The sequence below is a fragment of the Saimiri boliviensis genome, chromosome 13, assembly GCF_048565385.1.
Source record: "Saimiri boliviensis isolate mSaiBol1 chromosome 13, mSaiBol1.pri, whole genome shotgun sequence".
NCBI lineage: Eukaryota > Metazoa > Chordata > Mammalia > Primates > Cebidae > Saimiri > Saimiri boliviensis.
The window spans coordinates 97,460,954-97,701,823 of NC_133461.1; the positions used below are offsets into that span (position 1 = coordinate 97,460,954).

At 46.4% G+C, this 240,870-nt stretch overlaps 4 protein-coding genes and 1 pseudogene across 8 annotated transcripts; 3 read left to right on the forward strand and 2 right to left on the reverse strand.

The window, feature by feature from the left end:
* Positions 1-7,607: 7,607 nt before the first annotated feature.
* Positions 7,608-20,870, reverse strand: PHYHIP (phytanoyl-CoA 2-hydroxylase interacting protein). Its single transcript, XM_003937156.4, has 5 exons — positions 20,318-20,870; positions 16,694-16,884; positions 15,412-15,586; positions 12,468-12,585; positions 7,608-9,781 (listed from the first exon to the last, which is right to left on the reverse strand). Exons 2-5 carry the CDS (start codon positions 16,856-16,858, stop codon positions 9,247-9,249), a joined length of 993 nt encoding a protein of 330 aa, XP_003937205.1. The 5' UTR covers positions 16,859-16,884; positions 20,318-20,870; the 3' UTR covers positions 7,608-9,246.
* A 13,037-nt stretch (positions 20,871-33,907) lies between these two features.
* Positions 33,908-52,954, forward strand: POLR3D (RNA polymerase III subunit D). Of its 2 annotated transcripts, XM_074384048.1 has the most exons (10): positions 33,908-34,020; positions 34,246-34,415; positions 35,723-35,766; positions 36,361-36,512; positions 36,660-36,784; positions 36,988-37,156; positions 37,547-37,812; positions 38,587-38,739; positions 38,908-39,316; positions 39,429-52,954. In XM_074384048.1, exons 2-9 carry the CDS (start codon positions 34,251-34,253, stop codon positions 39,028-39,030), a joined length of 1,197 nt encoding a protein of 398 aa, XP_074240149.1. In that variant the 5' UTR covers positions 33,908-34,020; positions 34,246-34,250; the 3' UTR covers positions 39,031-39,316; positions 39,429-52,954. The 2 variants fall into 2 exon arrangements, with proteins under 2 accessions (XP_074240149.1, XP_074240150.1); XM_074384049.1 differs by lacking the exon at positions 33,908-34,020 and having other exon boundaries at positions 34,178-34,415.
* A 1,256-nt stretch (positions 52,955-54,210) lies between these two features.
* On the forward strand, positions 54,211-186,127 carry PIWIL2 (piwi like RNA-mediated gene silencing 2). Of its 2 annotated transcripts, XM_074384044.1 has the most exons (24): positions 54,211-64,127; positions 64,481-64,726; positions 66,136-66,223; positions 66,388-66,526; positions 67,626-67,832; positions 68,771-68,881; positions 73,514-73,631; positions 74,198-74,322; positions 75,510-75,590; positions 75,890-76,003; positions 88,664-88,852; positions 90,307-90,391; positions 91,119-91,208; positions 93,112-93,252; positions 98,289-98,402; positions 99,450-99,638; positions 103,269-103,370; positions 104,359-104,475; positions 105,553-105,641; positions 107,459-107,564; positions 144,003-144,256; positions 145,296-145,403; positions 146,573-148,268; positions 186,043-186,127. In XM_074384044.1, the coding sequence occupies exons 2-23, from the start codon at positions 64,529-64,531 to the stop codon at positions 146,727-146,729; spliced, it is 2,922 nt and encodes a 973-aa protein (XP_074240145.1). In that variant the 5' UTR covers positions 54,211-64,127; positions 64,481-64,528; the 3' UTR covers positions 146,730-148,268; positions 186,043-186,127. The 2 variants fall into 2 exon arrangements, with proteins under 2 accessions (XP_074240145.1, XP_074240146.1); XM_074384045.1 differs by lacking the exon at positions 186,043-186,127 and having other exon boundaries at positions 54,211-64,726; positions 144,003-144,249; positions 146,573-146,660.
* On the forward strand, positions 157,659-219,289 carry SLC39A14 (solute carrier family 39 member 14). 3 transcript variants are annotated; one of them, XM_074384047.1, is made up of 9 exons: positions 157,659-157,741; positions 197,768-198,046; positions 202,078-202,264; positions 206,703-206,872; positions 209,992-210,114; positions 210,955-211,143; positions 211,248-211,455; positions 213,395-213,579; positions 215,814-219,289. In XM_074384047.1, exons 2-9 carry the CDS (start codon positions 197,783-197,785, stop codon positions 215,958-215,960), a joined length of 1,473 nt encoding a protein of 490 aa, XP_074240148.1. In that variant the 5' UTR covers positions 157,659-157,741; positions 197,768-197,782; the 3' UTR covers positions 215,961-219,289. The 3 variants fall into 3 exon arrangements, with proteins under 3 accessions (XP_074240148.1, XP_039316948.1, XP_074240147.1); XM_039461014.2 differs by lacking the exon at positions 157,659-157,741 and adding an exon at positions 157,760-157,780; XM_074384046.1 differs by lacking the exon at positions 157,659-157,741 and adding an exon at positions 186,132-186,221.
* Positions 219,290-221,434: 2,145 nt separating this feature from the next.
* Positions 221,435-222,299, reverse strand: LOC120360593 (large ribosomal subunit protein eL6 pseudogene; annotated as a pseudogene).
* Between the last annotated feature and the right edge of the window lie 18,571 nt (positions 222,300-240,870).

Sequence of the window (240,870 nt, forward strand, 5' to 3'; positions counted from 1 at the left end):
GAGAAACCACAGCTCAGTGTCCTCTCTCTACATGGATCTCAAAGGGAAAGAAAGCCCAGAGCAGCCCCAGCTCTTCTTCCCAGGCTGGCCGACCCCAGGTTCCAGAGAGAGCTGGGCACTGCCGCAAGCCCCGGGCTTTCCTAGAGCCTTCAGCAGACTGGCGGGCTTTTTCCGGCTCCTTCCTGAGGCTGTGCCAGACGCAGTCTGGACCTTCAGGGCACCCACCCCCAGGAGGCAGTCTGGCATGGGGGACTCCATCTTGGCCCTCTAAGCAGAAGGTAGCAGTGGAAACCAGGCCCACTGCGAGTGTCAGATGTGCACGCAGAGCCCTCTTCTTCCAGGAAGCCAGCCTGCTCTTCTGCTCAGGCTGCAGCTGCCTCCTCCAGGTCTGACCACCATGGTGGCCCCAGAGTTCTAACAGAGGGCCAGAGATGCCCAGAGGGATGATTATGATTGCTCATTGCTTCAGTAAAGTCACAGGCTGTGATGCCACAGCCACTCCCCCTGCTGCTTCCTCCTCTGGAAGGGAGGCTCAGGACAGCCTGGAGGGCAGTGACAGAATGGAAAGACCCCCAGGCCGGTGCAGCTGCATGGGCATCTCACCCACACACTGCCCACCTACTTGGCATGAGCTCCACCACAGAGCTGGCAGTCAGTGGCCATAGCTCTCCTCACCGGCCCGCTGGGTCCTTCTGAAGCTCAAAGGACCACAGTCCCAGTCCACAGGCCACAGGCCCGAAGAAGCCAGGGTAATAACCCTGTCCAGGCAGGGGCTCCAGTCCACAGAGAGACATTGGGTCGCCACCCCAAACAGGGCCCTTATGAACAGCAACTCCCAGCTGGAGGCAGGCTCAGGAGAGTCCATGCAGCCCCCTATGCACATATCTCAACACTCCCTCACCCACAAACACAACTCAAGGACCCATGCCAGCCCTCCAGACCTTCCGTGGGCCCCTCTTCAGAGGTGGGCAAGGGGCTGTAGTGCCCCAGGTCCAGGGTAGGCCCAGCCAGGAGAACTTTGGCACAGAGTATCTTGGAGACCACCCACACCCAAACCGAAGCTGTGCAGAAGCCCCATCTGCAGCGGGGCTCCCACCCCACCCGACGGAATGGACAAAGATCTTGAAGACCGCCAAGGAGGTCTACATGGCAGTTCCGGGTCCTCGCCCTGCTCAGCCAAGAAGCAGGGGTGCAGGGCTGTCTGGATGCCCAGATGTCCACCCCCAAGTGCTTGCCATTGGGCAGGAGGCAGCCCAAAGCATGGGGCAGGCTTTGATAGAGAGGAGAGGGGAGGATGGAGAGGAAGAGGACAAGCAGAAAAAGGAGGAACACTCAGAGGATGGAGGCTAGAGAGCGCTGAGGAAGAGAAGCTGTTGGCTGGAGAGGAGGAGGAGGAGGAGGAGGGAGGAGGAAGGAGGAGAAGGAGGAGGAGGAGGAGGAGGGGGGAGGAGGAGGAGGAGGAGGAGGAGGAGGAGGAGGAGGAGGGAGGAGGAGGAGGAGGAGGAGGAGGGGGGGGGAGGAGGAGCAGGAATCTGCCTCCTCAGGTGATAGAAGCCCCTCATCAGCGGACTGCAGGCCACTGATGCGTATTTGAGAACTGATGAATTAGTAAATTGATGCGTCCTGCGGGCCCAGCCCACCCTCACCTCCTAGCTGCCCAGGGTTCTAGATGAGACCCGCTGAAGCTGCCGCTCTGCGCAGGTGATTCCATGGTAGAGGAAGGCACGCTTGCTCCTCCTCCTGGGGAGCTTAGCTGAGGTCCCCTGGGATCCTGAGCTCATGCTAAGCATTCGCATGAGAAAAGCCAGGATGCAGCTTCCCAGTAGCCTGGTCAAGGTGAGCACATCCCCTAGCACTTCAGACTTCCTGGAGCCCTCAGCCAAGAGGGCAGCATGAGCCTGGCAGTCAGGAGACCCAGTTCTGCTACGCTTAGCTCTGTGACACCCGCCACTGCCCTCTCCCTGGTCCTCTGCTCCCCAAACCACCAGTCCCCAGCACGCTTCCTGCCACATCCTGAGAGACAGATTTGAAAATCGAACATCTTTGGCCAGGCACAGTGGCTCACGCCTGTAATCCCAGCACTTTGGGAAGCCGAGGTGGGTGGATCACCTGAGGCCATGAGTTTGAAACCAGCCTGGTCAACATGATGAAACCCCATCTCTACCAAAAATAAAAAAAATCAGCCGGGTGTAGTGGCAGATGCCTGTAGTCCCAGCTACTCAGGAGGCTGAGGCCAGAGAATCACTTGAACCCGGGAGGCGAGACTGCACTCCAGCCTGGGCAACAGAGTGAGACTCCATCTCAAAACAAAAAAAAAAGGAAAGAAAATCCAAAGTCTTGTCTCTGAAGCAGTCAGCAGTAGTCAGAGGGCAGGGCACCAGGCAACTGAAGTGACTGGAACCTTCACCAGGGCTGTGGCAGCTTCCAGGGACAAGGCTTGGCTCAGTTGCAAACTAAGGAAAGCTGAGTGCCTGGCTGTGTTCCTCACTCCCTTTTTCTTTTTTCCTGCTCCTCCTCTATCCCCACAGAATCTCCAGTAGTAAAAAGGTGACAAGCTTGAGAGCAAATAAACCCATTCTGAACACCGGTTCCACCATTTGGAGGCTGTGTGACCCTGGATGAGTCACTTCTTTGAACCTCAGGTTCTTCATGGGTAAGTGTGGGATGATATGGCTGTGAAGAAGGAATGAGGCCAGGCATGGTGACTCATACCTGTAATTGCAGTGCTTCAGGAGTATGAGAGGGGAGGATCACTTGAGCCCAGGAGTTTGAGACTAGCCTGGGCAACATAGCGAGACCCCATCTCTACAAAACAACATTTAAAAAATTAGCCGGGAGTGATGCATTGCATGCCTGTAGTCCTAGCTATGCGGGAGGCTGACGTGGAAGGATTATGGAGCTGGGAGGTTGAGGCTGCTGTGGGCGGAGATCACACCACTGCACTCCAGTCTGAGTGACAGAAAAAAAATGCAGGAATGAGAGAATCTTTGAAGAGAGCTGGTCACGGTGCCTGGCAATTAGGGGGCTCTCAATAAATGGGCCTGCTTTTCCTTTCTATTGGGACGAGTCCTAACATGTATGATCAATTACATTGTTTGCTGAGAACAATGGCGAGGAAAACCTGGCCAAACGCCCCACTCCCGCTGCCCCCCGCCCCCCGCCGCCACCGAAAGTGGAAAACTGCTTGGGGCATTCTAAAGTAGCAAGACAGTATATGTATATCATACACTGGTGAAAACAATTCTGAAAGCGCAGGATATGTGGCCTTGCCCCCGTGGCTCCCTCGTGGAGAATAACTTTCTGGTTTGTCTCTGATCAGTGGTAAGCAGGCACCAGCTGCCTACCTAGTTCATCTTGGGTCTATGAGAAAACACAGAACACCTGTTTACTAATAATGATCACCTGTTCAGAGAGACTAAACGCGTGGGTCAGTGTTTGCTTGAGGCTCTCAGCCCAGAATGCAGTCAGGCCCTGAGGCTGTCAGCTCAGAAGGCGGATGTCCCCCGATAGTCCCACTTTGCTGTCCTATTTGGGTGTCTGCTTCTCAGTGCCTTCGGCGCCGCCAGGGTGGGGTCTCTACGGCCGAGCCGGACTGGGTAGGTTCCTCCATTAGCTCTCAGACAACTCCCCTCCTGTGCTAAAAGGAAACTTTCAGGTACAAAAGTAGTTTCCAGGCAGGCATCAGAAGCTCAGGTTACCTGCAGGAGGGGCAACGCAGAGCCCACAACAAGGAGGGGGCTGCGGGGAAGCAAGGGACATATTTCTGGTGAGCTGGTGGCCCTTCTGGGCACCTCCCAAGTCATACCCCTTACTCGACTGTCCCTAGACACAAGGTTGATTATAGAATCGGAAAAGATTTGTTGCTCCAGTTTGTAAAAATAGTAGTGCCTGACTTGGAGAGTGGGGGACAAAGCAGCCAGATGACTTCCCCGAGAACGCTGAGCCCCCAGCCCAGCCTCCTGCCAGCCAGAGCTGCCGCCTCTGCCGCCCCAGCCCTCTCCATCCCCACAGCCTCCCTTCCCCCATCCCCTGAACATCTGGTTCCAATCTCCTCCAGATGTTGTGGCCAAGCTGTTTTATGGCCAATCACCTCAGCTCTGCTTCCTGAAGGCCTCCCTCCGCTTCAGGGAATGGACCCTCCTCGCCCCTTTCCTTGGGACCCCAGCCACCTCTTTCCTAACATGGAGAAGAGACACATACTGAAGCCGAATGAAACTGCTTAGCATCCTCGGCGCGGGCACCTCCTCTCCCTCCACTTTGTGGGATGCCCAAGGTTAAAAGGAAAGATGCTGGTCCGGGGGCAGAGGAATGGGAGGGAAGTGTGGGTGCACACCCGAGCAGAGGCGTTTCAGCTATGAGTTGAGTGTGTGTCAGGGACCAAGTGTGTGCCACCATGTATTTGTGTCAGGTACGTCTGTGTGTTTGTGCCTGTACATTGGAACCCTTCACCTGGAATCTAAAGCCTCCCCCTGTGGCCACCACCTCATTTTCCCTGGCTGCCTGCACTGTAGACAGAGCTAACTCGGGGCCCCTCAGCTGGACAGTGGCAGCTGTGGTTCAGGGTTGTCCTTCACCCTGGAGCTGTCTGTGGCCTTCTACGCTGTCCTCTAAATCCAGTCCAGAAAGGGTATGTGTGTGTGCGCACACTGCCATGAGCACCTCTCCCCTTCCACCAGATCAGAATAGACCCAGGGCCAGAAAAGACCCCAGGGCAGCCTCCAGTGGACCCTCTGACCCAGCTTTGTCTGACTGGTGCTTCAAGCAAGTCTGGCAGGGCTGGCTGCGTGCTGGGACTGGCCATCTGGACAGATGAAGCAGAAACGGAAGGCTCTCCTCTCTGAAGGAACACGCCTGGGGCTCCTCCCAACCCCACCTCCATTCTGCCTTCGTGCGCCACTATAAGGACTCTGCAATCTCTCCTCCCAAGAAACCCGAAAAGGTTCATAAAAAGAAGACTGGAGCCTGCCCCTCTGGAGGGCTCAAAGCCTCTCAGCTAGGGGTAGAGACTCCTGCGCAGGCCTGCCCTAAGGCAGAAAGGTGGATCCCCACCCACCCCATCCTCAGAATGCTGATTCCAAGTGCTGTCTATTACTCCCTTTGTTTTTCAAAAGTTGGGGTCTTGCTTTGCCACCCAAGCCAGAGTGCAATGGCATGGTCACAGCTTATTGCAGCCTTGAACTCCCTCAAGAGATCCTCCCACCGCAGCCTCCCAAGTAGCTAGGACTACAGGCACGTGATGCCATATCCAGCTCCGCTCCACTACGCCTTTAAAATAAGCTTCTATGCCATCTGTGATTCCATAGCCACCCCCAGTGATATTCTGGAACTAGGCACAGACTTGTTTAACTGGTGTGGTGGAAGGGACCCCCAGGGGTGTCACTGTGTCTGAAACAGGAGTGTCCGAGGTAGCCCCTGATATTCACAAGGGGAGACAGGAATAGGGGAGAAAATGGGAAGATTATGGTTTCTCAATCAAAGCCTGGGCACTGTCACTTGCTGGCTGTAACACATGGGCAAGGCTTTGTGCCTCAGTTTCTAACGTTAAGTGGGAATCATACTCCCCAGGACCATTGTGAAGACTAAAGAAGCTGATGTGTGTGACACCACCTGGGTGCCTGGTGCACAGTAGGCCCTTGGGAGCCGTTATCTGCCATTTCTGCTTTCCTTTTTACCCCAGAGGCTGTGCCCTGCGCACTGGATAACACATGTGAACATGGCCTTGAGTCGGGCAGTGTTGGTGAGGCCTTTGACTTCTCGAGAGCTTTTTTACTCCAGCAGAGGACTGTATCAATAAGTCCGCAACAATAGATGCAGGCCAGGTACAGTGACTCAAGCCTGTAATCCCAGCACTTTGGGAGGCAGTAGGATCATTAAGCCCAGGAGTTCGAGATCAGCCTAGGCAACACAGGGAAACTCCATCTCTACAGAATAAAAAATTTAAAAAATCCTAGCTGGGCATGATGGTGTACATGTGGTCCCAGCTACTCTGGAGGCTGAGGTGGGAGAATCACTTGGACCCCAGAGGTTGAGGCTGCAGTGAACCATGATCGTGCCACTGCACTCCAGTCTGGACAACAGAGGAAAACCCTGTCTCAAGAAATAAAAATAATGGACAGGCACAGTGGCTTGCTCACTCCTGTAATCCAGTCACTTTGGGAGGCTGTGGTAGGTGGATCACTTGAGGTCAGGAGTTCGAGACCAGCCTGGCCCACATCTCCATTAAAAATACAAAAGTTATTCAGGCATGGTGGCATGTACCTGTGTCCCAGTTACTTGGGAGGCTGAGGCAGGAGAATTGCTTGAACCTGGGAGGTGGAGGTTACACTGAGCTGAGATCATGTCACTGAACTCCAGCCTGGGTGACAGAGCAAGACTCCGTCTCAAAAATAATGATAAAGTAATAGATGCAGAGGTGACTGGGATCTCTAAATGGGAGCACTGTTGGGGAGCAGGTACACTCAGGTACTTCGAACAGGGACATTTGGTGGCATCTGGGTCTGGAGCAATGGCAAGCTGCTGTAGTATGAAGGCTCCAAACGGGGCCTCCAGATGCTGCAGGTCCTCTCCTAGGAGGCCCCATGTGGGAGGCCCTGGGTAGGACCAAAAGACTCCAAAGTTCCTTCCAAGCTGGAGACTCAGCTTTACACCCTGAGCCCCACCTCCCATAGTGGACAGGAAAATCCTTTGCAGCTGATTCCAGGTGGCCTGTCCTGGGGACATTCCCACTGGAGCTCCCCTGTGGATTGCAGAACTCATCCATGCCATCATCAGCCCAAAGAGATGGGATGCTATGCTCTGAATGTTTGTGCCCGCCCACCCACCCCCCTCAAATCCTAGGTTGAATTTTTTTTTTTTTTTTTTTTTTTTTTTTTGAGACGGGGTCTCACTCTGTCACCCAGGTTAGAGTGCAGTGGTGCAGTCTTGGCTCACTGCAGCCTCCCCCTCTTGTGTTCGAGCAATACTCCTGCTTCACCCTCCTGAGTAGCTGGGACTACAGGCCTGTACCACCACGCCCAGCTAATTTTGTAGTTTTAGTAGCAATGGGGTTTCACCATGTTGGGCAGGCTGGTCTTGAACTCCTGATCTCCAGTGATCCACCTGCCTCAGCCTCCCAAAGTGCTGAGATTATAGGCGTGAGCCACCGCCCCCAGCCCTAGGTGGAAATTCTAACCAGAAGATAATGGTTTTAGGAAGCAGGTCCTTGGAAGGTAATGAGGTCATGATGGTGGAGCCACATGAATGGGACTCATACCTTTTTGAAAGGGCCCAAGATGGCCTGGGGCAGTGGCTCAGACTTGTAATTCCAAGCATTTTGGGAGGCCTAGGTGGAAGGATCACTTGAGGCCAGCCTGGGCAATACCGTGAGACCACCCTACCCTCTCCCCACCCCACATCTCTACAAAAAAAGAAAGAGGCAAGAGAGCTTGCTCATTCGTTTGACCCTGTGAGGACATAGTGAAAAGAGCCACCTGTGAAGCAGGCCCTCACCAGATGCCGCTTCTGCCAGCACCTTGATCATAACCTCCTGAGTCTCCAGACTATGAGAAATGAATCTGCAGTTCGTGAGCCACCCAGTGTGGTATTTTGTGACAGCAGTTCAAATGGACTGAGACGAGCAGGGCCCTCAGGCCACGGTGGTTTATTGATGCACGTCGCAAGCACAGCACAGGCAGGCAGACCCCAGCCCTGAGGGGACATGAGGGCCAGGGAAGGGCAGCAGGCCACCCCGACAGCAATGCTGTCAGCCCAGGGGGAAGGAAAGGGCCTGGGGCCCTGTTCTCTCCTTCTCAACACCTCTCCCAGAACCTCCAGGCCTCCTGACCTATCCCAGAGAGACAGCTGGCCATGCAACTCCCCCTGACTACAGAGAGGTGACCGCTGTCCACCTGCCACTCTTGCCAGCCCGTCACTGCCTCCGTCCTTCATTACAGAAATCCAGCCGCTCATCCGTCATCTCTGTCACCTCTGAGAAAGTCACCGTGAGGCTGCACTCGCCTCCGCCTGATGGCACCTCCATCATCCCCCATGCAGCCCACTGCTGCCCTCAGCCACTCCCCCAGGCTCTTTCTGTTGGCTTTGCTGATCTTAGGGAGTCCACCCTCATGACCTGTGCGACAGTAGGAATGAGGCAAAAACACAAGGAGGCCCGAGAAGGACTTTGCCAAGAACTCCTCAGGGAGGGGCTCCCAGCCAGCAGCGTGGCAGGAGAGCAGACAGCGCCAGTGGGCAGGGGACAGGCAGAGTAGCAGAGAGTCCACAGTCCAGGTCACGCATGGGCACAGGACAGTCACGGCACCGGGGCAGAGCGAGTGAGCAAAGTGCACAGCTGGGCGGGGCGCCGGAGCCCGCGGGACAGCCTGCAGGTCTCTCGTTCCATGCCAGGCCCCCGCTGAGCGTTAGGCGGCCCACTCCCGGCTGAGGAAGGGGCACCTCTGGGTCTCAGGGGTCTTCTCCCCCTCCTCAACCCCAGTGGCTGCTGTCTCAGACCCCAGCGCTCTAAGCAAGGAGCAGGTATGCTGGGGTGTGGAAGGAAGGAAACGTCTGACAGCCTGAAGCCCCCCAAAGCCAAGAGAAAAAAAGAGTTCCTTTCTAGAGAGCAGGGGGGAGCATCCTGGTGGGCAGGTAGAGAAGGGGAGGGACAGCTCTCCCATGCAGGAAGAGGGTTCTTTGGGGCAAGGAGCAGCCAGGGCGTCACGGTGGTGCAGGAGACTATTTATAGGGGGAGGGGGTCCGGGCCTGGAGTGGGAAGCCCCAGAGACCCAGCTCAGCAGGGAGGGGGCATTCTGTGGTTGGCCCTGAGTGGGGTGAGTGCGACTGAGAAAGATCGCCCCACAGCTCTCTGCATCTCCTCTGGAGGCAGCCACGCTACACGTGGGCTTTGGCCCAGAGAGGCTTCCCTGGGAGAGCCCAGGAGGTGGGCGGGTCTTTGGGAGACAGAGACCTGGATGCGGCAAACAACAGTAGGACAAGGAAACCAGAGGAGAGGGGAAGTTCTCCGGAAATCCGGCCCAGCCGCCCACTACGGGGGCCGAGAAGCCTTTCCACGTCCGCCAGGCCGGGGGGTGGGCCACACTTACCAAGAGGACCACCATCGGTTGCCTCCAATGCCAAGGGGCGAGGGGAGGGCAGCTGGGCAGCGTGGAAGGAGCAGGGGGGCAGGAGAGAGAAAGCCAGCTCCCTGAACCTGGGCCACCCACCTTCACCTTGCGCTCATCTCTCCCTCGCCCCCCAGCTCCCCAGGAGTCCCTAGCGGCCCACGCTGATGTTGCAGGTCTTGCAGCTGGGGTCCTTCTTGGCGTCGGCAGTAGACAGGCTCATAAGCTGGTGCCCGCTGATCTCCCCAAGGGTGCCCAGGGACAGGTCGACGGGCTCGGTGTAGATGATCTCCAGGATGACGTCCTGGGCATGGCGGAAGACCAGCTCTCCGTCCTCCACGCTGCAGGTCAGGAACTTGTTGCAGGCAATGTCCAGGAGGGGCAGGCGGTCGCGGCAGAAGCGGTCCCCCAGGGAGCCTTTGGGCGCCAGCACCAGGATGGCGTAGTGGTAGGCCGTGTACATGCAGTAGAAGTCCGCAAAGTAGAGGTTGGTGCTGGGATTGAAGAGGCGCTGGGCCGGGATCTGGAAGCGCCAGCGGCCGTAGGGGGAGTCCTGCGGGGGCTGGCCCGTGTTGAACTCCGTGTTGCAGCTGAAGAAGACCCCGTGGAGCATGCCGCTGGTGGGGGAGCCGTGGCTGCCGCTGTTGTCTTTCAGGTAGGGCTGCAGCATGTTCCCGCAGTGGGTCCTGCCCACCCCAGGGAGACACGCCAAAGGGAAGAGAAGATGCGGCTGGTGAGCCGGGCTGAGGCTTGGCTGCTGCGTGTGATCGAGGAGGGAGGGAGCCAGCCCAGCTCCCAGCCCTCCCCCAGCCGCCTCCACTAGTCACAAATAGAACATTCCAGAATGCAAGAGCAGGGAGGGCCCTGGAGGGGGACTCATCCAGCCCACTCCTTCTCAGAGAAGAGATGTGAAGCTGTCACTCCCCAGCTTGAAACCCTTTGATGGGGGGTGTGTGAAAACCACAGCAGCTCATGATCTGATCTCTACATCCTGAGCTCGGCGATTCCCCTTGCCACTCCCCACCTCCTGCCACCCCACCCGTTTACCCACCCCCTGTGCACATGGTCTCCTGCCTCCTTCGTGCCCCTGTACAGGGCTCATCCTTCTGCTGCACTGACCGCCCTCCCCACCTTTCTCTGCCTGGCTTGACAAACTGATAATCAGCCTTCACGCCTCAGCCAAGTGTCTGCTCTCCTCTAAAACCTTCCTGAAAGAGCAGGCACTTGCACTTGACAAATATTTGGCTGCCTAGTATGTGCAGGACGCTAAAGCTTTCACTATGTTGCCCAGGCTGGACTTGAACTCCTGGCCTCAAGGGATCCTCCTGCTTTGGCCTCCCAAAGTGCTAGGATTGCAGGTGTGAGCCATCTCACCTGGCCAGGACACTAAATTGTGCTGAGCAATTACATGTAATTTTTACATGGACTATTTCCATACTGTCACTCTGATGGGATTCTGAGGTTCTCAAAAGGGTGGACTGTGCCTTTATCTTTACATCCTGGCACAATTAAGGTGCCTGGCACACATGGGTGCACCCTGTCTCTCCCATTCTCGCTGATAAAGGAGCCCAAACTGGGCCACTGACTCACTTTCCAGGCTGGGGTGCAGTGGTGCAATCACAGCTCGCTGCAAGCTTGAACTCCTGGGCTCAAGCCATCCACACCCGGCTAATTATTTAATTTTTTTTTTTGAGATGTCTCTCTCTCTCTCTCTCTCTCTCTCTCTCTCTCTCTCTCTCTCTCTCTCTCTCTCTCACCAGGCTGGAGTGCAGCGGCGCAATCTCAGCTCATTGCAATCTCCATCTCCTAGGTTCAAGGGATTCTCCTGCCTCACCCTCCCGAGTAGCTGGGACTACAGGTGCCCACCACCAGGCCTATAGCTAATTTTTTCTATTTTAGTAGAGACAGGGTTTCACCAGGTTGGCCAGGATAGTCTCAATCTCCTGACCTTGTGATCCACTTGCCTCGGTTTCCCAAAGTGCTGAGATTACAGGCGTGAGCCACCATGCCCGGACTAATTCTTTAAATTTTTTGTGGAGACCGGGGTCTTACTATGTTGTTCAGGCTGGTCTTGAACTCTTGGGCTCAATCAATCCCACCTTACCCTCCCAAAGTGCTGGGATTACAGGCGTGAGCCACCTAGCAGGCCTTGCTTCTTTAATACAAACCCCACAGACTCCTGAGATATAAACTGCCCTGACTGCAAGGATAAAGACTGGCAGAGGCCAGGTGCAGTGGCTCACACCTATAATCCGAGCACTTTGGGAGGCTAAGGAGGGCAGATCACCTGAGGTCAGGAGTTTGAGACCTGCCTGGCCAACATGGTGAAACCCCACGTCATTAAAAATACAAAAATTAGCCCGGCATGGTTGCGCACACCTGTGGTCCCAGCTACTTGGGAGGCTGAGGCGGGAGAATCACTTGAACCTGGGAGTTGGAGGTTGCAGTGAGTCGAGATGGCGCCATTGTACTCCAGCCTGGGTGATAGAGTGAGACTGCATCTCAAAACAACAACAACAACAACAACAACAACCAGAGCAGCTGCTTGCCCTGGCTGAGCCTCAGAAGGATATGGGCACTTGCCAGTAGGTGTGGGAGGGTGGGTACTTCTGATCCTGCCTCACTCTTGCCTGGTCCTGGCTGTCCTCAGTGACAAGTGACTCCCTGGCTCAAATGAACAAGCCACTTCCCTGTGGGCCTCAGGCTCCTCTTCTGCAGGCAGAGGGTGTTGGATCAGGTCACCAATTTTCAGACACTTTTAGGCTACAGAACCTCTTTTTTTCCCCAAAAAGAAATTATACGTGGATGGGTCACAGGCAAGTCAAACAGGCTGCTCTGGCTGGACGTCAGGTGTGGGGCCCACAGAGCCTCATCCTCTGGTCCCCTCACCCCACAGCGGCATTCTAAGGGGTTCACTGAGATGTCTCCCTGGAGGGAGAACCCAGTTTGAAAACCACTGAGCTGGGTGCTTCCTAGCACGCTTCGTGCCCAGAACACCCTCATTTTGTGTGCTCCCTGCCACCTCCTCGTTGGTCCCAGGGCCTAAATCGGAGAGCTGGCTTGACCTGTGGTGGTAGACCCCCGGGAAAGGAGCTGTCCCAGAAGGGGAGCAAACCCAGACCTCATTCTCCCAGGCTCGTTAGTACGACACTCTTGGAGAAGACCCCACCCCCAGAGCCCTTGCTCTTCCCTGAGCCCAGTCCCCAAAGTAGCAGTCTCTTCAGAGCCAGGCTGGTGACGTCAGGGCATGTCAACCCTGGAGGAGGGACCGGCAGCCACGAGGGTGGGGTGACCTCAGACAGCTAGGGCAGGAGCAGGATGGGCCGGGAGGGAGGAGAGGCTGGCGGGTCCTGCTGGAGCCCGCGCCCGTACCTGGCGTGCTGGAAGTACTCCTTGTGATGGTTGCGGTAGAAGACGGAGAAGCGGAGCATGCGGCCTGCGATCTGCTCGGCCTTCTCCTGCAGCTGAGCGAGGTGCTCCTTGGCATAATCTGCAAGAGCCCAGACACAATGGGTGAGCTGAGGGCCAGCTGAGAAGCACAGCCACCTCCTCTCCCCACCCTACCCCACCCCATGCGTGCCGGCCAACCTCTGCCTGCCAGAGCAGCAGGAGCGACTAGACAGTCACAGAACCTTAAACTCAGATGGGGATAGGCCAGCTGGCCTCTGCTGGAAACAGGGGCGCTGCCTGCTGTGTGTCCTCATCACCTCTGCAACCACCTTGCCAGAGCCTTGGGGCTTTCCAGGTCAGAAAATGCAGGGGGCTGCCCAGTTATCCTGCCAGGGATCCCAGGAGCTGCGATCCCGTCCTCATGTGAAAAGAGGACTGGTAGGAAAGAGACTTGAGAGGGGAGGGCTTGAGGTCCTTTTGGGCGAGCCCCTGAAATCCAGTACATAGACTGCCCACACCACCCCCATGGAAGCCAGCTGTAGTTATAGGTGGGGGCTAGAGAGGGTCTCTGGAGAACTGAGCCTGGGCAATGTTTAGGCAGACCTTGGTCTGGAGCAGCAGCTCTCACCTTGAACATCTCAGGAGAAACGGAAGGCTGGAAACAGGATAGCATTGAACCCCTTGGGCCTGGGCTTGGGACCCTGGGGCCCCAGCAAGGCTGGTGCCGGCACATACAGCTCCTTGGTACAAATTAGAAGAAGGTGCCCTTCCCTGTGGATGCATCCCTGACCAGAGTGCTTGGTTTGGCGAGAGAAGTGTGGACTGGATTGCAGCCAGATCCCCAATATGAATTAAATGCCTACTGCACATGGAGGACTCAGGGGTAAACCAAGAAGCATTCCCCACCAGGAGCAAGAGGCCTCCAGAGAGTCGGGTTCTGCAGCAGAGCTAAGAAAAAGCACCACTCAGCCAGGCGTGGTGGCTCACGCCTGTGATCCCCAGCACTTTGGGAGGCCGAGGCAGATGATCACTTGAGCCCAGGAGTTTGAGTTCAGCCTGGCCAACATGGCAAACCCCATCTCTACAAAAAATACCAAAAATTAGCCAGGCATGATGGTATGTGCCTGTAGTTCTAGGTACTCAGAAGGCCAGGAAGCTGAGGAGAGATGATCACTTGGGCTCAGGGGAGAAGGTTGTTGAGGCTGCAGTGAGCCATCATCGTGCCACTGTACTCTAACCTGGGCAACAGAGCAAGACCCTGTCTCAAAACATAAGAAAGGCCAGGCATGGTGGCTCACCCCTGAATATTACTTTGAGTATTAAGATATTCAAAGTAATCTGAACACTTTGGGAGGCCAAGGTGGATCACCTGAGGGCAAGAGTTCAAGACTAGCCTGGCCAACATGTAAAACCCCATCTCTACTAAAAGTACAAGAAAATTAGCCAGGTGTGGTGGTGGGTGCCTGTAATCCCAGCTACTCAGGAGGCTGAGGCAGGAGAATCGCTTGAACCTGGGAGGCAGAGGTTGCAGTGAGCTGAGATCACACCACTGCACTCCACACTGGGTGACAAGGGTAAGACTCCATCTCAAAAAAAAAAAAAAAAAAAAAGGCAAAAGGAGAAAAAAAAAAGAAAAAGCACCAATCAAAAGACAACAGCAGCTCAAGGAGACTTGGGGCATAAATCTTGGCAAAGGATGGAGCCAGCAGCCTCAGAGGCCCCAGGCTGAGAATGTTCCCTGCCCCTTCCGTGTGACAGAGAGATCTGGAGCAGCTCTCACCGTGAACACCAAAAGAATGCAGTCTTGTGGGGGCAGAACCTGAGTCATGAGTGATAAAGCACACATAAGTCCGCTGTTTATGCTGGAGTCTGCAAGTTAAGTTCTGCTAAGAGTTTGCAGGGCCGTTGACCAAGGACCATTTTCCCAGGCTACACGGAGGCTCAGAACAAGTGAAATGTGATGGCTCCACCAAGTGCACGTTGACAGATAATTGATTAAACAGATGTAGTCTATCCATACAATGAAATACTATCCAGTTTTGAAAAGGAAGAAAATTTGGCTGGGTGCAATGGCTCAGGCCTGTAATCCCAGCACTTTGAGAGGCCGAGGCGGGTGGATCATGAGGTCGGGAGATTGAGACCATCCTGGCTAACACGGTGAAACCCTGTTTCTACTAAAAATGCAAAACATTGGCTCGGCATGGTTGTGCACGCCTGTAATCCCAGCTACTTGGGAAGCTGAGGCAGAATCGCTTGAACCAGGGAGGCAGAGGTTGCAGTGAGCTGAGATCGTGCCACTGCACACCAGCCTGGGTAGCAGAGCAAGACTGTCTCAAAAAAGAAAATTCTGTCATATTCCAGTCACAAAAAGACAAATCCTGTACAATTCTACTGATACGAGCTACCTAGAGGAGCCATATTCATAGAAACAGAAGGTAGAATGGCAGCTGCCGGGGGAAATGGGGGGTGGTTGCTTAATGGGTATAGAGTTTCGGTTTTCCGAGAAAAAAAGTTCGGGAGATTGATTGTGCAACATTGTGAATATACTTCATACCATTGAACTGCATGCTTCAAAATGTTCAGGATGGCAAATTTCACATCATGCACCTTTGACCACAGTGTTTAAAAAGATGCCTGTGATCTGGTACGAAACCAGAAAAGTAACTCCCTTTGTTGATGGAAGTCGTCTTGCCAATATGATTAGTGGGGTTCACATCTGCCTTTGGTGAGCAAAGAGAAGGGCCAGGCTCTTGGAGGCAGGGAGCGTGTCATGCCCGTGTGTCTCCCTGTGTGTGGCCCAAGCACGCTGCCTGGTGGACGGAAGGTGCTCATCAGTGTTTGCTGCACTATGAGGAAGCCCCGCCTTGAACACAGCTAAGCCTGACATACTAAGCAACAGGACAGGGGTGTGACAGTGGGACCTCACCCCCAGTGCAGAACTCCACCGTCTCGCTCCAGCCGGACACCAGGTACTCCCCGTCACTCTGCTTCACTGCTGTCTGCACAGCCACACTGTACTCCGTGCGGGGGCTCAGGAACCAGTGGCCTCTCACCGTCATGGGCAGTGGCACTGCCTTCGCCACGAGCTTGGTGGGGACATCCTGAGAAATAGGGTACAGACAGAGAGCCAGGCATTAAACTGGGGTTCATGCCTGATCTGGGCATCCCCCAAGACTCCCCTCTCCCCCCATGGCCCTGTTTCTCCTGAGCAGGACCAATCTTGGGGATCCGATGGCGCATACCCTGGCAACCATTTTCCCAGGAAGGCCACACAGACGCTCCCCAGCCTTGGCCCCTCCTCGAACCCCCCTGACACCCTGTTCTCTTGGGAACGGAGGGAAAAAGCCACAAAGTTGAGGGCGGCAAGGCCTTCATTTTTGAAGGAGACTTTGAGAGCTCTGCACACTGCAGTGCCGTCTCCACGGCAACGGAAATGCTGAGAAGCCAGGGAGGAAGGGAAAATATGCCTTATTCTTTGGCGGGGAGGGTTAAGGGGGTGGTGGTGAACATTCACGTCACCGTGGCAACTGGCCTGCCAAAAGACACCCAAATCGGGAGAAACGGTTCCAGAGAAAGAGAGCGGGTGAGTAACCCACGCCGGGGCCGTCGGCCTGGGAGCCAGCTGGCCACATCGCTCCCCTGCCTCTGCCAGCTTGAGAGGATGGGGGCTTCCTCCCACTCACCCCCACACTGGCTTTTAACCCCAGAAAAGGACACACCCACGGAGGACTCTCTCCCATTCCTTTTCTAAGCCAAGCAAATGGCAGGCCAGCAGGTGAGGGGCCTGAAGGGGAGAACTGAGGCCCGCGTGGCCCACCCAGCCAACAGCGAGGCTGTGCCCTGAGACGTCATCCCCATGGGCGATGCCTGCCGCCCCACCCCACCCGGGCTCTCTGCCCCTGCCTGAAGTCACAGTTGCAATCATGGCGCTGATAACAGCGCTCCCTCTGTGCTAGGCGCCGGGCCAAGCACCACGCAAACATGACTCACTGCATCCTCTCCACGACCCCGTGAGGCTTGGCATGGTTATTCCCTCTTCACCAGGGAAGGAGCTCAGGCTCAGAGAGGTCAAGTAACTTTCCCAGAATGACACAGGAAGAATGTGGGTGTTATCCAGGCCCCTGACTCCATCCCTTCCAAGTGTTCCCTTATTCGGCCTCCTTCAGGAACAGGTTCGGGGGGAGGCTCCCAGGGCACCCTCTACTCACCCGGTGCTTGAACTTGTTGGAATTCTTATTCTCCTTCTTGTTGAGGTCAATGAAGTAGTGGGTGACCCTCTCCAGGTCACTGTCCTCCATGGCCCAGGAGATGCGGAAGGAGTCACAGGTGATGTTGTTGATTTCGATGCTGTGTGGTGTGGACAGCAGCTCCATGCTCCCAGGGTTGTCTCCTGTGGGGACTGAGGAGGAGGGGAGGGATCAGCACCTCCCATGCCCCCGGTGAGCTTTCTGGAATGTCCTCCTCCCAATATCCCTGGCAAGGCAGAACTTCAGGGACCCCTGGAATCCACCTGCCTCATGAGCAAGACGAAAAAGATTGCACCGGGGACATGAGAGGAGGATGGAAGGTGGAACGGGGTGCCCGCCCCAGGGGACTCTGCTGTCCTCGGAGGGGTCTGCAGAGCAGACGGCACCTGACAGGTGGCAGAGGCAGTGGGAACGCTGCAAAGCCGGGCGGGGACAGATTTGCAGCAGATGGAGCCGAGGAGGGAGGGGGCCCTCAGCCAGCAGGCGTGAAAAGAGAAAGGGGGTGGGGGTGGAGAGGCCGGGTGAGAGGCGGAGGAAACGCAGGAAGCACCTGCTGTGTCGTGGAGGTGCGAGGCTTGGGGCAGGTGACAGCCAAGAGCCCACAGGTGCCAGGGCCCTCGGACTCGGGCCCCTCTCCTTGCTGGGGGGACCACAGCAAGGGTCACCACGGTGCACGGCTGGGAGGACAAGTGCCACGTAGGTGCATGTGGACACGTTGTAGTGGGAGGGCCACACGGCACAGCCGGCTTCAAGCTCTTTTTCCACCCGTAACTTTTTTTTTTTTTTTGAAGATCCCTCTTTCTTTTTCGGCCGATCTTCTCTTGACTCGTTTCAATCATGACTTTTAACATCAGCAGCTACTGGGGGCCAACCATGTGCTCATAATTTCACAGACATCTCATGCAAGCCTGGCAATGGAGACACACTATCAGGGTCCCCATTTTACAGATGAGGCAATTGAGGTGGGGGAGGTGCTGAAGTGCCCAAGGCCCTGCATTGAGCAAACGATTTAACTCTGGTGCCCAAGTTCTTGATCATTAAGCTAAAGTCGTGTCCCCTCGTCTGTGGGGGTGGAGGGGCACACATATGGCACGTGTGCATGCCTGAGTGCCTGTGGTGTTTCCACCCTGTATTTTTCTTCCTTCTATCATTTCAAGCAACTGCATTTTCTCTCCCCTCCCTGTCCTGCTCCTTTGATTCTCTCCTTATGTCTGGTGCTCGTCTAGGCATGAGAGGACCTGACCATGGTTTCTCACATGTGCCTTAGCTGGGAAGAGCCGATTCTAGCCATGACTCTGGCCTGGCTGGCCTAAGTCTGGATGGGGAAGGGTGAAGGGGAGGGGAGCGACAGCGTCTGGGAGGGGACTGCAGATGTGAGTGGGGTGTTCTCCAGGGACATTTGGTCTCCTGATTTGCATCCCTTCCTCCATCCCAGCTCCTGGCCCCCCTCATTTTTCCCAGTGTCACCACTTCTTTCTCCCCTCTTTTTTCTCTTCCCCTTGCCCAGGAGCTAGGGGTGAGCGCATCTTGTGCCTGTGAAAGCAGGTACTTTTATTTATAGCTTCCAGAGGATCCAGCCCACACCTTCCTGTCAATTAAGCTTGCTCCAGAGCCTGGCACCTCTGTATTAACCTGTGAGTTGCCTGGGTGGCAGGTACAGGGTGAAGGCTAAGGATGGATGGCCCTTACCTGCCCCAGGTGTCACTCAAGTCCTCTTTCATTGTAGCATCCCACCCCAGAGCCAAATGCCAGTGGCTTTGTACATTGGGAATCCTATGGTAAAGAAGCATGGGGGTGCTACCAGGCCCACCCCAAAATCACACAGATGTGATTGGGTGCTGGAAACAGCCCTACCGTAATAAACCAGTTTAATTTGCAGGGACAGGCATGGAGCAGTGGGGAGTTACCATTTACTGGGCTCCTGGTGAGAAGCTCCGAGGGAGAGTCACACGTGCCCCTCATACCCACAAGCACCCACGCACACGCACCCACACAAACGAACATAGACACACTCCTACCCAAGAGGCCCTGAGTGGCACCCACCCACCCACTCTGTGAATGAGGCAGCCCGCACTCATCCCGTGAGCAGGCACCTAGCCCTGCCCCTCCTTGTAGTCCTCCTGGAAATAGAGGCAGCTGTGTTTGGTGGTGGGGGTCTCTAGGACTTGGGTGTCTGCCTGTCCCTTCCTCCCTACAGTTCTGGGAGAGCTGAGATGACATCCCCACCCTAGCTTGGGAGGGTGGCAGTGAGTGAGCTAGGGAGGACAGAGGGGTGGGTGTGAACCCAAGTTCTCTCCACCCAGAAAACTGGGGAAGGGCAGGGTGTGAGAGACACGTTGAGGCAACACCTGAGGAACACCCACACTCCCGTGTGGGTCCACCCCAAGACAGACATGTACACACCCACACACAGGCAGGCACACATGCACATACACACATGCGCCAAGAGAGCCCACCCACCTGTGTCCCACACCTCCGCAGATGTCCTTACTCCCACACACCCATCTACGCACTTAGGTGCCTCCCGCCACCGTCCACATTCTCAGAATGCCCCACAGTGTCACCTCCGCAAGCTGTTGCCTCCATGCACACCCAGACATGTTCGCGTCCACAGGCTCACGCACGCACACGTCCATGCACACCTCCTCACAAGCCATATTTGGGGAAAAGAGGGTGCCACAGGCACCAACATGCATGCGTGCCACCTCAAGAAGGCACACAACCCACACGCCTGCCTGCACACACATGTGTGTTCACACACATGGCAGCCCCCGCCTGAAGTCTGGTATCCTCTCTCAAGTTACCTCCAGGCTCAAAGACACAGACTTTGAAAATGCATTTGCCTCTGGCCGCACTCTGCCAGCGCTGAGCCTTCATGCCAACAGGTTTGTGCACCTACGTGGTTCTGCCCACAGACAATGATTTCTGCCCCCTCTTCTCTCCACCTACCCCATCCTGCTCTGGGTCTCACCTCCCCACGCAGAAACCCCCCGTCTGCATACACTCCCACACACATGACAAGGAACATGGCCACCCCTAAATATACTGCCTCACAGTGCCCCCACCCACGCACAGCCACCGGCTACTCAGATAAGTCCCCCCACACACATGTACCTCACGTGTGCCAGAAAGCTATGTTCCTAGACATGCCTCACACCAGGCAAAACACACACACGGGCATGACTGCCTGTAGAGGGACCTATCTGCGCCAGCAAGCCTCCAGCCAACTCGAAAGCACACACACACACACACACACACACACACACACACGCACGCCTCACACACCGGTGCCCCTTCCCCATGCCCATTCAGAACAGCCGCCCTGCCACAGGGAATGCTTCCACCACCCTGCTGTCCCTGTTGGCATCGCTGAATGCAGCAGAATGGTCACGGAGTGACTACTGTGGTGCCCCGGAGACTGGATTCAGCCATTAACCCCTTTGCCAAGGGCCTGGGGGAGAGGGAACAAGGTCGTCAGGCCTGGCCGTCCAGGTGGGCACCCCGGGTGGTGGCAGGACCCTAGCGGCCCCAGCTCCTGGCTACTCAGGATTGACAGCAGCATGTTCCGGGAGGAAGGGTACTCACCTGGCTCCACTGGGCTCTGTAAAGGAATAGCCGGCAGGGAGGACAGGGAGAGACCTCTGTGTGGATGAGCTCCCAGGCAGGGGACAGCGGCCGGACACCTGGGTCACAGACAGTGGCGTGTGCTCGCTCCTCTCCCGGCTGCCAAGGAGGCTGCTTCCATGCCCCGCAGCCAGCTCCTATCTGGCTGTGCAGCGCGTCGCTGCTGCCCCTGGTGAGACGATGTTCCCAGCCGAGCAGCGCAAGAAGAGAGGCAAGAGCAAAATCGAAGCAGCGTGGAGGAGAGAGAGGCAGAGAAGGGAGAAAGAACGAGAGAGCCAGACCGAATCTGGCTCCACCAATGGGATCAGTGGCTGCGCAGCGTCAGGTGATAATAAGCAGGCTGGGTCCCTGCTTGCTGGGCTGGTGGGAGGGGGAAAGGGCAGAGGGTCTCCCAGGGAGCTACACAGATGTCCTCGGGGACAGCAACGCACGGCGCCTTTCCCCCATTCTTCCAGGGCAAGCTGCCCTCAGAAGTCCTTCCAACACACCCCCTACTTGGAAATCTCTGACTTGAATGCAGCCCCTAAACTTTAGGATGCTGGGAGAGGGGCGGAGCTTAGCCAAGGGCTTGGGCCCTAAAGCAAAGCTTCTGATTGGGGGAAGGGGAGGGAGGCTGAAGAGGGGAAAGGTCCAGGTGGGGGTTGTGAACCCAGGGTCGTTGTCTTCAGTCCAGAGCCACTCCTTGGGGCCTTGTGGTGATCTGTGGTTCCATTTTCCTTACCTACTCTAGCGAGAGATGGCAGACCTGCTGCCCAGGGATCCCTGCGGGCCCGGTGAGAACCCTCTGGCAGCTTGGATGTCCGCAGGCAAAGGGGCTGGGAGAGAGGCTGGGGCACAGGGCAGGGTGCACTGGATGAGGAAGTGGGGGTGGGAGAACACACCAGGCTTTGAGTGTCTTCAGCGCAGCCCACTCTCTGCGCTCAAAGGAAGCCGGCCCTGGGCATCTTGGCGAGAGAATGTTATATCTGCTCTCATGGCAGCAGGAGGCTGTTCTGCCACGAAGAAGCAGACTCCGTGGAGGCCATCGGGAAGAACACCCAAGGAAACATGAATCCAGCAACAAGCAGGGACAAAGGGTTGCACAGTGGTGACAAGCGCAGGCTGACAGACGGATGTGCTGAGAATCCCTGCTCTACCACTGCCCAGCTGGGTGACCTTGGACAAGCCACTCAACCTCTCTTCATCTGTCAGATGGGATCACACAGGTTTATTTCATCATGGAATGAAACAATTAGGTAAATTGCCCAGCCCTGGGCCTGGCACATCTGAAATGCCAGTCACCTGTCAGAGCCATTCTCATTCCCATCCTTTTGACAGCTTTTGCCTGCAAGGAGCCTACAGTCTCTTAAGGGAGAGAAGATGGGCATTTAGAGGGCGAAATTAGAGAATGAGGAACATACAACAGAATTGCAGGGCGCAGACGCTGATGCAGATAAAGAACAGTGGGCAGCTCCAGGGCACACATAGGTGCGGGCCAGAGGAGGCTGTGGAAGCAGGAGTGTGGCTGGGGTGGGGGGGATTGGCACGGGGGCAGCAGACATGAGGCAGGCTCAGGGTGGTCTTGGAGAGCAGGAGAAGGTGTGAGCTGAGCCTAAGCGACACTCACCAGGAGGGACTCGAGGCGGCAGGCATCAGCAGCGAAAGTCAGAGGAAGTAACAGCGGCAGAAAGTGAGAGTTCACAGCATGCAAGGGCAAGCAGAAGCCAACCCTGCCTTAAACGGCTCTGAGAACCTCAGCGAGCCTGGCCAGGTCCTGAACCACAGAATGTGGGGTGATGCCTGGCACTGAGGCTCCCTTGGCCAAGTATAACTACGTCCCGCCCCCACGTACCCATGCCGAGCTGGTGAGCTCAGAAGAGATGTAAAACATAACCTCCTGCCAATGACCAGCACATGACATCTGGACTCCAATTCTGTCCCAGGCTGATCATAGTGGCGCATGAGTATCCCAGCACTTTGGGAGGCCGAGGTGGATGGATAACCTGAGATCAGGGGATCAAGACCAGCCTGGTCAACATGGCAAAACCCCATCTCTATTAAAATACAAAAATTATCTGGGTGTGTTGGTGGGCACCTGTAATCCCAGCTACTTGGGAGGCTGAGACACAAGAATCACTTGAACCTGGGAGGCGGAGGTTGCAGTGAGCCGAGATTGTGCCACTGAACTCTAGCCTGGGCAATAGAGTGAGACTCTGCCTCAAAAAATAATAATAATAATTAAAAAATAATAAAATCCTGTCCCTAGAACCACACAGAGGGACAGTGCGAGGAAAAAGGCAGGTTCTCCATGACTTGGTTTCCCCTTCTACCAAAGGAAAACTAGTCCCAGCACCATCCCCGCCTCCCACCTTCCCTCGATGCCGTGAGGAGGCTGCAGGAGGTTGTGTGGCTCAAGCACGAGCAATAGCCATCTGGGGGCCCCTGTGTGGAGCTGCGCCCCGGCAACAGGTGAAGGCATAGCCCTTTAGGGGCTTTTGCCTCTTATGGCCTCAAAGGACTTCTCTACGGATCACAAGAGGAAACACGTGGTAAGAGCAAAGCAGAGGGTGCCAAGTATAACTCGCTCCCTATGAAACGTAACAACCGCCAAGATGCACTTCTGCTGCATTTTTATTTTTAATAACTTTTTATTACACAAGTCGCACACGATCATTGTCGAGAGATGAGCACATTTCATTTTAAAATTTAAGAGGGAATTAAAATCATTTTCCCACAATGCAGAAATATACTTTGAATACATGGATGGAATTTGTTTTTTTAATTATTATTATTTTTTTTTTTTGAAGAAAGGGTCTTTCTCTATCACCCAGGCTGGAGTGCAGTGGTGCAAACTCAGCTCACTGCAACCTCTACCTCCTGGGTTAAGCAATCCTCCCACCTCAGCACCTTGAGTAGCTGGGACTATAGGTGCACACACCACACACAGCTATTTTTTTTTAATTTTTTTTTTGTGGAGATGGGGTTTCCCTGTGTTGCCTAGGCTGGTCTCAAACTCCTAAATTCAAGCAATCCACCCACCTTGGCCTTCCGAAGTAGCTGGGATTACACAGGTGGGAGCCAGCACACCCAGCCAATATTCGTATAGAATTTACTAACAAAAATAGAATGAAATGAAAGAATATTGTTTTATAACCTGCTTTTGTCACTTACCAATGTGTTTTCTGTTCATCACAGTCCTTTTTTTATTATTTCTTTCTTTCTTTATTTTGAGACAGGGTCCTGCTCTGTCATTCTGTCTCCCAGAACCTGGGAGGTGGAGGTTACAGTGAACCAAGATCAGGCCACTGTACTCCAACCTGGGCAACAGGATGAGACTCCAACATAATTTTTTTTTTTTTTTTTTTTTTGGTACAGATAGGCTCTCACTATGTTGGTCAGGCTGGTCTCCAACTCCTGGGCTCAAGTGATCCTCCTGCTTTGGCCTCTCAAAGTTCTAGGATTACAGGTGTGCGCCACCATGCCCAGCTGATCAATTCTATTTTAAAAAGGTGGAGGGTGGGAAAGGAGACTCAGGCCAGAATTAGTAAAACTAGTTAGTATTCCAATTCAGTACCAAGGCCAGATTCTTCGTGGTAGAAAGATGCATAGCAAATATAGAGTCTGATGTAACATACTGAGACTGTAAGTAAAACATATTTGCAGTCTTAATATTACTTATGCACTTTATAGACTGAAAATGCTTATGTGTATTTCCCCATGGCTGGACTCAGTGTGGGGATCCTGTGAGCCAATGAATGTGCACATATCCAGGTAGTCCATGGAGACCACCTTGGTCCTTTCCATGTGTTCACAATGACAAGAGTGGGTCATGAGTATTTATAAGAACTACATGGATTTCTCAATGTTCATTTCCTTTTCTTTTTGAAAGTATGTTTAGATATCCCACAACCTTGACTGGTCACCTATTTTAATGAAGAGCATTAACCTGATTCTAAAAACATGTACTAAACTAAACAATAAGTATGTTATGGCCTGGTGCGGTGGCTCATACCTGGCATCTTAGGTGATTAGGAGTCTGAAGGGGGCGGATCACTTGAACCCAGGAGTTTGAGACCAGCCTGGGCAACATGGTGAAACCCTGTCTTCACAAAAAAAAAAGTACAAAAATTAGCTGGGCATGGTGGCCTGTGCCTGTAGTCCCAACTGCTTTGAAGGCTGAGGCAGGAGGATTGCTTGAGCCCAGGATTTGGAGGCTGCTGTGGGCCTTGATCATACCACTTTGCTCCAGTCTGGGTGACAAAGTGAGACCCTGTCTCAAAAATATATGTATTTTAGATTTTGTAGAAAATGCAAATATTTAACCACTTTAAGACATGGGAAAATGCTGAATTATATTGAAGGACTCAGACAAACTACAGAAGAGACACTGAGAGAATGTTGGAGGGACAGAAGAAACTTCAAGGGACAAAGATCAAGAACAATGATGAAAGAGAATCGTAAGTAGAAGGACTCATATAGAATGGCAGTATTGGAGCAGTCAGTAAGTTATACCCAAAGTGAAAGAATATGATGTAGAAAATATGGAACACCAGTGCACACTGCTTGACAAGGTACCAAGACAAGGTGGGGCATGGTGGCTCATGCCTACAATCCTAGCACTTAGGGAGGCTGAGGCAGGCAGATTGTCCGAGATCAGGAGTTCTAGACCAGACTGTTCGACGTGGCAAAACCCTATCTCTACTAAAAATACAAAAATTAGCCAGACATGGTGGTGCACATCTGTAGTCCCAGCTACTCAGGAGGCTCAGGCAGGAGAATCGCTTGGGTCTGGGAGGAGGTGGTTACAGTGAGCTGAGATCTCACCACTGCACTCAAGCCTGAGTGATGGAGTGAGACTATCTTAAAAAAAAAAGATACCAGGACAAGAGTGTGACATACTGAATAGAAACGATCACCAGGATGAAAAGCCTTCCTTCCATGCACCCAAAACTTGCCACACTTACTCTATTAAGAGTCACTTACAGAAGAACCTATAGAGGAGACATGAAAATACAACTCACAGATGGCTTTGACATCAACGGTGCCAAAATTCAGTTACCTTCTGGAAACAATTTACTCTTATTTTTCTAATGCACGTCCTGATTTTCTAGTCGATCTCATCACAAATTGGAATTTATTCATCCACTTAAAAAAAATTCACTAGGTGCTTATCTATGTATCAGGCACTGATTCAGACAATGAGGATCCTGCAGTTGTGGGCAGGGAAAGGAGGACCAAAAAACAAAATCCCTGCTCTCATGGGGCTGACGTTCTGGTGAGGGAAAGACAGATAATTAAATGGGTAAGTCAGTAAGTAAACAAACGTTATAGTCTGTTGGGTGGTGATAAATGCTTTAGAGAAAAATAAGTCAGTAAGTGGAGATAGGAAACGTCGTGGGGAAGTGCGGAGTTATGATCTTAAATTGAGCCCTCAAAGAAGGACTCTTTGAAAAGGTGACTTTGAGATTAAACAAAGCAACAACAACAACAACAACAACCCACACCTGATTAAAGGGTGGGCCGGAGCCGTGCAGAATTTTGTGGGGGAAGGGCACTCCAGGTAGCAGGTGCAGGGGCCCTGAAGGCGGATGGTGCTAGTTGCGGTCCAGAAACAGCAGGGGGAGCCAGTGTGCAAGGAGTTGAGACTGGAGAAAAGGTGGCTGCAGGGAGAGATTACGCAGGGCCCTGGCGCAGACCACTAAGTCCTCTGATTTTGACTCTGAATGGGAAGCCACTCGGAAGTTCAGAGCAGAGATGTGACCTAATGTGAAATATGTCAGTTGCACTATGTGGAGACCAGACTTGGAGGACTCAGGTGGAAGGAGGCCAGTTAGGAGACAATTATAATAATCAGCAAAAAATGATGGTGGCCTGGGCCAAGGTGGTGAGAAGTGGGAAGATCCCAGATGAACCTGGAGAAGCTGACATACTAGATGTAGTGCATGGGAGAAAGAGAGGAGTCCAGAACCACAAGCCTGAGTGCAGTGGCTCATGCCTGTAATCCCAGCACTTTGGGAGGCTGAGGTGGGCAGATCGCTTGAGACTCAGGAGCTCAAGACCAGTCTGGGCAACATGGTGAAACCTCATCTCTCTAAAAAATTTAAAAATCAGACAGACATGGTGCTGTGCACCTGTCGTCCCAGCTACTCAGGAGGCTAAGGTGGGAGGATCACTTGGGCCTAGGAGGCTGAGGCTGCAGTGAGCCAAGATGGCACCACTGCACTCCAGCCTGGGTGACAGAGTAAGAAAGACCGTATCTCATTTAAAAAAAAAAAAAAGCGGGGCGCGGTGGCTCAAGCCTGTAATCCCAGCAGTTTGGGAGGCCGAGGCAGGTGGATCACAAGGTCAAGAGATCGAGACCATCCTGGTCAACATGGTGAAACCCCGTCTCTACTAAAAATAAAAAAAAGTAGCTGGGCATGGTGGCACATGCCTGTAATCCAAGTTACTCAGGAGGCTGAGGCAGGAGAATTGCCTGAACCCAGGAGGCGGAGGTTGCGGTGAGCCGAGATCGTGCCATTGCACTCTAGCCTGGGTAACAAGAGCGAAACTCCGTCTCAAAAAAAAAAAAAAAAAAAAAAAAAACCTGCAATATTTTAAATCTGAACAACTAGCGGGATGCAGTTACCATTTACTGAGATGGAGACCACTTTTGAGAAGTAGTTCAAGGAGAAAGATCAAAAAAAGTGTGGATGTGGCCAGGCACAGTGGTTCACGCCTGTTATCCCAGCACTTTGGGAGGCCAAGGCAGATCGATCATCCGAGGTCAGGAGTTCAAGACCAGCCTGGCCAACATGGTGAAACCTTGTCTCTACTAAAAATACAAAAATTAGCTGGGGATAATCCCAGCTACTCAGGAGGCTGAGGCAGGAGAATCACCCGAACCTGAGAGGTGGAGGATGCAGTGAGTGGAAATCACATGACTGCACTCCAAGCCTGGGCAACAGGGCAAAACCCTGTCTCAAAAAAAAAAAAAAAAAAGGCTTGGATGTGGACATAGGTTTTGAGATGCCCAGCAGACATCCGACTGGAGGTGTGGAATAGGCAGAGGCACATTGGGAGTTCAGGGAGCACTGGAGCTGAGATGAGCACTTAGAACTCGTCAGCATATAGTACACTTGAAGCTGAGAAACTGGACCATTGTCAAGGCACCAAGTACAGAGAAAATAGAAACGAATTCCAAAAACAGAATTCTAGAGCTCTCCAACATGTAGGGTCAAGGTGATAAGGAGGAACCAGCAAATGAATGGCCTGCAAAATGATGCAAATAAATGAGGACAAATTACAGAGAACATGTAATAGCTTGAACTTGGATAGTGTTCTCATACCATGCATTCCTTTTATTCTGCCAATACATATTCAAAAGTTCCTTATTCATTTTCAATGCCCATGAAGAATTCACAGGAGGTTGGGCGCCATGGCTTATCCCTGTAATTCCAGCACCTTAGGAGCCCAAAGGGGGCAGATCGCTTCAACCCAGGAGTTTGAGACCATCTTGAGCAACACAATGAGATTCTGTCTCTACAAAATAATTAAAAATTAGCTGGGTATGGTGGTGCATACCTGTAGTCCCAGCTACACGGGAGGCTGAGGAGCCCAGGAGTTGCAGGCTGCAGTGAGCTATGATTGTGGCTGTGAATAGCTACTGCACTCCAGCCTGGGTGACAGGGCAAGACCCTGTCTAAAAAAAAAAAAAGCCAGATGCAATGACTCACACCTGTAATGGAAGCACTTTGGGAGGCTGAGGTGGGTGGATCACCTGAGGTCAGGACTTTGAGACCAGCCTGGCCAACGTGGTAAAACCCCGTCTCTATTAAAAACACAAAAATTAACCAGGTATGATGGCCGGCACCTGTAATCCCAGCTACTCGAGAGGCAGAGGTGGAGAATGGCTTGAACCCGGAAGGCAGAGTTTGCAGTAAACTGAGATTACACCATTGCACTACAGCCTGACTGACAGAGCAAGACTTTGTCTCAAAAAATAATAATAATAATCCACACGAACAGGTTTTTGACAGAACCTGTTATACCTTCTAAAACCTGCATTTAGACTAGAAAACTGTATTTTTTCTTAAGAGTTTGATTGTTGGCCGGGCGCGGTGGCTCAAGCTTGTAATACCAGCACTTTGGGAGGCCGAGGCGGGTGGATCACAAGGTCAGGAGATCGAGGCCATCCTGGTCAACATGGTGAAACCCCGTCTCTACTAAAAATAAAAAAAAGTAGCTGGGCATGGTGGCACATGCCTGTAATTCAAGCTACTCAGGAGGCTGAGGCAGGAGAATTGCCTGAACCCAGGAGGCGGAGGTTGTGGTGAGCCGAGATTGCACCCTTGCACTCCAGCCTGGGTAACAAGAGCGAAACTCCGTCTCAAAAAAAAAAAAAAGAATTTGATTGTTAAATTATAATGAGATTATTGTCTTTGTTATGATATTTGTGAAAATCAAATGTTAGTAAACAAACTAAGCTCTAGCTGGGCATGGTGGCTCATGCCAGTAATCCCAGCACTTTGGGAGGTGAAGGCAGGTGGATTCCTTGAGCCCAGGAGTTTGAGACCAGCCTGGGCAACATGGCAAAACCCTGTCTCTACCAAAAATACAAAAATTAGCCAGTCTCATAACCCAGTCTCAAAATAAATAAATCGATGAAATTTTTTCTAAAACCGTGTGTAAAAGATCGCAATTTTTAAAAATCTAAATGCATAGAAAAATGACTTCAAGTACATAAAACATTTGATGGGATAATAATGGATAGCTTTTTCTTCTCAGTGCTTTTTAAAGTTTTCCAAATTTTCAAAAACGAATATTTTTTTAAATTCAAAATAATCAAAAAAAGCTACTACCTGGTGAACCTCAAAGCCCAACAGAATGAAATCAAAGCTATTTCATCCAGTCCTCTAATTGGAAGCTGAGGTGTGCTGTGTGTAGCTCTGTAGGGAACAGGAAAAGGGTATTGGTCTGGTTTGATTATTGTGAAATCAACACGGAGTAAGAAGTTGGAAAAGGTCTGTTTAGAAAACAATGTTAACAGGCTGGGAGTGGTGGCTTACACCTGTAATTCCAGCACTCTGGGAGGCCGAGGCAGGTGGATCACGAGATCTGGTGTTCAAAACCAGCCTGGCCCACATGGTGAAACCCCGTCTCCACTAAAAATACAAAAAAAAAAAAAAAAAAAAAAATTAGCCAGGCATGGTGGTGGGCGCCTGTAGTCCCAGCTACTGGAGAGGCTGAGGCACGAGAATCGCTTGATCCCGGGAGGCAGAGGATGCAGTGAGCCGAGAAAGTGCCCCTGCACTCCAGGCTGGTGACAGAGACAGACTCCGTCTCAAGAAAAAGGAAAACAACATAACAAAATATTAATATATTAATAAATTGGCAAACAAAGTTTTAAATTTTAGGAGCAATACTCAAAAGGATTTGGCCAAAACATTATATATTCTCTTTTTCATTTTTTTTGTTTTTGTTTTTTAAGACAGAGTCTCCTCTGTCTACCAGGCTGGAGTACAGTGGCACAGTCAGGGCTCACTGCAGCCTTGAACTCCTGGGTTCAATAGATCCTCCCTCCTCTGCCTCCTGAGTAGTTGGGACTACAGGGGGGTGCCACCATGCCCCAAAATTATATATTTTTATATACTATCTCTCTCTGTCTCTGTCTCTCTCTCTATATATGTATATATCCATTATCCATACACACACACACACACACACACACACACACACACACACATTAATTTTGGAGTCAATAAAAGTTCTTTGTGGGGGGGGGATGGAGCTTTGCTCTTGTCACCCAGGCTGGAGTGCAATAGCACGATCTCAGCTCACTGCAACCTCCTTCTCCCAGGTTCAAGGGATTCTCCTGCCTCAACTTCCTGAGTAGCTGGGATTACAGGCACCCACCACCATGTCTGGCTAATTTTTGTATTTTTAGTCGAGATGGGTTTCATCTTGTTGGCCAGGTTGCAACTCCTGACCTCAGGTGATCTACCCGCCTTTTGCCTCCCAAAGTGCTGGGATTACAGGCATGTGCCACCACAACTGACCGATAAAAGTTCTTTAAATTCCAACAGTAGACCAAACCTGGTATTCAGATTCTTTCCAGGCTTTGACCAAGAATGCATACGAGGGCCACTGATGTGAGCCCAGGATGAGTTCAACTGGACACCGGTTGATCCACTGTGGCTGTTTCAGGGCTGCCCACACAGCCTCACCCAGGACCCCACCAAGAGCCCAAAATATATGTGTGTGTGCATGTATACACATGCTTGGTTATTGTATATACACACATTCTTAGTGTTGATGCATTTCAGCACAGTCCTTTTTTTTGTGGGGTTTTTGTTGTTGTTGTTGTTATTGTTTTTTTTTTTTTTTTTTTTTTGAGACGGAGTTTCGCTCGTTACCCAGGCCCCAGGCTGGAGTGCAATGGCGCGATCTCGGCTCACTGCAACCTCCGCCTCCTGGGTTCAGGCAATTCTCCTGCCTCAGCCTCCTGAGTAGCTGGGATTACAGGCACGCACCACCATGCCCAGCTAATTTTTTGTATTTTTAGTAGAGACAGGGTTTCACCATGTCGATCAGGATGGTCTTGAACTCTCAACCTCGTGATCCACCCGCCTCGGCCTCCCAAAGTGCTGGGATTGTTGTTATTGTTTTTGTGGTTTTGAGACAGAGTCTCCCTCTGTTGCCCTGGCAGGAGCACAGTGGTGAGATGTCAGCTCACTGCAACCTCTGCCTCCTGGGTTCAAGCGATTCTTGTGCCTCAGGCCCTGGAGTAGCTGGGATTACCAGTGTGCGCCATCACGCCCAGCTAATTTTTGTATTTTTAGTAGACACAGGGTTTCGCCATGTTGGCCAGGCTGGTCTGAAACTCCTGACCTCAAGTGATCTGCCCACCTCGGCCTCCCAAAGCGCTGGGATTACAGGCGTGGGCCACCGAGCCCGGCCGCACAATCCTTTTTGAATGCAATTTAGCAAAGTGAATGAAGAACCATAAAATGTGCATGTACAAAATGGTACAGCCACTGCGGAAAACAGCTTGGCAGTTTCTTATAAAACTGAGATACAACTACCATATCACCCAATGATTACACTCATGGGCAATTATCCCAGAGAAATAAAAACACGTTCACACAAAAACTCATACGTGTATTTTCACAGCAGCTTTATTCATAATAACCCCAAACGGAAAACCATCCAGATGTCTTTCAAAGGGTGAATGGTTAAACCAACCATGAATACGCTCCAATAAAAGGGAAGGAACTATTGATAACACACACAACTTGGATGATCTCTGGGGAACAATGCCAAGTGAAAAAAGCAATCCTAAGAAGTCACATACTGTACGATTCCAGTTATATAACACTTTTCAAATAACAAAATGGTAGGATTCGAGAACAGACTAGTGGTGGGAGGAGGTGGGGGAGGGAGGTGTGGCTATAAAAGGGCAACTAGAGGGATCCTTGGGGTGTTGCAAACTTCTCCTATCTTGACTGTAGCAATGTCAATATCCTGGTGGCAAGATGTTACTATTGGGGGAAAACAGTGAACAGTACTTGGGATCTCTCTGTATTGTTTCTTACAACTCTACATGAACCTACAATGTTCTCAAAATAAAAAGTTTAATTTAAAAAATGTTTTTAGAGATAGGGTCTTGCTGTATCACCCAGGCTGGAGTGCAGGGACCAGATCATAGCTCACTGCAACCTCGAACTGCTGAGCCTTTCAAGTGATTCTCCCACCTCTGCCTCCCAAAGTACTGGGATTACAAGTGTAAGCCACGATGCCCATCCCAAAAATTTACTTAAAAAAAAAAAAAAATGCATCTTCTTTTGGCCAGTTATCCCAGGACGGGAAATCTATTCAGGAATATAATCCAAAAGAAAACAAACAAAAAGCAGTTGAATGTACCAGATATTCACTACAACGTTATTTAAAACAGGAAAAAAAGAAACAATCAGGGAACTGCTTAAATCATGATACAGCCACTGGAGAACGACACAGTCTTTGATGCAGCAACAGAGAAATGTTATTTGGATACAGGTCAGGTGCGGTGGCTGACGCCTGTAATTCTAGCACATTAGGAGGCCACGGTGGGTGGGATCACTTGAGCTCAGGAGTTCAAGACCAGCCTGGGCAACACAGTGGAAACTCCTCCCTACGAGGTGCGGGGCGGAGGAGGGGGGAAAGGCACGGTGGCATGCACCTGTAGTCCCAGCTACTTGGGAGGCTGAGGTGGGAGCATGGCTTGAGCCTGTGAGGCAGAGGCTGCAGTGAGCCAATCGTACCACTGCAGTCTGGACAAGAGAGAAACCTCGTCCCCCTCTTTCCCCGCCAAAAAAAAAAAAAAAAAAAAAAAAAAAAAAAAAAAAAAAAAAAAAAAGAAAGAAAAAAAGAAAACGATACGAAATTGTGATACAATATGACAACTTTGTGAAGACTACTAGATATATTACAAATTTTTTTTTTTTTTTTTTTTTTTTTTTTTTTGAGACGGAGTTTCGCTCTTGTTGCCCAGGCTGGAGTGCAATGGCACGATCTCGGCTCACCGCAACCTCCGCCTCCTGGGTTCAGGCAATTCTCCTGTCTCAGCCTCCTGAGTAGCTGGGATTACAGGCACACACCACCATGCCCAGCTACTTTTTTGTATTTTTAGTAGAGACGGGGTTTCACCATGTTGACCAGGTTGGTCTCGATCTCTTGACCTTGTGATCCACCCGCCTTGGCCTCCCAAAGTGCTGGGATTACAGGCTTGAGCCACCGCGCCCGGCACAAAAATTTTAATAGTAGTACTCTACGTGGCATTCTAATAGAAATGATTTCCTTTCCTCAAACTCCCCGTAATATTGTTACATGGTTTTCATATGGTCTGGGGCGTAACATTAAATGACACTTTTTATGTGAAATCACAAACGTCGGAGTCAATAAAAGTTCTTTAAATTCCAACAGTAGAGCAAACTTGGTATTCCGATTCCTTGCAGGCTTTCACCAAGAGTGCACACGAGGGCCACCGCCGTTGTGAGCCCAAGGCGGTTGCGGCTGGGTACCTGTTGGTCCATTGCGGCAGTTCCAGGGCTGCCCCCACAGCCTCACCCCTGAATCCCACCAGGAGCACAGGGAAGGGAGTCCCCAAAAGTGGGCTAGGCCACTGCCCGCAGGAAGTGTCCACCTCAAGGTCACCATGGAGAACCCGAGACTGGGCTCGGCGTGGCCCAGGACTCCCCAAGTCTGAGTCCAGGTCTCGCTCTCTGCGCCGCGCCCCTCGCCCCATCCCGAGCAGCGACCACCAAGCTCCCAAGGGCTCCGCCGCAGCGATTCCTCACATTGCGGCGTGGCGGCCAACAAGGCCCAGGAGTCTGAATCCGGCGCCTCCACGCCCCCACCCGGGGGCTAAGGCCCCCTCGAACGCCGCGTCACAGCGTAGCCCAGACCGGTCCCCTCATTCTTTTTCGCCCTCTCAACCCAGCTTTTCCCGACTCCGGGAAGAACCGGGAAGAGAAGGCGGAGGGGAGCGAAGCGCCGCCTGATAAATACTGTGGCCCAGTCCCGCCCCTGGAACGTCACTTCCGCCCCGCGCTAAGATGGCGGCGCCCAGGCCATGCCACGCAGACTTCCGCCCGGCGCGGAGACCGAAGGCTGGCGGCGGGTCGCGTCTCTGGAGAAGTCGTGAGGCGTGGTGTGGAGCAGTGGCCCGGGTGAGTCCCTGCCTGGTTCTTGGGCAGGGTTCCTGGAGAGACGGCGTGTCGGGAGCCAAAGGCTCTCACCTGGGTGGTCTGGGGAGTCTTGACACGTGGGAGGGGAGGAACAGAGACGCCAGTGGAGGACGCGCTGACTGGGGGACCGGAAGCCAAGTGGGTGGGGTTCCGCCAGGGTCCGCGTGTCAGTCCCCTCTGGTGATCTCGTTGTCCCTTCTCTGCCAGGCAACATGTCGGAAGGAAACGCCGCCGGCGAGCCCAGCACTCCGGGAGGGCCCCGACCCCTCCTGACCGGGGCCCGGGGGCTCATCGGGCGGCGGCCGGCGCCCCCCCTCACCCCCGGCCGCCTTCCCTCCATCCGTTCCAGGGACCTCACCCTCGGGGGAGTCAAGAAGGTACCCAATGGCGCGTTTCTAAAGAAACTCATCTACCTTGAATTCCAAGCCGCGAGATTCAACTAATGTTCGTGTAGGGCCTACTGTGTGTCTGGAGTATTGTTGGGCCTCACGCCTACCCCTCTTTAAATTCCAGAGAGCCTGTACTACCTTCAAATCTGGGTACTGAGTACAGATGATGAAATGATTCTCAGAGGTGGTTGAAGGACAGAGAGTCCTAATTAGTTAACGTTGTTCAAAAGCAACTTGAACAGTGTTTATTTACTTTCATTGTGTGTTTGGACATCTATAAGAAACCCATGAAAGCCAGGCCAGCATAAATCTTGCAGTCTTAGAGGGTTCAGAATTCAACATCTCGGTGTGCAGACTTCTTATCTAGGGTATAATGAATCCTAGGCACAGCGTGTGAGGCTCTGTGGTCTCTCCCATGTGCATATGACTGGATGTCAAGAGTAGCTCTGAAAGGGGTGGGGTCAGGATGGCAGAAGAATAAAACTGTCAGTTTTTAAAAACCTAACTTTGCGACTGGGCACCGTGGCTCACGCCTGTAATCCCAGCACTTTGGGAGGCTGAGGTGAGCGGATTACCTGAGGTCAGGAGTTTGAGGCCAGCCTGGCCAGTGAAATCCCATCTCTACAGAAAAATACAAAAATTAGCTGCGCATGTCTCTAATAAATATACAACGATTTGAAGTGTGGTGGCAGGTGCCTGTAATCCCAGCTACTCAGGAGGCTGAGGCAGGAGAATTGCTTGAACCTGGGAGGCAGAGGTTGGAGTGAGCCGAGATCGTGCCATTGCACTCCAGCCACAGCAACAAGAGTGAAACTCCCTCTCAAAAGAAAAAAAACCACCTAACTTTGCCTTGGAGAATTGTGACAGTCTATAATCCCCTGATTGAGAGTGTTGGCAGATCTGTGGTCTTCCCTACTTAGGTCTTGCTGCTAGAGCAGTTCCCTTATACTCACTGGTCTCTATAGCAATTTGAAGATAAGAGGTGAGACTAGAGAAATTCCTTTGCTTTTAGAAGTCCCAGAGACTATTCTTTCAGAGGCAGAACCTAAGGCTGCTGGTTACAAACGAGTTTTGGTGCCCCTTTCTTTTATGTGTAACTCCACTGCCACCACACCATGACATTCCTTCTTTTCAGTCACTTATCTGTCTCTGTAAAACGGACAGCACTGTGGAATGTGCCAAAGACAACCATGTTGGCCTTGGTCAGTAGACAGTGCCCTTCGGGAATTTTTATTTTCCTCTGTACTTTGGGGTCAGAACCTAACACATCAATGACTCCTGTATTTTGCTTTCAGAAAACCTTCACCCCAAATATCATCAGTCGGAAGATCAAGGAAGAGTAAGTAGCTAGGCCTTCTGAATAATTGCCCCTTATTTACTTTCTCTGAATATGTGGCCTTGGGGGAAGTAACTAGGTTTGTGGCTCTGATATTTAAATTTATGTTTTAGTTCTTTTCACTAGTGATTTTCAATCCTGGCTTCTAGGTGATTCTGATGTGCAAGTTAAAGAAAAAAATAACTGACGTCTAGGGCTCCATCTCTAGAAATTGTGATTTAATTTGTTGACAGTAGAATGGAGTGATTCTTTCTGATGGCCAGAGTTGAGAGTCACTAGTCTAAACAAAGATGTATCACCCTTTCCCTGAAGTTCCTTTGGATTTCTGCCTTCCTGCTTTCAGTCCCAATGCAAAAAAAAAAAAACAAAAAAAACAAACTACATTTTTGGACAAGGTCAAGTAAAGCAAACTGAAAAAATCCTGCCTCATCAAGGAAGTGAGAAAAGTGCTAGAATTAGGATTGGATTCTGCTTCTCATAGTGTAATTATTGGCTCAGACTCTCCACTGTCTTGGAGTGAGGTGGTATGGGAGATTAAGGCCAGTTTTTGGAGACACAGTGAGTGAGTGGTTTCCCTTAATCCATTCTCTTTTCCAGGCCCAAGGAAGAAGTAACTGTCAAGAAGGAGAAGCGTGAGAGGGACAGAGACCGACAGCGAGAGGGGCATGGACGAGGGCGAGGCCGCCCAGAAGTGATCCAGTCCCACTCCATCTTTGAGCAGGGCCCAGCCGAAATGATGAAGAAAAAAGGTACGAAGAAGGAATCAGTAGTGAATTTCAGTTCAGACTGCCCAAGAGAAGGGCAAGAGCAATGGAATTTCCCTGCTCCCAGTTCAGTTTTCCATGCTGTTGGCATCTTCCTAATTGATCCCTAGTGACCCGGGTGATTTCCCACAGGAAACTGGGATAAGACAGTGGATGTGTCAGACATGGGACCTTCTCATATCATCAACATCAAAAAAGAGAAGAGAGAGACAGACGAAGAAACGAAACAGATCCTGCGCATGCTGGAGAAGGACGATGTGGGTACCCGGAGGCTCAGGGAAGGGGCTTCCTTGTGGCTGTAGAACAGGGCTTCTGGGGAACCAGGTGAGGGGCAGAAGAGCTCACTGATATCCTGGAATCTAGGGGAGCAGCAGGAATCTTTGGTTAGAAAGGGACTAAAGCAGACTTCGAGCCAGGTGTGGGTGCCAGCAGGCTGGATGACCCCAACTCTTTTTGGCAGTTTCTCGATGACCCCGGGCTGAGGAACGACACTCGAAATATGCCTGTGCAGCTGCCCCTGGCTCACTCGGGATGGCTTTTTAAGGAAGAAAATGACGAACCAGATGTTAAACCGTGGCTGACCGGCCCCAAGGAAGAGGACATGGAGGTGGACGTACCTGCTGTGAAAGGTACTCTGTGTCCATTAACTTCTCATCTACAATTCCATGGCTACTCCCAGGAATCCCTGGAATCAGGTATCCCTTGCATGGGGCCCTAACTGCTGCTCTTGAGCAGGTCCTCCCTTGCTGGCTGTAAGATATAGGAACTAAACAAACATGCTTGATTCTCCCTCACAGAGGGTTCATGTGTTGATGTGGAGCAGTGGACCCAGCCTCAGATGTCCTTTTTTAGTTAAGTCACATGAGACTTGAATGCGTTGTCTTGCACCCCTCTCTATAACCCTCCTTCCCACTCCCTGAGTGAGTGATAGTGGAGTAGATGGGAGCAAAGGGCTGGTAACAGTGAGCTGGTGTGGAGAGTGGTCACATGATAGCCTTCCATTTCTATCACCCGGCCAGTGAAAGAGGAGCCTCGAGATGAGGAGGAGGAGGCCAAGATGAAGGCTCCTCCCAAAGCAGCCAGGAAGACTCCAGGCCTCCCGAAGGACATATCTGTGGCAGAGCTTCTCAGGGAGCTGAGCCTCACCAAGGAGGAGGAACTGCTGTTTCTCCAGCTGCCAGACACCCTCCCTGGCCAACCGCCCACCCAGGACATCAAGCCCATCAAGACAGAGGTACAGGGCGAGGATGGCCAGATGGTGCTCATCAAGCAGGAGAAGGACCGGGTATGCTCAGGCAGACACCTGCGGGAATAGAGGCAGGGACTGGGAGGGGAAGTGTAACCAGTAGTGGGAAGCAAAGCTGTGCCACCCTGGCTAGAATTGGACAATAATGGTTGGTTATTCTTGGAGCCTGCAAGAGCCATGGGGCTTTGTGCCTCCAACTTCAATTGTGTTTGTATGTGGGGTGGGTGTGTTTAATTTTTATAAGGAAATACTTTAAACACATACAAATGAGAGAACATATGGCCAGGTGTGGTGGCTCATGCCTCTAATCCCAGCACTTTGGGAGGCTGAGAGAGGATCACTTGAGGCCCGGAGACCGAGACTGGCCTGTGCAACATGGTGGAACCCTGTCTCTACCAAAAAAATACATAAAATAGCCAGGCATGGTGGCATGTGCCTGTAGTCCCCGCTACTTGGGAGGCTGAGATGGGAGGATGGCTTGAGCCCAGGATGCAGAGGTTGCAGTGAGCCAAGGTCGCACCACTGCACCCCAACCTGGGCAAGAGAGACAGACCTTGTCCCCAGAAAAAGAGAACAGACACTGCTGTGTACCAGAAACACAGCTTCACCAGTTACTGATATTTTGTCCATTTGTACGTTTGTTTGCTGTGGGTTTTGTATTTTAACCATGGCAGACAGCCCTAGGAGAAGGCACTCTTTGGAGAGCTCATTCTGACCTTTGCCGTGCCTGTCTCTTGATGGGTAGAAGGGGGTGCATGAAAGATGGAGGAAAGAGCTCCTAGCCCAGTGTTCGTCCTCTGACTTTCTCCACAGGAAGCCAGACTGGCAGAGAATGCTTGTACCCTGGCTGACCTGACAGAGGGTCAGGTTGGCAAGCTACTCATCCGCAAATCTGGAAGGGTGCAGCTCCTCCTGGGCAAGGTGACTCTGGATGTGACCATGGGAACCGCCTGCTCCTTCCTGCAGGTAAGAGCCTCCCTAGGGCCAGGGAAGGAGCTTTTAAGGAGTGGAGGAGCGTTGAAGTGCCGGTGCTAAATAAGGAAGGGGGTTCCTGGGAGTATCACGTTCCCATTCACAGCTCTACACGCTGTGCACGTGGTTGTGGTTCTCATCACCGTCTCTGTCAATTGGCAGGAGCTGGTGTCCGTGGGCCTTGGAGACAGTAGGACAGGGGAGATGACAGTCCTGGGACACGTGAAGCACAAACTTGTATGTTCCCCTGATTTTGAGTCTCTCTTGGATCACAAACACCGGTAAAATGAGCAGATGGAGGAGGACGGCGCCTGTGCCCGCGGCTGCTGCCTGCTCCAGACATTTTGTTCTTGAATCTGTGAGACCCAGAAGGGGCCCACTGAGCCTATCCACTCCAGCCTTTGGCAGCCATTGTCCCAGATACCCCTGGGCTTCCTCCCACAGCAGCTGTCAATGGCACAGTGACCTTCCTGCAGCATGGAGTTGGCATATCTTTGCTGCTGGGGACTTGGCCCTGCTATTTATTTTTATATTTATGTCTTAATCTCTTCCACTGATGCATCCTACCAAGGTAGGTGGGGAGGGTCTGTGGGAAGGGGCTGGCTTCTCCTGGGGGCTGTTGGGCTGCAGGGACGGAAGTGTGAGAACTGCAGCTTCTGCTGATGCTCCGTCCCTCCTCCTAGAAGCAGCATCAGAGAGAAAGCAAGGATTGAATCTGAGACTTAAGCACTTGGTCCCAGCTTGCCAGTTCCTGGTTCTGCGTCCTTGGACAAACTACCTAACCTTTCTGAGCCTCCTATTCGTCATCCAACGCAAGCGTGAGCAGGTTCTCCCTTTCTGACTGTAAGATACATGAGCTGAACAAAGATGCTCGATTCTCCCTCGCAGAGGGTTCATGTGTTGACATGGAGCAGTGGGCCCAGCCTCAGATGTCCCTTTTTAGATAAGTCACGGAAGACTTGAAACGTGTTGTCTCTTGCCCCTCTCCGTAACCAGTACCTCCTTCCCACTCCCTGGCTAAATGACAGTGGAGCAGATGGGGCCAAAGGGCTGGTAACAGTGTGCTGGTATGGATGGTGGTCACGTGATAGCCTTCCATTTCTATCACTCAGGCAGTGAAAGAGGAGCCGTGAGAAGAGGAAGCTTGGGGATGATACCTACCGCCCAGGGTTGGCGTGAGGATTCATGGGCTGTTAGAGATGAAAACCCCTGCACAAGGCCGGAACCAGTAGGCACTCAGTAAATGTTCGTGTCCTTTTCCTCTACCTGAGTCTATATTCAAACAAAATAGAGATTCCAAGTCTCAAAAGCAGTGACTAGAGCTGCTCCTGTCCTTGCTCTTGCCTCTTCCTGCTTTATATCCCGCCCTCACCCTGGGCCTGATGACCTAAATTTACGGGGTCAGGCTGTTCTATGCCTTTTTCTCCTGGCTCCTCTTAGCCAGGCTATTCCTGTGTGAGTTGCTGTAATAGCTGTGGGTCATAGGAAGAGATCAGAGACCCCTCCCAGCACCCTGCAAAAGCCTTTGGGGGACATGGTGTGCCAAGGACATGTTCTTGCACTCCTACCTTTATAGTTATTACTCACGTATGAGCTGAAGTCAAATATTGCTAACAAAAAACTAAACCCTTGGTAAGAGAAGTCAGGGGTGTATTGAACAGTGGCCTCTTTGACACTTGGCTGATGATGCCGACTTCAGAAACTTCAGGATCAGAGGCTTCCCACTGTCTCCTGTCCTAGCACTGCCAGAGCCATCTACTCAGTGTTACTTTTTTGGGACTGTGATCTTGTTCTTTTTACCTGGTCATCGTACTGCGTTATCTCTGGAGGAACAGCTTCTCCCCTGTCTTGACAGTATGGTTGGGGTTTTCCCTCGTTCAGGTGGTTAGACGCTTGCGGGTTAAAAAAAGGCCTCATGCGGTGGCGTGTGTGGCTGTTAGACGATGGCACAGCTTCCCTTTGCTGGTGTCATGGCACATGGCCTCTGGGACAGAATGAACCATAGGGGCTTAGGAAAAACTGTTTCCTGCCCACCCTCATCCCCGATTTCTAGTGGCTCCTTAGATTTTGGGTATGTCTTCCTTCAGGCTCACCTTCCTTCTTTTCGAAGCTCCTCAAGCCTGTTACTCATTTGTCAAGGCTGGGCTTTTCCGACAGAGCCCTCAACCTGCCCGCCCAGCAGCTCTGAGGCTGACCACATCACCCTTTCTGGAGCTGAAGTTCATCTCAGCTCCATTGGATAGTGGTGTTCTGGGCTCTTCTCATTGTAGAGGACTGGAGCAGAAAGGGTTCCTTGGAAACATGTGCTGGGAAGCCCTCTTTGGTGGGCTAACCTTTGATTAGCTGTGGGCTTCAGCCCTTCCTTCCTTCAGATAGCTGATGCACTGCCAGCTGGTCGCCATTCTCATCCTCTCTTTGCGTTCTGTTTCTTTGGTTCAGAAATACTCTCTTTTGCTTTTTTTTTGGATGAACTCAATTGCCCAATGTTAGATATTGGGTATTTTTCAATCTTTAGTTTTCTGACTCTTCCAAGAAAGTTTGAGGAAGAGCATGCACTGCTTTTGCGTTCATTTCACCTGTTCAGTTGTCTTGGCTTGAACCTTATGACTCTGCATCAAAGTCCACACGGCCTGTCCCTAAATCCCTGATGCACAAATTAGGTCTCATCAATAAATGTGGGCAAAGAGAGGAGAGTCTGCTTTCTTGGTTGGGCTCTGAGGCATGCATTTCTACCAAGGAATATGTACAAATGGCAGAGGAGAGAAGCCCAAAGCCGATTCATACATGAGTGCAAGTGGATGCAAATTTGCTGCTAACTGCATCCGTGCATATGCTTTTTGTTAAATAGAGAAAGAAGGGACAACAGGCTTGTGCAGATTTCTAACTACATGGTTAAGTGGCAGAGTCTGGGCTGTCGAGTCATGGCTGGGTTTGAATGCGACTCCACCAGTGAACTTTGGGTTGGAAAAAAATCCCTTACCCTCTTTAAGCTTGATTTTATTTATTTTATGTAAGAATGAGATAGTAGTGACTTTTTACTTTTTTCTTTTCTTTTCTTTTCTTTTTTTTTTTTGTTTGTTTCTGCCTTCTTTAGAAAAAAGTGACTTTTTTCTAAGAGGGTTGCTTTTAAATTAGAGTGAACAGGAGGCGTGTATTGGGTGCCAGACAGATAATTGCTTATAACAGGATGTGATCAGCACGAGTAACAGAAAATTAGCCTGACGGTGGCTTAAGCAATGAGAGTGTTTATCTCACGTACCAAGAAGTCTGTAAATAGATGGTTCTGGAGTTGGTGGAAGCCAGAATGTCATCAGGGATTTCCTTGGAACCGTTCGCTCTGCCATCCTCAGTGTTGCAATGTGGCTGCTCCTACACCAAGCATCATTCTCCAGATGACGGTGCGCACAGCCAGAGTGGACAGTGGCACAGGTGTGTTCTCATTCTGCTCTGCCCTTCTCCGGGAAGAACCATCAGCAGCTCCAGCAGCCTCACCCCCATCTCTTTATAGAGTGGGGCTACATGCCCACTCTTGAACCAGGCACTGGCAAAGGGGGTGAGTGGACTAGTGTATCCCCTGGCGTGGAGCACACTGTCACCCTTGAGCTGGGGTTTTGTTTGTAGGGAAGAAGCTGGAGTGGCAGTTAGATAGACCATAGTAGCTGCTGCCACGTTCAGAAAATACTACAATGTCAAATCATAAAGTGTTCATCTCGGCAGAACTTTTTAAAATGTTCAGTCACCATTTATTCTACTAAATTCACTTTTAACATTTTAGTGTATATTATTTTTGATTTGGGAGGTATATGTGCATGTTTGTTTTTTGTTTTGTTGTGTTTTTTGAGATGTAGTCTCCTTCTGTCGCCCAATCTAGAGTGCAGTGGTGTGATCTTGTCTCAGTGCAACCTCTGCCTCCCAGGTTCAAGTGATCCTCCCACCTCAGCCTACCAAATAGCTGGGATTGCAGGCGCCCACCACCACACCCGGCTAAGTTTTGTGTTTTTAATAGAGGCAGGGTTTCACCATGTTGGCCAGGCTGTTCTCCGACTCCTGACTTCAAGTGATCCAGCCACCTCGGCCTCCCAAAGTGCTAGGGTTACAGGTGTGAGCCACCACGCCTGGCCCCATGCGCATGTTTGTGTATATTGCTTACTGGTGGGGATCGGGCTTCCGTTGTACCCGTCACCCAAATAGTGAACATTGTACTCAGGTAACTTTTCAGCCGTTGGCCCCCTCCCACTCACCCCGTTTTGGAGTGCCCAGGGTTTGTTATTTCCATCTTTATGTCCATATGTACCCGTTATTTAGCTTCCACTTATAAGTGAGAACATGTGCAATTTGATTTTCTGTTTCTAAGTACACTTAGGATAATAATCTCAAGCTCCATCCATGTTGCTGCAAAGGACATGATTTCATTATTTTTTTTATGACTCCTCATGTCTTATTTCAGTCTCCAAAATTTTTTTATGTTATTTATAGTGATATAAATTATGTGGTTTAAGTTATGTGATACAAATTATGCAATGACTCACACCTATGATCCCAGCACTTTGAGAGGCTGATGTGGGTGCATCACCTGAGGTTGGGAGTTTGAGACCAGCTTGGCCAACATGTTGAAACCCCGTATCTACTGAAAACACAAAAAATTAGCCGGGCATGGTGATACATACCTGTAATCCTAGCTACTTGGGAGGCTGAGGCAGGAGAATTACTTGAACCCAGGAAGCAGAGGTTGCAGCGAGCCAAGATCATGCCATCGCACTCCAGTTTGGGCAACGAGAGCGAAACTCCATCTCAAAAAAATAAAAATAAAATAAATATGTGGTTTTATCATGTACTGTATCTCACTCAAAAACATATATAATTCTTTGGTCCCAGCTACTCGGGAGGCTGAGGTGGGAGGATCACTCAAGCCCAGGAGTTCAATACCAGCCTGGGTAACATAGTGAGACCTTGTCTCTGAAAAATAAATAATATATACTCACATCTGGACATATGCAGTTCTTCCATGTTAATGAGTATTTTGTGTTTCACATACTTCTGAATTAGCTGAAGGAATTAAAAGGTAGCATCTTTTTTTTTTTTTTAAGATGCAGTCTCGCTCTGTCACCCAGGCTAGAGTGCAGTGGCCTGATCTCAGCTCATTGCAACCTCTGCCTCCTGGGTTCAAGCAATTTTTCCACCTCAGCCTCCTGGGTAGCTGGGACCTATAGGCACTTGCCAGCACGCCTGGCTAATTTTTGTATTTCTAGTAGAGCTGGTGTTTCACCATGTTGGCCAGGCTGTTCTTGAACTCCAGACCTCGTGATCTGCCTGCTTCAGCCTCCCGAAGTGCTGCAATTATAGGTGTGAGCTACTGCACCCGGCCAAAGGTAGCATCTTTTAATCCTTGGACCGCTCTCAACGTGGTCTGATTGAATTGGGCACTCAGCACTAGGCTCTTCAAAGGAAAAGAGGCTTCTTAGGACAGTGCACAGTGAAAGGGCGGCACCCACGCCATTCATCCAGTGCTCCAACCAGTCTTGGTGTTGGATACTTCCACGTTTGGGGCATTTCCCCTTTCGAGATGTCTGTGCTAGCGACAGATGGTGTGAACACCTCCTCTTGGATTGTGGTTCGGCTGCACAAGGCTCCACCAAAGTTCTACAGGTAAAGCATGGGGCCCAGAGGGGACTCGGGTTTTAGGGGTGTCATCTGACAAAATAGAGATGGTGATGGGATGCCACCTCTAGGAGCACCTCTGTGTGGCCACCTTCTGCCTCAGCTCTTCTAAAGCATTTCTTCTGTTCTCTTCCATTGGGGTAACCACTGATCTGTCTCCCCAAAAACGGAGTCAGAAGTTGGACTTTGTTATTTGGTTCATTGACATTTAAGACCTAATCAGAAAAAAAAATGCAGCCTTACATCTTGAGAAAGCTTATATGAAAGAAAAAGAAAAATGCAGCCTTGATCACTGTTGGCCTGGAGACTGTATCTTACGTATTTTGCAGGGTTCACTGGACAAGTAGAAACCATTCTAGGCATTCTAAGCAGCAAGAGTTAATACAGGAAGATAAGTTTATAGACTCCTTGGAAGGCTGGAGGAGTGAGCCATAGGTTGAGCATCCAGGAATCAAAACCCCATAGAACAGATGGTGAGGGAGCTATACCCTCTGCCATAGTCAGGAATGTAGAGACTCTGGAGTTGGACTGAGTTCCAGAACACAGCACACTGCCACAGCTGCCAGCCAGGCCTGAGGGAATCCCACCGCCTCAGCTGCCTCAGGAGAACCACGCGGCTGTAGCTGGACCCTGGCACACCGAAGAAAGTGCCTGCCGTGTGCTAGGCGCTGCTGCAGGAGTTAGGACGTGGCCGTGGTTAAACAGAAGGCAGTGTTCTGCGTGAGCCTGCGCTCTAGTGAGGAGACGGGATAAGCATATGGAAGGAAGTTAGAAGGTGACAGGAGTTTGGAAACTTGCAGGGAGTGGAGGATTCTGGGTGGTGGCAGGCACGATGCAGCAGGTGGGGTAGGCCTCCCTGAGAAGGTATCCTTTGAGGAAGTGAACCAGCGGGATCAGAAGCTGGTAGGGAGAGTGCTCTGGGCTGAGCAAAGAGTGAGACAGAGATTGGCTGAAGCTGAGGGAGAGAGAGGTGGGACCTGATCCTGGAGGGCTTTTAGGCCACCATAGGGACCTTGGCATTTTAAAGTGACCTGGTGAGCTGGCTGTGGTGTGGAGGTGAGGTGGGAAGCGGGGCTGATGGACTCTCTGGGCGGTGGGTGGCAATGGCTTGGCCAGGCCACTAACAGCAGAGGTGCTGGGAAGTGATTGGATTCTAGATACTGATTTCAAGGGTAGCACCACCGTGATCCACTGATAGATTCAGTGTGAGCTGTGCGAGAGGCGTCAGGCTCACTCCATAACTCTCGCAGTGGAAAATGGCCAAAGTGAAGAGGATGGCCTCACATTTTCCTCCACCTTTCAAATCTCAACTCCTAAGACCTCAGGCATGCCCAGAACGCTAGCACAAGAGATTTAGGGAAATGTGGGTATTTGGCTTTCTGGCCCCTGCAGTTCAGGTTCCACCTTACAAAGTGGTGAGGGAGTGGAGTGGGTGGGGGATGCCACCCAGCCATATTCACAAGAGTTGGCATAAGGATTCACAGTTGAGTGAAGCTTCCTGAGACTGCCATGCTGCCAACGCAGTTCTCTGCAGTTCATTCCCTCAAAACAGTATATCCCCAGTGAAAGCACACTCAGTACCTACACGGGCCATATTTAGTGTGGCTCTCGGACCTTTCTCCAGGGCAAGATGATCGCAAGAATTCTTGTAGAAATGTCCCTTACATTGTACAAGTCAACTTTAATGGTTATATTGGTACCCATCTTCATACTATAAAAATCACCCAAGTGATCTCCCATTTCTGGGACATTTAGTTTTTTTCTAGTTTTTCATCATTAAAAAAAAAAAAAAAGATGTCAGGCCGGGCGCGGTGGCTCAAGCTTGTAATCCCAGCACTTTGGGAGGCCGAGGCGGGTGGATCACGAGGTCGAGAGATCGAGACCATCCTGGTCAACATGGTGAAACCCCGTCTCTACTAAAAATACAAAAAATTAGCTGGGCATGGTGGCTCGTGCCTGTAATCCCAGCTACTCAGGAGGCTGAGGCAGGAGAATTGCCTGAACCCAGGAGGCGGAGGTTGCGGTGAGCCAAGATCGCGCCATTGCACTCCAGCCTGGGTAACGAGCAAAAACTCCGTCTCAAAAAAAAAAAAAAAAAAAAAAAAAGATGTGGCCTGGCATGGTGGTGGCTCACGCCTGTGATTCTGGCACTTTGGGAGGCCAAGGCTGGTGTATCACTTGAGCTCAGGAGTTGGAGACCAGCTTGGGCACCATGGCTGTACAAAAAATAGAAACATTAGCCAGGTGTGGTGGCTTGTGCCTGTATTCCCAGCTACCTGGGGGGCTGAATCGGGATGGTTGCCTGAGGCCAGGAGGGGATGGTTACAGTGAGCTGAGATGAGATTGCACCACTGCACTCCAGCCTGGGTGACAGTAAGAACTTGTCTCAAAAAAAAAGATAAACCTATTAAATTGCTGCCAGTATCCTCAATTATTTCCTTAGGATTCTCTATTTAAAATGGTTTGCCTGACCAGCCTGGGCCACAAAGCAAGACCTGGTCTTTAGAAAAAAAAAAATTTCTTTTAATTAACTGGGCATGGTGGTATGAACCTACAGTGCCAGCTACTCTGGAGGCTGAGGTGCAAGGATCAGTTGAGCCCAGGAGTTTGCGAAGTCCAATTCTATGAGATTTTTGAAGCTTTTGTTAGATTTTCCTCTCCAGAATGTTTGCATATATTCACCTGTGCATCAGCAATGCATTTGTAAAGTTAACTGTGTAATTAAGATTCCATTTTAAAACTATACAAATGTAAGGCTGGGCGCAATGGCTTCTGCCTGTAATCCCACACTTTGGGTGGCCGAGGTGGGTGGATCACTTGAGGCCAGGAGTTTGAGAACAGCGTGGTCAACATGGCGAAACCCCATCTCTACTAAAAAATAAAAAATTAGCTGGGCCTGTGGTAGCATGCACCAGTAATCCCAGCTACGCAGGTGACTAAGGCATGAGAATTGCTTGAACCAGGGAGGTGGAGTTTGCAATGAGCTGAGATCGCACCACTACACTCCAGCCTGGGTGACAGAGTGAGACTCTGTTCCAAACACACACACACACACACACACACACGTGTGTGCATGCGCGTAGTACACTGCTCGGTAGGAGACCTGGCCTGTAATTGGCCCTCTGAATAGGTGCCTCTCTTCATTAAAGGGCTGCATGAGCTAGAACACACAGCTCCCACAGTTGTGTATTCCAAAAGTTAGTTGTGTTTTTCTGCAGTTAACTGTTTTAATTTCATAGTTTAACTAAACTTTATACAAACCAATAAAATATGGGGGCTAAAAGTTTTATTGTTGAAAATATGGTAAATGCATAATTTTTATTAAGCATATAAATTGTGAATGCTGAAGAAAGTTCTTATTTCTACAGAAACTAAGATGAAGGCTTCGATAAGATTAAAGGTGAGGCTGGGCACGGTGCCTCATGCCTGTAATGTCAGCACTTTGGGAGGCTGAGGCAGGCAGATCACTTGAGTCAGGAGTTTGAGACCAGACTGGCCAACATGGTGAAACCCTGTCTCTACTAAAAAAGCAAAAATTAGCCAGGTCTGGTGGCGCACACCTGGAATCCCAACTACTTGGGAGACTGAGACAGGAGAATCACTTGAACCCGGGAGGTGGAGTGTGCAGCAAGCCGAGATCACTCCACTGCCCTTTAGCCTGGGTAACAGAGCAAGACTGTGTCACAAAAAAGTGATAGAGGCTGTTGGTCGTTGACTCTCCACTCTTGCCTTCTTCCACATAATGAATCTTGGCTTTTAGGAGGACACATATTCAATACAAAGACAACATGCAGCCTCTTTTGGTGGCAGAGATGACTGACTCTGTCATTACTTTCTGGACAATGGTATGTAATCATAAACATTATGGGGCGGTGCTAAGGTTTGAATGTTTGTGACCTTCCAGAATTAATGTTGAAATTTAGTCCCCAGTTCAATAGTACTAAGAGGTGGGGCCACTAGGAAGTGATCAGACTGTGAGGGCTCTTACCTCGTGGATGGGATTACTGCCCTCATAGAAGGGCTTGTGGGAATGTTTGTCCCTTTTCCACCTTCCACCATGTGAGGACACTGCAACAAGGTGTCATGCTGGAAGCAGAGAGGGCGAGCCCTCAACAGCCACTGGACCTGTGGCATCTTCATCGTGGACTTCCTAGCCTCCAGAACTGGGAGAAGTACATTTCTATTTACAAATTACCCAGTCTGGGGTATTTAACAGCACCCTGATGGACTAAGACAGGGAGCTCCCAGGAGCTTTCCCTGAAGGACACATGATGCATGCCTGTTACTTCACAGGGGTGGGGGAATTGTGAACCTTTAAAGATTTATTTAAAAAAACAAACATAAACTACCACTCTCCTTGTCTGTTTACTCTGCCACTCCCCAGGGAGTACTGCTTAACACCTGTTCCTATGTCCTCAATCCTCCTATGCCTCTCCCCAGTTCTCTTTCTCAGCTGAGGACACTGCTTATTGCATTAAGAAAATAGAAGCAGTTGGCCCCTTGCAGTGGCTCACAACTGTAATCCCCGAACTTTGGGAGGCCGAGGCAGGTGGATCATCTTGAGGTCAGGAGTTCAAGACCAGCCTGGCCAACATGGTGAAACCCCCATCTCCACTAAAAATACAAAAATTAGCTGGGTGTGGTGGCGCACACCTGTAGTCCCAGCTACTCCAGAGTCCAAGGCAGGAGAATCACTTGAACTCAGGAGGCAGAGGTTGCAGTGAACCAACATTGTGCCCCCACACTCCAGCCTGGATGACAGAGCAAGACTGCGCCCCCCCCACCTCAAAAAAAAAAAAAAAAAAGCAATCAGGGAGGGTGTGTTTCCCACTACCACATCTTCAGTCTGTGTTCTGGTTCCTGTTCTTGCCTCCTATTGCTATGGATGAACTGTCTGCTCCTCCCTGAAACCAGACCCTCAGGGAGCCTTAGATTACATTCTCTCTTGTCCACTCCAAGATACACCTCCAGCAAACACCTCCCTCACCCACTCACCCACACATACTGATCCCCTTCTGTAAGACCAACCCCGCAGGATACAAAAGTAGTCCCTCCTTACCTCCCTCACCTGCTCACCCACACATGCTGATCCCCTATTAGACCAGCCCCACAGGAAACAAAACAGTAGTCCCTCCTTAGCTGCAGGGGACAATTTCCAAGACCCCCAGTGGATGTTTGAAACTGGAAAGCACTGAGCCCTAGAAATACTATGCTTTTTCCTATTCATACATACCTATGATAAAGTTTAATATGTAACTTAGCACAGGAGATTAACAACAGCAGTAAGAAAAGAGAACAATTGTAGCAAATACTCTAATGAAAGTAGCTTAAAAAACAAAGTTACAGAAATGTGCTTATCAATATCTTAATGTGTTATACTCATCCTTGCGATGATGTAAGATGGTACAGTCCCTTTGTGATGAGATGAAACAAGGTGAATGGCATAGGCGTTGGGGTGCAGTGTTAGGCTACTACAGACTTTCGAAGATACATCAGTGGAGGATCGTCTGCTTCAGGAGATCCTAGAGAGCTGAGCCATGACAATGTGGAGGGTTTATGTCAGGGGCCATGTGTGTGCCTCGCCTTTCCTGGTATTTCCTCGTCTCTCCAGCTGTAAACATAGAATGCCCTGGGCTCAAGCCTTCCAAGGTTTCTCTTGTCCATCTACCCTCCTTCCCTCAGCAATCTCATTCAGAATCATGGCTTTAAACTTTCTCTGTCTAGTGAGCTGTGATCACACCACTGCACTCCAGCCTGGGTGACAAAACAAGATCCTGTCTCAAAAGGAGAAAGAGGGAATTGGTGGACGGCTCACTGCAGCCTCGACCTACCAGACTTAACAATCCTCCCTCATCAGCTCCCTGAGTAGATGAGATTATGGCTAATTTAAAAAAGAAATTTTAGAGGCAAGGCTGGCCTTCAACTCCCGGGCTTAAGAGATTCTCGCATTTCAGCCTCCCGAAGTGCTGAGATTATAGGTGTGAGCCACCAGACCCCACATCTCTTTCTCCCTTTAAGAGGTCCAGTTACCGCTTCGAAAATTAGAATGGACTCAGCTTTTTCCCCTACTGTTAGTAGTTACTAAGTAAAATCTGTCTTCACTACTTTAACTGGTGTCTGGCTTTTAATTTTTAGTTGTTTTTTTTTTTTTTTTTAAGAGATTGAGTCTCAGTCTATCACCCAGTCTGCAATCCAGTGGTGTGGTCATTGCTCAGTGCAGCCGTGACGTCCTGAATTTCAGTGATTCTCTTGCCTCAGTCTCCCAAGTAGCTTGGACTACAGGCACACACCACCATGCCTGGCTGATTTTTAAATTTTTTTGTAGAGACAGGGGTCTCACTATGTTGCCCAGGCTGATTTCGAACTCCAAGACTCAAGTGATTCTCCTCCCTCAGCCTCCCAAAGCACTGGGATTATAGCCATGAGAAACTGCCTGGCCTGGCTTTGTCTGTCTTTGACAATTCTGCAAACCTACTATCTTGAGACAATTAGGGACATTTGTATGTTGATTAGATATTTGATAATATTAAATGATTATTGTTCATTCTTTTAAGCTGTCATAATGGTGCGGTGGTTACATTTTTCAAAATAATCCAAAGAAATGTATCCAGACTATTAGCATTTCTCCCCACTTCCGGCACTACCACTCTCGGCCAAACAAACATCCTTTTATCAGATTTTTACATTTGCCTCTTTTTTAACAATTTTTTTTAGAGACAGGGTTCAGCACGTTGCCCAGGCTGATCTCAAACTCCTTCTGGGCTTAATCAGTCATCCCACCTCAGCCTCCCCAAGTGCTGGGATTACAGGGGTAAGCCACTGTTCCTGGCCCCATTTGCCTCTGCAGTGATATATCGCCCCCTCCTACCTACAGCCAGTCTGTTCAGAAGTTAGCATGAGGCTCGTAGGGCCTCACGTCCCACTCCACTCCTGGGCCATCCCCTCCAGTCGCACAGGCCTTGCTATGGTCACACAGCAGGCTGTTTCCGGGTGCAGGGCTCTCGCGTCACTTTCCCCTGCCTACCACCTGCTTCCCCACATAGCTGCATGTCTTGCTTCCCCCATTCCTTCAGGCCTCTGAGACTTTCCTACATAAATTAGTAAACTCCCATCCCTGACACTTAAAAAAATTTTTTTGATTGTTATTTGTGAGACAGAGTCTCATTCTATCACCCAGGCCTTATTTATCTTTTTGGGTTTATCTTTTTTTTTTTTTTTTTTGGCTTTTTAAAAACTTCATTGTATGGGACATCTCTATGACCCATTGCACATCGTCTCGGTCTTACCTGTCTCCCCTGTACTGACCGGTTCTCTGTGGGTACCCATCAGGTCTACATAGATACAACCTGATAGAATCTAAACTCAGGCTTGCTCTGTGCATCTTCTGCCTTCTTCCCTGAGACTTTCGTGTCAATGACAAGATATAGAACAGGATGGGGAAACCATGGTACAACTACAAAGTACTGGGGTCTAACCCTCCTCGAGGTGCATCTTTCACCAAAGGAAAGGAGTCAATGGTACAAGCATCCTCCTTGCTTCTGTAGGATACGTGGCCTTGACATGGACTTAATACGGCTTCTCAAATGGTCCTGATGGATAGAGCAACCAGATCATTGTAGCAGTGGCCAACTTCCTAATGTATCTTTGAATTAGCTCTCCCTCCCTGCCTGAATCATTCCCCTGTCCTTCGGTTTTAGTCCCTGGGATCACACTCTCCAGTAAAATACTTCAGTAAACCTTTGTCTCAGGTCCTACCTTCTGAGGATCTAGGCTAAGTCATCCATCTATTAGACACTTGTTATCCCTTTATTCAGTCACTTCCTATACTCATGATTCCTTTTTCCTTCCCAGACTTTCCTTCTGGGGGCTTCTTCTCCCTTCTCCCCTCTTCTTCCTTCCCCTCCCCCTCCCCCTCCCTCCTCTTCTTCCTCTTCCTCCTCCTCTTCTTTTCTTTTTTTTGAAACACAGTCTTGTTCTGTTGCCCAGGCTGGACCACAAAGGCGTGATCTTGGCTCACTGTAAGCTCCGCCTCCTGAGTTGAAGCAATTCTCATGCCTCAGCCTCCCAAGTAGCTGGGATTACAAGCCTGCACCACCATGCCCAGCTAATTTTTGTATTTTTAGTAGAGAAAGGGTTTTGCCATGTTGCCCAGGCTGGTCTCAAACTCCTGGCATCAACTGATCTATCTGCCTTGGCTTCCCAGAGTACTGGGATTACAGGGTGAGCCACATCACCTGGCCCATTTTTTTCTTTATCTTCATGTTTAGAAATTTCTTCAGAGAGGAATGAACAGAGATGAATAAGTGGAGATGTTATGTACTGTACTCGAAATCTGAAGACCTGCAGCGTGTTTAAATTCCAACTGTTGTTATAACTTTTTAAAAGATTGTGAAAATATCAAAATGTACATGAATCAGGTTTTAATATACTGTATGACGGGTGGATGAGGCTGTGCATTGTACCATTTCAATTCTCAGGCATGGTTTGGCAGTGCAAGAACTCTGTAACATTAACAAATTCAATAAAAAGTAAACATATGAAAAAAAAGAAATTTTTTCAGAGAGGCTTTGTTGGAGATAAATCTGTCAGTTTGTGTTTCTCTGAAAATGCTTTATTTTACCCTTGTTCTGGAAAGAAAATTTCACTGGGTATACAATTTCTAGGTTGATAGGTTTTTTTCCCCTTAACCTCTTGGCACTGTGGATATATTATACCACTATCTTCCTGGATTTTTCCATTAATATTGCTGTTATTGAGTCCACTTTTCACTCATGTATAGGTAATGTGTTTTTTTCTTTATAACTGCTTTTCAAAATCATTTCTTTGTCTTTGGTATTCTGCAGTACAACAATGATGTGCTAAGTGTAGATTTCTTTTTAATTCTCTGTTTCAGAGTTATTGGTCTTGAAGCTAAAGATTTGTATCTTTTATCAAATCTAAAATGTCCTCAGCTATTAAATCTTTGAATAGTGCCTTTCCTCTTTTCCGTGTTACTCCATCTCAAACTTTATTGGGCATTTTTTTTTTTTTTTTTTTTTTTTTTTTGAGACGGAGTTTCGCTCTTGTTACCCAGTCTGGAGTGCAATGGCGCGATCTCGGCTCACCGCAACCTCCGCCTCCTGGGTTCAAGCAATTCTCCTGCCTCAGCCTCCTGAGTAGCTGGGATGACAGGCATGTGCCACCATGCCCAGCTAATTTTTTGTATTTTTAGTAGAGACGGGGTTTCACCATGTTGACCAGGATGGTCTCGATCTCTTGACCTCGTGATCCGCCCGCCTCGGCCTCCCAAAGTGCTGGGATTACAGGCGTGAGCCACCGCGCCCGGCCTTATTGGGCCTTTTAACTCTATTCTCTGTGTCTCTCAGCCTCTCATATTTCACCTCTCTGTCTCTGTGCTGCATTCTAGGTAAATATTTGAACTGATTTTTTTTTTTTTTTTTTTTTTTGAGATGGGAATCTTATTCTGTTGCCTAGGCTAGAGTGCAGTGGCACAATCTCAGCTCACTGCAACCTCTACCTCCCAGTGATTCTCCTGACTCAGCCTCCCAAATAGCTGAGATTAAAGGTGCCCACCAGCATGCCCAGCTAATTTTTTTTGTATTTTTAGTACAGACGGAGTTTCACTATGTTGGCCAAGCTGGTCTCGAATGCCTGACCTCATGATCTACCTACCTCAGCCTCCCAATGTAGTGGGATTACAGGCATGAGCCACCGCACCCAGCCTTCAGTTGATCTTCTGACTCATGATGTCTCCCTTTAGCTGTGACTATTCTGTTGTGTAATTTTCCTTTGAGTGTTTAATTTCTATTACAGGGCCGGGCGCGGTGGCTCAAGCCTGTAATTCCAGCACTTTGGGAGGCCGAGGTGGGTGGATCACGAGGTCGACAGATCGAGACCATCCTGGTCAACATGGTGAAACCCCATCTCTACTAAAAATACAAAAAATTAGCTGGGCATGGTGGCACGTGCCTGTCATACCAGCTACTCAGGAGGCTGAGGCAGGAGAATTGCTTGAACCCAGGAGGTGGAGGTTGCGGTGAGCCGAGATCGCGCCATTGCACTCCAGCCTGGGTAACAGGAGCAAAACTCCGTCTCGCAAAAAAAAAAAATTTCTATTACATTACTCATTTTTAGAAGTTCTATTTTGGTTCTTTCCCAAACTTTCCTCGTCAATTTTGGTTGCCTTTGCTCTTTATTTATTTATTTATTTATTTATTGAGACAGAGTCTCATTCTATTGTCTAGGCTAGAGTACACTGGTGCAGTCAGAGGTCACTGCAGCTTTGCCCTCCCAGGGTCAAGTGATCCTCCTACCTTATCCTCTCAATTCCTGGCCAATTTTTTAAAATTAATTTTTGTAGAGATAGGGTTTTGCCATGTTGCTCAGGCTGGCCTCAAACTCCTGAACTCAAGCAGTCTTTCCACCTCAGCCTTCCAAAGTGCTGGGATTACAGGCATGAACCACTGCACCTGGCCTGCCTTTGCTCTTCACTCATTGTTTCAATTGCCACCATTATTTCTTGAAACAGTATGTTTATATTCCATGTTCAGTAATAAAATTTTTTAATATATTTCTGGATCTAGTTCTGTTCACTGTAGTTTCTGTCTGCTCTTTTGTGGTGTTTTTGTTTTGTTTTGTTTTGTTTTGTTTTCAGAAAGTCTTACTCTGTCGCCAAGGCTGGATGGAGTGCAGTGGCAAAATCTCAGCTCAGAAGAACTTCCACCTCCTAGGTTCAAGCGATTCTCCTGCCTCATCCTCTGAGTAGCTGGGATTACAGGCATTTGCCACCATGCCTGGCTAATTTTTGTATTTTTAGTAGAGATGGGGTTTTGCCATGTTGGCCAGGCTAGTCTAGAACTCCTGACCTCAAGAGATCTGCCCCCCTCGGCCTTCCAAAGTGCTCTGCTTGTTTCTTAATGTGTGTTTTCCAAAAATGCCTCCATTAAGATATATTTTACGTATCATATAATTTATCCTATTCAATAATTTTTGGTAAATTTATTGAGTGGTACAAACATTGCCATAAATCAGTTTTTGAACATGATCATCATCCTAATAAAAGCCCTCATGCACATTTACAGTTCATCCTAATTCCCACTCCCAGCCCCAGGCAACCATTAGTTTACATTCTGTCTCTATAGATTTACCTTTTCTAGACATTTCACATAAATAGGATCACACAATATGTGGTCTCTTACGTCTGGCTTCTTTCGTATACGTCTGGCTTCTTTGGTATACGTCTGGCTTCTTTCGTATACGTCTGGCTTCTTTTGTATACATCTGGTTTAACATATTTTTGGGGGTTCATCCATGCCATAGTGTAGTAGATTGTTCCTTTTTATTGATGAATCCATCCATTGTGTGCATATATACCACATCTTGTTTATTCATTTTTGTTGTTGTTGTTGGTTTTTTTGTTTGTTTGTTTTGAGACAGTTTTGCTCTCGTTGCCCAGGCTGGAGTGCAGTGGCGCGATCTTGACTCACTACAACCTCTGACCCCGGGTTCAAGCGATTCTCCTGCCTCAGCCTTGTGAGTAGCTAGGATTCCAGGTGCCCACCATTACGCCCAGCTAATTTTTTGTATTTTTAGTAGAGATGGGGTTTCATCATGTTGGCCAGGCTGGTTTCAAACTCCTGACCTCAGGTGAGCCACCCACCTTGGCCTCCCAAAGTGTGGGGATTACAGGCATGAGCCACTGTGCCTGGCCTCCTTTTTTTTTTTTTTTTTTTTTAACTTATCCCTATTGTTGAGCACACAAATTTCTATTTATTCATTTACCAGCTGATGGACATTTAGGTTAAGTTTTTGGCAATTACCAATAATGCTGCTGTGAGCATTTGCGTGCAAGTTTTGTGTGGACATGTTTTCATTTTTCTTAGGTAGTTTCCAAGAAGTGAAATTTTGGTTCCTACAGTAATTTTTTGTTTAACAGTTTGACAAACTGCCAAATGTTTCCAAAAGAGGCTACATCATTGTACATTCCCACTGGCAATGTGTGAGGGTTCCTGTTCCACCACATCCTTGCTGACATCTGTTATTCTAATTAGTCAGCCAGGCCTGCCATAACAAATTACCACTGACTGGGTGGCCTCTGCAGCATACATTTGTTTTCTCACAGTTCTGGAGGCTACGATTCTATGATCAAGGTGCTGGCAAATTTGATTTCTGATGAGTGCTGTCTTCCTAGCTTATAGATGGCCGCCATTTGCTGTGTCCTCACATGGCCTTGTGTCTGTGCTTCCATGAAGAGAAAGGGTTAAAGATAGAGATCTCGTATCTCTTCCTCTTCTCTAAGAACACAAATCTTATTAGATCAAGGCTCCTCCTTACCTCATTTACCTTAATTATCTCCCTGCATACTCCATCTCCAAATACAGGGGATTAGGGTTTCAACATATGGTTTTGTGAGAGGAACACAATTCACTCCATAACATTTCGCCCTCCTCCAAATTTGTGTTCTTCTCACATGTAACACATTTGCCCCACCCTAACAGCCCCCAAAGTCTTATACCATTTCACTATCAACTGCAAGTCTGAGGTCTCATCTAAATACAACAGGCCCTCCCTATCTAGAGGTTCTGCATCCATGGATTAAAGCAACCACACATCAAAAATATTTTGAAAAAACAAAAAGGATGTCTGCGTCAGTATTGAACACATACAGACTTTTTTCCTATAATTATTCCCTAAACAATACAGTGTAACAACTATGTAGCATTTACACTGTATTTGGTATTATAAGTTATCTAGACAGGATTTAAAGTATACAGGACGATGTATAAATATAAAATACATCGTTTTATATATGGGACTTGAGCACCTGTGAATCTTGCTATCCATGGAGGGAGGTCCTAAAAATCAATACTCCACAGATACTGAAGGACAACTGTATTATCTAAATCAGTTATGAGTGGGACTGAGTCACAATTTCTCTTCAGTTGTGACCCAACTGGACAAATTATGTACTTCTAAATTACAGCAGTGGGACAACATAGTATAATTCCCATTCAGAAGGGAGAGATCAGAAAATAGAAAGTGATAATGGGTCTCAAGCTCAAAAATGAGCAAGGCAAATTCCATTAAATGTTATGGCTCCAGTCAGGGGTGGTGGCTCACACCCATAAACCACTGAGTTCAAGACCAGCCTGGGCAACATGGTCAAACCCTGTCTCTACTAAAAAGCTTACTAGTTCCAACAAGGGCTGGTAGTTAAAAAGAACCTGGCTCCTCCCTCCTCTCTCTTTCTTGCTGCTTCTCTCTCCATCCGATCTCTGCACAGGCCAGGTCTCTTTGCCTTCTGCCATGTGTGGAAGCAGCCTGAGCACAGATATTGTCTTTTTTTTTTTTTTTTTTTGAGACGGAGTCTCGCTCTGTTGCCCAGGCTGGAGTGCAGTGGCGTGATCTCAGCTCACTGCAACCGCTGCTTCCCAGGTTCAAGTGAGTCTTCTGCCTCAGCCTCCCGAGTAGCTGGGACTACAGGTGCATGCCACCACACCCAGCTAATTTTTGTATTTTTAGTAATGATGGGTTTCATCATGTTGGCCAGGATGGTCTCCATCTCTTGACCTCATGATCCACCCACTTCGTCCTCCCAAAGTGCTGGTATTACAGACATGAGCCACCACGCCTAGCCGAGATGTCCAGTCTTGAACCTTCCAGCCCGCAGAACCATGAGCTCAGTAAACTTCTTTTCTTTATAAATTACCCAGTCTCAGGTATTCCTTTATAGTAACACTAAAGGGACTAATGGACTGAGACAGGTCGGCTCACATCTTTTGCCCTTTTTGTTTTTTGTTTTTTGTTTTTTTGAGACGGAATTTTGTACTTGTTGCCCAGGCTGGAGTGCAGTGGCATGATCTTGGCTCACTGCAACCTCTGCCTCCCAGGTTTGGGTGATTCTCCTGCCTCAGCCTCCCGAGTAGTTGGGGTTACAGGCACCCACCAACATGCCCAGCTAATTTTGGTATTTTTAGTAGAGACAGGGTTTCACCAGGTTGGCCAGGCTGGTCTCGAACTCCTGACCTCAGGTTATCCACCTGCCTTAGCCTCCTAAAGTGCTGGGATTACAGGTGTGAGCCGCCATGACTTTTGCCCATTTTGTTGTTGTTGTTGGATTGACTGTCTTCCTGTTATTCAGCCTGATGTGTTCTGTGAGCTCATATTTATTAATACTTTTTTTTTTTTTTTTGAGATGGAGTTTCACTCTTGTTACCCAGGCTGGAGTGCAATGGCGCGATCTCGGCTCACCGCAACCTCCGCCTCCTGGGTTCAGGCAATTCTCCTGCCTCAGCCTCCTGACTAGCTGGGATTACAGGCACGCGCCACCATGCCCAACTAATTTTTTTTTGTATTTTTAGTAGAGACGGGGTTTCACCAAGTTGACCAGGATGGTCTCTATCTCTTGACCTCGTGATCCACCCACCTCGGCCTCCCAAAGTGCTGGGATTACAGGCTTGAGCCACCGCACCCGGCTATTAATACTTCTTACATGGGGAGTTTTTGGGGTCCTGGTGTACTTCTGGAAGGATTTCTATTTATCTGCCCCAGGAACCCAGGCATACTACATAGGTCCACTTTAAAGGAAATCCTTCCTATAGGTATTAGGCTCCACCGGTAAGGTAATTTTCTGCCCTTAATCTTGCTGTGGCTCTGGCGATCTGCTGAACAGCAACAAAAACAAACCAGAATACATGGTTGGAATATACTTATGGGGACCAAGTGCCCAGGGTATTTGGAGTCAAGACTGCCTAGGAAAATTCAGATTACGTGTAGTCAAAACTGCCTAGGAAATTCAGATTACGTGTAGTTTACCTTTCTTCTTCACCACCTGTATTGCTAACCCTCTAAGTGACAGGAAGGGGGCAAATCAATTTCAGCACTCGAGTGCTAGACTAAATCTGTTTACAGGAGTTGCCCCCAGAAAGGGAGTCAGGATCTTCAAACCCTAACACATTTTAAGGCTTAGGCTCACATAACTTCCAGCGCACATTCCACAAGAACTTGCCCTGCTCCATGAATCTGCTGGAAAGGACGAAGCTCTCTTTCAGACTGGCCAATGAGCTAGCTGGGTCTTGTGAGCGACAGGTCTTGTGGCCAATGGGCTCAGCCCCTGAGGCCTCGAAGACCGGAAATTGGCCCTGGATCATGTGGCCCGTGGGGCGTGGGTTGAGTGCCGTCTTCTCCTGAGGCGGCGCCGAGCCGGGCAAGTTGGGGGAGGACTCGTGCCCAGGTGAGAAGACGGGTCCGGGTGCAGCAACCCGGGCAGGCCAGTGTCGCTCCGGGGCAGGCTGGGTGGGCTTTTGCTCTAGCACGTGGTGTCAGCCGCCCTCCCAGGCATCTGCCCTCCTGCTTCCAGGTGGCGCTGGGGCCTTCGGAGGCCGGGCGGGGGCGGGAAGTCGTTATTCGAGGCAGGATGCTGACGCCTGGAGAAGGTGCGCAGGCGGGGGCAGCAGGGGAGGCCCGCGGGAGGTCTGAGTGGGCCTATTTGGCCTGAAACGGGAGGTAGAACCCCCGGCAGGGCTGTGGCTTTGGGGAAGGGTGCGTTTCTCCGGGTGTAAAGGGCGTGGGACTCGCCTTCGGGAGCCTCTGGTTAGGCCCTGGTCTGGAGGCCCCAGCGCCGAGCACACACTCAGGGATTCAGGGGAGGCAGGCCCAGCCCGTCCTGGGTTCCCAGCCCGTTCTAGGTTCCCTCCCCGTTGAACCTTTCTGTCAGCCAAGTATTTGCTACCTGATCCCAGGGAGGAAATCCACATTGGGAGAGGGCCTTGTAGGGGAGCTGCCTGAATCTATAGAAGTGATGCTGGGGTTGAGGGAAGGGTGGACAAAGACGAAGATTCCAGAAGTCTCATAAGGGACGCCGTGCAGTACTTGTGAGTATGTAGCAATTAATATACTGATTGCTTGGGGACCTGTGAGCGGAGTTCTGGTTCACCGAAAAGGGGCGTTGACAATTAAAGGGGAGAGCTGATGTAGCCTTCAAGAAAGGTAACCATATCATGCATTTAGAGTGTGAAAGAAGATAGTTTAGTTCAAGACATTTTGCAAGTTCTTGAACTGTCTGCACTTACGCTGTGTGCTTACGAATTGTGTGTTAATGTTTTCTTTAAATATGCGATTTCTCTGTAGCTAATACTTAAAACAGGTTTTTGAAAGTTAAGAAGGATTACTCCCACCTGTAATCCCAGCATCTGGGGAGGCTGAGGTGGGAGGATCACTTGAGGTCAGCAGTTTGAGACCAGCCTGGGCAACATGGCAAGATCCTGTCTCTACAATTTTTTTTTTTTTAATTAGCTGGGCGTGGTCGCAGGTGCCTGTAGTCCTAGCTACTTGGGAGGCTGAGACAAGAGGACTGCTTGAGCACAAGAGATTGAGACTGCAGTAAGCTAAGATCCCACCACTTCACTGTAGCCCGGATGACACAGCAAGACCCTGTCTTTAAAAAAAGAAGAATTATTTCCCGTTAAGAAATATTTTTCAGGAATCAGGAGCAAGTCAGGACCATGAGAGGAGCTCTGTAAAGAGGGAGTCCTGAAATCTGTATGCTATATAGTGATTTTTTTTTTTTTTTTAAGACAGTTTCATTCTGTCATCCAGGCTGGAGTGCCACAATCTTGGGTCACTGCAGTCTCTGCCTTCCAGGTTCAAGCAAATCTTGTGCCTCAGCCTCCTGAGTAGGGGGGGATTACAGGTGTGCACCACCATGCCCAACTAATTTTTGTGTTTTTAGTAAAGACAGGATTTCATCATGTAGGCCCGATTGGTCTTTAACTCCTGACCTCAAGTGATCCACCCACCTTGGCTTCTCAAAGTCCTGGGATTATAGGGATGGGCCACCATGCCTGACCTACAGGTTATAAAGTGATTTTGAAGAGACCTGATGGGCATTAGATTTGGTGGGGAAGCCAGGAAGAGCCTGGTAACCTGAGAGAGAGAAGGTGGTTAAATGCAACTCACCAAGTATTGTAGGCTCAAACCAGAAAGGTTCTGTACTCTGGAGACTTCTGATAAAGTTTAAAAGAAAAGGGTTTTTTAAATTTTTTGTTCTATTTTTTAACTTTTTGTAGAGACAGGATCTCTCACTGTGTTCCTAAGGCTGCCCTTAAACTCCTGGCCTCAAGTGGTCCTCCCACCTAGGCCTAGCAGAATGCTGGAATTGCAGGCATGAGCCACTGTGCTCAGCCTGAAAGAAGAATTTTTTAAAAAAGAATTGCATAGAGGCTGGGCGCGGTGGCTCAAGCCTGTAATCCCGGCACTTTGGGAGGCCGAGGTGGGTGGATCACGAGGTCAAGAGATTGAGACCATCCTGGTCAACTTGGTGAAACCCCGTCTCTACTAAAAATACAAAAAAAAATTAGCTGGGCATGGTGGCGTGTGCCTGTAATCCAGCTTGTCAGGAGGCTGACGCAGGAGAATTACCTGAACCCAGGAGGCGGAGTTTATGGTGAGCCGAGATCGCGCCATTGCACTACAGCCTGGGTAACAAGAGCAAAACTCCGTCTCAAAAAAAAAAAAAAAAAAAGAATTGTATAGAGATTTGGAGAAACAACTAAACAGATCAAGGAGAAGAGTTGAGTGCGATCATAGACTGGAAAAAAGTTAGGACTCTTATATGTAGGAAAGGGATGTTAAAAACAAAGCAAAAAGCCATAAATATTTATTGACCATAATTTTATGATACGACTGTGTTAACTGTGAAATTGTTTATAGGCCATGCGCAGTGCCTGACACCTGTAATCCCAGCACTTTGGGAGGCCAAGGTGGGTGCATCACTTGAGGTCAAGAGTTCGAGACCAGGCTGCCCAACATGGAGAAACCCCGACTCTGTTAAAAATACAAAATTAAAGCCGGGCGCGGTGGCTCAAGCCTGGAATCCCAGCACTTTGGGAGGCCGAGGCGGGTGGATCATGAGGTCGAGAGATCAAGACCATCCTGGTCAACATGGTGAAACCCCGTCTCTACTAAAAATACAAAAAATTAGCTGGGCATGGTGGCGCGTGCCTGTAATCCCAGCTACTCAGGGGGCTGAGGCAGGAGAATTGCTTGAACCCAGGAGGCGGAGGTTGCGGTGAGCCGAGATAGCGCCATTGCACTCCAGCCTGGGTAACAAGAGCGAAACTCCGTCTCAAAAAAAAAACAAACAAACAAACAAAATTAGCCAGGAATGGTGGCACATGTCTGTAATCCCAGCTACTTGCCTAGGCTGAGGCAGGAGAATCCCCTGAACCTGGAAGGTAGAGGTTGCAGTGAGCCAAGATTGTACCATTGCACTCCAGCCTGGGCAACAAGAGCAAACTCCATCTCAAAAGAAAAGAAATTTTTTTATAAATCGAAGTCATCCTTGTACATAAAAACTGCTTTAGCCAGGCTGGGTGTGGTGGCTCACGCCTGTAATCCCAGCACTTTGGGAGGCTGAGGTGGATGGATCACGAGGTCAAGAGATCAAGACCATCTTGGTCAACATGGTGAAACCCCATCCCTACTAAAAATACAAAAAATTAGCTGGGCATGGTGGTGTGTGCCTGTAATCCCAGCTACTCAGGAGGTTGAGGCAGGACAATTGCCTGAACCCAGGAGGCGGAGGTTGCAGTGAGCCAAGATCGTGCCATTGCACTCCAGCCTGGGTAACAAGAGTGAAACTCCGTCTCAAAAAAAAAAATAAATAAATAAATAACTGCTTTAGCCAGGTACGGTGGCTCATGTCTGTCATCACAGCACTTTGGAAGGCTGAAGCAGCAGATCACTTGAGCCCAGGTGTTTGAGACCAGCCTGGGCAACATGGCAAGACCCCCATCTCTACAGAAATTATAAAAACTAGTAGGGTGTTGTGGTGCGTGCCTGTTATCACAGCTACTCAGGAGACTGAGATGTGAGGGTCACTTGAGCCCAGAAGATTGAGGGTGCAGTGAGCCATGATCATGGCACTGCACTCCAGCCTGGGCAATAGTGTGAGACCCTCCCACAAAACTGCTTCCTTGGTTGGGCGCGGTGGCTCATGCCTGTAATCCCAGCACCTTTGGGAGGCCGAGGTGAGCGAATCACTTGAGGTCGGGAGTTTGAGACCAGCCTGACCAACATGGAGAAACTATTAAAAATACAAAAAATTTGCTGGGCATGGTGGCACATGCCTGTAATCCCAGCTACTCGAGAGGCTGAGGCAGGAGAATCACTTGAACCCAGGAGGCGGAGGTTGCCGTGAGCCAAGATTGCACCACTGTACTCCAGCCTGGGCAACTAGAGTGAAAGTCTGTCTCAAAAACAAAACAAAAACAAAAAAATTGCTTCCTTTTATAACATGTAGTTGACTTACAGGACTGAGTATTGTGAGAGGCCATTTGGGTAGAAAATGTAAGTTCAAGGAGGACGTGGGCCTCTAAGGCAGGGGTTCCCAACCCCCAGGCCACAGACTGGTTGGGGGCCTGTTAGAAATTGGGTTGCACAGCAGGAGGTAAGTGGTGGGCAAATGAGCAAAGCTTCATCTGTATTGACAGTCGCTCCCCATGGCTCATAGTATCACCTGAGCTCCGCCTCCTGTCTGATCACTGGTGGCATTAGATTCCCATAGTGCAAACCCTCCTGTGAACTTTGTGTTCAAGGAATCTAGGTTGCATGCTCCTTATGAGAATCTAATGCCTGATGATCTGTCACTGTCTCCCATCACCCACAGATGGGACCATTTAGTTGCAGAAAAACAAGATCAGGGCTCCCACTGATTCTACATTATGGTGAGTTGTATAATTATTATATTTCATTATCTATTACAATGTGATAGAAATAAAGTGCACAATAAATGTAGTGTGTTTGAGTCACTCTGAAACCATCCCCTCACCCCTGGAAAAATTGTCTTCCAGGAAACCAGTCTCTGGTGCCGAAAAGTTTGGGGACTGCTGCTCTAAGGGATTGTTAATGGAGGATGTTTCAAATATTACAGATCAAATAGAAGCCTTTGAAGTGAATATGTTGTAGAAGGCTGGGTGTGTTGCTGGACTGACTCAAAATTTATTTTAATGCTTTGTGAATCTGTCTTAAAGGAAAAGGAAAACAGTTGGGAACCTTAATCTTTTGAAAATGCTGGCAGGTAATTAACCAGAACAGGATCGACACACGTGTCCTCTACAGCCTTTGAATGGATCCTTTCCGACCATCGTTCAGGGGCCAGCCTCCTGTCCCCCCATCCCAGTGCCACGCTGTACGGATGCCGGGCTGTTGGCCACAAGCTTCTAAACCTTTGGACCCAGCTCTGGGCAGGGGAGCACCTGCAGGCAGAGGCCATGTGTTTGGAAAGCCGGAGGAACCAAGCACACAGAGGGGGCCAGCACAGAGGGTAAGATCACATTTAGATGCATAGGAGCAGCATACAGCTTATCTGTGTGCTGTCAGAAGAGGGTAGTGGATTTCAAAGTGCTTGCAGGGCTAGGCATGGTGGCTCACGCCTGTAATACCAGCACTTCGGGAGGCTGAGGTGGGTGGATCATCTGAGGTCAGGAATTTGAGACCAGTGAAATTTCATCTCTACTAAAAATACAAAAATTAGCCGGGTGTGGTGGTGTGCACCTGTAATAACAGCTACTCGGGAAGCTGAAGCAGGAGAATTGCTTGAACCCTGGAGGTGGAGGTTCGAGTGAGCTGAGATCTCACCACTGTACTCCAGCCTGGGTGACAGAGCAAGGCTCCATCTCAAAACAACAACAAAGTGCTTGCAAAACTGGGAAGCCCTTAACAGAAACAAGTTTTTTTTTTTTCTTTAACAAGTAGATACATCTGGACATATATTTCAAATCTAGAGTTTCTAGAGGTCTGAAAAAGTATCTCATAATGAATACTAGATGGACTTCGTAAGTACCATAGGTTCTCTAGCTTTCAGTCATCCCTCCATACCTCTGTCTGTAATTGTTAGGGTTAAAGGTATAATCTCTTGTTCTTTTCTGAGTATGTAGATTTTCACCCTGGTTTTGGCTCTGTATTAGCAGCAGTTCCTGCCTCTGAGGTCATAATACTTAACATTTGCTCACTTTGGAAGGCTCATTGCCCAAATCTTAAAGGAAAAGGATCTTCAGTTATTGCTGCTGCTGTGTGAACACTTACATTTGTGCATTCTTAATCTCTTAATTATCAAATAATTTTAAGAATATTTGTCTATAATTAATATGTCAAAGAGAGTTAGCAAATATAGGAAGAATCTAATAATGAAGTTATTATTTTAAGTGGAGTTGACATTGTCAAATGTATTATTTTTGTAAGGAAAAAAGTTTATGACAGTAATCTTACATGTTGACTCAAATAAATTGCTTGAGTCTATAGGTAGCTTTTATCCATGTCAGATCCAACTGGTGTTACAGTAGTGCAAGTGGAAGACTGCCACAGGAAAACAGTAGCGGGTTACCCAAACCTCGAGATCATAAATGATCTAGCTTTTTTGAAAATTCATTAACCGGTACGCTTGTTCTCTCTTGCCTTGAATACACAGGAAGTATAAAAATGGAAAAGTTAATTCTGCTCTGTTGCATTTCATTATACTGTACATCAAATCACGGGTTTTAACGGTAACCCTTTGTGCTTAAAGACCTAATATGACATGGTTAAAAGTATTTTTTAAAGTTAATATTATTCCCTTTATTCTTACAACATTTATAGAACTTGAAGGTCGTTTTTATCATGTCCCAAGACTAAGAAAGCCCTTGTTTCTGGGGTTTTAAACTACCTCTTGGAACTTTATTCTTTGACTTTCCACAGGAGTCCGTGGGTTTGGTCTCCATGTTCCGAGGCCTGGGCATTGAAACAGTTTCCAAAACCCCTCAGAAACGGGAATTGCCTCAAACAGGTATGTGGAAGACTAACTTGAGAAACTCAGTGGTATGTATGATTGCTTCCTTCTTAAATCCAAATGGTTTATCTTCAGAAACATAACTGTGCTTTAAAAAAAAACCTGTATTTTAAAACATGTTTAACTCATAGTCATTGCTGGGGTTCGGTTCTTTCTTTCAGGTAGAGGCATTTTAGGTCGAGGCTTGTCTGCTAATCTGGTACGAAAAGACAAGGAGGAACTCTGTCCCGCTTTTTGGGATCCAAAAGTATTGGCAGCTGGGGACAGCAATATGGCAGAGGCCTCTGTTGGTTGGAATAGGTGGGTAAAGTTACCTTCTCAGGTAACTATCAAATTCAGATGGAATATCTCTGTAAGTTCATAGAGCAACTCCTAAGAAGGGTTGTGTCATCTCATAAACAATCAATGTCTGGTTTTATATTTAAGGATGCACATTTTCCAAGAGTAGTCAGCAGTTGTTGACATAACTAGGCTTTGGAAAAGGGTAAGAAGTAGTTCTCCACTGGGCTGTTAAGAAATTCATTTGTGTTCTTAACAGATTACTACAGATTACCCTGATTGTGGTGATTTTTTTTTTTTTTTTTTTTTTTTTTGCTCTGTCACCAGGCTGGAGTGCAGCTGTGTGATCTCGGCTCACTGCAGCTTCTGCCTCCCAGGGTCAAGTGATTCTTCTGCCTCAACCTCCTGAATAACTGGTGTGCACCACCATGCCTGGCTAATTTTTGTATTTTTAGTAGAGATGGGGTTTAACCGTATTAGCCAGGCTGGTCTCGAACTTCTAACCTCAGGCATTCCACCTGCCTAGGTCTTCCAGTGTGCTGGAATTACAGGTGTGAGCCACTGTCCCTGGCCATGATGATTCTTTAAATAACATTAAGTCAAACTTTCTTCTCTATTCTGCTATGGAAGATGGTTCTGACAGTTGGTATTAATGAGTCATAATGGCATATGTTATGTTTTTTGTTGTTGTTGGTTGTTTGTTTTGAAATTGGGTCTCTGTCACCCAGGCTTTAGTGCAGTGGTATGATCTCAGCTCACTGCAGCCTTGACCTCCCGGCCTCAAGTGATCCTCCGACCTCAGCCACTTGAGTAGCTGGGACTACAGTCATTAGCCACCATGCCTGGCTGATTTTTCGTAGTTTGGGGTATTAGTGTGTTGCCTAGGATGGTCTTGAACTCCTGGCTCAAGCAGTCTGCCCACCTCAGCTTCCCAAAGTGCTACGATTACAGGCATGAACCATTGCACCTGGCCTTGGCATATGTATTTTGAGAGAATCCAAAGGCTATGCTTGGGTCGCTTTTTGGTGACTCCTCCAGGAAGTGATTGTAGAGTTGGGGGAAAAATCTGGATGGACATAGCCATTATAGAAAAGCCCTGATTTGCCTCTCCACATTTCAGGATGCTTGGGAGAGGGAGTTCAGATGCTTCTTTGTTACCACTAGGAAGAGGAGCAGGTGGTATTGGCAGAGGAATGGACAAACCTCCATGTGCCTTCAGCACACCATCCCGGGATCCCCTGCAGCTGTCATCACCACCAGCTCTGCCCCAGTCCCCTCTGCACTCTCCAGATCACCCTCTGGTCCTGACTGTGGAACACAAGGAAAAGTAAGTCAGGAGCACTGCCTTCTCTACTTAGTAATGATCGTGAAAACACTGCATTTTGGCTGGTGTGTAGTATTGTAAAATCTATTTTTGTTGGGTCTAAAGTCCTCCCTGAGTGATAAATACTGAAGGGTGTTTTGGTTTTTGCCAGTGGGAGATTGACAAAGAGGTGGGACAGGTTTTTGGTTGTTTTTTTTTTTTTTGAGACAGATTCTCACTCTGTCACCCAGGTTGGAGTGTAGTGGCACAATCTCAGCTCACTGCAACCTCCGTCTCTCAGGTTCAAGCAATTCTTATACCTTAGCCCTCCCAGGTAGCTAGGGTTACAGGTGTGTGGCCTACACCCAACTATTTTTTGTGTGTGTGTGTTAGTAGAGATGGGGTTTTGTCATGTTGGCCAGGCTGGTCTTGAACTCCTGACCTCAGGTGATCCCCCTGCCTCAGCCTCCCAACGTGCTGGGCTTACAGGTGTGAGCCACCACACCCGGCCAAGATGGGACAATTTTTGAAGTTAAATGTGGTTGACAGTGGACATAACAGCATGCACCAAAAAGTGGACTCACCACCTTTCATTTCCTTCCCAATTCAGACGGTTCTTTGTCATGTTGAAGATAAGGAAATCATTTAGGAAGAAGATTGTGATACCTCATCTTTCTCTAAAGAACTCATTCTTGTGTTCTTAGTTAAGTAGCCTAGTTTATTTGGGTAATGTTAATAGGAAAGATAGGGTGACCTTGCTTATGTAATTAGGACTTGCCGATGATTTGTCTTCTAGCCTTCAGAGCTTGTTTTTTTTAAGTGTTGGCTCTTGGTTTGTGTATCTTTACAAAGTGAAAAAATGTTACTTCTCCCAATCTTTTTGTTGTGTGTTGTGTGGGTTGATTAGTTATTTCATTTTTTGTTTGTGATACATGTAGTTGCTTTCTGTTTTTATTTTCTAGAGAGCTTATTGTGAAGCAAGGATCAAAAGGAATACCTCAGTCTTTGGGACTAAACCTCATCAAAATACAATGTCATAATGAAGCAGTTTATCAATATCATGTGACTTTCAGGTATTCACAGTTTTTCTTTGGTTATTCACTTCTTAGAGGGCAGTAAAAAGAAAAAGTTCCCCTGGAATAAATAAATATTGTTCTGTACAGTTCCTGGTGGACCTCCCAATGTGATGATGTGTTTACTCAGTTTGTTACAGGAAGTTTAAGGTTAATGTTAAACTTTGTGTATGTATTTAGCTATATTGTCAATTCTGATTTTAGCTTTATAGGGTGTAGACATACATGAGGCTAGAAGTTTATTTTTTTTGTTTTTTTTTTTTTTTTTTTTTTTTTTTGAGAGAGGGTCTTGCTCTGTTGCCAGGCTGGAATGCAGTTGTGTGCTCTCTGCTAACTGCAACCTCCGATTTCCTGGTTCAAGCAGTTCTCCTGCCTTAGCCTCCTGAGTAGCTGGGATTACAAGCATGCATCACCACACCCAGCTAATTTTTGTAATTTTAGTAGTGATGGGGCTTCACCATGTTGGCCGGGATGGCCTCGATCTCCTGACATCGTGATCCGCCTGCCTCAGCCTCCCAAAGTGCTGGGATTATAGGCGTGAGCCACCGTTCCTGTCCCTGAGGGTGGAAGTTGATTTAATGTGAAATTAATGAAGCTTAAGTTCAGCATTTTTTAAAACTTGCATTAGGTGTCTTCCATGATCTTTGAACTTACTTTGTATGTGTAATTTTGTATTCTTAAAGAACCCTCCCCCCACCAACCAGTGGTATAAAATTCATCCCCCATGAAACCTGGAGCCTCCCCTGCGATAGCCATCATACCAACATCTAACATCTCTCCAGTGACAGTCTAGGATTAAATTTAGGGGTGAGAAAATAAAGGAAGATAACTTCAGCTTTAAATCAATAATTTTAAGATTGATTACTGTTAAAAATAGTTTATATTAGTTTGTGTTCTCTTTTAATACCTTTTAATATCTTAGAGGGGTCATTAGCTGGAACTTTGTAGCTGGAATTGTGAAAGTGAGTGTGTTGAAAAATTTAAGAAAATGAGAATATATAGATATCTCAGTTTTTTATTTTTTATTTTTTATTTTTTGAGTCAGAGTTTCACTCTTGTTACCCAGGCTGGAGTGCAATGGCACGATCTTGGCTCACCGCAACCTCTACCTCCTGGGTTCAGGCAATTCTCCTGCCTCAGCCTCCTGAGTAGCTGGGATTACAGGTACGCACCATACCCAGCTAATTTTTTGTATTTTTTTTTTTTAGTAGAGACGGGGTTTCACCATGTTGACCAGGATGGTCTCGATCTCTTGACCTCGTGATCCACCCGCCTCGACATCCCAAACTGCTGGGATTATAGGAATGAGCCACCGTGCCCGGCTAGATATCTCAGTTTTTTTTTTTGTTTTTGTTTTTTTTTGGGGGGAGGGAGTTTCGCTCGTTACCCCGGCTGGAGTGCAATGGCGCGATCTCGGCTCACCGCAACCTCCGCCTCCTGGGTTCAGGCAATTCTCCTGTCTCAACCTCCTGAGTAGCTGGGATTACAGGCACGCGCCGCCATGCCCAGCTAATTTTTTATATTTTTAGTAGAAACGAGGTTTCACCATGTTGACCAGGATGGTCTCAATCTCCTCACCTTGTGAACCACCCGCCTCGGCCTCCCAAAGTGCTGGGATTACAGGCTTGAGCCACCACACCTGGCCCGATTTCTCAGTTTTTTAATTGAAAAATAATTGTGTATCTGTATGGGTACAGTGTGATGTTTTTGATATATGTATTCATTGTAGAAAGATTAAATCAAGCAAATTGACATCTGTCACCTCACCTACTTACTGTTTTTTTGTGGTGAAAACATTTAACGTCTCTTTTAGGAATTTTGGAATACACGCTGTTGTTAACATGGCTGTTGGTAGCCATCTTCCTACTATCTGCTCTATGAGTTCAACTTTTTTAGATTCTGTGTATGACTGAGATCAGATGGTATTTGTCTTTTTGTGCCTGTCTTATTTCACTTAGCTGAATGTCCTCCAGATCCTTTCACATTGTCACAAATGACAGGATGTCCTTCTTTTTAAAAGCTACATAGTATTCCTTGTGTATGTATACCACTGTTTATCCATTCATCCATTGATAGACACTGAGATCATTTCCATGTGTTGCCTGTTGTGACTAGTGCTGCAGTGAACCTGGGAGTGCACATATCTCTTTGACACATAGATTTCAATTGATTTGGTTAAATGCCGAGAAGTGGGATTGTTGGATCACCTGTAGTACTATTTTTAGTTTTTTTTAAGAAACTTTCATACTGTTTCTTTCTTTCTTTTTTTTTTTTTGAGACAGGGTCTCACTCTGTTGCCCAGGCTGGAGTACAGTGGTGCAATCTCAGCTCACTGCAACCTCTGCCTCCCAGGTTCAAGCAATTCTCTTGCCTCAGCCTCCCCAGTAGCTGGGATTACAGGCAAATGCCCCCATACCTGGCTAATTTTTGTATTTTTTTTAGTAGAGACAGGGTTTTGCCATATTGACCAGGCTGGTCTTGAACTGCTGACCTCAAATAATTCACCCTCCTCGACCTCCCAAAGTGCTGGGATTACAAGCATAAGCCACCATGCCTGGCCAGAAACTTCCACACTATTTCTTTTTTTTTTTTTTTTTTTTGAGACGGAGTTTCGCTCTTGTTACCCAAGCTGGAGTGCAATGGCGCGATCTCGGCTCACCGCAACCTCCGCCTCCTGGGTTCAGGCAATTCTCCTGCCTCAGCCTCCTGAGTAGCTGGGATTACAGGCACGCGCCACCATGCCCAGCTAATGTTTTGTATTTTTAGTAGAGACGGGGTTTCACCATGTTGACCAGGATGGTCTCGATCTCTCGACCTCATGATCCACCTGCCTCGGCCTCCCAAAGTGCTGGGATTACAGGCTTGAGCCACCGCGCCCGGCGTTCCACACTATTTTTAAAGGTAGCTATATTAGGAAGGCTGAATTTGTGAAGGACAGCTGCTAGTTGATGACACAAGAGAAAGAAGTGCAGTGAAAGAAGGAACTGTTAGGGAGAAAATATCCTGAAGGTATGTTAGGAAGACCAAAGGGAGGATCCATTTGAATGAAGAGAATGAGAAGGTGTCGACTTTGGCTCCAGAAAAGAAAGTAACTGGATTTGCTTGTGAGGGTATTCTTGGTGATCTTCTAGTAGTTTTGTTAAAGTTGTAGAGAAAAATAAAAAAAGGAAAGGTGAAAAGCACAAAGGAGGGCATAGGCCCTGAGAAGTAGCCAGTGACTTGACCAGTCATTTAAATAGTTTGTAAGAGAATGAGAAATGGAATAATTAAAAAAGGCAACAGAATTGCTTTAACAGTTTCTATGAGGTAGGAAAGCAGAGCTGAGCACATTGAACAGGTAGAGGGAAGGAGCCAGAAAAGAGGGGGAAATGGATCCAGGAAACAGGCTTGGCTTGCTGTGAAACACACAGCAAAGAGGTGAGCGTTAAAGAGAGGGGAGAGGCTGGGCGCGGTGGCTCAAGCCTGTAATCCCAGCACTTTGGGAGGCCGAGGTGGGTGGATCATGAGGTCAAGAGATCGAGACCATCCTGGTCAACATGGTAAAACCCCATCTCTACTGAAAATACAAAAAAAAAATTAGCTGGACATGGTGGCACGTGCCTGTAATCCCAGCTACTCAGGAGGCTGAGGCAGGAGAATTGCTTGAACCCAGGAGGTGGAGGTTGCGGTGAGCTGAGATCGCGCCATTGCACTCCAGCCTGGGTAACAAGAGCGAAACTCCGTCTCAAAAAAAAAAAAAAAAGAGGGGAGAGGGCTACGTGCAGTCGCCCATGTCTTTAATCCCAGCATTTAGGGAGGCCAGAGAGGGAGAGTTGCTTGAGGTTAGGAGTTCAAGTAGCTGAGGTTACAACCACGTGCTACCACACCCCACTACTTTCTTTTGTATTTTTAGTAGAATGAGGTTTTACCACGATGGCCAGAGTGGTCTTGAACTCCTGGGCTCAGGTGATCCATCTGCCTCAGCCTCCCAAAGTGCTGGGACTACAGGCACGAGCCACTGTGCTGGGGCAAACAAACTTTTTTTTCATTAGCCAGGTATGATGGTATACTTACAGTCCCAGTTACTTGGGGGACTGAGGCAGAAGGATCACTTGAGCCCTTTAGTTTGAGGCTGCAGTGAGCTATGATCATCCCACTGCACTTCAGCCTGGATAACAGAGCAAGATCCTATCTCAAATAATAAATAAATAAAAATTTTAGAAAGGGGAGTACCCTTTCTCTGAAAATTGATTGACAAATGCTAAGGAAACAAAGGGAGAATCATTTGAACCCAGGAGGTGAAGGTTTTGGTGAGCCAACATCGCACCACTGCACTCCAGCCTGGGTGGCAGAGTCAGACTCCATCTCATAAAAAGTATGTCTATGTGAAAGAATATACACTGACATGCTAAGGCAAGTGTCCTTTGGTCATAGAATTTTGGGGTGGTTTTTATTTTTTTTTTAAACCTATATTTTCTGATGTTTTAGCTGCGAGCAGGTATTCTTGAGTCAAAGTTCTGGTCAGATAGATCACTTTTAATATGGCCGCTAGATGGAGTAGCAGTTAGTGGGTAACTAGAACCTGTTGCCCAGCAGTGGTGAAGATTGTTGTGTGAGTCGAGTTAAAGGAAAATCCTCTGCATTATTTTCCAGCCCCAATGTGGAATGCAAAAGCATGAGGTTCAGCATGTTGAAGGACCATCAGGCTGTCACCGGCAACGTTACTGCATTTGATGGATCTATTCTCTATCTGCCTGTTAAGCTTCAACAAGTGAGACCAACCAGGAAATGGGCTTTTAGATGAACCCTAAAAGTGCTTGGTGTTTTTTGTTTGGTTTGGCTTTTAAGAGATTGGGTCTTGCTGTGTTGCCCAGGTTGGTCTGGAACTCCCAAAGTCCTGGGATTATAGGCATGAGCCACTGCACCTGGCCCAGCACTGGTGCTTTGAAGGGTAGGAAACCATAGACTTCCTGAAGGTTGGAGTTGTACTTTTCTGTTCATAGAGGGAAAGACAGATTTCTGCAGTACATAACAGCATTTTAGATTTGAACTCCTCAAGAAGCACATTCTCACCTGAGAGGAATGATTGGAAGTCTGACCTCAGTGATACAGAGTAACTGACAATTGCAAATGTGAACTTGGTTGGGATTCTCTTACTAAATTGTTTCAGAATCGTAGTCGGCGTGCTGTGCTTTCGACAGTGTGGGCAGCAAAGTGAGGGGGAAAGTTGAAAAATGTTTTAAGATACTTCAGTGTTTTTAAGAGCACCATTGAATTAGATGAGGGATCATTAGTTCTTAGTTTTGTCATTTGGTTTTACTTGTATTTATTTTTTAGGTTCTTGAGTTAAAAAGTCACAGGAGAACAGATGGTGCTGAAATCAGCATTAAGATTCAGATGACAAAGATCCTGGAGCCCTCCTCTGACCTGTGCATTCCCTTCTACAACGTTGTTTTCCGTCGGTGAGAAAACAGCTGAAGTTTTATTTTCCCTTAACTTCAGTATGGGAAGTAGTTTATTTGCAGTAGTGTTCTTCAAGATGCTTGGATGGGGCCGGGCGCGGTGGCTCACGCCTGTAATCCCAGCGCTTTGGGAGGCCGAGGTGGGTGGATCACGAGGTCAAGAGATCGAGACCATCCTGGTCAACATGGTGAAACCCCGTCTCTACTAAAAATACAAAACATTAGCTGGGCATGGTGGCGCGTGCCTGTAATCCCAGCTACTCGGGAGGCTGAGGCAGGAGAATTGCCTGAACCCAGGAGGCAGAGGTTGCGGTGAGCCGAGATCGCGCCATTGCACTCCAGCTTGGGTAACAAGAGCGAAACTCCGTCTCAAAAAAAAAAAAAAAAAAAAAAAGATGCTTGGATGGTAATACCTGGCAGTATATTCTAGATGGGTTTGGAAGCATTTAATGAATAAATGGATGGCATTGAGGCTAACTTACTCAAAAATTATCTCACAAGTGATAGGCCAGATTCAAATATATGAAATTAGGTTTGGAGGTAGCTGGATAGGGGCATGGGTTACTCTGGATGTGTTCAGAACTTTGAAAGCAGCTGTTTATAGTGTATAGTTAATGGTGACAGTAACAAGGGGGCGACTTAAAGAGGTTGTGTCTAAAAATATTTGTTGGAAGGATTTTTTTTTTCAGTCTCCTAAATTTTTAGATTACAGACGGCTTATAATTGTTTAACTTATTTGGAAACATCCTAATTTTCATACAGCTGCTATTCTCAGACTTCCTCTTATTTAATGAAACACAGAACCTAATTTCTACCTAGTAAGCTGAACTGCCAGGAAAATTCGTAACTCTGTTTGCCAGACTTACAAACTTAGCAATGGATTCTTTTGCATTCTTCTTAGTTAATAGTGAAAAGTAATGTAAATCAAACCTGGGAAATCAACTCAGTGTTTGTTCAGCTAGTAAGTGGAAAAGACTGCAGTCATTTTGCTTTCCTTTTTCAGTCAAATGCTTTGGTGATTGTTGGTTTTCTTTTAACAAGACGGTTCTCATTATAAAAGCTATCTTCTGCAAAGAGCACAAACATTTCTGACCATTAAGACTTCCAAAGGCAAATGTAGCTAAGAATAAGGGAACATAATTTTATTATTCTTCTATTAGAAAACTCATACTCGCTTTTTATTTCAGGGTAATGAAACTTTTAGATATGAAGCTTGTGGGGAGAAACTTTTATGACCCTGCAAGTGCTGTGGTACTCCAGCAACACAGGTTGGTATTTTTTTCCTCTTCCTCACTTTTGAATGTTCTGGAAAGAAATTTTTCATTACAACCATTGTATTTAATACCATAATCTCAGAGGCAGTTTATGGTAGTGAATACAATTTATCAGTTAAATCTCTTCGTTTGTTTGGTAAGTTTGCAATGATGTGGATTAATTTAGTTTCCTGAGGCTTTCTCATTACTCTTACGGAAGGGCAGTATCACCTCAAAGTATTATTCAAATGGGGGCATGGAAGTATCTGTGTTCTTTTTGAAAATCCTACAGTTAAGACCACCTCTCTCTCCAGATTGCAGATCTGGCCAGGCTATGCAGCTAGCATCCGAAGGACAGACGGAGGGCTCTTCCTGCTGGCTGATGTCTCTCATAAGGTCATTCGGAATGACTCTGTGCTGGATGTCATGTGAGTGAATGGTGGGACCTATCTTTAACATACTGATGATTTTCTGAAATGTTCAGTAACAGCTGGTAATAATACAGATTAGACATTGTTCTGTTTGTTTGTTTTTTCCCTCAGAGACAGGGTCTTGTCCTGTCACCCTGGCGGGAGTACAGTGGTTTGATCATAGCTCACTGCTGGGTTCAAGTGATCCTGCCACCTCAGCCTTCTGAGTAGCCAGGACTACAGGCGTGTTAGCATGGCCAGCTAATTTTTAAATTTATTTTTATGTTTTGTAGAGACAGGGTCTTGCTATATTTATCAGTTTAGTCTTGAATTCCTGTCTTCAAGGGATCCTTCTATCTCAGGCTCCCAAAGTGTTGGGATTATAGGCATGAACCATGGCACCTGACCCTATTTGGATTTTTAGTTGTAGAATAACTGAACTGAATATATGTGCGCTAGTCCCTAAGTCCTACTGAGATAAGCATCTAAATAGACATCTGCTGTGCTTTTGAGAAGGAATTTTATTTAAATTTGTGGTTAGGAGAACTTGGTTTGATATATGCACATCCCAAGTTTGCATATAATTATATACAATGTATATGTTACTGTAGCAAATACAGATGTGTATAATTTTTTTTAATTGAGGTGAAGTCTCACTCTGTGGCCCAGGCTGGACTGCAGTGGCAGGATCTTGGCTTACTGCAACCTCCACCTCCCAGGTTCAATTGATTGTCCTGCCTCAGCCTCCCAAGTATCTGGGCTTACAGGCACCCACCACCATGCCTGACTAATTTCTTTTTCTTTTTTTGGAGACAGAGTGGCTCTCTGTCACCCAGACTGCAGTGCAGTATTGTGATCTCGGCTCACTGCAACCTTTACCTCCTGGGTTCAAACTATTCTCCTGCCTCAACCTGGGACTACAGGTGCACTCCACCACATCCGGCTCATTTTTTGTTTTTTAGTAGAGATGGGATTTCTCACCATGTTGCCCAGGCTGGTCTCAATCTCCTGAGCTCAGGCAATTCGCCTACTTTAGCCTCCCAAAGTGCTAGGATTACAGGCCTGAGCCACTGTGCCCAGCCAGATGTGTGTGCAATTTTTTAATGGTTGCATGTCCCATCTTACACATAAGTCTCTGCACATCTGATTTTTTTAGGCCATGTACTCAGAAGTAGAATTACTTAAGGGAAGGGCTGAACATTCTAAAGCCTTTTAATATATATTTAATATAATATGATAGTTAAATATTTCTTGACAAATTACCCTGTAGAAGATTTATTCAGTTTCTTTTCCCATCAGCTATGTACAACCACTCAGTGTTATCAGGCTTGTAAATCTTTGCTTCTCTGATTGTTTCATTCATTGCTTCAGAGTATACTTTCCAAGCTCCAGTTATGAACCAGAGTCTTAGGACCTATCAGATAGCAAAACAAAGAACCCTCCCCTCACAGAGCTTATATTGTCACCAGGGGAGATGAGCACTAAATAATAAATATAATAAATTGTATAGTTGTATTAAAAGCAGTAAGAGCCATGGAAAAAAGAAAAAGTAGAGCACAGGGTCAGGGCAATCGGAAGTAGTGGGTCAAGGGGTGGAGAATTGCAGTTTCAAGTAGAGTGGTCAAGCCCATTTGAGCAAACACCTGAAAGAGGTAAGGGGTTAGCCAGGCGAATATATGGGAGAAGAAGCTTTTGGCAGGTGGACAGCTCGGGCACAGACCTTAAGACAGAAAGAGGCCTGGTGCAGGTGCACGCAGGGTAGCTAGAGCCAAGTGAGCAAGCAGGGTGATGGAGGGGCAGAGCAAATGGAGGAGCTGCTTACGTGGGGATTTGTAGGGCTTTTGTGGAGGTTTTAACTTTCACTCTGAGTGAAATGCAGGACTTTGAGCAGAGGAGTGGCAAGACCCAACTTGGGTTGTAAAAGGATCCCTGTTGTTGCTGTGTGGAGAATAGACTTGGCAGAGTGAGGATTGAAGTGGGAACACCAGTCAGGAGGCTGTTGTAATCAGTGGACCTGGGAGGATGGTAGCAGAGGAGGTGGTAAGGAGTCAGATTCTGGACATCTATATTTTGAAAGTAGCGCTTAAGTTGATTTCCTCACTGCTTGTGGAGTAAGAGAAGTTGAAGATGTCTTGAACTTTTTTGTAATTATTTATTCTGTCTCTCCTAGACTGTCAGCTCCTCTGGCAGAGGCTATGTCTTTTTTGCTCACACTGTACACTTAGACCTAATATAGGGCTTACCACTGTCAGAAGACACAATTATTGGCTTTTATTTACAGTTCATGAATTGGGTAACACCTTGAGGGTTCTATGAGCTGAGCCGTGGAGTTTGGCCTTATGGACAGAAAAGGACCAAGGAAGTAGAAACAGGGAAAAAAGCAGATTGGTCATTTGTTACTTTCCTTGTAAAGGTTAAAGCAGAGGGAACATCTTTATCATGCTAAACTGGCCTGTTTGGGGATTTGGCTATTAATCTCTCTCTCCTGATTTCTCAGAAAGTCAGATAAAGATGTTAGTTTCTATTTGGTGGGGTGGAACTTCAGCATGAGTAACTCCATTTTGGTTTGTTCTGTTGGGCCTAGTGCAGGAGTCCAGACCAAGCCAGTTGCCTTCTGTAAGTTTTATTTAGTTGCACGTAGTAAATGTTTAAGAATAGTAAATAAAAGATGTGTCTTCAGATTTACTATTGTTTTTTATGGTTTCTGCCTTTGATTTTATATGTTTAGTTTTCTTGCATGTACGTTCAGTAAATGCCTTTTCTTTTCTGCCTAGAGAGGTCTACTTGGCCAGGGATGGTCTGGTTCATGCCTGTAATCCCAGCACTTTGGGAGGCCAAGGTGGGAGAATTACTTGAGGCCAGGGGTTCAAGGCTGCAATGTGCTATGATAGTGCTACTGTACCCCAGCCTGGGGTACAGTACAAGTACAAGTGAGACCCTGTCTTCAAAAAAAAACAAAACAAAAAACTACTTACCTTTATTTTCAATTTTTTTTTTTTTTTTTTTTTTTTTTTTTTTTGAGATGGAGTTTCACTCTTGTTGCCCAGGCTTGAGTGCAATGGTGTGATCTCGGCTCAGTGCAACCTCCACCTCCCAGGTTCAAGTAATTCTTCTGTCTCAGCCTCCTGAGTAACTGGGATTATAGGCATGGGCCACCACACCCTGCTAATTTCTGTATTTTTAGTAGAGGTGGTGTTTTGCCATGTTGGCCAGGCTGGTCTTAAACTCCAGACCTCAGCTGATCACCTGCCTTGGCTTCCCAAAGTGCTGGGATTACAGGTGTGAGCCACCGTGCCCTGCCTGTCTTCAGTGTTTTAAACCCTATGGATTTATCTTGATTAGAAGTTGGGATTATCCTGGTTGTCTCTGTACTATTACGTAGTTTATTGAAAAACATCCTTTTTTTCTGCAGATTTAAATCACTACCTTACATGCTAAAATATCTGGATTTATTTCTGAACATTTCAGTTTAATCCATTTGTCCAAACCAATGTGATTCTGTCTAAAGTACTGTACTTTTTTTGGTTTTTGGTATTTGTCAGAATTTTATTTTCAGAATTTTCATGGTTATTGTCACCCACATATTCTTTCATTTGATCTTTTGAATAATTTAGTGAAAATAAGAAAAAAGTCAGTCAGCATTTTGATGAGCATTGGCTAGGGAGAATGTTCATGGAGGCTTCCTTTTGAAAAATATGGAATGTCTTAGCTGGGCGCGATGGCTCACGCCTGTAATCCCAACTCTTTGGGAGGCTGAGGCGGGCAGATCACCTGAGGTCAGGAGTTGAAGAGCAGCCTGACCAATATGGTGAAACCCTGTCTTTAAAAAAATAAATAAATAATAAATAAAAGAATGGAATGTCTTTCCATTTATTGACATTTATTTTGTTTTGGCCAGACAGGGTGGCTCACCTCTGTAATACTGACACTTTGGGAGGCCGAGGCATGCGGATCACCTGAGGTCAGCAGTTCCAGACCAGCCTGGCCAACATGGTGAAACCCCGTCTTTACTAACAATGCAAAAATTAGCTGCGCATGGAGGCACACACCTGAAATTCCAGCTACTTGGGAGGCTAAGGCACGAGAATTGCCTGAACCCTGGAATCAGAGGTTACAGTGGGCCAGGATCGTGCCACCGTACTCCAACCTGGGTAACGGAGTGAGACTCTGTCTACAAAAAAAAAGTCAGTTGGCATGTTGATGGTCATTGACTAGGGATGATATTTCCTGAGTCTTCCCTACTGAAAAATATGGCATGTCTTTCCATATTTATTGAAATTTATTTTGTTTTGGCCAGGCACAGTGGCTCATGCCTATAATCCCAAGACTATGGGAGGCCTAGGTGGGTGGTTGACTTGAGGTCAGGAGCTTGAGGCCAGCCTGGTCAACATGGTGAAATCGTATCTCTACTTAAAAAAAAAAAAAAGAGCTGGCCTATAGTCCCAACTACTCCAGAGACTGAGGCAGGAGAATCGCTTGAACCTGGGAAGCAGAGGTTGCAGTGAGCTGAGATTGTGCCAGTGCACTCCAGCCTGGACAACAAAGCAAGACTTCGCCTGGGGGAAAAAAAGAAATGTATTTTGTTTTTATTTTCTGCATAGTTATTTATCTTGAATTTAAAAATAAATTGCTTCCTTCCTTCCTTTCCTTCCTTTCCTTCTTCTTTCTTTGAGACATGGTCTCATTTTATGGCCCAGATTGAAGTGCAGTGGCTATTCACAGGCATGATCATAGTTCACTGCAGCCCTGAATTCTTGGCCTCAAGTGATCTTTCTACCTCAGCTTCCCAAGTAGTTGGTGCTACAGGTTTGCGCCACTATGCCCAGCTTTTTTTCCCCCTAAGTATATAATTTTATATGTACTTACCACTAATTTAAGCTCAGATTCACACCTAGTTTTGTAATCCCTTCACAACACATTGAAACACTATATATTTTGTTAGTTTCATTCCCCTTCCCCCCAAATATTTTTTTGGGGTGGTCTAGATCACTTTAGATCTAGCTTTGAGAACCTCTTCTCCAAGATAATGAGAAGTCCTGTGTCAGGCATTACCCTGTTGCCCAAGTGCTCAGCCCAGAGAGCATGTCCATGGCTGTCAGGGAGCTCTGCAGGCTCAGTCCACCCTTGTCCCCTGTAGCTGTTACTAGCTTGGTGTTCTGCCACCTTCGTTCCCTGTTCTCACAGATCACTGGATACCACAGAAGAGCAGTTATTTTCCTGGAGATGAGAAGAGCTCAGTGTTTAAAAATGTAGCAGCTTTTCTTTTCATCACCCGGGAATGGTTTGCATACTTCTGAAAGGTAGTGAGTCAACTAAGGTTTATTAAGTAAGGTTACTTTCTTATGTCACTGTTAAGTTCTCAATTCCTTTAATGACCCATTCCTACTGAATTCAATACCCTCTTAGAAATGTCTGTTAGAACCTGACGGGCTTCCATTTGGCTGGTTGCTCCCCAGGCTAGCTGGACCATCACTGTCTTGGGGTTCCACTTCCCTCCTTATGGGGAATCTCCTATATGTCACATCTCACAACTGCTACTTTCTTTATTTATTCCCTTGTTTTGGTGTAGTATATATACTCCAGTATTTTTCAGAAGAAGGATGCATTGGAGGAAATGATTTTGAGACCATACATGTTTGAAAAGTATCTTTAGTTTACAAAGTAGTTGTTTGATGGAATATATAACTCTAAGTTGTAACTCTAGGTTGGAGATACTTTTCCCTGAGAATTTTGAAGGCACCACTCCATTGTCCTTGCTTTTAGATTTACTGTTGAAAGATCTAAAGCTCCTTTAACTTCTGATTCCAGAATCTTCGTATATCTTTCCTCACCCCATCCTGGCCTTTTGGGATCTTTGGGAGTTTTTCTTTAATGTTGTCTTCTGAAATTTTATTTGTTCTTTATTCCTTCCTGCATCTCTTAGGATTCTATGTGGGATTACTTTCCCTTTGCCTGAAAAACTGCTTGTAATATGTCCTTTAATGTGGACTCTGCTGATGACAAATTCTTTTAATTTTTATCTAAAAATGTTTTCCAGCTTGTCTTTCACTTAGAATTCTGGGTGTAGCAGTTGTTTTCTTTTCGCACTTTGAAAATATTATCTGGCTTACATTCTTTGCTTTTTTTTTTTTTTTGGGAGACAGAGTCTCACTTGATCACTCAGGTTAGAGTACAGTGGCAGAATCACAACTCACTGCAGCCTTAAATTCCTGGACTCAAGCAATCCTCCCACCTGGTCTCCCAAGTAGCTGGAACTACAGACATGCACCACCACATCTGGCTAATGTTTTAATTTTTCATGGAGACAGCGTCTCACTATGTTGCCAAGGCTGTTCTTGAACTCCTGGGCTCATTCTCCTACCTCAGCCTTCCAAAGTGCCAGCGTGAGGCACTGTTCCCAGTCTATTTTATTTTTGTTGAGGTGTGGTTTTACTGTGTTGCTAAGGCTGACCTCGAAATCGTGGCCTCAAGTTATCCTCCTACCTTGACCCCTGAAGTGTTGGGATTATGGGTGTGAGGTACTGCCCCTGGCCCTTGGTTTACATTGTTTGTGTTGACAAATCAACCACCAGTGATACTGCTATATTTTTACTTTTTTTTAATCTTTGGCTTTCAGAGTTTTACTGTAATGCATCTAGTTGTGATTTCTGTTAAAAAGAAAACATTTTCATGGCACTTATTAAAGAATGATAAGGCAGACTTTATTCAGAACCAGTGCAGTGGGCACAAGGACCCCTGCAATGGAGATTTGCAGTATGGGAGTGAGATTGGGCTTAACTTTGAATACAACAAGGAAAAATGGGAATTTATAGTTTAGGAGAAGGATCGGGGTCAGTGTATGAAAAATTACTGATAGGAACCATTTGAAGTTAGGGAATTTGACTGAATTTTTACAATTGGCTTGTTGATCTAATGGGTTCCAACCATAAGCTCTCAAGAATGGCCTGAATTGATTTGAAGTCTTATCTGGCTTCTCCTAAAGAGTACTCCTCTTTATATTGAGCAGACCAAAACTAACAAAAATGCATTATAAGTATAAACAACAGCAAAAGCAAAGCAAGCAAATGAAAAATATAATTGACTGGGCATGGTGGCTCATGCTGGTAATCCCAGCACTTTGGGAGGCTGAGGTGGAAGAATCACCTGAGCTGGTAAGTCAAGGCTGCAGTGAGTGATCACACCACTGCACCCCAGCCTGGGCAATGGAGTGAGACTCTATTTGAAAAAAAAAAAAGTAAATGGCAAAAATATCTTCAAATGATATACTTTCAGAACAAAAAGGCTAGTGACCTCATACAAAGATCTAGATCTAATTATATGCCAGAGGCTGTACTTCTAAATCAAAAGGTCTATTTTATGTAAGCAGGCAAGCTAATTGCCTTATATGAAGACCTAAGGCTAATGACAAAGGCCTGTTTGATTATAAATATTGGGATAACAAAATAAATTCAGCAACTAGAGCTTAATAAAACCAGTCACACCTCAGATGGTTGTTGGGATTGACTCACTTGACAGCAGATCTTAAGAAGAAAGTTAAACACAAGGACCCAGTGAGTGCATGGTTGGTCTGAGAATCCCTGGAATGTTGCCTGGAAAGAGTTTTCAAAATAATCTTGGTTGGATCTCCAGAATTGTCAGAGGATGGTGAGACCTCTGTTCTATCTGAAATAAAGAGAAAGCTGAATTTCTTGCTTACTGTAGTTAGAGACTATTGGTCTTATATAAAATATTTGAGCAGAGTACAGTTCAGTGATTGCAGGCTTTCAGATAGACAAGTAGGTCAGCTCTTTCTGAAGGAGGGTAATTACTCAGTCGAGACCCTTGTGAATTGATTGGCCCACAGAGGTATGCATATTGGATTAAGTCATCCCTGATTGGCTGGTTTACAGAAACAAGAGGATGACATTGATTAGTTGGCTTGCAAAGTGTGTTTGCTGAAGTAAATTGATGTAGGCTTAAAACTCATGGCTACTTGTTACTATGGCGACACAGTAATCCATCTTTTCTAGTTTGTAGGAATTTTATTTTCAGGAATATATGAATGTTTGTTTTCATCTAGTTTTATTGTTTAGTTTCTTAGATATTAATCTTAAATTCATAAGGAATTTTCTAAAATTGGCTAGCAAGCTAACCTATATGTTTTTTTATGATCTTTCTTCTTACAAATTTGAAATGCCACCTTATTCTACACTCAGTATTAATCTGCTTGCTTGTTTCCAGATCTTTTATTTTGTTCCATTAATTTCTTTTTTCAGACGTGTAAAGGTACAATTGACATCCACAAAAAACCCACACATATTGAAAGTGTGCAGTTGGATGAGTTTTGATATATTTATGTATATTTTATATATTTCACCTATGAAACATTACAGTGAAGAAAACGGTCATGGCCATTCCCCCTAAATGTACTCATGTCTCTCCGAATCCTCTTCCCACTCTGTTCCTCCTCTGTACCCCATGGGCCGAAAATGCTGGTCATCTTTCTTTTTTTTTTTTGAGACGGAGTTTTGCTCTTGTTACCCAGGCTGGAGTGCAATGGCGCGATCTCGGCTCACCGCAACCTCCACCTCCTGGGTTCAGTCAATTCTCCTGCCTCAGCCTCCTGAGTAGCTGGGATTACAGGCACACGCCACCATGCCCAGCTAATGTTTTGTATTTTTAGTAGAGACGGGGTTTCACCATGTTGACCAGGATGGTCTCCATCTGTCGACCTCGTGATCCACCCACCTCGGCCTCCCAAAGTGCTGGAATTACAGGCTTGAGCCACCGTGCCCGGCAATGCTGGTCATCTTTCTGTCACTAGAGATTAATCTGCATTTTCTAGAATTTTATTTAAATTGAATCATTGTGTTCTTGTTCTTTTTTACTGTTTTTCTTTTATAATTTTTTTTTTTTTCTGAGACAGAGTCTCTCCCTGCTGCCCAGGCTGGACTGCAATGGTGCAATCTCCGCTTACTGCAACCTCTGCTTCCCAGGTTCAAGCAATTCTTCTGCCTCAGCCTCCTGAGTAGCTGGGATTACAGGTGCTCACCACCATGCCCAACTATATACATTTCTTTTTTAAAAAATAGAGATGGGGCCTCACTGCGTTGCTCAGGCTGGTCTCAAACTTCCTGGCCCAAGCAGTTCTCTCACCCAGCCTCAGCCTCCGAAAGTGCTGGGATCATAGGCATAAGGGGGCGAGGAAGAAGACCCACCCGACAGCCCACCCACCCATCTGCCTGCCTGCGATTGTTTTTCAATTAGCTTCTTTGATTCAACATTATTTTGAAATCATTGTTGTATGTTGCAAATGTTCATTCCTTTTAATTGCTGGATAGTGTTCCATTTTATGGATTACCACAATTCATTCACCCATTGTTTGCAGGTTCTTTCCAGCTGTTGGCTGTTACAAATAAAGCTGTTATAAATATTAGTGTACGAGTCTTGGTGTGGACATATACTTTGATTTCTCTTGGTTAGTAGATACCTTCATGTGGTAGGTGTGTGTTTAGTTTTATAAGAAACTCTTTCCCAAAATGTATGTACCATTTTACATTCCCACTAGCAGTGCCTGAGAATTCAGCTTGTTCTGCATTCTCTCCAATACTTGGTATAGTCAGTTTTCATTTTAGAAATTTTAATGGGTATGCAGTGGTATGCAGTTATAGTTTGGATTTACATTTTCCTAGTGAATAATGATGTACAGCATCTTTTCCTGCGTGTACTTGGCATTCATTTGTCTGCTTTGGTGAAGTATCTGTTCATATCTTTTGCCTATTTTTAAATATTTGGGTGGTTTTTACTGAGTTATGCAGTAATTCATTATATATAAGAGGTAGGAGTCCATTATCAGGTGAATGGTATGCAACTATCACATGATTTGCACATATTTTCTTCCAGTTTGTAGCTTGTCTTTGCGTTTTTCTTAATGGTGACTTTTTTTTTTTTTTTTTTTTTTTTTGAGACAGAGTCTTCCCCTGTTGGCTGGAGTGATGTGGTGCAATGATAGTTCACTGCAGCGTTGGCCTCCAGGGCTAAGTAGTCCTGCCACTTCACCCTCCTAAGTAGCTGCAACTACAGGCATGCACCACCACACTCAGCTAATTAAAAAAATTTTTTTTTGTAGAAATGGAGTTTCACCACATTGTTGAGGCTGTTCTTGAACTCCTGGGCTCAAGTGATCCTCCCAAAGTGCTGGGATTACAGGTGTGAGCCATTACACCCGGCCAGCGGTCCCTCTTACTTATTTTTTTATTCTTTTGCTGTATATTATTATTTTGAGACAGGGTCTTGCTCTGTCATCTAGGCTAGAGTGCTGCAGTGGTGCAATCCCAGCTCACTGCAGCCTCTGCCTCCCAGGTTCAAGCGATTCTCATGCTTTGGCATCCTGAGTAGCTGGGACCACAGGTGTGCACATAAGTCCACACCTGGCTAAGTTTTGTATTTTTAGTAGAGATGGGGCTTTACCATGTTGCCCGGGCTTGTCTCAAAACTCCTGAGCTCAAGTGATCCACCTGCCTCACCCTCCCAAAGTGCTGGGATTACATGTGTAAGCCACCATGCCTGGCCCAGTAGTTCCTTTTAAGGAGTAAACATTTTTAATTTTGATGAAGTAAGTCTTAATTTATACTTTCACTTTCATAAGTTTTGGTTTTGGTGTCATATTCAAGAAATGATTGCCTACCTCAAGGTCACAAAGATTTTCTGTTTTCTTTTAGAGTAGTTTTGACTCATATTTAGATCTGCGATCCATATTGAGTTAACTTTTACAGATGATGTCAGGTAAAGGTTGAGTTCCTTTTGTTAAATGTTTGGTTATCACAGCATTGTTTCTTTCTTGCTTTTCTTTTCTTTTCTTTTCTTTTTTTGAGACAGAGTCTCACTCTAGTGTCAGGCTGGAGTGCAGGGGCACAATCTCGGTTCACTACAACCTCCGCCTGCCAGGTTCAAACGATTCTCCTGCCTCAGCCTCCTGAGTTGCTGGGACTACAGGCGTGTGCCACCACACCCAGCTAATCTTTGTATTTTTAGTAGAGACGGGGTTTCACCATGTTGGCCATCATGGTCTCGATCTCTTGACCTCTTGATCCGCCTGCCTCGACCTCCCACAATGCTGGGATTGCAGGTGTGAGCCACCTCGCCTGGCCTATTTTTCTGATTTTTTTTTTTAAACTAACCTATCCATATTTAGACTAAAGACTCCATTACCCCTGTGGCGTGCAGCTGCTTATGTTTCTGCTCGGTTTTTCCTTTATTATCATATTTTAACCTGGCTTCCTAGGGATCACCCCCTTGTCTGTAGAGCTCAGTCATTTGGGTAATGATTTGGAGAGCACTTGTACTCAAACCCCTTGAGCCCATAAGACTTCCATCTCTGCTAATGAATCTGTGTGTTGATTGAAGAATGCATTCAAAATTACAGGTATTTCTCCCATCTTTCTTGGCTTTTACTCTCAGCTGAGACTTCTTAGCTCTCTTCTAAGCATAGATGGTTTCACAGTCAGCCAAGGATGTGTGACCTTCTATGGCTTTCTGGTTGCCAGGATTTAGCCCTTAAATTTCTGGTCGATCCGCTGCTCACTCCGACTTAGACTACAAATCTAGGATAACAGAACTTTGCTTTTCTCCATTCCCACTTGTAGTTGGCTTGCCATGGGTTCCCATTCCTACCCCAGCTTAAGTTTTCTTAATCTCAAAAGGTTGCACACTTTTTAGTTATGTTTATATAGCAGTCTCAAAATGACAAAGGTAGCAAATAGACTGATAGTTATCAGATCTAGGGAAGGAGAGGGAGTGTGACTATAAAAGGCAGCAGGAAATAGTCTCTTGGTGGTGACATGCAACAGTTTGATATCTGATTGTGGTAACCTATATACAAGAGAGAACTGTATACACAACCTCACCAGTGTATGTAAATAACAGTGAAAATGGAGTAAGATCTGCAGTCTAGTTAATGGTATTATAGCGCTGGCAGTTTTGTGCATGAGACTCTACATCCAGATTTTGCAACTTTCTATGAGTTCTTGAGTATTTCAGAGTACGAAATTTAAAAAAATTAATTTTAATTAATTTAGGGACATGGCCTTGCTTTGTCACCCAGGATGGCATGTAGTGACACTGTAAGGTCACTGTATCCTCAAACTCGTGGGTTTAAGCTGTCTTCCCACCTCACTCAGTCTGTGGAGTAGCTGAGCCTACAAGGTACACCACCATGCCTGGCTAATTTTCTAATTTTTTTTTGAGAGTTGGGGTCTCGCTGTTTCGCCCAGGCTGATCTCAGTCTCCTGGGCTCAAGAGATCATCCCACCTTAACCTCTCAAATAGCTGGGACTACAGGTGTAAGTCATCATGCCCAGTAGGCCTATATTCCCTATTTCCTGCAATTCAGGTGCTCTTAAGCTTTTTCCTTTATTTATTTTTTTCTTTTTCTCAAGGAAATAGGGTCTCACTATGTTGCCCAGGCTGGTCTCCAACTTCTGGGTTCAAGCAGTTCTCCTGCCTCTGACTCCTAAAATGCTCGAATTACAAGTGTGAGCCACTGCATCTGGCCAAGAGTCCCATCTTTTAAAAGACACAACTGGAACCTTCTGATGCTATATAGCTGTGATTAGATTCAGCAATTACTTGACCCCCTATCCCTTTCTTAGTGTTCTGGATATACACTGTGATCCAAAAGTCTTTTGTCTATTTCCAAAGGCATGCCATTTATCAGCAGAATAAAGAACACTTCCAGGATGAATGTACTAAGCTTCTGGTTGGCAATATTATCATCACCCGATATAACAATCGTACCTATCGTATTGATGATGTGGATTGGAATAAGACTCCAAAGGATAGCTTCACCATGTCTGATGGGAAGGAGATCACATTCTTGGAATACTACAGGTAGCAAGAAGAGACTGGGTTTGAGCCTCAGGATGGGGGTTGGATGTAGTCCACATTCTCTAGCAGGATATTTAGTTCTGCAGTAGCATACAACTTGACACTTTAAAAACAATTAAATTGTTGCTGGGCGCGGTGGCTCAATCCTGTAATCCCAGCACTTTGGGAGGCCAAAGCGGGTGGATCACGAGGTCGACAGATCGAGACCATCCTGGTCAACATGGTGAAACCCCGTCTCTACTAAAAATACAAAAAATTAGCTGGGCATGGTGGCACGTGCCTGTAATCCCAGCTACCCAGGAGGCTGAGGCAGGAGAATTGCCTGAACCCAGGAGGCGGAGGTTGTGGTGAGCCGAGATCGCGCCATTGCACTCCAGCCTGGGTAACAAGAGCGAAAACTCCATCTCAAAAAAAAACAAAACAAAACAAAAAACAATTAAATTGTTAATGTGTCTAAAATCAAATGAGCTCGTTTGTGGGATTTGACCTGAGTATGCTCTGAATTTTTTTTTTTTTTTTTTTTTTTTGAGACGGAGTTTCACTCTTGTTACCCAGGCTGGAGTGCAATGGCACCATCTCGGCTCACCGCAACCTCCGCCTCCTGAGTTCAGGCAATTCTCCTGCTTCAGCCTCCTGAGTAGCTGGGATTACAGGCACGGGCCACCATGCCCAGCTAATTCTTTGTATTTTTAGTAGAGACGGGATTTCACCATGTTGACCAGGATGGTCTCGATCTCTTGACCTCGTGATCCACCCGCCTCAGCCTCCCAAAGTGCTGGGATTACAGGCTTGAGCCACCGCGCCCAGCCTTCTTTTGAGAATTTTTTTGAGACAAAGTCTTGCTCTGTCCCCCAGGCTGCAGTGCAGTGGCATGATCCTGGCTCACTGCAACTTCCATCCCAGGTTCAAGTGATTCTCCTCCCTCATCCTCCCGAGTAGCTGGGACTACAGTCATGGGCCACCACGCCCAACTAATTTTTGTATTTTTAGTAGAGACAGGGTTTCACCATGATGGCCAGGCTGGTCTCGAACTTCAGGTGATCCACCCACCTTAACCTCCCAAAGTGCTGAGATTATAAGCTTGAGCCACAATGCCTGGCCTGAATCATATTTCTTTTTCTGATTTTATTAGAAGTCTGGAGAGATTAAATTCCAGTCATTAATCATTTGACTGTCATTTCATCTTTCTGTTGCCTAAGCCCTTTATTTTAGCCTGATGAGCTTTTTAATCAAGCCTTTTCTGAACTTTTAGCCTTATTTCTCATATATGTAATTGCAACATAATTTGAGCCTGCTTTTTCCAGTTACAAATACATTATGATCACTTTCCAGTGGGTCCTTGACAAGTGTATTAGGCAAATTGTGTACCTCATTTGTGGTTAAGAGACTGAGACGATGTTTCTCTAAGAGTAGTGATGTCACTTCTGAGATTTTTTACTGCTTGTACTCTCCTGTAGCAAAAACTATGGGATCGCAGTTAAAGAGGAGGACCAGCCTCTACTGATCCACAGGCCCAGTGAGAGACAGAATCACCATGGAATGGTGAGTAGGGGCTGTCAGACTTACACTTCCACCTTAAGTTCTTCATGTTGTCAGTGGCTTTTAGCTGTCCACATGTCTCTGGGGAAGCTGTGGAATAGTAATTGTAGTGTGGGTGGGGAACACTGTGCAAGGGTTTGTCTGTTTCATCCAGCCAGAGGCACCCCTCACACTGGTAAGATTTGCTTTAGAAGTCCCCATGAGGTGCAGCTAAATATCCACATAAGCTATTAGGTTAAAGGGATAAGGAGAATTTCCTGTGAAGGAAGATTAAAACTGTGAATCCATGAGGAAAGGTATGGACATTTATTTTAACAGGGCCAGAGGCTTGAGGAAGGTGCCTTGTCACCTGACTCCCCTGTCTGAAATGTGAAGACTGAAGACCAGTAGGATACAGTGAGACTGAGGCACCCTGCTTAACAATAGGCATTGTCTTACCATTGTCTTGAGGCCAAAAGGAACAAATGTTTTTTCTAGTTTTCCCTCACCTTTGAGTTTCAGTATTTTTCCTTTGACCTAATACAACAAGTTATGTGTATAATGAGATGGAGGGAGAAAGGATAAAATACTTCTAGCATTTCGCTGCCCCCTCCTCCAGGATTTTACACTCCTTAATGTGCAAGGTATATCACTGTAGCACCAGCCCTGGGCCATGGCGTGTCCTTTATGGGTCAGGGGAACACAAGCCTCTTGTACTGCCTTATTTTCCCTCTTCATTCTCTCTTCAAAGCTGCTAAAAGGGGAAATCCTGCTGCTGCCCGAGCTTTCTTTTATGACCGGAATCCCAGAGAAGATGAAGAAGGACTTCAGAGCCATGAAGGTTAGAGTCCTGTGTTTTCAGCTGGAAAGGCCCACTTTGGTTAGCAGTTTGAGTTAGAACTGAGCCAGGTTCTGACTCTGATATTGGCTTGCGTTGTAACCTGGGCAAGTCCATCTTGCAGGCTCCAGTTTTCTCCTCTGTGAAACATGATCCCATGTCCCTTCCCACACACAATGTGAAAGAGCATATCAGAACTTCCTTTTGAAATTTCATTAAAACAGTAGAGGGACTGGATTATAAAATAAGAAGAAACAAACAACCCTGCCTTCATCCTCACCAGTCAGGTGGATGATTGTAAACGGGTCATATGACCATGAGTGAGGTTCTTTGAGAGCACTGGATTATTGTAATGTTTCTAAAAGCCTTCAGTTTACTTGAAGTTGTGGAGAAGATAATGAGGCAGCAAGCCAACAAGTCAGATGAGGATAGAAGTTTATCTTCTGGGGCCCTGCGTGTTCTGGGGGTTTTGAGCTCAGCTCCTGTGGGCAGGGCTGAGTAGCAGAGATGGGTACAGCAGCTGGTGCCTAGGTGGTGTGAGTCCAAGGGATGACCTACCACACTCTGTCTGTAACTCCTTGGGCTGTCCACACTCGAGCTCCTCTCTGCTGCCTCACTTTCTAGTCCTTACCTGTCTTAGACCCATATGCCACATACAGTTTTTAGTAATATCATTAAGGAAGAGGTTGAAGTGAAGCTCCAAAATCTTGTGAGAGATTACTTTCATGTTTACCTTCCAATACTTCTCCTTTCACCTATGGTGTTGGTCAAGGCTTTTTTCTTACAATTCCCAGTTTCCTGATGACTTAAGGATCACAGAGCTACATCTGTATAGCCCTATTGACTTATTGACCCTAATGCCTACCTCACAGGGAATAACAGCTGTGCAATTCATCCATCTCAGAAGAGTAAAGAAAGAATTCACTTTTATGATCCACAATCTTCCTGCATACCTGTTAGATTTTACTCAACAGTAAATATTTAGCAAGTACCTATTAATGAGTCAAACACCATGACAAGTTCTGGACAAAAAAGTGATTTATGGTAACATTAAGTGACTAGTATGCTATGGCTTATAGTGTTAGACTGAATATGGTTTTCCATTCTCTTATGTTTGACTGGATGCCTAGAATATGGCATTTTTTCCACTTTTTTTTCCCAAATGTTATTTCTTTTTCAATATTTTTTTCATTATACAGACAGAATCTCACTATGTTGCCCAGGCTGGTCTCAAAGGATCTGCCCACCTTAGCCTCCCAAAGTGCTGGGCTTGCAGGCGTGAGCCACTGCGCCCAGCCCCACATTTTAAATGGGAATAATCAAGCCCCTTTGTTCCTGTTTCATGGGCTCCTTAGGAATTTTAAAGTCAAAACATGCTTTGAGAAAGAAATAAGATCCATACATCTTAAAAGAGGAAGAGTCAGTGACATTTAAAATTCTTTTATTATTCTTTTTTTTTTTTTTTTTTTTTTTTTGAGATAGTATCTTGCTCTGTTGCCCAGGCTGGAGTGCAGTAGCACGGTCATGGCTCACTGAAGCCTCAATCTCCTGGGCTCAAGTGATCTTCCTACCTCAGCCTCCTGAGTAGCTGGGAGTACAGGCATGCACCACCATACCTGGCTAATTTTTAAAGTTTTTTATAGAGGCAGACTCTCGCCATGTTGCCCAGGTTGGTCTCGAACGCCTGGGCTCAAGCAATCCTCCCACCTCATCCTTCCAATCAATTTTTAGCCTTATATCACATTCACATTCCTAAGAGATAGATTTATTAAGTCCTTGGAGATATTTGAAAATTTTTACCGATGTCAGTGGGAAAGAGAAACGTTTTAGACATATTGGGATTTATTTAACTTCATATTGGAGAAGTTATCTTTTTATAAGTTATTTTCATTTTAATTCTATTTAGGATTTGACCCAGCAAATCAATCTGAGCCCCAAGCAACACCATAGTGCTTTGGAATGCTTACTACAGAGAATTGCAAAGAATGAAACAGCCAGCAATGAACTGATGCGTTGGGGGCTCTGTCTGCAAAATGATGTACATAAGGTAAACCAGAAGACATGATGGTGTATGCACATGCACAGACACACACGTGTGCAATGTTTATGTGACTTTCCTTTTGTTCTCAATATATTTTGAATGTTTTCCATGTCATTTAATGCTTTTTTTTTTTTTTTGAGACTGAGTTTTCGCCCTTGTTACCCAGGCTGGAGTGCAATGGCGCGATCTCGGCTCACCGCAACCTCCGCCTCCTGGACTCAGGCAATTCTCCTGCCTCAGCCTCCTGAGTAGCTGGGATTACAGGCACGTACCACCATGCCCAGCTAATTTTTTGCACTTTTAGTAGAGACGGGGTTTCACCATGTTGACCAGGATGATCTCGATCTCTCGACCTCGTGATCCACCCGCCTCGGCCTCCCAAAGTGCTGGGATTACAGGCTTGAGCCACCGCGCCCGGCTTTTTTTTTTTTTTTTTTTTTTTTTTTTTTGAGGCAGGGCCTCACTCTGTAGCCCAGGCTGGAGTGCAATGGCGTGATCTCAGCTCACTGAAACCTCTGCCTCCTGAATTCAAGTGATTCTCCCACATCAGACTCCCAAGTAGCAGGGATCACAGGCGCTGCTTGCTTTCATGTCTGGCTAATGTTTGTATTTTTTTTGGTAAAGTGAGGGTTTCACCATGTTGGCCAGGTTGGTCTCAAAGTCCTGACCTCAAGCGATCTGCCCACCATGGCCTCCCAAAGTGCCGAGATTGCAGGTGTGAGCCACTGTACCTGACCATATTTTTCTAAGTATTTGTAATGGCTGCCTAATACTTTTTATTAACGATTTTCTATCCTTTTACATTCAAATTGAATTTAGTGTTTTTCTATTGTAAATAATGATGCAGGCCGGTCATGGCGACTCACACCTGTAATTCCAGCACTTTGGGAAGCTGAGGCATGTGGATCACCTGAAGTCAGAAGTTCAAGAACAGCCTGGCCAACATGGTGAAACCCCATCTTTACTAAAATATAAAAATTAGCCGGATGTGGTGGTACATGCCTATAATCCCAGCTACTCAGGAGGCGGAGGTAGGAGAATTGCTTGAGAATTGGTGGAGGTTGTGGTGAGCCGAGATAGGGCTACTACACTCTAGACTGGGAGACAGACTCCATCTCAAAAAATAAAATTAATTAAAGAAAAATAATGATGCAGTATATATCCTTGTAACGAAATCTTTGTATATGTTGTTTGTTTATTTTTGAGATGGAGTCCAAGCGATTCTCCTTTCTCAGCCTCCCAATTACAGGTGCACACCACCATGCCTGGCTAATTTTTATATTTTTAGTAGAGGTGGGTTTCACCATGTTGCCATGGCTGGTCTCAAACTCCTGACCTCAAGTGATTTGCCTGCCTTGCCTTTCCAAAGTGTTAGGATTACAGCCATGAGCCACCATGCCCAGACCTGTTTATTAAGTTCAATTTATGAAAGTAAAATAATTTAGGACATTTATTTATTTATTTTGAGATGGCGTTTTGCTCTTGTTGCTCAGGCTGGAGTGCAATGGTGTGATCTCAGCTCACTGCAACCTCCGCCTCCCTAGTTCAGGCAATTCTGCCTTAGCCTCCCAAGTAACTGGGATTACAGGCATGTACCACCACGCCCAACTAATTTTGTATTTTTAGTAGAGACAAGGTTTCTCATATTGGTCAGGCTGGTCTCGAACTCCTGACGTCAGTGATCCACCTGCCTCTGCCTCCCAAAGTGCTAGGATTACAGGTGTGGGCCACCGCACCCGGCAGACATTTATGATTTTAATACTTCTATTTTATTTATTTATTTATTTATTTATTTATTTAATTTTTTTTTTTTTTTTGACACGGAGTTTCGCCCTTGTTACCCAGGCTGGAGTGCAATGGCGCGATCTCGGCTCACCGCAACCTCCGCCTCCTGGGCTCAGGCAATTCTCCTGCCTCAGCCTCCTGAGTAGCTGGGATTACAGGCATGTGCCACCATGCCCAGCTAATTTTTTGCGCTTTTAGTAGAGACGGGGTTTCACCATGTTGACCAGGATGGTCTCGATCTCTCGACCTCGTGATCCACCCGCCTCGGCCTCCCAAAGTGCTGGGATTACAGGCTTGAACCACCGCGCCCGGCACTTCTATTTTATTTATTTATTTTTATTTATTTTTTTGAGACAGTCTTGCTCTGTCACCCAGGCTGGAGTACAATGGCGTGATCTCAGCTCACTGCAACCTCCTCCTCTCAGGTTGAAGCAGTTCTCCTGCCTCAGCCTCCTGAGTCACTGGGATTATAGGCATGTGCCACCATACCCAGCTAATTTTTGTAGTTTTAGTAAAAATGGGTTTTCACCATGTTGGCAAGGTTGGTCTCAAACTCCTGACCTCAGGTGATCCACCTGCCTCGGGTTCCCGAAGTACTGGGATTAGAGGTGTGAGCCACCAAACCCGGCCATACTTATGTTTTATATTGCCAGTTTTCTTCTAGAAAGGTTTAACATTTTTTGCCTTCGTGAGCATGAGTCTGACTCTTACACTTTTGCTAATATGAGTACCTTACTCTTTTATAATAGATTTTTATAATATTAGGAAAGTCATTAAAACATTTTTATTATAGATAACAAAATTTTTTTTTGAGACGGAGTCTCTCTGTGTTGCCTAGGCTGGAGTGCAGTGGTGTGGTCTTGGCTCAGTCCAATCTTTGTCTCCCAAGTTCAAATGATTCCCATGCCTCAGCCTCTCAAGCAGCCATCACACCCGGCTAATTTTTGTATTTTTAGTATAGATGGGGTTTTGCCGTGTTGGCCAGGCTGGTCTCAAACTCCTGACCTCAAGTGATCCGCCCACCTCAGCCTTCCACAGTACTGGGATTACAAGCGTGAGCCACTGTGCCTGGCCTAAAATGTTTTTTTAAGAGCAAACAGTAGAAATTATAAAAAGTAAAAGTCCTAAATAATTATATCTCTTTCAGAGATAATCACTACTAAGTTTGGACTTAGTTTTTATGATGTATACACACTAGTTTTGCAAAAATAGGATTATATTTCATGTAGTTAGAAAGTGACCAATGAGCCGGGCGTGGTGTCTCATGCCTGTAATCCCAGCACTTTGGGAGGCTGAGGTGGGCGGATCACCTGAGGTCAGGAGTTTGAGACCAGCATGACCAATATGGTGAAACCCCATCTTTAAAAATACAAAAAAAAGAAAAGAAAAGAAAAGAAAAGTGACCAGTGATCACAAAGTAGCCCATCAAACTGGTATAGATGTATTATTAGCTTAATTATCTTCTGATTTTTGGACATTTAGGTCGAATTGATTTATTATTATATTTTTAATTTGTTCTTTCATTATATTTATGCCTTTTTTCCCTGAGCTTTTGTCTGGAATAATAGAAAATAATAGTCTTTGTTCAGCCTTATTAAGAAATTTTGCCTTGGCCGGGCGCGGTGGCTCAAGCCTGTAATCCCAGCACTTTGGGAGGCCGAGGTGGGTGGATCACGAGGTCCACAGATCGAGACCATCCTGGTCAACATGGTGAAACCCCGTCTCTACTAAAAATACAAAACATTAGCTGGGCATGGTGGCACGTGCCCGTAATCCCAGCTACTCAGGAGGCTGAGGCAGGAGAATTGCCTGAACCCAGGAGGTGGAGGTTGCGGTGAGCCGAGATCGTGCCTTTGCACTCCAGCCTGGGTAATGAGCGAAACTCCGTCTCAAAAAAAAAAAAAAAAAAAAGAAATTTTGCCTTGAATTTTCTCCTTTCGATTTTTCACTTAAAATATTTTCTAGCCTGGGTGTGGTGGCTCACACCTGTAATCCCAGCACTTTGGAAGGCTGAGGCAGGCAGATCACCTGAGGTTGGGAGTTTGAGACCAGCCTGACCAACATGGAGAAACCCTGTCTCTACCTAAAATACAAAAATTAGCCAGGTGTGGTGGCGGATGCCTATAATCCCAGCTACTTGGGACACTGAGGCAGGAGAAATGCTTCAACCTGGGAGATGGAGGTTGCAGTGAGCTGAGATCCTGCCATTGCACTCCAGCCTGGGCAATAAGAGCGAAACGTCATCTCAAAAAAAATAAGTAAATATTTTCTTTTTTCTTTTTTTTTTTTTTTTTTTTTTTTGCGACGGAGTTTCGCTCGTTACCCAGGCTGGAGTGCAATGGTGCGATCTCGGCTCACCGCAACCTCCACCTCCTGGATTCAGGCAATTCTCCTGCCTCAGCCTCCTGAGTAGCTGGGATTACAGGCACGCGCCACCATGCCCAGCTAATTTTTTTGTATTTTTAGTAGAGACAGGGTTTCACCATGTTGACCAGGATGGTCTCGATCTCATGACCTTGTGATCCACCTGCTTCGGCCTTCCAAAGTGCTGGGATTACAGGCTTGAGCCACCGCGCCCGGCCCAGAAAATAATAAGTAAATATTTTCTTTTCTTTTCTTTCTTTTTTTTTTTTTTTTTTTGAGAGTGTTAAAAAAAAAAACACTGCTGGAGTGCAGTAGTTTGATCTTGGTTCACTGCAACCTCTGCCTCCCAGGTTCAAGGGATTCTCCTTCCTCAGCCTCCCGAGTGTGCTACCATGCCTGGCTAATTCTTGTATTTTTAGTAGAGGTAGGGTTTCACCATGTTGGTCAGGCTAGTCTCGAACTCCTGACCTCGTGATCCGCCTGCCTCAGCCTCCCAAAGTGCTGGGATTACAGGCATGAGCCACCACGCCAGGCCAACAAAATAAATATTTTCTAAAGATTGTTTTTCTTCATTCAGTGATTCTTTTTTTTTTCCTTCAGTCCTACAACAAAACATTCATTGGTTCTCAATAGACATTGTTTTCAAATCCCTTTCTTGGAATATCATGTGGAAGCTTCAATAATGAAAGACTAGCGCCTATAAGAATTTTACCTATACAGTTGTAGAATTTTATTGACAACGCCTTTCACTGCTAGAAACTTCTTCGTTCTGCTAGTCTCAAAAGTTCTAACAGGGACAAGCATCTATGGTGGAGCCGACCGGGCCTCATAGAGCAGTAGCAGTGTATTTCTAAATAGTGTTTGAAATGGCTCATGGTTTATTTTCTGTTTAGATTGAAGGACGTCTCCTACCAATGGAAAGAATTAACTTAAAAAATACTTCATTTATCACATCTCAGGAACTAAACTGGGTTAAGGAAGTAACCAGAGACCCTTCCATCTTGACTGTAAGTGATTTTTAAAGTGATAGAAAAAGGACCAGTATTCCCCAAAGTGTGGAAATTAGGAAGCAGGAATGATCTAGAGTCCTCTTTTTGAGAGAAAGTACCCATTGAATTCCCATTCTGAATTGCTTACTAAATAGGGATCCTTCAGACAGAGCAGTTGATGTGTTGTTAGAAGTAAGCCCTTTGCTTGACCACCGACTTACCAAAAGGAAGTAAATTGCTATGGTAATTCACGTAGTGCCAACCTGTTACCCCACTCTCTCTTCTTTCTTTCTCCTTTCCCCCTCTTTTTCCTGGGAGTATCTAGAGGGCGTTTTTATCCATGAAAGAAGTTACATTAGATTAAAACAGTACCCCACCTAGGGGACTAAAACACTAGCTATTTGTATCAAAGTATAAAATGGTATATAATTAATTTTCTGTTTTAACCAATGTGGACTTCATGGCCAGATATATATAAACAGATATATAAAATACATGTTTGTAAATGTTCTATTGAAATATAAATAAAAAGCACACCTATTAATATATAACTTGATGAGTTTTTTTAAATTAAATAGACCTGTATAGTCAACACCAAGGGTTAAGAAGCAGAACTTAACCAGCCCTCCAGAAGCCCCCTCCACTCTCCCAGTTACTGCTTCGTCTTTACCCCTCATACATCCAGTGTAACCACCATCCTGACATTCTCACAGCACAGACTTGTTTCAACAATTTATATATACGTGTACTTTATATATACATGGATTCATAGATTATATATTCTTCTATGTCTGGCTTCTTTTCTTAACTTTGTGTTGGTGAGTTTCATCCTGTTGTTAGGTGTTGTTGCTGCTCTATCATTCTCATTACTGTATTACATTTCACTGTGAGACTGCCCCACGGTTTCCTTATCATGTATGTTCATGTTAATACTAGGAGTTTGGTAAGACAGGATTCAAGCAATGGGAGTGAAAAGTAATTGATTCTCTAGAATGAAATCTTCAAAGTGAGTTTGGGGTGTTTAAATTGTGAGAAGTACTAAAAGTAGCTTGTGGTTTTTCCTAGATCCCCATGCATTTCTGGGCACTTTTTTACCCAAAGAGAGCAATGGATCAGGCTCGAGAACTGGTCAACATGTTGGAGAAGATCGCTGGCCCCATTGGCATGCGGATGAGCCCACCGGCCTGGGTTGAGTTAAAGGACGACCGAACAGAGACCTATGTCAGAACCATTCAATCCATGTTAGGAGCTGAGGTAAAAATGTAATTCTAAAAAATGTATAGGATGTCCATTTAAAAATACTTAAATACTGAATTTTAACTTATCATGGTTATTGTCTGCTGTTGATAATTTACCCATATGCACATGAAATACTGACTTTATGCCCTTTGGTTAATTTTGGCACTCTATGTTGGCACCCTCACTTACTCTAGTCTTCCTGTTCTCACGTAGCTGGCTGAGAGAATACCTGACTTTACTTATGTTCATTATCTGTAGAACATGTTGTGCTGAGAAAGTCAGGTGCCATCTTGCGTGATTCACTACGGAGCTGCCTCAGACCAGCCTGAGTTCAAGATTAAAATTACTCTGGTGATCAACTTGGCAGATGGCCCACTGATAGGGTCCTGATGACTCATCAGGAACGCTAGAGCTGGCCAGGTCATAGCACTCACAACTTAGTTATTCAGGCCTTTTAGTTCTTACCTGTTTCTAAATAAAATAGAGCAAGACTATTAGGGAGAGAAAAAAGCAAGGGGAAGACTTTTGGAAGTAATTAGCCCTTGAATTGAAGATTCTGGTAAATTGTTCTGGTGAGATCAATCCCAGAATTCAATCGTCTTGGCATCACATAGTTCTTTATTTTTATTTTTATTTTTATTTTTAAGAGAGAGAGTCAGCTGGGAACACAGTGGCTCACTCCTATAATTCCAGTACTTGGGAATGCTGAGGCAGGCAGGTTGCTTGAGTCCAGGAATTTGAGACCTGCCTGGGCAACATGGCGAAACCCTGTCTCTACAGAAAATCCAAAAATTAGTTGGGTGTGGTGGCATGTACGTGTAGTACCAGCTACTCAGGAGGCTAAGGTGGGAGAATCACCTGAGCCTGGGGAGATTGAGGCTGCAGTGAGCTAGGATCATGCCACTTTGCTTAGCCTGGGTAACAAATAAGAGACCTTTTCTCAAAAAAAAAAAACAAAAACAAAAAAAAAAAAAACAGATAGGATTTCACTTGGTCACCCACGCTGGAGTGCACTTGTGTGATCTTAGCTCACTGTTGCCTCAGACTCCTGGGTTCAAGCAGTCTCTCTGCTTCAGCCTCCCAAGGAGTTGGAACTACAGGCATGGGCCATTACACCTGGCTAATTAACAAAAAAAATTTGTTTATAGAGACAGGGTTTCACTGTGGTTGCCCAGGCTGGTCTCAAACTTCTAGCCTCGAGTGATCCTGCTACCTCAACCTCCCAAAACAGTGAGATTATAGGTGTGAGCCACCATGCCCAGCAGCGTTCTCTTTTTGATCCAGCACTCTTGGTATATAATTCACAATAGCACATTTGTGTTCCCTCTTTGATGTGTTTCTTTCTCTTTTTAGACACAAGATCTTGCTGTTGCCCAGGCTGAAGTACAGTGGCATGATCATAGCTGACTGTAACCTCAAACTTGAGGACTCAAGGGATCCTCCTGCCTTAGCCTCCTGAGTAGCTGAAACTATGTACATGCACCACCACTCCTGGCTAATTAAAAATTTTTTTGTAGAGATGACATCTCCCTATGTTGCGCAGGCTGCTCTCAAACTCCCAGCCTCAATCAGTCTTGCCACCTCCCAAAGTGCAGGGAGTGAGCCACTGCGTCCAGCCTGTGCCTTCTCTTCATAATTCCATCCTGATCTCCCATGCCTGGCATACTCGACCATGGCCTCCCTCAGATTTGATGGTAGATAAGTTCTGCTCTGCTTTCAGAAGAATAACTGAGCCCAGTACATCAACTCCCTCATTTCACAATTTCTTGTGTTGCCTTTTTGAGAGGGTACAACCAATAGTTTTCATGTGGCATAGATGTGAATTTCATTCATAACATTTACCACCTTATCTCATAGTGGCCTTGCTCTCCGTCTCTTCATCTTTAAGGCATTCTGTTATCATTGTATGAGGGATCACAAACTCATACGTCTCCAGAGGCCTGATAAGGAGTATAAATGAGTGAACTGGGCTGGGAGGGGAGCATAATGAACTAAAGAGGGTAGCCCCTGTTATTGGAGGTATGAACTCAGGATTGCCAAAATGATTCTTTTTTCTTTTTTTTTTTGAGACGGAGTTTCACTCTTGTTACCCAGGCTGGAGTGCAGTGGCACAATCTCAGCTCACCGCAACCTCCATCTCCTGGGTTCAGGCAATTCTCCTGCCTCAGCCTCCTGAGTAGCTAGGATTACAGGCACGCGCCACCATGCTCAGCTAATTTTTTGTATTTTTAGTAGAGACAGGGTTTCACCATGTTGACCAGGATGGTCTCGATCTCTCGACCTCGTGATCCACCCGCCTCGGCCTCCCAAAGTGCTGGGATTACAGGCTTGAGCCACCGCGCCCGGCGCCAAAATGATTCTTTTTTTTTTTTTTTTTGAGACGGAGTTTCGCTCTTGTTACCCAGGCTGGAGTGCAATGGCGCGATGTTGGCTCACCGCAATCTCCACCTCCTGGGCTCAGGCAATTCTCCTGCTTCAGCCTCCTAAGTAGCTGGGATTACAGGCACGCGCCACCACGCCCAGCTAGTTTTTTGTATTTTTAGTAGAGACGGGGTTTCACCATGTTGACCAGGATGGTCTCGATCTCTCCACCTCGTGATCCACCCGCCTGGGCCTCCCAAAGTGCTGGGATTACAGGCTTGAGCCACCGCGCCCGGCCCAAAATGATTCTTAATGTGCTTGTTTGTTGATAGAAGCCAGAAACCTGGGATTGCATATGTATATGTCTTCCTGTGTTTAAATGTTAATTTAAACAAACATACACACTTGTAAGTCATTGTAGGGCCTGAAAAAATGCACCTGTTTGCTGTGTTCAGTCCATAGACTCCCAGTACACAGCTCTGTTCTCATATCTTTGGAAATGCTTTGGTGTCATTGCTGAATGTGTCCTCTGAACAGTCTTAACATCACACCAATTTGATCTGGAGCAGAGTACCGCTGATTTACCATTTGTAGCAGTTTCTGGCATAAAGCGTTGGCAGCCTTCTTTCACTTGAATGCTGCTTTTCTTTATTAAGACTTTGAAAGGTCCGCTTTTTTCAATATTGGATCCCTTAAGCAGTGAGGGATAGATGATACTGACATGTGCTGGGCTGCTGGCAACATCATTCCGTCTCTTCACCAGAGAGTTAGGAGTGGCTGCTTATGGATTTGGCAATAGCTTCATTCCAGTTTCCATTTAGCTCTGAATGCTTTCTTGTAGTATTGCATTCCTGTTTCCTTGGTTAAAGTTCTGTGGTATGAGTATAATAAGTTGCTTAGTAAATTAAAGAGATAGTAAGAAAAAAAATTATATGGAAGTGGAAGCAGCAAGTAATGTTAACCTTGCATGCATTCAAACCTGTTCCTTTTCCAGGCATCTGAGTCTCCTAATAGATAAATCTTTTGGTAATCAGGGACAGCAATGGGTAATTAATAGTAATATATTACCTATCTATACAGAACAGCCCTGAGCCAAAGAACTGCTAATTCAGCTCCAAGGACCTTGTTCTAGTTGGAATATCCACCCTCTTTATTTCAGTTCCCTGTCTTCCTTAAAGTTCCTGTGGCTTTGGCTTTGCATACTCAGAATACTGCCAACTAGTGTCTAGTAAAAATCTGTAGAGAGTTCCAAAGCCTGACTTATATATACTTTATCTCCTCAAGGGGAAGATACAGATGGTTGTTTGCATCATCATGGGCACACGTGATGAGCTCTATGGGGCCATCAAGAAGCTGTGCTGTGTGCAGTCTCCAGTGCCCTCCCAGGTGAGTGGGTGTTGGGGCAGGAGGCACAAATGGCATCTCTCACCTCCCTTGAGGCTTGGAAAACAGAGATGTATGTTCACTAAGACTAAAGTAGTTGTTAGAAGCCAGTATGTGCAGAGCCTTCTGGTGAAAGTTTCTCCTGATTAGAGCAACCTGGAAAAGAAAACATTGCTCTTCTTAAGCTGCCTTCGTGCTTCTGAATGAGGAATTTCACTTGTTCTGAGGTTGAGTCACCAGGTGGTTTCATATGACTAAGTTTTGAGAGTGAGTTAAGGCTTCGTTCTGAAAGGTGAAAGCTGTTTTTCCTATGGGAGTTAAAACATTCACTCTGCATGAGATCCTTTTGAAGGTTTTTTTTTTTTTTTTTTTTTTTTGAGACGGAGTTTCACTCTTGTTACCCAGGCTGGAGTGCAATGGCGTGATCTCGGCTCACCGCAACCTCCACCTCCTGGGTTCAAGCAATTCTCCTGCCTCAGCCTCCTGAGTAGCTGGGATTACAGGCACGCGCCACCATGCCCAGCTAATTTTTTTTTTTGTATTTTGAGTAGAGACGGGGTTTCACCATGTTGACCAGGATGGTCTCGATCTCTTGACCTCGTGATCCACCCGCCTCGGCCTCCCAAAGTGCTGGTATTACAGGCTTGAGCCACCACACCCGGCCCTTTTGAAGGTTTTCATTTGTTGGTTCTATTTTGTTTTGGGTTTGTGGTGTGTGGAGGGGGGCGGGGCGGGGGGTATTTTGTGCTTGTGCATGCATGCCTAGAAGAGAGAGAGAGAGAGAGAGAGAGTGAGTGTGTGTGTATGTGGTATTTTGCCCATGTGCATGTATGCCTAGAAACCCTGGAGTTAGAACTGTTAATGCAAAATACGTTATCTGGTAACTTGAGTTTCTTAAACAAATGTAGTGTTTACTAAATTAGAGTTCAGATTTTCTGAAAGGTTGATAGTGACCTGCTTCTCCCCACACCTTTTGTTCCCTTCATTATAGGTTATCAATGTTCGAACCATTGGTCAGCCCACTAGGCTTCGGAGTGTGGCCCAGAAAATTTTACTTCAGATTAACTGTAAATTGGGTGGTGAGCTCTGGGGAGTGGATATTCCTCTGGTGAGTGATGCTGAAATGTATGTCTTTGTTCAGTTTGTCTCTCCAGAGAATCCTCCAAGCTGTTGTCCTGTTTTCCTCATTCGTTATGCTTCCTCTTCACAATACTTAGTCAGTAGTCTAAATGACTCGCTATCTCTTCAGCCCATTAGCTAAGAATATTTTTTGTTTTTAAATGGCGAAAACAATTAAGATGATTATTCTATGACACATGAAAATTATGTGGAGCTAATTTTCAGTGTCTTACATAAAATTTCACTGAAATACAGCCATACTCTTTTTATACTGTCCATGACTGCTTTTGTGTTAAGCAGATAGAATTGAATAAATGTTAAGCATGCTTTTTCTGAAATGGCTGGGACCAGAAGCATTTTGGATTTTAGATTTTTGAGAGCCTGGGGACATTTGCTTGCATCCCGCATTCAAAAACCTGCACTCTGGGCCAGGTGCAGTAGCTCACGCCTGTAATCACAGCACTTTGGGAGGCCAAGGCAGGCAGATTACCTGAGGTCAGGAGTTCAAGACCAGCCTGACCAACGTGGTGAAACCCTGTTTCTACTAAAAATACAAAATTAGCCGGGAATGGTTGCACATGCCTGTAATCCCAGCTACTCAGGAGGCTGAGGCAGGAGAATTGCTTTAACCTGGGAGGCAGATGGTGAGCTGAGATCATGCCATTGACTCCAGCCTGGCATGGAGTCTAAAAAAAAAAAAGAAAAAGAAAAATCTGCAGTCTAAAACACTCCAAAATCTGAAACTCTTTGAGTGTCATGTCGGTGTGCAAAAGGTTTCAGGTTGTGTAGCTTTTCAGATTTGGAACTCAACTTCTGGTTCCTATAGAAACCGTAAGGCTCACAAAACCTACGATACTTACCCTTTAGTCCATTGCTGATCCCTGGTCTAGATCTCTGTGTTGAAAAAATGTCAGTGTGATTGTTGTCTTTCTTTTTCTTTCTCAGAACTTACTTTCATATATACACATTAAGGGGAGGTTGCTTTGGAATTCAGACAGTAGTTATAAATGGAGCAATACATTGCTTGGGTCTGGGGTTTGGTTTTTGTTTTTGTTTTCTAACCTAGAAACAGTTAATGGTGATCGGGATGGATGTGTACCATGACCCCAGCAAAGGCATGCGCTCCGTGGTTGGCTTCGTGGCAAGCATCAATCTGTAAGTACTGCTCACAGTGCCATCTTGTTTGGGGGCCTAATTTTATAAATCTAGCAATTTTTTTTAGCATGATGTATTATAGTATAAAGATTTCAAAATTCCTTCCTCTATCTTCTTGTGAAATTTTTTTCTTTTTGAAATGGAGTCTCCCTCTGTCACCCAGGCTTTAGTGCAGTGGTGCCATCTCAGCCCACTGCAGCCTCCGCCTTCTGGAGGCTGTGATTCTGCTGTCTCAGCCTCCTGAGTAGCTGGTATTACAGGTGTGCACCACCATGCCTGGCTAATTTTTGTATTTTTAATAGAGACAGGGTTCAGTCATGTTGGCCAGGCTGGTCTTGAACTCCTGACCTCAGGTGATCCACCCACCTTGGCGTCCCAAAGTGCTGGGATTGCAGGCATGAGCCACCGTGCTCAGCTGTGAAATTTGTTTATGCAGCTTTTTTAGTTTTGAGACTGGTTTTACTCTGTCATGCAGGCTGGAGTGCAGTGATGTGATCACAGCTCACTGCAGCCTCAATCTCCCCGATTTTAGTGATCCTTCCACCTCAGCCTCCCGAGTAGCTGAGACCATAGGCATGCACCACCATACCCAACTAATTTCTGTATTTTTTTGTAGATTCAGGGTTTCGCCATATTGCCCAGGCTGGTCTCAAACTCCAGGGCTCAAGTGATCCACCTGCCTCAGTCTCTCAAAGTGTTAGGATTACAGGCATCAGCCACCACACCTGGCTATGCAGCTTAGTGAACAAACTTGACATCGGTGTCAATATGCTTCCCAGCTGCAGTGCAGCCTTCTCCAAGGATGGGGCTGTGCTGCTTTGTTGTTGGCTTTTTCCCCCAGAAATGAGGGTTTTTTTTTAATTGTTTGTTCCAATTATAAAAATAAAGCATGCTCATTCCAGATACCTGCAGAAATTTAGAAAGTGAGAATTCCTTATGGTCCAGCTTTTATTCATATTAATGACTGCCTAAGGTTTGAGATATATATACACTTTCAGATTCTTTTATGCATATGTTAACACATACATGTGATATATATCTCTGATATATACACATACATATATATTCACATAAATGGGATATTGCTAGGCATACTATTCCTCAGCTTAATATGTACTTCAACTGTACATTTTCCCGTATGATTACAAATAAATCTCAACCAACTCAACTGGTACACAGAATTTATTCTGTGTATCATTATTTAACTAATCCTCTCGGTAGATATCTAGGTTGTTAATTTTCTTCTGTTGGAGGAGTTTTGTAGCAAATATCCACAATTACACATTTTTATGTTCTGCATATGTCTGCATATGGCTTAAATATATCTTTTTTTTTTTTTTTTTTTTTTTTGAGACGGAGTTTCGCTCTTGTTACCCAGGCTGGAGTGCAATGGCACGATCTCGGCTCACCGCAACCTCTGCCTCCTGGGTTCAGGCAATTCTCCTGCCTCAGCCTCCTGAGTAGCTGGGATTACAGGCACACGCCACCATGCCCAGCTAATTTTTTTTGGATATTTTAGTAGAGACGGGATTTCACCATGTTGACCAGGATGGTCTCGATCTCTTGACCTCGTGATCCCCCCACCTCGGCCTCCCAAAGTGCTGGGATTACAGGTGTGAGCCACCGCACCCGGCCGGCTTAAATATATCTTTTCCCCACATCACTACTTGTTCTTACATATAACAGAAATGCATTTCCTAGGTAGTTGTTGGATTGATTCATAGAAAAACCTGTGTTACTGACACAAGCCATAGGCCATCTTCTTCGAGCATTTGTTCATCTTCCTCTCTCTGTTTCTCTACTCACCCCGACACTAGCACCCTCACAAAATGGTACTCCCGGGTGGTGTTCCAGATGCCGCATCAGGAGATTGTGGACAGCCTGAAGCTGTGCCTCGTGGGCTCCTTAAAAAAGTTTTATGAGGTGAGGAGAACAGAAATTCTCAAGTTTCTGGGTTTTTTGTGTTTTCTTTTCTTTCTTTTTTTTTTTTTTTTTTTTTTTTTTTGAGATGGAGTGCAGTGACGTGATCTTAGCTCACTGCAACTTCTGCCTCCTGGGTTCAAGTGATTGTCCTGCCTCAGCCTCCCAACTACCTGGGATTAAAGGCACACGCCAGCATGCCCAGCTAATATCTGTATTTTTAGTACAGACAGGGTTTCGCCATGTTGGCCAGGCTGGTTTCAAACTCCTAACTTCAGGTGATCTGCCTGCCTGGGCCTCCCAAAGTGCTGGGATTACAGACGTGAGCCACTGTGCCCAGCAAAGTTTCTGAGTTTTTGAGGGCTATCTACGTGAACGCTTGAACAGGAAGTCTGATGTGGGAGAGGGATCTCAAATCAAAGGTGAGTCTTCTAAGCAGCTGCTGCTGAGCAGGCAGCTCAGAGCTCCTCCTCTCAGGCTTCTGCTTGTACAGATCAGCTCAAAGAGCTAAGGAGCTAAATGCTTTCATTTGGTTTAGTAAGTAATAATTATTTCCCAGGTTGTCAGCCTGATGCCTCTAGACATAATCTTCATGTCCTTATCAGGGAAGTTGGGGGTAAATTTCAGCAATTAAAGCAGCTTATGAGTGTACTCAGCTTTTTATGACTTACTAGGTGCTGGCTCTTTTCATTTTGGTTCAAGACAAATGCCTCCTTATAAATCACCCCTCGAACTCTAAAGAATGCTAACTGTGAAGGATTGCTGTAATTAAGCTGATACTGGGGCTGGAACAGTGAGCAAGCAAGGTACTGATTTCTGCCTTGGCCAGTACATCAAAGGAAGCACTGATAAGTGCCTTTCGTTTCTTAAGGTCAGGGTTAGACCCTAACCTTTGCATAGAGGTTAAACAGCAAGAAATTTAATAATCTTTTATGATTGAAGTTGGTCTCTAGGGCTCCGCCTTGTCTCCGTATAGAATAATGTTTCCTACAGTGTCCTGCAAATAGTTTAATACTGTTCAGTTATTAGAGGTTGTGTGTCTGTGTGTGTGTGTGTGTGTGTGTGTGTGTGTGTGTGTGTGTTTTAAAGCCTATCTCCAGCAAGGTCCATATGTTAGGCTACTGAGTTAGGATGTTCAACCAGTCTTTCCTTTCTGTTGTTGTTGTAATTGTTTTCCTTAAAAGTTTGATCTGTCTTCTAAGACCTAGGTATGAAGCCTTTCCCATTTCTCAGTGCTCCATCCCTAAGCTAGAATTCTTTATGTTCCTCTCCCAAGGCCCTTCGTTGATAATCTGTTCAGTGATATCACATCCTGCCTTATATTTGTTATTTGTATCCTTATTCATCTCACTGTACTTGAACACTGGTTATGGATGGCTATGCAACAAATTACCCTGCAGCTTGGTGGAATAAAATGAGCAAGTTTGATGTTCACAGTCAGGAATCTGTTGATGTTAAATCTAGAGTAAAACTGGCTCATCCAAATATAAATGTTCTCTGAATCAAAAGGGTTCTTTCTATTTTTTTTTGAGACAGGGTCTTGCTCTGCCTCACCCTCCAGAGTAGCAGGGGCTGCAGGTATTTGCCACCATGCCTGGCTAATTGTTAATTTTTTTTTTTGTTTGTTTGTTTGTTTGTTTGTTTGAGACGGAGTTTCGCTCTTGTTACCCAGGCTGGAGTGCAATGGTGCAATCTCGGCTCACCGCAACCTCCGCCTCCTGGGCTCAGGCAATTCTCCTGCCTCAGCCTCCTGAGTAGCTGGGATTACAGGCATGCCCCCCATGCCCAGCTAACTTTTTTTGTATTTTTAGTAGAGACGGGGTTTCACCATGTTGACCAGGATGGTCTCGATCTCTTGACCTTGTGATTCACCCGCCTCGACCTCCCAAAGTGCTGGGATTACAGGTTTGAGCCTCCGCGCCCGGCCCATTGTTAAAAATTTTTAGTAGAAATGAGGTCTTGCGATTTTGCCCAGGCTGGTCTTGAACTCCTGGGCTAACGTGATCCTCCCACCTCAGCCTCCCAAAGCGCTGGGATTTACAGGCATGAGCCGCTATGCCTGACCAAAGGTTTCATTTGATTCAGGTCCTCATTATCGGCTTAATCCTATGCCAGCTTTTGCCATTTCCCCAGTTCTGTACCTAGTGAAAGGAATCTTTGTATTTAAACTCTTTTGCAAAGTGAAGACTCCATCTCTACAAAAAATTGAAAAAAGTCAGGTTTGGTGGCATGCACCCATAGTCCCAGTTCTTCAGGAGGCTGAAGTGGAAGGATCCCCGAAGCCCAGGAGTCCACTGCTCCAGTGAGCTATGATCATGCCAGCCCAGTTGACAGAATCTGCCTCTAAAACAAATAAGATATTTTGATATGCCTCTCCCAGAGCTTATCCTGACTCCTCTGTAGCCCCAACAAATTTGCTTTTGGGTTCTAAGATTCTGACTACCTCTGGACTCTCCAGTTTTATTAATCTTCCCCTAGGAATGACAGTGACCACTGGAAGTTCCAACACTTCCAAATAGTTGCCTTCTTATACATTTTCAGCCCTATTTTGCATCGGGGCTTGCTAGTCCAAAGCCCATTTTCTTCATTCTAAATCTCTTACTTGTCCTCTGCACTTAACGTTCAATAATAAGATATTTCTAGCCGGGCGCGGTGGCTCAAGCCTGTAATCCCAGCACTTTGGGAGGCCGAGGCGGGTGGATCACGAAGTCGAGAGATCGAGACCATCCTGGTCAACATGGTGAAACCCCGTCTCTACTAAAAATACAAAAAACTAGCTGGGCATGGTGGCGCTTGCCTGTAATCCCAGCTACTCAGGAGGCTGAGGCAGGAGAATTGCCTGAACCCAGGAGGTGGAGGTTGCGGTGAGCCAAGATCGTGCCATTGCACTCCAGCCTGGGTAACAAGAGCAAAAAACTCCGTCTCAAAAAAAAAAAAAAAGATATTTCTAAATATTCCTATCCTTTTCCTTGAACAGTTATTTTTCTCTTCTCCTTTTTCTGTAACCAGGCTTTTCCTTGATGAATACACCCTGTTTTTTTGAGACAGGGTCACTCTGTTGCCTAGGCTGGAGTGCAGAGTTGCAGTCTTGGGTCACTGCAGCCTCAACCTCCTGGGCTTGAGGGATCCTCCCACCTTAGCCTCCCAAGTAGCTGGGACTGCAGGCGTGTACCACCACACCCAGCTGATTTTTGTATTTTTTGTAGAGACAGAGTATTGCCATGTTGCTCAGGCTGGTCTCAAACTCAGGCTAATGTCCAATTCCTGGCCTCAAGCCATCCGCCCACCTCGGCCTCCCAGAGTGCTGGGATTACAGGTGTGAGCACCTGTGTTCAGCCGAATACCCTTTCCTGTCCTGTCCTGTCCTGTACAGGAATGAACCACCACACCCAGCTCAGTTTTGTATTTTTAGTAGAGAAAAGGTTTCACCATGTTTGCCAGGCTTGTCTCGAACTCCTGACCTTAAGTGATCCACCAGCCTTGGCCTCCCAAAGTGCTATGATTACAGATATTAGCCACTGTGCCTGGCCAAATACTGTTTTCTTAGAAGCATCTCAGGTTGTGATTACTCCCATATCTCCAGAGTCAGACATCTTCCTCAGGCCAGTCATTTTTTTATTGGTATTACATCGTGGAGTGTCTTTAACCAATTTTCCAATAAAATTGATTATCAATATCAGCGTCTTCATAAGACTTCTTTACAATGAGTTAATTGAAATTTCCCAACAATATTAGTGTTATTTCATCTCACAGTATGATAGTATATATAACCTAAAATGTAAGAGTCAAAAGATACTGTCATGTTCCTAGAGTCCTACTCAGTCATAAATAATTAGTCCAGTTTATCATTATAGTGCATGACTAAAGTGTCTCCCAGATATGTGCCGCTTAGGTTTGCAGGCTTCCATTCCACATTGTCAGGTTTCAAAAGCAGGAATTTTCTCAGCAACATGGCTTTACCCCTTTAGGTGTCCTGTTTAGTTGAGCTAGCAGACGATATCACAACTTGCTCTAAGCCTCTCCCAAGGCACCAGTAGAATATTGGAGTTTGGGCTCAGCTCAGTGGCTCGCGCCTGTAATCCCAGCGCTTTGGGAGGCCGAGGTGGGTAGATGGCTTCATGTCAGGAGTACGAGACCAGCCTGACCAATATAGTGAAACCCCATCTCTACTAAAAATACAAAAACTAGCTGGGCGGGTGGCAGGCACCTGTAATCCCAGTGACTCAGGAGGCTGAGGCGGGAGAATCACTTGAACCCAGGAGGTGGAGGTTGTAGTGCCATATCGCACCACTGTACTCTAGTCTGGGCAACAACAACAACAAAAAGGAAATATTGGATTTTGCTCACTTCATAATCATTTGTTCTTTTCCCTAATCCTCAAATGTCATTCTTCCTTCTTTACATTTATATCCCTATCTATCCACTTTCGGAAGGTACATTACGTTTGGCCACTGTGCTGATCTAGACTTCTGGCAGCAATGCTAACCTAGCAAACGTCTCCCACTCAGTCCCCTCTCATTCGTATAGGGAAGTGTTACACAGGTGCAGAACTAATGGGCTTTCTCTACTACTAGCCAATATAACTGCATTCCCTGTGAGCTCCAGTTTTGCCAGATAGAATGAAGGTACATTCCATCCCCATCAGGCCATTAGGCACGCTAACGTGAAGGTTTAAAAGTGTAGTTAGCTGGGCGCGGTGGCTCAAGCCTGTAATCCCAGCACTTTGGGAGGCCGAGGCAGGTGGATCACGAGGTCAAGAGATCGAGACCATCCTGGTCAACATGGTGAAACTCCGTCTCTACTAAAAATACAAAAAATTAGCTGGGCATGGTGGCACGTGCCTGTAATCCCAGCTACTCAGGAGGCTGAGGCAGGAGAATTGCCTGAACCCAGGGGGCGGAGGTTGCAGTGAGCCGAGATCGCGTCATTGCACTCCAGCCTGGGTAGCAAGAGCGAAACTCCGTCTCAAAAAAAAAAAAAAATGTAGTTAGTTTCTTGCGTAGAGCTTATTATGGGTTTAATTGTGTTCCCAAGAAGATGAAGTCCTAATCCCCAGTACCTGTGAATGTAACCTTAATTGAAAATAAAGTCTTCACATATGATTGAATTAAAATGAGGTCGTTAGAATAGGCCCTGCTCCAATATGACTATGTTTTTTTGAAGAGAAGAAATTTGGACACAGAGACAGACATACATAGAGGGAAGATAATCTGAAGACACAAGAACACGATCTGTACATCTGTAACCTAAGGAACACCCGAGACTCCCAGAAGCTAGGAGAGAGACATGAACAGATTATTTTCCTTACAGCCCTCAGAAGGACTGTAAACCCCTTGGTTTTGAACATCTAATCTCCAGAAGCATGAGACATTAAGTTTCTGTAGCTTTAACCAGCTTGTTTCGTTTTTTTTGTTTGTTGTCTTTTGAGATGGAGTTTTGTTCTTGTTGCTCAGGCTGGAGTACAATGGCATGACCTCGGCTCACTGCAACCTCCACCTCCCAGGTTCAAGCAATTCTCCTGCCTCAGCCTCCTGAGTAGCTGGGATTACAGGCACCTGCCACCACGCCCGGCTAATTTTGTATTTTTAGTAAAGATGGGTCTCCATGTTGGTCAGGCTGGTCTTGAACTCCCGACCTTAGGTGATCCCCCTGCCTCGGCTTCCCAAAGTGCTGGGAGTACAGGCATGAGTCACCCTGCCTGGCAAGACAGCTTGTTTCTATGCAGCCCTAGCTGACTAATACAGAGATCATCGAAGCTTCTGGCATCTGCAGTGTAGCCCTGGTCCCTGGAGTACTACATTAGGTAGGAAAAAAAGACTCTGGAGGTTATGTGGGGGAAAAAGAAAAAAGTATAGTTGTACCACCTCCTGCCCCCAGAGAAGAATTGTAAAGTCACACCAGCATCCTGCCCACTCCTCTTCCCTTCCCTTGAATCGACAGAAAAATGGGAGAAATCTTCCTAGTGGAGTCATTTCCTAGGCCCTGGCCCTGTTGAGTGTGAGCACATACTCATGAAAGTGTGTAAGCCCACCCTTCGGGTTTTTCTTTCTTCCACTTAGGACGACAGATGTTTCAATCAACCATTCTAATTCTCTATCAAACCGTTACTATGAGGATGAAAGTGTGTTCTTTGGTTTAAAGAAATGTGACTCCATGGTCCAAATTGATTCGTTATCTTTTGATTTAGCATTTTTTTTTTTTTTTTTGAGACAGAGTTTCATTCTGTTGCCCAGGCTGGAGTGCAGTGAAGTGATCTCCACTCACTGCCTCAAGTGATCTGCACACCTCCCGAAGTGCTGGGATTATAGGTGTGAGTCACTGCATCCAACCTTGTTTTAGTCCTTTCATATTATTTTGGGCATTTGCATCTACCAGCAAGTATGCAAAACCCAGTCTATAATAAGTGTCTGCTCATGTCAGGCACTGTCACAGCTTCCTGGGGCTACCAGAGTAGGTCCAACTTGCCAGCCAAGTGCAGAGCCTTCCTGCTGGGGAATCTGCCCCATAGCCATCTGCACTCTCTTGTTCACAGACAGAACAGTTCTTGTCGAGGGTGCTTCACAGGGTTCAAGAGGAACATGTTAAATAGATTCAGCCGATCTCCACACTGCTGCAGCTCTCCAGAGTCTACTCATTTCATGGAGCCAGATGGACCCCCTCAAGCAAGCATGCTAGGGTATCTACTCCCAGGGTTTCACTTGCCTTCCCATCCTGGAAGGTTTTACTATTGGACATCAACATGTCCTGCTTGCTTGCTTTAAAAAAAAAATTGAGGTCGGCCGGGTGCGGTGGCTCAAGCCTGTAATCCCAGCACTTTGGGAGGCCGAGGCGGGTGGATCACGAGGTCGAGAGATCGAGACCATCCTGGTCAACATGGTGAAACCCCGTCTCTACTAAAAATACAAAAAATTAGCTGGGCATGGTGGCGCGTGCCTGTAATCCCAGCTAGTCAGGAAGCTGAGGCAGGAGAATTGCCTGAACCCAGGAGGTGAAGGTTGCGGTGAGCCAAGATCGCGCCATCGCACTCCAGCCTGGGTAACAAGAGCGAAACTCCATCTCAAAAAAAAAACAACAACAAAAATTTGAGGTGAAATAGGTGAGTTGCAGTGACTCATGCCTGTAATTCCAGCAATCTGGGAGCCGGAGGCAGGTGGATTGCTTGAGCCCTGGAGTTTGAGACCAGCCTGGGCAACATGGTGAAACCCCCGTCTGTACAAAAAAAATAGAAAAATCAGCTGGGCGTGGTGGTGCATGCCTGTAGTCCCAGGTACTTGGGGGGCTGAGCTAAGAAGATCTGTAGTTTAAAAACAGTTTCATCACCTGATGAAAACACCCCATGCCCATTAAATAATCATTCCTTATTCACACCTCCTAATTTCTGGTAACATCTGATTTGCTTTCCATCTCTGTTGATTTGCCTATTTTACCTATATTGTAATTTAAAAATGTGTGATCTTTTGTGTTTAGCTTACTTCGCTGAGCATGTTTTCAAGGTTCATCTATACTGTAGCATATATTAACACTTTTTTCCTTTTCATGTCTGTATAATATTCCGTTGTATTTATTCCACAATTTATCTGTTCACCTATTGATAAACATTTGGGCTGTTCCCACATTTTTACTATTGTGAATAATGCTGCTATAAACATTCCTGAACAAGTATTTGTTTAAGTTCCCATTTTCATTTCTTTTTGGATGTATACCTAGGAGTGCAATTGCTGGGTCATGTGGTAGTTCTATGTTTAACTTCTAGAGGAACCACCAAGCTGTTTTGCACAGTGGTCAGTCATCATTTTATATTCCTACCAGCAGTGTAGAGCTTTTCAGTTTCTCCAAACCATTGCCAACAATGGCTATTTTCTGTCTTTTTAACTTTCTTTCTTTCTCTTTTTTTTTTTTTTTTTTTTTAGATAGTCTTGCTCTGTCACCTGCAGTGGCACAATCTCTGTTCACTGTAACCTTTGCCTCCTGGGTTTAAGTGATTCTCCTGTCTCAGCATCCCAAGCAGCTGAGATTACATGTGCACACCACCATACGCACCTAATTTTTCTTTTTTTTTTTTTTTTTTTTTTTTTTTTTTAGTAGAGATAGGGTTTCACCATGTTGGCCAGGCTGGTCTCAAACTCCTGACCTCAGGTGATCTACCCACCTTAGCTTTCCAAAGTGCTGGGATTACAGGCATGAGGCATGAGACACCACACCTGGCCTTTTCTGTTTTGTTTTATTTTGTTTTTTTAATCATTACTGTTGTGAAATATCTCACTGTGGTTCTGACTTGCATTCCTTAATGACCAGTGATGTTGAACATCCTTCTTGTGCTTGTTGCTTGTTTGTGTTGTGTCATTCAGAGACTTTGCCCATTTAGAAACTGGATTGTGTCATTCAGAGACTTTGCCCATTTAAAAACTGGGTTGTCTTTTTGTTGTCGAGTTATAGGAGTTTTAAAAATATTCTGGAAACTATACACTTTATCTGATGTATGATTACAGATATCTCCCCCCATTCTGTATGTTTTCACCTGCTTAATAATGGTCTCTCATGCATAAAAATTTTAAATTTCGATAACATGCAGTTTTTCTCTTGTATCGTTTGTTCCTTATGCTTTTGATGTTCAGTCTACAAATTCATTGCCAAATCCAAGATCATGAAGGCTTGTCCCATATATTTTTTTCTAACAATTTTATACTTTTAAACTCATTTACATATAAGTCACTGATTTGAGTTATGCAAAGTAAGGTGGGATCCAGTTTTATTCTTTTGCATCTGGATATCTACCTGTCATAGCACCATTTGTGAGAGACAGTTCTTTTCCCCATTGAGAAGTCTTGGCACCCTATTCAAAAATCAATTGGTCATAGATGTTTGGGTTTATTTCTGGACTCTTAATTCTATTCCGTTGGTCTGTGTGTCTCATTTTATGCCAGTACCACACTGTTTTGATTATTGTTGCTTTATAATAAGTTTTGAAATTTGAGAGTGTGAGTCTTCCAACTTTATTTTTCTTTTTTTAGTATTGTTTTGGCCATTCAGTGCCCCCTTGGAATTGTATATGAATTTGAGAGAAGGCTTTTTTATTTCTGCATAAAAAGAAAAAAGCCCATTGAAACTTTCATAGGGATTGAAATAAAAAAAAGAAAGAAAGAGAAAGAAAAAAGAATAATAAAATAAAATAAAAAGAATAAAGGAGAGGAAGAGGAAGAGGGAGAGAGAACGGGGGTGTTGCTTTATTGCCCGGGCTAGAATGCAGTTTAAAAATGGGTATGCCTATAATTGTGCTTAATAATGGAGACATGAAAAAAATGAGGGAAGAAAATAACAAACAAGCAGCCAACGAATATTTCTTTTAAACTTGTAAGTAGGTATGATGTGCTGATAAGAGTGTATATTTTGTGTATTTAAAGTGGAGAGTTCTATAAATGTTAATTAAGTTTACTTGTTCCAGATCTGAGTTCAAGTCCTGGATATCATTGTTAATTTTCTGTCTCATTGATCTGTCTAATATTAATGTTCAAGTCTCCCACTATTATTGTGTGGGAGTCTAAGTCTCTTTATAAGTCTTATATATCTGGGTATTCGTGTATTGGGTGCGTATCTATTTAGGATCTTTAGCTCTTCTTGTTGCATTGATCCTTTTATCATTAAGTAATGTCCTTTGCTTCTTTCGATCTTTGTTGCTTTAAAGACTATTTTATCAGGCAAAAATTGCAACTCCTGCTTTTTGTTTATTTATTTTTGCTCTCCATTTGGTTGGTAAATCTTTCTCCATCCCTTTGTTTTGAGTCTTTGTGTATCCTTGCATGTGAGATGTGTTTGGATGCAGCATACCGATGGGTTTTGGCTTTTTATCCAATGTGCCTGTCTGTGTCTTTGGATTGGGGGATTTAGTCAATTTAAATTTAGAATTAATAATAATAGAGGTCGGGCACGGTGGCTCAAGCCTGTAATCCCAGCACTTTGGGAGGCCGAGGCGGGCGGATCACAAGATCAAGAGATCGAGACCATCCTGGTCCACATGGTGAAACCCCGTCTCTAGTAAAAATACAAAAAATTAGCTGGGCATGGTGGTGCGTGCCTGTAATCCCAGCTACTCAGGAGGCTGAGGCAGGAGAATTGCCTGAACCCAGGAGGCGGAGGTTGCGGTGAGCCGAGATCACGCTATTGCACTCCAGCCTGGGTAATAAGAGCGAAACTCCGTCTCAAAAAAAAAAAAAAAAAAAAAAAAGAATTAATAATAATATATGTGAGTTTAATACTGCCATTTAATGTTAGCTGGCTGTTTTGCCCATTAGTTGATGTAAATTCTTCATTATGTTGATGATCTTTACTTTTTGGTATTTTTTAGAAAGGCTGATACTGGTTGTTTCTTTCTATGTGTAGTGGTTCTTTCAGAAGCTTTTGTAAAGCAGTCCTGGTGGTGATGAAATCTCTGAGTGCTTGCTTGTTCACAAAAGATTTTATTTTTCCTTCGCTTATGAAGCTTAGTTTGGCTGGATATGAAATTCTGGGTTGAAAGTTCTTTTCTTTAAGGATGTTAAATATTGGCCTTCTGCTGAGAGATCTGCTGTGAGTCTGATAGGCTTCCCTTTGTGGATAACCTGACCTTTTTCTCTGGCTGCCCTTAGTATTTTCTCCTTCATTTCAACCCTGGAGAATCTGACAATTATGTGCCTTGAGGTTGGTCTTCTTGAGGAATATCTTTGTGGTGTTCTCTGTATTTCCTGGACTTGAATATTGTCCTGCCTTGCTAGGTTGGGAAAATTTTCCTGAATAATATCCTGAAGCATATTTTCCAGCTTGGATTCATTCTCTTCATCACATTCAGGTACATCTATCAGACATAGATTAGGTCTTTTCACATAGTCCCATATTTCTTGGAGACTTTGCTCGTTCCTTTTTATCCTTTTTTCTCTAGTCTTGTCTTGTTTTATTTCATTAAGTTGGTCTTCGACCTCTGATATCCTTTCTTCTGCTTGATCAATTTGGCTGTTAAAACTTGTGCATACTTCGCGAAGTTCTCGTGTTGTGTTTTTCAGCTCCATCAATTCACTTATATTCCTCTCTAAATTGTGTACTCTTGTTAACATTTCTTGAAACCTTTTTTCAGAGTTCTTAGTTTCTTTGCATTGGGTTAGAACAAGTTCTTTTAACTCACAGAAGTTTCTTATCGTCCACCTTTTGAAGCCTGCTTCTGTTAATGGAACACACTTGTTCTCCATCAAGCCTTGTTCCATTGCTGATGAGGAACTGTGATCCCCTGTAGAGGGAGAGGCATTCTGATTTTGGATATTCTCAGCCTTTTTAAGCTGGTTTCTTCCCTTCATTATAGATTTATCCATCTGTGGTCTTTATAATTACCGTCTTTGTAATTGGGTTTCTGAGTGGACGTCCAGCTTGTTGATTTGCAGCACCGGCATCTGAGCAACCCACTGCGCCGGCCAAAACAGCGGCGTTAAGGTTGATGGTGCTTTTCTGACTCGGCACCAAGAACTGCCGCTCTGAGGCACCGGCTAAACTGCCTCGCTGGCCACAAGACTCGCGCTGGCGACCCGTGGGGCTCCTCTGCTGGGAATCTCCTGGTGCGTGAGCAACAAGAATTCATCTGAAAGTGTGGCGTCCTCTCGTTCTCTTTGCTTTCACTGGGAGCTACAATCCCGAGCTGCTAGTGATCAGCCATCTTGGATCTCTCTCAGAGTATTATCATCTTAATAATACTGTCTTTCAGCATATGGACACAGGATGTCTTTCTATTTATTTAGATTTTTAATTTCTTTGAGCAGCATTTTATAGTTTCCATGTATAAGTCCTTCACTTCTTTGGTTAAGTTTATTCCTATATATTTTATTCTTTTGGATGCTATTGTAAATGGAATAATTTTAATTTCATTTTTGAATTGTTCATTGCTGGTGTATCGAAACACAACTGTTTTTGTTTGTTGATCATATACCTGTAACCTTGCTGAATGTGGTTATGAGCTCTAGTAGTTTTTTTTCTTCTTCTTCTTTGGGATTTTCTAGATACAGAATAATGTCATTTGTATATGGAGATGGAATCTTCTTTTCAATTCAAATTCTTTTTATTTCCTTTTCTTTCTTAATTTTCTTAGTTTAATTTTCTTTTCTTCCTTGTTATGGCTATGATTTCTATTATGGTATTGAATAGCAATGCTAAAATCGGGCGTCTTGGTATTTTTCCTGATAGTAGAGGCAAAGGTTTCAGTTTTTCACCATGGTGTATGATGTTAGCTGTAAGTTTTTAATAAATTTCCTTTATCATGTTAAGAAAGTTTCCTTCTGCTTCTAATTTGCTGAGTATTTTTTATGATGAAAGTATGTTGAATTTTACCAGATGATTTTTCTGCATGTAAACTTCTAACAGTCTTGTTCAGATTAATACCAAATTTATTTTTTATTTTTTATTTATTTTTTTATTTTTAAAGGCGGGGTTTCACCATGTTGGTCAGGCTGGTCTTGAACTCCCAACCTCAGGTGATCTGCCCGCATTGGCCTCCAAAGTGCTTGGATTACAGGCATTAGCCACTACGCCTGGCCTACCAAATTAATTTTAATAGTTGTGTCATGCCATTCTTGCATTACTATAAAGCGATATCTGAGACTGGTTAATTAATAAAGAAAAGATATTTAATTGGCCCATGGTTCTGCAGGCTTTACAGGAAGCATAATGCTGGCCTCCACTGAGCTGCTAGGGAGGCCTCAGGAAACTTACAGTCATGGTGGAAGGTGAGGCAAAAGCAGGCACGTTGTATGTTTAAAGCAGGAGGAAGTGAGAGAGGGTGAGAGAGAGAGAGAGAAGAGGAGGTGGTACATATTTTAAATGACAAAATCTTGTGTGAACTCAGAGCAAGAGCTCACTTATCACCAGGGAATGGCCTAAGCCATTTCTGAGGGATCTGCCCATATGAGCCAAATACCTCCCACCATGCTCCACCTCCAATACTGGGAATTATATCTCAGTATGAGATTTGGCAGGGACACACATTCAGACTATAGCAACAATATATAAAAACTTTGTTTCTGTATAGTTCTATTCTCTCCTACTTTCTTGGTGCTAATTCTGTGTTAGCATTCCCCAGAGAAACTGAACTGATAGGGTGTGAGCATGTATATGGATTATTTTAAAAAATTGACTCACACAGTTATGGAGCCTGGCAAGTTCATAATCTGCAGGATGAACCAATAGGTTGGAGACTCAGGGGATAGCTGATGTTGCAGGTCAGCTTTGAATTTATCCTGCGTGGTGTTCCTTGGGCTTTGGGGATGTGTCAGTTAATATTTTTCCTCAAATTTGGGGACTTTCTGTTAAATATTTCTTCAGATATTCTTTTTGTCCCTTACTCTTGTTCTTCTTTTGAGACAGCAAATATTTGTTTGATGGTGTGGTATGCTTGGTGGTGTCTCCCAGGTTTCAGCAGCTATCTTCATTTTCTTTCTTTTTTCTTTTTCTTTCTCATACTGGGAATAATCTGAACTGTGACTTCACTTCTAGTTTGCTGATTATTTCTCTCCTTGCTTAAATCTGCTGTTAAACACCTCCAGTGAATTTTTTGTTGCAATTACTATGCTTTCCCACTCCTGAATTTCTATTTGGTTCTTTCTTGTAATTTCTTGTCTTTATTGATAGTCTTTTTTTTTTTTTTTTTGGAGATGGAGTTTTGCTCTTGTTACCCAGGCTGGAGTGCAATGGCACGATCTTGGCTCACCGCAACCTCCGCCTCCTGGGTTCAGGCAATTCTCCTGCCTCAGCCTCCTGAGTAGCTGGGATTACAGGCACACGCCACCATGCCCATCTAATTTTTTGTATTTTTAGTAGAGACGGGGTTTCACCATGTTGACCAGGATGGTCTCGATCTCTTGACCTCGTGATCCACCTGCCTCGGCCTCCCAAAGTGCTGGGATTACAGGCTTGAGCCACCGCGCCCGGCTATTGATAGTCTTTATTTGGTGAGATAAATTCTCATACTTTCCTTAAGGTCTTAAGACATGGTTTCCTTTAGTTCTTTTAACAGTATTTAAAATAGTTGATATAAAGACTGTGTCTATAGGACCAATGACTGGGCTTCCTCCAGGATAGTTTCTGTTGACTTTTTTTCCCCATGCAGATGTGTCCCACTTTTCTGTTTCTTGGCAAGCATCATAATTCTTTGTTGAAAACCAGAAAATTTAAGCCAGGCACGGTGGCTCATGCTGGTAATCCCAGCACTTCGGGAGGCTGAAGCAGATGGATCACCTGAGGTCAGGAGTTCGAGACCAGCCTGGCCAACATGGTGAAACCCCGTCTCTACTAAAAATAAAAAAATTAGCCAGGTGTGGTGGTGGACACCTGTAATCCCAGCTACTCAGGACGCTGAGGCAGGAGAATAGCTTGAACCCAGGAGGCAGAGGCTGCAGTGAGCCAAGATCATAGCATTGCACTCCAGCCTGGGCAACAAGAGTGAAACTCCGCCTCAAAAAACAAAAACAAAAACAAAAAAACAAACAAAAAAACCCCGGAAATTTAAAATAACGTAATACAGCAGCTCTGCAGATCCGAACTACACTCTCAGAGATTGTTATTGTTACTGTTTGTTTAGTGATTTTCCTGGCCTTTATCTGTAATCTCTGTAATGTGAACTCTGTTCAGTCACTGAAGTCTCTCCCTTTAGTTTAGTGATCAGCTGATGATTGGACAGAGATGTCTTTATATACCGTGACTCTCTCTTTTCTTGAATAAATGCTATTTAGATTGTTACAAACATGTGGTTAGTTTCCCCAGTTATAAAGGGTTCATTTTGACCATTTTCCCAGTGTTCTTATTGACTTCTTATTGGCATAGATTTTTGGAGGTCTTTATTCTGCCATTCAAGAAGTATTTTCTGAGGAGTGATTTTGACAGTCCAGCAGTTTTCTAGGCAGACAGTGATTAGAATCTAGAACCTACTGAGAATGAATGATACTAGAGAGCCTCCATCATTTTGGTTTGGGGTCCTAAAGGGCTGTACCCTAGCAATAAAGGTGAACGAGAGGTATACAGGCCCTTACGGTAAACTACCACTTACCTTTGAAGTATTTTAAATCCTACAACTGGATATGATGATCCAGAGCACTAGTGTTCCCAGGCTTCTCAGAAAGCTAACACCCCAGGCACATAGAAGAAACAAACCTAAATCTTCTGGTAAGTAAAATGTTATTTCAGCCAGACATGGAATTACATGCAGTTCCATTACAGGCTCACGCCTGTAATCCCAACACTTTGGGAGACCAAGGTGGGCAGATCACTTGAGCCAGGAGTTCAAGACCAGCCTGGGCAACATATTGAAACCCTATCTCTACAAAAAATAGAAAAAGAACGAGGTGTGGTGGTATGCACCTGTGGTCCCAGCTACTTGGGAGTTTGAGGCAGGATGATTGCTTGAGCCTGGAAGATCAAGGCTGCAGTGAGTGGTGATTGCACCGTGCGCTCTAGCCTGGGCAACAGAGGGAGACCTTCTCTCAAAAAGAAAACAAAATCCAGGCCGCACATTATCTTTATTAGCATATTGTAAATTTCATGTTTGGCACTCTTTGTTTTTTTTTTTTGTTTTTTTTTGAGACAGAGTCGTGCTTTGTTGCCCAGCCTGGAGTGCAGTGGCACAATCTCGGCTCACTTTAACCTCCATCTCCTGGTTTAACTGATTCTCCTGCCTTAGCCTCCTGAGTAGCTGGGATTACAGGTGCTCCCCACCATGCCCGGCTAATTTTTGTATTTTTAGTAGAGATAGGGTTTCACCATATTGGCCAGACTGGTCTCGAATTCCTGACCTCATGATCCACCTGCCTCAGATTCCAGAGTGCTGGGATTACAGGCATGAGCCACAACATCTGGCCAGTACTCATTTTTTAAAAAGGAACACACATGCTGGGAGCGGTGGCTTACACCTGTAATCCCAGCACTTTGGGAAGGCAAGGCAGGTGGATCCCCTGAGATCAGGAGTTCAAGCCCAGCCTGACCAACATGGAGAAACCCAGTCTCTACAAAAACTACAAAATTAGCCCGGCGTGGTGGCTCATGCATGTAATCCCACCTACTCAGGAGGCTGAGTCAAGAGAATCGCTTGAACCCAGGAGGCGGAGGTTGCAGTGACCTGAGATTGCGCTGTTGCACTCGAACCTGGGCAACAACAACAAAACTCCATCTCAAAAAAAAAAAAAAAAGTTCAAACACAAACGTCTATAGAAACAGGAAGATTAGTGTTTGACTGAGGCTGGGGTCAAGGAGGGAACTGGAGTATGGATAGGGTGGTGATTAGTACTAAAAAGTATGAGGTTTCTTCTGGGCATGGTGGCTCACACCTGTAATCCCAGCACTTTGGGAGGCCGGGACAGGCCAGTCACTTGAGGTAAAAAGTTCCAAGACCAGCCTGACCAATATGGAGAAAGCTGATCTTTATTAAAAATACAAAATTAGCCAGGTGTAGTGATGCATGACTCCTGGCTACTCAGGAGGCTGAGGCAGGAGAATCGCTTGAACCTGGGGGGCAGAGGTTGCAGTGAGTGGAGATCACGCCGTTGTACTCCAGCCTTGGCAACAAGAGCGAAACTCTATCTCAAGAAGAGGCGGGGGTGGCCGGGCGCGGTGGCTCAAGCCTGTAATCCCAGCACTTTGGGAGGCCGAGGCGGGTGGATCACGAGGTCAAGAGATCGAGACCATCCTGGTCAACGTGGTGAAACCCCGTCTCTACTAAAAATACAAAAAATCAGCTGGGCATGGTGGCGCGTGCCTGTAATCCCAGCTGCTCAGGAGGCTGAGGCAGGAGAATTGCCTGAACCCAGGAGGCGGAGGTTGCGGTGAGCCGAGATCGTGCCATTGCACTCCAGCCTGGGTAACAAGAGCGAAACTCCATCTCAAAAAAAAAAAAAAAAAAAAAAGAAGAAGAGGCGGGGCGCGGTGGCTTAGGCCTGTAATCCCAGCACTTTGAGAGTCCCATGCACGTGAATCACAAGGTGAGAAGTTTGAGACCAACCAGACCAACATGGTGAAAACCTGTCTCTACTAAAAATACAAAAATTAGCTGGGTATGGTGGCAGGCACCTGTAATCCCAGCTACTCAGGAGGCTGAGGGAGGAGAATTGCTTGAACCCGGGAGGCGGAGGTTGCAGTGAGTGAGCCGAGATCATGCCCCTGCACTCTCTTCTGGGCAACAGAGCAAGACTCTGTCTCAGAAAAAAAAAAGTGGAGTCGGGAGGGGGTTCTTTGTGAGGTGATGAAAATATTATAAAATTGACTGTGGTGGTGGTTACACATGTATGTGAATATAATAAAAAACACTGAGTTATATACTTAATTCAGTGAATTATAGCATATGAATCATAGCTCAGATTCATAGAAACAGATGAGATGATTAGTGGTTTCCGGACAATGAGAAGGAAGGGCAAGAATGAGGAGGAACTACTAATGGGTACAAGGTTCTTTTTTTTTGAGACAGTTTTACTCATTGCCCAGGCTGCAGTGCAGTGGCATGATCTCAGCTCACTGAAACTTCCACCTCAAAGGTTCAAGTGATTCTCATGCCTCAGACTCCCAAATAATTGGGATTACAGGCACCCGCCACCATGCCCGGCTAATTTTTTTGTATTTTTAATACAGACAGGGTTTCATCATGTTAGCCAAGCTGGTCTCAAACACTTGACCTCAGGTGATCCACCTGCCTTGGCCTCCCAAAGTGCTGGGATTACAGGTGTGAACCACTGCGCCTCGTACTGGTTACACACCTGTAATCCCAGCACTTTGGGAGGCTTCTTTTTAAGGTGATGAAAATACAAAATTTGGGGCCAGGTGCAGTGGCTCACACTTGTAGTTAAACCCTGTCTCTACTAAAAATATAAAAATTAGTTGGGCATGATGGCAGGCACCTGTAGCCCCAGCTACTTGGGAAGCTGAGGCAGGAGAATTGCTTTAACCCAGGAGGTGGAGGTTGAGGGAGCTAACGTTGCGTCGCTGTACTCTGGCCTGGGTGACAGAGCCAGACTCCATCTCAAAAAAATCAAAAATAAAATACAAAATTTGATAATTTTGACAGGTACATGACTTTGGGAATACACTAAAAACTACTGAATTTATCCTTTAAAAATAATAAATTTTATCATATATGAATTATATCTCTTTTTTAAAAAAGGAATTAAGATACTTCCAAAGAAACAAAAGCCAGGAGAATTTGTCACTAGTAGACCTGTCCTACAGGAAATACTAAAAATACTGAAGGGAGTCCTTTACACTGAAATGAAGTGACACCTAGATGGTAACTTGGATTCCCATGAAGAAATAAATATCACTGAATAAATAACTACATAGATAAATATAAAAGGCAGCCACAGTGTATTTTTGCTAGTAATTTTTCTTCTCTCTGATGAAGAAACAAGTAAATAAAGCAATAATTGTAAATGTAGCTGGATGTGCATGCAGTGTGTAAAGATGTAATTTGTATAACAATAAAGACACAAAGGAGATGGAGGGAAATGGAGCCACATGAGAGCAAAGTGTTTATATATTACCAGAATAACTTTGTGTTAACCAAGCAAATGAGATTATTGTAAATTTTATTTTATTTATGTTTTTGAGACAGGGCCTTTTCCTGTTCCCCAGGGTGGAGTGCAGTGACCTGATCATGGTTCACTGCAGTGGTGACCTCCCTGCGCTCAGGTGATTCTCCCACCTCAGCCTCCTGAGTAGGTAGGACTACAGGCATGTACCACCATGCCTAATAACTTAAAAAAAAAAATTTTTTTTTTTTTTTTTTTGAGACAGAGTTTTGATCTTGTTTCCCAGGCTGGAGTGCCGTGGTGCGATCTCAGCTCACTGCAGCCTCCACCTCCTGGGTTCAAGCCATTCTCCTGCCTCAGCCTCCCAAGTGGCCTGGATATGAGTGCACACCACCACACCCAGCTAATTTGTTTTTTTCTATTTTCAGTAGAGACGGAGTTTCACCATGATGGCCAGGCTAGTCTCGAATTACTGGCCGCAAGTGATCCCCCTGCCTTGGCCTCCCAAAGTGTTGGGATTACAGGCATCAGCCACCATGCCTGGCCTCAGACAAAATAGACTTTTAGATAACACTTGTTAGTAGAGACAAGGAATGACATTTTGCAATAGCAAAAGGGTCCATCCATGAAAAGACATTACAATTATATGTGCACCTAACAGTAGAGACCCAAAAATACAGAAGATAAAAACTGACATAATTAAAGGGAGAAATAGGCAATTCAGCAATAATTTGAGTCTTCAAAACACTTTATTTTCAGTCTTAGATATAACAATTAGAAGATCAACAAGGAAATGGAAGGTTTGCACAACTCTGTGATCCAGTAGTACCTAATAGACATCTATAGGACACTCCACCCAGCAACCAAATACACATTCTTTTCATGTATATGGCACCCATCTCCATGATAGGCTATAAAACAAGGCTCAATACATTTTTTTTTTTTTTTTGGAGACGGAGTTTTGCTCCTGTTACCGAGGCTGGAGTGCAATGGTGCGATCTTGGCTCACCGCAACCTCCGCCTCCTGGTTCAGGCAATTCTCCTGCCTCAGCCTCCTGAGTAGTTGGGATTACAGGCACACGCCACCATGCCCAGCTAATGTTTTTTGTATTTTTAGTAGATACGGGATTTCACCATGTTGACCAGGATGGTCTCGATCTCTTGACCTCGTGATCCACCCACCTCAGCCTCCCAAAGTGCTGGGATTACAGGCTCAGTAAATTTTAAAATGACTTTAATCTTACAAAATATATTCTCAACCCACAACAGAATGAAATTTGAAATGAATAAAGGAAATTTGGGAAATTCATAAATACATGGAAATTAAACAAGACTCCAAAATAACTAGTGGCTCAAAGAAGAAATTAAAAGGGAAATTAGGAAATACTTGGGAGATGAATGAAAACAAAAACATAACATATCAAAATTTATGGATGTAGGTAAAGCAGTGCTTAGAGGGAAATTCATAGCTATAAACAACTGTATTTTAAAATAAGAAAGATCTCAAAACAAACTAGCTCTGACCTTAAGGAACTAGAAAAGAACAACAAACTAAACCCAAAACAAGGAGAAGGAAGGAGATAACACCCATTAGAGAGCTCGGCACAGTGGCTCATGCCAGTAGTTACAGGAACTCCGGAAGCCAAGGTGGGAGATCACTTGAGCCCAGGAGTTCAAGACCAGTTTGGGTAACATAGTAAGACCCTGTCTCTAAAATAATACTAGTAGAGATTAGAGCATAAATAAATGAAGACTAGAAAAACAATAGAATCAATGAAGCCAAAAGTTGGTTCTTTGAGGGAATAAAATTGACAACCTTTAGCTTAGGCCACTTAGGAAAAATAGAAGAATCTGATAACTAAGATCAGGAATGAAAGAGGTAACATTGCTACTGGCCTTACGGAAATAAAGGGATTATAAGAGAATGAACAGCTATATACCAACAAATTAGATACCCTAAATGAACAGATCTGTAGAAAGACACGAAATACTGAAATTTCAGAATTAGACCTTACATTTAAATAAGAAACCGGTTTTGTTTTGCTCCGTTTTTATAGACTTCCCCCAAAATAGGAGGAACACTTCCCTGCTTATACTGTGAGGGGTGGTCAGTATTACCCTGATACTAAAACCAAACAAAGCCATCATAAGAAAACTGCAGAAGGATCCAGACTGGAAAAGAAGTACAACTCTGCTTGTTTGTAGATGAAAGGAGCTTATATATAGAAAATTCTAAAGAGTACACACACGCCCCACCCCCCAATTAGAGCTAATAAATGAGGGCAGCAAGGTTCAGGTTACAAGATCAATATATAATAATCAGTTGTATTTCTGTACACTAGCAATGATCAATCCAAAAATGGAATAGAGAAAACAATTCATATGGCATAAAAAATAAGCTCTGTAGGAAAAAAATTAACAAGTTACTAGACATACTGGAAATGACAGCATTGTTAAAGAAAGATCTAAAGAAGATCTAAATAAAGGGAAAGACATCTCATGTTTATGGAATGGAAGACAATATTGTTAAGATGCAATATTGGGAAGGAGAAAATAAAACTATCTTTGTTTGCAGTTTGGGTGATTGCTAAAAAAATCCCAAGGAACCAACATCAACAACAAAACCTGCTAGAACTAGTAAGCAAGAATTGCAAGGTTGCAGGATGCAGTTATTACACAAAAGTCAGTTGCTTAAAAGTCAGTTTCTTTCCTATGTGCCAGCAATGAACAATTGAAATTTGAAATTAAAAACATTTATGGCTGGGTGTGGTGGTTCACACCTGTAATTCCAGCACTGTAGGAGGCTGAGGTGGACAGATCACCTGAGGGTCAGGAATTTGAAACCAGCCTGGCCTATGTGGTGAAACCTCATCTCTACTGAAAACGCAAAAAACAACTGGGCCTGGTGCTGTGTGCCTGTAATCCCAGCTACTAGGGAGGCTGAGACAAGAGAATCGCTTGAACCTGAGAGGAGGAGGTTGCAGTGAGCTGAGATCGTGTCATTGCATTCCAGCCTGGGCGACAGAGTGAGACTCCATTTCAAAAATAAATAAACAACATTTATAAGCAGAAAACAGTAGAGTACTTTGGTTTAGCTCTCCAAATATGAATATACAAATGCAACTAGATCCATTGCAAAAGTATTATTTTTTTTGCAGGAGTGGATAGCAGATGTTCAAATGTATATGGAAATGCAAAAACAGAATAGTCAAAACCGTCTTTAGAAGAACAAAGTAGAAAGACTCACAGTTTCTGATTTCGGAACTTGCCACAGAGATAAACGAGACGGTGTGGTAGTAGCATTGAGCTGAGCCTCAGATCAGTGAAGTAAAAATGAGAGTCCAAAAATAAACCCATGTGCCTAAAGCTGGTTAACTGATTTTCAACAAGTTTGCCATTCAGTGGGGGAAAAAATGTTTTCAAGAAATGGTACTGGAACTACTGGATATCCACATACGCAAGAATGGCACTGAAACTCTGCTTCACACAATATACAAAAGTTAACTTTATCAATATGATTTTTAAAATCTGCAAAAAACCTACAGCTAGCATCATACTTAATTGTGAAAAACTATGGGATGTTATAAAGATGCTCTTTATCACCACTCTTTATCAATTTCATGCTGGAAGTCCTAGTTAATCCAGTAAGAAAAGGAAATGAAAGCCTTGCAGATTGGGAAGGAGAAAAGAAAACTATCTGTATTTGCAGATAGCATGATTGTCTATGTAGAAAATTCCAATAAACCAACCAAAAAAACTCTGCTAGAACTTGTAAGTGGGAATTGCAAGGTCGCAGGATACACATTTACATAAAAGTCTATTGCTTTAAAAAAAACAAAGTCAGTTTCTTTCCTGTGTACCAGTAATGAACAATTTGAATTTGAAATTTGAGATAATAAACATTGTTATTAGCAGAAAAAAAAGGAATACTTTGGCTTCAGTCTACCAAATTACATACAAGATGTACACATGGAAAACTGTTGAAAAAAATCATAGAATATCTAAATAATGGAGACATACTGTGTATTCATTGATAGGAAGACCCAGTATTGTTAGCATATCAGTTCTTCCCTATTTTGATTGCTAGATTCAACACAGTCATACTCAGAATCCCAGCAAGTTACTTTGTAGTTATCAACAAACTGATTCTAAGGTTTGTATGGAGAGGTAAACAGGATAGCCAACACAGTACTGCAGAGGTCTGATACTGCGTGGTGTAAAGACTTACTGTAGAAAGTACGGTAATTAAGATTGCGTGGTATTGATGAAAGATGGCCAGATAGGTAAATGGAACAGGATAGAGCGCCCAGAAATAGACCCACACAGATATAGTCAAGTGATTTTTGATAAAGGAACAAAAACAAGTCAGTAGAAAAACAGTGGTCTTTTCAAAAAATGGTACTGGAACAAGTGGCCATCTAAATGCAAAAAACTATATAGACCATACAACTTTTGCAAAAAATTGAAACAAATCATAGAACTATGTTTAAAATGCAAAACTATAAAACTTCTAGAAGCTAACAGAAAATCTAGGTGGCTTTGGGCTTGGTGATTGTTTTTTAGATATGATACCAAAAGCCACAGCTCACGAAAGGAAAAAAGGATAAGGTGGACTTCATCGAAATTAAAAACTTCTGGAAAACACTGTTAAGAGAATGAAAAACAAGCCATGGATTAGGAGGAAATATTTGTAAAACACGTATCTGATAAAGGACTGTTACAAAGCATACACAGGACTCTTAAAACTCAACAGTAAGAAAATGAACAACCCAATTAGAACATGAGCAAAAGACCTGAACAGACATCTCACCAAAGAGTATAGATAAATAGATGGCAAATGAGCATGCAAGCAAATGGTCAATATGACATGCCCTTAGGGAACTGCAAATTAAAACAGTGAGATACCACTATACACCTATAAATGGCTAGAATTCAAAAACCGGTAATGCCAAATGCTGGTGAGGCTGTAGAGCCACAGGAATGCTCGTTCATTGCTGATGAGAATGCGCAATGGTCCAACCACTTTAGAAAACAGTTTGGCAGCTAATTACTAAACTAAATATGCACTTACATACACATACAGCAATCACACTCCTAGATATTTTCCCAAGGTAGTTGAAAACATGCCCACACAGAAACTTGCATGTGAATGTTTATAGCAACTTTATTCATTATTGCTAAAACTTGGAAACAGAAGCTATCCTTAGTGAGTGGATAAACTGTCATGCATCCAGACAATGGAATACTAATTCTATTAAAAGAAATAAGCCTTTAAGCCATGAAAAGACACGGAGGAATCTGAAATATATGTTGCTCAATGAAAGATGGTAATCTGAAAAGGCTATATATGATAATTGGCATTCTAGAAAAGGCACAAATGTGGAGATAGTAATAAGTGTGTCAAGGGTTTGGGAGGGGCAGAAAGGAATAGGTGGCACCAGGGATTTTTAGGGCAGTGAAACTGTTCTGTATGATACTGTAATGGTGAGTAGATTAACACATTTGTCAAAACCCATAGAACTGTACAAAAACAGTAAACTGGACTTTTTTCCAGTTCTGTGAAGAAGGTCATTGAATAGTTAATAATACTGTATCAACATTTGATCATCAGTTGTGACAAATGTACTGTAATGCAATATGATGATAAAAGGGGAAACAGTTTATGTGTTGAGGGGAGGAGGGCGTATGGGAACTCTGTACTGTGGCCTCAGGTTTTTTCTGTAAACTTAAAAATTCCTCTAAAAAATAGGCTTTTAAGCCTAGGTCCAATGGCTCATGCCTGTAATCCTAGCACTTTGGGGGGCCGAGGCAGGCCGATCACCCGAGGTCAGGAGTTTGAGACCAGACAGACCAACGTGGAGAAACCCCATCTCTACTAAAAACACAAAATTAGCCAGGTGTGGTGGTGCATGCCTGTAATCCCAGCTACTTGAGAGGAAGAAGAATCCCTTGAACCTGGGAGGCGGAGGTTGCAGTGAGCCAAGGTTGCACCATTGTACTCCAGCCTGGGTGACAAGGGTGAAACTGTCTCAAAAAAAAAAAAAAAAAGAAAAAGAAAAAAGGTATCTTGATTTAAAAACATGCAGATACACAATGAGGTACCACATCATATGCACAAGGATGTCTAAAATTTAAAAGAGGCCAGGCATGGTGGATCATACCTTTGTTTGCTTGAGCCCAGGGATTTGAGACTGCCTGAACTACATAGGGAGACACTTATGTCTACAAAAATAAATTTTCTGGGCCTGGTGCTGCACAGATGTGGTCCCAGGTACTCAGGATGCTGAGGTGGGAAGATGGCTTGAGCCCAGGAGCTCAAGGCTGCAGTGAGCCGTGATTGTGCCACTGTATCCAGCCTTGGCAACACAGCAAGACTCTTAAAAAAGCTTGAAAAAAAATTTTTTATTGCATTTTAGGTTTTGGGGTACATGTGAAGAACATGCAAGATTGTTGCATAGGTACACACATGGCAGTGTGCTTTGCTGCCTTCCTCCCCTTCACCTATATCTGCCATTTCTCCCCATCTATCTCTCCCCAACTCTCCACCCCTGTCTGTCCCTTCCCTATTTCCCCCCAACTGATCCCAGTGTGTGGTGCTCCCCTCCTTGTGTCCATGTGTTCTCATTGTTCAACACCTGCCTATGAGTGAGAACATGCGGTGTTTGATTTTCTGTTCTTGTGTCAGTTTGCTGAGAATGATGGTTTCCAGGTTCATCCACGTCCCTACAAAGGACACGAACTCATCGTTTTAGATGGCTGCATAATATTCCATGGTGTATATGTGCCACATTTTCCCTGTCCACTCTATCATCGATGGGCATTTGGGTTGGTTCCAGGTCTTTGCTATTGTAAACTGTGCTGCAGTGAACATTCGTGTGCATGTGTCCTTATAGTAGAATGATTTATAATCCTTTGGATATATACCCAGTAACGGGGTTGCTGGGTCAAATGGAATTTCTATTTTTGGGTAATAGAAATAGAAATTTGAGGAATGGCCACACTGTCTTCCACAATGGTTCAACTAGTTTACACTCCCACCAACAGTATAAAAGTGTTGCTATTTCTCCACATCCTCTCCAGCATCTGTTGTCTCCAGATTTTTTTTTTTTTAATATCAAATAATGTTTAAATTTTTTTTTTTAATTGCATTTTAGGTTTTGGGGTACATGTGATGAACATGCAAGATTGTTGCATAGGTACACACATAGCAGTGTGGTTTGCTGCCTTCCGGTCTCCAGATTTTTTTTTTTTTTTTTTTTTTTTTGAGACGGAGTTTCACCCTTGTTACCCAGGCTGGAGTGCAATGGCGCGATCTCGGCTCACCGCAACCTCCGCCTCCTGGGCTCAGGCAATTCTCCTTCCTCAGCCTCCTGAGTAGCTGGGATTACAGGCACGTGCCACCATGCCCAGCTAATTTTTTGCACTTTTAGTAGAGACGGGGTTTCACCATGTTGACCAGGATGGTCTCGATCTCTCGACCTCGTGATCCACCCGCCTCGGCCTCCCAAAGTGCTGGGATTACAAGCTTGAGCCACCGCGCCCGGCCACAGATTTTTTAATGACTGCCATTCTAACTGGTGTGAGATGGTATCTCTATGTAGTTTTGATTTGCATTTCTCTAATGACCAGTGATGATGAGCATTTTTTCATATGTTTGTTGGCCTGATGTATGTCTTCTTTTGTAGTGTCTGGTCATATCCTTCGCCCACTTTTGAGTGGGCTTGTTTGTTTTTTTCTTGTAAATCTGTTTTAGTTCTTTGTAAATTCTGGATATCAGCCCTCTGTCAGGAGGGTAGACTGCAAAAATTTTTTCCCATTCTGTTGGTTGCCGATTCACTCTACTGAGTGTTTCTTTTGCCGTGCAGAAGCTGTGGAGTTTGATTAGGTCCCATTTGTCTATTTTGGCTTTTGTTGCCAATGCTTTTGGTGTTTTAGTCATGAAGTCCCAGCCTATGCCTATGTCCTGAATGGTTTTGCCTAGATTTTCTTCTAGGGTTTTTATGGAGTTAGGTCTTATGTTTAAGTCTTTAATCTATCTGGAGTTAATTTTAGTGTGTCAGGAAGGGGTCCAGTTTCTGCTGTCTGCACATGGCTAGCCAGTTTTCCCAACACCATTTATTGAACAGGGAATCCTTTCCCCATTGCTTGTTTTTGTCAGGTTTGTCAAAGATCTGATGGTTGGAGGTATGTTATGTTGCCTCTGAGGTCTCTCTTCTGTTCCATTGGTCTATATCTCCGTTTTGGTACCAGTGTCATGTTGTTTTGATTATTATAGCCTTATAGTATAGTTTGAAGCCCGGTAGTGTGATGCCTCCTGCAATTTTTGCTTATAATTGACTTGGCTATGTGGGCTGTCTTTTGGTTCCATATGAAGTTTAAGGTGGTTTTTTCCAGTTCTGTGAAAAAGGTCATTGGTAGCTTGATGGGGTTAGCATTGAATCTGTAAATTAGTTTGGGCAGTATGACCATTTTCGCAATATTGATTCCTCCTAACCATGAACATGGAATGTTTCTCCATCTGTTTGTGTCCTCTCTTATTTCGTTGAGCAGTGGTTTGTGGTTCTCCTTGAAGAGGTCCTTCACGCTCCTTGTTAGTTATATTTCTAGGTATTTTATTCTCTTTGTAGCAGTTGTGAATGGCAGTTTGTTCTTGATTTGGCTCTCTTTAAGTCTGTTATTGGTGTATAGGAATGCTTGTGACTTTTGCACATTTGTCTTTGTATCCTGAGACTTTGCTGAAGTTGCTTATCAGTTTCAGGAGATTTTGGGCTGAGACGATGGGGTCTTCTAGATATACAATCGTGTTGTCTGCAAATAGGGACAATTTGACTTCCTCCTTTCCTATTTGAATACCCTTTATTTCTTTTTCTTGCCTGATTGCTCTGGCTAGAACTTCCAGTACTATGTTGAATAGGAGTGGTGAGAGAGGGTATCCTTGTCTAGTGCCAGATTTCAAAGGAAATGCTTTCAGTTTTTGTCCATTCAGTATGATATTGGCTATTGGTTTGTCATAAATAGTTTTTGTTATTTTGAGATACATTCTGTCAATACCTAGTTTATTGAGGTTTTTTAGCATAAAGGGCTGTTGAATTTTGTCAAAGGCCTTCTCTGCATCTATTGAGATAATCATGTGGTTTTTGTCTTTGGTTCTGTTTATGTGGTGAATTATGTTTATAGACTTGTGTATGTTGAACCAGCCTTTCATCCCTGGGATGAATCCTACTTGATCATGGTGGATAAGCTTTTTGATGTGCTGTTGCAGTTGGTTTGCCAGTATTTTATTGAAGATTTTTGCATCTCTGTTCATCATGGATATTGGCCTGAAGTTTTCTTTTCTTGCTGAGTCTCTGCCGGGTTTTGGTATCAGGATGATGTTGGTCTCATATAATGATTTGGGAAGGATTCCCTCTTTTTGGATTGTTTGGAATAGTTTCAGAAGGAGTGGTACCAACTCCTCTTTGTACGTCTGGTAGAATGCGGCTGTGAACCCGTCTGGACCTGGGCTTTTTTTGGGTGGTAGGCTCTTAATTGCTGCCTCAACGTTAGACCTTGTTATCGGTCTGTTCAGGGTTTCGACTTCTTCCTGGTTTAGGCTTGGGAGGATGCAAGTATCCAGGAATTTATCCATTTCTTCCAGGTTTACTAGTTTATGTGCATAGAGTTGTTTGTAATAATCTCTGATGATGGTTTGAATTTCTGTGCAATTTGTGGTGATATCCTCTTTATTGATTTTTTTTTTTTTTTGCATCTATTTGATTCTTCTCTCTTGTCTCTTTTATTAATCTGGCTAGTGGTCTATTTTGTTGATTTTCGAAAAACTAGCTCCTGGATTTATTGATTTTTTTGAAGGGTTTTTTTGTGTCTCTATCTCCTTCAGTTCTGCTCTGATCTCAGTTATTTCTTCCGCTAGGTTTTGAGTTTTTTTTAATCTTGCTCCTCTAGCTCTTTCAATTTTGACAATAGGGTGTCCATTTTAGATCTCTCCTTGCTTCTCATATGGGCATTTATTGCTGTATAGTTTCCTCTAGAGACTAGATTATGGTATGTTGTGACTTCGTTCTCGTTGGTTTCGAAGAACATCTTTTTTTCTGCCTTCATTTCATTGTTTATCCAGTCAACATTCAAGAGCCAGTTGTTCAGTTTCCATGAAGCTGTGTGGTTCTGAGTTAGTTTCTGAATTCTGAGTTTTAATTTGATTGCTCTGAGACTGTTTGTTATGATTTCTGTTCTTTTGCATTTGCTGAGGAGTGATTTACTTCCAATTATGTGGTCAATTTTAGAGTAGGTGCGATGTGGTGCTGAGAAGAATGTATATTCTGTGGATTTGGGGTGGAGAGTTCTGTAAATGTCTATTAGGTTTGCTTGGTCCAGTCTGAGTTCAAGTCCTGGATATCCTTGTTAATTTTCTGTCTCATTGATCTGTCTAATATTGACAATGGGGTGTGAAAGTCTCCCACTATTATTGTGTGGGAGTCTAAGTCTCTTTGTAAGTTATTAAGAGCTTGCCTTATGTATCTGGGTGCTCCTGTATTGGGTGCGTATATATTTAGGATCATTAGCTCTTCTTGTTGCATTGATCCTTTTACCATTATGTAATGTTTTTGTGTCTTTTGATCTTTATTGCTTTTTTTTTTTTTTTTTTTTTTTTTTTTTTTTTTTTTTTTTTTTTTGAGACAGAGTTTCGCTCTTGTTACCCAGGCTGGAGTGCAATGGCGCGATCTCGGCTCACCGCAACCTCCGCCTCCTGGGCTCAGGCAATTCTCCTGCCTCAGCCTCCTGAGTAGCTGGGATTACAGGCACGAGCCACCATGCCCAGCTAATTTTTTGTATTTTTAGTAGAGACGGGGTTTCACCATGTTGACCAGGATGGTCTCGATCTCTCGACCTCGTGATCCACCCGCCTCGGCCTCCCAAAGTGCTAGGATTACAGGCTTGAGCCACCACGCCCGGCCTTTTTTTTTTTTTTTGAGACAGAGTTTCGCTCTTGTTACCCAGGCTAGAGTGCAATGGTGTGATCTCGGCTCACCGCAACCTCTGCCTCCTGGGTTCAGGCAATTCTCCTGCCTCAGCCTCCTGAGTAGCTGGGATTACAGCTTTGCGCCACCATGCCCAGCTAATTTTTGTATTTTTAGTAAAGACGAGGTTTCACCATGCTGACCAGGGTGGTCTCGATTTCTTGACCTCGTGATCCACCCTCTCGGCCTCCCAAAGTGCTGGGATTATAGGCATGAGCCACCGCGCCCAGCGATCTTCGTTGCTTTAAAGTGTATTTTATCAGAGATGAGAATTGCAACTCCTGCTTTTTTTTTTTTTTTTTTTTTTTTTTTTTTCTCTCCATTTGCTTGGTAAATCTTCCTTCATCCCTTCATTTTGAGCCTTTGTGTATCCTTGCATGTGAGATGGGTTTCCTGGATACAGCACACCAACAGGTTTTGGCTTTTTATCCAATTTGCCAGTCTGTGTGTTTTGATTGGGGCATTTAGCCCATTTACATTTAGGGTTAATATTGTTATGTGTGAATTTGATCCTGCCATTTTGATGCTAGCTGGCTGTTTTGCCTGTTAGTTGATGCAGTTTCTTCATTATGTTGATGCTCTTTACCATTTGGTATGTTTTTGGAGTGGTGGTACCGGTTGTTCCATTCTGTGTTTAGTGCCTCTTTCAGGAGCTCTTGTAAAGCAGGCCTGGTGGTGATGAAATCTCTGAGTACTTGCTTGTTCGCAAAGGATTTTATTTTTCCTTCACTTATGAGGCTTAGTTTGGCTGGATATGAAATTCTGGGTTGAAAGTTCTTTTCTTTAAGGATGTTGAACATTGGGCCCCACTCTCTTCTGGCTTGCAGGGTTTCTGCTGAGAGATCTGCTGTGAGTCTGATGGGCTTCCCTTTGTGAGTAACCTGACCTTTTTCTCTGGCTGCCCTTAGCATTTTCTCCTTCATTTCAACCCTGGTGAATCTGACGATTATGTGCCTTGGGGTTGCTCTTCCTGAGGAATATCTTTGTGGTGTTCTCTGTATTTCCTGGACTTGAATATTGGCCTGCCTTGCTAGATTGGGGAAGTTTTCCTGGATAGTATCCTGAAGAGTATTTTTCAGCTTGGATTCATTCTCTCCGTCACATTCAGGTACACCTATCAAACATAGATTAGGTCTTTTCACATAGTCCCGTATTTCTTGGAGACTTTGTTCATTCCTTTTTACCGTTTTTTCTCTGATCTTGCCTTCTCGTTTTATTTCATTGAGTTGATCTTCAACCTCTGATATCCTTTCTTCTGCTTGGTCAATTTGGCTGTTGAAACTTGTGTATGCTTTGTGAAGTTCTTGTGTTGTGTTTTTCAGCTCCATCAATTCACTTATATTCCTTTTTAAGTTGTCTATTTCTCATTAGCATTTTGTCAAATCTTTTTTCAAGGTTCTTAGTTTCTTTGCATTGGGTTAGATAGAACATGTTCTTTTAGCTCATAGAAGTTTCTTATTAGCCACCTTCTGAAGCTTGATTCTGTCAATTCATCACACTCATTCTCCATCCAACCTTGTTCCCTTGCTGATGAGGAGTTGTGATCCCTTGTAGGAGGAGAGGCATTCTGGTTTTGGGTGTTTTCATCCTTTTTGCGCTGGTTTCTTACCTTCTTTGTGGATTTATCCACTTGTCATCTTTGAAGTTGTTGACTTTCAGATTAGGTCTCTGAGTGAATGTCCAGTTTGTTGATGATGATTATTTCGTTCTGTTTCTTAGTTTTCCTTCTACCAGTCTGGCCCCTCTGCTGTAGGACTGCTGAGGTCCACTCCAGGCCCTGCTTGCCTGGGGATCACCTGCAGTGTCTGCAGAACAGTAAGGGTTGCTGCCATTTTCTTCTTCTGCTGTCTTTGTCCCAGAAGGATACCCGCCAGATGTCAGTGTGAGCTCTCCTTTATGACGTGACTCTGGATATATGGGAGTCAGGGAGCTGCTTGAGGAGACAGTCTGTCCTTGTCCTTTGTAGGAGCTCAAGTGCTGAGCTGTGATCTCTGTTGTTCATTCAGAGCTGCTGGGCAGGTACATTTAAGTCTGCTGCGGCAGAACTCATAAAACCCCTTTTGTTTTTCCCAGGTGCTCTGTCCCGGGGGGTTAGGGCTTTATTTATGAGTTTCTGTTGTGCTGCTGTCTTTTTTCAGGGCTGTCCTGCCCAGTGAGGAAGTAGCCTAGTCACTCTCTGCCTGCAGAGGCTTTACTGAGCTGCTGTGGCCTCGGCCCAGCTGCCTTTTGAACTTCCCTGCAGTCCTGTTTATATGGGTGTAGTTAGAACTGCCTCGGCAATGGTGGCCCACCTCTGTAATGGTGGACTCTCTCTGTAGTGGTGGACTGCCTCAGCAATGGCGGACTGCCTCGGCAGTGGTGGACTACCTCCATAGTGGCAGGCTGCCTCAGTAATGGTGGACTACCTCCGTAGTGATAAGAGTGCCTCAGTAATGGCAGACGCCCCTCCCCCCACAGAGCTGGACCTTCTTGGGTTCAGCTGTGCCTGCTATGAAACTCTCAATCCAAAGCATTTCAGATTGCTGTCTTTTTGTGGGGTTGGGACCAGCCGAGCCTGATCACCTGGCTCCTTGCCTCAGGGCCTTTTTTTTGTTTTGTTTAACGGTCGACTATCTCCCAGGTGTTCCAATCGCCTGTTGAAAAGGTGCCAGGATCTGTGTGATTTCCCGTGTGTCGACCCACTGCACCACCTGAAACAGCGGCGCTGAGATTTGTGGCGCTTTTTTGCCCGGGAATCTCCTGGCCTGGCTCCCTGCTTCAGTCCCCTTTTTAATCAGATGAATGGGCGACTCTGCCTTCCTGGAGCTCCAATCTCCAGCTAAAATGGTGCCCAGACCTGTGTATTTTGTATGGGGAACCACCGCGTCGGGGCACTGGCAAAACAGCCATGCTGGCGAAAACAGCCACGTCGGCCAAAACAGCTGTGCTGGTGACCCGTAGGGCTCCTCTGCCTGGGAATTTCCTGGTCTGTGGGCAATAAAAATCCATCTGGAAATGCAGCGTCCACTCACCCTCTGCACTTTCACTGGGAGCTGCAATCCTAAACTGCTCCTAATCGGCCATCTTGGATCCCCAATCCTAAAATAAAATTTAAAAGACCAGTAATGTAAGTGTTGTCCAGGATGTGGAGAAATTGGAAACTTCATACATTGCTAATGAGATTGTAAAATGGTGCAGCTGTTTTGGAAAACAGTTGGTCAGTTCCTTAAAAAGGTAAACATGCCAGGCCTGGAGGTGCAAGCCTGTGGTCCCAGCTCCTCTTTTTTTTTTTTTTTTTTGAGACGGAGTTTCGCTCTTGTTACCCAGGCTGGAGTGCAATGGCGCGATCTCGGCTCACCGCAACCTCCGCCTCCTGGGTTCAAGCAATTCTCCTACCTCAGCCTCCTGAGCAGCTGGGATTACAGGCACGTGCCACCATGCCCAGCTAATTTTTTGTATTTTTAGTAGAGATGGGGTTTCACCATGTTGACCAGGATGGTCTCGATCTCTCGACCTTGTGATCCACCCACCTCGGCCTCCCAAAGTGCTGGGATTACAGGCTTGAGCCACCGCGCCTGGCGGTCCCAGCTACTCTTAAAGATAAGGTGGGAGGCTCCCTCGAACCCAGGAGTTTCAGGTTGTGGCGTGCGATGATGACACCTGTGAATAGCCACAGTACTCCAGCCAGAGCAACATAGACTGCTTGTGTAAAATAAAATAAAAATCAAAGTTAAACATAGATTTACCACGTGACCCAAGAGAATTGAAAACTCTTGGGTCATGTGGTAATTGAATTGAAAACAATGCTCTTGTGGGATTACAGGTACCCGCCACCAGGCCTGGCTAATTTCTAGCTATGTACCCAAGAGAATTGAAAAAAAATTATACACAAATGTTCATAGCAACATTGTTCATAATGGCCAGAAATTGAAATAATATAAGTGGGTCATGTGCAGTGGTTCACACCTATAATCCCAGCACTTTGGGAGGCTGAGGCAGGTGGATCACCAGGTCAGGAGTTTACGGCCACCCTGGCCAACATGTTGAAACCCCATCTCTACTAAAGATACAAAAACTTAGCTGGGCGTGGTGGTGCGTGCCTATAATTTCAGCTACTCAGGAGGCTGAGGCAGGAGAATTGCTTGAAACCTGGAGGCAGAGGTTGTAATGAGCCAAGGTCACACCGTTGCACTCCAGCCTGGGTGACAAGGCGAGACTCCGTCTCAAGACAAACAAAAAAAATTTAGCTGGGCATGGTAGTTTATGCCTGTAGTCTTAGCTATTCAGGAGGCTGAGATAGGAGGATTGCTTAAGCTCAGGAAGTTAAGGGTGCAGTGAGCCATCACCACACCATTTCACTCCAGCTGGGGCAACAGAGCAGGACCTTGTTTAAAAACAAAAGGAAACAGCACGTTAACATAAACAGAATTTTTCTTTTTTCTTTTTTGAGATGGAGTCTCGCCCTGTCACCCAGGCTATAGTGCAGTGGTATGATCTCAGCTCACTGCAGCCTGTGCCTCTCTGGTTCAAGCAATTCTCCTGCCTCAGCCTCCTGAGTAGCTGGGATTACAGGTGCCTGCCACCATGAGCAGCTAATTTTTCTATTTTTAGTAGAGACAGGGTTTCACCATGTTGACCAGGCTGGACTTGAACTCCTGACCCACCCACCTCAGCGTCTCAAAGTCCTGGGATTACAGGTGTGAGCCACTGTGCCTGGCCGTCTCATTCTTTATGACTTTTCGTAACACACTTCTCCCTCCAAGGGTCAAATCTCTTATACGCCTCTGTTGCCATAGCATTTTATTTATATCTTTATTATGTTATTTATAGTATGTTGAGGGTATTTACTTTATACATCTGCCTCCCTGCCTCCCCTTTCTAATTTGAGTTCCATGAGGATCTGGATAGTATTAAAATAATGTTTTAGCTGGGTGCAGTGGCCCACACCTGTAGTCCCAGCACTTTGGGAAGTCAAGGCAGTAAGGCAGATCACTGAGGTCAGGAGTTTGAGACCAGCCTGGGCAACATAATGAAACCTCATTGCTACTAAAATACAGAAATGAGCGGGGCATGATGGTGGGTGTCTGTAGTCACAGCTATTCGGGGCACTGAGGCAAAAGAATCGCTTAAACTTGGGAGGCAGAGGTTGCAGTCAGCCGAGATTGTGCCATTGCACTCCAGCCTGGGTGACTGAGCGAGACTGTCTGAAAAAAAAATAATAATAATGTTTTAATTTTCTGATATAAGTGCAGTGGCTCATATCTAGTGGACATGAAGTATTTGTTCTGTGAATGAGTAGAGCCACATATAAAAACATCTCAGACACTCAGGGATATTTTTTGTCTACCTGACCCTTGCCCCTCTGCTCAGTGCTAAGGGATATCGAGATTACTAAGCACAGTCCTGCTTTCAAGAGCATTCATTACTTACTGTTTCATGTAGCTACTGAGCACTGATGTGGTTTTTATAACATACATTTAGGAGTTCCAACTTGGGTAACATATTGAGACCTCATCTGTACTATAAATTAAAAAATTACCCGGGCTTGGTGGCACATGCCTGTAGTCCCCACTCCTCTTATAGTTCCAGCTGCTCAGGAGGCTGAGGCAGGAGGATCACTTGAGCCCAGGAGGTTGAGTGACAGAGCAAAACCCTATCTCAAAAAAAGAAAAAAAAAAAGTTTATGTTTCAGCCTTGTGATTTGTCTTATATTCTGACTCCTCCCTCAACCATAGGTTTATAACTTTAAAAATGAAGAAAATAGACTAGATGACCTAGACAGCTTAACATGGTTGACTGTTTTTAGATATTTCAGCTCCTTGATTCCTGGAACTATGTCTTTCAGTTCTGTTGGAGGCCTATATAGTTCCAAGTGTGATGCCTTGAACTCTGTGGTTGGTTGGCAAATGTTAAAGAAGGAGGTGATGGTAGTAACTCCCAAAGTCAAATTTGATTTCTATTTTTTTTTGAAGATGGAATCTCACCCTGTCACCCAGGCTGGAGTGCAGAGGTGCGATCTCTGCTCACTACAGTCTCTGCCTCCCGGGTTCAAGCAATCTCTGCCTTCTGGGTTCAAGCAATTCTCTTGCCTCAGCCACCTGAGTAGCTGGGATTACAGGTGCATGTTACCATGCCTGGCTTATTTTTGTATTTTTGGTAGAGATGGGATTTCACCATTTTGGCCAGAGTGATCTCGAACTCCTGACCTCAGGTGATCCACGCACCTCAGCCTCCCAAAGTGCTGGAATTGCAGGCGTGAGCCACCGCAACTGGCCCTGGAAAAAATATAAGATTTTTTCCCATTTAGGGGAAAAAATTATCCTTCAAACTGATTCAAGCAAGCATTTAATTTAATTTGGACCCATAGACATACACATAGCTGTTTGCTAATTACTTAGTTACTGTAAAAATGTTTCACACCATACCACATTGCAGGGTAATATTTAGTAAAGGGTCCTTTCACTTGTTAGCAACTTCGGATGTTGCCAGTAGGTAAAAATCTGACGGCGGCAGATCTGTGGCATATGTGGTCATATGTTAGAATTTCTTTAACACTTTACCTTGCTCTTTGCCCAGACAGTTATTAATGTTAAATCCAAGTAGAAGGAAAATTGATTTAGCCTGTAGTTTTCCCATCATTCCTTTGAACTTTGTTTGCATTGTTTGTGGATAAGCTGTGTCAGTGTGACTCATAACTTGCTTGTTTTGCTTTCATGTTTTATAACACCTTTGCTGCACCAGGCATGTTTTACTACCCAAGGAAGACTAGAAATGATTAGAAGCTTTTCCCCTGCCCTCTAGGCACAGTAGCTTTGGGACTGACTGCAAAAGGATCTGCTGTGATTCCAGGTTGCACAATGTGAGTGAGCCTCTCACTGACTGTGGTCCTTAGCCTGAGGGCCTTGTGAGTCACCACATTCCGGCTGTCATTTCAGGTGAACCACTGCCTACCAGAGAAGATTGTGGTGTACCGTGATGGAGTGTCTGATGGCCAACTGAAGACAGTTGCCAACTATGAGATTCCTCAACTACAGAAGTGTTTTGAAGCTTTTGAGAATTATCAGCCCAAGATGGTGGTGTTTGTAGTTCAGAAGAAAGTCAGTACGAATCTGTATCTGGCCACTCCTCAGCACTTTGTGACTCCCACCCCTGGAACTGTGGTCGATCATACAATAACAAGCTGTGAGTGGTGAGTGGGCAAAATATATAGTATTGGAGGAGGAATCAGTTGGAGATGTTAGCACTTTCCTGGGTATTGGAATGGGGAGGTTTCCTGGAGAGGTGTGGACTAGAATCTCAGAGATGCTATAGTTAAAAGAATGAAGCTTTAAGGGCCAGGCACGGTGGCTCACACCTGTAAATCCCAACACTTTGGGAGGCTGAGGCAGGTGGATCACCTAAGGTCAGGAGTTCAAGACAAGCCGAACATGGCAAAAACTTGTCTACTGAAAATACAAAAATTAGCCAGATGTGATGATTTGTGCCTGTAATTGCAGCAACTCAGGAGACTGAGGCAGGAGAATCACTTGAACCCAGGAGGCAGAGGTTGCAGTGAGCTGAGATTAGGCCACTGTGATCTAGTCTGCCTGATAGAGAGAGACTCTGTTTCAAAACAAAACAAAAGAAGATTTTAAAACAAGAAAGATTTTACCTCTTAAGTATAAAGCTGCAGATACATTGTTTTGCTAATACAGTGTATGCTTAACTTCTACAGGTAGATAAGGGAGTTTCTACTACCATTCTGTTTTTTTAGGCAGGATCTCACTATGTTGTCCAGGCTGGAGTGTAGTGATGTGGTCTTAGCTCACTGCAGCCTCAACTTCCTTGGGCCCAGGTGATCCTCCCGCCTCAGCCTCCTGAGTAGCTGGGACAATAGGCATATGCCACCATGCCCATCTGATTTTTGTATTTTTTGTAGAGACAGGGTCTTGCCACGTTGCCCAGACTGGTCTCGAACTCCTGGGCTCAAGCATTCCGCCTGCCTCAGCCTTCCAAAGTGCTGGGATTACAGGTGTGAGTCACTGCATCCACCCTGCCACCACCATCCTTCAGTAGCCTCTTGAGTCAGGAAACCTGGATTCTAATCTTAGTCTGGACTCTGTGTCCTTGATCTAGTCATTTTACCTCTCTGAGCCTTAGGTGAAGGAGCTAGAATTATCTCCAGGATCTTTGCCAGCTCTGTCTGGCTGAATCCAACCATATCACTAATGTGTGATTTTCCTTCCTAGGGTGGATTTCTACCTTCTTGCCCATCACGTACGGCAGGGCTGTGGCATTCCTACACATTATGTCTGTGTTCTCAACACTGCAAACCTGAACCCTGATCATATGCAGAGGTGGGCCTATCAGTAACTTACTCTTACTCTTTCCCTTTCTTAAATAGTTCTGCCCTGCTAGCTAAGATGGGTTCACTGTTCACCCCCAGTTTTATTTACCCCTTGACTTTCTTCACATCTTTGACAATAATGGTGTCTTTTTTTTTTTTTTTTAAGACGGAGTTTCACTCTTGTTACCCAGGCTGGAGTGCAATGGCACGATCTCGGCTCACCGCAACCTCTGCCTCCTGGGTTCAGCCACTTCTCCTGTCTCAGCCTCCTGAGTAGCTGGGATTACAGGCACACGCCACCATGCCCAGCTAATTTTTTGTATTTTTCGTAGAGACGGGGTTTCACAATGTTGACCAGGATGGTCTCGATCTCTTGACCTCGTGATCCACCCGCCTCGGCCTCCCAAAGTGCTGGGATTACAGGCTTGAGCCACCGCGCCCGGCCCCTAATAATGGTGTCTTTTTGAGGAGAGATTGGAAATCCTGGTTTTATATTAAAATTACGTTTACTTAAAGAACTTTAAAAAAATATTGATGCCAGGCTTCCCCCCAAATACTCTGAGGCGTCTGTATTTTAAAAATTTGTTCCAGGTGATTATGACCTACAGCCAGACTTGATACCCAGAGCCACTGAGTTCAGATTATGTAAATATTCCACTAGGGTACTTGTCTTTCTGAAGGTTTTTCTTGTAAACAAGAAATATTTTCTTTTGTGTTATCTTCCTTGTTTTGATATAAAAACAAGAGGCCAGGTACAGCTCACGCCTGTAATCCCAGCCCTTTGGGAGACCAAGGCAGGCCGATCACCTGAGGTCAGGAGTTTGAAACCAGCCTGGCCAACATGACGAGACCCTGTCTCTACTAAAAATACAAAAATTAGCTGGGCATGGTGGTGTATGCCTATAATTCCAGCGACTCAGGAGACTGAGGTGGGAGACTTGCCTGAACCCGGCAGGCGGAGGTTGCAGTGAGCCAAGATTATGCCGCTGCATTCCAGCCTGCCCACAAAGCAAGACTCTGTCTCAAAATAATAATGATTCTAAAAAGATGCATCATGTATTCCTCTGTTCCCCGGTTTTCAGGAAGGTGTGCTCTGTGTCCTGTCCCTGTGAGTAAATGATCATGCCCCAAATTGAAGGTGGAGGATGTTGAGCTTTATATTTTCTTCTTGGCCTACAGGCTGACTTTCAAACTGTGCCACATGTACTGGAATTGGCCTGGCACCATCAGAGTTCCAGCTCCTTGCAAGTATGCCCACAAGCTAGCTTTCCTGTCAGGACAGATCTTGCATCATGAACCAGCCATCCAGCTGTGCGAGAACCTGTTCTTCCTGTGACTGCACAGCCTGGAGATGGGCTGGGGAGGAGAAAGGCAGCCTCTCAACTCAGCTGTGACTCTTGCAGAATCAAAGAGACTGAAGTGGGTTTTCGTGTTATCATTTTTCCTTTCTCCAACCCTGTAGTATAAGATACCTTTTTTGTCTTTTAAACCTAATATCACCAAGAAGCAAGTTTCTAAGTAACAGCTGAAAATGGCCTTGTTGCCTGTGTAGAGCAAGTTACGGTAGTACTGCCACTCCGCAGGTAGAGTGGGTGACTCTGGGGGACCATTAAGAGCCTCCAAAGCCAACGTGAGCTGTAGAAAACTGCAGAAACAGCCATTATACTTCTAAGTTGTGCTGACAAAATGGTTCCCATTTCTGGAGCCAGAGATGATAATGAATGAAGTCATCACAAGTTTCCTAAAGAGAGTTACTCAGGCAACTGGGAAAGGCAGTGGAAGGTCTGTGAAGCAAAGTTTTCAAGTAGGTACTGCTATTGCTGGCAGGTGTGCAAGGCGCAGAGTAAAATCAGTCTGTGGCATAGGTAGGCCCTGGCTGACTAAATTTTTTGGGGGGATTGAGTTCATGATGCCTATGACTTGAATTGGATTTGAAAATGGCTTCCCTTGACTTCTTGAACGAGCGCAGATGAAGCTTTTTCTCTCAGTAACTTTTTACCATGTTGATTTCTTCTTCGCCCAAATATGCCCATGCTCTTGTGCTCTCTGTGCCTGATCTTCAGTTAAGTTTTCATTTTTTAACACATGGAAAAAATCTAGCAAAGTTCAGTTTGGGGTGGGAGGTTTTAGTGAGCTTTTTTCCCAGGTGTGTGGCCTTTATTTCTGTTTATATATGTTTGTAAATGGAATTACTCCCTTTTCTCTTGCAAAATCACCTCTTCCTGGCTGTTGGCTCACTTTGCTAGAATTTTTCTGAGTCCAAGTTAAGATTTCCAGAAGTCAGCTTTGGAAAACGTGATACTCCTACCAAAGTCCATGCAGTTTAGAAAGTTGTCACATACCATGGATTTCAGTGTTTTTGGAAAGCTGGTTTTTTCTTTTTCTATTTTTTTGCCCTCCCCATTTTAGAATCTTCTCCCAGTCCCTTCAGGCTTAGTTCTGTCTCCTCTTGCTTTATTGGGTTTTAGAAGCCAGTCTTATTTAACCTTTTCTGATTTGTATTTATGTACTTACTTATTTTTTTTGGTATGATGGCAGGGAGGGGACAAAGCAGAAATGCCCCTTTTGTATGACAGTGTGTGAGAAAAGAAACTTTAGCTTAAAACTCCTTAAAATGTGCTCACTTCAGCAGCGCATATGCTAAATTTGAAGTGCTATAAAGAAGATTATAGAAAAAATGAAAAAAGATTTCCTTAAAACAAGAAAACCAAGAATGTTTTTAGTTTGTTGTGGTATCCGGCACAGGTCAAGGAGGGATGGGCATTGTTGCTGCATTTATGGTTTCATTTGGAGTGTGGGCATTAGGGTGACGCAAGGACCTGGAATTTAAAAACCTCAGAATCAAACGCTGAACCACTGGTCTCTGGCTAAACAGGTCAGTTTTCTGATTTTCTTTGGAAGCATTTTGAAGTTTTCTGTTGAAGTTGGATTTCCTAATACTCTTTTTCTCTTAGATAATCAGTACAAATGCTTGACTACATTATAATACAAAAATTTCTTCACTTTTTATTATTGGTTTTCTTGCCTTGTTTTTCAGTTTTAATGCCAAATGACTGGGTTGTGAGGTGGGACATGAAAACAACTTTGTATGAACATGTAGTTGTGTTTGAAATAATGTCACTTATTTATATATTGATATAACTGTTTTCCTTCAGAGAGCTGCAGCACTTCCTAGAAACACTCATTACTCTTTTTCTAAGGTGCAATGCCAGTGTTAGTAGCCAGGTAATGTCATCATGAGCTGGGTAAGAAGACTTACTGGAGAATACGAGAGGTGTCTCACTTCTCAGACAGATAAGGCACTTATAGTTTGTGTGTGTGTGTGTGTGTGTGTGTGTGTATTTTCTTAGCTCTCTTTTTCCCATTAGAAATTTCTGTTACCTGGCCAGGCGCAGTGGCTCACGCCTGTAATCTGAGCACTTTGGGAGGCCGAGGTTGGTGGATCACGAGGTTAAGAGATCGAGACCATCCTTGTCAACATGGTGAAACCCCGTCTCTACTAAAAATACAAAAAATTAGCTGGGCATGGTGGCGCGTGCCTGTAATCCCAGCTACTCAGGAGGCTGAGGCAGGAGAATTGCCCGAACCCAGGAGGGAGAGGTTGCGGTGAGCCGAGATCGCGCCTTTGCACTCCAGCCTGGGTAACAAGAACAAAACTCTGTCTCAAAAAAAAAAAAAAAAAAAAGAAATTTCTGTTCCCCTAAGTGAGAGCCAGAGTGAGCCCAGGTGTGAGGGCAGCCTCCCTACCACTCCCCTCTGTTAGTGTTTGCCCTTCCTTACATATACATCATGGGTGTCTGTCACCATTAAAATACCTTCCCTGGGTACAAAAATCCAGTTAGAAGGAATAAGATCTAGTATTCAGTGGCACAGTAGATAGAGCAACTATAGTTAACAAAAATGTATTGTACGTTTCAAAATAGAGGAGTGGGATTGGAATGTTCTAACACAAAGAAATGATAAATGAGCCAGGTGCGGTGGCTCACACTGGTAATTCCAAGCACTTTGGGAGGCCGAGGTGGGTTCATTTGAGCTCAGGAGTTGAAGACCAGCCTAGGCAACATGGTAAGACCCTGACTCTACAAAATATACAAAACTTGGCCAGGCTTGGTGGTGTGTGCCAATAGTCCCAGCTACTCGGGAGAGTAAAAGCAGGAGGACTACTTGAACCCAGGAGGCAGAGGTTACAGTGAGCCGAGATTGCACCGCTGCTCTCCAGCCTGGGCAACAGAGCAAGACTCTGTCTCAAAAAAATAAAAAATGGTAAATATTCGAAGTGATAGCCCAGTTACCCTAATTTGATTCTTACACATTGCATGCTTGTATCAGAATATCACACCTATGCCATAACTATGTACCACTACTATGTATCCAAAAAATTTAAAAAATTTTAATTACCTTCCCAAAGCACATAGCTGCTCACTTAAGCACTGCATTTCTTTAGAACTCTACAATTTTCCTATTTATTTAGAAACTCTGTTCTTCTTGAACTCATTCTGCAAAGAATCTCATTTCTGTGCAGTAGTCTCTTATCCATGGGGAATACATTTGAATACCCCGAGTGGTTGCCTGAAACCTCAGATAGTACTGAATCCTTACATACAGTACTATGTTACTTGAATCTGATATCAGGATGTCTATTAAGTGACTAATATGTAGCATCACTGGTGTGGATACTCTGGACAGACATGATTCACGTTCCCGGGGGATGGAGTAGGACAACACGAAGTTTCATCACACTACTCAAAACAGTTTGCAACTTATAACATGAATTTCTGGAATTTTCCGTGTAATCGTTTTGGACTTTGGTTGACCAAGGACAACTGAAACCTCAGAAAATGAAACCTTGGTAAGAAGGAACTGTTGTACAGTGTGGCAGGGCCCTTTTCACTTGGGCAGCATTTCGTTGAATGGTATGAAAAAGGAAGGAATTTTAGACATGACTTTATATTTCAAAACCTTAAAATTTCGGCCTGAAGTTAATTTCTCAGAGGTTTGGGGTTATTAGAGAGGACCCTGTTTTTTCTTTCTGGCTCTCTGGCTAGCTGAGTTACTTAGTAACTTTTCCTGCCTAGAGTTTTCTTTTTTCAAAAAATGAGGAAAGTCAAGAGCATGAGAAGACAGACCACAGCCTAAAAGAAAATATTTGCAGAAGGCCGGGTGCGGTGGCTCAAGCCTGTAATCCCAGCACTTTGGGAGGCCGAGGCGGGTGGATCATGAGGTCAAGAGATCGAGACCATCCTGGTCAACATGATGAAACCCCGTCTCTACTAAAAATACAAAACATTAGCTGGGCATGGTGGCGCGTGCCTGTAATCCCAGCTACTCAGGAGGCTGAGGCAGGAGAATTGCCTGAACCCAGGAGGCGGAGGTTGCGGTGAGCCGAGATCGTGCCATTGCACTCCAGCCTGGGTAACAAGAGTGAAACTCCGTCTCAAAAAAAAAAAAAAAAAAAAAAAAAAAAAGAAAGAAAATATTTGCAGAATACACATCTGATCACTGATTATTAATCCGAAATATACAAAGAACTCTTTAAAGTTAATGAGGAAACTCCTCAGCTTTTTAAAAAATGGGCAGTAGACCTGTACAGATGTCACTAGAGATGTACAGGTGGCAAATAAGCATATGAAAAGATGCTCCACATCATATATCCTTAGGGAACTGCAAATCAAAACCAGACACCCATTCCATACCTGGCGGGATAGCCAAATCCAAAACACCAACACCACATGCTGGTGAGGATGCAGAGCCACAGGAGCTGGTGCCATCACTTTAGAAGAGTTTTTTGTTTGTTTGTTTGTTTGTTTGAGACAGAGTTTCGCTCTTGTTGCCCAGGCTGGAGTGCAATGGCGTGATCTCGGCTCACCGCAACCTCTGTCTCCTGGGTTCAAGCAATTCTCCTGCGTCAGCCTCCTGAGTAGCTGGGATTATAGGCACGCACCACCATGCCCAGCTAATTTTTTGTATTTTTAATAGAGATGTGGTTTCACCATTTTCACCAGGATGGTCTCGATCTCTTGACCTCGTGATCCACCCGCCTCGGCCTCCCAAAGTGCTGGGATTATAGGCGTGAGCCACTGCACCCGGCCTAGAAGAGTTTTTAATAAAACTAAACAGTATTACAAAACAACATACATAATATTATCATGTGATGTAGCAGTCATACTCTTTGATATTTACCCAAAGGAGATGAAAACTCATTTCCACACAAAAACCTGCATACGGACATTCATAGCAGCTGTATTCATCGTTTCAAAAACTTGGAAGCATCCAAGATGTACTTCAGTAGGTGAATGGATAAACTCCACCTGGACAGTGGAATATTATTCAGCCCTAAAAGGAAATGAGCTACCAAGTCATAGAAAGACACAGGGGAACTGAAATGTATATTACTAAATTGGAAAAAGCCAATCTGGAAAGGCTATATATGACACATGACATTCTGGAAAAGGCAAAACTGGTGATAGTAAAAGGATCAGGGTGCGGTGGCTTATGCCTGTAATCCCAGTACTTTGGGAGGCTGAGGTGGGTGGATTGCCAGATGGGGAGTTCAAGACCAGCCTAGCCAATGTGGTGAAACCCCATCTCTACTAAGAATATAAAAATTAGCTGGGCGTGGTGGTGGGTGCCTGTAATCCCAGCTACTCAGGAGGCTGAGACAGGAGAATTGCCTGAACCCAGGAGGCAGAGGTTGCGGTGAGCCGAGATCGCGCCATTGCACTCCAGCCTGGGTAACAAGAGTGAAACTCTGTCTCAAAAAAAAAGAAGACATTATGTTGAGTGAAATAAGCCAGGCTTGGCTGGATGTGGTGGCTCACGCCTGTAATCCCAACACTTTGGGAGGCCGAGGCAGGCAGATCACTTGAGGTCAGGAGTTCAAGACCAGCCTGGCCAACATGGTGAAACCCCATCTCTCTAAAAATACAAAAATTCGCTGAGCATAGTGGCCGGTTCCTGTAATCCCAGCTACTCAGGAGGCTGAGGCAGGAGAATCACTTGAACCCCAGGGACAGAGGTTACAGTGAGCCAAGTTTGCGCCACTGCACTCCAGCCTGGGCGACAAAGCAAGACACCACCTCAAAAAAAAAAAAAAAAAAAAAAAAGCCGGCACAGAGAGACAAATACCATATTATTCACTTATATGTGGAATCAAAAATGTCAAGCTTATAGAAGTAGAGTAGAAGGGGAGTTACCAGATACTGGGTGGGGGTGGAGAGAGGTTGGCAGGGAGAAGGGAGACATTGGTCAGTGAGTATAAAGTTACAGTTAGGAAGAATAAGCTCTAGTGTTTCATTGCACATCAAGGTGACTATAGTTAATACTGTATATTTTTAAATAGTGAAAAGAATTTAAAATTTTTCCACTACAAAGGAATTTTTTTTTTAGAAAAATGAATAGCCTGACAAAGACACAGCAAAAGAGAATATGCATATATTATATGTGTGTGTGTGTGTGTGTGTGTGTGTGTGTGTATATGTGTGTATATATATATATTTGACATGATAGGCTAATTACCCAGATCTGATCATTTCTGCAATGTATACAGGTATCCAAACATCACATTGTACCCCATAAATGTGTACAGTTATTATTTGTCAATTAAAGAAAACCAACTGGAAGTGAAAGAGACTGCTTACAAAGGAAGTTAATCAAACCAGCGGCATACTATTCCTGAACCACCATAGATGTCTTAAGACAAAAGGAAGAGTAATTTTAAAAAGCAACTGTAGGCTGGACGTGGTGGCTCACACCTGTAATACTAGCACTTTGGGAGGCTGAGGTGGGCAGATCACCTGAGTTCAGGAGTTCAAGACCAGCCTGGCTAACATGGTGAAACCCCATCTCTACTAAAAATACAAAAAGTAACCAGGCATAGTGGCGCGCTCCTGTAATCCTAGCTACTCTGGAGGCTGAAGCAGAAGAATCGCTTGAGCCCAGGAGGTGGAGGTTGCTGTTAGCTGAGATCGTCTCATTGCACTCCAGCCTAGGTAACAGCAAGATGAGACTCCGTCTCAAAAAAAAAAATGGGGAACTGTTAAACTTGGAATTCTATTCCCAACTAAACATTCATTCACAGGTGAGGACAAAAATAATATTTTAAAAATAAAGATCAGGAAAGAAATTAATGAAATGGAGAACAGAGAAATAGAGAAAATCAAGAAAACAAGTTGGTTCTTTGAAAATATTAACAAAATGGGCAAACCTTTAGCTAGACTGACAGAGAAAAAAGACTCAAATTACTAAAATCAGGAATGAAAGAGGGCACATTATTACCAACCTTAGAGGGAAGTAAAAAAAGGTGCTATAAGGGAATACTATGAACAGTTGTTTGCCAAAAAATTAGACAACTTAGCTAAAATGGACAGATTTCTACAGCTTACTAAACCAAGTATTTTTCCTAATTGCCTTTTTTGTGTGTGTCAAAACCATCCGATGACAACAGAAATGAATATTGAGGCCTCTTTCAGCTGACAGTGGAAGGAGCTGAGTCCTCTGACATGATTTTGGGTTGAATGGAACCTTCACATTCCTTTCAATCCTCTTAAATTTGTTAAGCCATGCCAAAACAGAGAATGCATTTTTTTCCAAGAAGGTACCAGAAAATCTGATCACCGATCTCCGGACAGACTGTAAAAAAAGCTAGCCTAAGGCCGAACACAGTGGCTCACATCTGTAATCCCAACACTTTGGGAGGCCGAGGCAGATGGATCACCTGAGGTCAGGAGTTTGAGACCAGCCTGGTCAACATGGTGAAACCCCATCTCTACTAAAAATACAAAAATTAGCCAGGGATTGTGGTGTGCGCCTGTAATCCCAGCTACTCAGGAGGCTGAGGCAGGAGAATTGTTTGAACCCAGGAGGTGGAGGTTGCAGTGAGCCAAGATCCTGCCATTGTCCTCCAGCCTGGGCAGCAAGAGTGAACCTCTGTTTCATAAAAAGAACAGCCGGCCTGAGACCTGGGGTGCAGAGGGATCTCACTCCGTCCACCTGATCAAGTTGCTTACCTTGTCACCACAAACCGCACAGAGGGCTTCAGCTGGAGTCCCCAGCCCACTCTGCACAATCAGGGCTGGAATCTGATTTCTCTGGCTTATTTCCCAAGGCTGTTCTCTTCACCTCAGCTACGGGAAATCTGTCTATGTATCTTTTGGCAGGTAGCTGTGTTGTCTTGTCAGAAGGGAAACAGTAGCAATGAAAATGTCAGACTTTTGTGCTAAGTTCCCTTACATATTACCCAACAACAAACTTTTGTTGAGCCAACCCGTTCATTCATCCAGCAAATATTTATTGAAACTCTGTTATGTGCAAGATGTTACATTAGGAGATACAGGTATGTACAGAAATCTCATGTAATTGAGGCAGATTAAGATCTAATAAGGTTAGAGATTAAAGTGAAATAATTTTAAGGGAAAAAAATTAAGTACCATAAAACATACAAAATTTTAATTCTGAGTTTCACAGCCTAATAATGGTCATGAAGTCAACTTAGTGGGTTTCCTACCACTTTTTAAAGAACTTGAACTATAACAAAATATCATTGCATTGCATATCTTATTGATATTTTGTAAAATTTTTGTTTGTTATTTATACTACAGTTGTAGTGTTAAATTTTTTTTTTTTTTTTGAGATGGAGTTTTGCTCTTGTTACCCAGGCTGGAGTGCAATGGCGCAATCTCGGCTCACCACAACCTCCGCCTCCTGGGTTCAGGCAATTCTCCTGCCTCAGCCTCCTGAGTAGCTGGGATTACAGGCACACGCCACCATGCCCAGCTAATGTTTTGTATGTTTAGTAGAGACGGGGTTTCACCATGTTGACCAGGGTGGTCTCGATCTCTTGACCTCGTGATCCACCCGCCTCAGCCTCCCAAAGTGCTGGGATTACAGGCTTGAGCCACCGCGCCCGGCTGTTAAATGTTTTTAATGTGGGTTACAGTCAAAAAATTTGAAAGAGTAACTCAAACATGCTTCAGAAGAATCTAGAAGCTTGCAGACAAGAGGTGACTTTGGAGAGTTAGAATTTGGACAAGTTAAATTCTGCCATGTTGAATATAAAAGTTAAAAAAAATTTTTTGACAAGTGAAAATGGATAATGAGATGAAAAAGTGGAGAGCGGAGTCTGGGTGAGGTTGCTCACATCTATATTCCCAGCACTTTAGGAGGCTGAGGTGGGCAGATCATTTGAGCTCAGGAGTTCAAGACCAAGCCTGGCCAACATGGTGAAATGCCATCTCTAGTAAAAATTAAAAAATTAGGCAGGGTGGTGGGCACCTGTAATCTCAGCTGCTCGGGAGGCTGAGGCAGGAGAATCACTTGAACCTGGGAGGCGGAGGTTACAGTGAGCTGAGATTGTGCCACAGCACTCCAGCCTGGGCTCCAGAGTGAGACTGTCTCAAAAATTTTTTTTAAAGTGGAGAGCAGAGAGAACTGGCACCTCCAAGCCTGTCAGGAGGAATGAGAGACTGAGAACTACCCAGCAACCAGGAAGGATTTAGGGGATACCTAAAAGAATTTTTTGTGTGGGTAGATATGGGAAGTGAAGAGCTTTTGTTAATAATTAACTGTATTCCCTAATGGATTGCTGATAGCTTATCAGCTGTGTTTGCCCATGTGGACTTTGGCAGCTCAACCTTTGGTGTGGTTGAAAACAAGTGAGAACTCCGTGATAGGCCCCGTGGTGGGGTGTCTGGTCCTGCCCCCTCTCTGCTGTGCAATCTCCTTGAAGGTTGTCTAGTTCTCCTGTGGGCAGTATTGACACCTTGCCTGGAAAAGCGATGGGATTGCTCTCCGACTTTGGTTTTAAGAGATTAACACTCCTGTAGGATAAGGGCTTCATATCCTTCAGAGCTCTGCGTGTTGGAAGCATGTTTATTTCACTTTATCTCTGTGTGGGCTTACTCCTTTTCCGGTGCTTCAACGAAAGGCGTGATGGGGACTGGCCTCTTTCTGGCAGCCCACTACAGTGGGATGGGAATCCCACAAGGATTACAGAATGTCTGGAAAGCACCGACTTTAACCAAGGGTTCTTACAAAGATGAAGGGGCTCTGAGGGAAATTCTGCAAGAGGTATCATTACTTTGAAATCACTTGGAAAATAAATGAGAGGAATATCACCGCTGCCCCCATAACCACTGCAGCACTGTAATTACAGGGTGAGGATAATTGAATTTTAGAAACATCGGGGCCCAGCTATTCTCTTCCAAAGTAACATGAACAATCTGGCCCACTCTGGCCTGGCGAAGAGGAAGCTGCTTAGTTCTTCTTGCCACCGGCTCCAGGGACTGTCTGCTTTCTTTCCTCCTCAGCACCGCCATCACGGGGGTCCTCCCTGCAAGACCTGCAGAGAGTAGGATGTTGCCCCCTTCCTGCGCAATTTCAGAGACAGCTAGTGCCGTCTGGGCACCAGTCACTGGGCTAGGAGCGGCACTGAGTATTAACCAGCGACAGTTGGGCTAGAAAGCCCTTCCTCTGAGCGCCTCGAGGCTCAGGTGACAGCTGGCTCAGCTAATAGAGGAAATAGTCCTGATGTGCCTCAGAACAGAACAATGGCAGTCGAATGGCTGGTTTATTTTCTCAAGAAATCTGCGTTTCCCAGGCCTGATATACATCTCAATGGGACTGTCCCACAGCTGAAGAGTCTCCTGGGACCCCCAAATGAACAATTCTCCCAACTTTGGGTTAGTGGGGTTCCTTAGGCGTCTGATCACTGTGGGAAGCGGTGCAACATAAAGTGTGAAAAGTGAATATAATATGGTTTATTTGGAACTCAACCAGGGAATTCTGATTCTTTTGGCTGGTGGAAGTATGCAGAAGAAACATGGTTTAAGGGCGCGTCCCTTTCTAGAGTACCTTTCCGAACTGGGGAGAGAAGAGAAGCTTTCTGGGTGAACCAGCAGTGGTGAAATGCACATTCAAATCGAGTGGGTAGGACTCTCCTCCAGGGGGTGAGGGGTGGAGGCCAGGCGGTGAGAGCTTTCCGCGCCCGGGAAGCACGTCTTCCCGGGAGGTTTTCGGAAGCAGGAGGGGGCCCTCGGGAGTCACGGCCAGAGCTCGCGGCCGGGCTGGAGAATGGAGGGTGGGAGCGACGATCGCAGCCAGGGCCGCGAGGCGCAGGAGGACGCAGGCTGGCCAGGTCCCCGGCGCGCCGGCCCCACGTGGCAGTCCCGGGGCGAGCGGGGCGGGCCGGGGGCGGGCTGGAGGCGGGCCCGGCCGCTGACGCGCCGGGTATATAGCCGGGCATGCGCGCAGTGTTGGGGCCCGGACGCGGCGAGGGGAGTTGGCGCGGGTGTCTGCACGGACGAACGAGCTGAGCTGCTCTTCCTGCCGCCATCGGCCGCCCGAGGCTTTACGGTGAGGCTGCGCAGGGCCGGGGCTGCCTCCGAGCCCCAGGTGAGGGCGGGGACGCGAGGGACTGCGGGATGGGTAGCGGCGGAGGAGCCGCGCGCCCCAAGCTGAGGCACTGAGTGGGGGCGGGGACAGCGCTGCGCTGAGGACCCGGCACCACCCGCGCACGCCGGGACCCCCGGGTGGAGGGTGCATCTGGCCACGGTGCCGCGATGGCTAGGGGAGAGGTCAAGGCGCGGCCCGTCCGCCTGGAGGGCGCGGGATGCGAGAGCCGCAGAAGGGTGCTCAGAGCGTGGGTCGCCGCGCCGAAGGCTGAGCCGTGCTCCCGGAGCCCCCGCGCGGACAAGGACGCAGATCGCAGACAGTAGGTGGCCAATCTGAGGAGCGACTCCATGGGGCGCTGGGGTCTGGACTTTGCTTTCCGAGAGCTGCGTCCCCGGGCCCCCGCCAGTCCACCTCCTCCCAGAAGATACACATCCCAAATCTTCCGGCTGAGCGAATCTCCAACCTGGCTTGCCCTCGAGGATGGCTTTCTGGCTATTTTTGGTCCTTAGTGACCAATTTTGGTGGTCGGGTTCAAGCTGCCCCCTCTTGGTGGGTGAGGAGGTGGGACAAAGTCACCATCCACGCAGTTTCATCTCTGATCCTGAGGTCCAGTTGAGCCGGGAAAATTTCCTCAGCTCTGGACTGGGGGTTCACTTTTGAGGATCTGGTGCATGCCTAGGCCTGGGTTCCAAAGAGAGGCTTCTCTAAACAGTTAAAAGGCCCGGCTGTACCGGAGGACTCTGGACACGATTTGGGCAGTGACTGAGTGCTGTCTTGTGGCCTGAATGGACGCATGGGGGTAGGAGCAGCTTTGACCTGACCCTTCTTCCTGGAGCAAGCCTGGTTTGGGTTTATGTCTTTAGTGGCTTTTCCTAGGAGCCCCAGGCCATTGGCACGGCTGTCCCTCCTGCGGATGAGTGGCCTGGGAGTTAGCTCTGCCCTCTGTCCCTGCTCTGCTCCTAACCTGCCCTGTGACCTTGGGAGGGTACTACAGTCAAACTAGGTCTTATCCACAGTATATATGTAATTCTGTAATCCTTACCTCTTGAAACACAAACCCTAAATATGGAGAGGAACTTGCATCCTTGGTAAAGCAAGAGAAGGGATGTCCAGAATCCTAACTTAGCAGCTGGGATGAAAAGCCACATGTTCCTTTTCCTGGTGGAGGCTCAGAGAGATGAGTTTCCCATCACCTGTGTGGAAGCCAGGAGATAGGCTGGTAATCCTCTTCCTAGGTTTGGTTTGCAGGTCAGACTATAGGGCACCAGGCAGTGGAGGGCAATCCTCTGCATACTGTCTCTTCCCAAAGGGCCAGGCCAAAAGCAAGTTCTTGCTTAATTTATCATTTGTTACTCATCTGGCCTCTGGGGCCTTGAGAGAGGGCAGTGCTAAGGGGGAGTTAAGACCCAGGTGTTGACTGACAGCAGGCCAGCCAGTGCAGAGGCTGGAGGAACCCGCAGACCTGAGGGCTATGGCGGGGGCAGCTGCATCATCCTTGTCATTTAGACCAGAGTAAGAACTATTGGCTCGACTGGGCAAGGTGGCTCATGCCTGTAATCCCAGCACTTTGGGTGGCTGAGGCGGGCGGATCACAAGGTCAGGAGATCCAGACCATCCATGGTGAAACCCCGTCTCTACTAAAAATGCAAAAATTGGCCGGGCGCGGTGGCTCACTCCTGTAATACCAGCACTTTGGGAGGCCGAGGCTGGTGGATCACGAGGTCAAGAGATTGAGACCATCCTGGTCAACATGGTGAAACCCCGTCTCTACTAAAAATACAAAAAATTAGCTGGGCATGGTGGTGCGTGCCTGTAATCCCAGCTACTCAGAAGGCTGAGACAGGAGAATTGCCTGAACTCAGGATGTGGAGGTTGCGGTGAGCTGAAATCGCGCCATTGCACTCCAGCCTGGGTAACAAGAGTGAAACTCCTTCTCAAAAAAAAAAAAATGCAAAAATTAGCTGGGGGTGGTGTAATCGCAGCTATTTGGGAGACTGAGGCAGGAGAATCCCTTGAACCTGGGAGGCAGAGGTTACAGTGAACTGAGACTGCGCCCCTGCGGTCCAGCCTGGTGACAGAGCGAGACTCCATCTCAAAAAAAAAAAAAAATATATATATATATATATATATATATATAATGAGCTCTGGAACACTTAGCACGCAGATGTACAGTGCCTGGTCTCTGGGTTCTGCAGAGATGGGTGCATGTAGACGGCCTGGCCACCACCCTTCCAGTGCAGACTCTTGGGGAGAAGCAGCATCCACAGATGAAGAACAAGACAGCAACACAAGAGAGGCCTCTGTGCTCTGCACTATTGAGTTCAGAGAGCCAGCGCCCTCCTAGACATGGTTGTGCTCCTGGGGAAGGAATTCAGGGCTTTTGAGATAGGTGGGTCTCTGTTCAAATCCTGGCCCCATCACTCTTCAGCAGTGAGAAATTTGTTAACCTGTGTTCTCACTGGCTTGCGGGATGTCGTGATTTTGCCTGGAACATAGTAGAGGGCTTGTCATCATTCTCATCGTCATCATTTCTGTGGGGTGGAGTGGGTTATTTAGGGGTCCCAGAGGCTGCTAGTTGGGTTGGGTTGTAGGAATGGTGTGACACAAGACATAGGGTTGATTCATCTCTTCCTTGGCAAAATGGAGGTAGTTTTCCTGCCCTTCTGGGAAGGCGGCTTTTCTGTGGCCTGCCAGGGGTTGTCCCACAAATCAACTGGGTAATCTTACCAAAAAGAAATTTTTTTCCACCTTTAGTTCTGGGAGCTACTCTGATTTCTTCAGAGAAGAAATGACCCTTCTCTGGGCTGATGGTAGCCAGGAAGGAGTAGCAATGCCTGTGTGTGCCTGCATGGTGCGTGTGTGCTTGTGTGTGTGGGCACGTGTGTGTGTGTGTGTAGGATACATATCACTCACTGGACTGGTTCTGTTTTTAAACCCTGCTTCCCTTCTTTCTCCTTCCTTACCTGCTCACACCCTGCGCTATTCCAAGAGGAACCTCAATGCATGTCCAATATTTGCAGAATCGTGGGGTTTACACAGTAGTGCTGTGGATAGATTGTGTGTGCCTGGGAACCAGGACTTCCCTTTCCCTTCTGTGCCAGAATAATAGCCTGCCGCCACCTGACCTGGCGAATGTAACACTTGGCCTTGTTGTTGAGCCCCAGAACCGTAGAATGTTCTGGCTTTGATGATCTTGGAGTCCCATCCCTTTATGTTACATTAAAAGAAATTGGATCCAGATAGGTAAATTGGTGTTCCCGAGTCACGTGGTTGCCAGTGGCCAAGAGACTTGATGGAGAAGACGGAAGAAAGGTTCTATTTTTGATCCTAAATGTGATTATGAAATTGTTGACGCCTCCGGGCTTTGCTTGGAAACTAGAAGAAGGGCCGGGCGCGGTGGCTCACGCCTATAATCCCAGCACTTTGAGAGGCCGAGGCTGGTGGATCACCTGAGGATGGGTGTTTGAGACCAACCTGACCAACATGGAGAAACCCCATCTCTACTAAAGATACAAAATTAGCTGGGCATGGTGGTGCATGCCTGTAATCCCAGCTACTTGGGAGGCTGAGGCAGGAGAATCGCTTGAACCTGGGAGGCGGATGTTTTAGTGAGCCAAGATCGCACTATTGCACTCTAGCCTGGGCAACAAGAGCTACACTCTGGCTCAAAAAAAAAAAAAAAGAAAGAAAAAACTAGAAGAGGAAGGGACCATTTGTCCCTGTGATTATTAAGGGAGGGGGTGTTAATTTCTTCTGGATGAGTCTCTTTCTCTTTTCAGACTCCCTGGAGACATGGGAGGCTGGGGAGCAAGTGGGGAAGGGGCCTGCTGCTCAGCCCAGTTGGGACTCACAGGATGTCTGCAGTGGGACTTCTCTGACCTCGAGGCTGGCGGGTTGGTGGAAAGCCAGGAGATAAGGAGTCCAGAGTCCGCCTCCTCGGCTGCCACCAGCCAAGGGCCTCATGCCCACCTAGGGGCCAGGAGGGCAGACCTTGGGACACAGGGTCACGAAGCCCCACTGTCTTGTCCCACGTGGGCATTAAGCCTCTCAGAGGGGGCCCCCATTTGGGCCCGGGAGCAGCAGAGTTGCAGAAGCTGGGAACCTCTGACCTGCACAAGAAGAGGCCAGGCAAGCCACAGAATTGCTCTGCCCAAGGGAGCCCAGAGTGCCCAGCCGTGGGAAACCAAATTCCCCACCTTGGCAACTGGAGATCTGGCTGCTGTTAGACGTCCTAACCTCCCTCTAGGGGCAGGCCCCGGAGAGTCCTGGGGCTTGGTGGAGTGAGAATGTGACTGTCCTACGTTTATTACCTCTGAGTTCCTAATGACTCTCTGAGGCAGGCCACTCAGTATTAGTAGTTAAAAAAAAAAAAAAAAAAAAAAATCAGATAAAAGTTGGGAATCTTAAAAAAAAAAAAAACTGCATGTCTTAAATCATTTATGTATGTGTTTTTATTCACCAAAACTTTGATTGAGTGCCAAGGCGTTTTCTCTGAGTCTTTAGATCTCTTAGTTACACTTAGAAATGGTTTCTATGCCGGGCGCGGTGGCTCAAGCCTGTAATCCCAGCACTTTGGGAGGCCAAGGCGGGTGGATCACGAGGTCGAGCGATCGAGACCATCCTGGTCAACATGGTGAAACCCCGTCTCTACTAAAAACACAAAAAAGTAGCTGGGCATGGTGGCGCTTGCCTGTAATCCCAGCTACTCAGGAGGCTGAGGCAGGAGAATTGCCTGAACCCAGGAGGCGGAGGTTGCGGTGAGCCGAGATCGTGCCATTGCACTCCAGCCTGGGTAACAAGAGCGAAACTCCGTCTCAAAAAAAAAAAAAAAAAAAAAAAAAAGAAATGGTTTCTATGTAAAAATCATAACTAAACGTATTACCTGTAATTTCTGATTTCCTTTATTAATTTTTTTTTCCCTTTGGGAGGCTGAGGAGGGTGGATCCATGGGGTCAGGAGTTTGAGACCAGCCTGGCCAACATGGTGAAACCCCATCTCTACTAAAGATACAAAAAAAAAATTAACCTGATGTGGTGGTGCGCACCTGTGATCCCAGCTACTTGGGAGGCTGAGGCAGGAGAATCGCTTGAACCCAAGAAGTGGAGGTTGCAGTGAGCCAAGATCGTGCCATTGCACTCTAGCCTCCCGAGTGAGACTCCATCTCAAAAAAAGAAAAAAAAAATTTTTTTTTAATTTTCTTCTAGGCTCCATATTCACATGGTTGAAAAATCAAAACGGTAAAAAAAAGCAAAACCTTGTCTTCCCCCAGCTTTTCAATAAATGCTCCAAGGTAGCATTTTAAACATTCAGCACCTTGCTTTTTTAACCTAGCAACTTTATTAAGATCTTTTCCATATCAGCACGTAGAATGCTTTTAGCACTGTGTAGTATACCATAGTATGGGGGAACCATCTTTCTTAACCAACACGCATATCACCCTGTCCCCACTTATGACTGTAGAATACATCTGTGAAGTGGGATCCCTGGGTAAAAGGTTAAATACCTCATACATCTGTTAATTCACTTTCGTTACTTAAAAAATGAAAGCAAAGACAAGAGATATTTGTAAAACATACTTAGTTTAATTTCAGCTTTTTATTTCCCATTTGCAACCAGTCTTTCTAAGTTAGTAATTCTCAAACTTTTTGATCCTGGGACCCCTTACATTGCCTTTTGTATATGTGGCTATCTGTATAGTGTAGTAAAAATTAAAACTGAGAAAAAAATCTTTTTTGCAGAGGCATGGTCTCACTGTGTTGCCAAAGCTAGTCTTGAACTCCTGGCTTCAAGTGATCCTGCTGCCTCAGCATCAAAACTGAGAAATTTAAAAATAGTTATTTATTCACTTATAAAGCAAAAATAAGGCTATTACATGTTAGCACAAAAAATAGGTTTCATGAAAAATAACTATTTTCCAAAATAGTCAAAAGAATGGCCTTGCTTTTACATTTTTAGAAAGTTCAGGATTTTAAAATAATTATTTATTGGATGATAATGAGACAACAGATTATAATAGGCGTAACTTAAATTTGCTGTTAAGAAGTCAGTTAAAAGTTGTGAGAACAAATCAAGCTAATCTGAGAACACATATATATTATACCCTAAACTTCTACCGTAGAAATTTCTCAGAAACTCATCATGACACAAGCACATGTCACATTTCACGTAGCTTCTGAAAAGTGAGAGTGAAAAGCTCTTAATGTCTGAATATTAGAATAAAAATAGTCTTTTACCTCAGGGACCCCAGGTGTCATAAAGACAGTAATTTCAAAATTGCTGTTCTAGATCACGTAATTTACTTTTCTAAGAAATCACACATTTTTCTTTGCATTTAGTTTTATTTTATTTATTTTTGAGACAGTTTCACTGTTGCCCCGGCTGGAGTGCGATGGTGCCATCTCTGCTTCCGCAACCTCCGCCTCCGGGATTCAAGCTATTCTCCTGCCTCTGCATTTTATTTATTTATTTATTTATTTATTTATTTATTTATTTATTTATTTATTTATTTATTTATGTAAGACAGAGCGTTCATTCTGGTTGCCCAGGCTGAGGTGCAGTGGCACAATCTTGGCTCACTACGACCTCCACTCCCAGGTTCAAGCGATTCTCCTTCCTCAGCCTCCCAAGTAGCTGGATTACAGGCTCCCACCACCACACCCAGCTAATTTTTTGGATTTAGTAGAGACAGGGTTTCACCACGTTGGTCAGGCTGGTCTCAAACTCCCGACCTCAGGTGATCCACCCACCTCGGCCTCCCAAAGTACTGGAATTACAGGTGTGAGCCTGCTCGCCCAGCCTGCATTTATTTTTTTAGGGTTTTTTTGTTTTTTCCTTTTTGTTTTTCCTGAGACAGTCTCTCTCTGTCACCCAGGCTGGAGTGCAGTGGCGTAATCTCAGCTCACTCTACCTCCCAAGTTCAAGCGATTCTCCTGCCTCAACCTCTCAAGTAGCTGGAATTACAGGCACACACCACCATGCCCAGGTAATTTTTTGTGTTTTTAGTAGAGATGGGGTTTCTCCATGTTGGCCAGGCTGGTCTCAAACCCCAGACCTCAAGTGATCTACCGGCCTAGGCCTCCCAAAGTGCTGGGATTAAAAGCATGAGCCACCATGCCTAGCCTTCAGTTGTTATGTAAATAAATCATAACCATTTAAATAAATAGAACCACATAAAGCTGGCTCTTGGCACTGGAACCGGCAATGGTGACAGCAGGTGGTGGAGTGGGGAGTTGGGGGAGGTTGGCCACCTGGTAAGGGGCTGTTGGCTACAGGGAGGGACTGGAGACCTGGGGGCTGTGATCAGTCCTGTGGTGGTCAGCTAAGAGAGCTGCTAAGTACCATCTCCATTCCTGAGATGCTTGTGAAATGTGTGAGCAGCTGTGCACATGTGGAAAGTCCGATGCAGGCTGTGGCCTTCCTGAAGCTGCAGCGAGTGGAACAGAGAAGTGCTTGATGAGGCCAGAGGAGGGAAGGCAGGAGCCGGCAGAGAAGGCTTCCTGGAGAGGGACTGAGTCACGTCTTGAAAGCTAGGAAGAAAGGGGAGAGAGCAGGGTCCTGGTAAGGAGAGGTGTGTGAATGGTGGGATGGCGTGGCTGATAAGAGGGAGCAGCAAGTGAGGTGGCTGGAGATGTAGGTTGGGTCCAGGAGTCTTGAACGGCTTGGGGGTCTAAGGTACCAGTGTTCTCTTCGAACATGGAGCTGTTTCCATATGGAAGACTTAACTGCTCTGGACGAGCAGCCTTCTGTCTTAGGGTGCAGCCTGTCAGCCTGCTCTTTTTCTTTTTCCGGAGTGAGACAGGGTCTCTGTCACCCAGGCTGGAGTGGAGTGGTGTGATCTTAGCTGACTGCAACCTCCCTCTCCTGAGCTCAAGTGATTCTCCCACCTCAGTCTCCCAGGTAGCTGGGACTCCAGGCACAGGCCACCACACCTGGCTAATTTTTGTGATTTTAGTAGACACAAGGGTTCACCTGTTAGCCAGGGTAGTCTCGAACTCCTGACCTCAAGTGACATGCCTACCTCGGCCTCCCAGAGTACTGGGATTACAGGTGTGAGTCACCACGCCCGGCCTGGCCTGCTCTCATCTGGAGCAACTTCATTCCCTCACCAGCGCACTTTCTCCAGCCTCCTGCCTCCTTCCTTAGTCCTCAGAAGCATGGAGCAGCCCCACTTCCGGCCTGAACATAGCCCTTCAAAGTCTCTCCCAGAAACTCCAATGGACGTGATTAACTATATAACACAGAATTCCTCCAAACCATTGTTTGGTCTTTTGTCAACTGTATTTTCTTCTGATGGTCAGAAGTGATACTTGCATATTGTAACGTGCAAAAAGTATTTGGGACAGGGGGAGTCGATAATCCTGCTGCAGTCTCTGCTTACATATTGGCATAGTTCCTTACAGTTGTTTTTTTTTTGGGCGGGGGGGGGGGTGGGGGGAGATATAATTGGCTGTCTACTCCCATCTTATCTTGACATCAAAATTTCTCCCTAGGCCAGGTGGGTGGATCATGAGATTAGGAGTTTGAGACCAACCTGGCCAAGATGGTGAAATCCAGTTTCTACTGAAAATACAAAAATTAGCTGGGAACAGTGGTGGGCACCAGTAATCCCAGCTTCTCAGGAGGCTGGGGCAGGAGAATCACTTGAAGACGGGAGTCGGAGGTTGCATTTAGCTGAGATCGTGCCACTGCACTCCAGCCTGGGTGACAGAGCAAGACTCCATCTCAAAAAAAAAAAAAATTCTCCCTAAGCATAACCTTTTCCTTTTATTTTGTACTTTTATTTTGAACTAATTTTAGATGTACAGAAGAGTTGCAAAAATATAGCAGAATTCCTTTATATTCCTCACCCCAGATTATAATGATATAATCAGGAGCAGGAAATCAACACTCACGTAACACTGTTAACTTAACTGCAGGCCTTATTTAAATGTCACCAATGTTTTCACCAGTGTCCTTTGGCTGTTTCCAGGATCTGATCTGGGATCCCACACCGCGTTTAGTTATTTCACCCTAGTCTGCTGCAGTCTGTGGCAGCCTCTTCCTCTTTTCTTGTTCGAATGTTGGAACATAAAGTGATGTTGCGTCCCTTCACAGTATCCATCATGACACAGGTTTTTGTTTTGTTTTGTTTTGTTTTGTTTTTGTTTTTTTTGAGACGGGGTCTCACTCTGCCCAGGCTGGAGGGCAGTGGTGCGATCTTGGCTCACTACAACTTCCATTTCCTGGGTTCAAGCAATTCTCCCACCTCAGCCTCCCAAAGTATCGAGATTACAAGTGTGAGTCACTGCGCCAGCCGTGCCCTGTCTGATTATTTCCTTTTCTGGTGGTGGTTTTTTTTTTTTTTTGAGACAGAGTTTTGCTCTTGTTAACCAGGCTGGAGTGCAATGACAAAATCTCAGCTCACCACAACCTCTGCCTCTCAAATCCAAGCGATTCTCCTGCCTCATCCTCCTGAGTAGCTGGGATTACAGGCATGCGCCACCATGCCCAACTAATTTTGTATTTTTAGTAGAGATGGAGTTTCTCCATGTTGGCCAGCTGGTCTTGAACTCCCAACCTCAGGTGATCCGCCAGCCTCAGCCTCCCAAAGTGTTGGGATTACAGGCATGAGCCACCACACCCGGCCTGGAGTATTTTCTTACTGGTGATATTTACCTGGGTTACTTGGTTGGTGTCTGTTTGATTTCCACACTGAAAAAAGGTTTTTTGTTTGTTTGTTTGTTTTATTTTTTTTTTGCGGTTGTTGTTTTTTACAAAAACTGAATGGGGCTGGGTACAGTGGCTCATGCCTATAATCCCAGCATTTTGAGAGGCCAAAGTGGGCAGGTCACCTGAGGTCGGGAGTTCAAGACCAGCCTGCCCAACATGGTGAAACCCTGTGTCTACTAAAAATACAAAAATTAGCCGGGCATGGTGACATGTGTCTATAATCCCAGCTATTCGGGAGGCTGAGACAGGAGAATTTTTTGAACCCAGGAGGCAGATGTTGCAGTGAGCTGAGATTGAGCCCTTGCACTGCAGCCTGGGTGACAGAACGAGACTCCATCTCAAAAAAAAAAAAAAAAAAATGGATAAACTGAAAGTTATCCTTCTTTCCCTTTGTAGTTTCTGGAGATACTTTGAGACTATGCAAATCCTGTTTCTCCTTGTACTTTCATCCCCGAATTTTAGCATCCACCTGTGGACCCCGCTCGCAGCAATGATTATTGTGATGTTTGCCTAATGATTCTCTATTTTCCTCTTCTACATTTGTTTATTAGAATTTTTTGTAAGCAAGAGCTGGCCCTGCTTTCCCATTTATTTATGCATTTGATTATTCATAATCAGATTTTATTGTTTTAAAGTTTTTAAATTTAAATTTATTTTTTTGAGAAGGAGTTTTGCTCTTATTGCCCAGGATGGAGCCCCATGGCATGACATCAGCTCACTATAACCTCCATCTCCTGGGTTCAAGTGAGTCTCCTGCCTCAGCCTCCCTAGTAGCTGGGACTACGGTCATGCCCCACCATGCCTGGCTAATTCTGTATTTTTAGTAGAGATGGGGTTTCTTTATGTTGGTTAGGCTGGTCTCGAACTCCCGACCTCATGTGATCCGCCTGCCTCAGCCTCCCAAAGTGCTACGATTACAGGTGTGGGCCACCACACTCGGCCCAGATTTTAGTCTATGGGTTAAAATTGAATAATATTGGCAAGGCAGGTGGATCACGAGGTCAGGAGTTCGAGACCGGCCTGGGCAACATAGTGAAACCCTGTCTATACTAAAAAAAAATACCAAAAATTAGCTGGGCATGGTGGCGGGCACCTGTAATCCCAGCTATTCAGGAGGCTGAGGCAGGAAAATTGTTTAAACCCGGGAGGTGGAGGTTGCAGCAAGCCGAGCTTGTGCCATTACACTCTAGCCCAGGTGACAGTACAAGACTCTGTTTCAAAAATAATAATAATAATATTATTATTTGTGGCTCAAATTGTTCTAGCTTTGACAATTTAGGAGCTCCTTCTAGTTGTCTCCTTCCGTTTCTTCTGGGAAGCCCATGTCTTTTTTTTTTTTTTTTTAATGTTTCCTTAATTTCTGGTACTACAGAATATTCCATGCTCATCTCGTAACTTCCCTGCCCCAGCCTTAGAATCAGCCACTTCTCCAAGGAGTTCTGGTTTCCTTTATTGGAGCCTGGTGTTTAAAAACCAAGGTGTGGTTGGTAGATATGTTCATTGCTACTGGAGTTGTCATTGCTTCTAGGTCCTCTTAGCAGATAAAGCTGGAAAACAGATAATTCAGCACCTATCTGTATACATGTTTACTAAAAAATTTGAGTTTGTCCTGCTACTTCTGATTCTGACCTAACCTCATAAATTCCTTTTTATTTTAGTCTTTCCCTTTTTTTTTTTTTTTTTTTTTTTTTGAGACGGAGTTTCACTCTTGTTACCCAGGCTGGAGTGCAATGGCGCGATCTCTGCTCACCGCAACCTCCGCCTCCTGGGTTCAGGCAATTCTCCTGCCTCAGCCTCCTGAGTAGCTGGGATTACAGGCACGTGCCACCATGCCCAGCTAATTTTTTGTATTTTTAGTAGAGACGGGGTTTCACCATGTTGACCAGGATGGTCTCGATCTCTCGACCTCGTGATCCACCCGCCTCGGCCTCCCAAAGTGCTGGGATTACAGGCGTGAGCCACCGCGCCCGGCTAGTCTTTCCCTTTTCATTATGACCTTTTCTCCTACAGTGAAAAACCCTCTCATTTTCTTAGTTGGAGTGAAGGTTATTTTCCACTGGCTTTGCTCTTATTATCGTGGCCCCGATTAATATACATTTCCACATGTGGACTGTTGATTATTTGATTCAACTCACCTTTCAGATGGTAACATCTGGAGGCAGAGGCGAGCGCTTCAAATACTCTGATTCTGTACCCAGAGCTGCACTGGGATGTACTGAACTCTTGATTAGCGTCTTACCTGCTGAGTACCCCATTCAGATCTGTGCCTACTCAGCTACGCTCTCCCTCTCTGCAGTTCACGTCTTCTGCCAACTGTAACTGTCTTTTTTTTTTTTTTTTTTCTTTTTGAGATGGAGTTTCGCTCTTGTTCCCCAGGCTACAGTGCAAAGGTGCGTCTTGGCTCACTGCGACCTCTGCCTCCCGGGTTCAAGTGATTTTTCTGCCTCAGCCTCCTGAGTAGCTGAGATTACAGGCATGCGCCCAGCTAATTTTGTATTTTTTAGTAGAGACAGGGTTTCTCCGTGTTGTTCAGGCTGGTCTCGAACTCCTGACCTCAGGTGATCCTCCCGCCTTGGCCTCCCAAAGTGCTGGGATTACAGGCGTGAGCCACCGCACCTAGCCTGTATTTGTCTTAAACAGTACTCCTGTCCACTTCCTAGCTTTAGAATTATTTGTGAGATGAGAACCATAGCCTAATGTTAGAAGCTGTAAGGCCTGTCTGGTCCACCGTCAGAACCCACTACCACTCATTTCCATACCACCTACTCTCGGTAGGTGTGTGTCAGAAGAGTGGGTTAATTGGAAGTAAACTGGGATAGGAAGGAGTGCAGAGACCCAGACTGCCTGACTCTGTCACCTGTGACCAGGACTTGTCACTTCATTGGTCTGGGGAGTGGAGGTCTGTCTATCAGAGCAGGCAAGTGTATTAGAATGACACACACCCATTTATCATTTCAGAATTCTTTTTTTTTTTTTTTTTGTGAGACAGAATCTCGCTTTGTCACCAGGCTGGAATGCAGTGGCACGATCTCAGCTCACTGCAACCTCCCGCTTCAGCCTGCAGAGTAGCTGAGACTACAGGCATGCACCCCCATGCCCAGCTAATTTTTGTATTTTTAGTAGAGACAGGGTTTCACCGTATTGGCCAGGATGGTCCCGATCTCTTAAGCTCATGATTGTCTCACCTCGGCCTCCCAAAGTTCTGGGATTACAGGCGTGAGCCACTGTGTGTGGCCCATTTCACAGTTCCTTGGGCCAGAAGTCAGAGTACTGCAGGACTGGCTTCTTTGCTGGGGGTCCTAGAAGACGAAACTTAGGGTGTCAGCTGGGGTTTCAGGGTCTCTGCCAGGCTCAAGTGGTTGTGGAAAATGCAGCTCCTTGTGGCTGTGGAACTGAGGTCCCTTGCCCCTCACTCCTGTTTTTCATTGCTGGCTGTCAGCCAGGGAACACTCTCAGTTTCTAAAGGCCCCCATATTTCCTTTCCACGTGGTCCCCTCCATCCCCGGTGACCCAGCCTCTCCCACACTGAGTCTTTCTCAGCTTCAACTCTTTTGGCCAAAAGGAACCATCCCTTTTAAGGGCTCACCAGATTCATTTTGGCCCACTCTGGTCAATTTCTTTGTCTTAGGTCAACTAAGTTGGTTGGCAAATACCCACAGACTCACTTTTGCCACGCAGTGTGCTGTGATCCCAGGAGTGACGTCTCATGTGTTTGGGTCCCGCCCACACACTGGTGAGGGTCACAGGAGTCATCTTAGCGTTCTGCCAGCTACAGCTCACATGATCAGGTGTTAATGCTAGCAGCAAAGTATTTACCCATGGATCTGTGTCCCATAACTCCCCTGGCAAGTTATCAGAAACTGGGTGGCTTAAAAATGACAGAAATGTATTCTCTCACAAGTCTGGAGGCCAGCAGTGTGAAATGCAGGTGTCACCAGGACCATACTCCCTCTGACAGCTGTAGGGGAGAATGCTTCCTTCTTTTCCCAGCTTTCGGTGGCTCTTGGCATTCCTTGGCTTGTGGCCGTGCCACTCCCATCTCTGCCTCTGTCTTCACCTGGCCTTCCCCTCTTGGTGTGTGTCTCTGCATGTCCAAATCTCCCTCTTCTTTCTCTTATAAAGACATAGGGCTGGGCATGGTGGTTCATACCTGTAATCCCAGCACTTTGGGAGGCCGAGGCAGGCAGATCACCTGAGGTCGGGAGTTCAAGACCAGCCTGACCAACATGGAGAAACCCCATCTCTACTAAAAATACAAAATTAGCTGGGCGTTGTGGTGCACACCTATAATCCCAGCTACTCGGAAGGCTGAGGCAGGAGGAGGCTGAGGTTGCGTCGAGCTGAGATTGTGTCATAGCACTCTGGCCTGGGCAAGAAAAGCAAAGCTCTGTCTACAAAAAAAAAAAAAAAAAAAAAAACCAGCTCATTGGATTTAGGGCCTGTCGTAAATCTAGGACACTTTTATCTTGACATCCTTAACTGATTTTATCTGCACAATCTCTATTTCCAAAGAAAGCCACTGTCTGAGATTTCAGGTAGACAGTTATTTTGGGGGGATGGTATTCAACCCACTAGATTCAGGGTGGGGGGAAATGTCACTTAGTAAACTCTGGTCCACAGAGCTGCCAAAGAAAAGAGTTTTCTTTTAGACCTAGGAGAGAAGGCAGGCCTGGCTGCTGTGGAGGCTGGGGCCCAGCCTCGGGCTGTCTGCTCCCCTCATGGTGACACAGATCTGAAAACCAGGTGGGTGGAAGGCTAGCCTACAGGCCCTGTGTCCTTAGATACTTTGCAATACAGTTAGCTCTCAGTCTCTGTCTGTGGGTTCAATAAACCACAGATGGAAAATATTTGAGAAAAGAAACAAAACTAACAATATAACGATTACACAGAATACAAATAAACACAGTATAGAAACTGGTTATGTGGCAATTACATTATATTTGATACTATAAGTAACTTAGAGATGATTTAAAGTCTGTAGGAAGTGCGTAGGTTATGTGCAAATACTATGCCATTTTATGTCAGGGACTTGAGCAACTATAGATTTTGGTATCCTGCAGGCGGCGAGGGTGTCTTGGAACCAGTCCCCTGCTGATTTCAAGAGATGATTGTACCAACAACTTGCCTCTGTACAGAGAGCTCTGGTTGAGTGTAGGATGGGCAGAGGACAGACTGTGGTACCCTGTGACAGAGAGGGAAAACTGAGGGCAGAGTTTAATCGTGGAGTGTCATGCTTAGAAGCGACAGCATCGTCTGGTTGAGCAATCTTGAAGTGTCAAGCCAGTTACTTGGGCAGAGAGGGGCTGTGTCACTGGGTTAGGGACGCATGCACAGATGCCAGTCCAAGACTGGAATCTACTTAATACCTCCAAGTGAAGATCTTCAAAAACAGAGCAGAAAGCATCCCCCTCCATCCCCACTTATCATCAGTAAGCCTCTCCATTCCCCTTTTTTTAAACCCTCTGAGAGAGGGTCTCACTGTGTCCCCCAGGCTGGAGTACAGCGGCTCGATCATGGCTGACTGTGGCCTTGACCCCCCAAGCTCAAGTGATCCTCCTACTTCAGCCTTCCAAGTAGCTGGGACTACAGGCATATACCACCATGCCCAGCTAATTACTGTATTTCTAGTAGAGACAGGGTTTTGCCATGTTGCCCAGGCTAGTCTTTTTTTTTTTTTGAGACGGAGTTTCGCTCTTGTTACCCAGGCTGGAGTGCAATGGCGCGATCTCGGCTCACCGCAACCTCCGCCTCCTGGGTTCAGGCAATTCTCCTGCCTCAGCCTCCTGAGTAGCTGGGATTACAGGCACGTGCCACCATGCCCAGCTATTTTTTTTTGTATTTTTAGTAGAGACGGGGTTTCACCATGTTGACCAGGATGATCTCGATCTCTCGACCTCGTGATCCACCTGCCTCGGCCTCCCAAAGTGCTGGGATTACAGGCTTGAGCCACCGCGCCCGGCCGCCCAGGCTAGTCTTAAACTCCTAGTCTCATGCAACCTGCCCCTACTTCGGCCTCCCAAAGTGCTGGGATTACAGGAGTGAACCACCATGCCTGGTCTCTCAAAAAAAAATTTTTTTTTTTTTTTTAAGACAGAGTCTCGCTCTGTCACCCGGCCTGGAGTACAGTGGCACGCTCTCAACTCACCGCAACCTCTCCCGGGTTCAAGCGATTCTCCTGCCTCAGCCTACCAAGTAGCTGAGACTATAGGCGTGTGCTGCTATGCCCGGCTACTTTTTGTATTTTTAGTAGAGATGGGGTTTCACTGTGCTGGCCAGGCTGGTTTCGAACTCCTAACCTCGTGATCTGCCCGCCATGACCTCCCAAAGTGCTGGGATTACAGGTGTGAGCCACCACACCTGGCCCGAAATGTTTTAAATGCAAGAAAATATGGGTGTATATGCCTATACTTACAGGGCAGGAGAGGATTTTCCAAGCATGTTACTAAAAGCAGAAACCTTAAAAAGGAAAATCGTGGTATATTTGGCTTTACCTCTTTAAAAATTGTCTTGGCTGGGCGCCGTGGCTCACGCCTATAATCCCAGCACTTTGGGAGGCCGAGGCGGGTGGATCACGATGTCAAGAGATCGAGACCATCCTGGTCAACATGGTGAAACCCTGTCTCTACCAAAAATACAAAAATTAGCTGGGCGTGGTAGCGGGTGCCTCTAACCTCAGCTACTCAGGAGGCTGAGGCAGGAGAATTGCTTGAACCCAGGAGGTGGAGGTTGCAGTGAGCCGAGATCGCGCCGTTGCACTCCAGCCTGGGCAACAAGAGCAAAACTCCGTCTCAAAAAAAAAAAAATTGTCTCAATAATACCAGTTAACAAAATTAAAAGGCAAACAACTAAAAAGGAAGAATATTTGTAATGTGACAAAAGGGTTAATATTTTGCCATATAACAAGCCAGTTTAAAAGAATGAATATATCAGCGAAAACAGGCAAAGAAGGCCGGTCCTGCTGGCTCATGCCTGTAATCCCAGCACTTTGGGAGGCCGAAGTGGGCGGATCATCTGAGGTGAGGAGTTCAAGACCAGCCTGGCTGACATGATGAAACCTTGACTCTTCTGAAAATACAAGAATTAATCGGGTGTGGTGGCACGCGCCTGTAATCCCAGCTACTCTAGAGGCTGAGGCAGGAGAATTGTGTGAACCCAGGATGGGGAGGTTGCAGTGAGCCGAGATCGTGCCCCTGCACTCCAGTCTGGGCATCAGAGTGAGATTCTATCTAAAAAAAAAAAAAGGAGGGGGGGGGGCGGCAAAGGAGTAACCAGGCAGTTTGTAAAAGGAGAAGAAATATAAATGTTAGTAAATGTAAAACACTGATAATCAAAGAAATGCAAATTAAAAGAATTAGAAAAATAGGTAATTTTCGACCTATCAGATTGTAAAGATGGAATATTTTAATACTTAGTGAGACTCCTATGAAATAGGCACGCAAACACAGGTAGTAAGAGTATGGAATTAGTTAACTGCTGGTCAGTGGTACAAAGCTGTAGTCCCAGCTACTTGGACAGATGAGGCTGGGGAGGATTGATTGAGTCTTGGGAGTTCAAGACCAGCCCAGGCAACACAAGACCCATCTCTTAAGAAAAAAATTAAAAATTGGCCAGGCGCGGTGACTCATGCCTATAATCCCAGCACTTTGGGAGGCAGAGGCGGGTGGATCACCCGGGGTCAGGAGTTCGAGACCAGCCTGGCCAACATAGTGAAATCCTGTCTCTACTAAAAATACAAGCGTGGTGGCACGTGCCTGTAATTCTTGCTACTCAGGAGGTGGAGGCAGGAGAATCGCTTGAACCCAGGAAGCGGAGGTTGCAATGAGCTGAGATTGTACCATTGCACTTCAGTTTGGGCAACAGAATGAGACTCCATCTCAAAAAAAAAAAAGGAAAAGAAAAATTAGTCCAGGCCCGGTGGCATGTGCCTGTAGTCCTAGCTACTTGTGAGGTGGGAAGATCCCTTGAGCCCAGGAGTTGAAGGTTGCGGGGAGCTATGACCGGACCGCTGCACTGCAGCCTATGCCGCAAAAGTGAGACTCTGACTCTATTAAAAAAAAAAAAAAAAAAAAAAAGTACAACCTTGAGGGTTTTGCTTTGCTTTTGTTTTGTTCCTTTTTGAGACAGTCTTACACTGCCACCCATGTTGGAATGTAGTGTCGTGAGCTCACCTCACCATGGCCTCTGCCTCCTGGCCTCAAGCGATCCTCCTGCCTCAGCCTCTTCAGTAGCTGGGACCACAGACACATGCTACCATGCCCAGCTAATATTTTTTCATTTTTGGTAGAGACAGAGTTTCATGGTGTTAGCTAGGCTGGTCTCGAACTCCAGGGCTCGTCATCTGCCTGCATCAGCCTTCCAAAGTGTTGGGATTACAGGTGGGAGCCACCGTGGCCGGCTAGGGGTGGTGGTGTTTTTTTTTAACCTGAAGATAGGGAGCCCTGTCCATGCAGGTCTTCTGCTGGCTTTGATGGAAAGCTGGGTATGATATGAGCCAGAAACGACCACCAGGAAGTGGTCCTAATAAATATGTGTTAACTGTAACCTCTGAGGGCAGGGACTGCCTCCCAGCCAGTTTGTCCCTGGGTCTTAGGATCCCTTTCATTCTTGGAAGATCCCTTCTGTCCCATAAGTCTTTTCTTTGTTTCCTGCTGGAGAACAAGGAGCCAGCTCATCAGAAGCACCTCTTCCATCACACAGGGATCGCTGGGCTGCTATCCCGGAGGGACCAGGAGGGGCCAGGAGGGTGGCAGGCCTACACCAGCTGTATTCTTTCACTTATTTTACTGGAAACCCTAAAAGATGTTTCGGTGTGGGAGCAAGTGGGGTGGGGTGGGGTATGTATCTTGCTATTTGAGAGACTCCTGTAAGATTGAACAGTCTTCACTCTCTGTCCTTTCCTGGAAACCAGAGGGCCCCGGCCAGGCCCCAGGAACTGGGCGCTTGTTTCCTTAGAGCACAGTGTACTTGAGGCTTGGGGCCAGGTGGAGCCATACTAGCAGGGAGGCTGGCCCTGCTTTCCCTACCGGGAAGCAGAGAGGACAAGGCTTCCAGCCCTGGAATTCCTCCCTGCCCCCGCCCTTCTCTCCTCCTGCTCACTGAGGACGCGTCCTGTGCCCTGTCATCCCAGGCTCATGTGACACCGATTGGCGTATCTGTATTCCAATTCCAGTGCTGACCATTTCTCCAGGGCTGGCTATGTTCCATCTGATAGGCTGGGCAAGTTCTCAGGCCACCAGGTCCCTGGGTGGTTTCCAGGGGCAGCAAGCCATGCTGTTCCCATCTCCCTTCCCAGAAAGGTGCAAAAATTACAAAGTCACCCACTCCCCCAGGCCCAGGCCTCTGACCAGGTGCCAGCTCTCAGAACAGAAATTCCACGTCCCAGTTCCTGTTCCTGGCTCCTCCGCCGCCCCCTAAGACCCAGCAGACGCTCTGCGGTGCCTCCCACAGCAGGAGCCTTGACCAGGGGTAAACTCTGGTGTGTGCTGCAGCTCTGCTGGCAGCCCCCGGCTGTGGCCTTGGTTACGTTGGCATCGCTCCCTCTTGGCAGCACTCACAAGCCCCTCCCCCAGCGTGTCAGGATGTGTGTGATGACAGCAAAACTCAAAATTTCCATGAGCCACTGAGAAATTCTAGAAACAGCCTGTACTTGTGGACTTTCCTTTTTCTTCCCCTGCTACAGGGAAGAGGAGGTGTTATTTTTGGTGGGATTATCACTGGTTGACCTTCTCAGGGATGTGGAAAGGGAGGCTGCTTGCCGGGGCCGGCCTCTCTCCCACTGCCTGCCTTTGTGTCCCACACCCCACCTCACTTTATGTTAAAAAATAATTTCTGGCCCAGCACGGTGGCTCACGTCTGTAATCCCAGTACTTTCAGAGGCCATGGTCAATGATCACTTGAGATCAGGAGTTTGAGACTAGCCTGACCAACACTGAAACTCCGTCTCTACTAAAAATACGAAAATTAGCCCGGCATGGTGGCAGGCGCTTGTAGTCCCAGCTACTGAGACAGGAGAATTGCTTGAACCTGGGAAGCAGAGGTTTCAGTGAGTGGAGATTACCCCACTGCACCCCAGCCTGGGCAACAGGACTGACATTCCATCTCATTTAAAAAAAAAAAATCGTCATCCAATGTTTTATGTTTCTACTCTGGGCTGGCATCTCTGGCGCTCTGGGGTCTTCAGTTCTACTGAAGCGGCGGCAGGAGAGGGGTCCCTGGCCATCTCCCCAAGGTTGCTTTTAGTTCACGCGGGCATAAAGACCAAAGAAAACTGAAATGTGTGGCACCTCATGAACGGGCAGTGGGAAAGTAACATGCTCTCAGCGGGTGTTCTTCGGGGACAGGCACCAGGTTCTATTGCGTCCTCCAGTCTCCGCTCTCCTGCAGCTGACAGTCTAGTTAGGAGGAAGTGGATAATGAAAAAGGACTTAATAGGGCATTAGGGTTGTGACTGCCTGGGAGTGGGCTTTTGTCCACGGTGAAGAGGTGACGGTTTAACTGAGACGTGTTATGAAGATCTAGGGGAAGAGCATTCTAGGCAGAGGGAATAGCAGGTGCCAAGGCTCTGAGGTCAGAATGAGCTTGTGGTAAAGGGACGGGAAGAGGGACCTGGGTGGCTGGAGCCCAGTGAGTGAGATGAGCCAGTTATATGGGCAGCAGGATGGGCAAAGGCCAGTTGACACAGTGGTTTATAGACCAGGAAGAGGAGTTTAGATTTTATTCCCTGTGACTGGGCGCAGTGGCTCATACCTGTAATCCTAGCACTTTGGGAGGATGAGGTGGAGCATTATTTGAGGCCAGGAGTTCAAGAGCAGCCTGGGTAACAGCGAGACCCCCATCTTGAAAAAAGTTAAAAATAATTAGAATAAAAAAGATTTGATTCCTCATATAATAGAAAGACTTTGGAGGGATTGAAGCAAGGAAAGTGATGCGATCTATTTGTACTTTAGAAGTATGACTCTTGGCCGGGCGCGGTGGCACACGCCTGTAATCCCAGCACTTTGGGAGGCCGAGGCGGGTGAATCACGAGGTCAAGAGATCGAGACCATCCTGGTCAACATGGTGAAACCCCGTCTCTACTAAAAATATAAAAACTCAGCTGGGCGTGGTGGTGCGTGCCTGTAATCCCAGCTACTCAGGAGGCTGAGGCAGGAGAATTGCCTGAACCCAGGAGGCGGAGGTTGCGGTGAGCCGAGATCGCGCCATTGCACTCCAGCCTGGGTAACAAGAGCGAAACTCCGTCTCAAAAAAAATAAAAGAAGTATGACTCTTTTTTTTTGAAAAGGAGTTTTTTTTTTTTTTTTTTTTTTTTTTTGCTCTGTGGCCAATGCTGGAGTGCAGTGGCACGATCTCAGCTCACTACAACCTCTGCTTCCTGGGTTCAAGCGATTCTCTTGCCTCGGCCTCCTGCATAGCTGGGATTACAGGCATGTGCCTCCGTGCCCCGCTGATTTTTGTATTTTTAGTAGAGATAGGGTTTCTCCATGTTAGCTAGGCTGGTCTGGAACTTCTGACCTCAGGTGATTCACCTGTCTGGGCCTCCCAAAGTGCTGGGATTACAGGCCTGAGCCACCACGCCCAGCCCATATGAAAACTTGGATGACTCTTTCATTAAGCTGTAAACTTAAGATCTGGGCACTTGATATGTGTATATGTTCAACTTAAAAGAGAGGAGTGGGGACTCTGACATAACAGAGCCAGGTGCCAGGGGAAGCTGGAAGCCCAGTTAAGAGATTTTATTTTATTTCACCATTTCCTCCATCAAATTCCTTGTATTCCATTCACTTTGCAAAGAAAACTTGGATGAGCTCTTGTCCTCGGGGAGTTTACATTGTAGTATCTTCAGATTCAGATAGTCCTTCCAAATTTTCCTGGAGGGAGCCTTGAAGAATGAGTAGCATTCAAAAGGTGATTGTTGGCCGATTGTGGTGGCTCACGCTTGTAATCTCAGCATTTTGGAGGCTGTGGTGGGAGGATCTCTGAGCCAAGGCACATAGGACCAGCCTGGGTGACAGAGTGAGACCCTGTCTCTACAAAACAAGAAAAAAATTAGCCAGGCATGGTGGTGTGAACCTGTGGTCTCAGCTACTCGTGAGGCTGAGGTGGGAGGATCGCTTGGGTCTGTGAGGTCAAGGCTGCAGTGAGCCGTGATCGTGCCACTGCACTCCAGCTTCGGTAACAGAGCGATACCCTGTCTCAAAAAAAGACAGGCGGTAATTATTAAAAACTCGGACTCTGCAGTTGGTGTTAAAGTCGTGTCGTGGTTCCCTCATCCACGCTCTTGCTAATGGGCTTTTGGGTCAGCTCTGGGTTTTTGTTACTGTGAATAGTGCTGCCCTAAGATGTCCTCGGGGTTGAAAGTCACCCAGACAGGAGCCTTTCTGCATTGCAAGCTAAAAGCAGAAACCCTTTCTTTGTGGCAGTCTGATTGCTCCCTGGGCTTGGCGTTAGCTGGAAAGGGGAAGCCTTTAAGTCTGGTTAGAATGTTGATCCCTTTTAATAGGCAGGCCGCCAGTTTGAAGGACGAGGGGAGTGAAAGGGCAAGTGGAAATACTTAAATAGTTATGCTGTCAGGGAAGTCACTTTTTCTGTGCCGTCATATTATCTGGAAACTGCCATCATACCTACTACTTTGAGGTTTTAAATCTGAGGAGAGGGAGCCTTGTGTGAACGGGTCTTGGATCTTCTGGCCCTGATTGAGAACTGGGTGTGATAGGAGCCAGAAGCCTCTGGCCTGGAACCCATCTGTGCGTGTGCTCTAGACAGCGTCTCTGCAGAGCCCTGGACCAGGCTCCTTCTGCTTCCTTTGCGTCTCTGACAGGGAACTCCTGCCCTTGACTTCTGGGCTGGAAATAATGCATCTGCATTGAAGTGCCTATCTTAGCTATTCTGTCATGTCTGGGGGTCGGGGTGGGGGGCGGTGAGGGTGTGTCTGTTTCTATATGTGTTTGCACGGTGAGTGTGTGCATGTACACATTTAAACATGTACACATTTAACCCCACAGGACTGTTAGGAAACAACCAAAAAAACCTAGACGGCTGGGCGCAGTGACTTACGCCTGTAATCCCAGCACTTTGGGAGACCGAGGTGGGGCGGATCACAAGGTCAGGAGTTCGAGACCAGCTTGGCCAATATGGTGAAACTCCATCTCTATTAAAAATACAAAAATTAGTGGGGCATGGTAGGGGGCACCTATAGTCTCAGCTACTTGGGAGGTTGAGGCAGGAGAATCGCTTGAACCTGGGAGGCAGAGATTGCAGCGAGCTGAGATCGAGCCATTGCACTCTAGCCTAGGCAACAGAATGAGACTCCATCTCAAAAAAAAAAAAAAAAAGGTAGCCTAAAATATAAGGTGTGTCATTCTAAGACTGTATGATGATATTGAAACTAAGCAGGAGGTGAGACTGTTTCTTGGATGGGGATGGGACTGATGCTGGAAGATTGAGGTAGATCCACGATGGTCCTCAGTCCTGCCGTACACCTGTTTTCTTCCATTCGGGACCTTCACACCTTGTGGGGCACGTGTGAACCACTGACATGAAGGGGACTTCCTAGTCCTGTGGCCAGGAGGGCTGTGGAGATGGGAAGGTGTAGGATGGAGGGGTGGAACTTGTCAGATGGAGCCCAGGGCCCAGGCAAGAGAGCAGTGGCCGGTAAGGGTGACAGTGGGCAGGAGACCAGTTGGACAGACCCCTGACTCCCAGGCAGAGGGGCCGTAGCACGGAGCTGGAGGGAGGGGAGTGTTGGGAGTTGTGCTTTGGGTGGGGAGGGGCGGTGGTGAAAGGAGGGAGGGGAGGAGGTTCTGGAAGGGAGGGGCTATGTGGCCAGGAGAGAACAGGGCCTGGAGTGTTGCTTTCTGTTCAGGAGCCTGGAATCCGAGGAGATGCTCTGGGTTCGTGGTGAGGCCCGCAGGGAGAAAGCAGAGGATGTGGGAAGGCCTTAGCTTCGGTAATGGGTTGGTGGCTGCCAGTGACCTTGAGCCAGAAGAATGTGCTGTGTGGGAGGTTTGGACAGCCGGAGGGAAAATGGAGGAATTATGATTCATTTGTCTACCTTTTTCACCCAATTTGGAAATATGGGCTTTTCCTTTCTTTATTTTTTTTCAGTAACCCTCTTTCTCATGAGAATAGAGCTTCTTTATTAATTTGTTTTTATTAATAAGTATTTCTAGTTACTGAGAAATCAGAAGTTCAAGATGCAGCCCCAGCCTTTTCTGCTGGTGCCCTGGCGGTGCCCTGTAGAGCAGTGATGACGCAGGTGCTGGACGGGAAGGGCCCTTCTTACCTGCGTTGGTTAAGAGAGCTGGAGTTGGAATGAGAAAGCTCGGCCTGTGTTTCTGAGAGTGGTGGCCCTCAGACTTGAGTGTGCATCGTGGTCGTCTGAGCACTTATTAAAACCCAAATTGATGGCCCAACCACAGAGTGTCTGATTTAGTGGGTCGTGGCGGGGAATGCTAAGTTTGCACTTCCAGCAAGTTCCCAGGTGATGGTGATGCTGTGTTCCAGCAACTGCACTTTGAGAACCCTTTTCCTGGAGAGATTATCACACATAGCTCCGCGTCTCAGCTGCAGACTGGCATGGGTGGGGTCTTAAGGAGGCATTGGGCTTCAGTGGGCTTGGGGGTGGGGAGGCAGTGGTGCAGGAGGACCCGAGGGAGGCGGGGTAGGCTGCAGGCAGGTGGTCTCGGCTTCAGGCCCAGCAGTGGGGCTGCCGCTGGGGCCTGGCTTCTGGGGGCCACTTGCTGCCCAGGGAATCCAAGCGTGCTTCGCTGCTGCAGTGAGGGTGCTTGTCCTGGGCCAGTGGATAGATGTGAGCAGAACACAGGCTAAATGTTTGCCGAGGGCCCACCTCTCCTCCCCAGGGTAGTGAGGTGAGGGGCTCAGGGAGGCTGTCACCCATTTTGAGAGGTGGGGTGTGCACAAGCTTCTTGTGAGAGGCCCTTAGAAGCACATTTTGCCCAGGGTACTGCTGCCAGAGAGTTGGAGTTTACATTTATTAATATTTCTTTTACTACTTTGCTGTCTTTTTACAGTCCAGGGTCTTTGGGTTTCCACATCTGTTATGCCGTGAATTCACAGGGAAGAGGTTCCAGCAGCTCAGGCACCTACTGGTGCTCCTCGCGGTGCCCGGCTCTGGGTGGGCCAGGCTGGCCCTTCGGTTGAACCCTCTTTCTTTCTTTTTTTCTTATGCTTCCTTCTTTTTTGGGGGGGATGGAGTTTCGCTCTTGTTGCCCAGGCTGGAGTGCCATGGGCCGATCTCGGCGCACCGCAACCTCTGTCTCCCGGGTTCAAGTGATTCTCCTGCCTCAGCCTTCCCAGTAGCTGGGATTACAGGCGTGCGCCACCATGCCCGGCTAATTTTTTATTTTCTCTTCTTCTTTTTTTTTTTTTTTTTTTGAGACGGAGTTTCGCTCTTGTTACCCAGGCTGGAGTGCAATGGCGCAGTCTCGGCTCACCACAACCTCCGCCTCCTGGGTTCAGGCAATTCTCCTGCCTCAGCCTCCTGAGTAGCTGGGATGACAGGCACATGCCACCATGCCCAGCTAATTTTTTGTATTTTTAGTAGAGACAGGGTTTCACCATGTTCACCAGGATGGTCTCGATCTCTTGACCTCGTGATCCACCCGCCTCGGCCTCCCAAAGTGCTGGGATTACAGGCTTGAGCCACCGTGCCCGGTCTAATTTTGTATTTTCAATGGAGATGGGGTTTCTCCATGTTGATTATGCTGGTCTTGAACTCCCGACCTCAGGTGATCCACCCGCCTCAGCCTCCCAAAGTGCTGGGATTACAGACGTGAGCTACTGTGCCCGGCTAGTGCTTCCTTCTTTTTCTGGTTATTTTCCTGCACGCGTTCCAGGAAGCGGTGTCGGCTCTTAGAGTGCTCTCTGTGCTCAGTACGCACATTTATTCTCTTGGCCAGAATCTTGCCCTTAACTTGTTTGTTTACGGCAATGCTGACAGCACACTGGGGAACGCTGCAGATGTTTTTGCCATAGTAACATTGGTGGGTCATTCCTTTTGTGAACAGTACCCATTCGCTTGATGTCTAATGCCTTCAGTATCACCTTAATAGATTCCCATGTATGTGGTCAAAGGAACAACTCCATGTTTTCTTTCTTTTTGACAGTAGAACGTCCTGCAATAACAACTCCATGGGTTTTCTTTGGAGAGAGAGTCTTATCTGTGGCCCAGGCTGGAGTGCAGTGGTGCAATCTCGGCTCGCTGCAACCTCTACCTCCTGGGTTCAAGCAAATCTCCTGCCTCAGCCTCCCGAGTAGCTGGGACTACAGTTGTGCACCACCACACCTGGCTAATTTTTGTACTTTCACTAGAGAAGGAGTTTTTCCATGGTGGGCAGGCTGGTCTTGAGCTCCTGGCCTCAAGTGATCTGCCCACCTCGGCCTCCCAAAGTGTGGGATTACAGGCACAGGCCACTGTGCCCAGCCTACAACTCTGTTTTCTAGAAGGCCTGGAGAACATCTCTCAGGCACGTCTTCTCTTTCCCTTTGTGTTCATCATTTGGGCAAATCGCTGGAAGATGGTGGTTCCAGCTGAAAGGCTTTTTAAAATTTTTTACTTTTTTTTTCTTAGCAGACAGGGTCTTGCTCTGTTGCGCTGGCTGGGGTGCAGAGTTGCAATCATAACTTGTTGCAGCCTCAAACTCCTGGGTTCAAGCAGTCCTCCCACCTGAGGCCCTCAGACTGTCGGGATGACAGGGGCGAGCCACCACATCCAGGCCTTGAACCAGCCTTAAGTGTGTGACAGCCCTGCAGGGAGAGCCTGGACACTTTCTTCTGGAGGGGAGACGGTGGGACATGCATTTTCTTGGTGTGGCTCATGGCAGGGACGGTGTGATTCTGGAGCAGGTGGCTTCTTGCTCCATAGCTGTCTGGTGGCAGCCCAGTTCTGCAACTTGATCTTTGCAGGTAGCTCCTGGGAGTTCAGGAGCTACTTGAGTCTTTTAAATTCAGCTCTTCCAAGGAGTCTCTAGGCCTTTTAATATCCTGTACAAAATCCCTTTCTGCTGAAATTGCTTAATTGCTCCTGACCTATACATCCCCCTTGTCAGCATCGTTTCAGGTTTGCTTTCCCTGCTACGTTGAGGGCAGGTGCGAGGTCCTTTGCATCCCCAGTACCCAGCATGACTTCTGGTACTTAATTGGTAAGCAGTAAGTATTTGTTAAGTGGATAAACTCTTGGAGTGAGTTTTTAAAGCCAGTACGTGATAATGAGCTAGCTTTTAGTTCAATTAATATAAATGAAATTCAAGGTCAGGGATTGTTTACTTTAGACAAGTGTGTAATAGGTGGTCATGACATCTGACTTCAGATGATCTGGGTTAGAGTTGGTCTGTGGCCCAGGAGGAAGGTGGTTCAGAGCTCCCTGGTGTTTACCAGGCTGCAGGGGCAATGCAGGCAGATTCAGTTAGAAGGGAGGCGAAACTTCTCTGCCTCTAGCCCTGTATGTGCCCAGCACTATGCCAGGCACTGTTGCAGCCAGGGAGGAGAGGAGGACATAGAAGAAATGGAGAGAAAGATGCATTTCAGGAAGTTATCTTCAAGGAATACAAATCTAGCTGGGGGGCTCCCTGGAAGACAAGGTAATGAGGAGTCCATAGTAGCCAGAGGAAAGGCTGGAAAAGTGATCCAAGATGGCTTCCTGGACGGAGAGGTAACTGAGCAGAAGCAGAATTCAGGACTAAGTGAAGGGGTTATCCTGAGAAGTCAGAAGATAGGGAACAAGGAAGGCACTGGCCTCAGTGCTATGCCACGCATCCTTTAAGGTCTGTCTTGATCAGAGTCCGTCTGCAAGCTCAGTGCTTTCATAGTTTAACTGTGCCAGATACACTTGGGAAGTTACTGGCAGGCCCCAAAGTTGAACGCAGGGTTGTGACACGTCATGTGGTCTAACGATTTGGCCACTAGATCATGTTTTCTATTTATTTATCTGATCCTGAATAACAAGCTGGGAAGTTCTGCTTCATGGGGTGGCATAAGTGATGGAAGTGAGAACTGTGTTTCCTAAGCCGCGTGTCCGGCCACATGGTCTGACAAGCGGGAGTGATCTTGGACAACAAGGAGAATTTTGCAACTGTCTGGGAAATGTTGATGAGTGAATGATGAGAAGTGAGGTGACTCTGGCCCTGGCCTCGGGTGGGGAAAACACCGGCTGGCCACTGCGGGCCTTTCCCCGGTCCCTGCCCACCTGACTCAGTTGCTTTGGGAAGTTCCCTTTGCTCCAGCTCCAGCTGGGCTGGAGTGAGCCTGGCAAATGTGCTCCCTCCCTCTCTCTCTCCTCCTGGCTCCAGTGCCTGGGCCTGGCTGTCATTAAACTCACTCTGCGCTCAGCATGGGGCTAAATAAGCCATTCCCTGTCTGTGCCGCCTGCCTGGGGCCCTGACCACCCGTCTGCCTCATAACCTCCTCCCACAGGCGCTGGCAGACGCAATGGCGGCTCAGTAAATATTAGTTGGTGAACAGCAGGCTCAGGGTTCTATATTTGTTCCCTGCTTCTGGGTCACCACTGAGTTTCTCTTTTTTATTATTATTTTTCTTAGTTTTCCCATCCGGTGCTTCCCAGCAGAGCGAAGTTTCACAGGGAGAGTGAGTGGGCTCTGCTGGCCGCCCTCCTGCACTGTCTGGAAATTTCCCACCCTGGGTGGGCTTTGACCGCGCCAAGGCTTGAGGCGAAGTTCCTGGGAGCCGGAGCTGGAAGAGGAGAACGCATCCTTTTAGGGTATGGAGGAGAGCGGTAGGTGGGAGGGCAGGAGGAGGCAGAGGAAGAATAAGCCGATTAAGCTCCTGGGCAGGGCCGAGTGAGGATTGGCTTTCCAGCTGTGAGACTTGCTGTTTGCTTGAGTGAAGGTGTCAGCCCAGGTCAGCTTGTCTGAGGGGAGAGTGGCTTCTCAGATGATGTTCCTTGGGTGAGTGGGGAGGGCCAGGGGCTGGATGGTTTTTCTCAGAGCTCTTTCTACCCTCGGAGAAGCCTGTAGGGCAGAATTCACTTGATGACCACGCTGCCAGACGATTGGTTTTCTGATTTCATAAACTGGGACTTACACAGATGGTTGTATCATTGTTAGTTTGACCATGAATATCGAGAGTATATTCATCAAGCATCTGTAGAACATTTGGCAGTTTCTATAGCCAAAGTTTTTTTTTAGTTGATTTATGTTATTTTGATGATTTTTTTTGAGACAAGGTCTTGCTCTGTTGCCCAGGCTGGTGTGTAGTGGCACAGTCAAAGCTGACTGCAAACTCCAACTCCTGGGCTCAAGCAGTCCTCCCACCTCAGCCCCTTGAGCTGGGACTACAGGCATGCACTATAACACCCGGCTAATTAAATTTATTTTTTTCTTGTAGAGATGGGTGTCACTATGTTGACCAAGCTGGTCTTGAACTCCTGGCCTCAAGCAATCCTCTTGCTTCAGCCTCCCAGAGTGCTGGGTTTACAGGCGTGAGCCATCACACCTGGTCTGTAGCCAGATGTGTTAATGATGGCTTCCATGGGTTCTAGCTTTTGTGCCATACTTAGAAAATTGTACCTAACTCCTTAATTACAAAAATAATCACCAATTATATTATGGTACTCCTACCACCAATTGGTGGATTCAATGGGTTGAAATACAAGAAACCCCAAAACACTCCAGATCCTACCAACCCAGAAATAGCCATCGGCAATATTAGGTGAACGCTACTCCAGGTATTCTTCTCATGCCTGTAATTCCAGCACTTTGGGAGGCCAAGGTGGGCGGATCGCCTGAGTTTGGGTTTGAGACCAGCCTGGCCAACATAGTAAAACCCTGTCTCTACTAAAAATACAAAAAATTAGTTGGGCGTGGTGGTGCATGCCTGTAATCCCAGCTACTCAGGAGGCTGAGGCAGGAGAATCACTTGAACCTGGGAGGTGGAGGTTGCAGTGAGTCGAGATCACACCATTGCACTCCAGCCTGGGCGACAAGAATGAAACTCTGTCTCAAAAAGAAAAAAAGAAAAAAAAAAAGTATTAAAATTTCACTGAATGTGACAGAAGAAAGAGAAGCTGCAGTAAAATTAAAGGAATTAGTAAGCTTTGAAGAAATATGTTTTTTACAACAGAGATAATTTCCCAAAAGACTCCGGTAAAGTCAACAGCTTGTGAAACAGATGCTATCTTGTTTCCATTTTAGATAGTATCTATTGACTCTTGACTATGAAAACTGAGGACAGAATTCTCATGTTTTTTTCTTATGTCTCTTTTCCCTGATATCCCGATTGTGTTGGTTACATTATTGTCCACTTTTATAACATTTAGATTGTGTCCTGTGACCATAATCTCTGTAATGATTTTTTGTTGTTATTAAGACAGGGTCTAACTCTGCTACCCAGGCTGGAGCGCAGTGGCGTGATCTCTGCTCACTGCGACCTCCGCCTCCCGGGTTCAAGCGATTCTCCTGCCTCAGCCTCCTGAGTAGCTGGGCTTACAGATATGCACCACCACACCTTGCTAATTTTTGCATTTTTTATAGAGATGGGTTTCACCATGTTGCTCAGGCTGGTCTCAAACTCCTGGGCTCAAGCAATTCACCTGCCTTGGCTTTCCAGAGTGCTGAGGTTGCAGGTGTGAGCCACCACCCCTAGTCCGGTAATGATTTTTTGTTATTTCTTATCAGAAGGGTTTTAATGCTCACCATCAGTCCTCTTTTGATGTTTTCTGCATTCCTGAGCGGTCTGTATTTCCATTTCTGTATTAATTACATGCATTTCATTGTTAAGTCGTATTTCCTCCCTAGGAAGGGGACCATATTTTCTGACTTCTTTCCTACCCAAGAATTTCTGCCTATTGTCTTTACCAAATTGTACGATATGTTGGCTGAGGATAGTATTCTTGGCTCATAGTTTCTTTTGTTCAGAATTGTGGAGACGTTCTGACAGTCTTTCATTCTCTTCTGACACTGAATGGTGCTATGGGAAAGAAGAAGGCAGTCTGAATTTTTTCCCGTTTAAGAGAAGTTTTAGTGTGTTTCTCAGTTGTCTTCTTTCTTTCTTTCTTTCTTTCTTTTTCTTTCTTTCCTTCCTTCCTTCCTTCCTTCCTTCCTTCCTTCCTTCCTTCCTTCCTTCCTTCTTTCTTCTTTCCTTTCTTTCTTTCTTTTGTTTGAGACAGTCTCACTCTGTTGCCAGGCTGGAGTACGATGCCATGATCTTGGCTCACTGCAACCTCCGCCTTTCAGGTTGAAGCGATTCCCCTGCCTCAGCCTCCCAAGTAGCTGGGACTGTAGGCTTGCACCACCACACCTGGCTAATTTTTTGTTTTGTTTTGTTTTAGTAGAGACAGGGTTTCACCGTGTTGGTCAGAATGGTCTTCATCTCCTGACCTCATGATCTGCCCACCTTGGCCTTCCAAAGTGCTGGGATTACAGGCTTGAGCCACTGTGCCCGGCCTCAATTTTCATAATAAACCCTTTTGGGGAATAAAGAGTTTCTTCTGGATGCCTAAAAAAAGTCTTAATCTTTTAAGGTTTGATAGCTGAACACTGTAATGTTTCAGTATTGAACATTTGGGGAATACAGGGCATTATATCAGTTTTCAGATTCTGTTTTTCCTTTCATTTCAGGAAAATCTTGTGTTTTGTTGTGGTTGGTTTTGTTTGAGACTGAGTCTTGCTCTGTCACCCAGGCTGAAGTGCAGTGGCACAGTCTCTGCTCACTGCAACCTTTGCCTCCTGGATCCAAGCAATTCTCCTGCCTCAGCCTCTCAAGTAGCTGGGACTACAGATGTGAGCCACCACACCTGATTAATTTTTATGTTTTTAATAGAGTCAGGGTTTCACCATATTGGCCAGGCTGGTCTCAGTTCCTGAGCTCAAGTGAGCCACTGCACCCAGCCAGGAAAATTTTGTGTTTTATCTTAGAACACATCTTCCATTTCATTCTTAGTGTTGCACCGGACCGATCATAGAAAGTCAACACCAAGACAAAAATATGCCAAATTGCAGGGTCTTTATTGCCGGTGGCCACGGAGGAGGACTCGCGTCTCTCCAACCCGCGGCCCCGAAAGGAGCGTGTGAAGACCCTTTATACCCGTAAAAATCACCTTGGGAGTGAGGGTGTGGGGCGGGGGCTGGCGGTGAGGGGGATTCCGAACATTCCAGTGGATTCCTGGGCTAAGTCGGGGTGAGGGGCTCCGGACATTCCGAGGGCCAGGGGCCCCTTTTGACATTCTAACTGTTATTTAAGTGATTCACAAAAGTCAAGATTAGCATTTGTTTTCACATTGTCTGGGTAAGGTGGCGAGTATAGTCCTTAATTACTTATTCACATTTGGGTTATAGAGAGCAGTTTCAACAGAAAGCTGAGGTATGGTTGAGGTATGCAGTTTTACGGGGCTTTTTACCATGTCACATTAGGTTCTTTTCTTCAGGAACAGGAGTTATCTTTCGTTAGTCTCTTTGTCTTCTCACTGTTTGCTTTCATTTATCTTGCCCATCTGCATTCGCTGCGATTATCTCAAACTTTCCTTTAGCTATTTATGCCTAGTGTTCCCTTTTTTTAACGCTAAGCATGTGGGAGTGATTTATATCCTGCTTAAGGTCATCGCCAAGGTCTGATTGTAAAAACTCAAAAAATTGCAGCCTCAGGCATAAACGGGTTAAATGACCAGCAGAATTTTGTTCTGTAATTGTCATAATGTATTATTCCTTGAGTGAGGTTTTATTCCTCTTTTTTTGGTAAGCCTGCATCCTTTTTTGGTCTCATTGGTTATAATCTCATCTTTGAGCTCTCGTCTCGTGGAATTAATGTTTTAATGAAGTTATTCCTTGGTGTGGTGCAGTGGTGAGGAGCGGCTTTCTCTGGAGTTGTGGTTTACCTGTCTGTTGCTTGCTGTGCCTGCTGTTTCTTTTCCTCTTGGTCTATGGGAGTGCAGTTCTGCTGACATGTTCTGTTGGCTCTAAAATAAGAAAGGAACTGTATTCTCCAGGTGGAGGCCGATTTATCCCTGCCTCGCAGCTCCAGGAGCACTAAGGGCCGGCTATTCGTGACCTATTTTCTGTAACCTGAAGGAATGCTGTGTGGTGAAGTGGGGAGCTGGATCTGTCCTCTATTTAGGGATGTAATCTCTGTAATGTGGCTCAGCTCACTTCCTTGGGAGTTGTATTCCATTTCTTTTAGAAGAGAAGGTACACTCAGCTGGGCACGGTGGCTCACGCTTGTAATCCCAGCACTTTGGGAGGCCACAGGAGGTGTATCACCTGATGTCAGGAGTTCAAGACCAGCTTGGCCAGCATGGTGAAACCCTGTCTCTACCAAAAATACAAAAATTAGCTGGTTGTGGTGGCACATGCCTGTAATCCCAGCTACTCAGGAGGCTGAGGCAAGGAGACTCACTTGAACCTGGGAGGCGGAGGTTACAGTGAGCCGAGATCACGCCACTGCACTCCAGCCTGGGCAACAGAGCAAGACTCCATCTCAATTGAAAAAAAAAAAAAAAAAAAAAGGCCGGGCATAGTGGCTTAAGCCTGTAATCCCAGCACTTTGAGAGGCCGAGATCGGTGGATCACAAGATCAGGAGTTCCAAGACCAGCCTGGCCAAGATGCTGAAACCTCGTCTCTACTAAAAATACAAAAATAAGTTGGGCATGGCGGCACGCGCCTATAATCCCAGCTACTCGGGAGGCTGAGGCAGGAGAATTGCTTGAACCGTGAGCTGAGATCGTGCCATTACACTCCAGCCTGGGTGACAGAGCAAGACTCCATCTCAAAAAAAAAGAGAGAGAGAGAGAGAAAGAATACTCACTGGAATTTGGAATTGGATCTGTCCCCCGTTCAGGACGTGGCCCTGGAGCCCTTACTTCCTTCCGCGGGAGTCGGCCCGTTGTTTTCGGTCCAGGTGCACCTTTTTTTTGCTTTTCCCCAGTAGCTTTTCCTCCTACTCCTCAACTGAAGAGGAAAAGGACTTCCTCTTGCCACATTTCGGGATGGGAGTGAGAGTTCTGGTTCTGCTCTTGTCATTTGGTTTGTCAGGGCTGGGCCAGGAATAGAATATGAGCCGTGCGTGGCGCCTCCTTCATTTTTCCCTTGCCTCTGGTTTTGAAGTTAATATATCTCAGATTAGATCTGTTTCCTTGTTTGGTTGCTGTTGGTGAACTTTTTTTTTTCTTTTAAAAATTTGTACTCATTTTGTTAATTGTCGGGGAAGGAAAATTATACTCCCATTTCAGTTTTTCATCTTAGGTCTTTATGTAATGTTTCAATCCACTTTCTCTTTTATAATGCTCATTAAACTCTGTACCTTTATTCTGCTCTTTTCAAACTAAGGATATGAGTTCATTGTAACAATATGTTGCTTGCAGTCCCACGGAAAACTGGGCTTCAGATACACGTCAGTGGGCCTTGCATTGCCAGGCAGCGCTTCCGGGGCCACTAGCACCGGCAGTCCGCAAGACAAGCAGCTCTGGATTTTTTTTTTATTCCTTAAGACCTCCGCCTTCCACCCTGGGGCCTTGTCCTTTGTCTGCAACTTGTCAGGGTTTTTCCCTAAGCCTGGGCTCCAGATGGCCCTTGGCTCACCCGGGGCCTTTTGTTATTGCGTGATGTACAGGGAACTCACCCTGAGCCACTGGTATCTGCCAGCTGGAGATACATTCCTATTAGGCTGAGCGGTCGCAGCCCTGGAGTGGGGCAGAGATGGAAGGTGGAGAAAGCCGCTTGCTGGAAGGGCTGATGCAGAAATGAGCTGTTTCCTGGGAGAGAACCCCAAGGGAGTGGTGGGAGCTGCCTTTGTAGTTACTGTCTTCTGGATGCTCATAAGCTGGGTGATGTGCAGAGACCGTGGGTACCTCAGAGACCCGTTTCTCTGTTCCTGAGGAATATGTGAGAACCAGACGGCTCATTTGACATCCTTTGAGAAGACAGTAGTGGGGAAGGCTTAGGGTGATTCACTGATGCTAGTCTGTGGTGGAACCAAGAGCTCTGGGGAATGGAATTTCTTTTTTTTTTTTGAGATGGAGTCTCGCTCTGTCACCCAGACTGGAGTGCGGTGGCGCGATCTCCGCTCACTGCAACCTCTGCCTCCCAAGTTCGAGTGATTCTCCTGCCTCAGCCTCCTAAGTAGCTGGGATTACAGGCATGTGCCACCACGCCTGGCTATTTTTGTATTTTTAGTAGAGGGGGTTTCTCCATGTTGGCCAGGCTGGTCTTGAACTGCTGATCTCAGGTGATCTGCCCGCCGTGGCCTCCCAGAGTGCTGGGATTGCTGGCGGGAACCACCGTGCCTGCCCGGGAAACATAATTTCTATCAGCGTAGCTTCTACTTGGCCTCCCCGTCCACTCCCTCACCCAACCTTTGCAACCCTGTGGTCTTCCTTTGTGTAGACCACCAGGCTTCTCATAATTTTAAGTAAAATGTTTCATAAAACCCCAGTTTAGACTGCCTTCAAACCCTCTGCCACCCCAGAGCCGGCAGCTGACTCTGACCCCTGAGTTAAGAGTCCCAGCCTGGCAATGTTCTGTGCACCCACACGGCCTGTGCTTGGCAGGCACAGTGCGCACGAGGGGGCAGAGGGCAGACACACAGCTTCTTGGCTTCGGAAATGGTCTGAGTTGGGCAAGTTTGGAGCACGTGAGCTTAGTTTTCATGTTTTGTTTCTGCGCCCAGGATCTGAGAGCGGGAGTGGTGGGCTCCCTGGCCAGCGTGGGGTGGGTGGGGCGGGTGTGGGGGGTGGTCAGGAAGGGAAGGGGACGAGTGGATGCCCATTTGCTCGGACGCCCTGCTGGTTTCTGCTGCCTCTTCTCATATCTGTGCCCAGCCTCTAGAGCAGGCGTCCCCAAACTGCGGCCCCCTGAGGCCATTTATCCGGCCCCCCGCCACACTTCAGGAAGGGGCACCTCTTTCATTGGTGGTCAGTGAGAGGAGCACAGTATGTGGCGGCCCTCCAACGGTCTGAGGGACAGTGAACTGGCCCCCTGTGTAAAAAGTCTGGGGACGCCTGCTCTAGAGCCAGTGTCACAGAAGCGAATGTTCCTCTCGGAGAGGGAAGGTGGGCATAGAAAACAGTGCATCATGCTGGAGATCACGGGAGCGTCTGTGCGGGACAGAAGTGCCGCTTCTAAGCGGAGCTGCTTCTGCACCAAGTGAAGGGTGACGGACGGTAGGTGGAATTCCATTAGGGGCCTCCGGATGAATAGTAAGGCAACTTCTGAGCTTCCACGGAGGAAGGTTCCAGAACAGGCGTTGCTTGCTTTCTCCTGTGTCTCCCTCCCACCTCCCCCAAGGTTGGGTCTGGCGCCTTAGCCAGAGAAGGAGGGCAGTAAAATAATTTTACTTCTTTGACCCTGAGGCAGAGAGACTCCAGTGGGAAGAGCTAGCCCGGGGGCACTCCCAGGCCACAGCACACTTTGTCTCCTTCCCACTTGTCTTCCCTGAAAGGTGTCCTTTCTTACTTGAGGGCAGCTGGCCCAGCTCCCTAGGGGGACTGGAGTGGCTCTCCAGAGGCCACACATGACATGGAATCTGGCGCGGCTTCCTCTCGCAGCTGGGGCCACGCACACGGATCCCTGCACCCCTACCCAGCGGCCTCAGCAGCTGTGTGTGTCTCCCTCTTCTTTCCTCATACCCTTTACAAACATTTTCCCCGCTAAGAATAACTTGCAGTTATAAGAAAACAAAACTCCACTGGAGCGGAAAACTCCTCTTTCATGCCAAAAGGCCAGGGTCGCTTGGATTTAGAGTGTCACTGGCAGCTTCTAGATCCTCCCCAACCCTTGTGGGTGAGTCCATGTCTCAAGAGCTGGGCCAGGCAGGAGGGCTCTGCTAGCTGAACTTGCACACCCCGTGGGGACAGATCTAGACCTGAGCCTGGTTGCTGTCTTGTGGGTGTCTGATGCCCAGTGTAGGGCATGTCCTGGAGGAAAGAACAGCTGTGTCGCGGGGAAGAAAAGGTCACCTGGGAGAAGCAAAGGTGGCCCTGTGGGCTCATTCTTCCAATGGTACAGCCCGAAGGCTCCTCTTCCCTAGCACTCCAAGCTGTCACAGCAGCCACCTGGGGTGTCACAGGGCCACTGGGTCAGGGAAAAGCAAATGCTTCATAAATGCTCACCTCTGCCAGGTGAGTGGTGCACGCCTGTAATCCCAGCACTGTGGAAGGCCAAGGTGGGCAGATCACAAGGTCAACAGATCGAGACCTTCCTGGCCAACATGGTGAAACTTCGTCTCTACTAAAAATACAAAAATTAGCCGGGCGTGGTGGTGCGTGCCTGTATTCCCAGCTATTCAGTGGTGGGGGCTGAGGCAGGAGAATCACTTGAACCCGGGAGGTAGAGGTTGCAGTGAGCTGAGATCACGCCACTGCACTTCAGCTTGGCAACAGAGGAGACTCCGTCTCAAAAAAACAAAAATAAAAAGAAGGTCATCTCTAGGTGAATGCTGGCCAGGTAAAGCTGCTAAAATCACCCAGAGTTTATCACACCCCTGAAGTCTTTTGGGGTTTGTTTCCTCCGTGGTTTGAAGTTACCACAGATGAATTTGAAAAATGCAGCTGAGGTGGGAACATCGGTTGGTTATCTTGTTGAAATGCCCCTAGAGGAGGAGCAGTGGGACACAGTCTGTCCTCTAAAGGGACCCTGCGGCTGTCCCCTCATAGCATTGCAGGGCGTTGTAAGCCAAGGTTTGGATGCTTGTTGGGGCTGTTAGACATCAGGAATGATCTGCACAGAGAGAGACATGCAGGACTTTGTGGATCTCCGTGGGATCCAGGACGTGTATTTTTATGTCTTCATGCAGAGGGCATGGTGGCTAAGAAAGCACTGAATTTAACATCATTCAGACCAGGCATCGATTTACAAAGCAGTTCCGCTTCTGGCTTTGCTGCTTTCTTCTGTGGGTCACGTTTCCTAATCTCTGAACCCCAGTGTCCTTGTCTGTTACATGGGTAAGTTTCCCAGATTCTGTTACAGGAACGGGGGATGCCAAGCACTTTAGCAAGGTCTGCGCTTGGTGATGCTAGCTGCTTCCATCATTTCACTGCCCTTCTTTTCTAAATGCAGGCAGACCTCCCCCTTGTTTTGACAGCACAGCTCATGCCGTCGACAGTTCAGTCTGCTCCGATGGATAACCACTTTCTTTGTACGATAGGTTTTTAGTCATTTTTTGCCTAAGATCCACCCTGCTCACCATAGTTTAACATTTGTCTCTTGGTAGAGATTTGAGAGTTGTGAGTCTCAGAGTAGCACTTTTGAAACAAGTAGCACTTGGGGCTGATGCCCAGTCCATCTCTGTAGACTCAAAAGTATATATTCCACTGAAGAGCGGTATTTTATGTCCCCAGATTCTGTGCATGCCCCATACATGGATCCTAAAGCATGTAATGTCCCTTGGGTATATCACAGTAGGGGACTTATGTGACATGTGTACCCTGGGCCTGGAGTTAGGATACTTTACGTGGCCACGGGATATTCCTGGCTGTTTCATTGGCAGCCTGATGTTTGGGCTGAGAGAGTCAGAATCGGGCGAATCCTGATGATTATAAGTCGTATAATTATTATAGCTAAACGTTACAGAGTGCTTTCTATATGGTTCAGGTACTTGGGAGGGGCTGTGCCATAGCTTATGCTATTAGATCTTCACAGTAATCTAATGAGGTGGATACCAGTTTTACAGGTGATACAACAAAGGGTAGAGGGAAGCCGGGTGCTTGCCTGTAGTGACTTAATAAGCAGCTGTGCAGAAATTCAAGCCAGGTTTTTCTGACACCGAGGGCTATGGTAAGCTGCAGCGCTGCTTTGAGTGATTGTAGAATGTTGACTCTAGTGAAATAATTTATCCGAGATCACATTGCCGGTAAGTGGCTGGGCCAGGATTCAGGCGAGCCTGCTCTCAGCTACTCTGCTGCTGTTCCTCTGTCATAAGCAAAGGCCCCGAGGCGGGGTGTGTGATTCACTGCGATTAATGTCCAAGCCCTGGGTGCCTGGGGAAGAAACGGCTGCAGTGATTGGCTGCTTCTGGGTTTGGAGCAAGGAGGCTCATTTTCCCCTCTTGATAATTTGTTTAGATCACTAATTAAATTCTAACCATACTAAGGGAAATGGTTAACACGAGAAAAATCATCATGAGTCTTACTACCTCAAGCTTTCATTTGTCTTGTTTTTTTCTCTCTCTCGCTCTTTTTCCCCTTTTTCCTTCCCTCCTTCCTGTCTTTCTCTCTTTTTTTTTTTTCTCTCTCTCACTGCACCCAGGCCATGTTTATTTTTTAATAGCTTTATTTCAGAGGATTTCAAACATATATAAAAGTAGACAGGGCCAGGTGCGGTGGCTGACACCTATAATCCCAGCACTTTGGGAGGCTGAGGTGGGTGGATCACGGGAGCCCAGAAGCTTGAGACCAGCCTGGCCAACATAGTAGAACCCCGTCTCTACTAAAAATACAAAAATTAGCCAGGCATGGTGGCACACGTCTGTAATCCCAGCTCCTCAGGAGACTGAGCTAGGAGAACTGCTCAGACCTGGGAGGCAGAGGTTGCAGTGAGCCAAGATTCAAACACTGCACTTTAGCCTGGGAGACAGAGTAAGACTGTCTGAAAAAAAACAAAACAAAAAACAGAAACAGAGAATCTGATGAATTCCCATGTACCGGTTGCTTAGTTTCAGTGAATATCAGCTCATCCCTCATCACCTCTCATCCACACCCCCGTGCTTATACCCCCTCCTTTATTAGTTTGAAGCAGAACCCAGATCAGATGGTAAATCCATGATTATTTTAGTATCTCTAAAAGGACTTCTAAAAAATCATAACCGGCGGGGCTCAGTGGCTTATGCCTGTAATCCCAGCGAGGCGGGTGGATCGCCTGAGGTAAGGAGTTTGAGACCAACATGCCCAACATGATGAAACCCCGTCTCTACTAAAAATAGAAAAAAATTAGCCAGGCGTGGTGATGTGTGCCTGTAATCCCAGCTATTCAGGAGGCTGAGGCAGGAGAATCACTTGAACCCGGGAGGCGGAGGTTGCAGTGAGCTGAGATTGTGCCGCTGCACTCCCGCCTGGGCAACGAGTGAAACTCTGTCTCAAAGAAAAAAAAAAAAAACCAACATAATCACATTGCTGTTTTATTTTTTAAACTAAACCTATTGAGTTTGTCCATTTTATTAGTTTTTATTCTGTCCTTTCAAAAGGAGGGTTTATTCAAAGGTGAATTCAAGAAGGAGCAGAGGCAGAGACTGACCGAGAGTCTTGCCGTGTTGAGTGCGTGGCGGACGCGCTGTCGCTGCGCACAGGGAGAGGCCTCAGCCTCACCTGCCTTTCTCTCTCACAGGCTTATTTAGTCACCATGAAGCTGCTGCACCCGGCCTTGCACAGCTGCCTCCTGCTGACCCTGCTCGGCTTATGGACACCCAGCCCCGAGGCTCACGCTGCGTCCCCAGGCGCGGCCGCTCTCAGCGCCGCCTCCTTCCTGCAGGATCTAATGCGTCGCTATGGCGAGGGTGACAGCCTCACTCTGCAGCAGCTGAAGGCCCTGCTCAACCACCTGGATGTGGGGGTGGGCCGGGATAATGTCACCCAGCACATGCAGGGACACAGGAACCTCTCCACGGTAAGACTCCCCTGTAAGCCAGCAGCCCCGCTCAGCACAGTCCCTGGCCTCTTGGGGTTTCTTGTCTGGCTGGCCCAGGGCAGCCTGGCAGCTTGTCAGAGGTAGGATGAGGCAGGTCAGTCTTGAAGACAGAATGGACAGGCCAATTCTTGTTTCCCTGTTGTCTGAATCAGCATATTCTGAGTCTTCTGCAGTACTTTCTGACTCTACCCCTGCCCCCCGCCCCACCTAGGTGTCCTGAAGCCCTTAATAAAAGGCAGCCTGGGGCCAGTGGTTCACGCCTGTCATCCCAGCACTTTGGGAGGCCAAGGCCGGTGGATCACCCGAGGTCAGGAGTTTGAGACCAGACTGTCCAGCATGGTGAAATCCCAACTCTACTAAAAATACAAAAATCAGCCAGGCGTGGTGGTGGGTGCCTGTGATACCAGTTACTCGGGAGGCTGAGGCAGGAGAATTGCTTGCACCCAGCAAGGTGGAGGTTGCAGTGAGCCCTGATCTCACCCCTGCACTCCAGCCTGTGCAGCAGAGCAAGTCTCAAAACAAAACAAAGGCAGCCTGGAAGTGAGGTTCTCAGCCCCAGACTCTTCCTTAGAGCTGCACTTGAGTCACTCGGAAATGCTGAGAAAACACAGCTCCCAGACTAGCATTTCTCATAGAGTACCGTTTCCAGAGCCTGTTAACTATCCCAGTGAGCCCGCAGTCCCTCCAGGTGCAGCGGCGATTATCTGCATTTTACAGGAGAGGACACCAAGGGTCCCGCGGTGAGTCCCTGCAGAGACCCAGGCTGGAACGCCAGGTCTTTTTGGCTGCCAGTTCTGTGTTCTTTCTTCCATGTTATCTCTGCTAATCAGACTCTGGGGCTATTTGTGGCAGCCAAATATAAGTCAGCCGGCAAAATCTTTATATATCGACTTTGTTCCCTATGCTGGTGTTGTGAGAAATAGAGAAAAATGAGTCATATTTAGGGAGTTGACTGGCATGATGGGGAGCTTAACCAACAGAGGACAAAGTCAGCAGTGCTGAAATGAAGCATTGCATTTTGTGGGTTGGACAGTAATTGTAGGATGCAGAAATGAGAGGGGGAGAGGAGTGTGCTGGAGTCATCCGTGCAGGCTCATGCATGCAGTGTCCTCGAGCTGCCCCTTGAGATGAGTGCAGTGTGGAGATAAATGGGACAGGGCGGGCCGGGCACAGTGGCTTACGCCTGTAATCGCAGCACTCTGGGAGGCTGAAGCAGGCAGATCACTTGAGGTCAGGAGTTCGAGACCAGCCTGGCCAACAGGGTGAAACCCCGTCTCTACTAAAAATATAAAAATTAGCCAGGTATGGTGGTAGGTGCCTGTAATCCCAGCTACTCCGGAGGTTGAGGTAAGAGAATCACTTGAACCCAGGAGGTGGAGGTCATAGTGAGCTGAGGTTGCACCATTGCACTCCAGCCTGGGTGAAAGAGCGAGACTCCGTCTCAAAAAAAAAAAAAAAAAAAAGGCCGGGCACGGTGGCTCAAGCCTGTAATCCCAGCACTTTGGGAGGCCGAGGTGGGCGGATCACAAGGTCAAGAGATCGAGACTATCCTGGCCAACATGGTGAAACACCGTCTCTACTAAAAATACAAAAATTAGCTGGGCGTGGTAGCGCGTGCCTGTAATCCCAGCTACTCGGGAGGCTGAGGCAGGAGAATTGCTTGAAACCAGGAGGCGGAGGTTGCGGTGAGCCGAGATTGTGCCACTGCACTCCAGCCTAGCGCCTGGCGACAGAGTGAGACTCTGTCTCAAAAAAAAAAAAAAAGGCAAGGGACAGGGGTGATCATGTGGTGTGGATGCAGAATGACTTGAGCGCAGCAGACACCGGGGCCAGGGAGGAGTGCACCCTGTGTCCCCCGGGTGCAGTGACATGGGTCTCAGGACCTGCCAGGACAGCAGCAGCATCAGCATCTCGGGGTCACAGGAGGCTAGCCCTCGGCCTTTAGAAGCCCAGGCACATATTTTGGCAGCACAGTCAGAGTGCTGACTCTCAGAGATACGCCCATGTGAGACCAAACTCAGAAAAGGCCTGGCATGTAGGTGTAGACGGTATAATTAGAAGTGGAGCTACAGATTTCACAGGAACGGTTCGTGAGAAGCGCTTACCTGCCACCTCCTAAGGTAACCGTGAGGCAGCTGCTGGCTGGCCACGGCCCACTTTGAATCTTCAGGTTTTCCTCCCCTTGCCTCTGGGAACATACATGTCCTCAGGCTGAGGGCAGTCGTGTATGGTTGAGGATGTGTGGGGCTAGTTGGGCAGCAGCACCGTTTCGGCGGAGCCCCACCGCTAGACATTTCAGCTTCAGAGAAGTAGCTGGAACCTGTGTTTTAATGTAATAGCTCCCTGGGCTATTGTGACTTGCAGCCAGATTTGGTATGAAGCTTGTATCTTCAGGCACACACACAGAATGGTGTTTTCTTTGTCTCTTCTTTTCTTTTTTTCTTTTTTCTTTTTTGAGAGGGAGTCTCGCTCTCTTGCCCAGGCTGGAGTGCAGTGGCGCAATGTCAGTTCACTGCAACCTCCATCTCCTGCGTTCAAGCAATTCTCCTGCCGCAGCCTCCCAAGTAGCTGGGATTATAGGTGTGCACCACCACGCCCAGCTAATTTTTGTATTTTTATTAGAGACAGGGTTTCACCATATTGGTCAGGCTGGTTTTGAACTCTTGACTTCAAGTGATCTGCCTATCTTGGCCTCCCAAAGTGCTGGGATTATAGACGTGAGCCATTGTGCCCAGCCCCAGAATGTTGTTTTCTAGAAACCATGCCCTAGTGACAATTTTTTTTTTTTTTTAAGAGACAAGGTTTTGCTCTGTCACCCAGGCTGGAGGGCAGTGACATGATCATAGCTCACTCACTGTAGCCTCTAACTTCCGGGCTCTCACAGTCCGCCTGCTGCATCCTCCTCAGTAGTTGAGACTACACGTATGTGCCACCATACCTCTCTAATTGTTAAATTTTTTGTAGAGAAGGGCTCTCATTATATTGCCCAGGCTGGTCTCCAGTTTCTGGCCTCAAGTGATCCTCCTGCCTTGGCCTTCCAAAGTGCTGGGATTACAGTGTTAGCCACCATGTGTGGCCACTTTGGTGACAGTGATAGAAATGTTGTTATTCTTAAAATGTCTCAGGCACTTATTTACAGATGGTTGTGCTTATAATGTGTTAACTTTCACAGCTAGCTGAGCCATAAGGATCACTTACTAATTGTTGTTGTTGTTGTTGTTTTTTGAGACAGAATCTCACTCTGTTGCCCAGGCTGGACTGCAATGGCATGATCTTGGCTCACTGCAACCGCTGCCTCCCAGGTTCCAGCAATTCTCCTGCCTCAGCCTCCTGAGTAGCTGGGATTTCAGGGGTGTGCCACTGTGCCTGGCTAATTTTTGTATTTTTAGGAGACACGGGATTTCACTAGGCTGGTCTTGAATTGCTGACCCCGTGATTCACGCACTTCAGCCTCTGAAAGTGCTGGGATTACAGTCGTGAGCCACTGTGCCCGGCTCTACTCACCTTTTTTTTTTCTTTTCTTTTCTTTTTTTTTTTTTTGAGATGGAGTCTCACTCTGTTACCCAGGCTGGAGTGCAGTGGCACAATCTCGGCTCACCGCAACCTCCGCCTGCTAGGTTCAAGTGATTGCCCTGCCTCAGCCTCCAGAGTAGCTGGGATTACAGGCGTGTGTCACCGTGCCCGGCTAATTTTTGTATTTTTAGTAGAGATGTTGTTTCACCACGTTGGTCTGGCTGGTCTTGAACTCCTGACCTCGTGATCCGCCTGCCTTGGCCTCCCAAAGTGCTGGGATTACAGGCATGAGACACCACACCTGGCTCTACTTACTAGTTTTTTAAGTTTAGGGGACACCTTGCCCTCATCCCTAGACTAGATGAATCTACAAATTCCCTGAAATTTGGACCTCTCTGTCTGTTTTTTCCTCTGGGAAGGCTGAATAGGTTGCTACTTAGCGGGTCAAGGCCTGATCTTTGGGGTCTGAGTGGCTTCCTGCCCTTCCTGTGTTTCAGTGCTTTAGTTCTGGAGACCTCTTCGCTGCCCACAATTTCAGCGAGCAGTCACGGATTGGGAGCAGCGAGCTCCAGGAGTTCTGCCCCACCATCCTCCAGCAGCTGGATTCTCGAGCCTGCACTTCAGAGAACCAGGAAAATGAGGAGAATGAGCAGACGGAGGAGGGGCGGCCAAGTGCTGTCGAAGGTGAGCCAGGCTGGGCAGGCAGGAGCCCGTCTCCCGGCCCGTCCTGTCTCACAAGGACTTCCGGGCTCGGCTGCTGCTGCTCACCGAAGGCCTAACCAGTGATATCCAGGAGGAGCTTGTCAGCATCAGGAGGGGGATCGATGATTGTACGGTCAATGTTTGTATTCGCAAGGCTGGCCTAAAACATTGTCAGACTCCTGGGCTGTAGCTGGTGCGTGTTCAGAGCGTTGGACTTTTCAAGCATCCTATGGATGCCTTTTTGGTCCATTTTTTATTTTATGTTGAACCACAGGGGCCCAGTACTTTGGTTTTTTTAATGTTTCTTTTTTTTTTTTTTTTTTTTTTGGAGATAGAATCTCACTCTGTCTCTGAGGCTGGAGTCCAATGGTGCGATCGTAGCTCACTGAAGCCTTGACCTTCTGGGCTCAAGTGATCCTCCTCCCTCCGCCTCCTGAGTAGCTCGGACTACATGTGAGCACTACCATGCCCAGTTAATTTTTAAATTTTTTGTAGAAATAGGACATTACCTAGGCTGGTCTCAAACTCCTCGGTTCAAGTGATCCTTCTGTCTTGGCCTCCCAAATTGCTGGGATCACAGGCCTGAGCCTCTGTACCTGGCTCACTTTGGTTTTATAGTTTTACCTTGAAGACCTCCAGGAGGCTGCACTTGGCCCCCTGAATCCTCCCTGCCCTCCCCATCCCAGTCTCCCTGGTCCGGTGATAGTGGGCTTGCCGTGAGCTGTGAGCGTACACCCCGATTGCCTAAGCCCCACAGGGCCGGCATGTGCTGCCTACTCTGGGCACCCGGAGTATGCTGTTTATGCTACTGTAAGTCGCTGTTTTCTGCTGTCATTATTTACTTGTACGGTTTCTCTCGTTTTGTTCTGTTTCTTCGAGACAGAGTTGCATTCTTGTTACCCAGGCTGGAGTGCAATGGCAGGATCTTGGCTCACTGTAACCACTCTAACCTCCCCCTCCTGGGTTCAAGTGCTTCTCCTGCCTCAGCCTCCCAAGTAGCTGGGATTACAGGCGTGCGCCACCATGCCCTGCTAACGTTTTGTATTTAATAGAGATGGGATTTCACCATGTTAGTCAGGCTGGTCTCAAACGCCCGACCTCAGGTGATCACCCGCCTCAGCCTTCCAAAGTGCTAGGATTACAGACGTGTAGCACCGCACCCGGCCTGCTTTTATGTTTTTTAAGCTTCCATGCTGTTTGCAACCGTCTGTAGAAAAGATGAGTTTCCTTTGGATAGCAGTTTTCACAGAGCTTCCCTAGGCTTCTCTGCAGCATCTGGCGAGAGATGGACTCAGCGAATGTTTACTGATGGATTGGTGGAGCGCGTTCTGCCCCATCACACATGAATTCAGAATAGGCCAGCCCCAGGCAGCAGGAGTGTGTCCCCACCCACAGTAATAGAGGCCCTCGTCTGTTCTTGTTCCTCCACAGTATGGGGCTTTGGTTTTCTCTGTGTCTCACTGATTAACCTGGCCTCTCTCCTGGGAGTCCTCGTCCTGCCCTGCACGGAGAAAGCGTTTTTCAGCCGTGTGCTCACTTACTTCATCGCCCTGTCCATTGGAACGCTGCTGTCTAACGCGCTATTCCAGCTCATCCCAGAGGTGCAGTAGAACAGAATCGTGTGCGTCCTCTTTCCCTGGCACAGCTGAGCCAGTCCCTTCCTCCGCTACCCTGGGCTCCAAGGCATCCAATGACTGCCACCTGAGAATTGAACCTGTCCCTCATATCAAAGCCACCGGTGACTTCTAACTCTGGGTCTCAGGGCCCACCTCTCACTCCTCTGGCCTCTGCAGGTGCTGTCAGATGCAAGGTTCTTCCAGTTTTCTCTCCTCCCAGGACCTGGCAGTCTCCCCTCGCTTCCTAAGCCCCATACATAGGGCATCAAAGGAAAGCTGCAGCTACCGACTGCCATCCATGCCTTTGCTGCTAAGTACTAGCTACGTTTTGTTTTTGTTTTTGTTTTTGAGACGGAGTTTCACTCCTGTTGCCGAGGGGAAGTGCAATGGCATGATCTCAGCTCACTACAACCTCCACCTCCCAGGTTCAAGCGAGTCTCCTACCGCAGCCTCCTGAGTAGCTGGGATTACAGGCATGCGCCACCATGCCTACAAAATTATTTTTTCTATTTTTAGTAGAGACAGGATTTCTCCATGTTGGTCAGGCTAGTCTCGAATTCCTGACCTCAGGTGATCTGCCTACCTCGGCCTCCCAAAGTGCTGGGATTACAGGTGTGAGCCAGCACGCCCGGCCCCCTTTTTTTTTTTTGAGCTGGAGTTTCACTCCTCTTGCCCAGGCTAGAGTGCAGTGGCGTGATCTTGGCTCATTGCAACCTCTGCTTCCCAGGTTCAAGCAACTCTCCTGCCTCGGCCTCCCAAGTAGCTGGGATTACAGGCATGCACCACCATGCCCGGTTAATTTTGTATTTTTAGTAGAGATGGGGTTTCTCCACGTTGGTCAGGCTGGTCTTGAACTCCCGAACTCAGGTGATCTGCCCGCCTTGGCCTCCCAAAGTGCTGGGATTACAGGCATGAGCCACCTTGCCTGGCCAGTGCTCACTCTATTCTAAAGAGAAATCTTGGCAGTACTCGGGTCTGGGCACCAAGAGCTTATCCATCTGGAAAGAGATGGAAGGAAAAGAGGTTACCAGCCATTATACAGAACTGGCCTAAAAAGTGAGTGTTGTTTGATTTTGAGCAGGCCATCATTTCTAGCATAGAGAGTCAAACACAGAATAAAGACCAAGACCAAACAAAATGAAAATAAGATAAATGGAAGAGGGGGCCTCAGTCCTTCGTACCTTGCATCTTGATTTTCACTGACTTCCTGGTACCTTGACTTCACTGTTTTGAAATGTTAATTTTGTTGTTTAATTGTTATCACAGAGGAGCCATGAAAATAAGACCCAAGTTGACAGTCTGTCCACTTTTTTAGCTCAGGCAGGGGATGCTGCTATTGGGGGTGAGGATACGCAGACGCGTGGTCGACCCCCTTAGGAAGTGGTGAACGCTGCCCTTCTCAGAGATCCATGTTAGCAGCTTCCCAGGCTTTGCCAGTCAAAAGACCCAGAAAAACAGCAAGGGCCAGGCGCGGTGGCTCACGCCTGTAATCCCAGCACTTTGGGAGGCTGAGGCAGGTAGATCACCTGAGGTCAGGAGTTTGAGACCAGCCTGACCAACATGGAGAAATCCCATGTCTACTAAAAATACAAAATTAGCCAGGCATGGTGGCGCATGCCTATAATCCCAGCTACTCGGGAAGCTGAGACAGGAGAATCACTTGAACCTAGCATGTGGAGGTTACAGTGAGCCGAGATCGCCCCACTGCACTCCAGCTTGGTTAACGAGTGAAACTTCATCTCAAAAGAAAACAAAAGACAAGAGAGCATCTGGAAAGAGATGCTTGCCGTGCCTTGCCCTTTCTTCCTGGTTGAATGTCCACCATCTTGCTGACATCTCAGAATTTTTTGTGGATCTGACAAGCACTTTGCAGGAGAGGCCTCAACTTGGGCTATTTTTTCAGCTCCAGCAATGAAATATGTTAATTTTTTAAAGATTTGAAATGAAATTCCTTTGGATCTGTTTGAATGGAAATAATGTAATTGCATGTGCTCTGCCCCTGTGGCCTGCCAGGGAGTGTCTCATCCTGGTGTGCTTCTGTCTTGCCCTCTTCTGGGCCTGGACGGAGTGTCACACTGGGAAATGTTTGAGGAAATCTTCTTGTGACAGGGTGATCCTGGAATTCTGTTCTGTATGCTTGAGCCCCTCTCAGAGCATATGGAAATAAGCAAAGAAGTTGAGAGGTGAAGACACCGAAAATCATGGGCGTTGGGCGTTAATCGCCCTCCATCCCTTCTGCCCTGCACATCTGGCTTGGTTGTATCTCATACAAGCAAACCAAGTGGTCGTGGTGTCACCCAGGCCTGCGCAATATGAATCGGACGCGCAGAAGCAAACACAGCAGCAGAGTGACCGCCCCCTTTCCACATGCTTGCATGTCCTATGAAAGAGAGCCCTCGAGTTCAAAGTCTCGAACAGCCTCTCTGGCAGGCCTGGGCAGACCTCGGGTGTGTGACGAGGCAGCACCCTGCCTGGCCAGTCACACCACTGGCAGGAATGATTTGGGGCTACCAGCGGAAGTCACAGGGTTCCAAGGCCACCTTGAGTTCCTCTTTCTCTTTCTTCTGAACTGATTGAAGGAAATTCCACGAGATTTGAATCACTAACAAATTTTCTATTTCTCTCTCCCTCCCTACTTGTCTCTCTCTGATTTTTCTTTTTTGTTCTGTTCATATCCACCAAACTTTCCTTGTGACCTCCCTATCCACTCCACCTTCCTCCCCCTAAATGGTGGTTGCTGTGCAATGGGGTGTGTGCCTTCTCTCCCTGCCCTGGGTGGGGCTGGCCCTCCCTCCACACGGCAGTGTGGGGATACGGTCTCCTCTGTGTGACCGTCATCTCCCTCTGCTCCCTCATGGGGGCCAGCGTGGTGCCCTTCATGAAGAAGACCTTTTACAAGAGGCTGCTGCTCTACTTCATAGCTCTGGCGATTGGAACCCTCTACTCCAACGCCCTCTTCCAGCTCATCCCGGAGGTATGGCAAGCCAGGGCCTTCACCCCGGAGCACGCCGGTGGGCACAGTGGGAGGGCCTCCGTTTGGATGGACGGCATGGAGAGGGCACCTGGAGGCCCTTTCCTTTTGGAAAGTGAAGCTAGGACTTAGGTGTGAGCTAGGAGAGGCAGCCCAGCATAGACTGAAGAGCTGGGTTCAAATCCCAGCTCCACTGTCAGGAGGTTCTGTAACCTTAGGTACGTCACTGACCTCACAGTGCCTCTGTTTCTTCTGATGTGAGATGGGGAAAGCAATAGGCAGCCTCAGGAGGACGCTGTGAGGATGGAATGATTGATTCTTCGGTAGCACTGAGTGCCTGGTGCTGAAAGTGCTATCAGATGTGGAGTGAAGAGACACAGTGTAGAGAGCTCACTCTGGCTCAGTTGTGGCACTCAGATTGAGGCTTCGGGTACAGAGAAGTTTAAAACACATCATCAGCTGGTCATGGTGGCTCAGGCCTGTAATCCCAGCACTTTGGGAGGCAGAGGCAGGAGGATCACCTGAGGTCAGGAGTTCAAGACCAACCTGACCAACATGGAGAAACACTGTTTCTACCAAAAGTACCAAATTAGCTGGGTGTGGTGGTGGGCACCTGTAATCCCTGCTACTCGGGAGGCACAAGAATCACTTGAACCCAGGAGAGGGAGGTTGCAGTGAGCCGAGATGGCGCCGCTGCACTCCAGCCTAGGTGACAGAGTAAGACTCTGTCTCAAAACAAACAAACAAACAAACAAACAAACCCACACATCATCAGAACCCATAGGTCTCAGTAAGAAGATTGTCCATAGGGAGTTTTGGGGCAAAGGTGATGCAAGTAAAACACTGTCTGGTTTTACATACCTTGATGGCACCTTTGCCTAGTAAGTTCATGGGAAAACTCACCACAAAAGAAGAGGGAAGTGATGGTTTATCTCATTTGATCTAATCCCCTCAGCAGACCCATTAATTACAGTAAGCACAGGACGTCTCCTTGTGAGTGGTCTCACAGGCCTGGACAGAGCCGCAGTTGAAGCAGAGAGATGACTTCATGTGCCTCTTATATCAGTTGATGTTGTCTCTTTTTTTTTTTTTTTTTTTTTTTTTTTTAGACCGAGTTTTGCCTTGTTACCCAGGCTGGAGTGCAATGGCGTGATCGCGGCTCACTGCAACCTCCGCCTCCTGGGTTCAGGCAATTTTCCTTCCTCAGCCTCCTGAGTAGCTGGGATTACAGGCACACACCACCATGCCCAGCTAATTTTTTGTATTTTTAGTGGAGATAGGATTTCACCATGTTGACCAGGATGGTCTCGATCTCTTGACCTCGTGATCCAGCCGCCTTTTTTTTCTTTTTTGGAGACGGTCTCGCTTTGTCACCGGGCTGGATTGCAGGTGGTGCGATCTCAGCTCACTGCAACCTCTACCTTTCTGGTTCAAGTGATTCTCCTGCCTCAGCTTCCTGAGTAGCTGGGACTGCAGGCACACACCAACACGCCTAGCTAAGTTTTGCATTTTTAGTAGAGACAGGGTTTCATTATGTTGGCTGGGATGGTCTCGATCTCTTGACTTCGTGATCCACCCACCTTGGCCGCCCAAAGTGCTGGGATTACAGGCGTGAGCCACCACGCCTGGCCAACACTTGATGTTTTCTAAAATGTCAGTTGGCTCTCTCCTAGTCCATCCTTAGGTTAACTCGGTAGAACAAGTAACGTTTTACCCATTGGAATCTGACCTGCAAAAGAGCATCTATCCCTGAGCCTAGAACCCAGCTTTTGGAATTTCTGAAGCTCAAGCCATGATTTTGTCTTTACCATCCTTTGTGGCTTTTTGCAGAGAGGTGTTAGTTGACCGTCTTCACTTCACTTTTCCCCTGGATGATTTGACTCCCTTGGAAAATCAACACGAAAGTGTTGTTTCCCTGGAAGGTAGTAATTGAATTTGGCCCCTTTAAAACATAAAGACCACAAACGCTCAGAGTTGCTTGAAGTTGGGATCAACTTTTATTTTGGACCAATTCATGAGAGGGCGGGAGTTCATTCAAGGCCTGTTTCCCATCAGAAAACAGAGGAACAACCCCTTAAATATATATACCTCCTATGCACCCATAAACATTTTTTAAAATAACAGAGGAGCAATTCATTAGATACTTTTTTGTTTTTGAGACAGAGTCTCACTCTGTCACCCAGGCTGGAGTGCAGTGGTACCATCTCGGCTCCCTGAAATCTCTGCCTCCTGGGTTCAAGCCATTCTCCAGCCTCACCCTCCCGAGTAGCTGGGATTACAGGTGCACCACCCCACCCAGCTAATTTTTATTTTAGTAGAGATAGGGTTTCACCCTGTTGGTCAGGCTAGTCTCAAACTCCTGGCTTCAAGTAGTCCACCCACCTCTGTCCCCCAAAGTCCATGAGCCACCACACCCGACCAGGTCATTAGACACTTTCACAAGAACCCACCATAAATCAGGAGCTTAACGTAGGACAGAATTCTCTTGATTTCAACTCCTGTCCTCTTCCCAGTGGATTCTCCCCTCCCTCTTCAGTAAGTGACAGTTTCAGAAAGGACTCAAAACCCAAAAATTGATGCTCGCAGTAACACAGTCTGCTTTCTTGGTTCTGTGGTCACTGGGAGGCCTGCGGTCAGGAAGACGCTGCAGTTATGATTTAACCGAGAAATGGGTTTCCTATTTTAGAAAGTATAATTACCCGTCTCCCTTTGTGTTTACAGGCAGGTCAGCCAGGAACATTAGATAAAATGAAAATAAATACAGGTGTCTGCTCCTTCAGTATGAAATCTGCTGGCAGAGAATGCCTTCATAGCAAAGCACCAAGAGAATTGAAAAGTAGAAAACCGTATCAGAGGCTGTTCTTTCTGGAATTAAAATTCTATAGATGATCAGTCTTTTGCGTCAGCAAATAAGCTTGAAAAGAACCTCGCGGGTTTCGTGATGTCAAATCGGGGAAACACCAGGACTAGATTTTTGCTGGAAAGAGGATGGGTAGATGGCGAGTTCCTCCAGTACGTCTGTCTCCTCTCCTAGAGTGAAGGAAGTAGTTAAGAGATAGGAGGGGGACCAGCGAAGACGCTTTATCTTCTGTAAAACTCATTTTGTTTTCCTGGGTCCACAGGCTTTTGGTTTCAACCCTCTGGAAGATTATTATGTCTCCAAGTCTGCAGTGGTGTTTGGGGGCTTTTATCTTTTCTTTTTCACAGAGAAGATCTTGAAGATTCTTCTTAAGCAGAAAAATGAGGTAAGGCCCAGTTGTTGCTGAAGGAAGCTCTTCAGGGAAAGCACCCATCTCAGGAAAATGTCGATGTATTGCGGTGGTGACGGTGTTAGCTCAGGATCAAAAATTTCATGAAACTCTAATTTCTTGAGGAGATAATCCCATTTCACCTCCTGAAGTGAGGCCAGACCAGAAACTAGATCTGACCTGTGTGCCTTCTCAGCAGTAGTTTATCCCCTTTGTTTTGTTCTAGATGATTTCCTTAATCTATTTGCATCTTTACAGGATGGGGAGAAGGGCTTCGTAACATACATTCATTATGTATGAAGTATGACTGCAGAGAAACAGGACTATTACAATACAGTTTCAAAAAGATATCTTTAGTGGCTGGCACAGAGTTCTTCTCTAAATAGCTGCTGAATTGAGTGAGATAAGCCACTGCAAGAGAGGAGCTCTAAATATTTGAACAGTGGCTGCCTTCCTGGAATAAGCATTTGCCCTGAGGCGACAGCTTTGATACCTGTCTGACGCCAGGTCCTTCACACTTGGTACGGCTTTATGTACATGTATATTAGAAACAGGGTCTCACTTTTGTTGCCCAGGCTGGTCTCAAACTCCTCAGCTCAAGCAGTTCTCCCACCTCGGCCTTCCGCAGTGCTGGGATTACAGGTGTGAGCCCCCGCGCCTGGCCACAGCTTCACAGGACAGCTTTTGCACCGTTTCTAAGCAGGTGACCTGCTTGTGTCCTCTTCAGTGGTAGGGCTGAGGTCTTCCAGTGCATGGAGCGCTTCCTCGGAGCAGGTGCTTGGTCGGGTTTGTGGTTTTGCTGAATGTAATACTGAGCTCTCCTTGCTGCCCCTCCAGCATCACCACGGACACAGCCATTATGCCTCCGAGACGCTTCCCTCCAAGAAGGACCAGGAGGAGGGGGTGATGGAGAAGCTGCAGAATGGGGACCTGGACCACATGATTCCTCAGCACTGCAACAGTGAGCTGGACGGCAAGGCGCCTGTGGTGGATGAGAAGGTCGTTGTGGGCTCGCTCTCTGTGCAGGTCAGTGGGCCACCAGCTGCTTGGTGGAGCGTCTAAGAGGTTGCCTCAGGGTCACCTTGAAGGCACGTGGTCCAGCCTTTGACCCCATGCGTGCTTTCTCCTAGGACCTGCAGGCGTCCCAGAGCGCTTGCTACTGGTTGAAAGGTGTCCGCTATTCTGACATCGGCACTCTGGCCTGGATGATCACTCTAAGCGACGGCCTCCACAATTTCATCGATGGCCTGGCCATCGGCGCCTCCTTCACCGTGTCAGTTTTCCAAGGCATCAGCACCTCGGTGGCCATCCTCTGTGAGGAGTTCCCACACGAGCTGGGTAAGCGTGCGTCCTCCGTTCTACTGGTGCTCCCTCAGGTGATGGTGCAGGCCCCCTTCCTGTGGCCGGTTCCTTGCTCCCGTCTCCCTGCCTTCACAGAGCTTATTGTAACTGGTTGACATTGCCCCCAAAGCTTCATGGACTCTAATCACTATTTCTTAACAATTATTTAGAGAATTTTAGCCATGTGTGGTGGCTCACGCCTGTAATCCCAGCACTTTGGGAGGCTGAGGCAGGTGGATCACGAGGTCAGGAGTTCAAGACTAGCCTGGCCAATATGGTGACACTCTATTCAAAATACAAAAATCGGCCAGGTGCGGTGGCTCACACCTGTAATCCCAGCACTTTGGGAGGCTGAGGCGGGTGGATCACGAGGTCAAGAGATCGAGACCATCCTGGTCAACATGGTGAAACCCTGTCTGTACTAAAAATACAAAAAATTAGCTGGGTATGGTGGTGCATGCCTGTAATCCCAGCTACTCAGGAGGCTGAGGCAGGAGAATTGCCTGAACCCAGGAGGCGGAGGTTGCGGTGAGCTGAGATTGTGCCATTGCACTCCAGCCTGGGTAACAAGAGCGAAACTCCGTCTCAAAAAAAAAAAAAAAAAAAAAATTAGCTGGCATGGTGGCGTGCGCCTGTAATCCCAGCTACTCGGGAGGCTGAGGCAGGAGAGTCACTTGAACCTGGGAGGTGGAGGTTGCAGTGAGTTGAGTTTGTACCATTGCACTCCAGCCTGGGTGACAGAGCAAGACTCCATCTCAAAAAAAATAAATAAATAGATAATTTTAAATGATGGGGTTTTTATAAAGGTGTTTCCTTTTAGCCCCACATGCAGTGGCTCAGTTCTCATCTATACAGTGGGGTTAATAAGAGCACCCCCTTTTAGAATTATGGTGAGGATTAAAGAAAAAAGGCGAAAGGGACTTCCCATGTGCCAGGTGCTCTTCTGAGCACTCAGTAAAGGCTCTCTTCCAGCCTGTTCATCTTCCAAAGGCTCAGGTGCCTGGCAGGTGGATGAACCAGGGGGTAGGAGGGACTTAGTTTCATCAGAGGGAGTGTGTGAAAAGCCAGTAATTACTTTAGAGGCTTAGGGACGACTGAGGGTCAAGTTCTGGCTTTGCCATGTATTGACTTGAGACTTTGGGCATATCACTTCACTTCTCACAATCTCTATTTTGTTTCCATGGTAGTTGTGAGGAAGGGGGTTCCTTCTGTTTCACCATGAATCCAGAGAGAAACGAGGAGGCCAGTGCCAGCTGGTCATCTATTTTTAAAATCCTGGGAAAGATTTTCAGCCTCTAGGCTGGGTACATGGCCAGTTTGGCAAGTGGAGATGGGTCTGAACAGGAAGTTCAAAGGCCTGTCTCGTCACTTCAGTCTTTTTTTTTTTTTTATTTGGAGACGGAGTTTCGCTCTTGTTACCCAGGCTGGAGTGCAATGGCGCGATCTCGGCTCACTGCAACCTCCGCCTCCTGGGTTCAGGCAATTCTCCTGTCTCAGCCTCCTGAGTAGCTGGGATTACAGGCACATGCCACCATGCCCAGCTAATTTTTTGTATTTTTTTTTAGTAGAGACGGGGTTTCACCTTGTTGACCAGGATAGTCTCGATCTCTTGACCTCATGATCCACCCGCCTTGGCCTCCCAAAGTGCTGGGATTACAGGCTTGAGCCACCGTGCCCGGCGTCACTTCAGTCTTGAGTCTGGGGCTGTCTTGATTGTTTTTCACCCACACTTTAAGCAGTCTGATGTCATCAGTGCCCTTTGTCTCCCAAGACCTTGTATGACTGTCTCGCTCTGTTGCCAGGCTGGATTCAAACTCCTGGGCTCAAACTGTCCTCCCTCCTGAGCCTCCCAGGTAGCTGGGATTACAGATGTGCACCACCATGCCCGTCTACTCTTCTTTCCTCATTCCTTCCCTTCTCTTTCTTCCTGCTGTAGGAGACTTTGTCATCCTGCTCAACGCTGGGATGAGCATCCAACAGGCTCTCTTCTTCAACTTCCTTTCTGCCTGCTGCTGCTACCTGGGTCTGGCCTTTGGCATCCTGGCCGGCAGCCACTTCTCTGCCAACTGGATTTTTGCGCTGGCTGGAGGAATGTTCTTGTATATTTCTTTGGCTGATATGGTAAGTGTTTCATAGTTCATTGGATGGGAGGGCAGCTAAGGGGACATAATGTAGGTATTTTTTTCCTAGGTTTGTCTCATAGGCTGGAGTGCAATGGCACAGTCTTGGCTCACTTCAACCTCTGCCTCCTGGGTTCAAGCGATTCACCTGCCTCAGCCTCCTGAGTAGCTGGGATTACAGACATGTGCCACCACGCCCGGCTAATTTTTGTGTTTTTAGTAGAGATGGAGTTTCACCATGTTGGCCAGGCTAGTCTTGAACTCCCGACCTCAGATGATCCACCCCCTGAGCCTCCCACAGTGATGGGATTACAGGCGTGAGCCACCAAGTCTGGCCACTAGTTTGTTTTTAATAACAGTTTTCTTAGCTTTCTTTCACATACCACAGAGTTGGTCTGTTTAAGGTGTGCCTACCATTCAGTGGTTTTTAAGGGGGCATTAGATTTTAAAGGAGGAAAAAGTTTATGTTTTTGTTAGCATATGTCATTAAGGAAAATGATTATACTCAATCTATGGCCTTAATAATTCTTATAGAATAGATGTATATAGATAAGAGAGAGAAGGAAGAAAAGAAAACTACCCATTATTATACTACCCCTAAAACAATAATAGCAACACTTTGGTTTGTTACTTTTTTTTATTTCGATGCATAGGGCATATCTTTTTCTTTTTTTTTTTTTTTTTTTTTTTTGAGACGAAGTTTCGCTCTTGTTACCCAGGCTGGAGTGCAATGGCACGATCTCGGCTCACCGCAACCTCCGCCCCCTGGGTTCAGGCAATTCTCCTGCCTCAGCCTCCTGAGGAGCTGGGATTACAGGCACGCGCCACCATGCCCAGCTAATTTTTGTATTTTTAGTAGAGACGGGGTTTCACCATGTTGACCAGGATGGTCTCGATCTCTTGACCTCGTGATCCACCCGCCTCGGCCTCCCAAAGTGCTGGGATTACAGGCTTGAGCCACCGCGCCCGGCCATATCTTTTTCTTTAATTTTTAATTATGTTTTTTTAGACAGAGCCTCATTCTTCCCCAGCCTGGAGTGCAGTGTGTGATCATTGGTCACTGCAACCTTGAACTCCAGGGCTTAAGTGATCCTCCTCCCTCAGTCTCCCAAGCAGCTAGGACTACAGGCTCCAGCCACTATGCCCCGCTAATGTTTTGAATTTTTCTTGAATGGACTCTCTGTGTTGCCTAGGCTGATCTTGAACTTCTGGCCTCAAGGGATCCTCCCATCTCAGCCTCCCAAAGTGCTGGGATTATAGGTGTGAGCCACTGCATCTAACCTGTTTATAACATCTTGGTAGTAAAAAGACCTCTTCAAGTATTTAAAGCCCACAGGAAGGCCAGGCATGGTGGCAGGCAGCTGTGGAGCTACTCAGGAGGCTGAAGTGGGATGATTGCTCGAGACCAGGAGTTCAAGGTTGCAGTGAGCTATGACCGCAACACTGCACTCAAGCCTGGGCAACAGAGTGAGACCCTATCTCAAGAAAGGAAAAAGAAGTCTAGAATAAAAAGTTTATTTTTTAAATCAGAGTATATTTATTTTTAGCCAACCTCTGAACTCATCCAGGGCCACATACATATTGAATACTTTGTTTTGCCCACATTGTTGTAAAGACATGGTGTCTGCTATTGTTCATTTTCTTTTTTTTAATTTTGTTTTGTTTTTGAGAGGGAGGCTTGCTCTGTTGTCCAGGCGGGAGTTCAGTGGTGGGGTCTCCAGTCACTGTGTGCAGGGTTCAAGCTATTCTCCTTCTCCTGCCTCAGCCTCCCAAGTAGCTGGGACTATAGGTGTGTACCACCATGCCCAGCTATTTTTTTTTTTTTTTTTTTTGAGACGGAGTCTTGCTCTGTCGCCCAGGCTAGAGTGGAATGGCGTGACCTTGGCTCACCACAACCTCCTCCTCCCGGGTTTAAGCAATTCTCCTGTCTCAGCCTCCCAAGTAGTTGGAGTTACAAGCACCCACCACCATGCCTGGCTAATTTTTGTGTATTTTAGTAGAGACAGGGTTTTGCCATATTGGTCAGGTTGGTCTCGAATTCCTGGCCTCAGGTGATCCACCCACCTCAGAGCCATCTCAGCCTCCCAAAGTGCTGGGATTAGTGAGCCACTGCTCCTGGCCCTGTTCATTTTCTTTGTCAAACCAACCTGATCTATATCTCCATGACTGAATTGCCCTGGACTTAGAAGATGAAGGAGGGAATTGCGGCTATGTTTTTTCTCGCTTCTTTCTCAGTTCCCTGAGATGAATGAGGTCTGCCAAGAGGATGAAAGGAAAGGCAGCATCTTGATTCCCTTTGTCATCCAGAACCTGGGCCTCTTGACTGGATTCACCATCATGTTGGTCCTCACCATGTATTCAGGACAGATCCAGATTGGGTAGGGCCCTGCTAAGAGCCTGTGGGACCGGAAGTCGGGCCCCTGGGCTGCCCGATCTCCAGCCCGAGGACTCAGCGTCCCAAAAGCACCACAGAAGAGGCCGTTCCATTCAAAACGGACACAGACTGTATTCCTGCATTCAAATGTCAGCCGTTTGTAAATGCTCTATCCTAGGAATAAGCTGCCCTGGTAACCAGCCTCTAGCTAGTGCCTCTTGCCCTCTCCTCACCTCCTTTTCTCTCAGTGACTCTGGAACCTGAATGCAGCTTGTAAGACAAGCCTGACTTTTTTTCTCTGATTACCTTGGCCTCCTTCTCTTGGAACCAGTGCTTAAAGGTTTTGAATCCTTTACCCAACAATGCAAAAATAGAGCCGGTGGTTATAACTTGGCTAGAAATATCAAGAGGTGAATCCATAGCGTGGGGCTGTGACTCTAGCTGGGCGCCCTGGACCTCCAGCTGGCCAACAGAAAGACGAGACAGGAGACAGGAAGCCTTCCCATTTTTTCAAAGTCTGTTTAATTGTCTATTACTTCTCTCAAAGGGAACCTGAAGTCAGAACAGATGAGCAGGGTGAGGGGCAAGGGTTCATCCTGAGAAGGAGAGGAAGTCGAACCACTGCTGTGTGTCTTGTCAGGGTGGCCACTTGTTCCTACTGAGATGCTGGGTTTGGTTTTGTGCTTTGTTTTTGTTCTTTGAGACAGTCTTGCTCTGTCGCCCTGGCAGGAGTGCAGTGGCTCGATCTCAGCCCACTGCAACCTCTGCCTCCGGTCTTCAAGTGATTCTCCTGCCTCAGGCTCCCAAGTAGCTGGGATTACAGGCATGGGTCACTCTGCCTGGCTAGTTTTTGTATTTTTAGTAGAGAGGGTGTTTCGCCATGTTGGCCAGGTTGGTCTTGAACGCATGACCTCAGATGATCCACCTCCCAAGCTCATGATCTCAAACTCAATGTTCTCGAACTCATGACCTCAGATGATTCACCCGCCTCGGCCTCCCAGAGTGCTGGGATTACAGGCGTGAGCCACTGCGCCCGGCCGGGTATTGATTTTGTAGCAGCACCTGGTGTTTCATGGCTGTCAGGTGAGCTAACATGGGGATGTGGCTGCCTGGACCATTTTCAGATGAGCACTGATAGAACAGAGGGTCAGGCTGTCTGTAAGACATCAGTTGGTTTGGCTGCGATTCTTACCTCCTCTTCCCCACTGCCATCTTCTACCAGACTTGGTAGCTGCCTCCCTAGAAGCACATTCGGAGCACATTTGAGACCTTGTGTTAGAGGGGAGACAGCACAAACTATCCTCCTCCCGTTGAGAGGTCTGCAGAGTGGCAAGCTGACTTCAGAACTGAAGTGCCATCTATCCTGTACTTAGTCAGGGGTAATCAGAAATGCAATCAGTGCAGGCAAAATTTAGGATTTGCTGCTTCCGTAAAGCAAAGCATGACTAACAGGGGTCTCTGAAATGTGAGGTCACAGACTTCACTTATGGCATCATCGGTGTTTGCAGAATGGCGGGCCTAATGATGATGCTGCACATGGCTTTTTAATGACCTGTCTAGGTTACCGTTTCCTTGCAAAAAAAAAAAAAAGTCAAATCCTGTATTGAATTGAATATGAATTGATCTAACTCTCTTCAGAAAATGGCTGGAGACACTTGTCTGCAAAACTGTAGGCCAGCCTCTGGCACTGTGGAGCCCTTGCCTCTGAGCTCTGGCTTCAAGGGGAGCTCATTTCCAGGTTCACTAGGTGAATTGATTTATTATTATCATATTGATAATGTGAGATTCTTCAGCCACTTTGGGGAGCCTGTCTCTCCAGAAGCCTTTCTTAGTGGTGCCCGCAGTTGCAGCTCAGGGGCCATGTTTGCAAACTGATTCACGTGCGTGGCCGGCAGGAGTACTGGTTCATTACCAATGCCTGAGTTTTTCTCTTCTCACATAGAAAAGCTGTCACTCAGTAACCACAAGCAGCATCAATTTTGTTTTCTCTTCTTGGGAGATAACTCTCAAACCAGGAATATTCTTGAAAAGAGCATGAGCAGGAAAACTGCTGATGATACTTCTAAGTTTTTTTCTTATCTTGCCTGTTGGCTTCAATACATTTGAGAATATGCTGAAGAAGGAAAATTTCAGTGATGGAGATTCTAGGTTAAATATCAGGACTGACTCCTGGTAGGGTTATGGTCCAGTTTTACCAAAGAACCAATTCCTTGAATGTTGGAATCTAACTTTTTATATTATCACTATTATTGTTGTTGTTTTAAAACGGTTCTTCGTCTTTTCTGTTTTATTTTTCTCAAACTGCTTTCGGGAGCTAGCAGAAAATAACTCAAAAGTGTAAGACTCTGGAATATTTTGCTTTTACCTAAGTCGCATTGATGTATTAAATTTATAATGTTAGCATTCCCAATAGACCCCGCCATTCCTTAAACATAATTCCCTTTGTCTTGGGGTAGAATACTAAGTTAGAGTTAGTGGATTTCTAGTTTAGAAGAGGAGCTCAAAGCTATAATCTTTAACAAATTGAAAAATGAAATATGAAATAGGGTGCTTTCTGTGCGCACCTATATTACCTAAAGAAATGTCCTTTCATAGACAGCTGCCTCAAAGGGAATCCTCTTTAAACTGTAATTGGCGCAGAGGTCAGTCCTAGTTGGAGCTTAGGAGAGGTGGAGACACTCACATCATCGGACTTGAGTTGCCACTGATTGTGGCTTCCGCTTTGCCTCATGAGTCAAAAATGTGGCAATTTCTTTGGCTTTTTAGGTGTTGAATTTGCTGTTTTAAGTATTTGTACATAGTAGAAGTCTAAGGAGTAGGAGTCGTTGGGAAGACTTTTTCACCCATATGCACCAGCTCCTATTAAGATATTAGCATGGAAAGTGTATGTCAGATGCAGGAACAGTGAGGCAGGGTCAGGAGTTCTGCTTCTGCTCCCGTCACCACTGGCACGCAGCTTGCCCCGTCTTTGCTCCCAGAGGTATTTTGTGTCTAGTGTCAACTTGGAGCTGTGCTTCATTGGTCCTTAACCTTGGGTTTTAAAAAGAAGGCTTCTCTGTTTGGGTAGCGTAAGAACTGATTATGAACTGATTATAGTAAGTCTTCTTCCAAACAGATGGTAACATATGGAGCATCTGCTTTATAAATAGTTGTCTGATTTTTGCAAGAGAGGTTAGGATTTTATTGTTCATATTTCCCTTTACAGTTCTGCAATTACATCACAGTATTTTTTTAAACAACTCAGGTGTTATGAGAAGAAATCAGAAAATAAAATTAACTTATGTGGACTGTAAATGTTTTATTTGTAAGATTCTATAAATAAAGCTATATTCTGTAATTGTTGAGTGCCTCGTGTGATCATTTGCAATAAATATGAATGTAATGAAGGCTGTTGAACACAAGGTGGCGATGGTGTCTCACTGACATACAAAGTTTTGTTTTACCAGGTCTGGTTTAACATTTATTTGACTGGGATTTAGAAGGAATATATATATATATATATATATATATATTTTTTTTTTTAGACAGAGTTTTGCTCTTGTCACCCAGGCTGGAATGCAGTGGTGCGATCTCGGCTCACTGCAACCTCTGACTCCCAGGTTCAAGCAGTTCTCCTATGTAGGTGGGATTACAGGCGCCCGCCACCATGCCTGGGTAAATTTTGTATTTTTAGTAGAAATGGGGTTTTACCATGTTGTCCAGGCTGGTCTCAAAACTCCTGACCACAGGTGATCCACCTGCCTCAGCCTCCCAAGTAGCTGGGACTACAGGCATGCGCAACCATGCCCAGCTAATTTTTTAATTTTTAGTAGAGACGGGGTTGTGCCATGTTGGCCAGGATGGTCTCGGAACTTCCAGCCTCAAGTGATTAGCCTGCCTCTCAAAATGCTGGGATTACAGGTAAGAGCCACCATGCCAGCCTATGCTCACTTTAAAACTAATTGGTTACTCTCTATCTAGATATATCTATATCTGTCTAGTTTTATATATATCTACAGAAAGAGTAGGCTTGAACTCCCAGGCTCAAGCAATCCTCCCGCCTTAACCTTTTGAGTAGCTGGGACTAGAGGTGCACACCACCATGCCTGACTAATTTTTTATTTTTTATTTTTTTAAATATAGAAACATCTTGCTATTTATTGCCCAAGCTGGCCTTGAACTCTTGGCTTCCCAAAGTGCTGGGATTATAGGCGGGAATCACTGAGCCTGGCCAAAAATGATTAGTTTCTCTTACGGAGGCTATGACAGCACCCTGTTGCATGATTTTAAAAAAATTGCAGTGTTTCCAAGAAGACTTTTCTATCACGCTGTTTTCTCTTTTATAAACTTGAAACTTGCAATGTGTGCTTAGTTCGTTGAAGCCACATCTCTTATGTCTTACAGGGAGAAGGTCCTTTGTCAATGAGACTTAAAATTCTAAAGCTGTTCTCTTTCCAATTTAGTTGTAGGGTCGGGGATCTGTTTTTCTTCAGCAACAGAAATGAGCAGTAAGATTTTAAACACAAAAAAGTTGGTTCAATTTTATGACTGCCTTCATTAGAGATTTCTAAATGCCTGATAGTCCTTCCTTTGTTAAAACAAGAATAATAGGCTAGACTAGGCTCACGCCTGTAATCCCAGCACTTTGGGAGGCCAAGGTGGGTGGATCACTTGAGGTAAGGAGATTAAGACCAGCCTGGCCACATGGTGAAACCCGGCCTCTAACTAGAAGCACAGAAATCAGCTGGGTATAGTGGCGCATGCCTGTAATCCCAGCTACTCAGGAGGTTGAGGCAGAAGAATCGCTTGAACCCAGGAGGCAGAGGTTGCAGTGAGATGGCGCCATTGCACTCCAGCCAGGTGACAGCTGAGGCTTCATCTCAAAAAACAACAAAAAAAGCCCGAATAGTATATGAAGTGGCTCATGTTGGTCTTTTAATTTGCATGACTTCACTACTCTGCCGTTTGCTGTTCAAAGTGACATCCACTCTGCCCTTTAGCTCCTGACACCTCGACATCCTCTTCTGCACACAATCCCTCCTGCCTTCCCAGGTGTCTGTTTCTGCGTACCTCAGTTACAGGAGTTGCATTATAACCGCTGTTCTTTGTATACCAATTTCCTTCTGGGTGGAGGCTGTAACTGATTTCTTTTTGTGATGTCAGCACTGATCACATGGAAAAAATGAATGAAAAGACTCAATGAGCCGCGTGCAGTGGCTCATGCCTGTAATTCCAGCACTTTGGGAGACTAAGGCAGGTGGATCACTTGAGATCAGGAGTTCGAGGCCAACGTGGCCAACATGGTGAAACCCCATCCCTTCTAAAAATACAAAAATTAACTGGGCATGATGGTCAGTGCCTGTAATCCCAGATACTCCAGAAGCTGAGGTAGGAGAATTGCCTGAACCCAGGAGGCAGAGGTTGCAGTGAACAGAGATTGCACTATTGTTTTTTTTTGTTTTTTTTTTTTTGTTGTTGTTATTTAATTAGATTATTAGGACATTTAAAATACCGATTTGTGAGGATAAATTCCGTTTGTTAGGGCAAACACAGATCGCAGGTGGCCCTGGAGCTGAGGAATAGCTTTGGTTTTTGGTAAAATTTGTGAGTCCACAGCTTTCTGATCAATCTTGCGCTGCTCTGTAATCTCGTATTTCTCTTTTTCTGTGTCGAAGATCTCACGTTCCTGGGGTCTGGGCTTTCGCAGCTTCTTCTTGTTGAAGTAAGCATCAGTAAGATGTTTTGGGATTTTTACATTGCTGATATCAATTTTGGTTGAGGTGGCAATGACAAATTTCTGGTGCGTTCTTCGCAGGGGAACTCGATTGGGGACCAGAGGTCCAGTCACAAGTAATAAGCCACTAGCCAGCTGCTTCAGGAAAACCACCCTCTTGCCCCTGTGGCGTCCAGTGAGGATGATCAGAATGGTCCCGGGGGTGATGCTGGCTCACGGTTTGCTCACGTGCTGACGAAAGGGTTTTTTGCAGTGGCTCAACAGCTTTTGAGGCACATCTTCAGTAGGATAATACCAAGGCATTTTGCGAAGTTTAACCACCCGGGTACCACCGTTTTTGTCACCACCAACTGGTTTTGTAACAGTTGCAAGAACCTTCTCCTTTTTCTTTTCAAGCTTGGATTTAGCTGCTGAGCACTTCCTCTTGTACATGGCCTTTCTGGAATACGTGGCAGATCGGGGATACCTGCCGATTCCTCTGACAAGAACAGGATTGCAGCTGCAATGGGGCTTCCCCTTCTTGGGCTTTTTAGCCTTGAGGTGACCCTTTTTCACTTTGCTACCAGCATCAGCCTTCTTGGCTTCAGGTTTCTTCTCTTTAGTATCCGGCTTCTCAACTTTTTCACCTGCCATCTTGCAAGATGGGAAAGAGAACTAAGGCCCCCAGAGATGGCACTATTGCACTCCAGCCTGGGCAACAAAGCCAGACTCCACCTCAAAAAAAAAAAAAAAAAAAAAAAGAGGAGACTAAATGAAATGCCTTTAAGTTCTGTGTTGGTGGAAATGTTCCTTTTCCATGGCAAGCAGTTCTTGTTGTATCTTCCTGTCATTGGTGATGGTTTCGCTTATGCGAAACCTAAGTTTGAGAGAGGTGTACTTGTGGCCCACATGAAACGGGGCTAAGCAAAGTAAACAGGCCATTAAGTAGATTAAAACCTTGACCGTAGCCATCTCCTGGTAATGCTCTTAATCAGCTAAGCCATCTAGGACATTTTTGGTGGAAGGTGAAACAACTGAAATTCAAAAACTGCTATAATTAGTGTTCTCTCCTCTTTCGTTTCTTCTGTGCACTTTACCATTCAGTGGTGATGCTTGGATCGGATTTGGGCAAAACCCATTTCAAGAAATAATAAGCACACTAAATCTGGACATGGTGTTTTCGATGTGTCGAAAAACAAAATTCCCATCTATGTAAAAGATTTTGTACTCCTCATGATTTAGTATGAAATGCCTAGACTTCTGAAGAGTGGCAGGTTCAAATCCCAGGAGGAGTGAATCCCTTTCATCCTCTGGAATAAACTGAATTATATTTCATTTGTCTTTGGTGGCTTTCAGCTGACTTTTTTTTTTTTTTTTTTTAAGCTGGAGTTTCTCTCTTGTTGCCCAGGCTGGAATGCAGTGGCGCAATCTCGATTCACTGCAGCCTCCACCTCCTGGGTTCAAGTGATTCTCCTGTCTCAGCCTCCTGAGTAGCTGGGATTACAGGCATTTGCCACCATTCCCAGCTAATTTTGTATTTTTTAACTAGAGATGGGGTTTCTCCGTATTGGCCAGGCTGGTCTCGAACTCCCGACTTCAGGTGATCCGCCCACCTCAGCCTCCCAAAGTACTGGGATTACAGACGTGAGCTACCTCGCCCAGCCGACTTTTTTTTTTTTTTTTTTTTAAATAGCGGGAAAAAAAAATCAGGTGTTGGGAATGATCCAAAGGTCCTTATCAGCCTTCAGCTAAGTATGTTAAGAACTTCCAGCCAAAAAACATTTTTATTTATTTTCTTTCTTTTTTTTTTTTTTTTTTTTTTTTTTTTTTGAGACGGAGTTTCGCCCTTCTTACCCAGGCTGGAGTGCAATGGCGCGATCTCGGCTCACCGCAACCTCCGCCTCCTGGGTTCAGGCAATTCTCCTGCCTCAGCCTCCTGAGTAGCTGGGATTACAGGCACGTGCCACCATGCCCAGCTAATTTTTTGCACTTTTAGTAGAGACGGGGTTTCACCATGTTGACCAGGATGGTCTCGATCTCTCGACCTCATGATCCACCCGCCTCGGCCTCCCAAAGTGCTGGGATTACAGGCTTGAGCCACCGCGCCCAGCCTTTATTTATTTTCAACATCACAACCTCTTCTTGCCAGATGTCTGTTCAGGGTTTATTTATTTTATTTTATTTTATTTTTTTTTTTTTGAGGCGGAGTTTCACTCTTGTTACCCAGGCTGGAGTGCAATGGCGCAATCTCGGCTCACCGCAACCTCCGCCTCCTGGGTTCAGGCAATTCTGCCTCAGCCTCCTGAGTAGCTGGGATTACAGGCACACGCCACCATGCCCAGCTAATTTTTTGTATTTTTAGTAGAGACGGGGTTTCACCATGTTGACCAGGATGGTCTCGATCTCTTCTTGACCTCGTGATCCACCGGCCTCGGCCTCCCAAAGTGCTGGGATTACAGGCTTGAGCCACCGCGCCCGGCCAGGGTTTATTTTAAATGAAGGAAGGGAGTTAATAGAGTATCCTCCTTTATAACAGCAATCCTTGACCCGGCAGTGGGTCAGATTTTGAGATGGTAGTGTCAGTTATGGTTAAGGAATAACTCCGAAGTGTTCTGACGCTGGCAATCATAAGCCAAGAAGTTCTGCTAGGCTCTAGATTTGTTTGTTTTGCTTTGCTCTGTCACCCAGGCTGGAGTACAGTTGCACAATCATGGCTAGCTGCAGCCTCAACCTCCTGGGCTCAAGTGATTCTCCCACCTCAGCCTCCCAATTAGCTGGGACTGCAGGCATGCACCACCACACCTGGCTAATTTTTTTTCATTTTTAGTGGAAAGGAGGTCTCGCTAAGTTGCCCAGGCTGGTCTCAAACTCGTAGGCTCAAGCAATCCTCCTGCCTAGGCATCCCAAAGTACTGGGATGACAGACATACACCACACTGCACCCAGCCTCTCTAGGTATTTTCCTACAACTGATTTACTTGTAGGTCTTTGGAACATTAAGATTCCCTAAGAATAAACTCTGGCAAGAATCCACGCAGGTTTTCACAAATGCATTCTTGTGACACAAAGCTATCAGGAATCTCCCAGAGGAGGCTCCTGACAAGAAATTTTTTTGATGAAGTAATTCTAAATGATAAGCAATTTTTTTTTTTTTTTTTTTTGAGACGGAGTTTCGCTCTTGTTACCCAGGCTGGAGTGCAATGGCACGATCTTGGCTCACCGCAACCTCCGACTCCCGGGTTTAGGCAATTCTCCTGCCTCAGCCTCCTGAGTAGCTGGGATTACAGGCATGCACCACCATGCCCAGCTAATTTTTTGTATTTTTAGTGGAGATGGGGTTTCACCATGTTGACCAGGATGGTCTCGATCTCTTGACCTCGTGATCCACCCGCCTCGGCCTCCCAAAGTGCTGGGATTACAGACTTGAGCCACCACGCCTGGTCCAATACGCTGTTTTTTGTTTTTTGTTTTTTGTGTTTTTTTTAGACAAAGTCTCACTGTGCAGAGTGCAGTGGAGGGCTGGAGTGTAGTGGCGTGATGTCGGTTCACCTCCTGGGTTCAAGCAATTCTCCTGCCTCAGCCTCCTGGGTAGCTGGGATTACAGGCACCTGCCACTATGCCCTGCTGATTTTTTGTATTTTCAGTAGAGATGGGGTTTCACCATGTTGGCCAGGCTAGTCTCGAAGTCCTGACCTCAGGTGATCCACCCACCTCAGCATCCCAAAGTGCTGGGATTACAGGTGTGAGTCACCAAACCCAACCCTTTTTTTTTGAGACAGAGTCTCGCTTTGTTGCCCAGTCTGGAGTGCAGAGGTACAATCTCAGCTCACTGCAACCTCCGCCTCCTGGGTTTAAGCAATTCTCCTGCCTCAGCCTCCCAAGTAAGTGCGTTTTCAGATGTGTGCTGCCATGCCCAGCTAATTTTTGTGTTTTTAGTAGAGATGAGGTTTTGCCATGTTGGCCAGGCTGGTAGTGACCTCCTGACTGCAGTTGATACACCCACCTTGGCATCCCGAAGTGCTGGGATTACAGGCGTGAGCCACTGTGACTGGCCATATGCCCTTATTTTTCATTTATCTATTTATTTATTTTGAGACAGAGTTTTGCTCTTCTCGACCAGGCTGGAGTGCAATGGTGCAATCTTGGCTCACTGCAACCTCCGCCTCCCGGGTTCAGGTGATTTCCCCTGCTCAGCCTCCCAAGTAGCTGGGATTACAGGCATGCGCCACCACACCCAGCTAATTTTTGTATTTTTATTAGAGATGGGGTTTCACCCTGTTGGTCAGGCTGGTCTTGAACTCCTGACCTCAGGTGATACATCCACCTCGGCCTCCCAAAGTGCTCAGATTACAGGCGTGAGCCACTGCACCCAGCCCCATGCTCTCTTAAAATATGTTTTGCCTTCCTGCCTTTGGCTAACATTTTAAATGCATCAAAATCAAAGAATGACCCAAGCTAATTAATTTGAAATTCCACCCAAAAACATGATGTCAACCTTTGGATTTTATTTATTTTTTTGTTGGTGGTGGTGGTTTTGGGTTTTTTTTATTTTTTTATTTTAAGAGGGAAAACAACTAATTCAATAAAGGGAATCGTTTTCTTGCTTAAAATAAAGGATTAGGTCTTTATTATAGATGCTAGTAAAGAAGAAAAAAAATCTCTTTGACCTTGAGTGTCGTCCCAGAATAGGCGATTCTTTCAAGTGGCATGTTCTCTATAACTTCTTGGGGTTTATAAAACAAGCTCTTTTGAAGCCATTGTCTGGTTGTATTCTACAGATGTGGCCCTTGAAGTGAAATATCTTAAGCTGCCAAATTCGCACAATTGAAGCATTGTAGTAATTCTGCAAATAATGGGGGATTCTTTCCCCCTCTTGAAAATCAAAAGAACAGGAGAGAGATACAGAATTTAAATTTTTCTTTTCTGGGAAAGCTGATTTTTTTTTTTAAAGGATGATACTGATTTTTCAGTATAGATGATTATTCTATAATGATATATTCTAAAAAAAGTGTGGGTAAAATATGAACAGGCTGAGTGCAGTGGCTCACACCTGCAATCCCAGTGCTTTGGGAGGCTGAGACAGGAGGATTGCTTGAGGCCAGGTATTTGAGACCAGCCTGGGCAACGGTGAGACCCGTCTCTACCAAAAAAAAAAAAAAAAAATCTGCCTGGATGCGGTGGCTCACGCCTGTAATCCTAGCACTTTGGGAGGCCGAGGTGGGTGGATCTCCTGAGGTCAGGAGTTTGAGATCAGCTTGGCAAACGTGGCGAAACCCTGTCTCTACTAAACACATAAAAATTAGCCGGGCGTCTGTAATCTCAGCTATTCAGGAGGCTGAGGCAGGAGAATCACTTGCACTCGAGGTGTGGAGGTTGCAGTGAGCCAACATTGCACCTCTACACTGCAACCTGGGTTAAAGAATGAAACTCCGTCTCAAATAAAAAATCTAAATAGAGATCTCAAGATCATCTTTATTTGGCTTTAAGGTATACTCCTACAACTCTGTTTTTCTAATTATGCTCAACTTAGACTAGTAGAAAATAATTTTGTGTTCCTCGGTTCGTATGTTCCTTTAATATTTTGTTTGAAATGGAGGCTGACTGCATGGAAGACTGCTTGATCTAACTGATGATAATGCTTATTCACTGAAAAACCTAAAGCAGCCTTATAAACTAGTTTAAATAGGAAAATCCTTGGGAAAATGTTGATGTTTGGTAATTTTTGAGCAAACGAAAGTAAGCACCAATGCAAACCTACTTCCCCAGAATTCTGGATTGTGTCTTTGCCTTCAGAAAGAACACAGGATTTTGCATCCATAAGAGTGGATTTGTGTCAATTCCATCATTGACTGTCTGTGTGACCTCTAACAAGTTTAACCTCTCTGCACCTAAATATTTATACAGTAGAAACTATAATTTTATTTCATTTATTTATTTATTTATTTATTTATTTATTTATTTATTTATTTTGGAGACGGAGTCTCACTCTGTTGCCCAGGCTGGAGTGCAGTGGCACAATCTCAGCTCACTGCAACTTCTGCCTCCCAGGTAGCTGGAATTATAAGCGTGTACCACCAAGCCTGACTAATTTTTGTATTTTTGGTAGAGATGGGGTTTCAACATGTTTCACCGGGCGAGGTGGCTCACGTGGTGGCTCATGCCTGTAATCCCAGCACTTTGGGAGGGCGAGATGGGCAGATCACCTGAAGTCGGAAGTTTGAGACCAGCATGATGAACATGGAGAAAACCTGTCTCTACTGAAAAAAACCTTATAAACATAATGAGAACTAAATATGCAAAAGTACTTTAAAATTAAAACTCTGTACTAGTAGTAATTAACATTTTGTTCTTTGGATACCTTTGAGAATCTGAAAAATATATGATTGCTCATACATTCATAGCATGTATAAATATACTCAAACTTTAATTTCATTTATAATTGGGAGCAGCATGGGGACAGGAGGTAGAAGAGAAGGGAACAATCTCTTGAAGCCCCTGTGCCTGCAGGTGAAAAACTTCTGCTCCAGATAAGAGTAAGATGAAGTCCGTTCATTCAACAAATTGTTGAGCTCCAACTTTGCCGGGAATGGCATGACATAGCAGTGAACAAGACAAAGATTCTTCCCTTAAGGAGTGAGGGGAAATAAGCCAAAACCAAGTGCTACAGACAAATTAACACAGGGTAGTGAGGCGGAGAATGGGCAGACAGGCATAGCAGTCGTCAGGAAAGGGCTCTAACCAGATGACATTTAAGTTGAGCTTTGTGACTCTGGGAGAAGAATGTTCTAAGCCAAAGGGCCAGCCAAGGCAAGAATGCTGAGACAGAAATAAGTTTGGTCTATTTGAGGACAGTATGTGTAAACAGCAGAAACAAGGCCAGTCTGTCTGGACTGCAGCGGATGTGGGGGATGAAGTTTGGTCTGAGCTCAAAGTTGACAGGAGTCAGACCACTTCGGGAAAGAAGACATTTGAGAGTTGTTTTTGTTTGTTTGTTGTTTGTTTTAGAGATGGGGTCATAGGTCACTGCAGCATCAAACTCCTGGACTCAAGAGATCCTCCTACCTCAGCCAACCTGGCTAATTTAATTTTTTTGTAGAGACAGCACCTCACTGCATTGCCTAGTCTGGTCTCCAACTCCTTGGCTCAAGTAATCCTGCTGCCTCAGCCTTCCAAAGTGCTGGGATTACAGGCGTGAGCCATTGTCCTTGGCCTACATGAGGGTTTTAACCAGAGGTACGACAAATCAGTTTTATGCTTTAAGGTTAGAAAGATCTGCTGTAAGCCGGGAGCGGTGGCTCAAGCCTGTAATCTCAGCACTTTGGGAGGCCGAGGTGGGTGGATCACGAGGTCGAGAGATCGAGACCATCCTGGTCAACATGGTGAAACCCCATCTCTACTAAAAATACAAAAAATTAGCTGGGCATGGTGGCACGTGCCTGTAATCCCAGCTACTCAGGAGGCTGAGGCAGGAGAATTGCCTGAACCCAGGAGGCGGAGGTTGCGGTGAGCCGAGATCGCGCCATTGCACTCCAGCCTGGGTAACAAGAGCGAAACTCCATCTCAAAAAAATAAAAAAGAAAGATCTGCTGTACAGGAAAACAGACGGTAGGGGGAGGAATTTGACAGGATACAGCGTGTGGAAAGCCTCCGTGATTCTAAATTTTTGGCCCAAGCAACTTGAATGCCAGTACTCTTTACCTTGGTACCTTATCTGTGGAACGATCAACTGTGTTATCTAGTGATTGGCACCATTTTCTCCTGTTCCGTAATGATCCAAAGAACAATAATCACAGGCAGGAAGTGACAGCAGCTTTGGGGCTTTCAATTCTTTTTTTTTTCCCTTTCTTTCTTTCTTTTTTGACACAGGATCTTGCCCTGTCGCCCAGGCTGGAGTGCAGTGGTGCCACCTCGGCTCATTGCAGCCTCCACCTCCAGGGTTCAAGATATGCTCCTGTCTCAGCCTCCTGAGTAGCTGGGATTACAAGCCTGTGCCACCACACCTAGCTAATTTTTGTATTTTTAGTAGAAACAGCGTTTCACCATGTTGGCCAGGCTGGTCTCTAACTCCTGGCCTCAAGTGATACACCCATCTCGGCCTCCCAAAGTGCTGGGATTACAGGCATGAGCTACTGCACCTGGTCTGGGACTCCCAATTCTTATCACAGTTTTCTTTTCTTTTCTTTTCTTTTCTTTTTTTTTTTTGAGACAGAGTCTTGCTCTGTCGCCCAGGCTGGAGTGCAATGGCCTGGTCTCACCTTACTGCAACCTCTGCCTCCCGAGTTCAAGCTATTCTCCTGCCTCAGCCTCCCGAGTAGCTGGGATTACAGGTGCCCGCCACCATGCACAGTTATTTTTTGTATTTTTAGTAGAGACGGGTTTTCACCACGTTGGCCAGGCTGGTCTTGAACTCCTGACCTCATGATCCATCCACCTCGACCTCCCAAAGTCCTGGGATTACAGACATGAGCCACTATCTTATCACAGTTTTCATAAGGGATTCTGCTGGGAAGACCAAAGGGATGAAGTGCTATTAAGGGGTTTGCCTACACAATGCCTGTAAAAAGAAGTCGGGGAAAAAAGATGAGTTTGCACACTACCCAAACAATGGCCTGAATATCAACCTGTAAATCTACACTTACCAGTTAGCAGAACTTCCATCATTTTTTTTACATGTATCCAAAGAAACTTAATTGATATCAGGCCATTATTGGTAGGATGTTGATTTGGGCCATGTTTTGCTAATTACAAAAAAATTATATATTTTATCTGGACTTGGTAATTTTTTTAGATCACAAGACTGTGGGAGGGAGGGGTCATTCCAAAGTAATATAACCAAAACTAAATGCACTCATAGAAAGATATGAGGCTGGGCGCAGTGGCTCGTGCCTGTAATCCCAGCACTTTGGGAGCCCGAGGCTGGCAGATCACCTGAGGTCAGGAGGTTGAGACCAGCCTGGCCAACATGCCGAAACCCTGTCTCTACTAAAAATACAAAAATTAGCTGGGCATGGTGGCAGGCGCCTGTAATCCTGGCTACTTGGGAGGCTGGGGCGGGAGAATCACTTGGCCCTAGAAGGCAGAGGTTGCAGTGAGCCAAGATCGCGCCACTGCACTACAGCCTGGGCAACAGTGTGAGATTCTGTCTCAAAAAAAAAGAAAGATATGAATATAGCGGCCGGGCGCGGTGGCTCAAGCCTGTAATCCCAGCACTTTGGGAGGCTGAGGCGGGTGGATCACGAGGTCAAGAGATCGAGACCATCCTGGTCAACATGGTGAAACCCCGTCTCTACTAAAAATACAAAAAATTAGCTGGGCGTGGTGGCGCATGTCTGTAATCCCAGCTACTCAGGAGCCTGAGGCAGGAGAATTGCCTGAACCCAGGAGGCGGAGGTTGCGGTGAGCCGAGATTGCGCCATTGCACTCTAGCCTGGGTAACGAGAGCAAAACTCCGTCTCAAAAAAAAAAAAAAAAAAAAAGAATATAGTATATGATAAAATATAAATATGATATAGTCTGTGTTATAATTTATGTACTGCTTTTAATATAAAATTGCAGATTATACATTATAAAATACCTTTTGTTCTGTGTAGCTATTTTGTAATGCTCATTTTGCTCTAGTTTTTAAAATATTCTACAGTTCTCTTACCTGCATTTATCACAGAAGTGTAACATTTAATGGCTTCTTATAAATAGGAACTGAAGCCAGGTTACTTTCACACAACAGTGGAAACAAGAATTCCCTATGCTTTTGTTAAATTAAAAGTGTTCATAATTATGTCTCAGAGGAGCTGGTCATTAATTAAGGTTTAGGAAGTACTTAGGGAGTTTCATAAGGAAATACACCAAAGCTCACAAACCCTGTAAGAAGGAAACCCAGATTTATGGCTGGGCTCAGTGGCTCATGCCTGTAATCCCAGCACTTTGGGAGGCCGAGGCGGGTGGATCATTAAGTCAGGAGATCAAAACCAGCCTGGTCAACATGGTGAAAATTAGCTGGGCGTGGTGGTTCGCACGTGTAGTCCCAGCTACTCGGGAGGCTGAGGCAGGAGAATGGCTTGAACCCAGGAGCTGGAGGTTGCAGTGAGCCGAGATCACACCACTGCACTCCAGCCTGGGCAACAGAGCAAGACTCTGTCTGAGGGGTGGCGGCGGGGTGCGGGGGGGAGAAGGAAACCCAGCTTTGAAGAAATTTGTAGAAATGATACTTAAACATGAATCTTGGTTATTTCAAGTATTTGTATCTTCTTATCAATGCAGAAAGTTTAAAAAAAAAAAAAAAGTTGAGGGATACAAAATTCACCAAGTGGACATCTGGCCACGTGGATAGGTCTACCAGCTGAATGAAATTGGGCTTTCTAGTGATTGCTGGGAATCGTTGATGTCTAAAAACACCACCGCACAAGCAATAAACTTAAATCTTACCTGTTATGGAAAACAATTGTTTGGGAAGGGAGCTCAATTTGAGTTTTCTTCTTTTTAAATTTTCATGGAGTGGCTCCAGATGTTGTGTTTGTTTTCCTTTAATCAGAGAAGATATTGAGAAAGCAAATGAATGTTTAACTCTATTGTAAATAGGCCTTTAAAAGAAAAGAGCAGCCGGCACAGTGGCTCATGCCTCAAATCCCAACACTTTGTGAGGCTGAGGTGGGAGGATCACTTTAGTCCAGGAATTCCAGACCAGCATGGTCTGGAACCAGCAACATAGGAAGACTCCCATCGCTACAAAAAGAAAGAAGAAATAGCTGGACACGGTGGTGGCATGCCTGTGGTCTCAGCTACTCGGCAGGCTGAGGTTGCAGGACCACTTGAGCGCAGGGAGATGGAGGCTCCAGTGAGCTATGATCATGCCACTGCACTCCAGCCTGGGCGACAGAGCAAGACCCTATCTCAGTAAGTAAACAAATAAATAGGTGAAGATAAAGTGCTCCCTCCCTTCCTTCTCTCTTTTCCTCCCTCCTTTCCTTTTTTTCTTCCTTTCTTTTTTTTAAACAGGGTCTTGCTCTGTTACCCAGGCTGTTGTGCAGTGGTGTGAGCATGGTTCGCTTCAGCCTCAACTCCCTGGGTCCAAGTGATCCTCCTACCTCTGACTCCTGAATAGCTGAGACCACAGGTGTTCACCACCTTGCCCAGCTAATTTATTTATTTATTTATTTTTTTGAGACAGAGTCTTGCTCTTGTCACCCAGGCTGGAGTTCAATGGCATGATCCTGACTCACTGCAACCTCCACCTCCCAGGTTCAAGCGATTCTCCTGCCTCAGCCTCCCTAGTAGCTGGGATTACAGGCATGTGCCACAACACCCATCTATTTTTTTTTTTTTTTGGTAGAGACAGGGTTTTACCATTTTGGCCAGGCTGGTCTCAAACTCCTGACCTCAGGTGATCCGCCCACTTCGGCCTCCCAAAGTTCTGTGATTACTGGCATGAGCCAGCATGCCTGGCCATGCGGCTAATTTTTTAAAAATTTTTTGGTAAAGATGGGGTCTCCCTACGTCATTGCCTGGGCTGATCTGGAACTCCTGGGCTCAAGTGATCTTTCTGCCTCAGCCTCCCAAAGTGCTGGGATTACAGTCATGAGCCACTGAGCCTGGGTTTATTTTCACCTATTTACATACCAATAATTTTTCACCATAGAAAATTGGAAAGATAAAGAAAAAAAATTTTTATTGTACCACCAAGTGATGGCTACTGTTCACATTTTTCTCCTTGATAGATTATGCTCAGAGAGGGTATGAATTATGTCAGTTGGGGTTCGTTTCCATATCCCTAACACAGTGCCTGGCACATAGTCCACACACATAATTCATACTTTTTGAATAAATATATTAATATTTTCTTTGAGTCTTTTATTTTTAAAGAAATAGAGTCTTGCTATGTTCCCAGGCTAGAGTGTAGTGGCTATTCACAGGCATGAAAATAGTGTAATATGGCCTCAAACTCCTGGGCTCAGTAGATCCTCCTGCCTCAGTCTCCCAAGTAGCTGGGACTACCACTATAGTAGTGAGTACCATTATGCCTGTCTTAAGGCTTTTATGCTTTTTTTTTTTTTTTCTTTTTGAGACAGGGTCTCACTCTGTCACCAAGGCTGGAGTGCAGTCATGTAATTTCAACTCACTGCAGCCTCAACCTCAGGGACTGCCTACCTCAGCCTCCCACATGATCCGCCCACCTCAGCCTTCCAAGTAGCTGGGACCACAGGTGTCCAACACCATGCCCAGATAATTTTTAATCTTGGCTCACTGCAAAGTCCACCTCCCAGGTTGAAGCCATTCTCCTGCCTCAGCCTCCCGAGTAGCTAGAATTACAGGCGCACACCACCACACCCAGCTAATTTTTGTATTTTTAGTAGAGACAGGGTTTCACCATGTTGTCCAGGATGGTCTTGATCTCCTGACCTCGTGATCTGCCACCTTGGCCTTCCAAAGTCCTAGGATTAGAGGTGTGACCGACTGCGTCCGGTCTTGTATTTATTTTAATAGAGATGGGTTTTCACCATGTAGCCCAGGTTGGTCTCTACCTCCTAAGCTCAAGGGATCATCCTGCCTTGGCTTCCAAAGTGCTGGGATTACAGGTGTGAGCCACTGTGCCTGGCCATGTTTTTGTTTCGTTTTGCTCTGTCACTCAGGCTGGAGTGCAATGGTGAAACCTTGGCTCACTGCAACCTCTGCCTTCTGGGTTCAAGTGATTCTCCTGTCTAAGCTTCCCGAGTAACTGATCCAGCCATGTTTCTTAATAAAAATGGGGACAATACTATATATGGTTATCTTTTAGCTTTTTCACTTTTCAGTATCTCCTGAGGCTTTTCTCATGTCATCAAATATTTTTCTAATATAAAATATGGTATTTCTCAACTGTTCCAATCATACATCATGCAACCATTTTTCCTATCCAGATGAAATCATACAGCAGACACCATTTTGTGGCTTGCTTCTTTTGTTCAATGTAATGTATTTTAGAGATTCATTCATATTATTGCCTGTATCAGTAATTATTTCTCTTTTATTAGCTGAATAGTATTCCACTCTGTGGATTATTATTGCTGTTGGGTAAAATATGTAAGAGTAGAATTTCTGGGTCATACAGTAGATTATATTTAACTTGATGAGAAAAGTCCAAACTGTTTTCCAAAATAATTGTACCATTTTACTCTCCCACCAACAATGTGTGAGAGATCGAGTTGCTCCCGACCTCATCAACACTTGGTACTGGCAGTCTTTAATTTTAGCTCTTCTGGTAGGCTGGTGAAGAGGTAACTTAATATGACTTACTTTGCATTTCCCTAAAGACGAATGTTGAGAATCTTTTCATTGGCCATATATATCTTTTTATTATTGATGCCATCATATCCATTTCCAGAGAAGTTGTGCTAGTTTACAATTCTACCAACAGTGTTACCTTTGAAAAATGTTTTCTGGGCCAGGCACAGTGGCTCATTCCTGTAATCCCAGCACTTTGGGAGCCTGAGGCGGGAGGATCGTTTAAGGTTAGTAGTTCAAGACCAGCCTGGCCAACATGGTGAAACCCTGTCTCTACTAAAAATAGAAAAATTAGCTGGGTATGGTGGCATGCGCCTGCAGTCCCAGCTACTCGGGAGGCTGAGGTGGGAAAATCACTTGAACCTGGGAGGCAGAGGTTGCAGTGAGCCAAGATGGCGCCACTAAACTCCAGCCTGGGGAGCAAAGCGAAACTTTGTCTTAAAAAAAAAAAAAAAAAGTTGCCGGGCGCGGTGGCTCAAGGCTGTAATCCCAGCACTTTGGGAGGCCAAGGCGGGTGGATCACAAGGTCAAGAGATCGAGACCATCCCAGTCAACATGGTGAAACTCCGTCTCTACTAAAAATACAAAAAATTAGCTGGGCATGGTGGCGCGTGCCTGTAATCCCAGCTACTCAGGAGGCTGAGGCAGGAGAACTGCTTGAACCCAGGAGGCGGAGGTTGCGGTGAGCCGAGATCGCGCCATTGTACTCCAATCTGCGTAACAAGAGTGAAACTCCGTCTAAAAAAAAATAATATATATATATATATATCCCAGTCAGTTGTGGTGACTCAAGCCTGTAATCCCAGCACTTTGGGAGGCCAAGGCGGGTGGATCACGAGGTCAAGAGATCGAGACCATCCTAGTCAACATGGTGAAACCCCGTCTCTACTAAGAATACAAAAAATTAGCTGGGCACGGTGGCTCGTGCCTGTAATCCCAGCTACTCAGGAGGCTGAGACAGAAGAATTGCCTGAACCCAGGAGGCGGAGGTTGCCGTGAGCCGAGATTGCGCCATTGCACTCCAGCCTGGGTAACAAGAGCGAAACTCCGTCTCAAAAAAAAAAAAAAAAAAGTTTTCCAATTTGTTATGTGAAAAATAGCATCTTGTTTTAATTTACATTTTATTACTTTATTTGCATTTTTTATTACTAATGAAGTTGAACATTTTAAAATTTTTAGTGCCTTATATTTTATACGTGATGAATTGCTTCTGGTTGGCCTTTGCCCTTTCTTGTATTGTAAAGCTATTTTATTTAACAGGGAAAGTTCTTTACTAACCTGACCTATGAGATGCAAATATTTTCCTGGTTTTATGCCTTTTAATTTTGTTTATCTTTTTCATATAGTGAAATTTTTTTGATTTTTTTGTAGGGATTTGGTCTTGCAATGTTGCCAGCCTGGGCAACATTGCAAGTCTCTACAAAAAATCAAAAAAATTAGCTGGGTGTGGTGGTGTGCTCCTGTAGTCTCAGCTACTCAGGAGGCTAAGGTGTAAGGATTGCTTGAGCCTGGGAGGTTGAGGTTGCAGTGAGCCGTAATCATGCTGTACTCCATGCTTGTTTCACCCCCTGCCCCCAAAAAACCCCATAGATTCTGGAGTCAGTGTGGACAATGGATTAAGAGATCAAGACCAAAGACTCAGGGACCAGTTAAGAGACTGATGGAGCGTAGGGCTAGCCCCCATTCACTCCCAGCCTTTATGCCTTGAGAATAGCTGATTCTATTATCGAATCAGCTGAGATGGATTCCCATAGAGAGCAAAACACGTTCCCGGTGTCTGCCTCAAACAACCCAAAGCCTTTTGAAACCTCTACTAGGATGTGAAAGCAAGGCAAGCTGATGGGTGAAGGTTTCTGGTGAAGTCAGCTTATACAGAGCAAAGCCTTTCCAACCTGGTTTCCTCCCAGAGAAATCCATGGATTGAACTCCCTCTTCCAAAACACAGAGATAGAAAGTGAGGGGAACTGTTAGAAGTAGTGCTGGACACAAGAGGTCCAGCTATCGGGAGACTGAGGCAGGGAGAAATGCTTGAACCCAAGAGGCAGAGGTTGCAGTGAACCTAGATTGTGCCACTGCACTCCAGCCAGGGCAGCCTGGGTGACACAGCGAGACTCAGTCTCAATTAAAGAAAAAAAGAAAACATTGCAAACCAATGCAAAGGAATGGATTATTCAGTAATAGTAATGGAAAAATTAATTGACTACCGTATTTAGATGTCAAGTTGGGGTCATCTCATAACATCCAAATAAAGTGAACCTTGTGTAATGTGTTCCTGTAGTTCAATCTGTTCTCACAGAAAGCTCTGGAGCCTGAGTTGTACCACAAAATTATTCTCTCCTTGAGGCAGTTAGTCTGACCTGAAGGCAATGATAGCCGTTGCTCCTAGGACTGAGGGAGGGACAGTCATAACTCCTTAGGGAAGGGGGCTCCCATTCAACCTAAGACCATTCTCTGGAGAAGGGGCAGCAATGAACCGTCAGCCACCAGGCCTCAAGAAACAGGCAGAGTACAGTAGCTTATGCCTATAATCCCAGTACTTTGGGAGGCTGAGGCAGGAGGGTAACTTGAGCCCAGCAGTTCAAGCCTTCTGTGAGCTATGATGGCACCACTTCACTGCAGCCTGGGCAACAGAGCAAGACCTCTTCTGTCTCTTCAAAGAAAAAAAAAAAAGCAGCAGCAACCAGAAGATGGTTATCCCTCATGGTGAAGGGGATCTGGGCAGGGCACTCCAGCCAGGCCTATTAATATTCTCATCCCCATGTTACAAAAGAGGAAACCAAGGCCTGGGGAAGTGAAGGAACTTAACCATCCATGCCCACAGCTGGAAGTGATGGTATCAAGCATCAGGGCTCCAAGTCCAAGCCTGGCCATTATAGCCTTGGTGACCTGCACTTACACCTCTGGGTGGTCCCCAGGAGCTAGAAAGTCTGAAGTAACCAGATAACCACAAAAAGAAGTGAAACAACTGGTTTCTGCCTCAACTGATTGCTCTTCCCCTGCAACCTTCAACCATTGTTCCTGCTCAGCCTAGCAGAAAACCCCTCTTGGGTTTCTCAAGACCCCCATCTCTGTAACTATGTAATTTACCTCACCCTCCCCTCTGCTTGCAAACCCCCATCCTTATGATCATGACTGTTTGTAATAGATGACCCCTACCCTTGTGACCATGCATCCCATGATGCCCTCCCCCTCCCTAAAGTAGATCACCACCTTTAACTGACCACTTGCCCCACCCTATAACACCAACTCCTATCCCACTGCCCTCCACTGACTCTCTTTTCAGACTTAGCCTAACCACACCTCACCTGGGTGAATAAACAGCATGTTGCTCATACAAAGCCTGCCTGGTGGTCTCTTTATGTGAGCAACACGCCTAACATCAAGGTCCGTTGGAGCCGCTGTGAGTGTCACTGGTTGTTGCTGGAAGACTAAGCAGCTGTTGAAACAGAGGACCAGCAAGGAACTGGGAGAAAGGCAGAGCTACTTAGTGAATTGCCTTAGAAAGGGGTGGGGACGCCGGGCACGGTGGCTCAAGCCTGTAATCCCAGCACTTTGGGAGGCTGAGGCGGGTGGATCACGAGGTCAAGAGATCGAGACCATCCTGGTCAACATGGTGAAACCCCGTCTCTACTAAAAATACAAAAAAATTAGCTGGGCATGGTGGCACATGCCTGTAATCCCAGCTACTCAGGAAACTGAGGCAGGAGAATTGCCTGAACCCAGGAGGCGGCGGTTGTGGTGAGCCGAGATCGCGCCATTGCACTCCAGCCTGGGCAACAAGAGCGAAACTCCGTCTCAAAAAAAAAAAAAAGAAAGAAAGGGGTGGGGACATGAAGGGACAGGGCTGCAGTTTACTTACACTTACTTTGCTAAAGCCAAGCTACAGAATGACATCTGGATTCTGTAAATTCATGTATACCATGCTTGTGGACTCAATGCCCCATATTGCACATGTTGCTATAGAAAGGGTTCAGGTACTGCATGTCTCTTGATGATGATGGTGTTTACTAAGCTTCCTACCAGCTGTGTGACTTTGGGTAAGTTTCTTCATATCTCTGTGCTTCAGTTTCCTTATCTGTAAAATGGGGATAATCATATAAATGGGGTTGGTGTGAGGATTGAATTAGCTATTATCTGTTTTTGTTTATTTGTTTTGTTTTTGAGACGGAGTTGCTCTGTGCCCAGGCTGGAGTGTGGTGGCACTATCTTGGCTCGCGGCGAGGTCCAAGCTAGTCTCCTACCTCAGCCTCCTAAGCCCGCCACCATGCCCAGTTAATTTTTGTATTTTTAGCAGAGATGGGTTTTTGCCACGTCGGCCAGGTTGGTCTCTAATTCCTAACCTCAGGTGATCCGCCCACCTCAGCCTCTCAAAGTGCTGGGATTACAGGTATAAGCCACTGTGGCCGGCCTGAAATTTCTTAAACTTTTCATTTTTAGCTATTCTGTTGAGGTTCTTCCAGATGTATTTTAGCCTCTGACCGTTAGATATATGATTTGATAGGCATATAGTTCTGGTTACTTTTTAAATGAAGAACTTCCTCAGGTTATCCGAAGAATTCTCTTGGGTGGAAACCTCAAGGACCATGAAAACAAAACCAAGTTCTATTCAGTCCCTAAAGTCTTCTTGCCTCCTGAGGTTACCATTAAAGACCTACGGTCAAAATTCCAACGGACAATTCAGGGTCTGATTCCAGTATTATATATATCCCCAGACCGCCTACACATAAATCTATAGATTTATACTATATTTAGATTATTGGAGATTTACGCTTAATCCTATAATCTTTTAGCTAGGAGCTGTCCAATATAATTTTCTGGATGACAGAAATGTCCTTTTCTGTGATGTCCAATAAGGTAGCCGCACGTAGCTCTTGAACACTTGAAATGTGCCTAGTCCCCTAGAGGAATGGAATTATTTAAATTTACATAGCCACATGTGACTACTCATTGTCACTGTGGGAATTGTTAAGACTGGTTTTGTGGCCGGGCGCGGTGGCTCAAGCCTGTAATCCCAGCACTTTGGGAGGCCGAGGCGGGTGGATCACGAGGTCGAGAAATCGAGACCAACCTGGTCAACATGGTGAAACCCCATCTCTACTAAAAATACAAAAAATTAGCTGGGCATGGTGGTGCGTGCCTGTAATCCCAGCTACTCAGGAGGCTGAGGCAGGAGAATTGCCTGAACCCAGGAGGCGGAGGTTGCGGTGAGCCGAGACTTCGCGCCATTGCACTCCAGCCTGGGTAACAAGAGCGAAACTCCGTCTCAAAAAAAAAAAAAAAAAAAAAAAGACTGGTTTTGCCTGTAACTTGCATCTGTTTTGTTGCACATCAGTTTCAATATTTCATTTGCATTTCTAAAAGTCAAAATCCTTTTGACTTTGCCGGGTACTGTACTCACTGAGAGGGCGGTAGGAGCCAGTTTCTATTCTAGGTTTACAGTTTTAAGGGCAGATGTAGGTCAGTTTTTAACCTCGAGATAAGCAGATGGTTAACTCTCTAGGGACTTGCCCATGAGGTTCCTCAGCCAGCCCGGGCCGGGGAGGCAGGGGTACTGTGTTAGGGGAAAGAAAAGGGGGCCTTCTAGTTGGGCAGGTGGCACCCAGCGCACTGGAGGAAGTCAGTTCCTGTGGCCGAGGAGGTCCGGCCCGGGGGTCCCAGGAGCAGAGCTCTCCCTTATCTGGGATGTGGAAAGGAAGTGAGGAGGCAGCAGGGCCTCGCTCGGAAACGGAGCTCCCCCTGCCACCCCGCCTTAGCGACTGGACCGCAACCAGGATGTACACGAATGTCCTTCTACTGTACCAACTGCACTCAACACGCGGGAAAGATGAAGTGAGGGGGTTTAAATGTGTGGGTCTGGTCATTTGCCAAATGACCAAAGCTGAAGGAGCGCGGCTGGACTCCTAGAGACAAAACAGGTGGGAGACCCTGAAATGAGGAGGGAGGTTGCTTGTGGGGGAGGCCCGGGAGATGAGG

What these genes read in the sequence shown, in the direction of transcription:
- POLR3D (XM_074384048.1), top strand. Translation starts at nt 34,251, where the DNA reads ATGTCGGAAGGAAACGCCGCCGGCGAGCCCAGCACTCCGGGAGGGCCC. An exon ending in CGAAATGATGAAGAAAAAAG is followed by an intron (nt 36,513 to 36,659) that starts GTACGAAGAAGG and finishes GATTTCCCACAG; the next exon opens with GAAACTGGGATAAGACAGTG. An exon ending in GGACGTACCTGCTGTGAAAG is followed by an intron (nt 37,157 to 37,546) that starts GTACTCTGTGTC and finishes TCACCCGGCCAG; the next exon opens with TGAAAGAGGAGCCTCGAGAT.
- SLC39A14 (XM_074384047.1), top strand. Translation starts at nt 197,783, where the DNA reads ATGAAGCTGCTGCACCCGGCCTTGCACAGCTGCCTCCTGCTGACCCTG. An exon ending in GCGGCCAAGTGCTGTCGAAG is followed by an intron (nt 202,265 to 206,702) that starts GTGAGCCAGGCT and finishes TCCACACGGCAG; the next exon opens with TGTGGGGATACGGTCTCCTC. An exon ending in GGAGTTCCCACACGAGCTGG is followed by an intron (nt 211,456 to 213,394) that starts GTAAGCGTGCGT and finishes TTCCTGCTGTAG; the next exon opens with GAGACTTTGTCATCCTGCTC.
- PIWIL2 (XM_074384044.1), top strand. Translation starts at nt 64,529, where the DNA reads ATGGATCCTTTCCGACCATCGTTCAGGGGCCAGCCTCCTGTCCCCCCA. An exon ending in CAATATCATGTGACTTTCAG is followed by an intron (nt 68,882 to 73,513) that starts GTATTCACAGTT and finishes ATTATTTTCCAG; the next exon opens with CCCCAATGTGGAATGCAAAA. An exon ending in GAGACCCTTCCATCTTGACT is followed by an intron (nt 98,403 to 99,449) that starts GTAAGTGATTTT and finishes GGTTTTTCCTAG; the next exon opens with ATCCCCATGCATTTCTGGGC.
- PHYHIP (XM_003937156.4), bottom strand. Translation starts at nt 16,858, where the DNA reads ATGGAGCTGCTGTCCACACCACACAGCATCGAAATCAACAACATCACC. An exon ending in CCAACAAGTTCAAGCACCGG is followed by an intron (nt 15,587 to 16,693) that starts GTGAGTAGAGGG and finishes CCTATTTCTCAG; the next exon opens with GATGTCCCCACCAAGCTCGT. An exon ending in GGTGGAGTTCTGCACTGGGG is followed by an intron (nt 12,586 to 15,411) that starts GTGAGGTCCCAC and finishes GGGCTCTTGCAG; the next exon opens with ATTATGCCAAGGAGCACCTC.